The 241049-nt window shown below is 44.9% G+C and overlaps 2 protein-coding genes across 11 annotated transcripts in view; one reads left to right on the plus strand and one right to left on the minus strand.

Moving 5' to 3' along the window:
• The first annotated feature begins 25010 nt into the window (after nucleotides 1–25010).
• arhgap17a (Rho GTPase activating protein 17a) lies at nucleotides 25011–179829 on the plus strand. 9 transcript variants are annotated; one of them, XM_086000117.1, is made up of 23 exons: nucleotides 25011–25418; nucleotides 119849–119888; nucleotides 130516–130620; nucleotides 132946–133022; nucleotides 144481–144592; nucleotides 144919–144995; nucleotides 145550–145667; nucleotides 148043–148111; nucleotides 148295–148376; nucleotides 148859–148986; nucleotides 151463–151574; nucleotides 152245–152326; nucleotides 152501–152581; nucleotides 154078–154191; nucleotides 156176–156267; nucleotides 156808–156964; nucleotides 158446–158463; nucleotides 159129–159353; nucleotides 169725–169894; nucleotides 172131–172781; nucleotides 173451–173475; nucleotides 178052–178098; nucleotides 178767–179829. In XM_086000117.1, the coding sequence occupies exons 1-23, from the start codon at nucleotides 25366–25368 to the stop codon at nucleotides 178904–178906; spliced, it is 2775 nt and encodes a 924-aa protein (XP_085856243.1). In that variant the 5' UTR covers nucleotides 25011–25365; the 3' UTR covers nucleotides 178907–179829. The 9 variants fall into 9 exon arrangements, with proteins under 9 accessions (XP_085856243.1, XP_085856247.1, XP_085856244.1 ...); XM_086000121.1 differs by lacking the exon at nucleotides 154078–154191; XM_086000118.1 differs by lacking the exon at nucleotides 158446–158463 and having other exon boundaries at nucleotides 25012–25418.
• Nucleotides 179830–199613: 19784 nt separating this feature from the next.
• Nucleotides 199614–241049, minus strand: part of LOC147110291 (testis-expressed protein 47-like) — a 58426-nt gene continuing 16990 nt past the window's right edge. Inside the window, exons 2-7 of one of the 2 annotated variants that reach the window (XM_086000135.1) lie at nucleotides 222898–222970; nucleotides 215683–215786; nucleotides 213184–213245; nucleotides 207131–207332; nucleotides 206240–206379; nucleotides 199614–199819 (exon numbers count right to left, since the gene is read on the minus strand). In XM_086000135.1, the coding sequence (XP_085856261.1) occupies nucleotides 199681–199819; nucleotides 206240–206379; nucleotides 207131–207332; nucleotides 213184–213245; nucleotides 215683–215786; nucleotides 222898–222970 (720 nt within the window). In that variant the 3' untranslated portion in view covers nucleotides 199614–199680. Of the gene's footprint in view, nucleotides 199820–206219; nucleotides 206380–207130; nucleotides 207333–213183; nucleotides 213246–215682; nucleotides 215787–222897; nucleotides 222971–241049 lie in introns of both variants that reach the window. The other variant, XM_086000136.1, reaches the window with a different exon arrangement.

Genomic DNA, 241049 nt, shown 5'->3' on the forward strand with positions numbered 1-241049 from the left:
GCCTTTAAAAGTTTCTTCCTTGTGTTCAAATCATTCCTTGCCTCCTACAACAGTGACTGCACTTCAAAAGTATCTCATTGCCTGTATAACACTTTGGGAAGTCCTGAAAGGCGCTGTATAAATAAAGGGGCGTGGCTTCTGCATTCCCCCCCCCCCCCCCCAATTACCGCCCCATCAGTCATCAGCAAACTGATGGAAGGTGTCATCGACAGTGCTATCAAGCGGCACTTACTCACCAATCACCTGCTCACAGATGCCCAGTTTGGGTTCCGCCAAGACCACTCGGCTCCCAACCTCATTACAGCCTTGCTCCAAACATGGACAAAGGAGCAGTATTCCAGAGGTGAGGCGAGAGTGACTTGACATCAATGCAGCATTTGACCGAGTATGGCATGAAGGAGCCCCAGTAAAACTGAAGTCAATGGGAATCTCCACTGGCTGGAGTCATACTAGCACAAAGGAAGATGGTTGTGGTGGTTGACGGTCAATCATCACAGCCTGAGGACATCGCTGCAGGATCTCCTCAGGGCAGTGTCCTAGGCCCAACCATCTTCAGCTGCTTCATCAATGACCTTCCCTCCAACATAAGGTCAGAAATGGGGATGTTCGCTGATGATTGCACAGTGTTCAGTGCCATTCACAACTCCTCAGATAATGAAGTAGTCCATGCCCGCATGCAACAAGACCTGGACGGCGTTCAGGCTTGGGCTGATAAGTTGCAGGTAACATTCGTGCCAGGCAATGACTATCTCCAACAAGCGAGTGTTTAACCACCGCCCTTTGACATTCAATGGCATTACCATCGCCGAATCCCCCACCATCAACATCCTGGGGGTCATCATTGACCAGAAACTTAACTGGACCAGCCACATAAATACTGTGGCAAAAAGAGCAGGGCAGAGGCTAGGTATTCTGCGGCGAGTGGCTCACCTCCTGACTCCCCAAAGCCTTTCTACCATCTACAAGGCACAAGTAAGGAGTGTGATGGAATACTCTCCACTTGCCTGGATGAGTGCAGCTCCAACACCACTCAAGCTCGACCCCACCCAGGACAAAGCAGCCCGCTTGATTGACACCCCATCCACCATCTTAAACATTCACTCCCTCCACCACCGGCGTACCGTGGCTGCAGTGTGTACCATCTACAAGTCGCACTGCTGCAACGCGCCAAGGCTTCTTCAGCAGCATCTCCCAAACCTGCAAACTCTTCCACCTAGAAGGACAAGGGCAGCAGGCGCATGGGAACAGCACCACCTCCAAGTTCCCCTCCAAGTCACACACAATCCTGACTTAGTAGTATATCGCCGATCCTTCATCGTCGCAGGGTAAAAATCCTGGAACTCCCTACCTAACAGCACTGTGGGGGTACCTTCTCTCAGGCAGTTCCTTGGAACCCAGGATGATTTGCTTCCACATTAAAAATGAGTTCTCAGGTGATTGATGAGTTCAATGCGGGACCTACAGTCTCTGTCACAGGTGGGGCAGACGGTGGGTGGGGTGCTTGGGTTGACGTGCGCTCCTTCCGCTGTTTGCGCTTGGCTTCCACTTGCTCCCGGCGAAGAGACTCAAGGTGTTCGGTGCCTTCCCGGATGCTTCTCCTCCACTTTGTGCAGTCTTGGGCCAGGGATTCCCAGGTGTCAGTGGGGATGTTGCATTTTTTCAAGGAGGCTTTGAGGGTGTCCTTGAAGCGTTTCCTCTGCCCACCTGGGGCTCTCTTGCCGTGTCGGAGCTCCGAGTAGAGCACTTGTTTTGGGAGTCTGGTATCGGGCAGGCGGACGATGTTACCCATCCATTGGAGCTGATTGAGCATGGTCAAAGCTTCGATGCTGGGGATGTTGGCCTGAGCGAGAACACTGATGTTGGTGTGCCTATCCTGCTAATGGATTTGCAGGATCTTGTGGAGGCAGCGTTGGTGGTACCTCTCCAGTGCTTTGAGGTGCCTGCTGTACATGGTCCATGTCTCTGAGGCATACAGCAGGGCGGGTATCACTGCTGCTCTGTAGACCATGAGCTTAGTGCCGGGTTTGAGGTCCTGGTCTTCAAACACTCTCTTCCTCAGGTGACCGAAGGCTGCACTGGCACACTGAAGGTGGTGTTGGACTTCGTCATCGACGTCTGCCTTTGTTGACAGTAGGCTCCCGAGGTATGGAAAGTGGTCCACTTTGTCCAAGGCCTTGTCGTGGATTTTGATAATTCCACAGCAGTACTGTGTGGCGGGAGCAGGTTGGTAGAGGATCTTTGTCTTACGGATGTTTAGTTTAAGGCCTATGCTCTCGTACGCTTCCGTGAAGGTGCTGAAGACGGTTTGGAGTTCGACCTCCGAGTGAGCGCAGACGGAAGCATCATCTGCATACTGTAATTCGACGACAGAGGATGGGATGACCTTGGATCAGGACTGGAGGCGACGGAGGTTGAACAGTTTCCCGTTTGTTCTGTAAATTAGCTCCACTCCAGCGGGGAGCTTACTGAGGGTGAGATGGAGCATTGCAGCAAGGAAGATCAAGAAGAGCGTTGGTGCGATGACACAGCCTTGCTTGACCCTGGTCCGTACGTGAATTGGGTCTGTGGTGGAACCATTGGTCAGGATCATGGCTTGCATGTCGTCGTGAAGCAGGCAGAGGATGGTGACAAACTTTTGAGGGCAGCCGAATTTGAGGAGGACACTCCATAATCTCTCACAGTTGACAGTGTCGAAGGCCTTTGTGAGATCAAAGAAGGCCATGTACAGCGGTTGGTGCTGTTCCCTGCATTTCTCTTGTAATGATAGTCAGCATGGCTTTGTCAGGGGGAGATCGTGTCTAACCAATTTGATAGAATTTTTCGAGGAGGTGACTAGGTGTGTGGATGAAGGTAGTGCAGTTGATGTAGTCTACACGGACTTCAGTAAGGCTTTTGACAAAGTCCCACATGGGAAACATGGTAAGAGCCCATGGGATCCAGGGCAATTTGGCACATTGGATCCAAAATTGGCTTAGTGGCAGGAGGCAGAGGGTGATGGTCGAAGGTTGTTTTTGTGACTGGAAGCCTGTGTCCAGTGGTGTACCGCAGGGATCGGTGCAGGGTCCTTTGCTGTTTGTAGTGTACATTAATGATTTAGATATGTATGTAGGAGGTATGATCAGTAAGTTTGCAGATGACACAAAAATTGGTAGAATGGTAAATCGCGAGGAGGGAAGCCTCAGGCTACAGGACGATATAGACGGGTTGGTCAGATGGGTAGAACAGTGGCAAATGGAATTTAACCCTGAAAAGTGTGAGGTGATGCATTTTGGGAGGACTAACAAGGCAGGGGAATACACAGCGAATGGTAGGACCCTAGGAAAGACAGAGGATCAGAGGGACCTTGGTGTGCATGTACATAGATCCCTGAAGGCATCAGGACAGGTAGATAAGGTGGTTAAGAAGGCATATGGGATACTTGCCTTCATTAGCCGAGGCATAGAATATAAGAGCAGGGAGGTTATGATGGAGCTGTACAAAACACTAGTTAGGCCACAGCTGGAATACTGTGTGCAGTTCTGGTCACCACACTATAGGAAGGATGTGATTGCATTGGAGAGGGTGCAGAGGAGATACACCAGGATGTTATCTGGGCTGGAGCGCTTCAGCTATGAAGAGAGACTGGACAGGCTGGGATTGTTTTCCTTGGAGCAGAGAAGACTGAGGGGGGACCTGATTGAGGTGTACAAAATTATGAGGGGCTTGGATAGGGTGGATAGAAAGGAACTTTTCCCCTTAGTAGAGGGGTCAATAACCAGGGGGCATAGTTTCAAGGTAAGGGGCAGGAGGTTTAGAGGGGATTTGAGGAAAAACTTTTTCACCCAGAGGGTGGTTGGAATCTGGAACTCACTGCCTTGAAAGGGTGGTAGAGGCAGGAACCCTCACAACATTCAAGAAGCATTTAGATGAGCACTTGAAATGCCATAGCATACAAGGCTACGGATCAAGTGCTGGAAAAAGGGATTAGAATAGACAGGGCTTGATGGCCGGCGCAGACACGATGGGCCGAAGGGCCTCTTTCTGTGCTGTAAAACTCTATGGCCTAGAAATTGGGTATAGCCCCGCTTGGGGCGTTAGAATTGGCGCTGCGCAAATTTTATAGCCAGACGCAACTTATCGCCACCTCGCACGATATTGGGTTGCAGTGTCCGTAAAGGTGATTGAGGTGCAAAATCAGGCGTTACACGGGACTCCTAAGGCGCTAACCTAGTGGCGCTACTCAATATCGGGGCGGGCGGGCACAGCGCAGGTGCTGTCAATAATCGATGACCACGAGACATGCTGGCGTCGGCCAGCTCTTAAAGGGGTGGGTCAGTAAGGATCAGCAGCCACACTCTGTGCCTTGTAGGCCTCAAAATCGGAGCTGGCCATTCTGTGGCATTACAAACTTTGAGAAGATGGAGAGGGTGAGGCAGAGAGCGGAGCGCTTCACCAATGGGGCACTGGATGAATTGGTAGGCGCAGTGGAGCGCCGGCGAGATGTGCTGTACCCCGACAATGGCAGGAGGCCTAATCAGAAGGAATACCGAAGAGCTTGGAGGGAAGTTTCTCAAAAGGTCAACTCCAACAGCATGGTGACCAGGAGCCCTGTGCAGTGCAGGAAGAAATTCAACGACCTCACTCGGGTCGTGCGGGTGAGTGGTGTTTCGCCAAACTTCTTCATCCCTCCATCTGCACCTGACTTTATGGCCAGAGGGTGCGCGATGCCCCATTGGCCATCTGTCAGCAAGCACCCATGGCCCTTTCTGGGAACACACATGCACATTAAACTCAGGGCATCATGTAAGGGCTATTCCACCATGGGGGGCATGAGATGACAACTCAGGGCATCTTGTTTCATTACTTCCCGTCCTTTCTCCTGCAGGCCAAGCTGGCGAGGAACCGCAAGGAGCAGCTTCGCACCGGAGGAGGACGTCCTCAACTCCAGACTCTCACGGATCTCGAAGAGAGAGTCCACCAGATTGTTGGAGGCCGTATGATTGGTCCTGTCACCACTGGAGCTGCCGACCTCATTGTGCACAGCGATGGTAAGGTCCTCATCTTTTTGAGCTGTCTCCTTCCACTTGTTCCCCCCACCAGCATGCTTTTTCACTCTGGACCCATGTCATAGCATTGCAGCAATCTTGCATCCCTTGCTGCCACCCTGTCCTTTCGCTAAAGCCACTCTTCAACCTCCCTGCTTTCAGATGCTGCATCACCAGCTCGGGAGCCGGGCCCTCAAGCTGCCAGTGCCACTGCCTCCGGAGGCAACGAGCAGGAGGAACCCGGAACATCCGTGCCAGCCTCAGGGGAGCCAGCCCATCTGGAGACTGGGGATAGTAGTTCCCTGGAGGGGGGGGGGCGGTCTCTGATGAGGAACCAGTTGCAGGAACCAGCGGGCTGCAGCAACGCGAAAGGGGTAGGGAAGCTCGGGGGCCGTTTTCCCAAGGGCGAGGCAGGCCACGATGACTGCTGCACAGAGTGCAGAGGAGGTGCGTAGCCTTTCGGAAATGAGCGCCCAGGCTTGGCTCAGGCACACTGAGCTGATGGCTGCAGTGGGGAGGATGCCTGCCTCCATCGACACACTGGCAAAGAGTGTGCAGGACTTTGGGGCAGCAATGGAAAGGACTGTCCAGGGCTTCGGGGCAGCAATGGAAAGGTCTGTCCAGGGCTTGACCGAAGCAGTGGAAAGGACTGTCCCGGCCTTGTCCGAAGCAGTGGAAAGGACTTTAAAAAAAAAAAAATTTTTTTTATTATTCATTGATGGGATGTGGGCGTCGCTGGCTGGCTAGGCCTGCATTTAGTGCCCATCCCTAATTGCCCTTGAGAAGATGGTGGTGAGCTGCCTTCTTGAACCGCTGCAGTCCATATGGTGTAGGTACTACACCCACAATGCTGTTAGGAAGGGAGTTCCAGGATTTTGGCCCAGCGACAGTGAAGGAACGGCGATACAGGTCCAAGTCAGGATGGTGTGTGGCTTGGAGAGGAACTTGTAGGTGGTGATGTTCCCATGCGTCTGCTGCCCTTGTCCTTCTAAGTGGTAGAGGTCGTGGGTTTGGAAGGTGCTGTTGAAGGAGCTTTGGCGAGTTGCTGCAGTGCATCTTGTAGATGGTACACACTGCAGCCACAGTGCGCCAGTGGTGGAGGGAGTGAATGTTGAAGGTGGTGGATGGAGTGCCAATCAAGCGGGCTGCTTTATCCTGAATGGTGTCGAGCTTCTTGAGTGTTGTTGGAGCTGCACTCATCCAGGCAAGTGGAGAGTATTCCATCACACTCCTGACTTGTGCCTTGTAGATGGTGGAAAGGCTTTGGGGAGTCAGGGTGAGACACTCGCCGCAGAATTCCCAGCCTCTGGCCTGCTCTTGTAGCCACAGCATTTATATGGCTGGTCCAGTTCAGTTTCTGATCAATGGTAACCCCCAGGATGTTGATAGTGGGGGATTCAGCGATGGTAATGCCATTGAATGTCAAGGGGAGATGGTTAGAGTCTCGCTTGTTGGAGATGGTCATTGCCTGGCACTTGTGTGGTGCGAATGTTACTTGCCACTTGTCAGCCCAAGTCTGAATGTTGTCCAGGTCTTGCTGCATATGGACACGGACTGCGTCAGTATCTGACGAGTCTCGAATGGTGCTGAACAGTGTGCAATCATCAGCGAACATCCCCACTTCTGACCTTATGATGGAGGGAAGGTCATTGATGAAACAGCTGAAGATGGTTGGGCCTAGGACACTGTCCTTGTCCGAAGCTGTGGAAAGGACTGTCCAGGGCTTCTCCGAAGCACTGGCACCTGCCACGCAAGTGCTCAGTGCTGCCACGCAGTCACTTGCTGGCCTCCTGCACACGCAGATTGAGGCCACACGAACACTGACTGCTGCCACCCTAGCTGGATCAGGCAGGATTACCCGAGGCCCTTGCAGCACCACAGCGGGCCATCAATCTTTGGACCAGCCGATTGTGGCGCATGCTGCGGTCCTGCCCCGTCAGAGTGCCAGTGTGTCGGCCGACCACGGAGCAGGTGTCCGCTCTCAGGATGTAAGCATTCCTGATGCCACCGCTGGCAAGTCTCCACTGCAGCTGCCACCACCTGCAGGACTACTTCCAACCATTCACAGTTGGACCAGTCATCATCCGGGCCCTCCAAGCCCAGAGGTCGTCCAGGCCGTCCCTCAGGGGCTTCTGCCCTTTCGGACACTCAGCAGGCGTCCCCCAGCCTTGACACAGCCACTGGGGTACAATTACGGAGGAGCTGCAGGGAGGGAAGGGGCCGATCTCGTAAGAGAAGTAGATCTCCATCAAGGGGTAAAGAGTAGAGGGGGCTGTTGAGACGTCTCATTTGTAGAATTCAAGGCCGTCTACACCTGCTGTGAATGTTAGTAATGTTTTGGGTAGTGTCGCGGGTTTGCCAGACAGTTATGTGTTAGTTCGTTAGTTATGCTTTCTGTTGCCATTGCTTTGTCATGCTGGAAGGAAGCACTTTTTGGAAAATAAAGAAAATGTTTTATTTACACTGGAACTCTAGACTATTTACAAGCATGGTGGCCTTCATAGGCTTTGGGCAAACCGGAGGGCACTGATCCAATTACACCCAGCATTCCGTCAGAGGGGCCTAGAACCGAGTTCTTATGAGCCTCTGACGGATGGCCCTTCCAGTTTCTGGACCCCTCCCGTCTTCCTCCTCCTCCTCATCCGCCTGCTCTGCTGGACCTTCAAGGTTGGCTGGCATTGGCTGGGTGCGTCGGATGGCCAGGTTGTGGAGCATGCAGCAGACCACGACGATGCGCGACATTTGCTCCGGCGAGTACTGCAGGGCGCCCCGAGTGGTCGAGACAACGGAACCGCTGCTTGAGCACACCGATTGTGTGCTCCACAATGTTCCTGGTCGCCTGATGGCTGGTGTTGTAATGCTCTTCTGCTGGCGTGCTGGGCAAATGGAGCGGGGTCATGAGCCATGGGCAGAGAGGATAGCCCTTGTCGCCAAGAAGCCAGCCTCGTGGGTGAGTCGGGGCCTCGAAAAGGTCAGCCACTGAGGTCTGCCGCAGGATGAACGCGTCGTGGCTGCTGCCAGGGAATTGGGCGTTGACCACGATGATCATCTGCCGGTGGTCACAGACCAGCTGCACATTGAGGGAGTGGAACCCCTTGCGGTTGCGGAACTCTTCAGGATTCTGTAATGGCGCCCGCAAAGCCACGTGTGTGCAATCAATGGCGCCCTGCACCATAGGGAAGTCCGCTACAGCCGCGAAGCCCTGTGCGCGCTCTCCCTGCTTCTCCAGGGTCAAAGGGAAGGTGATTAATTCCCGCCTCCTATATAGGGCAGCTGTAACTTGCCGGATGCAGCAATGCACCGCAAATTGAGAAATATTTGCAATGTCCCCAGTTGCTGCCTGAAACGAGCCGCTGGCGAAAAAGTTTAGGGCAACAGTGACTTTGACGGCCACCGACAGAGAGGTCCTGCACCGTAGCCGCGGCTGCAGATCTTCAGCAAGCAGGTGGCACAGCTCAGTCACCACATCCTTTGCGAATCGGAGCCTTCGCATACACTGCTCCTCCGACATGGCAATGTATGACACCTGCTGCCTGAAAACCCTGGCAGCGTACGGTTGCATTTGGCGACGTCCATTGCCCCTCCTCCTTCTGGCCATTCCCGGCCCTCTCTCCCTCCGCCTCTGTGCCCTTGTCATATGTTCAGCCAGCAGGACATTCCCCTCCAAAGCAGCTCCCATTACAATGTGAGAGAAGTAAGACGCAGTAATATCTCACCAGCAAACTGTTGTGGACAGGGCTGAAGGTCCAAAGGAACCGCTGGCTCAATGAAGAGTACGCTCTCCCACTGAAGATCAGCAACTCTCTCCAACAACCAGCAAGATGCCCACCCAAAATGGCTGCCGCTTTTATACTAGTGCAGTCCCCTTTAAATAGCGCCCCCCTAGCCCGAGAAGGACTTGGGAACGTTTCATCAAGCTGTCACTATTAGCGCCAGGCGGAACGGAGGCGGGCGCCACTCAATTTCCGGTCCGGGGCGTCAAAAAGGCGTTGCACACTGAAATGACGTCATGATCTGCCTGCGCCCGTGAGCGGCCGCTAAGATTTAACGCCGGCGCTAAAACCCACTCGATATAGCAAGAGGCGCTGGGTTCACTGCGCACGGGCGAAAATTGGCTAACGCCCCACTTTTCGGCCTCTTTAGGCGCTAATTGCTGGCGCAACCAACCGAATTTCTAGTCCTATGACTCTAATTGACGGTTGGTGAAGATCATGTCCATTGTGCCCCTTAGTGGGCGGAATCCGCATTGCGGCAGCCCTTTGGCCACTGGGAGAAGGCGATTGAGGAGGATTCTTGCGATGACTTTCCCTGTGGCAGACAGCAGGGAAACTCCTCTGTGATTACTGCAATCGGACTTGTCACCTTTCTTGAAAATGGTCAAGATTATGGCGTCTCTGAGATCCCCTGGCATGCTCTCCTCCTTCCAGATAAGAGAAATTAGTTCATGAATTCGCGCCAGTAGTGCTTCTCTGACATGCTTTAGTGCCTCGGCAGGGATTCCATCTGCTCCTGAGGCCTTGTTGTTCTTCAGTTGTTGGATGGCCTTTACAACCTCATGCCGGGCTGGGGTTGTGCCGAGATGGTGGCGGGTAGCATGCTGCGGGATGGAGTTGAGGACACTCGCGTCGAAGACAGAGTCTCGGTTAAAGAGATCTTCGAAGTGCTCCTTCCAGCGGGCACTGACTGCCTCCCTGTCCTTGATGAGTACTTCTCCGTTCTTGGCCCGCAGTGGGGTAGGACCTTGGGTGTTTGGGCCGTAGATGGTCTTGACTGCGCTAAAGAATCCACACACACAGACTGCAGCGGTTCAAGAAGGTGGCTCACCACCACCTTCGAGAGCAATTAGGGATGAGCAATAAATGCTGGCCTTGCCAGCGACGCCCACATCCCATAAATGAATAAAAAAAAAGTCTTTCTATTTCTGTAACCTCCTCCATCCTTATAATTTTCCCCTGAACTCTGCAATCTTCTGGCCTCCCGTATATTCCCCACTGCACCATTTATGGCTGGGCCTTCAGCTGCCCAGGCCCCATGCTCTACAATTTCCTGCCTCAGCTCCTCTTCCTTTCCTCCAGTAAAATCTTCCTTAAAACCCTTCTCTTTGACCAAGCCTCTCCCCCTATAATCTCTCCTTCGGCTCAGTATGAATTGTTTTCCCTTACTTTGCCACAAAGTGCCTTGGGATGTTTTTTTCTATGTTAGAGGCACTATATAAATTAAAGTTGTTGTGGACCAGTGTAAAGGGAGCAGTGTTAAACTGTTAAGTAGAGAATGGGAAATAACAACAGAAAATGCTGGAAACACTCAGCAGGTCAGGCTGCATCCGTGGAGAGAGAAACAGAGTTAGCGTTTCAGGTCTGGAACCCTTCATTAGATTTCTCCTGACCTGCTGAGTGTTTCCAGCATTTTCTGTTGTTATTTCAGATTTCCAGCATCCGCAGTATTTTGCTATTGTTGAAGTAGAGAATGAGAATCTGGTTTACATGCCGCTGATCAGCAAATATTTATACCATGTTGAACTTTATAAGATCTGAACTTCCTCCTCTGAATCCAGTGCCCCGACCTCCCATCCTTTGGTGTCATCAGCAACTTATACTGAGATGGACTAAGACTGTATCTCGGTCATTAATGAATGCCTGGAAAAAGAGGGGTTCTAACACACACCATTTGGGCACGTGAGTCAGCATATCTCTCTATTTCAACCTAGCTCCACTTAAAACTACCCTCTGGCTCTTTCCTTTTAGCTGGTTACGAATCAGTGTTCATGTTTCCTAGACTACAGAGCATAGGCAACAATTACAATCATTTTTATTTGTGGGCCAGGCATCCCCAGTGTAGTTGAAACTGCTTTGATAGAGTTAAAGATGCTTGTGTTCTGAACTTTTGTATACACTTCTTTTAGTAGTAACTCTAAGAACATAGAACATAAGAATTTGGAGCAGGAGTTGGCCATACGGCCCCTCAAGTCTGCTCCGCCATTCAATAAGATCATGGCTGATCTTCAACCTCAACACTTTCCTGCCCAATCCCCATATCCCTTGATTCCCTTAGAGTCCAAAAATCCATCGATCTCAGCCTTGAATATACTGAACAACTGGGCAGCTGCAGCCCTCTGGGGTACAGAATTCCAAAGATTCACAACCCTCTGAGTGAAGAAATTTCTCCTCATCTTAGTCTTAAATGGCCAACTCCTTATCCTCAGACTGTGACCCCTGGTTCTGGACTCTCCAGCCAGGGGAAACAGCCTCTCAGCTTCTACCCTGTCAAGCCTTCTCAGAATCTTATATGTTTCAATGAGATCACTTCTCATTCGTCTAAACTCCAGAGAATATAGGCTCAATCTCTCCTCACAGGACAGCCATCTCATCCCAGGAATCAATCTAGTGAACCTTTGTTGCACCGTCTCCAAGGCAAGTATATCCTTCCTTTGGTACAGAGACCAAAACTGTGCCCAGTACTCCAGGTGTGGTCTCACCAAAGGCCTGTACAGTGGCAGCAAGACTTCCTTACTCTTGTACTCCAACCCCCTTGCAATAAAGGCCAACATACCATTTGCCTTCCTTATTTCTTACTGTACCTGCATGTTAACTTTCAGTGTTTCATATACAAGGACACCCAAATCTCCCTGAACACCAACATTTAATAGTTTCTCACCATTTAAAAAATATTGTTTTTCTATTTTTCCTACCAAAGTGAATAACCTCACATTTCCCCACATTATAAACCATCTGCCACTTTCTTACCCACTCACTTAACCTGTCTATATCCCTTTGCAGACTCTAAGTGATACCATTTAATACCATTAGATGGCAGGAAAGGCAACCGTCATAGTTTAATATTGCAGAAGATTGATCAATAATATGGTGTTCTAACCAGATATATGTAGAGAGCTTCAGTTCATAATCAGACTTTTCCTGTAGAATTCATATTTTCCCCAATATTTATTTGATAGTTTCAATTTTTCTGCTCTCATGTAAAAATATACAAAAAGGATGTAAAAATTACAATGTTTTGCTAAATAGTAAGACACAGATTTGTACCTTAAGCTGTAGCTCTACCACCATTCCTTCACTCATATTGTGGGATATCCAGCAGGCTATGGGGAATAATCCTGAGAATTGGCCTTTCTTGAGCTTTTGGTGCTCACGGTTTATATTAACCCCCAGGTATATGAAACCTGTTTAGGACCCTTTAAAAGAGAATGCATTTATAATGGTTGGAGGACACTGGGCGACTACTAGCATGGCTCCTATTTTTGTGTAGTTTATTTTGCACCTCAAGTGAGCTCCAAATATTTTAATACAGTTGCTGATATTGGGGATTGAAGTGAGGGGATCTGAGGTATAGAAAAATGCTTCATCTGAATCGGATGAAATATTGTACTCAATCCCTTCCACAATGATGGTTTCTATTGTGGGTGTTAGGGGGAGAGTGGAATGTCTTCTGGCTTCACCTGATGAGGTTAAAGGATGGGGGAATTCAGCTGCTAGTGGTTACTGTGGATGCAGAGTTTGAGTAGAGCAGGCTAATCCATTTGGTGAACCTTTCCTGAAGCCCATTCCCTTTCAGGTAGGCCTACCCCATTCTGTTGATAATTTTTTCCATGTTTAAGGATAGCATAAGGGCAAACAGGATCTTCGGATGTTTAGCTCAACGGATAGAGCACAAGTTCCAGGGAGGAAGGAACTTGCATTTATACAGTGCCTTTCATGTTCTCAGAATATCTCAAAGTGCTTCACAGCCAAAAAATTATTTTTGATGTGTAGTTACTGCTACGTAGGCAAACACAACTGCCAAGATGTGCCCAATACCTTCCCAAAACAGCAATGAGATGAATGACCAGTCAATCTTGTTTTTGGTGGTGCTGGTTGAGGAATGAACATTGGCCATTTGTGTAGGCATTACCAGAACTCCCTGCTCTTCTTTGAAAAAGTAGCAATGGATCTTTTATATCAACCACAACAGACAGATGGGGCCTTGGTTTAACATTTAATTTCAAAGGCGGCATCTCCAGCAATGAAGCTGTCCCTCAGTTCTACACTGAACTATCAGTTTAGATTATATGCTCAAGTCCTGGAGTTAGGGCTAGAACTCAGAACCTTCTGACTCAAACATGAGTGCTACCACTAAGCCAAGCTGACACCTAGATTGTGACGGTTAGCTTGTACAAAACATTGTTTGTCTCCACCTTGGTATTACACAAATTTCTGAGTACTGTACTTCAGGGGACATCCTGGCCTTGGAGGGAGTGCAAAGAAGGACAACAAAGTTGATAAGTCAGACTGGAGAACAGTGCTATGAGGAAAGACTAAAGGTAATGAGGAATAAAAGTGGTTTAGCGGTGTTCTTATTATTGTTATATTTAAGATCTTCAAGGGAATAGATCAATTGGATCATGGAGTGATGTTCAAAGTTAACACAAGGGGATTTTTGGCAGGCAACACTATTGAAGGATATCAGTTATGAAGTGGTATAAAGAGTCTGTGACCTTTGGAACTAACCTGATGGATGGAGATGGTTGTTTCTGGTCATGTACTGTTCCGTGTTAATAAAGAAATTGGGATATACTTGGGGGAGAAGCATGGGAAGGTTAACTCAGTACATCTGGTGATGCATCATGAATAATCATGGTCTCCTGGAGTTGGCTTGATTAACTTAGGCAGTCGGAGAGGAATTTCCAAGAGCATTTCCTGAAATTGGTCAGTTTTTTTGCCTCTTGCAGGAGTTAGCATTACCTTTAGCTATGACTGAATCAGTAGATGAGGCTATTAGTGATTTTAAAGAGCACAGCACATCCATTATGAGCCATTTTGTTCTTTGTGACCAATCATGACAACAATTGGAATTGCTGATCGGGAAAGTGGCGCATGAATAATTGGATTCTGTTGATGCCAACCAATTGGTGATAAAAATGGAATCATGACCAGATGGTAAACTACCAAATGAACCTTCATGTTGAGAATACCTTTGTCCAAAGGACTTGAAGCTGCTTGATTTCAAGTCTTGCCTGTAGGAGGTTGCCAAACTGTGCTTGAGTATAGAGCACTTCATTACCATTTATGTTGTGATTAAGCCAAAAGAGATCACAGCCAGGGGGCAGATACATGCTTCTTTAGTACCTGGTCTAATTAGAGATGATTGACAGAGAGCTATTATGTCAGAAAATTTAAAATTAGCATATTAATGCAGAGGCAGCAGACCGGAGCGGGACAGGAGCTGGGAGCAACTCAACACAGGCAGAATTTGAAAAAGTGACGTCAGAATAAAAAACCTAAAGTGACGTCAGCACAAGGGAAGGAACTGATTGGTGAGTAGCTGGTAAGTGTTTTTTTAAAGTTCTAAGTTTATTTCTGCTAAGTTAGTTAATAGTCTATTAAATAGAGGCATGGCAGGGCACCTCAGCCCCATGGAATGCACATCTTGTGTCATGTGGGGAATCCAGGACGCTTCCAGTGTCCTAGACAACCACATGTGCAAGAAGTGTCGTCAGCTGGAAGAGCTCGAGCTCCGGGTTTCAGAGTTTGAGCAGCAGCTGGCGTCAGTGCAGTGTATCAGTGAGGCTGAGAGCTATGTGGATAACACATTTCAGGAGGTGGTCACCCTGCAGCTTAAGAGTGTGCAGGCAGAGAGGGAATGGGTGACCGCCAGAAAGAAAAGGAGGACCTGCCAGGTAGTGCAGGAGTCCCCTGAGTGCATCTCGCTCTCCAACCACTGGTGAGGGCGATGGTTCCTCTGGAGAGTACAGCCGGAACCAAGTCAACGGCACCACGGGTGGCTCAGCTGTACAGGGGAGTAAGTGGGAGATTAGGAAAGCAATAGTGATAGGGGATTCATTAGTTAGGGGAACAGGCGTGTTTCTGCAGCCGCAGACGTGATTCCAGGATGGTATGTTGCCTCCCTGGTGTCAGGGTCAAGGATGTCACTGAGCGGCTGCAGAACACTCTGAAGGGGAGGGTGAACAGCCAGAGGTCGCGGTCCATATCGGTATCAACGTCATAGGTAGAAAGAGGGATGAGGTCCTGAAGGCAGATTTTCAGAAAGAGATTAAAAAGCAGGACCTCAAAAGGTAGTAATTTCCGAATTACTCCTGGTGTCACGAGCTAGTGATTATAGAAATAGGAGGATAGAGCAGATGAATGTGTGGCTGGAGAGATGGTGCAGAAGGGAGGGCTTTTGATTCCTGGGACACTGGGACCGGTTCTGGGGGAGGTGGGACCTGTACAGGCCGGACGGGTTGCACCTCAACAGAGCCAGGACCAATATCCTCACGGTGGGGGGTGGCGGGTGGTTGCTGGTGCTGTTGGGGAGGGTTTAAACTAATTTGGCAGGGGGATGGGCACCAGGATGTAGCATTGGAAAGGAGAAACATGGTGCACGAAAGAGTGGGAGATACAGATAACACTAGAGTAAGAAATAGTATGGTATTCGGTGGGGTCAGACTAAGAGAAAATACAAGGTCTAAGATAGGCTTACAGTGCATGTATGTAAATGCACGAAGCATGGTAAATAAGGTTGGTGAGCTGCAGGCACAAATAGCCACATAGGAATATGATGTTATGGCGATAACAGAGACCTGGCTCAAAAAAGGGCAGGATTGGGTACTAAATATTCCTGGATATAAGGTGTTCAGGAAAGATAGGGAAGGAAAGAAAGGAGGTGGGTGGCAGCATTAAGGAGAATATTACAGTGTTGGAGAGGGAGGATGTCCTGGAGGGGTCAAGGACAGAATCTATTTGGTTAGAGTTAAGAAACAATTGAGGTACCATTACACTACTAGGTCTTTTCTATAGGTCACCAACTAGTGGTAAAGATATAGAGGAGTAAATTTGCAGGGAAATTACAGAGAGGTACAAGAACTATAGAGTAGTGATAATGAGGAACTTCAATTATCCTGATAGTAATAGTGTAAAGGGCATAGAGGGGAAGAATTTCTGAAATGTGTTCAGGAGAACTTTCTTGATCAGTACGTTTCTGGCCCAACGAGGAAGGAGGCATTGCTGGATGTGGTTCTGGGGAATGAGGTGGGTCAGGTGGATCAAGTCTCAGTAGGGGAACATTTAGGGAACAGTGATCATAGTATCATAAGGTTTAGGTTAGCTATGGAAAAGGACAAATTGCAATCTAGAGTCAAAATACTTAACTGGAGGAGGGCCAATTTCAGTGGGTTGAGAACGGAGCTGGCCCAGATAAATTGGAATCAAAGATTGGCGGGCTAAACTGTAATCGAACAATGGGCTGCCTTTAAAGAAATGGTTCGGGTACAGTCGAGGTACATTCCCACGAGGGGGAAAGGTAGAGCAACCAAAGCCAGAGCTCCCTGGATGACGAAAGAGATAGAGAGTAAGATGAAGCAGAAAAAGGGGCGTATGACAGATGTCAGGTTGAGAATACATATGAGAACCAGGCTGAATACAGAAAATTCAGAGGGGAAATGAAAAAGGAAATTAAGAGGGGTAAAGAGGGAGTATGAGAATAGACTGGCAGTTAACATAAAAATAAATCCAAAAGTCTTCTATAGGCATATAAGTAGTAAACGGGTAGTAAGAGGAGGGGTGGGGCCGATTAGGGAGTAAAAAGGAGCTCTACGCATGGAGGCAGAGGGCATGGCTGAGGTACTAAATGAGTACTTTGCATCTGTCTTTACCAAGGAAGAAGATGCTGCCAAAGTCATACTGAAAGAGGAGGTAGTTGAGATATTGGATGGGATAAAAATTGATAGAGGTACTAGAAAGGCTGGCTGTACTTAAAGTAGATAAGTCACCAGGACCGGATGAGATGCATCCGAGGATGCTGAGGGAAGTAAAAGGTGGAAATTGTGGAGGTACTGGTCATAATCTTCCAATTCTCCTTGGATACGGGGGTGGTGCCAGAAAACTGGAGAATTGCAAATGTTTCACCCTTGTTTAAAAAAGGGTGTAAGGATAAACCCAGCAACTACAGGCCAGTCAACTTAACCTCGGTAGTGGAGAAGCTTTTAGAAATGATAATCCGGGACAAAATTAAGTCACTTGGACAGTTGTGGATTAATTAAGGAAAGCCAGCACGGATTTGTTAAACACAAATCGTGTTTAACCAACATGATTGAATTTTTTGATGATGTATCAGAGAGGGTTGATGAGGGCAACGTGGTTGATGTGGTGTACATGGATTTCCAAGAGGCATTTGATAAAATGCCACATAATATGCTTGCCAGCAAAGTTGAAGCCCATGGAATAAAAGGGACAGTGGCAGCATGGATACGAAATTGGCTAAATGACAGGAAACAGAGAGTAGTGGTGAATGGTTGTTTTTCGGACTGGAGGAAGGTATACCGTGGTGTTCCCCAGAGGTCGGTACTAGGATCACGGCATTTCTTGCTATATATTAATGATTTGGACTTGGGTGTACAGGGCACTATTTCAAAATTTGCAGATGACACAAAACTTGGAAGTATAGTGAACAGTGAGGAGGATGGGGATAGACTTCAAGAGGACATAGACAGGCTGGTGGAATGGGCGGACACGTGGCAGATGAAGTTTAATGCAGAAAAGTGCGAAGTGATACATTTTGGTAGGAAGAACAAGGAGAGGCAATATAAACTAAATGATACAACCCTAAAGGAGGTGCAGGAACAGAGAGACCTGGGGGTGTATGTGCACAAATCGTTGAAGGTGGCAGGGCAGGTTGAGAAAGCGGTTAAAAAAGCATATCGGATCCTGGGCTTTATAAATAGAGGCATAGAGTACAAAAGCAAGGAAGTTGTGATGAACCTTTATAAAACACTGGTTCGGCCACAACTGGAGTATTGTGTCCAATTCTGGGCACCGCACCTTAGGAAGGATGAGACAGCCTTAGAGAGGGTGCAGAAAAGATTTACAAGAATGGTTCCAGGGATGAGGGACTTCAGTTACGTAGATAGACTAGAGAAACTGGGATTATTCTCCTTAGAGCAGAGAAGATTGCGAGGAGATTTGATAGAGGTGTTCAAAATCATGAGGGGTCTAGGCAGAATAGATATAGAGAAACTCTTCCCATTGGCGGAAGGGTCGAGAATCAGAGGACACGGATTTAAGGTGATTGGCAGAAAGTTCAAAGGCGACATGAGGGGAAACTTTTACGCAGCGAGTGGTTATGATCTGGAATGCACTGCATGAAAGGGTGGTGGAGGCAGACTCAATCGTGGCTTTCAAAAGGGAATTGGATAAGTACTTGAAAGAAAAGAAATTGCCGGGCTACGGAGAAAGGGCGGGGGATTGGGACTAGCTGAAGTGCTCTTGCAGAGAGCCGGCACGGGCTCGATGGGCCGAATGGCCTCCTACTGTGCTGTAACGATTCTATGATTCTACTACAATTTAAAATATAAATACTACACTTTATAATACTTGTATGAAGAAATAATACACCGACTTGCATTTATATAGGGCCTTTAACATTGTAAAACGTCCCAAGACGTGGAAATATGTGACATTTCCATAGGTAAAGCATGATGACAAAATAACATCAAGGTATAGTTCCAACTGTGATTTTTTGGGACTAGAGAAACTAGAATAGTAGTAATTGCCATCCATTTTTATTGTACCAACGTAATAGAAGCATTATGAACAGGGTTAGAAACATAACATAGAAACATATAGGAGCAGGAGTAGGCCATTCGGCCCTTCGAGCCTGCTCTGCCATTCAACGAGATCATGGCTGATCATCCAAACCCTAGCACCCGGTCCCTACACCGACAGCCATCCCACCCAAGCCCTATCCCCGTAACCCCACGTATTTAATCCCCCCTAACACTAAGGGTCAATTTTTTTTATCATGGCCAATCAACCTAACCCGCACATCTTTGGACTGTGGGAGGAAACCGGAGCACCCGGAGAAAACCCACGCAAACACGGGGAGAATGTGCAAACTCCACACAGACAGTCACCCGAGGCCGGATTTGAACCCGGGTCCCTGGCGCTGTGAGGCAACAGTGCTAACCACTATGCCACCGTGCTGCCCATGATGATAAGACAAATTAAGTTAGCCATTGAACAGAACCTTGCTTGGGATATTTATCATGTCACATAATGGGATCTGGAATATCCTGTATAAGTTCCAGTGGACTGCAATGGAAACAGTGAAATATGCGCATTTTTAAAAATTTAATCACACCAGTAACTGTCTTAGCACTCTCATTTTTACCACTGGTATCCCAAACTCCCAATACGGTATACACTCTTGTGTGTTCTAATGGCTGAATTGGTGACATCAGGGTGATCTACTGGATAATTTATTGCTATGGCGGGAATGAAAAGTTTTTGTCCATAGTAAAGGAATGCTCAAACAGCCTTAAATAAATGCAAGATGCAGGCAACTGCAGCCATTTGATTAGTATGGGGAAGTACAAATGATGTCATTCGGCTGTGGGATGGACAGTCGTAATTAAACACGCTCTCTCTTAGGCAGTCGTAAATGTTAAATCTCAAGAGTTTAATAACCTTGCTTGTATAACAATTAAAAGAGTACGCAGGAGACAGAGTTCAGTTCACAGCCATCACTTTCCAGAGAATCTTCTCAATTAAATGCACTCTATTTCCCATAGTGCATTGCACATCACAACTACGGTAAGCTATGTGGGACAATTCAAATACAACATTCAAAATACACAACATCTCCTCCCCTCTTACATTAGATGTCCCAATAGAACCACAACATTTTTAAAACACAATAACCTGGGAGTGAGGTAGACTTCCTCCAACCATGGCTACACCCATGGGGATTATTCTGCCCCAGATAAAGGGTAAGCCTCTGAACTATAAGTTCAAACGTATAGGGGCCCGCCGCTCTCTGGTAGGATACCGGCGTTCAACCTGGCTCTCCAGTTCATTGTCTCTCACAGGTGACGTCAACACAGGTGTAGGCGGCTGAGGTGCCTGTATGCAGGTCTCCCTTGCTGAAGAGGTAGGGGCTGAAGCGGCTGCTTCCTCAGAAGGTAAGCCTCTCGATGTAGAAGGCGGATGACCCACAGCGTCACCCAATGGCAGATAAACTGCTGTTGGTGGTTCAGTGGGTGTTGCTGCACTTTGTAGAAGCTGATCGGTGTGTCTCTTCCAGACAATGTCCTCGGGTGTCTGTACAGTGTAGGATACTGGACCAATCTGTGCAATGACAGTAGCAGGAACCCACTTAGGTCCACCACTGTAGTTCCGTGCCAACACATGTTCACCTGGACTGAAGACTCTGTCTTTGGAGCGTTGTTCACGTCGCTTGATCTGCTTGTCCTGCTGATACTGTACCACGTCTTTCACCTTTGGCGGTTTCAGCAGGTCGAAGTTGGTTCGTAGCTCTCTTTTGAGCAGTAGAGTGGCAGGTGATGCTTTTGTGGTCGCATGTGGTGTGTTCCTGTAACTCAACAGGAAACTATTCAGGCGCTGATGAAGCGTTCCCTGGCCTTGCGATGCCTTCAGAGAGTGTTTCATGGTCTGAACAAACCTCTCAGCTAGACCATTGGTCGCAGGGTGGTATGGTGCAGCCCTGATATGTTGTACGCCATTCACCTGCAGGAATGTAGCCATTTCTTGTGACACCCACTGTGGACCGTTGTCTGAGACAAGTTGCATCGGAGATCCAAATCGGCTGAACACCTCACCTAACTTCGATGGTCTTCTCAGCGGTGGTGGACCTCATTACAGGAAACATTTTTTTATCCGGCACCAACGGGACCGACGTGGTGCCGGTTCATCAAAAATTCCGGATAACCGAAAGCTATAGTAAAAGATACGGAGCGGAGAGCTCCGTATAAAGCAACAAACCCTGTTGCTTAGCAACAGGTTCAAAACAATTGCCACAAGTTCCAAGCATCTCTGTAGCTTAGCAACAGCTGCAGCCACACCCTTGCACAGCAACATATCGAGGAAGGCAAGTAATAAAACTTACCTGAACCTACTCCTGAATTTTGCCGGTTAACCGAGATTTCCGGTTATTTAGGTGCCGGTAAATCGAAAGTTTCCTGTATAACAACCTCTGGCCACTTACTGTGCGCGTCAACAGCCACCAGGAACATTCTCTCCTCGAATGGACCTGCAAAGTCTACATGAATGCGGTGCCATGCTTCCTCCGGAAAGTCCCAGGGGTGAAGAGGTGCAAGCTGTGGCACATTACGAACTCTCTGACATGAGGAACAGGTTTTAGCTTTGTCCTCAATCTGTCCATCCATACCCAGCCACCAGAAGTAGCTCCTCACTATTTCTTTCATACTAACCATTCTGCAGTGTAGTTGCTGTAACACTGGTTTCTGTAGCAATGGTGGAATAACCACTCTCCTCCCCCACAGCAAACATCCAGACTGCACCGACAGTTCATTTCTCCTTAAGAGATATGGTTTCAGGTTTGGGTCATCGCTGTCAGGCTTGCCCCTGACGATAATGTCCAGCACTGCAGACAACACTGGGTCGTTTCTGGTGTTTCGTCGGACCTGTGTCGAAGTAACAGGCGCGTTCTCCACCTGCCTAAAATAGCAGATGTCCATGCTACGCCTCATAGGCTTGGTGACAGGCAGCGGCAACCTGGAAAGACCGTCGGCGTTGCCGTGCAGGTCATACTTGCGATATCTAATGTCAAATGTGTGTGCGGACAACAGCAGCGCCCACCTTTGCATTCTGCTCGCAGCAAGTGACGGAATCCCTGTATGTGGCCGAAGATGGTCGTGAGAGGGCGGTGATCTGTTTGTAGGGTGAACTGTCTCCCGTACAAATATTGGTGAAATTTTCGAATGCCAAAAACGATGCTCAGTGCTTCTCGTTCCATTTGGGTGTAGTTAGTTTCAGCTCTGTTCAAAGTCCTAGATGCGAATGCTATCGGCTTCTCTTCTCCGTTTGGCATGATATGAGAAACGACCGCTCCCACACCTTATGACGATGCATCGCAAGCTAACTGTATTGGTAATGAAGGGTTAAAATGCGTCAAAGCCTCTGACTTCAGGAGCGTGTCCTTTGCTGTCATGAACGCCTCCTGGCACTTGTTAGTCCATTCCCACTTCTTGTCTTTACATAGCAACCAATGCAGCAGCCTCAGCATCGAGGCTAGGTTCGGTATGAACCGTCCACAGTAGTTCAGTAACCCTAGAAAAGAACGCAGCTGGCTGATATTTTCAGGTGCTGGGGCATCCACGATTGCCTTGGTCTTGGACGGTGCCTTGTGAAGGCCTGTGGCATCGATCACATGACCGAGGTACTCAACTGATGCCTGAAAAAAAAAATCGCATTTATCCCTGCGAACTTTGAGTCCATAATCCCTCAGTCTCTGTAGCGTTGCGTCCAAGTTACACAGATGGTCTTGGTCATCACACCCAGTAACTAAAATATCATCTAAGTAGCACTGGACTCCAGGCAATCCACTAAGGATCTGGTCCATAGCACGTTGGAAAAGCGCTGGAGCTGATATAATTCCGAAAGGAAGTCGACGATACCTAAATAGGCCCTTGTGCGTCACAATAGTCAGCATTTCTCGTGACTGTTCATCCACATGCATTTGCAGGTAGGCTTGACAGAGGTCGATTGTGCTAAACTTCTGGCCCCCAGCAAGTCCCGCAAACAAATCATCAATATGGGGGAGCGGATATTGCTCCACTGACAATACAGGGTTAACAGTTACTTTAAAATCTCCACATATCCTAACTCCACCCCCTTTCTTGAGCACTGGTACGATGGGCGTTGCCCATTCACTCACGCTGACTGTTTCTAGTACTCCGCTTTCAACTAGGGCTTCTAAGTCAGCCTCGACTTTTGGTCTGATGGCATAAGGTACGGGTCGTGCCTTCATGAACTTAGGTTTGCTATCCTGCTTAATACGAAGCTTCACAGTAATATCTTTCATGCTACCCAGTTCTCCATTAAAGACTTCTGCATGTTTCTTTAAGATGGCGGGTAAGCCTGGATCATTGTGTGACATCATGTAGACTGATGACCAGTCTAATTTTATTCTCTCCATCCACGAACGTCCCAGCAAGGAGGGGTAGTCTCCTTTAACTACGTAGAGTGGTAACTTCCTAGTTTGTCCATTCAACTGAACTGTGACCTCAGTGATACCGCTCACGGTTACTCTTTCACCGGTATATGTCTTTAACGCTATGTTAGCTGGCTGAAGTGGAAGGTGCTTTAATGTCTTTTTGTAGACTGTCTCTGACGTAAGAGATACTGTTGCCCCGGTATTGATCTGCATTCGCACAGGCTGCCCCTCTAGCAAGGGTGAGACCCAGTAGCCATGCGAATCCCCAGCTACAGTCAGCACGTTCAGTGATAGATCCTCCTCTGAAGTGTCACTTGTCTCTGTTTTGTCCTGGTCTACTGAGCGGACATGCTTCTTTGTCTTTTGTCTGAATGTTTTTTTTTTCCTTCCGTCTTTGACGTTTTCTGCGCGCTGAATATGTCCCTTTTTACCACAGCTGTGGCAATCCATGTCCACACACCAGCATGCAGATGCAAGATGCCCCGTTTTGCCACAACGGAAGCATGGCCCTTGGCTCTCTGTTCTTACTTTGTGCACTTTTTCTGTTGCACCCAACTGTTGAGCTTCCTTAGCTGCCAATTCCATGGAAATACTGATTTCAATGGCCTTTTGTAGAGTCAGATTACTCTCCGTTAATAGTCTCTTCTGTATGGCTTCAGTTCTCATACCACACACTAGCCTGTCTCTTATAGTATCATTTAGCACATCATTAAACTCGCAGTGCTCTGATAGTCTTTTTAGTGCAGCTGCAAACATGGTCACTGTTTCTCCTTCTTCCTGGTTACGCCTGTGGAACCTAAACCTCTCAGCTATGACTAGGGGTTTGGGTGAAAAATGCCCTTTTAGTATCTCCACAATTTCGCTATATTGTTTAGTCCCTGGTTTATCTGGATGCACTAAAGTACACAAAAGATTGAAAGTCTTTGGTCCCATCACACTGAACAACGTAGGTACTACTTTGTTCCCTCCAATGTCATTTGCTTGTGTGAAGTATTCAAATTGTTCTGTGTATGAGCTCCATTGTTCGACATTCTCATCAAACGGTCCAATGTTACCGATAATTCCAGCCATTTTCCTTCTCTCAGGCTCCTAATTATCATTCACTAAGGATCCTTCCAATGTTGAACTCAACTAAAATCACTATCAGTTATTTAGTGCTTCAATTCACAGATCGTTTCACAGTTGAATAAATGTCCTTCCTGATTTACTCACTGCTTTTCCTCCCCTTCCATAAGTCGTTAGTACCTTATACGCCGTCTCGTCTTCCCGCCATTTCAAGCTCCTTTATCCTCGAGCCAGCCTCACTTTAATTAACTGTCCACGGCAAAAATAACAGTTGTAAACACGTAAAACCCGACTATCTTCCGCACAGCAGAGCCACGTAAGTACAGACGTCCTCGTCGCCACTTTTGTTAAATCTCAAGAATTTAATAGCCTTGCTTGTATAACAATTAAAAGTACGCAGGAGACAGAGTTCAGTTAACAGCCATCACTTTCCAGAGAATCTTCTCAATTAAATGCACTCTATTTCCCATAGTGCATTGCACATCACAACTACGGTAAGCTATGTGGGACAATTCAAATACAACATTCAAAATACACAACAGTAAACACGTGCAGACGGTGGGTGGGTGGGGTGCTTGGGTTGACGTGCGTTCCTTGCGCTGCCTGCGCTTGGCACATTAAACACACCTCTTAGATTACTCTCTGGACTTTCATTCCTGCTAACCATTAGGGATCATCCATAATTGCACTCTTTTACGCACGAGTACAGATTTGACTTCGTTTTTTTGTTGAAAATTCCAAATATGAGTATTATTAAAAGAATATATATATATTTACACACATACATATGGAGCATTACCTGCTCTCCATTCTGTACACTCATGAAAATGTTGATAACTATGGGTGGGTGCTCTACTCACTCTCTAGCACAGTGTGTGTCCTGGTTAGACTCAGGACTTTGAGCCGCAGTGTGAGACTTTGGTGTTGGAGCCAATGTCCCGCTCCTGTTGTTGTTTACCCGCCCCCCTGGTAACGGAAGCGGGAGGCGGAGGAGCTTCCGGCTGTTCCTCAGTTGGGTGGCGGTGTCCGCTGGCTGAGTGAGTGAGCACCATCGCACCGGAGAGGGAGCGAGCAAGAGGCCCCAAAGTTACAGACTGCTCGATCGGCGAGTCGGAGCCCCCGCAATCACTCACTCACTCACTCAGCGAGTGTGGAGGGAGGCCGAGTGTCGACGCGCTGACGGCCCCGGGCCCCCGGTACCCCGATCCCGGCCCAGCCATGGTGCGCACGGCGGCCCGCGGCTGCACGCCCCACGAGCGCTGACTGAGCTCGGCACAGAGAGGAAACGCGCGAAAGGAAGCGGCCGGCAAAGACCATGAAGAAGCAGTTTAATCGGATGCGGCAGCTCGCCAACCAGACTGTCGGCAGGCAAGTTACCGGAGCCGCCACTCCCGAGAGCGGGCGGCAAGTTTGTGGGGGGGGGGTCGCTGGAAAGTTGTGTATGGGGGAGAGAGAGATTGACACTCCGGCTCCGGGGAGTCACATCTACAACTTTCAGCGGGCTTGTCCCGTCGATCGCCACTGCGTGTGGGGAAGGCGCCGGCTCCAGCCGAACCCCCCGCGTTCAGCTCGGCTGCACCAAGGTGGCCTCGGCCCATCAGTTTCATTTTCTTCTCCAGCTCAAAGCTCCCTTTTCGAGGGCGGCGGGGGCACCGGGGCTTCAGCGGAACCTTTTGAGTTTTTTTTATAGATGGTGCTTATATCTGTGTTGGCGTTTGCCACACATTGTGTTGTGGTTTTTATGTAAAGTAGCGAGGCGACGGCAGATAAGTGTTGCACTGTTATCGTGTCGGTAGGTTTCAATGCAAATCACGTCATTAAGTAAAGTACCTGGTTTGTGTAGCTCGGCGCTGCTGTCTTTGTTAAGGTGATCTGCTTAAGTAAAGCTGTCACTAGTGTTGACCAACGCAAGTTATTGAGAGCCCTAATGTGCACAAAGTGATGTGGGACATTGAGTCCGGCAACAAAATAGCAACTTTATGAAAAGTGGCGGAATTGTCCTAGGGGCTGGGTTTATGTCGCTAACGTGCTGTGGCGCACAATGTGAGCGAGTGGTTTGAACATCTATCTCCAAGCTGTTCGGATGATGAAATGATGGGGCTGTAGAATTAAACGTAACACTTCTCGTTGTGGCCCATTTGATCTTCGCGCTGAGTCATCCCAAGTGGAAGAAGTGACCGACCTCCCACGTGCAGATCCGCGCCTGGGCAACAGGCTATTCCGACAGCTCCCAGCCGCAGACCACTCCTTTGCCCCGTCCTGCGTTTTGATCCCTTGCAGCAGCGACCCAGCCAGAGTCCTCCTTGCCAAATTAGTCAACTACGACAGGGTTGCCTGAACATCTCTTACCTCATTCCCTTTCCGCTGGTCATTGATTTTGTACCGTTTCGGTAACAATTGAGAGGAAACACCACCCTCTTTAATGAAAAGAAATCCGACGATTCCTTTTTAGATAACTTGGGTGATCTGGAATTTCTCAACAGTGCCTATTTCATTGCTGTTTTGCTGTTAGTAGTGCAGTGCAAATTGTGCACAGTCACTTCTATAATGCACTATACAACTTCTGCTACCTTCTAGTTTATGCAACTGAAGAATTAAAATAAGGATATAAACTGGAAATCTGAAATTTAAAAAGAGCAAGATGCTGGGAATACACAGCATGTTTATCAGCGTCTGAAAAGAGAAGACAGTCAATGTTGTGAATGTATAATCATCAGAACTGAAAATTGAAATGCAGCATTGGCCTGTATGAGGTTGGCCCCTGTTATCTCTAGTTCTCAGTTGGTCGTATTGTGTGGGGGGAGACGAGAAATAACAGAAGAGTTGTGTAGGGATAAGAACATAAGAAGTAGGAGTAGGCCATTTGGCCCTTCGAGCCTGCTCCGCCATTCAATAAGATCATGGCTGATCTTCTACCTCATCTCCACTTTCCTGCACTATCCCCATATCCCTTGATTCCCTTAATATTCAAAAATCTATCGATCTCTATCTTGAATATACTCAACGACTGAGCTTCCACAGCCCTCGGGTAGAGAATTCCAAAAATTCACCACCCTCTGAGTGGAAAACATTTCTCCTCATCTCAGTCCTAAATGGACGACTCCTTATTCTGAGACTGTGACCCCTGGTTCTAGACTCCCCAGCCAGGGGAAACATCCTCCCTGCATCTACCTGTCAAGCCCTGTAAGAACTTTGTATGTTTCAATTAGATCACCTCTCATTCTTCTAAACGCTGGAGAATATAAGCCTAGTCTACTCAATCTCTCCTCAAAGGACAATCCCCCCATCCCAGGAATCAGTCTGGTGAACCTTTGTTGCACTCCCTCTATGGCAAGTGTATCCTTCCTTAGGTAAGAAGACCAAAACTGTACACAATACTCCAGGTGTGGTCTCACCAGGGTCCTATATAATTGCAGTAAGACGCCTTTACTCTTATACGCAAATCCTCTTGTAATAAAGGCCAACATACCATTTGCTTTCCTAATTGCTTGCTGTACCTGCATGTTAACTTTCAGTGATTTGTGTACAAGGACACCCAGGTCCCTCTGAACACCAACATTTCCCAATCTCTCACCATTTAAAAAATACTCTACTTTTCTATTTTTCCTACTAAAGTGGATAACTTCACATTTCTCCACATTATATTCCATTTGCCATGCTCTTGCCCACTCACTTAGCCTGTCTATATCACCTTGAAGCCTCTTTGCATCCTCCTCACAACTTGCATTCCCACCCAGCTTTGTATCATCAGCAATTTTGGATATATTACATTTGGTCCCCTCATCCAAATCATTGATGTAGATTGTGAATAGCTGAGGCCCAAGCACTGATCCTTGCGGTACCCCACTAGTTACAGCCTGCCAACCCGAAAATGACCCGTTTATTCCTACTCTCCTTTCTCTCCGTTAACCAATCCTCAGTCCATGCTAGTGTATTACCCCCAATCCCATGAGCCCTAATTTTGTTTAATAACCTCTTGTGTGTCACCTTATCGAATGCCTTCTGAAAATCCAAATACACCACATCCTTGGCAGCAGCCGCTGACACATCAGGGTATTAGAGTGAGTCACTCTTTTCATCAGAACCTGAATATCATCGGCTTTTGACCGTGGAAGGAGAAATGTTTGTCTGTTCTGTCTGTGGGAAAAGATTTCAAACATCATTGTGACTGGAAAAGCACCGAGACACACACACAGAGGTGGAATCTACGAAGAAAGTTCTGGAAGACCTTAATTTTAATGTCGTGGAAATGACAGATGAGACAGCAACTCTCGATGGCGGTGATAACTTGTTCACATTTGCTATTGCGATGGAGGCCACGACGACCCGCTGTAGCATGGCGGACGGCAGCTCCTCGGCGGGAGGCTCGGAGGTCGAACCGGTAGGAGGGGAGGCGGCCAGTGGACCGAGGGCGGGAAAAGCAGGCCCTGGAACGTCGGACACCGTGGGAGGCTCGGAGGTCAGACCGGGTGGAAGGAGAGCCAGGGAGAAGCAGGCCCCGGGACGTCGGTACCACGGCGGCTGAAGATTGTCGGGCAGGAGTGCGGGAAAGGCGGAGCGAGGCGAGAGCGGACCCTATTGTGATGGCGCCGATGAAGATGGCTGCCGTCCTTGCGGGCTCCGTGCGTACCAGGCAGCTAAGTGTCCTTTGCTGATTGGTGCACTCGGCTCGTTAAGAAAAAAGCATTTCACTGACTGGATTTCACTTGTTGTATTTGGTTATGTGACAAATAAAATTGAAATTGAATTGAATTCACTGGTTCCCCCTTATCTATTCTGCTAGTTACAACCTCAAAAAATTCCAACAGATTTGTCAAAGACGATTTCCCTTTCATAAACCTGTGTTGACTCTGCCCAATCCTGTTATTTTTCTAAGTGCTCTGTTACCACGTCCTTAATAATAGATTCTAGCATTTTCCCTACTACTGATGTCAGGCTAACTGTCAATAACTGTTTATCTGAGTTACAAATTGTAAAAATTGAATGAGTCTGATGATAAATTGAGTGTCACGAAAATGCCTTAACAGTGTCATATGAACCTGAGATTATGTTGGATCTATTTTGATGTGTTTTACTGGAGCATTAAATTATATTGTTGCAGATATAACTGGTTAGTAGGAACCGCCTGTGGAGGAAACACACGTCAATGAATGGCAGCAGATCTGCTCATTGTGCTGTGCTGCCACACCAATTTTACACATTCTAGTCTCTCAGTTTGACTCAAGTAGATTTATTCCAATTCTAACCATGGGTTGTGTGTTGGATGGGTTGTTCAAGTCTCAGTGATTTGAGACCAAATCTTGTGTTGGCAGTCATTATTTGGTCAGGAGGATTGTCCTGATTAGTAGCAGCAAGGCAGTTATAAACCACATAATGGTGGGTGCACTGTAAGGGGTGTGAAATGTTTGGTAAATACAGTAGACTCTTTTTGGTTACCTTGAACTGATTTAGTATCTACTGTACTCGCATGCACTGGTATTTAATTTTTGTGCCCTGTATTGAATAACAGAAACATAGAAACATAGAAGATAGGAGCAGGAGTAGGCCATTCGGCCCCTCGAGCCTGCTCCGCCATTCAATGTGATCATGGCTGATCATCCAAATTCAGTACCCTGTCCCTGCTTTCCCCCCATACCCCTTGATCCCTTTAGCCTTAAGAAATATATCCAACTCCTTCTTGAATATATTTAATGAATTGGCCTCTACTGCCTTCTGTGGTAGAGAATTCCACAGGTTCACCACTCTCTGGGTGAAGAAATTCCTCCTCATCTCTGTCCTAAATGGCTTACCCCTTATCCTTAGACTGTGACCCCTGGTTCTGGACTCCCTGACCATCGGGAACATCCTTCCTGCATCTAGTCTGTCCAGTCCTGTCCGAATTTTATAACATGTCATTAGGTCTGCCTTTCTGCAGCATACCTGGCTGAACCTTGGATTACGATGACACTAAAACACCTACTTGAGCTCTTGTTTTCGGATGCTGACTGCACCATTAGAGTAGAATCTCAATAAATATACAACTAGTTCACAAAGGATGAGTGCACCAGAACTTTTGTCTGTAAAGGAGAAAAATCACTTGTGCTTTATCTCTTTAAACATCAAATTTTGACCTGATGCTGAAATTTGGGATCGTTCCACCTGGGTTGGGTTAATGTGTATTTGGACACAACTATAACAAGAATATAAATCTCACGGATTTTACCTTGATGATTGGTATATCACTTCTTCCCGCTCCAACTTCTTTCCAAAAGTTCTACGTGTACCTCACCCAGTGGCCATGACCCATCATTTATTAAATCGTGAGCAGATAGAAACATAGAAAAATAGGAGCAGGAGTAGGCCATTCGGCCCTTCGAGCCTGCTCCGCCATTCAATATGATCATGGCTGAGCCTCTATCTCAATACCATATTCCCGCTCTCTCCCCATTTGGTGCCTTTTGTGTCTAGAAATCTATCGATCTCCTTCTTAAATATATTCAGTGACTTGGCCTCCACAGCTGTCTGTGGTAGAGAATTCCACAGGTTCACCACCATCTGAGTGAAGAAATTTCTCCTCATCTCAGTCCTAAATGTCCTACCCCGTATCCCGAGACTGTGACCCCTGGTTCTAGACCCCCCAGCCAGGGGAAACATCCTCCCTGCATCCGTGTATCAATGTATAGCTGCTAGGATGGTATATAGCGCTGTCCAACACAGGAACGTCCTGTCTGGTCCTCTAAAACTAGTAGATGAGGGCAATATCCTGCTTTTGGACATTTCTAGTTGAGCAGATCATGCAGGAAAACCTTGTGTTTGGTATTCATTCCAAAATTCTAATGAGAAGTGTTTGGATGAAGACCAAGTAGTGGCCAAATGACATTTTTTCATGAATTTGAAAAGTAGTGGAACTACATTTGTCCATGTATCTATAAATATATATTTTAAAATCCTGCTTCTATTAAAAAGCCTTCGTCCTCAACCTCTACCACAAACTCGGTACCTTTGCATCCAATTCCACCCCCCTTCCCGGCCACTGTTTCAGGCTGAACCAGACTTTCACAAAATACAGGTAGACTATCCCTTATCCGCACTTCTGAAAACCGAAAGTTTTTTTGTGGAGCGTAACTAGAGTATTTATGGTCTATATTTATCCCACTATTTAATTTACCAAATTATTACTGTACAAATAAACTGTAATACTATTTATAGTCTTTATTTATCCCACTCAGTGCGAATATTCATGAGGTTCGCTGCAGAAATATTAATGTGTTTGCTTACGGGGTGCTGTCCAGACCCCCGCTAGGGTGTTACATACTGATTCTGAATACCATTCTGAAATCCGAAAAATTCCGAATTCCGAAAAACATCTGGTCCCAAGGGTTTCGGATAAGGGATAGTGCACCTGTAACAACAGAAAATGCTGGAAAAACTCAGCAGGCCAGGCAACATCCATGGAGAGAAATTAGAATCGACGTTTTGGGTCTAACCCTTTTTCAAAACTGGAAAGGAAATGAAATAGATCGAAAGGCAGGGCTGGGGAGGGAACAAAAGAAGTGAAGAGACATTAAGAGGTATTCAAAACGAGACGAGATGGTGATAGGACAGTGGAGACAAAAGACGGCTCAGATTAGGTGTGAAATGTTCTGGCAGAATGGGAGACAGCTGTCATGTAAAAAAAAAAGGAGGGGGGGAGGGGAAACCCAAAACAAAGGGGTGGGGATAAAAAATTTAAGTAAAAATGTGATAGGGGCCGAGGTTATGATCTGAAATTGTTGAACTCGATATTGAGTCCGGAAGGCTGTAAAGTGCCTAATCGGAAGATGAAGTGCTGTTCCTCGAGCTTACGCTGAGCTTCCGTGGAACAATGCAAGAAGCCAAGGACGGTGAGGTCCGAGTGGGAATGGAGCGGTGAATTAAAATGACAGGCGACCGGAAGCTCGGGGTCACCCTTACGGACTGAACGGAGGTGCATTGTTCCACGGAAGCTCAACGTAAACTCGAGGAACAGCACTTCATCTTCCGATTAGGCACTTTGCAGCCTTCCGGACTCAATATCGAGTTCAACAATTTCAGATCATAACCTCGGCCCCTATCACATTTTTAATTAATTTTTTTTCCCACCCCTTTGTTTTGGGTTCCCCCCCCCCCCTCTTTTTATTACATGACAGCTGTCTCTCATTCTGCCAGTACATTTCACACCTAATCTAGAGCCGTCTTTTGTCTCTTTACTAGTCCTATCACCATCTCGTCTCGTTTTGAATACCTCTTAATGTCTATTCACTTCTTTTGTTCCCTCCCCAGCCCTGCCTTTCGATCTATTTCATTTCCTTTCCAGTTTTGAAAAAGGGTTAGACCCAAAACGTCGATTCTAATTTCTCTCCACGGATGTTGCCTGGCCTGCTGAGTTTTTCCAGCATTTTCTGTTGTTATTTCAGATTTCCAGCATCTGCAGTATTTTGCTATCCGACTTTTACAACCTCTGCACCCTTGTTAACCCTGAGCAGAGTCTTCAAACCCATATCCTCTCCATCACAAAGCCTGCCTACTTTCACCTCTAACATCACCCAGCTCGGCCTCTAGCTCAGCCCATCTGCTGACTCGACTATTCCGATGCTACAGGAGATTGGTATAATTGTTATAAAAATGGTACGTCAAGCAACAACAACTTGCAAATATAACGCCTTTAACATCAGTGCTCCTTCTAATTTTTTTTCTGTGTGGTCCCTTTAAATTTGCTGCGTGGCCGCTTGTACACTGTTTCTTTTCCGGCGGCAACAATTGGTGAGCGGCTTGCGCGGGGCCTCCCGATCGATGTGCGCCTGTGCAACATAGTAAAACATCCCACAGCACTTTGCAGGAGCGTCCTCAGCAAGTATTTCCTGTTCATCAAGTTTCTCTCTCATACTGTGTGTCCCACTTTAAAAAAAAAAAAAAATGATAAAGAAACAAATCAACACTCCAGAAACACATACTATCAGATCCTGGATGTCTTTATTGGCTTCTGAATGAACTCATCCAGTGTGTACTTAACCACAACCTCTTAATTGACTTCTGTATGAGCCCAGTGTTTACTAAACATAAATTAAAAAGACACAGAACTACACTTTACATAGTATAATGTTGTGATCTTATTAACCAGTATATCTTCTGACCTTCTTTGTGTAGTGCTACAGGAGATTTCATATATCTTAGTATGTTAAATGTCTTGTATATTGCGCACACTTCCTGTAAGTGTCATTTACTTCCTGTAACACTTTCCCCATTTATGTTTATTGGTTCAAAATAAAACAGCTGCATATCAGACAGAACTAGGGAATGTGCTAATCAAAAGTGGCTAGAAAACTGCCATTGATAAACCACGAAGGACTTTTAATGAAAGGAATCAGTTTTGAATGAACAGTCCGGAGAATTTACCAATGAAAGAAAGGAGGTGAAGTCAAAACACTTTGGAAAAAATTTAATCTACCTTTTTTCTTGTTGCCTGAAATTTCTAATTTCCAAAATACGGTTTTAAACAAAATAAAATCGTCAGAAAATTTAAATATTTCGTTATACCATGTATAAATTTATCCAATAAATTTCCTTTTGCATCTTTTAATACCTTGATTAAAGTTTTTGCTTCCAAGGCTGCAGCCTAGGCTTCGACTAGATTACTATCGCCTCAAAAAAGCGGAGAAGGATAAACCTGACAATTACAGGTCAGTCAGTTTAACGTCGGTGGTGGGGAAGCTTTTAGAAACAATAATCTGGGAGAAAATTAACAGCCACTTGGTCAAGCATGGACTAATAAAGGAGAGCCAGCACGGATTGGTTAAGGGCAAATTGTGTTTGACTAACTTGATTGAGTTTTTAGGTGAGGTAACAGAGGGTGGATGAGGGCAGTGCAGTTGATATTGTGTATATGGACTTTCAAAAGGTGTTTGATAAAGTATCACATATTAGGCTTGTTAGTGAAATTGAAGCCCATGGGATAAAAGGGGAAGTAGCAGCATGGATACAAAATTGGCGAAGGGACAGGAAAGAGTTGTGGTGGATGGCTGTTTTTTGGACTGAAGGGAGGTGTACAGTGGAGATCCCTGGGGTTCAGTACTAGGACCACTGCTGCTTTTGCTGTACAAAATTGACTTGGGCTTGGGGTACAGGGCACAATTTCAAAATTTGCAGATGACACGAAACTTGGAAGTGTAGTGAACAGTGAGGAAGATAGTAATAGACTTCAAGAGGACACAGACAGGCTGGTGGAATGGGCGGGCACATGGCAGATGAAATTCAGCACAGGAAAGTGTGAGATGATGCATTTTGGTAGGAAGAATGAAGAAAGACAATACAAGCTAAATGGTACTGGGACCAGTGTCCTGGCAAATGGAATAACTTGGGCTGTATATAGGGCTTTAAATTAAAAAGGGTGGAGGGGAGGAATCAGGTGAGGGGAAATTTAGAAATCTAAAGAGAAAAGTCAAGGCAATGGAGCAGTGTATCAATTTGAGTAAAAATAAGCAGAGTGTGACAGGAAGGGACAGATAGTTTAACGGTAATAGTGCATCAGCGAATAAGGAGAAAGCAGGGAATAATGGAAAAAAATTAAAGGCTCTTTATTTGAATGCACGAAGCATTCGTAATGAGATAGATGAATTAGTGGCACAAATAGAGATAAATATCCATTATAGAGACGTGGTTGCAAGGTGACCATGGTTGGGAACTAAATATTCCAGCGTACTTGATGTTTCGAAAAGACAGGCAGAATGGAAAAGGAGGGGGTAGCCCTGATAAAGGATGACATAAGAACAGTAGTGAGAAAGGATCTTGGCTCGGAAGATCAGGAAGTAGAATCCGTATGGGTGGAGATAAGAAATAACAAGGGGCGCAGAAATCACTGGTGGGAGTAGTTTGAAGGCCCCCAAACAGTACCTATACCGTTGGACAGTGTATTAATCAACAAATAATAGGAACTTGAAACAAAGGTAATATAATCATGGGGGACTTTAATCTTCATATAGGCTGGGCAAATCAAATTGACAACGGTAGTCTGGAGGACGAGTTCATGGAATGCATTCGAGACAGTTTCCTGGAACAATATGTCGTGGAACCAACCAGGGAACAGGCTATTTTAGATTTTGTATTGTGTAATGAGACAGGGTTAATTAGTAATCTCATAGTAAAGGATCCTCTGGGAAAGAGTGATCATAATATGATAGAATTTCACATTGAATTTGTGAATGAAATACTTCAGTCGGAAACGAGAGTCTTAAACTTAAGTAAAGCCAATTACATAGGTGGGGTGAGTTGGCTAAGGTAGATTAGAAAATTAGATTAATAGGTATGTTGGTAGATAAGCAGTGGCAGACATTTAAAGAAATATTCCAAAATTCTCAATAAATATACATTCCATTGAGAAAAATTCCACAAGAAAAGCGATCCATCCATGGGTAACTAAATAAGTTAAGTATTCGATTAAAAGAGGCTTATAATGTTGTGAAGAATAGTAGTAAGCCTGAGATTTGGATGAGCTTTAGAAACCAGCAAAGGATGACCGAAAAATTGATGAGAGAAAATAGAATGAGAGTAAACGAATAAGAAATATAAAAACAGATTGTAAGAGCTTCTACAAGTATGTAAAAAGGAAGAAAGTAGCAAAAGTAAGCGTTGGTCCCTTAGAGGCTGAGACAGGTGAAATTATAATGGGGAATAAGGAAATGGCAGAGACTTTAAACAAATATTTTGTATTCATCTTCCACCTAGAAGACACAAAAAGCATACCAAAAATAGTGGGGAACCAAGGGGTTAATAAGAGTAAGCAACTTAAAGTAATATCAGTAGAGAAAAAGTACTTCAGAAACGACAGGCCAGTTAGCCTGACATCAGCCATTGGGAAAATGCTGGAATCCATTATGAAGGAAGTGGTAACAGGGCACTTAGAAAATCATAATATGATTAGGCAGAGTCAACATGGTTTTATGAAAGGGAAATAGAGTTTAACATTTATTAAGAGTTTTTTGAGGATGTAACTAGCAGGGTAGATAAAGGGGAACCAGTGGATGTAGTATATTTGGATTTCCAGAAGGCATTCGATAAGGTGCTACACAAGATAAAGGCTCATGGGGTTGGGGGGTAATATATTAGCATGGACAGAGGATTGGTTAATGGACAGAAAACAGAGAGTAGGGATAAATGGGTCATTTTCCAGTTGGCAGGCTCTAACTAGTGGGGTGCTGCAAGGATCTGTGCTTGGGCCTCAGCTATTCAAAATCTACACTAATGACTTAGATGAAGGGACCGAGTGCAATGTATCCAAGTTTGCTGATGATACAAAGCTAGGTGGGACAGTAAACTGTAAGGAGGACGCAAAAGAGCCTGCAAAGGGATATAGATAGACTAAGTGAGTGGGCAGTAAGGTGGCAGATGGAGTATAATGTGGGGAAATGTGAGGTTATTCAATTTGGTAGGAAGAATAGAAAAACAAAATATTTTTAAATGGTGAGAAACTTTCAAATGTTGGTGTTCAGAGAGATTTGGGTGTCCTCGTGCAAGAAACGCAGAAAGCTAGCATGCAGGTACAGCAAGCAATAAGGAAGGCAAATGGCATGTTGGCCTTTATTGCAAGGGGGTTGGAGTAAAAGAGTAAGGAAGTCTTGCTGCAATTGTACAGGGCCTTGGTGAGACCACACCTGGAGTACTGTGCACAGTTTTGGTCTCCTTATCTAAGGAAGGATATACTTGCCTTGGAGGCGGTGCAACAAATGTTCACTAGATTGATTCCTGGGATGAGAGGGCTGTCCGATGATGAGAGATTGTGTAGAATGGGCCTATACTCTCTGGTGTTTAGAAGAATGAGAGGTGATCTCATTGAAACATACAAGATTCTGAAGGGGAATGACAGGGTAGATGCGGAGAGGTTGTTTCCCCTGGCTAGAGTGTCTAGAACTAGGGGGCATAGTCTCAGGATAAGGGGTCGGCTATTTAAGACTGAGATGAGGAGGAATTCCTTCACTCAGAGGGTTGTGAATCTTTGGAATTCTCTGCCCCAGAGGGCTGTGAATGCTGAGTCTTTGAGTATATTCAAGGCTGAGCTCGATAGATTTTTGGACTCTAGGGGAATCAAGGGACATGGAGATCGGCAGGAACGTGGAGTTGAGGTCAAATTTCAGCCATGATTTTATTGAATGGCGGAGTAGGCTCAAAGGGCCGTATGGCCTACTCCTACTTCTTATGTTCTTAAGAACAACTTTAAAGGGGGTGCAGGGAGAGAGACCTGGGTGTGTTTGTGCACAAAATCTTTGAAGGTGGCAGGACAGATTAACAAAGCAGTTAATAAAGCATATCGGATCCTGGGCTTTATAAATAGAGGCATAGACTGCAAAAGCCAGGAAGTTATGCTAAACCTATATAAATACTAGTTCGGCCCCAGCTGGAGTATTGTGTCTAATTCTGGGCACCACACTTTAGGAAGGATGTGAAGGTTTTGGAGAGGGTACAGAGAGATTTACTAGAACGGTTCCAGGGATGAGCAATTACAGTTATGTGGATAGACTGGAGAAACTGAGATTGTTCTCCGTGGAGCAGAGAAGGTTAAAAGGAGATTTGCTAGAGGTGTTTAAAATCATGAAGGGTTTAGATAAAGTAAATAAAGAGAAACTGTTTCCAGTGGCTGAAGGGCCGATAAGCAGAGGGCACAGATATAAGATGATTGGCAAAAGAACCAGAGGCGACATGAGAAAAAATATTTTTATGTAACAAGTGGTTAGGATTTGGAATGCGCTGCCTGATAGGGTGGTGGATACAGATTCAATAGTCGCCTTCAAAAGGGAATTGGATAAATACTTGGAGAAAAAATTGCAGGGATGTGGGGAAAGAGTGGGGGTGGTGGTGGTGGGGGGTCGAACTAACTGGATTGCTCTTCAAAAGAGCTGACGCAGACTCGATGGGCCAAATGCCCTCCTGTGCTGTACCATTCTATGATCTTTCACAGTTGAAGGGTGCTACCAGTCACATTGGTGGATTCGGAACATGTGCATTTTGCAGAAGTTCCCATCATGCTCAGTAGGCTTCTGAGTTGAAGGAGAAGAGCGTTACTCCTTATTCTGAGTATTTGTGAAATTGTTTGCAACTGCCCCTCAATAGCCACTCCACTCTCCCAAACACTCACTAATCTCTCCCCAATTACTTGCTTTTCTCCAAAGGCTATCTTTCGCTAGCCACCAACCTGAATTCTTGCCACCCCATACTGTCCCCAATACTCTAACCCACTTTGCCTCTTCAGTACGCTCTCTTCGACCCCGTGTCTGTTGCTCCCTCCATTCCTTAATGCTTTCATCCTCCAGCTACTCTTCCCAAACAACTCATTACTCCCCACAATCACTGACCCAAATAACAATTCAATTCTACAGTCCTTTTTGCAAGTGGGCGATACCAAAATGTTAGCCTGTCATTTCTAGCATTTTCCATTTTATTAACATTTTCCCTTTTATTAACAATTAAACTCTAATCAACATCTCTGCTTACTTAACAATTAAAGTTCCTGGCTTTAAAGGAACACACCGTTCCACCGTACTAGCATCTGTGGTCTCCGTGCACAGAAGGATCTTGTATTGAAAATTCATTGTACTGTTACAGCGAGCTAATGGCCAATGCCCTATTTCACAATTATTCTTATTGGGAAACCTGCATTGCATTTGCACCGTTCATGTGGATATTGAAATCTGTGATCAATGTAGGTAAAACAACCTGTTTCTCCTGTCACTGCTACAGTGGGTATTTTTGTGTCAATGCCTGACTAGACAATACTGCAAGCTGGTAGTAATGGTGCATTAATCTAGTTGGCGTATAAAAGTATTGCTTATGGAGGTTACTGAAGTTTACTTTTTTAATCAGCATGTGTGACACTATTTGCTTCAGCTGTTACCAAGTTCACTTATTAAATGGCCAGGTCAGTAAACAACAGCATAAACTTCCTAGGATACCATTTTATGGTGCCTCTCTCCACCTTCTGCAACATTTAGTTAAATAATGGGCACTCTGCCAGCCCATGGTTGCAGTGCTCTGTGTCGTTGTTTACTTCAGTAACCTGTTTTTCTTGGGGTGGTTTCCACATAAAGCATTTCAAAGTTAAAATGGCACGGGAGGAAGGAAATGCTCCATTCAAAGCAGTGTTTTGGTTGCGGGGGTTGCACATGCTTTTAGTAACCAAAGCAGGAACTTGTTACGCCTGATTTTTGTGTGTTGCAAACATTTTGTTTCAAAAGTTTTACAAAAACTATTTAATGCTTTTTTTTAAAGAAAAGAAAATAATTGGCAGGCAAGTGCAGATGAATGTTGTTTTGTTTCCAGACTATATTCAACACTGTGCTGTGGTGGGAAGAGGCTTGGGTCCATTCCGTTCAGAGCCAGAGGTTGCAGATTGTTTGCAAATCTTCTGCCAATTTTATCTCTTCCTGTCCAGCAGGTATTGCCTCCTTGTTTGGGCACAGTTCAGAGGTAGCGATTGTCCTCCACTACCGTACCCAATTCCTAATTCTTCATGCGCGTGCTGGAACAGCACGTATCGATGGGCTAGTCAACCACAGGATCATCACCGCCAAACCTGATCTTGCCTTCATCTGACATCCAGACGCATTTGCCAGTAGGAGTCACTGGTCTGTGAAACCCGGCCGATTATTTTTTTTTCCCCTCCCTGACCCAGCATGCAAAGTCAATTGCATCACCCCACTGCTCCCCTGAAAAAGTTCAGCAAACTCTGCATAAACTGGGATCTTCTGCTCTGTGTGTCTGTTGCACTTAGCTTTCTGGTTAGATCTGAAGAGAAAGTTGTGAAACAGTTTAGGCTGCCAAATGCTATTGTGCAGTGTCATCATATACTTGTACAAAAACATCATAAATTACATCTGAATACTTACTATGATATTGGCTTATCTAGCTCAAAGATAAAAAAAATCACCTTTTTCCAATAGTGAGTTTCCTGAGAATCTTTGTTAGGTAGTTGAGAGATTATGGCATTATGTACCATATTGTGGAATGCTGGCTCTATCAATAGCCTGGTATTGTACACCACATTTCAAATAATTTTTTTCTCTCTGCTTATTAAACTAAATGAACTAGATTATTGGCTCCTGGTGTATAGTCAGCACATGATCTAGCCTAGCTGCCTGTCAGCTACTCATTGTTACCAGGCCTCCACTGCCCAACACTTTTAGCTTGTGGAGAGGGCATTGTATCTAATCCACATAGCCACTGAATGATGAGCATTTTACAGTTCTGGCTTTTAGATGCGGAGTGTGTAGATTGTAAGCTCTGGTATGTGTTCATATCCAAAATTTCCTAAATTTGTCACATTTGGGTAAAAAACCGACATCTGACCAACTGAGGTATGTTAATTCTTGAAGATAGACAATCTGCTAGGTGCCCATTCCGTAGGGCAGTGGAACATCAATATACAAAAGACAGAACCATTAGCGTGTGCATATGTGTGAGCTGTACTCTAATATGTACATTTCAAAATTGCCTCTGGCTATTGTGTGTGTTAGTGTTATACATACACACTTGTAGCTCTTTGCCTGCTTCAGCTCATCTGCTGCTGAAACCCTCAGCCATGCCTTTGTTACCTCTGGACTTGACTATTCCAGCACACTCCAGGCCGGCTTCCCATCTTCCACCCTCCATAAACTCTGCTGCTTGTATCCTAATTCGTACCAAATCCCGTTCACTCATCACTCCTGTGCTGACTGACTTACATCGGCTCCCAGCCTGACAACGCCTCGATTTTAAAAATTCTCATCCTGGTTTTCAAATCCCCCCCATGGCCTCGCCCTTCCCTATCTCTCTAACCTCCTCCAGCCCCACAACCCTTCGAGATCTCTGCACTTCTCCAATTCTGGCCTCTTCTGCACCCCTGATTTTAATCGCTTCACCATTGGCAGCCTAGGCAGCATCCAGGTCCTAAGCTCTGGAATTCCCTCCCTAAGCCTCTCTACCTCTCTTCCCCTCCTTAAAACCTACCTCTTTGACCAAGTTTTTGGTCACTTGTCCTAATGTTTCCTTATGTGGCTTAGTGTTTGATAACTCCTGTGAACGCTTGTGATGTTTTACTACATTAAAGTTGCTATATAAATTCTAGTTCATGATGAAAGCACCTACTTTGCTAAACAGTTTATTTGGAAAGACCCTGGCAGTGGCTTCCTTGCTGTTCACTAAATGTGCCACTGTGAATTTTGCGACAGTAAAAAAGCAAGAAAACACCACTGAGCTGATGAAGCGTAACCTGCTGAAGGAGACAAAGCAACCTGATAGAAACATTCCCAAATTGTGTGAGAGTCTTGTTTGGATTCTAAGTGCCTTCAGCTGTGTAGGCACCAAGCTGTGGAATTCCTTCTCTAAACCTCTCCGCCTCTCTCTCTTAAGGTGCTTCTTAAAACCTACCTTTGACCAAGCTTTTAGTCATCTGTCCTAATATCTCTATGTGGCTCAGTGTCAGATTTTGTCTGATTATGTTCCTGTGAAGTGCCTTGGGACATTTTACTACATTAAAGGCACTATATAAATGCAAGCTGTTGCTGGAATGGGATTGCCATGCACACTTTGTGGCAGTCTCCCTCCTAAATGGACCTATTCTGCCCAGCAGCACCATGTGTCTGCTTAGCTCAGTTGATGGCTCTTTGTGGGAAGGTTGTTCATTCAAGATCCATTGCTGCACTTGAGCACATAATCTAAGCTGATGTTCCAGTACAGCACTGAGGGAATGTTACATTGTTGGAGGTGAACATTTTTTCTTTAGGTGCAGTCCTTCAGATGGGGATGTACTCTCCCTCCTACCTCTGTAGTGAAAAAGGATTGGTATATTACCGTACATTTTCCAAAAGGCTGCAAAGGCAGAGATATATTGGTATAATGGGATTTGGGGTTGGGAAAAGAGGAAGAATGTTCTATTGAGAGCTTCTAAATTTTTATAACCATTCCTGTCATTACTGTATCAGCATTCTGCTGAGCTGCTTCACCGCTCTGAAATATGATCCCTGGCTTAGGCAAATATCCTTCATTCTCTCTCTGTGTAAGACTGATGTAAAGTAACTGTTTAATGGCTCTGCCATTTGCCCATCTCTTAGTTATAGTTCCTTATTATCATTTGAAGATGTTCAACACTTGTTTACTTGTTCTCTACTGTGTAAATATTGGAAAAGAATGTTTTTTCTTACCTTTGACATTTTCTGAAATTTGATCACCATTCTTTTTGCTTTTCTAATTAATTTTTAACTTGCTTTTATTTATAGTTTTCCCACTTTCCCCTGCTCCCTCCCCCCCCCCCCCCCAAAACCAGGTTCTGCACATTTTAAGTTTGTCCCTTGTGCTAATTGACAAAATTGATATGAAAATCAGGTTTGTCTTTATTTTAAACAAATGTCAGTTTTCTTACTGACAGAGACTTTTGAGCCTGGCCTCCCTCCCTGATGACGGTTCTGGTAAAGTAATTGATGGGAAGTGTCCCCCATTCCCCCCAGAGCGGCTTCATAGGAAACAGTGGGCCGTGAGCCACTCGGGAACTCTCCAACCCGGGGAAACCATGTCACTGCCTGAACATGCAGACTACCATCGAGTGTCTTCTAAACACTGACAATAACATGATCAGTTAGTTGGTAACGTTCCTTTTGGTTTTGTTAGGACTTCGTTGCTTATCTTAGCATCTTTTAGTCTGATTGGAGCATATATTTTTTTCTTGTATTAATGGTGCCCTTAAAGGGGCACTTGTGCTGATCCTTGTTTGGTGACACTGCGGCAACTCAGCGTCACCCTTATTGGTCCATCAAAATCGGCCCAGCCAGCAGCATGGTTTCCTGGGGTTGAGCACCTGAATATTGGCACGGCCTGGTCCCCAGTTGTGGATCCTGCTGTTTTCTATGGAGATGTTTTAGGATGAATGGAGGCACTCCTGCCAGTAATATCACTGAGCAGCCGAGGAGGGAGGGGACCCTGACTCATGGGTCTGCAAGCTTAAGAAAATTGAAGTCTGTTTATAAAAAAAAAAAAAAAAAATCCTATTTTAGTTTCATAAATTTCGAATTATTTCTTGTAAAATGAGGAAGTATTCTGAATAAAAAAGGACTGCCCCTTTAACTACTATAGCCTTTTAGCTGTTTTGATTTTATCTAGATGAATTCAGCCTCACCAACTGTTTTGTGAATATTTCACACTTTTTCACTGTAGATATCGGATATATTTTTGGGTTCCAGTCAAACGTGCCTCAGCAAGAACCTTCAGTTACTGTGGAGTACCAATCTTTGCCCCTGTTGGAATATTGATTTGATTATTTTGGCCTTTTGTGTGAATCTAAATCTGTAAATTGCTGTGTCTGGATTATGCTTAAATTCTGCTCAACACAGTGCAGCTGTTACTTGTAATAAGACCAGACTCAACTTCATACCTGTACAGGGAGGTTAATTTAACTCTTAAAGATAATGCTGCTTAAATGCCTGGAGTAGATTTTTGAATTATTCCTGGCTTCTTGAATTCAGCCTGTGGCTACTTGCTGTTCTTTTTGAGAGTATGATATCCCTTCACTTATTTTGTACTCAACAAATTTGAAGCCGTCGGTGTTGAGAAAGGGAACATTGACATTTTTGCCACCCAGTGACAATGTCGGCACTGCCAGGTCAGGTGCAATATAGGTTAGATCTAGAGTAAGGCTCCCTCTGATTTGTTCTATCAAACACAGTATGCATTAGCTGCAGAGTAAAGTTACCTCGATACTGTCCCATTAAGCACCCCATGATCAAGTAGAGCACAAGTGAGCTCCCTCTACAATGCAGCAACATTGGGCCTTACAACCTCAGAAGACCATTCCTTAATGGACTGTGTATTTAAATCCTTCACCAAATATCCCTGTGGCCTTTCTGAGTGAGAGTGCCCACCTGTGACAAATTACGGGCAGTTTTGGGCTATACAGTCGTGTCCCCCAGGAGCTGGGTTGATAATACCCAAAGCTATGTTGTGTAGAACCTTTACACTTAAATTTAAAAAAAAGACTTTCATATCCTGCCACACACCAAGTCCTGTTCACCCATCACCCCTGTACTCGCTGACCTACACTGGCTCCAGGCCCAGCAACTTCAAATTTAAAGTTCTTAACCTTGTGTTCAAATCCCTCCCTATCTCTGTAACCTTCTCCAATAACTCTGCGTTTCTCCGATTCTGGCTTTGTGCAGTTCCCGACTTCCTTCGCCCCTCCATTGGTGGCCGTGCCATCAGCTGTCTAGGCCCTAAGCTCTGGAATTCCCTCTCTACCTCTCTCTTCCTTTTAAGATGCTCCTTAAAACCTACCTGCCTTACCATCTCTGTATGTGGCTCGGTCAAATTTTGTCTGTTAATGCTCCTGTGAAGCTCCTTGGGACGTTTTACTACGTTAACGGCGCTATGCAAGTAGTTGTTAATGGCAAGGATGAATTCAAACCCTGATTTCAGAGGTGAAAGGTTCCAGTGCGGTAACTACTACGCTATTCTATTCTCCCCGCCTCTGCTCTGATATGGAAAACATTAAGTAGGGAGCTTCCTTTGCTTGGACATGCCTCAGTGTTAGGGGGCAATGCTCCTTTTCCTGGGACATACTTTCTGGTAACTGGGGATTTCGGACCTCTTTTGCCGAGGCACACTCTGGTGTTGGGGGCATGCTGCCTTTTTCGGAGGATACATTCTGGTGGCAGGAGAATGGGGCTTCCTTTGGTGGGGCACAAATTCTGGCACGGGGTGATCTCTTTACTGGGGTGAGTGTGTCTGTGTCATCAGTGCACATTCCCTGGTGACTGGTTGCACTTCCTTTATGAGAACACCCTTGTTGGTATTGGGGTTGGTCCCTTTGCTGGAGCACACTGGTGTTGGGGGCACTTACGATGGTGATGAAGGAAGGGGGTTTCCTTTAGTAGGACATGCTGTTGGGGGAAGGGTGCTGCTTTTGTTCTATGCATTAATGGCTTGTAATGGAAAATGTGTTATTTTTCAAACCATCTGTTTAATTCAAGCTTGAAATAAACTTCTGTTTTAAAAATTGGCACTGAATATAATACAATTTCATACTGTTATCAGCATGAAATCCCACATTAGCCTGTCCAGCAGATTTTACTTGCAGTCTTAGCACTTTCTATGGTGGCTGTCACAAGTACAGTTGGCCCAGTTTAAAAAAAAAGGAACAGACCAGTGCTAGACATGTGACTGTTGTATTTTAGCCATAGATGTGTATACTTTACAATATCGGAGTGTATACTTTACAATATCGGTGTGTATACTTTACAATATCGGAGTGTATACTTTACAATATCGGTGTGTATTCATACAATCTGGGTTTTTCCATTTAGGATTCCATGGCTGCTGCACTCCACCACTGATTAACACAGTAAATGCTGCAGTGATTGTGATTTATGGCAATGTCACTATTGGTATGTGCAGGAATCTCCGTAAGGGGGAAAGGTTTGAGGTTTGCTTCTCATCCTCTGGAGTAAGCAGACTGTTCTAACGCTCTATTCTCCGAATCACTGGAAGGAGCGAGCACTGTGTGTGAACTGACTGCAGCGGTGGTTGCTGCCCTCCTAGTGAAGGAGTGCTGTTGTTCAATCTGAGTGGGTCCTGTGATTTAAAGGGTTACTCTGAAGCTCTGCTCAAAAAAGAACTGTGTCTTTCTTTAGTTAGGCTCCTGGTATTTGGTTTGATCTTGTGCTGTGTTTGATCACCTGGAAGTAAAATGCTCTCAATTCAGTTAACTCTAAACAGAAGTTCCGCACACGCTTTGGATTTGGCGAGCGTGCTGTGCTTCAGTTGCTCTGCTTGGTGAATTTTTGATGATGGGAATCTGATTTGGATTAACTCTCCTGTTGGCAGAGACTTGCAAAACCAGGAAAACAAAGCCAAATGTTTTTCTAATCTGTGCATTCCAGCAGAAGGGGATATTCTGAGTCATACTCTTGTTGGTATTAATCTAGTCGAGGTCTGAGATCGACAACTTCCAGAATGAGTAAAGCCACAGTGAATTGAAGCAAGACCTCCTTTTAGACTTGATCGTCTGGACTGTGCGTTGTCATTGAAGAATAATAAAAAGAACAAACAGTAATTGAATAACAGGTACATTTACTTAGCTATTATTTGGAAAATAAAAATATTTATTTAAAGGAGCTAGTGATTTTGGCAAAAAAATTAATTGCTGCCAAGTATGCCATTTCCTAATTTCTCTGTGATGTCATCAGGATGAAAAGGATGCTTAGCTCTTTGACTTTTTTTCTCTTGCCCTACAGTCTTACCAGACAGTACCTGTTTAATTGGTAATCCCTTGCTGAAATTAGTCCTGCTATTGTACTGGCCACCTGGTGCCATTTACTTGGAGCAATAACGTCACAATCAGCTTTATTATCCTTTCACCTGCATTATATGTCTACTGCACTTCTAATTAACAAATGGCTGTCAGTGAATGTGGAGCCTTTAACTCTGGGTCTTTTGATAAAGCTGTTCAAGCTTCAGTGTCTTGTTTTGTTGTCAGAACTGTTGGATTGAATTGCAGTGTCGTGGCCAGCTGTAGTGTGATGTGTCTTGGCACCTGAGGGACTCTGGAGTTTGTGGAAGAGTTGTTTTTGTCTCTTAACCTGTTGTTAAAAATGCTAGAAATATCAGCACAGACGGAAGCCTGTGGTCCCATTGTACCTGAGGGTTGGCACAACTGTTGCTGTAAAACGTTTTCTGGAGGCTTATGGAGTCCAAAGTCCCACAGCCAGTGTTTCATGCTCATCAGGATTGAGCGTGGATATGAAATCTGTATCTGCTGATACACCACATCTCCAACTAATTGTACTGTTATTTATGATTTGGTTTGTTTTTGTGCTGCGATCAGGAGGAACATAGAAACAGGAGGAGGCCATTTAGCCCCTCGAGTCTGTTCCGCCATTCAATGAGATCATGGCTGATCTGCGACCTAACTCCATATACCTGCATTTGGCCCGTATCCCTTATACCTTTAGTTAACAAAAATCTATCAATCTCAGATTTTAAATTAACAATTGATCTAGTATCAATTACCATTTGCGGAAGAGCGTTCCAAACTTCTACCACCCTTTTTGTGTATAGAAGTGTTTCCTTATTTCACTCCTGAAAGGTCTGGCTCTAAATTTTAGACAAGGATGATGGTAATACACATTCAAGTTTCATGATAAGTTGTGCTGCTGACTATACTACCCATGAGAAGTTCCTGGTACCTTGTGTCCATCTAGTGAGGGCAGAAACTCATTCATCAGTTACATATTACATAGAATTACATAAAATTTACAGCACAGACATGGGGCACTTGGCCCATCAGGTTTATGCTTCACACAAAGTGGGCTCAACATTAACTCTTCCTTTAGAACTGAAAGTATAATGTTTGGATGTTTTAATGCGAATTAGGTACAGTACCGCCCCCTCTCTTGTAGGACTTTCTACATGCTGGCTCAAAAAGCTCTCCTGGATGTACTTTAAGAATTCTGCACCCTCTAAGCCTTTCACACTCTGACTATCCCAGTTAATATTGGGGAAGTTGAAATCCCCCACTATAATTACCCTATTATTTGCACACTTCTCTGAGATTTGCCTACATATCTGTTCCTCTATCTCCCCCTGACTGTTTGGAGGCCTATAGTACACTCCCAGCAAGTGCTAGCCCTCTTTTTTGTTTTTGTTTTTAAGTTCAACCCATATGGCCTCATTAGAGGAACCTGTTAATATATCATCCCTCCTTACAGCAGTAATTGTCTCCTCGGTGCTGGGTCCCTTGCTATTTGTGGTCTACATTAATGATTTGGATGTGAATGTAAAAGGTATGATCAGTAAGTTCGCAGATGACACGAAAATTGGTGGGGTGGTAAATAGCGAGGAGGGACGCCTCAGGCTACAGGACGATATAGATGGGTTGGTCAGATGGGCGGAACAGTGGCAAATGGAATTTAACCCTGAAAAATGTGAGGTGATGCATTTTGGACGGACTAACAAGGCAAGGGAATACACAATGAATGGTAAGACCCTAGGAAAGACAGAGGATCAGAGGGACCTTGGTGTGCATGTACATAGATCCCTGAAGGCAGCAGAACAGGTGGATAAGGTGGTTAAAAAGGCATATGGGATACTTGCCTTCATTAGCCGAGGCATAGAATATAAGAGCAGGGAGGTTATGATGGAGCTGTACAAAACGCTGGTTAGGCCACAGCTGGAGTACTGTGTGCAGTTCTGGTCGCCACACTATAGGAAGGATGTGATTGCTTTGGAGAGGGTGCAGAGGAGATTTACCAGGATGTTACCTGGGCTGGAGCGCTTCAGCTATGAAGAAAGACTGGACAGGCTGGGGTTGTTTTCCTTGGAGCAGAGAAGGCTGAGGGGGGACCTGATTGAGGTGTACAAAATTATGAGGGGCATAGATAGGGTAGATAGAAGTGAACTTTTCCCCTTTAGTAGAGGGGTCAATAACAAGGGGGCATAGATTCAAGGTAAGGGGCAGGAGGTTTAGAGGGGATTTGAGGAAAAACTTTTTCACCCAGAGGGTGGTTAGAATCTGGAACTCACTGCCTGAAAGGGTGGTAGAGGCAGGAACCCTCACAACATTCAAGAAGCATTTGGATGAGCACTTGAAATGCCATAGCATACAAGGCTACGGACCAAATGCTGGAAAATGGGATTAGATTAGACAGGGCTTGATGGCCGGTGCAGACACGATGGGCCGAAGGGCCTCTTTCTGTGCTGTATGACTCTATGACTCTAATGTCGGAAAGTAGTATGAATATGTTGAAGTCTGATTGTGTTTTATGTCACGGCGAATATGTCACCACTCAGAAATGCATTTATTTTGTTATGGCAACAATGCCATCAATCTTTTGTGGAAGAGGATCTGAGTGATTAAATCGGCTCTCTTTAAGAGTCTGCGCTGTGTACATATTGACACTGACGAGTTGATTCATCGTACTTTGAGTTGACAAAAAAGGGTTTCTGAACTACACACTAGTGTTAATATCATTAGTGAAGCAATTGCTATAAAATGTGTTGACTGCATGAAAATAGAAGTTGAGGCTTCTTCATAAAACCAAAATACAATGAGTTGAATTTCTCCCAATTCAATTGCTGCCTGCTTGGGATGTAACCCATTAGAAACAAACCATGGAGATGATTGTAAACCTCGGCCTGTGTGTTCCTTCCCCTTTTTGAGGACACTTTAGAAAATGGGGCGAATTGTAGGTAAGCATGGGTTTGCTTCATGGCTCTGTCATTAATGCTTGAGGGAGGTGGGAGTACAGCGGGGGCGGCCACACAATCAGCTAGAGTGGAGAGTGCAAGCTGGGACTCGGAGGAAATTACAGAAGTAGGTGGGTCAAAGCTATGGAGCAATTTGTAAATAGTCAATATGTTGGGAGACAGGCAACTGATGAAGGTCAGTGAGGACAGAAATGATGGTTGAATGGGTCTTAGAATGGGATAGCATGTGAATGATGAGCTTTAGACACATTGGGTTTATGTAGAGAAGAGCTCAGAAGACCATTAAGAATTTTGGATAAATGTGGGAGGCATAGTTAGGCGCTTCAGTGGCAGAGGGGACCAAATGTAATATATCCCAGTTTGCTGATGATACAAAGCTGGGTGGGAATGTAAGTTGTGAGGAGGATGTAAACAGGCTTCAAGGGGATATAGACAGGCTAAGTGAGTGGGCAAGAACATGGCAAATGGAATTTAATGTGGAGAAATGTGAAGTTATCCACTTTGGTAAGAAAAATAGAAAAGCAGAGTATTTTTTAAATGGTGAGAGATTGGGAAATGTTGGTGTTCAGAGGGACCTGGGTGTCCTTCTACACGAATCACTGAAAGTTAACATGCAGGTGCAGCAAGCAATTAGGAAAGCAAATGGTATGTTGGCCTTTATTACAAGAGGATTTGAGTAGAAGAGTAAAGACATCTTACTGCAATTATATAGGGTCCTGGTGAGACCACACCTGGAGTATTGTGTACAGTTTTGGTCTCCTTACCTAAGGAAGGATATACTTGCCTTGGAGGGAGTGCAACGAATGTTCACCAGACTGATTCCTGGGATGGGGGGGATTGTCCTATGAGGAGAGACTGAGTAGACTCGGCCTATACTCTCTGGATTTTTGATGAATGAGAGGTGATCTCATTGAAACATACAAAATTCTTACAGGGCTTGACAGGGTAGATGCAGGGAGGATGTTTCCCCTGGCTGGGGAGTCTAGAACCAGGGGTCAAAGTCTCAGAATAAGGGGTCGGTCATTTAAGACTGTGTTGAGGAGAATTTTCTTCACTCAGAGGGTGGTGAATCTTTGGAATTCTCTACCCCAGAGGGCTGTGGAAGCTCAGTCGTTGAGTATATTGAAGACAGAGAGCGATAGATTTTTGGATATTAAGGGAATCAAGGGATATGGGGATAGTGCAGGAAAGTGGAGATGAGGTAGAAGATCAGCCATGATATTGAATGGCGGAGCAGGCTCGAGGGACCAAATGGCCTACCCCTGCTCCTATTTATTTTGTTCTTATGTAGGAATTGCAGATAGAAATAGGAGTTCTTGGTGATGAATAGGATGTGAGCTTTGAAGTTCGTCTAGGGTTAAATAAGACATTGAAGTTGCACACTATTGGGTTCAGCCTAAGTGAATAGTGGGAGGGAAATGGCATATGGGGTAAAGGTGCGGCGTTTTTGGAAGGAGGCGAACAGAATGGCAGAAGCCAATGTTAATGGGAAAAGTTACTGTCTCATCCATGACTTGACGTTAGACATGGTAACAGTTGGCAATGTGGTGGCAGGGAGTTAAAGCTCGTTGTCTTCAATCGACTCTCTATAGACATGGGCCCACAATTTGGCTGCTTAACCCCACTTTTTTGGGTGCTAAAAGGCCTCCCAAGTCTCCAATATGGTGGTCAGGAAGCACACGCTCATTAAGAGCTGGAAGTGCACTCCCACCAGATTGATGAAGGCCAAAAAATTGGCATGCTGTGCCTATGCCTGAAGCAGGTGTTAGTTCCTTTGCATATGCAAATAAGGGGCGTAACACCTGTTTGAGGCCCACTCTGCAAGATTGGTTTGCCCTGAGGCAGCTGGTGCTGGCTGCACTCAGGAAAACCAGGCCTACATGTGGCCTAACAGGCAGTCCTTAAAAGCACCGCTGCAGGCAGCAAACAAGATAAGGTTTTAAAATATACTTACCTGAATGTGGAGCAGCGAGGAGCAGGAGTGCTCCTCCCAACCCCCACCATCAAAGAATGCAGGCCCCTCGCCACTGCCGCCTTCCCTGACTCCGGCTGCCTCCTGACCCAATTGGCCCCTTTCCCAATCGCTCTCCTGCATAAATGTCAGATCCTACAAGTCACAATCATTTTTTTCAGTTTTTGACCTGCATCACATTGGCTTTATTGTGTTCAGTGTGTCCCCCTCCACCTGCATAACACTAAGGGAACTCAAAATAGATTCTCCCCTCCCTCCTTTCCCTGCCTCTGCACTTGCCAAAAACCTGTTATATATCTCTAACTTTTTTCAGTTCTGAAGAAACATTGACCTGAAATGTTAGCTCTGTTTCTCTCTCCACAGATGCTGCCTGACCTGCTGAGTATTTCCATCATTTTCTGTTTATATTTCAAATAGATTCTATTTCTTTTTATAGCTATAAGTGGCTGGCAGGGAGTTGAAGAAAGACATGGGTTTCAATAGTATTTAATCGCATCATTCAGAAACATCTCAGTACAATACTTCATATACAATGAATTACTTTGAAGTACAGTGCTTATTGTTACATAGGCATGTGCAGCAATCAGTTTGCACAAGGCAAGATCGCACAAACAGCAACGAGTGAATGAGTTAAGAGTGAATGTGTTCCTGCAAGGGAGCTGAAGGGCAACTTACTACTGGCTCTTTGAAACTGTACTGGTAATGGAATAGTTCAGCTGAGGTTGATCTGAATTCTACAGTTACCATTCAATACGGGACCATGGAAAGGTTTGTGAAAGACTATAGCACTGACCCTTATTTGGGATGAAATCCAGATGTGCCTAGTCTAGTACACACATTTCACGTGATTTAAAGTAACTCACCTGCAAAGGAAAATGAACCAACGTTGCAGAGCACTCCGAATGGTCCCATTGTGTGATCCCAGTGGTAATGAGCACGTTGAGGTCTCATTTAAGACTCTTGGGATTGGTCATGTGCTGCTAGTTTGTGTATCTTTAATAATTTGAAGCAGGTGAAGAATAAGTGAGTTGGTGTGAGGCACTGTTGATTGCTTGATTTCAAAGAAAGACTTGCATTTCTATAGCGCCTTTCACGACCACCGGATGTCTCAAAGCGCTTTACAGCCAATGAAGTACTTTTGGAGTGTAGTCACTGTTATAATGTGGGAAACATGGCAGCCAATTTGTGCACAGCAAGCTCACACAAACAGCAGTGTGCTAATGACCAGATAATCTGTTCTTGTTATGTTGGTTGAGGGATAAATATTGGCCAGGACACCAGGGAGAACTCCCCTGCTCTTCTTCAAAATAGTGCCATGGGCTCTCTTACGTCCACCTGAGAGGGCAGGCGGGGCCTTGGTTTAACGTCTCATCCGAAAGATGGCACCTCCGACAGTGTAGCACTCCCTCAGTACTGCACTGGAGTGTCAGCCTAGCTTTATGTGCTCAAGTCCCTGGAGTGGGTCTTGAACCCACAACCTTCTGACTCAGAGGCGAGGGTGCTACCCACTGAGTCACAGCTGACTAAGGCATGTACATTGCACACCTAATACTTTATTAATATATTTTGGAAACAATTTGCAATTTGACTTTTCACTCTCTAATGGTTATCTGCTTAAAATTATTGGATTTTCAACTGTCATACTAAGAGTTTATTGATGGGCCAAGCTTTGCATAGTAGTCGTATTGATTGCTGACAGCAGATCTGATGTGCAGTAATATCCATCATTATTTTGCTTTCAATATAATAGCCACCATTTCCTGCTGTTAGATGCTATTAAATTGTCTAACTCTAGCTCAGCTGCACCCTGGTGTGTGTTTCTGAAAAATGCACACTTCAGTTGCAGCGTTAGAGGGCAGTTGGACAGTGCTTTGAATTGTTTGTGTAAATCACTGTGCTGAACTGTTTGTCTATAGGGGCCAGACTTGGGCACTTAATTGTTCTTGAGACTGCTAACTTAGCTGAGATAGGTTACCTGAAAAATACTTCGGGTGAAAGTTCTTCAGTCAGTGATTTTACTTGAAGAAGGGACAGTTTGGTTATATAAATTCCATAGAGGAGAGAGGGCCAATTGCTGTCTTGTGAGCCTCATGCAGCAATTTGAATGTGTTGTTTAGATGTTTTCCCCGAGGACTCAATTTAGATGCGAGAGATGCTGAATAACAAAGATTGCCATCGCCCACAATGAAATAGGCAATTTACCTTCTATTCTGTCCTGGCCAGCCTATATATTTTTAATTAATTATAATATAAGAACTATCTACTGCTTGTTACGCTGCAAGAACAAGTCCTGTCCTTAGCTATGTCCCCTACAATTAATAATATCATAGACATAATTTTTAGGAAATATACATGATGTAGTTCTTAACCATTTCCCTCACCTCTCTGAACATTACTGTTGGCTGTAACAGATTTTTTTTTTAAAGAGTTTAATATTTTTGTCTCTAATACAGTCTGCCAGCGTCCTGATTTCAGTAGGATTGCATGAACTGTTTCCAGATGGTGGCAAAGTAAACTCTGCAAAATGGATCTTTTCTGTTGGAATAAGACTGATGTTTGTATTATCCAGTATATAGGTTCTGTACACTGGATATCATGAACAACTGATTCTAAAATGGATCTGGCCTAAGATAAATTACTAGTAGTTTATTTTTTCCTATATTTTGGAATAATTTTAGCCTGAATGTGCTATCACATCTAGTGAAGGGATGGAGGTGCTGTACACTTTTAGCTCTTAAACAATCAATCAGTCCTGAGCCCAGTAAATGAGCAAATGGAAGGTGGCACTGCATCTACTGCTACAAGCACAACCCATCAGTGCCATGGGCCTCCTTAGCAGAAAAGAAGCCAGACAGTGGGTTTTTTTTTGTTTCAAAAATATACTTTATTCATAAAATTTGTTCAAATACATTACAATACAGTCCACATCTGGTACAATACAAATTAACTGCAGTACATGGCACTCAATTTACAGAGACGGGTTACAATACATTTTCATTACACATTTTATAAGTCATACAGCCCAAGGGGTCAAGATACGTTCCAATACTTGTCAAAATACATTACAAAACAATCATATTACATATGGCATAATACAGATGAATGCAGTACATGGTACTCTATTTACATCAACAGATTACAAGCACTACTGTGTCATACGGCCCAAGGGGGGGTTTTACACTGGTTCCAGCCCCTCGGTGGACACTGGCGGGAGGGCCTTAAACTGTGACCCTTCCCCATCGTGCCTTTGCGGCAGCGGCACCAACCTTTAGTGCGTCCCTCAGCACGTACTCCTGGACCTTGGAATGTGCCCGTCTGCAACACTCGGTTGTGGACAACTCCTTACTCTTGAAGACCAGCAAGTTTCGGGCGTCTTTCACCGAGTTGATGATCTTCCAGCAGCAGTTGATGTTTGTCTCGGTGTGCGTCCCTAGGAACAGTCCGTAGAGCACAGAGTCCTGTGTTACCGAGCTGCTCGGGATGAACCTCGACAAAGACCACTGCATCTCTTTCCAGACCTTCTTTGCAAAGGCACATTCCAGCAGGAGATGATGACGGTCTCGTCCCCGCCGCAGCCACCTCGCGGACAGCGTGCGGTGGAGCTGAGACGCCGGGAGTGCATGAAGGATCTGACGAGGAGGGCCCTTCTCACCACCAGCCAAGCTACGTCTTGGTGCTTGTTTGTAAGTTCTGGCAATGAGGCATTCTGCCAAATGACTTCGACAGTCTGTTTGGGGAACCATCCGACAGGATCCACCATCTCCTTTTTCCGCAGGGTCTCAAGGACGTTACGTGCTGACCACTGCTTTATGGCCTTGTGGTCAAAGGTGTTTCCCTGTACAAACTTTTCCATGAAGGACAGGTGGTCCTGCACGGTCCAACTGAATGGAGCATTCCGCGGCAGCGTAGCCAGACCCATCCTTCGCAACACCGGGGACAGGTAGAACCTCGGCACGTAGTGACACTTAGTGTTTGTGTACCGAGGGTCTATGCACAGCTTGATGCAGCCGCACACAAAGGTGGCAATCAGGATGAGGGCGACGTTGGGTACGTTTTTCCCCCTTTCTCTGGAGATTTGTACATCGTGTCCCTCCGGACACGGTCCATCTTTGATCTCCAGATAAAGTGGAAGACGGCTTGGGTGACTGCGGCGGCACAGGGTCGGGGTATGGGCCACACCTGCGCCATGTACAGCAACACCGACAGCACCTCGCACCTGATGACCAGGTTCTTGCCCACGATCGACAGGGAGCGCTGCCCCGGCCGCTCTGAACCATATTCCCAGCACCTTCAGGCAATATGACCTGACGGTGAAGGGGACAAAGGATCGGTCGGCCCAGTTCCCAAAGAACATGGCCTCGCTTTTGCTGCGATTAACTTTTGCTCCCGAGACCAGTTCAAACTGGTCGCAGATGTTCAGCAATCTGCGGACCGACAGCGGATCCGAGCAAAAGACGGCAACATCATCCAGGCCTTAACCTGAGTGCCTCCGCTGCCTGGGATCGTCACCCCTCTTATGCCTATATCCCTCCTGATGGACTCGGCAAAGAGTTCGATACAACACACGAAGAAGACAGAGGAGAGAGGACAGCCCTGCCTGACTCCAGATTTGGTCAGAAAGCTTTCCGATTCCCACCCGTTGATTAGAACTGCGCTACTGATGTCTGTGTAGAGCAGTTGGATCCAATTGCGGATTCCCTCCCCAAACCCCATTTTGGAGAGCACGTCCATCATGTATGTGTGCGATATTCTGTCAAAAGCCTCCTGGTTCAAGCTGATTAAGCAGGTGTCCACCCTCCTGTCCCGCACGTAGGCGATCGTATCCCTGAGTAGCGCGAGGGTATCCGAGATCTTCCTGCCGGGTACGGCGCAGGCTGATCCGGGTGGATCACCAGCTCCAGAGCAGATTTGACCCTGTTGGCGATGACCTTGGACAGAATCTTGTAGTCCACATGATAGTGTTACCTAGAGTGAAGTCGCCTTTCTGGTTTATAATACAAGGAGCTGCTGTTACTAACTGTGGTGTGGAGATGCCGGAGTTGGACTGGGGTGGACAAATGTAAGAAATCACACAACACCAGGTTATAGTCCAACAGCTTTATTTGAAATCACAAGCTTTCGGAGCGCTGCTCCTTCTTCAGGTGAAGTGGAGAAATGCATAAAGACACAGCTTATATAGTCAGAGAATCATGTCAGATGTTTACAGGTGACCTTTCCAACTGCCATTTATCGCACCTCGGCAGAGAGATAATCACAGCAGTCAAAGGTGTGAATGGTGTCCAAACAGGTCAGTCAGGGAAACATTACATCAAAGAACAATGAGGTGGGGTCACAAGGGGTCAAATATTGCAGATGCTGGGGTCTGTATGAAAAACAAAAAAACAGACAAAAAACATTTTTTTTGGCTGGAAATCACAGCAGGTCCAGCCGCATCTGTGTAGAGAGAACAAGCCAATGTCGACTCGAGTCTGGATGACCCTGCATCAGGTGGGGTTACATGTAGCGTGACATGAACCCAAGATCTCGGTTAAGGCCGTCCTCATGGGTGCGGAACTTGGCTATCAGTTTCTGCTCGACGATTTTGCGTTGTCGTGTGTCTCGAAGGCCGCCTTGGAGAATGCTTACCCGAAGATCGGAGGCTGAATGTCCTTGACTGCTGAAGTGTTCCCCGACTGGGAGGGAACACTCCTGCCTGGTGATTGTTGCGCGGTGTCCGTTCATCCGTTGTCGCAGTGTCTGCATGGTCTCGCCGATGTACCATGCTCCGGGGCATCCTTTCCTGCAACGTATGAGGTAGACAACGTTGGCCGAGTCACATGAGTATGTACCTGGTGGGTGGTGTCCTCACGTGTGATGATGGTATCTGTGTTGATTATCTGGCATGTCTTGCAGAGGTTGCTGTGGCAGGGTTGTGTGGTGTCGTGGTCGCTGTTCTCCTGGAAGCTGGGTAATTTGCTGCGAACGATGGTCTGTTTGAGGTTAGGCGGCTGTTTGAAAGCGAGTAGTGGAGGCGTGGGGATGGCCTTAGCGAGGTGTTCGTCGTCATCGATGACATGTTGAAGGCTGCGAAGAACATGGCGTAGTTTCTCCGCTCCGGGGAAGTACTGGACGACGAAGGGTACTCTGTTGGTTGAGTCCCGTGTTTGTCTTCTGAGGAGGTCTATGCGATTTTTCGCTGTGGCCCGTCGGAACTGTCGATCGACGAGTCGAGCGTCATATCCCGTTCTTACAAGGGCGTCTTTCAGTGTCTGTAGGTGTCCATCGCGTTCCTCCTCGTCTGAGCAGATCCTGTGTATTCGCAGGGCTTGTCCCTAGGGGATGGCTTCTTTAACGTGGTTAGGGTGGAAGCTGGAGAAGTGAAGCATCGTGAGGTTGTCCGTGGGCTTGCGGTAGAGTGAAGTGCTGAGGTGTCCGTCTTTGATGGAGATTCGTGTGTCCAGGAATGAGACTGATTCTGAGGAGTAGTCCATGGTGAGTTTGATGGTGGGATGGAACTTGTTGATGTTATCGTGTAGTCTTTTCAGTGATTCTTCGCCGTGGGTCCATCGGAAGAAAATGTCGTCGATGTATCTGGTGTATAGCGTTGGTTGGAGATCCTGTGCAGCGAAGAAGTCTTGCTCGAACTTGTGCATGAAGATGTTTGCGTATTGGGGTGCGAATTTGGTCCCCATGGCTGTTCCGTGTGTTTGGGTAAAGAACTGGTTGTCGAAGGTGAAGACATTGTGGTCAAGGATGAAGCGGATGAGTTGTAGGATGGCATCTGGAGATTGGCTGTTTTTTTGTTTTTCATACAGACCCCAGCATCTGCAATATTTGACCCCTTGTGACCCCACCTCATTGTTCTTTGATGTAATGTTTCCCTGACTGACCTGTTTGGACACCATTCACACCTTTGACTGCTGTGATTATCTCTCTGCCGAGGTGCGATTAATGGCAGTTGGAAAGGTCACCTGTAAACATCTGACATTCTCTGACTATATAAGCTGTGTCTTTATGCATTTCTCCACTTCACCTGAAGAAGGAGCAGCGCTCCGAAAGCTTGTGATTTCAAATAAAGCTGTTGGACTATAACCTGGTGTTGTGTGGTTACTAACTGTGAGATGGGAAATGAGAGAAAGAAGGAATGACCGAGAGAGGCATTCAGAGAGGGGGGAGGGGAGATAGGAGACGAGAGAGAATGACAAAGAGGGAGAGAAAGAATGAAAGATGGAGAGGGTTTGAGATATGGCAGGAGAGGTTGTAACCAAATAAGAGAGAGGGATTGTGAAAGAGGTAGAAAGAATAAGAGTGGGGAATGAGAGAGAGGAGGAATGAGCGGGTACAATCCTGATTTCAATTAAATAGTAAGAAACAACATACTGTTTGCCTACCTAACAGCAGTGACTGCATTTCAAAATAATGCATTGTACGTGAAGCACATTGGGATGTTTCTGAGTGATGTAATAGGTGATATATAAATGCAAGATTTCTCGCAGGGCATATTTATAGTTACAGTGAGATTATCAGTGAGTATACTAGAATCAAAACTTTCACTTTTTTTGGGGAGTTGAGCTTTCAAAGATTTGAACCCCTGTTGTAGAATATACTTAGGATAGCATAGTGAATGGGTATATGGGTGTGACTGAATTGCATCAACTGCACCTTAATTGGTTTGTCTACTGTAACCTAATCCTCTGTTTACATAGCAAAAAACTTTTTCTGTTACTCCTTATCCCATGATGTCTCGCTGTAGCAGAGCAACTGAAACTTTCTTGAGTTTCATTGCACATATCACTGTATAATTTTAATTCATTTATATTTAAAAAATATTTTGGGAAGATTTCTCAATGTACCTCCTTCAGTGACATCCAGGGTAAATATCTGATTGGAAATGTAATTGGAGGATATAGTAATAGGTGTTGTCTAACTCATAAGACAAGGGTTTCCGTACTCCTAGGACAGGGAGAGGAGACCTATCTATGGAAATCACATCATGGCTGATTTGTACCTCAACTCCATTTACTCGCCTTTGATCCACACCCCTCGATACCCTTATCTAATAAAAATCTATTGTTCTAAGCCTTGAAAATGTCAGATGACCCAGCATCCACAGCCCTTTGGGGAGGAGGGTTCCAGATTTCCACTACCCTTTGTGTGGAAGAAGAGCTTCCTGATTTCACTCCTTAATGACTTGGCTCTAATTTTAAGATTATGTCCCCTTGTTCGTGATTCTCCCACCTTAGGAAATAGGGTCCATCGAATCCCCTTATCATTTCAAATACCTCTTTAAAAAAAGATATAATCTTATTTGAAACTCAGTAGCTCTCTTTTGACTGAATGTGTTCATCCTTATCACTTTACATCTAGATAGATTTCCTTTGAACTGAAGAAATAAAAATGTGTTCAACCCACATTTGTAAAGCCATTGGAACTCAAATGTCTCTGGAGTGCAAACTAATTTGGTGATTGTTCAGACTTGTTAATCACTTACTGTGTCATGTACTGCTTTGATCGATTAATGTGAACAAGCTGCAACTTTCTTTATGCCATTAATTGATTTATTTTGTACTGAAGTATCCTATCTTGGAGTTCCACTTCATTTAACAAAGGATGGTCAACGGCTTCTTAGTAAAATTGGTCAACCAGCACAGGAAACAACCCATTAATTTGGGGTAGTGAAATCTAGGTTTGGTTGAATACTGGAATTAATTTCTTTATTTAACTGCATATATCATTATCGGCATTCAATGTCAATTTTACTTGGAACACTTTGAACCGGACTAATTTGAAAGAACGCTTGGTGCCAAAATACACTAGCGTGTTGGAGGCAACAAAATGAGTCATAAGTACAATTACATAGGATTACATAGAATATACAGCACAGAAACAGGCCATTCGGCCCAACCAGTCCATGCCAGTGTTTATGCTCCACTCGAGCCTCCTCCTGTCTTTCCTCATCCGACTCAGCATAACCCTCGATTCCCTTCTCCCTCATATGCTTATCTAGCCTCCCCTTAAATACACCTGTACTATTTGCCTCAACCACTCCCTGTGGTAGCGAGTTGCACATTCTCACCACTCTCTGGGTAAAGAAGTTTCTTCTGAATTCCCTATTTGATTTCTTGGTCTCTTATATTGGTGTCCTCTAGTTTTGCTCTTCCCCACTAGTGGAAACACACTCTCTGTGTCTACTCCATCAAAACCTTTCATAGGTCACCCCTCAGCCTTCTCGTTTCAAGTGAAAAGAGACCCAGTCTGTTCATCCTTTCCTGATAGGTATAACCTCGCATTCCTGGTATCATCCTTATAAATCTTTTGCACCCTCTCCAATGCCTCTAGGTCCTTTTTAATAATATGGTGACCAGAACTGTACACAGTACTCCAAGTGTGGTCTAACCAAGGTTTGATACAGGTTAAGCATAACTTCTCTACTTTTCAATTTTATCCCTCTAGAAATAAATCCAAGTATTTGATTTGCTTTTCTTAAGGTCTTATTAACCTGCGTCGCTACTTTTAGTGATCATTTGTATTCCGAGATCCCTTTGCTCCTCTACCTCATTTAGATTCTTATTTTCCAAGTAATAATGTGACTGTATTTTTCTTACCAAAATGTAATATCTCACACTTACCTGTGTGGGAAATTCATTTGTCAATTACATGCCCATTCTGCAAGTTTATTAATGTCATCTTGTAATTTGTTGCAGTCTTCCTCGGTATTGACTATCCCCCTCAATTTGGTGTCATCCACAATTTTAGAAATTGTGTTTTTGATTCTAAAGTCTAAATTGTTAATATAAATGTGAACAACAGTGGTCCCAGCAATAGTTACCCTTTACCCCTACTTTCTGCTTCCTGTCTTGAAGACCGCTATCTATCCGTTCTGCTATTTGTCCCCTGACTCTGCATGCTCTGACCATATTCATTTGTCTATTATGTGGCACCTTATCGAAAACCTTTTGGAAATCTAGATAAATTATATCAATGAAGACACAATGGTGATAAAATTGAAGAATGAGCATAAATTCAGAGTGTGACAGATGACCCTTCCCCTTTGTAGCAGGAGAAGGGGTAAAAGATCAAGAGAGAGAGAGAGAACAAATGCAGCGAGTATTGGTTGATCCTAATTGTTTGATTCTCTGTAGGGGTAGCTCAGAGAGCTTCTGTACACAGCCCTGTTCCATAAGCTGGAGTGTAATAATTACCACAGTTTATTGAGGTCAGCATAATAACAAATCTAAGCAAAACTATCCAGTCAAAAAAAAATCCTGAAATTGTAAGATTAACTCGGATGTTTTTGCATCTTTTGGATTTCCAACTCAAGTTTGTCATTATATTTGGAAGAGGGGGGCGGGGTTGAGGGTGCAGAATCTGTTGTGGTAAATGCTTATTTCAAACAAAACTTGAGCTCTTGGGAGTGAATCTTGCAATATCAGGAATTTTCTTTGGTAGTTGGTCCCGATGCTCAGCAGTTTGGTGCGGAACTGGTTCATGCCTGTGGTTTCTCACATTGGATTGTAAGGCTTTTTTGATGAACTTCTAATGCATTCTAAAGCAAATAAGGAGCGGGTTAGTGTATAAATTAATTATTATGATTATTAATACATTCCCTAATGATATTTGTTGATGTCTAACTTTGCCTAATAAGGCAGGATTCTCAATCTTCCCATATGCTGGCCAATGGTAGCATTCCAGCAAACAGCCTGAAAAGCAGTGAGGTCCAATTCTGCTTTTAATGTTTTATAGGCTACTTACTTTAGTGGAAATGAGAAGTGATCTAACTACAAGGTCACTTCTTTATTGAACAAAGATTTACAGCATCTGTTATAAATAGGCTTGCAATGTTTGCTGTATCTTGAATCACACACTCAGCAATTTCCTCATAGCTACCTTTTTATATATGTCAAATGACAGCAAAAACCACAGCAGAGACAATAGATCAGAGTAGTAAACTGCTTGGAAACCACAAATGATGACTGAATGAATAGAGTCACTGGTGTGTAGAATCTTGACTCTTAAACTTTCTATATTTTTTGTCTGATAATGCTCCTGTGCAGCACCTTGGGACGTTTCACTACATTAAAGGCGCTATATAAAAAGCAAGTTGTTGTTATAAAGTTGTGAGGTATCCTTTCCCTTTCCTGTGTTTAGTAAATAGTTGAAGATAATTTGGCAACTGCACATAAGTTTAATGCAGCTGCAAGTTACTGAGTTGAATTCATGAAAATGAGTTGGAAAGTGAATCTAGTAACTAGAACAGGGATGAACTAGGGAGAGTTGCTGCATGGTGCATCAGCTGAGAACATAGGGGTGAAGGGGTGGTCTTCCGGACCCGACTGATTATATTTCTTTATTTGCTTATCTGGTAGATTACACAATAGATGCAGGTCCAGGAGAACAGTTATAGTTGACTCAAGTTAGGGTGCATAGGGTTTGCTTTTCATGTGGAGCGTGTATTGGGTGAGCAGGCCCATTTTACCAACCCAAAAATAGATTAAAGAACACATTCATACGCTATGCGAGTATGAGTATTGAGATCACATGCCCAACTGCGGTGTCTATTACTCATTTTTTATTTACTAATCAGAAATGCAATTAGCCACGTGTGTGTGGCTGGTACTCGCACTCACTATTAATAAAAAATATATAAAGGGGAGGAAGTTTTGCCACAGCTATACAAAGTCCTGGTTAGACCACATCTGTAATAATTTGTACAATTCTGGGCACCGCATCTTAGAAAAGATATATTGGTCGCAGCGCAGATTCACCAGAATGTTACCAGGGCTCCAAGGGTTAGATTATGGGGAAAGATTACATAAACTAGGCTTGTATTCCCTTGAATATAGAAGTTAAGGGGTGATTTGATTGAGGATTTTAGGTTTTTGAAAGGAATTAATAGATAGAGAGAAAGCTTTTCCGCTGGTGGGGGAGTCTAATACAATGGACATAACCTTAGAGCCAGGCCATTCAGGAGACAAGTTATGAAACACTTCTTCACGTAAAGGGTGGTAGAAGTGTGGAACACTCGCCCACAAAAATCAGTAGATGCTAGTTCAATTAATAATTTTACATCTGAGATTGATAGATTTTTGTTAAACCAGGGTATAAAAGGATATGGAGCCAAGGCAGGTGGATGCATACAGATCAGCTATGTTCTAATTGAATTGCGGAACATGGTCGAGGGCTTGAATGGCCTTCTTCTGTTCCTATGATTCCCCAGTTAGCCACATGTGGCTCATGGCTAATGTATTGAACGCCTGAGGAAGAGAGTGTTTGAAGACCAGGACCTCAAACCCTGCACTAAGCCCATGGTCTACAGAGCAGCAGCGATACCCGCCCTCCTGTATGCCTCAGAGACAAGAACCATGTACAGCAGGCACCTCAAAGCACTGGAGAGGTACCACCAACGCTGCCTCCACAAGATCCTGCAAATCCATTGCCAGGATAGGCGCACCAACGTCTGTGTTCTTGCTCAGGCCAACATCCCCAGCATCGAAGCTTTGTCCATGCTCGATCAGCTCCGATGGATGGGTCACATTGTCCGCATGCCCGATACGAGACTCCCAAAACAAGCACTCTACTCGGAGCTCCGACACGGCAAGAGAGCCCCAGGTGGGCAGAGGAAATGCTTCAAGGACACCCTCAAAGCCTCCTTGAAAAAGTGCAACATCCCCGCCGACACCTGGGAATCCCTGACCCAAGACCACACAAAGTGGAGGAGACGCATCCGGGAAGGCGCTGAACACCTCGAGTCCTTCGCCGGGAGCAAGTGGAAGCCAAGCGCAGGCAGCGCAAGGAGCGTGTGTCAACCCAAGCACCCCACCCACCTGCCCCTTCAACCACCGTCTGCCCCACCTGTGACAGAGACTGTAGGTCCCGCATTGGACTCATCAGTCGCCTGGGAACTCATTTTTAATGTGGGAGCAAGTCATCCTCTGTTCTGAGGGACTGCCTAAGAAGAAGGATTGAACAACACTGTATTAGAGTACAGGAGTGTACAGCAACAGAGCAGAAATGACTTAGAATACAGAAACATACTGTAGCAGAGTCCAGGAATGTACTGTAATTGTATGCAGGAATATGGTGGATAACATGACATAAAGATCTCAATAAAGGCAATTACTGTCATGTGGTGAATACCATCTGATCAATTTTGTATAACCCATTGCAAATTTTGACAAACCTTGGATCAAATTTGTTTCTAAATAATGAAGTGTGATGATAGCAACACAATTCTCCTCTATCGTCCATATGCTCCTGTCCCAGTAGGTTTTAGTTCCACGCAAAATGTTTTAGCTTGATATTTTACAAACATTTGCTAGAAAATCTGACTCCGAATTCCACTCGAGCATCTACACATTTACAATTTAGGAATAATTGAAATATGTTTTAAAAAAAAACTTTAAATAGGAGTGGAGTGTGTTTATATACTTGCATGTAGAGAGTATTCAGAGATTGAGGAGAAAGTAAAGCCAATAAAGACACTAATTATATTATCCTAGAGAGAAGGACAAACAAATGGGCCCCTTTCTTCCATTAGATTCTTGATTTTAAAACCTGTATTCAAATCAATGGCCCTGATGGTTACCCTTCATAATTTAACCAAAGGAAATTGCCAGGAAGCCTAAAATGGCTGAATTTATAGCACTTTATGCTTCTGTAGTATCCTCAAAGGTTTCATAATACCTGTCTACTCGAATATACGAAGTTCAATTTGAGATTGTTTGACATGTTAACATGTGCTGTCTGACTCAGCTGTCCACACTAATCATTCCAAGACCAGCTGAAGTACAGTGTAATGATCAATAACATGTCATTCTAGAGTGGTACACTAGATGGAGCCGTAGAGCTGTATAGAGCTGTATATTTAGTTGTATGTGTTTAAGACTACACTGCCCACGATGCACTAGGCTACCCACAAGGCAGTAGTCAAGATGGATGCTTGCACACAGAAGTACACATGCTGAATCTCTACAGATGCTGTACCTAGAGAACGTGTACTGAATAAATGACTAGCTAGAAGCTAGCTGTTCATAATAAGAATGTCTAGTTATTAATGAACATAACATGGTACCAGGAGTTGTGAAAATCTGCTAAACATTGTGAAACGCGACATGGAGTCTTTGAAGCCACCAGGAGGTTTGAGCCTCACGGGAAATGTCGACTACAATTGGCGGGCTTTCAAACAACAATTTGAACTCTACATTGCTGCCATCGGGTTCGGTACGAAGCCAGACGCAAGGAAAGTAGCATTGCTGCTTACGGTTGCAGGCCCACAGGCGATAGAGGTATTTAATACATTTGTATTTAATCCAGAGGAGAACAGAGAAAATTTAGACGATGTGCTAAAGAAATTTGATACACATTGTTCTCCCAAAAAGAATGAGACCTATGAAAGATACGTGTTCTGTTCAAGGACACAGCAGCAAAATGAGACTTTTGATAGCTTTGTGACTGATCTGAAACTGAAAGCACAGACATGTAATTTCTCTGAGCTGAAAGCATCCATGATTCGTGACCAAATTGTGTTTGGTATTCATGATAAAAAGGTCAGGGAACGTCTGTTGAGAGAAACCGAACTAACATTGGAAAATGCTGTGAAAATATGCCAAGCCAGTGAGCTAGCTCGACAGCACGCGAAGACTTTCAGTGAAATCAATAATGATGCGATTGTAGTAAGTGCTGCTGTCGGTGCTGTGTCCTACAAAGGGAAGAAACATGGGCAGAACAGAAATGAAAAGCAATCGGAGGAAGGAATTTTTAATTGTAAACGCTGTGGTTACAAACACCAGTTTAAAACAATGCCCAGCGTTTGGAAAAATGTGCACAAAATGTCATGGAAAGAATCACTTTGCCAAACAATGCTTTTCAAAAGTAAAAACAAAAAGGGCAACAAGTCGATGTGATTGAGGACACTGATTTAAGTGAGACATTTTTTGTACGAATGGTGTCATGTGACAATATCAAAAAGGATACAGAAAATGTGTAGCCCTCAGATATGGACAATGCTGAACATAACGTCAATGCAGTAAAAGAGGACAAATGGATGATCCCACTGCAGGTAAATGGAGCATTAGTTACATTGAAACTAGACACTGGGGCAAAAGCAAACTTAATCAGTGAGTGACATTAAAAACATGAAAGAAAAGCCCAAAATACAGAAAAAGTCAGTACTACTGAAGAACTATAATGGACAGAAAATAGATAGCTTAGGTGTATGCAGACTTAAAGTGACAGTCAAAGACAAAGTGCATCATCTCATGTTTTCTGTTGTGGCTGAAGGACTTGATTCACTACTAGGTGACAAAGCTTGTGAAGACTTAGAACTGGTCAAGAGAGTCTACCGTATAAACTGTGCCATAAGCAGACCAGATGACTCAGTGGATTCTGTAGTGAGTAATTTCCAGGATGTGTTCAAAGGATTTGGAGTTCTACCATTCACTTACAAGATCCAGCGAAAGGAGGATGCTCAGCCAGTGGTACATGCTCCACGAAGAGTTCCAGCACCCCTGCGTGACCGGCTCAAGAATGAACTGGACAGAATGACCACACTAGGAGTCATCAGGAAAGTCGAAGAGCCAACAGACTGGGTTAACTCCATGGTATGTGTAAAGAAAAAGAACAATGATCTAAGAATATGCATGGATCCAAAGGACTTAAATGCAAACATAAAACGTGAACACTACCAGATTCCCAAGCGAGAAGAAATCACCAGTGAAATGTCAGGTGCCAGATACTTTACAAAGCTCAATGCCTCAAGGATTTTGGCAACTAAAACTGGATGAAGAGAGCACCAAATACTGTACCTTCAACACACCATTTGGCAGGTATTGTTTCCTCAGAATGCCTTTCGGGATAATATCTGCATCTGAAATCTTTCATAGAGCGATGGAACACATAATTGAAGGTCTGGAAGGAGTTCGGGTCTATGTTGATGACATCATCATCTGGGGCTCCACACTGAAAGAACACAATGAGAGACTGACTAAAGTGCTACAGAGCATACGCCGGAATGGACTGAAGCTCAACAAAGCCAAGTGTCAGTTTGGCATCCAGGAAGTCACTTTCCTAGGAGATAATCTATCTGGTAAAGGAATAGAGCCAGATATGGAAAAAGTAAACGCCATACTCAAAATGCCCCGACCCACTGACAAAAAAGGAGTGCTATGCATCATGGGGATGATAAACTTCATTGGAAAGTTCATTCCTAACTTGTCAGCCAAGACAGCCTGTCTGCGAGACCTGCTACGTAAAACAAATGAGTTCGCATGGACAGAAAGACATGAACAAGAGTGGATAAACCTCAAAACAGTGCTGACAACCACACCTGTACTCACCTTCTTTGACCCAACAAAAAGAATCAAAGTGTCAACGGATGCATCAAAAGATGGCCTAGGTGCGGTCTTGCTACAAGCAGAGGGTGAAGATTGGAAGCCTGTTGCCTATGCCTCCAGGTCTATGACTGATTCTGAGTGTCGATACGCCCAGATTGAAAAGGAATGTCTAGGCTTGGTAGTTGGATTAGAAAAGTTCCATGGCTACATATATGGACTTCCCACCTTCACAGTTGAGACAGACCACAGCCCACTGGTTGCCATCATAAAAAAGAACCTGAATGAGATGTCTCCAAGGATTCAACGACTCATGATGAAGCTGCAAAGATATGACTTTGTATTTGCCTGGTGTGTAGATCAGTTCATAGTGTTAGCAGATGCACTATCCCGAGCACCCACAATGAGTCAAGTGAGCTCTACTGAAGAAGACGTGGATGTTCATGTGAGTATGGTCACTGCTGCGCTGCCCATGTCAGACACAAAATCAAAGCAAATAGCAGAAGAAACAGTAAAAGATACAGTATTACAAACAGTAATAGAGAACATTCATCATGGTTGGCCAAAAGGTTCCTGTCCAAAATACTATCACATAAGGTCAGAGTTGAGTGTCGCAAGTGGACTATTACTAAAACAGAACAGAATAGTCATTCCACAGGCTCTACGTCAAGACATGCTCAAAAGGATTCATGAGGGACACCTCGGAATTGAAAAATGCAAAAGGAGAGCAAGAGAGACACTGTTTATTGGCCTGGCATAAATAAGGACATTGCGAACATGATAGGCAAATGTGAGACATGTCAGAAACACCAAAACAAACAAGCAAAGGAACCAATGATAGTAGCTGACATACCGACAGCACCATGGCAAAAGGTTGGTATGGACCTTTTTCATTTGAATGGTAAAGAATATCTAATAGTGATTGACTACTATTCTAACTATCCTGAGATGGCGCTGCTCTCAAGCACCACGCTGCCCTGCTGTGCAAATGAAAAGCAAAGTAAGGAACTAAGACAGAGACTTCAACTGTTAAAGCTGAAACAGAAATCATACTATGACAAGTCATCCAAAACTCTAAAACCATTGACAAGGGATGATGTTGTCAGGATTGAGGATCCAGATGCATGGAACAGGAAAGCTACAGTTCTTGAGGAAGTACGACCAAGGTCATACACTGTTAGAATTGAGGAAGGACAGATTCTCAGGAGGAACCGCCATTCCCTCCTGAAAACACAGGAAACTATCCAAGAGCAGATTGATGACAATGCCGCAACTGAATCTTGTCATTCACCACCAGAACAATCTCATGAAAACACATCAGACTTACCCGTGCTGAGAAGATCCACACGTGTAGTAAAAAAGCCTGATAGACTTAATCTTTGAGTACAAAGAAAAACTATATTGAAAATGTATTGACTGTTGTGAAAATGTTTGTTTATAGAGCGCTAACAAAAGTGTTACTGATATCATCTTTATCGTTTTTCTTGAAAGTTGATTGATATTGATTTTGTTAACCTCAAAGAAAGGGGGATGTAATGATCAATAACATGTCATTCTAGAGTGGTACACTAGATGGAGCCGTAGAGCTGTATATTTAGTTGTATGTGTTTAAGACTACACTACCCACGATGAATTAGGCTACCCACAAGGCAGTAGTCAAGATGGATGCCTGCACACAGAAGTACACATGCTGAATCTCTACAGATGCTGTACCTAGAGAACGTGTACTGAATAAGTGACTAGCTAGAAGCTAGCTGTTCATAATAAGACTGTCTAGTTATTAATGAACATAACATACAGTATCTGGGTTTCACTAATGTTACTGAGCTTTTGCATTCTCTTGTGGGAACTGCACACCACAGAGGCCTACAGGTGCATTGATGTGAGCAGCAGTCTTCTGGTCAGTTTCAGCATGCATGTGATATCCTGCAGAAATTATTGTTGGACCAAACTGAGTAGGCGTGCAAGCAATGCTGTTGCACAGGCCCCTTGCTGAACACATTGTGCATGGCACTTTTGTAGAGTACTTTGTAAAACTATAGTGCAACACATTTATTCTTGCCTTAACGTGCAGTGTAGAATTTGCAGTAGCGTGGGAACCCCAAGGTTTAATATGAAATGATGTTGTAAGATTAGATAAATCCAAACACCTTTCAAATCCATGGTTGGAATTGCACCTCAACGTTCAAAGCCTATTATTGCCAAGATACCTCGAGCTAGTCACTACTGCTCTGCAAAATGGACATCACACTAAGTAATAAGGTTTTACCTAATATATTACAATACTGAAGTGCAAACAGGATCTAAGGAATATAGGTATCATGCCTACCATACTGTGCAGGTTAGGTTGATTGGCCATGATAAAAAATTGTCCGTTAGTGTTAGGCGGGATTAAATACGTGGGGTTACAGGGTTACGGGGATAGGGCTTGGGTGGGATGGCTGTCGGTGTAGGGACCGGGTGCTAGGGTTTGGATGATCAGCCATGATCTCGTTGAATGGCGGAGCAGGCTCGAAGGGCCGAATGGCCTACTCCTGCTCCTATGTTTCAATCCGTATGTGCTGTTTTGTTGATATAATCCCAAATTACTTCCTTGCAATAGCCTGTGTTTGAGAGACTATTTTAATCCAATGACACGGAAACATTCTGAATATTCAGTGGCCAAGATGGATTGAAGAATAAGTTGTATTTAATGATTTATTTGATTATTTTCCATAATTCGAGTCAATGATTGTTCCATTCAATGGAATAGGAATTCCCAGAATGTGACACTTAATTAAACACTCACATTCCTTGTGAATGAAAGAGACACCGTTCACAAGTGCTGTGATCGTTTATTTTATTGAATAGCTGAGGTCTGCCTTGTGAATGAAATAAAGACAGTAAACATCAAGTCATTTACTCAGAACATAGTAAAGAACTGGGAAGTAAAACATAATTGATTACGTTTTTTTAATCTTCATAAATAAAATCACTAAGTATGAATCCCCCATTCTTCAGACGTTACTTTTGAACAGTAGTACAGGGTTTGCTGATGGACAGAAAGATTTGCAAGCTCACTCTGAATCTCTTATGTTTTACCAACATCACAAACAGCTGAGGAGAGAGTGATTTACAATACTGGATCAGGATTTGTGGAATATGGAGAGTATGTGCAGGGACATTCTACTGCTAACTTGTAAATGGCAATTCCTAGTTTTGTTCAAAATGTTAACTGCACTGACTAAGAGCGCTTTTGTATTATCAGGGTTTTCTTTAAAATAATCCAAAAATAGTTGTAAACTCTGCCTCCATTTTTTTTAAACTGCTACTACCTAAGTTTGAATTGGTAGGGCCATATAATGCAGTAAATCTCTTGTGTTAGCCCTTGGAAGGGGCCCGTAACACTAGAACACCATAACTATTGTATGTAAGGAGCATCGTATATAAATATACAGTTGATCACAGTGCTCCGAGTTAGAGAAAGGAAAATTGCTAGTGTTCCCACTCCTGATTGTTATCTAGTGACGGATGCTGGAGTAAGTGTGTGTGTACGCATGTATAGGCATCAGGCCTCTGTGGTTAAATATCTTGGTGACAGTCGCTGTTGAGACTCATGCACAAGTAATGACTAATTGGACAGGGCACCCGAGAGTGCTTGAGGAACCATATCCCAGCAAGGGATGAGCACCTTCAGGAGGGAGGGGAATAAAGTTGGACCAATTCAGTACAAAGTGTTGGAATCAGTTCTGGTGTTGGGCAAAGAAAAATTTGCTGGAGTCAACATCGGAGTTTGTGTGAAGGGTGGTGGTCATGTGGCTCAAATTTAAGCTATTTGTCAATCCATTTCTAAATCATTGGTGGCATACTACCAGAAATATGCAGCTGATGCCTCTAAGAAGGAGATCAAGGATAACATTGATGGTTGCTGATCTTCAGTTTGAGGCCAAGAAAATTGTTGGAACTGGTGTTCATGCAGGTTACCAGAAATCTTACTGTTAAATGTATTTTTTTGATTGTGGTGAATAAATAAGTAACAGTCATCATATAATTAAAAAAAAGGGAGTGGGGCTTCGTAACAGCCTCACCCAACAATGGAAAAGGGGAGTCCAATCATTATCTGCGTAGAACTGAAATAGCTTAGTGTTGCTAAGCGTCTGACTTAATCAGTCAGCCAAGTTAATACATCACCATAAAAAAGTAAGGTGCTACATTACCATAAAAACATTCCAGTCATTATTCTGAGCTGGAACCCTGGATTACAGTGTTTCTAAAGATGTGCTTCATGTAAAGTGACTGTGTGCATTGCTGAATGTAATTTCCAACTGTCAGCAAACAGTAAACTGCTCCATTTCCCGCAAACCAAGACTGGCATTATGTGATGTGCGTCTCACAGATGCTTCCTCTGTTTGCACTGACCTGAATCCTCTTTCGATCGCCTGTTCTTGTTTTTTCTACAGACTGAATTAGCTGTCTTTTATTGTGGTACATGGCGATATGTTTAACATGTACTGTGGACAGGTCCTTCTGATCTTTGCTGAGACCAAACTGCTACAAATTAGCACAGATTTTGTATAATGACGCACAATTACAAGCGTCATCTGTTATTAACGATTGTGTTGCAATTCGAACTGTACCTTCACTGGTTATAGTTCAGTAATAAAGTACAGTGTTTCCCAGTCGAGCAGGGAGCCACCTCCTAGTTCTCTGTCAAGGCCACTGTATAGCTTTACATAGGAGGAGCCCGCCTGGGATGATGTACCCTTTTCGCCTCTACTTTACTTTACTTTTTAACAATATAATTTTCATTTAATGCACTAAGAATTAAAAAAAACTGCTTCAACATTTTAAAAGCATATAAGGTAGAAACTCTGTTTTTCTCTCCTTCCTGAAACTGGCTATCTTTAGTCAATTGATCTATTGCTCACGATGAAAGCAATTCTGATGGGTTTTATTCTCTTAACATTGACAAGTGCCTTGATACCTGACATACAGGACTTCTGTAAAAGCAAATGGCACAGTCAGAATGATAAATTCAGCATAGGCATGTAGAAATAAATGTAATATGTTGCCCTGTTGCTTCTTCTGTTAGGAGTTGTTGGTTTCCTTACCTTGCTAATCAGCTATTCCAGGCATCTGAAGCGAGAGCAATCCTATAATCATATTGCTAAGATGCAAATTTATTTGAAAATGGCAACAAGGGCTTCCTGTAGTTTTATCATTTTTAATTTTATCATTTAAAGACCGTAATGTCAAGAGAAACCAATCAACTATAACTTGCTCTGAAAGACACAAAGGATAAAAGAAGGTTTTGTTAGGATTATCGATGAGTTTACAAATCGTGTCTGAGACCATCCTTTTGGAGTGTTCTGTTTCCTAGCCAGTGAGCATGAGTGTTTACTGGCTGCATTGATGTATTTCTCTGTTCCATGATTCCATTTTATTGTGTGCTGGGACAACACAAAGTATATTGTTGTGTAGGCTAACTCACATTGAGGTGCATGTGACACCTCAAACCTCAATTGTCTGAACAATTACAGCCTGCTTTAATCTCAACAAAATTGTTAGAATATCACCTCCCTAAAAGCTATTCTGAATAATTTGCAAGTATAGGGCCTGATTACTCATTTTGTTTTATTCACAAATCACTTGAAGAGCTTCAGTACATGAAATGCTGATTTAACTGCGATGATTTCTCTCTCTCTGCTACGGAAGAAATTGGAAACTATGATGGCCTCCGCGTCTAAATAGCCCCGATTCTTATTCTTTTTACTTAAAAATTTAACTGCATGCTACCTGAATTGTTTGTAGTTGCACTCCTAGTCCTTTGGACTACTGAAGCATTGAGCTATAGATGTATACAATAGGTTGTATTTCAGAATGTCAGTAAGAGATGATTGTGTATGAGATTTGCTGTACCTCTGTTACAGGAAGTGTTTTATATGGTTTCATTATTACTGAGGGGACCATAAACTGTGTATACAAGGTCAGAGGTTCTGGATGTTCTAGGCGGAGCTGTTGTGCCTATCGGTAACTATCCACTGCCTACTTTGGAACTGAGCTGGAATAGCATTGTTTCTTTGGCTGCTACAATTATGATGAGACTAATGGATTCTTATTTGTCCCAAGCTTAAACATTGATGTTTATTTGGGTTTCCTTATTGAAGATCTGTGATGAATGCCTAGAGCTTTGTCCAGGCCCAGTTTATCCAATGTATAATAGGAAACTTGAAATGGAATTTGTTTTAAGGAGATTTGGCTTTGTTCCATTTTGCCTTGAAGCACTTCCTCATTCCATGTGTCACTTGAAAAATGTTAGAACATAAAAACATAAGAAGTAAGAGCAGGAGTAGGCCATACGGCACCTCGAACCTGCTCCGCCATTCAATAAGATCATGGTTGATCTTTGACCTCAACTCCACTTTCCCGCCCGATCCCCATATCCGTTGATTCCCCTAGAGTCCAAAAATCTATCGATCTCAGCCCTGAATATACTCAAAGACTCCGCATTCACAGCCCTCTGGGGCAGAGAATTCCAAAGATTCACAACCCTCTGAGTGAAGAAAGTCCTCCTCCACATCTCAGTCTTAAATGGCCGACCCCTTATCCTGAGACTATGCCCCCTAGTTCTAGACACTCCAGCCAGGGGAAACAATCTCTCCGCATCTACCCTGTCAATCCCCTTCAGAATCTTGTATGTTTCAATGAGATTACCTCTCATTCTTCTAAACTCCAGAGAGAATAGACCCATTCTACACAATTTCTCATCATAGGACAGCCCTCTCATCCCAGGAATCAATCTAGTGAACCTTCGTTGCACCGTCTCCAAGGCAAGTATATCCTTCCTTAGGAGACCCAAACTGTGCACAGTACTCCAGGTGTGGTCTCACCAAGGCCCTGTACAATTGTAGCAAGACATCCTTACTTTTACACTCCAACCCCCTTGCAATAAAGGCCAACATGCCATTTGCCTTCCTTATTGCTTGCTGTACCTTTCTGTGTTTTTGCACGATGACACCCAAATCTCTCAACATCAACATTTGAAAGTTTCTCACCAATTGAAAAATATTTTTTTCTACCAAAATGAATAACCTCACATTTCTCTACATTATACTCCATCTGCCACCTTACTGCCCACTTTATCTATATCTCTTTGCAGACTTTGTGTTCTCCTCATAGCTTACTGTCCCACCTAGCTTTGTATCATCAGCAAACGTATAGATGATAAATCAAATGAGCAAGTGGTGTCAGAAAAGTATGTATATAGTAATATTGCAGCCATTTATCAAAATCACAAACTGTAAACTGAAACCCTCTGGTTGATGTACGTACAGCTTTCAGTAGCTAGAATCTGATTGCCTAGTTTAGTTGTCATTGTGACCTAGTCTGCCACTGGACCAGGCCTGATCTGTCACAGGTGACATGAAAATGAAAAGGCCTGAAATGACATGGGATTTCAGTTGGAAGCTATAGGGTTGTGAAGCAGTGGTCATGCATTCAACAATATGGTGATCCTGGGGGAAGCTTTCCATTCTCCCTGGAATCCCACCCACTCAGTATCATGGGAATTTCACTAGAATATGCACACTTCTACATATGCTCCTCATTGTTGATTTTAAAAGACCCTTGATATCACAGTCAAGCACTAAGCCTACACCTGGTTGATGACTTTGGATGATGGCCTATTGTAGTAGTTGTGGCCCCAAATTAACCTAGGTTCAATGTAGGGCAAGTGGTACCTGCACCTCACTGTCCCGAGGTGGCTTTTTCTATTGCATTTAATGTCTCTACGCCAGGAAGACACAATAGAAGTTCAGTGTTGGCACTGCCTGTGTGGAGCTTGAAGGAGAGGAGCAGGAGAAAGAAATTAGATTTCTGTACTTGGCGGTGATACGATTACCATTCATTACTAGTCTGATGAAACACCAATATTAGCTTTATTGCACCTGAGCATTTCCAATAGACAGTATTGAAAGATATTTCTCAAAATTTGCAAATCCAAATGTTCTTGTGCTGGTTCACAACAACACCACATGACCAGCAGTTATAAAATGCTGTCCCATAGCTCCATTTTCCATTCAAATAAAGCAGCTTATTGATTTGTATCTGACCTTGTTTTACCAAGTGTTTTCTCAGTTCACCGTCAGAAAGATTGAAGAAGCATGTGTGCAGAAGTCACGACTATCCAGTTCAAATCACAAGGGGATACTAATGTTACATGCCTGGGTTGTGCTGTTGTATAGTTAGATATTGGGCACTACAGGCCAAGACTGTTTATAGGACTAACTAGAGTCACTGTACCCGAGAGGCAAGACCGTAAACTTGTAACACTATAATATCTTTAACAATGTTGCTTAGGTGAGACAATGTTTTAATTGCTCTGAGTACTGAAAGCTGTTAAAACATGTAAGCATTGTGTTATAGTAGCTCCAGCAGTATCTGGCTAATGCTGGAATCTGGCATGTGTGTACAATCAAACGGTGATGTGACAGTTGCTTCGTGTTTATGTGACTGCAGTTGAAGAGTTAAAGTAAGGGTTGAATTTGGTTACAGACTAAAGTTGTAAGTGTACAGGCATTTTTACTTTGCTACTTACAGGAAACTCTCTTTTAACCGGCACCTAAATATCCGGAAACCTCTCTTAACCGGCAAAATTCAGGAGTAGGTTCAGGTAAGTTTTACTGTATATTAGTGGCCGTGTAACCGGGGTTCCTGGATCTGTGGCCGTGTAACCGGGGCTCCTGCACCTGTGGCTGTGTACGGGGCTCTCGTACCATGGTGAGTATACCTCTCTGTAACCCGGACTTTTTGATCAACCGGCACCACGCCGGTCCCGTCGGTGCCGGATAAAAGAGTTTCATAGAAACATAGAGATAGGAACAGGAGTAGGCCATTCGGCCCTTCGAGCCTGCTCCGCCATTCAATGAGATCATGGCTGATCTTCGTCTGAGATCATAGCTGATCTTACCAGTTCAGTACCCCGTCCCCGCCTTTTCTCCGTAACCCTTAATCCCCTTAGCCTTCAGAAATATATCCAATTCTCTCTTGAAAATATTTATTGAATTAGCCTTCACAGCCCTCTGTGGCAGGGAATTCCACAGGCTCACCACTCTTTGAGTGAAGAAATTCTTCCTCATCTCTGTTTTAAATGATTTGCCCGCTATTTTTAGACTGTGACCCCTGGTTCTGTGCTCCCCGGCCATTGGAAACATTCTCTCTGAATTCAGCCTGTCCAGGCCTGCCATAATTTTATATGTTTCGATGAGATCCCCTCTCAATCTTCTAAACTCCAGTGAGTACAAGCCCAAACTATTTAATCTCTCTTCGTAGGTCATTCCCGCCATTCCAGGTATCAGCCTGGTGAATCGCCGTTGCACTCTTTCCATGGCAAGAACATCCTTCCGCAGATGGGGCGACCAAAACTGTACACAATACTCCAGATGCGGTCTCACCAGCACCTTGTACAGCTGTAGTAAGGTATCCCTATTCCTATACTCGAACCCCCTTGATATGAAGGCCAACATACCATTTGCCTTCTTAATCGCCTGTTGCACCTGCATGCTCTCCTTCAGTGACTGGTGCACAAGAACACCCAGGTCCCTCTGCACTTCCCCATCTCCCAATCTATTGCCATTTAGATAATAATCTACCCTCCTGTTTTTACCCCCAAAGTGGATAACCTCGCATTTATCCACATTATAGTGCATCTGCCACGTATCCGCCCATTCCCCCAACCTGTCCAAATCGCACTGTAGCCTCCTGATATCCTCATCAGAGCCCACCCCTCCTCCTAGTTTAGTGTCGTCAGCGAATTTGGAAATATTGCATCCAATTCCCTGATCCAGATCATTTATATATATTGTGAACAGCTGGGGTCCCAGGACAGATCCTTGCGGCACCCCGCTGGTCACTGCCTGCCACTCCGAAAACGAGCCGTTTATTCCAACTCTCTGTTTTCTATCCGCCAGCCAGTTCTCTATCCACGTTAATACTTTGCCCCCAATCCCATGAGCCTTAATTTTGCATGATAATCTTTTGTGTGGAACCTTATCGAAGGCTTTCTGGAAGTCAAGGTACACCACATCCACTGGCTCTCCCCCATCTATTTTACCAGTTACTTCCTCAAAAAATTCCAGCAGATTAGTCAAACACGATTTACCCTTTGTAAATCCATGTTGACTCTGTCCGATCCTTTCCCCATTTGTCAAGTGCTCCGCTATTTTATCCTTAATAATGGACTCTAGCATTTTGCCCACAACCGATGTAAGGCTTACTGGTCTATAATTCCCTGCTTTCTCTCTACCCCCCTTTTTAAATATTGGGGTAACATTAGCTACCCTCCAATCCACGGGTACTGTTCCCGAGTCAATGGAGTTCCGGAAGATGATCCTTAGAGCATCTGCTATCTCCAGGGCCACCTCCTTAAGTACCCTAGGATGTAGTTTATCAGGCCCCGGGGATTTGTCGGCCTTCAGTCCCCTCAACTTACCCAACACCATATCCCTAGAGATACTAATTTCTGTCAGCTCCTCCCTCTCATTAGTCCCTATGTTTGCCGATATTCCTGGGAGGTTATTTGTGTCCTCCTTTGTGAATACAGAACCAAAGTATGAGTTTAATTGGTCTGCCATTTCCTTATTCTCCATTATATATTCTCCCGAATCGGACTGCAAGGGACCGACTTGGGATTTTACCAGTCTTTTCCTCCTGATATACCGATAAAAGCTTTTGCAGTCTGTCTTTATGTTTGCTGCAAGTTTACTTTCGTATTCTATTTTCCCCTTCCTGATTAATCCCTTTGTCCTCTTTTGCTGTATCCTGTACTGCCCCCAATCTTCCGGTCTGGTGCTTTTTTTTGCCAGTTGATATGCCCTTTTTTTTGATTTTATGCTGTCCCTAATTTCCCTCGTTATCCACGGTTAAGTCACCTTTTTAGGTTTATTTTTATGCCAAACCGGTATAAACATGTTCTGGAATTCTTCCATTCTATCTTTGAATGCTTGCCATTGTCTATCCACTGTCAATCCCCCCAGAAACACCACCCAATCAATCTTACCCAATTCCCGTCTCATACCCTCGTAATTCCCTTTATTTAAGTTCTGGACCTTAGTCTCTGATTCAATTTCCTCACTCTCCATCTCGACTGAGAGCTCGATCATATTATGATCGCTCTGACCCAAGGGGCCTCGTACAAGAAGATTGCTGATAAGTCCCTTCTCATTGCACAATACCCAGTCTAAAATGGCCTGATCTCGAGTCGGCTCCTCGACATATTGGTCCAGATAACCGTCCCGAAAACATTCCAGGAATTCCTCCTCCTCAGAATTTTTACTAATTTGGGTAGTCCAATCAATATGTAAATTAAAGTCACCCATGATGACAGCTGTGCTCTTATCGCACGCTTCTCTAATTTCCCTTTTTATGCCTTCCCTCACCTCCATATTACTATTTGGAGGCCTATATATCACACCCACTAACGTTTTCCTCCCCTTGCTATTTCTCATTTCTACCCATACAGATTCCGTTTCATCCGAGTTAATATCCTTCCTTTCCATTGCATTAATCCCCTCCTTTACCAGCAATGCTACCCCACCTCCCCTACCTTTTTGCCGATCCTTCCTAAATATTGTATATCCCTGGATGTTAAGTTCCCAGCCTTGCCCACCCTGCAGCCACGTTTCTGTAATCCCAATCAAATCATACTTGTTTACCTCTATTTCCACAACTAATTCATCCACCTTGTTCCTAATGCTTCTAGCATTAAGATACAAAGCCTTCAGGCTTGCTTTTTTCACACTCTCATTATGAATTAGTTTGGCCCTTTGTGTTTCTCTCCTTTGCTTATTGCTTCTCACCTTTCTACCATCTATTTCTGACTTCATATGACTTCCCTCTTTTCCACTACCTAGGTTCCCATCCCCCTGCCAAATTAGTTTAAGTCCTCCCGAACCGCCCTAGAAAATATTACCCCGAGGACATCGGCTCCCTCACAGTTCAGGTGTAGACCGTCCCCTTGGTACAGGTCACTCCTCCCCAAGAACTGGTTCCAATGCCTCGAGAATTTAAATCCCTCTCCCTTGCACCACTGCTCAAGCCACGTATTTAGCTTATCTATCTTACTCTCTCTAAACTTATTAGCTCGTGGCACTGGTAGCAATCCAGAGATTACTACCTTTGAGGTCCTACTTTTCAATTTAGCTCCTAACTCCCTAAATTCAGCTTGTAGGACCTCCTCCCTCTTTTTACCTACATCGTTGGTACCTACATGTACCACGACAACTGGCTGATCCCCCTCCCCCTTCAGAATGCTCTGCACCCGCTCCGAGACATCCTTGACCCGTGCACCAGGGAGGCAACATACCATCTTGGAGTCTCGGTCTCGGCCACAGAAACTCCTATCTATCCCCCTTACAATTGAATCCCCTATCACTATAGCCCTATCCCTCTTTTTCCCGCCCTTCTGTGCAGCAGAGCCAGTCATGGTGCCCTGAACCTGGCTGCTGGTGCCTTCCCCTGATAAGTCATCTCCCCCAACAGTACCCAAAACGGTAAACCTGTTTTGGAGGGAGATGACCGCAGGTGACTCCTGCACTACCTTCCTGCCTTTACCCTGCCTTTTGGTCACCCATTTACTGTCTGAGCTAGCCTTTACCTGCGGTGTGACCAACTCACTGAATGTGCTATCCACAACATCCTCAGCATCGCGTATGCTCCAGAGTGAGTCCATTCGCAGCTCCAGCGCCGCCATGCGGTCCGCTAGGAGCTGCAGCTGGACACACTTCCTGCACACATAGTTGTCAGGGACAGTGTCCCTGATTTCCCACATGGCACAGGAGGAGCATGACACGGGTCTGAGCTGCCCTTCCATGACTTAACCCTTACAATACCTTTTTATTTACTACGATTTAGCTTAATTATTGAATTCTACTTAGAATAAGTTTGTGAAAGTACTCACCAACCAGTCACCTACCTGTTTTCTGGTGTTGTATTTTCACTGCCGCCTCCTGTCCTGGAACCTTTTCCACCTAGGTTAGGCTCCTGAAATAAAATAAATTGAACCCACCTTTTCAACTTCCCCTAACCCCTAAAAGGTTAGAGGAGGTGGAAGGGTGGGAGACACTACACTGTAGTGTTTCGGGTTTAGCAACAGCTCCACCTATATAAGAGTTACTGGCCTCCTGCTCTCCCGACTGCACCAGCTGCTCCCTGGTGACGTCACACACTGATTACTATTTACCCCTCTCCTCTGCTGTTGATTTGGTACGCCTCGCAACTGCCGCCGGTTTTTAAGCCGGGCTCCTCCTCGCTGCTCTCTGCTGCTCCGAGTGGTCGGGCCTCGCAACTGCCGCCGGTTTTTAAGCCGGGCTCCTCCTCGCTGCTCTCTGCTGCTCCGAGTGGTCGGGCCTCGCAACTGCCGCCGGTTTTTAAGCCGGGCTCCTCCTCGCTGCTCTCTGCTGCTCCGAGTGGTCGGGCCTCGCAACTGCCGCCGGTTTTTAAGCCGGGCTCCTCCTCGCTGCTCTCTGCTGCTCCGAGTGGTCGGGCCTCGCAACTGCCGCCGGTTTTTAAGCCGGGCTCCTCCTCGCTGCTCTCTGCTGCTCCGAGTGGTCGGGCCTCGCAACTGCCGCCGGTTTTTAAGCCGGGCTCCTCCTCGCTGCTCTCTGCTGCTCCGAGTGGTCGGGTCTCGCAACTGCCGCCGGTTTTTAAGCCGGGCTCCTCCTCGCTGCTCTCTGCTGCTCCGAGTGGTCGGGCCTCGCAACTGCCGCCGGTTTTTAAGCCGGGCTCCTCCTCGCTGCTCTCTGCTGCTCCGAGTGGTCGGGCCTCGCAACTGCCGCCGGTTTTTAAGCTGGGCTCCTCCTCGCTGCTCTCTGCTGCTCCGAGTGGTCGGGCCTCGCAACTGCCGCCGGTTTTTAAGCCGGGCTCCTCCTCGCTGCTCTCTGCTGCTCCTGTATTTAGTTCAGATCGTGGGTGAACGCTGTTTGCACTGGGTTCATGCATTGATAAACTGGATCACTTATCCCAGTGACGGAATTATAGACCCACATTTGCATTGTATGAGACATTTTAATTCAATGTGCAAGAAATTATGCAAAATTATGCAAAAAAACTTGATTTGTTCATTAATTGGGAACCTAAAGGAATTATTTTGGGAAAGGACGTGTTTATTTTGAAAAGGAACTACCGACTTTGTCTGATAAGGCCATGCCATCAGTGTATGCTATCCCCTTGATCTGAAAATACTTTACACATTGAAGAGTGCAGCTGATAGCAGGTGCATGGTTTTCCCTCATTTGGCTTCAGTCCTTCGTGTAAACATTCGGCATTCTAAGAGCTGACGGCATCACAGAGCCACAATTCTAGCTCCATGAATTTACTGTCTGGTTAAGACTGCTGGTTGGAGATAGGGCGCTGTTTCCATGTGTTTGGACTCTGGCAATTGGTCAGTCACCTAACATTTTCATTATATATTTTTATTAAGAAGCTCTAACCATGTAGACTATAGACATTTATTCACCCATTTCATGCACTATGAAGTCCTGCAATAATTATGTTGAGTCTGATAAAAAAAATAATTTGCAGAAGTCCAGATAATACACTGCATAAAAGAAAATACATGCAAAGCCCATTCATCTCTGAAACATTACAGTAAAGAGTAGGCTTCTTGAATGAAACCAACTCCTGATGCAGAGTTAAAAGGGAAAGAGGGGTGCATTGAAGTCGCTCTCCCAAAACCAGAAAGAAAAAGTATGAAAATGCCTTTAGATTCCTGTACTTTTATGTTTGCACTTGTTCAGTGTACATTGTGGGAGAGCTTAATCGGTGTGACTGATTCCAGCATTTATATTGTTAAAACCAACTCTCTTAATCCACTGGGATAATGTAGCAGCCTTCAGCAATATAAATGCTGGGAGCTGATACACAGACACCATTCTCCTGCAATCCAAACTAAACAAGCAGACATGTAAAAACACTGAAGTTTCTCTGAAATAGAATTGTCACATCAGCATCATAAAGAGAAATTTTGCCATGTGGGAATAGCAAAGGGATTCTGGAGTCTGTACAATTTGGCTGTGTTTTCTGTTTGGGCGAATAGTCCCTGAAGGCTGTAGATGTTTTTACCAGTATGTTGTTGATGGCAGACATGCAGGTCTGCTATCTTTGGCAAGCACAAATGTAAATTACCCGACCGCCACACAGTTGATGGCAAAGCAGAACCCCTTTTCAATGGGTTTCCCAATTGACCACCAGAACAGCATCTCTCTCTCTCTGGCCTGCTAATTGCACTGAGACACTTCATTGTATCAGCGTGCTTGCGTTGACAAACAAAATACCATTGTGACCCAAGCACTCTGACACACAGGGCCGACTCGCTCAATTCTCAGGCCGAACCCATTCGGTTTCTTTCCACAGGTGCATAGCATCCATTTCTCAGGAGGCAATTCAAAAAAGAAGAAAAATATACCATACACTGTTTTTTGGTTTTGCTCACCTCTAGGCCAATTTGCTCATGCGAAGGAGACGTTTTGCAATTCTTCCTTCAGCAAATCTCCAGGAGATCAGAGATAAAGGACAGCATAAACTTGAGTGGCCCAGTGCTCCCCAAGACCAATATTTAAATGTAACTGTGCCCAATACAGTCCACCTAGTGGCAACGCTTGTGTATGGCTCCCAAACTAATGGAAAAATCATACAGCCTGTTGGTCCAAAGGAACATTTACTGTGGAAATGTGCTGTTGGTAAATAACTCAAGCTCTCTGCTTACAATGGCATTGGGAACCTGAGTTTCCAGGTCCTGTGGGCTGCTGCTGGGAGTAAGTGTCTCCTCTGTTTGTTTGGCTTCCAATGTGCGGAACCAGCTTCTGTTCCATATATTAGTAGCATATCAAATCAAATCAACTTTTATTGTTAGTGCACAGTGCAGTACAACGAAATGTAGGCTTGCGGCTCCCGAGAGTGTACATTTAGATTAAGACATTTAAACATTCAACATACATTTGGCTTGTAATACATTAACATAAACATAACCATAATAAAGTGCATTGGCAGATGTGCAGGCTTTAGAGTTTATTTGTGTAGTTCAGTAGGATGACAGCCCTGGGAAAGAAGCTGTTCCTAAATCTGGTCGTACGGGTGCGAATGCATCTGTAGCGTCTCCCAGATGGCAGGAGGGCGAACAGACTGTGGCTGGGGTGGGTAGGGTCTTTGATGATGGACCGTGACCTCCGTAAACAGCGTTTCTGGTATATGTGCTCTATGGTCGGTAGCCGGGTGCCGGTAATGCGTTGGGCAGTTTTGATATTCAGGCCATGCTGTGATGTGAATATCTGCATCACCAGAATGTTTGCTCCAGAAAGGATCCTGGAATATAGTGACATGCACGATGAAGTTGCCACATCATAACGATATGTTCCCAATCCATGCATGCGGCTGTGAAATGCAGAGACGGTCTGCATTTTCAAAATGATCCCTAACAAGGTTACAGAACGGCCACTAATGAACCTGCAGTGACAGCACACACACAACTTCATTGAAGAGAGCAACACTGAAGTCATGGGTTTCCTTTTGACTGCTGCACTCCCAGTCTCATAACAGTAATACAGAAGTGGTTTATGTACTGTTTGATTCCCAAAAACAGTCCTATTCTATCTGACATTGCAGCTTGATCCCATGTTTGTTATCGTGTTTCATAGGCTGACTGGGGGAGAGATGGACTGAAGTCTGCATCAGCTTTATCTATTCAGAGGGTGGGTCATGTGTTGGGCTTGATGAAATCGCATCTTATCTTCTCCTTTGGTTCATGGAAGCTAAAAAGAACTACAGGTATCTAAACATCACCAGTAGTCAAAGCAGGCACCATGGTTTTGGGTGGGTTGGAGAGTGTATTTATTGTGATACACAAGGTATCACAAGTGTGTGGAATAGTCTGATGGGCCAGAGGGCCTTTACCTGTCCATCATGTTCGTATAAAAAGAAAAGCAACAAATGCTGGAATTCTGAAATAAATGCAGAAAGTACTGGAAATGTGAAGCAGGTCAGTCAGCATCTGAAAGATAAAGAAAGGGTAATGTGTTATGTAAAATCCTTCATCAGGGCACAAGTCCCGAGCAGCTAGAGCTAGCTACTTCAGGAATTGGTATCTTCCCAGCCCGTCCGTGCACGATGACAAATCATTCCCTGATGTCATTGGGCCATTGTTTAACTAGTACTATGTCTTAAGTTGTCTGTTATGTTGCCATAACAAATACCAGGAATGGTAGGAAGCAGGAGTACACAGTGGCAGCAAATAGAACAATACATTCTGAATTTTGAGTTTCTGAGAACAGACTGCATTCCCATGGTTTATGTCTTAGTCACACTGTACCAAATGGTGTAATGTCTGGAGCTTGCCTTTTGAGTAATCCAACTTGGGATCAGTAGTTGTAATGTCCATTTGTACTTCTTTTGTGTTGGTGAAAGCAGAGTTTGTGCAGTACACAGTTCAGTACATGCACAGAGCTCTGTTCACTGACTGGATATGGGGATAGTGCAGGAAGGTGGAGTTGAGGTAGAAGATCGGCCATGATCTTATTGAATGGTGGTGCAGGTTTGAAGGGCTGAATGGTCTACTCCTGCTCCTAGTTCTTAAGTTCTTGTGATTGTTATAAACTTAAACAGCAATGATAAAAGAGAGCTAGAAACTTAGGTCGTTCAGTTGATCAAGTTTTTTAATTACAAATGCAAGATTACCTCTTTCAGGTGGCTCCACTGCCTCCATTATTATATCTTGCAAACATTTGTGGTACAACCAACCAATCATGCTGTACTGACAGCAAACAAGCAGTGAACTAGAGTATATACAACTGGTTATAATCAGCAGTCCCATAAGTAAGATTGGTTGTGCCAATATGTTGACTAAGTCTGGAGAAGGGAGAGGAGCTAAGCCTTAAATATTTGTTCATGGGAATTGGCTTGCATTTTCCAAATACACATATATAGTTGCTTCATTTTATAAGCTGACGACAAACTGGGCAGTGTCCTTTCTGACAGCACTGATCACTACAGTTACCTGACAGCTGAGCGGGCATGCTGGAATAGGTGGCATTACATGGAGTGGTGATATGATCGTGGATGCAGCTTCCTCCAATGTACAGATTGATCAGTTGAGAAGGTGCACAGGAGTTCACCATGTGGGGGATCACTGGCACATCTCCAGCCACTCCATAGTGAATTGTATTTATGCTTAATACCGTTGTCAATGCTTGACTGTTTGACACTGTCCAGCATAATTTATTAGATAAATTGTTATTTAAACTGAAGTAGTAGTTATGGTAATTCTGTTAAATATTTTTGTACATTGCTATTTTATCTAACCAGTGTGTTAATATAAATATATATAGATATATCAAATCCCAGCTTCTAAATATTACTTTGTCAAGGAAAATGTTAAAATGAACCTTATGGACACTGACAACTTGAGAAGTGACCCAATTAATAAAATGGTGACTTTGTCATCTTATGTAAATATGGTTAGTCCAGTTTCCAACACTGATTCATTAGTGGGCCATGCAATCCTAGTTTCACCACATATGTCAGTGTTTATGTATGATAATCCTGGGAAGTGCTGGGAGAAGGAACTAAGTAGAATTGATTTTTTTTAAGAGTTGTTGGTAACTATGATCCACAGAGACGCTGTTAATGCAGTGTTCCAGGAGTGCTTGCAATAACCGCGTTACCACAAGCCTTAGGGTGAATTGATGAAAGCTCCCATCAGCATGTTGCAGCTAATCCTTTTTAAAGGAAAAATCTGAACGGAAGGAACTTAATTTTATTTTCTGAAGTTTTTTCTTTCCCATTTCCCCTCTTTTTTCTTATCATGAATCTCCAGTGTTTGTGACAGCATTAAGGAGATTTAAGAAATCCGTCTATTTTTGTAAAAGAACAGCACTTTCCTGATTTTTTTTATTCATACCTACCATGGACAAGATCCTACATCAGTCTCCAATCGTGGAGCTATCCTGCTTCCCTCTGCAAACAGAATTAGAGTTTGAGCTCTGACATTTCCCAGTAAGAGCCCTGATAGGTCCAACATGACTTGTACTGCTCTGGAAAAGATGCATTATGTAGATTTTCCCCAGTAAGATTCAAATTACCATTTTTTCCCTCTCCATCATCTCCCTGCCTGCTACTCCTGAAAGTGCTAACTCACGCTGTGCTACCGTTCCTCAAGTAGCATTGATCCTTTGGTAACTTATCCAATCATGTGAGAGCCCAGGCAATTGATTATGGAGAGCATCGCAGCTTGACTGCCCTTACCTGACTTTCATACACACTCGCTTTCTAGCAGAAAGGCGTTGGATTGTGATCAAAAGCAAGAACCCTGGATTTCCCTCCCTCCTCACTCAGTTGTGCGGGGACAAAAAGATAGAATGTAGCATTTCCCTTCTAGTCATCTTCAGTTCAAAACAGCAGACAACTGTGCTCTAAACATCCAAAATACTTCAGACCTTGTGTATTGTCAAACGCTTAAAACAGAAATTCTAAAGATACCTTGTATCTGTGTGCAGTGGAACATTATAAAGAATATATAACCTATAATAAATGCTAACCTTGCCAGCGACGCCCACATCCCAGGAACGAATTTAAAAAAATCAATGTTGCCACAGAAATTCGGGAGCCAGGATCCTGTACTCCATTAACCAGGGCCACTGATTTGTGCTTTACACAAAAAGATAAATGGAATACAATCCTCAAAACACTGCTGAAAATCTTGCAATAAAAATAGAATTTGATTTGTTGAGTTCCACAAAGCAGTAACTGAACACATCTTAAAGCTAAGAGGTCTGCGAGTAAGAGCAGAAATCCTTTTCCACCTACCAGAAGTATCTTGTTTACAGGGTGAATTTCATTTTTTGTTGATTTTTGGAAATACAATGGGAATTTTTATAATGGGAAGGCAATTTTTACTTCTGAGGTGAGTATATAATTGTAAACAATTTGGTGTTAACATAGATGTTTGGTTTGGGATATTTGGATAATAGCACTGTAGCTATGATTGATCCTGGTGGGGGTGGAGGTTAAACAGTGACTCTTAGCTTTGGTTGATTTTTTGAGTGTTTAAACCCAAACTGAAGTTAAGCCTTGGCTTTGAACATTCACTGACATGACATGCAGCTGTCTAAACTATTTTCACTCTGTTTTGACACTTCCATCTTGTTCTTCACCTTTTTTTGACTAGGACATCAGCCAAGTATTGCTTTCTGTGCTGTGTGCAAATGTTCTTGTTTAGCTGTAGGGGTTTATACAAGTGATATTTGGACGGGAGTTTGACCAGTAAAAGTATTGTCTCCTTTTCAAAATGATCAATAATGCATGTGATTTTACTTTGAAAAGTAAGTCGGTGTGACTGAGAACTACTTGTTTACAGCTCCTTGCTGGGTTCCATGTTAAGGTATATAATGGCATGTAGTCTTTTGGCATCTTTTGCGGGTCCCTGGGTGCTTCTGCTTAATTTTAGCAGTAATGTGAAAGTGGTGAAATAAACTTGATTCTCATTCTAGCAGGAAACAGACTTGTTTTCCAACAGACGTGTTCAGCTGATACTGAACAGACAGACACTTGTCTAGACTGCTTCACCGCAGAAGTCCTGGAGCTGCTCACTGTCCTGCTCACATGTCTCAAGTCAAAGATCACGTGTAATACTGTATGGATTGCTTTTATCAGCCACCACCAGTAACGGCCAACATAGTTTTCTTAAGAACTCCTTACAGTGGCAACCCTCAATATTCTGACAAAGGCTCAGGAAGTCACTCTGTCACTGGGCCCAGGAAGGCAGAGAGCTTCACCGTAATGGTAAAAAGAGGAATTTGCTTTAAAATATTTCAAGCTTTTCCCAGTTGACCCAGTGCTGTATCTGCTGAAAATGAACACTTACTTTTGAGTGATCTATCACCAGTATTTTGCAAGGGAAGGTTGCTATTTGTGGAATTTACAAAGAATTGGGTTTTTTTTATCTCCCCATTTTTTCCCTTCCCCGTCTCTCATGAAGGCGTTGTCTCTGCATCCATGGAACTGGAACTTTGCAGTCACCCTCCAGCACTTCACCTAAGAGACTTCTGTCCACATGTTGACAGTGGACATCATATAGGTCCAAACTGATGCAAATAATGAAGTTTGTTTCCTTGTAGGCAGATCAGCACTTCAAAGTGTGACCTTCAGTTGTTCATTTAATCCTGATAGTTATACAGGCCACACGTTGCCGCCTCCTGGGAATTCATACCAACACTGAGTTTGTCATTTAACTCTGTGGGATCTCTGAAATGAGACTTGCATTCATTCTGTGCGTGCAGTACTTTATACAGGGAAATCGTCTATAATGACTGATCTCGAGGATGTGGAGGTGTGTAAGTTTATGTATGAATTATTAATATTGGAAAGCCTGTCATTGTTCACTGAAATCATGTGGTCTTCAAGATGAGCTTCATTACAGTGCTTTATAACGGTACAGTGAGAAATGAGGGCTGATATGGGGGGCAGTGCTGTGAATGCCATGTTCCATGAGAGAGGATGACCTATGAAACTCAAGTGACAGGTGGTAGTTGTGTAAGCTTCATTCCCCAGTGGAACAACCTGGTGTACAGTAACTTCATTTACATGATCAGTTAGTGTGCTAGCTGGAGTTTTGTTACTCTGAGTGGGCTTTGAGCTTCATGATGCAGAGTAGTTCCCAGCAGGGCATGGTCAAACTACTTGTTATGTCATTAGATGCAGTGATGGGTTCTGTGTTGCTCTTGGCATGAAGCTACTTTTTTTGTTTGTTTTTATTTGGGTGGTATTTTCATAAGCTTTTCTCCTAGCTCAGCTCAGTAGCATCAGCAAAATTTGATCCCCCCGCTCCTCACCCCAGCTTCTGTTGATGGTCCAGAATACTTTGGGGAAATCTTGGCCAAAAGTGTCACCGCTATAACCAGTATTCTGTGGCAGTGGTTGGTAGGAAGGTAATCTCTCTTTGATTTGATTTGAACCCTGTCTTCTCCTGATATTCCAGAAATGAAATACATCGAAACACATCTAAATTTTGTCTTGAACCCATTATTTCCGTCCACTTCAGTGGCCTTCCCTGGTTTCCAAATTATGTCAGTGGAGGCTATTGCTTCTCTTAACATCGCTGAATTTTTACTTCTTTATCGATCTTTGGTAATTTTATAAAGCCCAAAATGTAATTGCAATATGGGAGTCATTTTTGATTTTTGTATTAAGTACATTTTGAGTTGTAAAAATTAACAATTTTTAGTAATTTTATATAATACATATTTTGAAATGTATACAATCAAATTAGTGTTTTGTGATTTATGTTTCAATACTTTCAAATCAGTAAAATGAATTATTTGTACAAAAAGTAAATTTTTATTTTTGAGGTACATTGGCCTAGAAATTCAGTATCTCCACGTTTGGGGCGTTATAGTCGAGCGGGCGCTAAATTTAGCGCCCGGCGCAAATTATCACCACCTTCAGCGAAATTGACCTGCTTCGCCCCAAGAGGTGCTTGGAGCGCTAAAGCAGGCGCTGCACGACTGTCCTAAGGCGCTAAGCCGGAGAAGCGAGGCGCTACCACCGAGGGCGGGCGCAGGTGCGGCCAGTTAGCGATTGCAGGCAGACACGCTGGCGCCGGTCAGCTCTTAAAGGGGGAGGGTCGATTTGGAGTGCAGCCACGCCCTGCACATTGGAGCCCTGATTCTCGGCCTAGACAGACCTGCTGCCACATTCTAACGCCTAGGACCATGGAGAGGGCCAGGGAGCGAGCGCAGCGGTTCAGTGAGGGGACCCTGCAGGTTCTAGTTGGCGCAGTGGAGCGCAGGCGATCTATCCTGTTTCCGGACAGTGGCAGGAGGCCGCTGCTCAACTAATATCAAAAAGCTTGGCGGGAGGTGGCACACAGAGTGACCTCCAGCAGCATGGTACCTAGGACCCCTGTGCAATGCAGGAAGAAGTTCAACGACCTCACTCGGGTTGTCAGAGTGAGTACCCTTTTCAGTATCCTCTTCATCCCTGCATGTGCACCTCACTTTATGGCCAAAGGGTCCTGAAAGCCCCAATGCCCAGCCCTCACCCAACACCTATGGGCCTTTCATGAAACTCACATGCACATTCACCACTTTACACACTGTAAGAGCTATTCGACCATGGGAGGCAGTGCAGCCAAGATCAGGGCTTCATACTGTAAGGGCTATTCCACCATGGGAGGCAGTGCAGCCAAGATCAGGGCTTCACACTGTACTCGGAGCCCGTCCTTTCTCTTGTAGGGCAAGCTGGCACACAATAGGAGGCAGCAGCAACGGACCGGGGGAGGCCGTCCTGAACTTAAAGACCTCAGCGATCTGGAGCAGCGAGTGAAGCGGATTATGGCAGGCCGGATGATTGGCCCCGTCGCCACTGGAGATGCCGACCCCGTTCTGGACAGCAATGGTAAGGTCATCACCTTTTTGACCTCTCTCCTTCCACTTGTGCCTCACACCAACATCCTTTGCCACTATCGAACCAATACAGTGCATTGCAGCACTCATGCCTCCCTCGCTGCCGCCCTGTCCTCATGCTAAAGCAACTCTTGTACCTCCCTGCTTTCAGATGCTGATTTGCCAGGTGAGGAGGCGGGCCCTCAAGCTGCCACTGTGAGTGATTCTGAAGGCGAAGAGGAAGCCGGACCATCAGTGCCACCCTCAGCCGAGGCAGCCAATGGCCATAATGGGGACACGTCTTCCCTGGAGGGGAGCAGGGGGGAAGGGTCTGAGGAGGGTGAAGCTCCGGGGCCCAGCAGGCTGCAGCAATGCGGAGGGGGCAGGGAAGCTCGGCGGCCTTCTCCCCGGAGGGAGAGTCTGGCCTCCAGTCCTGCTACAGTGAGCGCAGAAGAAGTGCGGCTCCTCGCTGAAATGGGCGCCCAGGCGGAGCAGAGGCACACTGAGCTCATGGCTGCAGTGGCAAGGATGCCCGACTCCATAGAGGCACTGGCAAGGAGTGTCCAGGACTTCGGTGCAGCACTGGCAAGGAGTCTGCAGGACTTCGGTGCAGCACTGGCAAGGAGTCTGCAGGACTTCGGCGCAGGACTTCGGTGCAGCACAGGCGGCTTCCACGCAAGTGCTTAGTGGTGCCATGTAGTCAGTGGCTGGTCTGATGCAGACACAGATTAAGGCCACACGAGCACTGACTGCTGCCACCCTCGCTGTATCGGGCAGGATTCGCCGGGGCCCTCGCCGCGCCGCAGCAGGCCAGCAGTCTGTGCTTCAGCAGATTGCTCCGCATGCTGCAGTGCTGCCCTGTGGGAGTGCCAGTGTGTCGTCTGACCAGGGAGTGCCTGTGCTCTGTCAGGATGGCAGCATTCCTGCTGCCGACACTGCCACTCCTCCACTGCAGCCGCCACCACCCGTAGGACAGACTGCTGCCGCCCATGCAGAGTTGGAGCAGTCAGCAGCCGGGCCCTCCAGGCCCAGAGCTGGTCCAGGCTGTCCCCCAAGGGCATCTACCGACTCAGTTTCTGACACTCGGCAGCCTTCCCCCAGCCTTGCTGCAGCCACTGGGGTCCCATTGCGGAGGAGCTGCAGGGTGGGAAGGGGCCAATCTCGCAAGTGAAGCAGATCACCCTCGCAGGCCAAAAAATAGGAGGTGTGGCAAAATGCTATTAATTTTTTTAGCGAAGGCCGAGGATCATGGTCATTTTTGGTTAACTCTTTTGTTCATTGTCTCCAGGTTGAGAGAGCCAGTTATGTGTCTTACTTTTTTGGGGGGTTTCTCTGTATTTCTTTGTCATGCGGGAAGGGCACACAGTTTGTTAAATAAATAATTGTCTTCATTCAGATTGTGCATGTTTGCTCTTTGAACTATTTGTAGCCTTGACCGGCTCAGGGTTTGCGGAACCGTTCCATTCATGTTCTTTCAGTGGCACAAGCCATACCCTCAGAGGGGCCTAGAACCAACTTGCAATAAGCCGCTGATGGACGGCCCTTGCACTTTGTGCCTTCCCCCCGTCTTGGTGCTCTTCCTCCTCCTCCTCCTCCTCTGCTGGTGCTCCAATGTTTGCTGGCAGTGGCTGAGTCCTGAGGATAGCCAGGTTATGCAGCATGCAGCACACTATGACGAAATGGGAGACTCGCTCAGGCGAGTACTGAAGGACTCCCTGGAATGGTCCAGACAGCGGAACCGTTGCTTTAGCACGCCGATTGTGTGCTCAGTGATGTTCCTGGTTGCTTGATGGCTGTCATTGTATCGTTCTTCAGCAGGGGTGCTGGGCGCACGGAGCGGGGTCATCAGCCAGGTGCACAAAGGATAGCCCTTGTCCCCGAGAAGCCAGCCTCCTGGGTGAGCCGGGGCTTCGAAAAGGTCTGCCACAGAAGTCTGGCGCAGGATGAAGGCGTCGTGGCTGCTGCCTGGAAAGCGGGCATTGACAGCTAGTATCAGCTGTCTGTGGTCACACACCAACTGCACGTTCAACGAATGGAACCCCTTCCGGTTGCGGTAATCCTCGGCATTCTCTTGAGGCGCCCGCAAAGCCACATGCGTGCAGTCAGTGGCGCCCTGGACCATGGGGAAGCCCGCTATTCTTGCAAATCCCATTGCGCGCTCTTGCTGCTTGTCATGGGGAAGGAAATGTACTGACGTCTCCTTTTGAAGAGGGCATTTGTGACTTGGCGGATGCAGCAATGCACCGCAGACTGGGAGACATTGGCAATGTCCCCAGTAGCGGATTGGAAGGAGCCGGTGGCATAGAAGTTGAGAGCCACTGTCACCTTCACTGCCACCGACAGAGACGTCCTGCTCCTCAGCTGAGGCTGCAGATCTGTCTGAAGCAGGTGGCAGAGCTCAGTGACCACCTCCCTGCTGAATCGAAGCCTCCGAATACACTGCTCCTCAGACATGTTGAGGTAGGAGAACTGCTGGCGGTATACCCTGGGAGGGTAAGGTTTCCTGTGCCGACACCTGTTGGCCCTCCTCCATCTGGCCATGATTGGCACTCTCTCTCAGCGTCTCTGAGCCCTCTCAATGCAATGGAGAAACCCAACGTTTCCACCCATTGCAGCCCCCATAATATGTGGCCACTCAAGGCTATGGCACTGAAAAATCAATCCAACTGCAAAGTTCTGGGCTGAAGCCAGAAGTACCTGTGCGAGCGCTGACTCAATGCAGAAAGCTCTCTCCCTTTGTCTCTCTGCAAAGCTCTCTCTCCCTCTCACACAGAAGGAGTGGTCCAAAATGGCTGCCAGGAAGAGCCCCCTTTAAATAGCGCCCCCCCAATCCCACAGCGACTGGGAACCGTTCCAGTTGCTGGGAGCGCCAGGCGGAAAGAAGGGGGGCCCCACTGAAGTTCCGGTTCAGGGCGCACCAAGGGCGTTGCACCATGAAATGACGTAAGAATCTGCGCGCGCAGCTGAGCAGGCGTTGCAGTTTTGCGCCGCTGCTAAATGTCCGCTCAATTTCGCGAGAGGCGCAGGTCTTGCCGCGCCCGGGCACTTGCTGCTTTGCGCCCCACTTATCGCCCTCTTAAGGCGCTAACGGCTGGCGCTAACAACTGAATTTCTCCCCATTATGTTTTATGATACTTCTGCAGTCACCAAGTGAATCTTTGATATGTATTCTGCATTTTAAGATTTATAAAATAACCAAAATGAACGAAAAGTGCCCCAGGTGATGGGTTAGCAGTCCTGAATCTTGACCAAGGAGCAGTGGAACTATGGAAGTTTTGTATTCTTATTATGGTGCAGGCCTGGTAACATACTACAAGTGGTGTGAGGAGATAAAAGAAAGGTGGTTGCCTTTACCCAGGAGGGAGGGGTATGGCATCCATTGACTAAGTAAAATATTAGCTCAATGGATTGACCTTGGTGCTGGAGCATGACCAGTACTGTAGCATTATGAAGCCTTTTGGCAGCATATTAATTGCAACAAATTTGTTGCTTCAGCAATCAGAGAGAGTATTGGCATGTCCTAAATATAATATGTGTTTGGTTGGGGGGGGGGGGGGGTGGTCCTACAGGCTGTAGTGCATTTAGTAGCATTACACTGGGATGTGTTTAAATACTTCCCATATTGAGAAAACACAGCTGAAGAGTGTAGAAGACACAGATGGAAATATCACTTGGCTCAGTTGATAGTGCACTATGTCAGGAGGTTGTGCATTCAAGCCTCACCACACATTTAAACAAACAGGCCCGGATTTTGCATCGAGAGTAACCGAGGTTAACAGCGCTCACCGTTATTCTGGAGTAAATGGGACAGCAATTTACGGAGTTCGCACATACGGAAATCCGGAAGCTGCTGTCCGAGCTACCCAGCTCCTCCATAGGCTGTGCTATACTGGTACCACGCCAATAGACTCTGCATTGAAATCCATTTAAGGGCGTGATGTTGCTGTACTTTCCCACTAGTTACGCATGGTAGAAAAAGTTAGGGCTGATGCATTTAGGTGTAAGTGAATTTTTAACAGCGTGACAAGTTCTAATTACTGCCAAACAACCTCTCTGGTCCTGAAAATTACATTTTACAAGTGTGGAGTCTCACTCCTTCAGAATTTAATTAGTGTTGGAGATTTTTTTTTAAATACAGTTATTTTTTACTTTTTGTCTCTTTTATTTCTCTCTCATCATCTTTCTTTCCCTTTCTTTATTTCACTTTCTGTCCATAACTTAAATCTAATTTATACTTCCTGATTTAGACACTGCGTGGCTCAGTGAGAATTCTTCAATCTGATTGGTTGAAGAGCCACACTGTTGCCTCCTGCTCTCACACACATATAAGATCCCCTGTAGAGGGTGCTGCACTGGAAAAGATACCAGATTAGAGGAAATCTCCACTGCCAAGCCAGCGAAAAGTCTGTAGGCCGCTGTCGGCGAGGTGAACAGTGAGCATCATTCTTTCTGACTGTGTCGCGCTCTGCAGGCAGGTGTGGTGATTAAAGCACTGGATGATTATCCTGAAGGACAAGACCGCTTATTTCGGTAGACAACCTCCCAATCCCTCTGGTTTGGATTTCTTGCACTAGTTTAAAAAAAAATTATTGTTTAGTTTTGCTTTCCAAAAATACACACTCCTTAAACCGGACCTAATAACAAATAAGAACTTGCCCACTTATTTTTTTATTCTACTTTGGTATGAATAGATATGCCTGCTTGGTTTAGTGGTAGCACTTGCATCTGAATCGGAAGGTTGCGGGTTCAAACCCCACTCCAGAACTCAAGTATATAACCTAGGCTGACCCGTCAGTGCACTCAGTACTGAGAGTGCTGCATTGTCAGAAGTGCTGTCCTTCAGATGTAATATTAAACTGAGGCCTCATCTTAAATCTTGATTGAGGTAGACTTAAAAGATCTCATGGCACTTTTTCAAAGAAGAGCAGGGAGCTCTCTGGTACCCTGGCCAATGTTCATCCCTTAATCAGCATCAAACGCAGCTCATTGCTGTTTGTGGGACCCTGTGTGTGAATTAGCTGCACGGTTTGCCTACAAATCAACGGTGACTGCATTTCAATGATTTGGATGAGGGGACCAAATGTAATTTATCCAAGTTTGCTAATGATACAAAACTGGGTGGGAATGCAAGTTGTGAGGAGGATGCAACGAGGCTTCAAGGGGATATAGACAGGATAAGTGAGTGGGCAAGAACATGGCAAATGGAATATAATGTGGAATAAGGGGCAGCACGGTGGCATAGTGGTTAGCACTGTTGCCTCACAGCGCCAGGGATCCGGGTTCGAATCCGGCCTCGGGTGACTGTGTGGAGTTTGCACATTCTCCCCGTGTTTGCGTGGGTTTCCTCCGGGTGCTCCGGTTTCCTCCCACAGTCCAAAGATGTGCGGGTTAGGTTGATTGGCTATGATAAATTGACCCTTAGTGTTAGGAGGATTAAATATGTGGGGTTACGGGGATAGGGTGGGATATGTGTTGGTGCAGGGGTTACGGGGATTGGGTGGGATATGTGTCGGTGCAGGCTCGATGGGCCGAAATGGCCTCTATCTGCAGTGTGGGGTTTCTGTGATTCTGTGAATGTGGAGAAATGTGAAGTTAGCCACTTTGGTAGGAAAAATAGAAAAGCAGAGTATTTTTTAAATGGTGATAGATTGGGAAATGTTGGCGTTCAGAGGGACCTGGGTGTCCTTGTACATGAATCACTGAAAGTTAACCTGCAGGTACAGCAAGCAATTAGGAAAGCAAATGGTACGTTGACCTTTATTACAAGAGGATTTGAGTATAAGAGTAAAGACGTCTTACTGCAATTATATAGGGCCCTGGTGAGACCACACCTGGAGTATTAGGTACAGTTTTGGTCTCCTTACCTAAGGAAGGATATACTTGTCATAGAGGGAGTGCAACAAATGTTCACCAGACTGATTCCTGGGATGGGGGGGATTTTCCTATGAGGAGAGATTGAGTAGACGAGGCCTATATTCTCTAGAGTTTAGAAGAATGAGAGGTGCTCTCATTGAAAAACACAAAGTTCTTACAGGGCTCGACAGGGTAGATGCAGAGAGGATGTTTCCCCTGGCTGGGGAGTCTAGAACCAGGGGTCACAGTCTCAGAATAAGGGGTCAGCCATTTAGGACTGAGATGAGGACTGTGGAGGCTCAGTCGTTGAGTATATTCACGATAGAGAGAGATAGAATTTTGAATATTAAGTGAATCAAGGGATAGAAACATAGAAGATAGGAGCAGGAGTAGGCCATTCGGCCCTTCGAGCCTGCTCCGCCATTCAATGTGATCATGGCTGATCATCCAAATTCAGTACCCTGTCCCTGCCTTTTCCCCATATCCCTTGACCCCTTTAGCCTCAAGAAATATATCCAACTCTTTCTTGAATATATTTAATGAACTGGCCTCCACCGCCCTCTGTGGCAGAGAATTCCACAGGTTCACCACTCTCTGGGTGAAGAAATTCCTCCTCATTTCAGTCCTAAATGGCTTACCCTTAGACTATGACCCCTGGTTCTGGACTCCCCGGCCATCAGAAACATCCTTCCTGCATCTAGTCTGTCCAGACCTGACAGAATTTTATAGGTTTCGATGAGATATGGGGATAGTGCAGGAAAGTGGTGTTGAGGTAGAAGATCAGCCACCTTCTTCTTAGGCAGTCCCTCGGAACCGAGGATGACTTGCTTCCACATTAAAAATGAGTTCCCGGGTGACTGATGAGTCCAATGCGGGACCTACAGTCTCTGTCACAGGTGGGGCAGACGGTGGTTGAAGGGGTGGGTGGGTGGGGTGCTTGGGTTGACGTGCGCTCCTTGCGCTTGGCTTCCGCTTGCTCCTGGTGTTGAGGTAGAAGATCAGCCATGACTTTATTGAATGGCAGAGCAGGCACGAGGGACTTATGTTCTTATGTTAAAAGTAATTAATTGGCTGTTAAAGCAGTTTGGGACTTCCTGAGGATGTGAAAGGTGCTATATAAATGCGGGCCTCTTTTTTTATATAATCCTGAGGTATGGAGAGAATAAATGAACGAGGAGTAAACAGCTTGTGCACCTTTTTAATAATCATCAGCAATGTTAAAAGCATTGTTTTTTCAGCCAACTCACTTCGACCAGCTCGAAAATTAGACAAAGAGGCACCATTTACCTGTGAACTGCAATTGTTCTTCGTTAATTAGCTTCCATTTATTTGAAACTCAGCAAAACCGTCTGGTTTTGTTGCAAACTCTGGTGTCTGGACACGATTGAGCAAATAAACAATCATTGACAGGCTTTTCTAGATACAGCAATGTCAGAAATTAACTCTTTTAAGACCCAGAATCCAGTATTCTGTTGGAAGAATTCCCAAGTAGGAATTTGCTTTTTCTATTCACCAAGCATATTAAAGTAATCTGATTCCCTAGCATGGTGGAGAGGTGCAGTACTAGCCATGCATTGTTTACCCCCAGCTCAGGGGCCACCCACTCCCAGGGTTGCACCATTGACCTTCCTGTTCAGAAGTTTTCTGTTTCTCCCATCCGTTGAACTTTCATTAATCTAATCACTGCCATACCCCAAATGGCCTGGCTGAATTCAGGAACTGAACTCCTGCTGAATTGTCGGTGTGAATACACATACCAATGTAGTGTGGGGGTTCAAGCCACCTCAAGTTTTTGACAGTATATTTAGATTGAGGAAGGAGGTAGATTGTTACCTAGCTTGTTTGTGGTATGCCATGTAGTGTAGCAATTAAATGCAGCAGGAGACTGATACCATTTTCAGGGTAGCACAAGTGAACATGATGCACTGATGATTTCCACTTGCACTGCTTTGGGGGCAGTGGAGAAAAATTGAGGGGGAAAAACAAGATTTAGTGAACAACAATTAATTTGCAGTTACATTTGTGCAAATGTTTAAGAATGATATGGGGGGGGGGCTAAATTGGGCTGTGTTACGCTGGTTTTTTAGGCACTAAGTGGCAACATAATCAAAAATGAGGTCTAAGATGCGCGCGCATACACAATTAAATTAATCACCCGTGGGCATTTCCTTAGTGCAGTGATAGGGGATTCTATCGTAAGGGGAACAAATAGACGTTTCTGTGGCCGCAGACGTGACTCCAGGATGGTATGTTGCCTCCCTGGTGCCAGGGTCAAGGATGTCACTGAGCGGCTGTGGGGGAGGGTGAACAGCCAGAGGTCGTGGTCCATAACAGTACCAACGACATAGGTAGAAAGAGGGACGAGGTCCTGCAAGCAGAATATAAGGAGCTAGGAAATAAATTAAAAAACAGGACCTCAAAGGTAGTAATCTCAGGATTACTCCCAGTACCACGTGCTAGCGAGAGCAGAAATAGGAGAATAGACCAGATGAATGCGTGGCTGGAGAGATGGTGTAGGAGGGAAGGATTTAAATTCCTGAGGCATTGGGACCGATTCTGGGGAAGGTGGGACCTGTACAAGCTGAACGGATTACACCTCGGCAAAACCGGGACCAATATCCTCGCAGGGGGTTTTACTAGTGCTGTTGGGAAGGATTTAAACTACAGGAAACTCTCATTTAAACGGCACCTAAATATCCGGAATTCTCTATTAACCGGCACAATCCTGACTCCGAAAACAACACCTCAACCACCGGAAATGTTGCCAAGTCCGAATCCGAGTCTCCCGCGGTGGCCAAGTTAGTCAGTGGGGGTAGTTCTCCAAACTGCCACTACTCTGCTTCTTGGCGCTGTCGGAAGTCCGAACACCTCAATAACAGGAGTCTGACTCTCCCGCGCTGCTGGCAGTCTCTTCCGATCCGCCATTTTTCTGTTTACTGTATAAGTTTTGTTTTACTGTTAAGTAATTAAAGAGTTATGGGTTACCCTCAACTGGCAGTACTGTACTTAATCAAGCATCTTTCACCATCCATTTAACACAACATTCTGTAGGTGAGTACCCAATTACTGTATACTGCACATTTCTTGATTTTGTTATTTTTGTTTGTTAAAAATAGCCTCGGTAGATAACCCTCTCCGTCATCCGGAATTTTTAATCAACCGGCACCATCGCGGTCCCGTCGGTGCCGGATACCAAAGAGTTTCCTGTAGTTTGTCGGGGCTGGGAACCTAAGTGTGGGCCCAGAATTGAGAGAGACAAAGCTGGAAGTGCAAGTTAGAAAAGTAGTCAGCAAAACTAGTAGGGAGCAGAAACAAAGGCCAACAGTAAAGAAGGTCAAAGTGCAGAAAAATATTAAACCGGCAAAGTTGAAGGCACTTTATCTAAATGCACGTAGCACTCGCAACATGGATGAATTAATGGCACAAATAGAAGTACTGTAAATGGGTATGATGTAATTGCCATTACAGAGACATGGTTGCAGGGTAACCAAAGCTGGGAACTGAATGTTCCAGGGTACTCAACTTTTAGGAAGGACAGACAAAAAGGAAAAGGAGGTGGCGTAGCGCTGTTAATAAGGGATGAGATCGGTACGCTAGAGATAAAAGATCTTGGCTTGGCAGATCGTGATATAGAACTGGAATCAGTTTGGGTAGAGCTAAGAAACAGCAAAGGGTGGAAAACATTGGTGGGAGTTGTGTATAGGCCACCAAACAGTAGTGGTAATGTAGGGCAACAGTATCGATCAAGAAATTAGAAGTGCATGTAACGAGGGCAATACGGTAATCATGGGGGACTTTAATCTACATATTGACTGGGCAAATCAAATTACCACTAATGGTGTGGAGGACAAATTCTTGGAATGCATGCGAGATGGTTTCCTGGATCAGTATGTGGAGGAACCAACCAGGGAACAGGCTATTCTGGATCTGGTACTGTGTAATGAGAAAGGGCTAATCAATAATCTTGTGGTAAAGGGGCCTTTAGGGACAAGTGACCATAATATGATTGAATTTTACATTAAGTTTGAGAGTGATGTAGTCCAATCTGAAACTAAGGTCTTCAATCTAAACAGAGGAAACTACAAGGGTATGAGGGACAAGTTGGCCATGGTAGATTGGGAGACTACACTAAAAGGTGGGCATACAATGGCTAATGTTCAAGGAAATAATGCATAATTTGCAACAAACATATATTCCTCTAAGGCATAAAAACCCAAAAGGAAAAGTGATCCAACCATGGCTATCAAAAGAAATTAAAGCTAGTATTAAGTCAAAGGAGGAAGCTTATAAAGTTGCCAGAAAAAGCAGTCAACCTGAGGATTGGGATCTTTTTAGAAATCAGCAAAGGGGGACCAAAAAATTGATGATGAAAGGGAAAATGAAATATGAGCACAAACTAACGAAAAATATAAAAACGGATTGTAAAAGCTTCTATAGGTATGTGAAAAGGAAAAGACTGGTGAAGGTAAATGTAGGTCCTTTACATAGAAACATAGAAGATAGGAGCACGAGTAGGCCAATTCGGCCCCTTGAGCCTGCTCTGCCATTCAATGAGATCATGGCTGATCATCTAAATTCAGTACCCTGTCCCTGCCTTCTCCCCATATCCCTTGATCCCTTTAGCCTTGAGAAATATATCTAACTCCTTCTTGAATATATTTATTGAATTGGCCTCAACTGCCTTCTGTGGTAGAGAATTCCACAGGTTCACCACTCTCTTGGTGAAGAAATTCCTTCCTATCTCTGTCCTAAATGACTTACCCCTTATCCTTAGACTGTGACCCCTGGTTCTGGACTCCCCGGCCATCGGGAACATCCTTCCTGCATTTAGTCTGTCTAGTCCTGTTCTATAAGATCCCCTCTCATTCTTCTAAACTCCAGCGAGTATAAGCCCAATCGACCCAATCTCTCCTCATACATCATTCCTGCCATCCCAGATATCAGTCTGGTGAATCTTCGCTGCACTCCCTCCATGGCAAGAACATCCTTCCTCAGATAAGGCGACCAAAACTGCATACAATACTCAAGGTGCGGTCTCACCAAGGCCCTGTACAACTGCAACAAGACACCTTGTTCCTGTACTCGAACCCTCTCGCTACGAAGGCCAACATACCATTTGCCTCCTTAACCGCCTGCTTCACCTGCATGCTTACCTTCAGCGACAGGTGCACAAGGACACCCAGGTCTTGTTGCACTTCCTCTTTTCCCAATCTATTGCCGTTCAGATAATAATCTGCCTTCCAGTTTTTGCCACCAAAGTGGATAACCTCGCATTTATCCACATTATACTGCATCTGTCATGCATCTGCCCAATCACCCAACCTGTCCAAATCATACTGGAGTTTCTCGGCATCCTCCTCACAGCACATACGCCCACCCAGCTTTGTGTCGTCTGCAAACTTGGAGATATTACATCTAGTTCCCTCGTCTAGATCATCATTAATATATATTGTGAATAGCTGGAGTCCTAGGACCAATCCCTGTGGTACCCCACTAGTCACTGCCTGCCACTTGGAAAAAGACCCGTTTATTCCAACTCTTTGCTTCCTGTCTGCCAACCAGTTCTCTATCCAATTCACTACCTTGCCTCCAATCCCTTGTGCCTTAACTTAACACGGTACTTTACGCGGTACTTTATCGAAAGCCTTCTGAAAGTCCAAATACACCACATCCACTGGTTCTCCCTTATCTATTTTACCAGTTACATTCTCAAAAAATTCCAGTAGATTAGTCAAGCACGATTTACCTTTTGTAAATCTATGTTGACTTTGTCCGATCCTGTCACTGTTTTCCAAGTGCTCTGCTATTACATCTTTTATAATGGACTCTAGCATTTTCCCCACTACTGATGTCAGGCTTACCGGTCTATAATTCCTCGTTTTCTCACCACCACCTTTTTTGAATAGTGGGGTAACATTAGCTACCCTCCAATCCATGGGAACTGTTCCAGAGTCTATAGAATTTTGGAAGATGACCAGCAATGCATCTACTATTTCTAGGGCCACTTCCTTAAGTACCCTAGGATGTAGATTATCAGGCCCTGGGGATTTATCGGCCTTCAATCTCATCAATTTCCCTGTCACCATTTCCTTACAAATACTGATTTCATCCAGTTCCTCCCTCTCATTAGACCCTATGTTCCCTGACATTTCTGGGAGATTATTTGTGTCCTCCTTTGTGAAGACAGAACCAAATTATGTATTTAATTGGTCTGCCATTTCTTTGTTCCCCATTATAAATTCCCCTGATTCTGACTGCAAGGGACCTACACTTGACTTCACCAATCTTTTTCTCTTCACATATCTATAGAAGCTTTTACAGTCAGTTTTTATGTTCCCTGCATGCTTACTCTCATACTCTATTTCCCCCCTCTTAATTAATCCCTTTGTCCTCCTTTGTTGAATCCTAAACTGCTCCCAATCCTCAGATTTACTGCTTTTTCTGGCCAATTTATATGTCCTCTCCTTGAATCTTATGCTATCCCTAATTTCCCTTGTTAGCCACGGTTGATTCACCTTTTTTGTTTTATTTTTATGCCAAACAGGGATAAACAAATTCTGTAGTTCATCCATGCGATCTTTAAATGTTTGCCATTGCCTATCCACCGTCAACCCTTTGAGTAACATTCCCCAATCAATCCTACCCAACTCACGCCTCATACCATCGTAGTTTCCTTTATTTAAATTGAGGACCCTAGTCTCTGAGTCAAATACTTCACTCTCCATCTTAATGAAGAATTCCTTCATATTATGATCGCTCCTCCCCAAGGAGCCTTGCACAACAAGATTGCTAATTAATCCTTTCTCATTACATAATACCCAGTCTAAGATGGCCTGATCTCTAGTTGGTTCCTCGACATATTGGTCCAGGAAACCATCCCGTATACACTCCAGGAATTCCTCCTCCACAGTATTGTTACTAATTTGGTTAGCCCAATCTATATGTAGATTAAAGTCACCCCTGATATCTGCTGTGCCCTTATTGCACGCGTCTCTAATTTCCCCTTTAATGCCATCCCCAGCCTCAGTATTACTGTTTGGGGGTCTGTAAAGAACTCCCACTAATGTTTTCTGCCCTTGGTATTTCTCAGCTCTACCCATACAGATTCCACATCATCAGAGCTAATATCCTTCCTTACTATTGTGTTAATCTCCTCTTTAACCAGCAATGCTACCCCACCTCCTTTTTTGCCTGTCTTTCCTGAATATTGAATACCCCTGGATATTGAATTCCCAGCCTTGGTCACCCTGGAGCCATGTCTCCGTAATCCCAATTATATCATATCCGTTTACATCTATTTATGCAGCTAATTCATCCACCTTATTGCGAATGCTCCTCGCATTAAGACACAAAGCCTTCAAGCTTGTTTTTTAACACTCTTAGACCTTTTAGAATTATTAATTACTGTGGCCATGTTTGATTTACACCCTTGATTTGTCTGACTGCCACTTTTGCTTTTCTCTTTCCTGTCTTTTGCTTCTATCCTTGCTTCCCTTTCCTCTGTTGCCCTGCACAGGTTCCCAACCCCCTGCCATTTTAGTTTAAACCCTCCCCAACAGCACTAGCAAACACTTCCCCATGGACATCGGTCCCGGTCCCGCCCAGGTGCAAACCGTCCAGTTTGTACTGGTCCCACCTCCCCCAGAGCCGGTTCCAATGTCCCAGGAATTTGAATCCCTCCCCCTTGCACCATTCCTCTAGCCACGTATTCAGCTGAAACATCCTTCTATTTCTACTCTGACTGGCACGTGGCACTGGCAGCAATCCTGAGATTACTACCTTTGAGGTCCTATTTTTTAATTTACCTCCGAACTCCCTATATTCAGCTTTTAGGACCTCATCCCGGTTTTTACCTATATCGCTGGTACCTATATGCACCACGACAACTGGCTGTTCACCCTCCCCCTCCAGAATGCCCTGCAGCCACTCCGAGACATCCTTGACCCTTGCACCAGGGAGGCAACATACCATCCTGGAGTCTCGTTTGCGGCCGCAGAAACGCCTATCTATTCCCCTTACAATAGAATCCCCTAAGAATCCCCTATCACTATAGCTCTCCCATCCTGTGCATCAGAACCACCCATGGTGCCAGGAAGTTGGCTGCTGCTGCCTTCCCCCGATAAGCCATCTCCCCCAACAATATCCAAAGCGGTATATCTGTTTGAGAGGGGGATGGCCACAGGGGATCCCTGCAGTACCTGCCTGCGCCTACTACTCTGCCTGGCGGTCACCCATTACCTTCCTGCCTGTGCAGCCTTTACCTGCGGTGTGACCAACTGATTAAATGTGATATTCACGACGTCCTCAGCATCGTGAATGCTCCAGTATGTATCCATTCGCAGTTCCAGCGCCGTAATGCGGTCTGCCAGTAGCTGCAGCTGGATACACTTACCGCACACATGGTCGTCAGGTACACTGATTTCCCACATAGTGCAGGAAGAGCATGCCACGGGGCCGAGCTGTGCTGCCATGACTTAAATTAAATCAAATCAATGCCACTAATTACACTATAATTAAATGATATACTCAAGGGCCCTTGTTTACTAGCACGCCCCGCTACACAACAGAGACCTTAGAAACTATAACCACAAAAATTAACACCTTCTAAACTTTATAAACTATTAACCTTAACTGTCAAACTATAGAGCAGTATAAATACTCACCTGGCCGTACTCACCCAATCAGCTGCTTCCTCTTACCTGCGTCACTTTGAATCGTGACGTGGCTCTGGAACACCGCCGCCAGTCTGCGAGATTGGTAAGCTTCCAACTCGCAGCACTCTGTTGAAACCGCACTTCTGGCCGCTCCGCCTTCTCTCAGGTCTCGCTGCCGCTCCCACACAGGTCCGCCTCCTCTGGTGTCGGGCCTCCTCTGCAGCGCTCCTTTATGACCGTTCCGCCTTCTCTCGGGTCCCGCTGCCGCTCCCACACAGGTCTGCCTCCTCGAGTGTGAAGTCATACCAGTGTAAGGGACCTCTTCTGGATAATCTCACTTGTGTCCATTTTGAAATGTACACTGTGCCTATACTACATTTTATGAATCAGCTAAGTGCCTAAGATGCTGAGAAATCAACACAAAAGATGTAGCAATTAATGTGACATTTAGCTGTAATCAATCCAAAAATATATTGGGACTAAGAACATAGGTCACTAGACAGTATTTCCGATCTGTAGCTTCTGCCTATATCATTTCCCCCAAAATAACCACAGGGATACTGCTGTACATTCCCAACACTTCTTTCATCTGAGCTTCTCAGTTAGTTTCTATTGCATGCTGTCAGGCAGTGGTTATTTAAAGCACTTGTATGTAAAAGCGCAGTGTTTGTGTCGGAGTGTATGCTGCTTTCGATTTGCAGTGTGGTTTTTTTTGCAAGACTGTGCTGCTGTGCTCTGTTTACACCAAAACAGAATCAACCAATTAAAGGCTGCAGTTCCATCTTGCACAAGAATATTTTCAGCTGCACTGCTAATACATCCTGAGGACTAAAGCCAGTAATTCTAAAGTACTTCCTTTTAATTTAGTTCAGTTTCTAATTGGGCATAGAAGCTATGTTTGGAAGTGTAGAGACATGGGCCCAGAAATTTGGGTCGGGGGCTTCCCGGGGGTGCAAGCCTCCGACCTGCAATTACCTAGCGTGCCGGCCGTTGTGCTGTGGGCCCGCGTGGGATTCCGATCCTGGGCCTCCTCCAACTCCCGGCGCGCAGTGCTTGCGTATCCCAGGGGCGCAGTTAGTTCGATGCGTCCCCTGGGATCACGTGGGTCATGGAGAGCCAATGGTAGCAGGGAATCTGTATTCATAGATTTGACAGAAAGACCTGTCAAATCTATGAATACAATTCAGCCCCAAAACATAACTAAAACTTCAAAGACATTTTTTTAAAAACATATTTTAAAAATAACTATAAATTACATAAAATAACTTACATAAAATAACTATTTTAAACAATAATTTAAATTTTTGAAAAAATTAATTACAGTTTCTAACAGGGCTAAAAATAAACTTACCTTTCTTTAAAGTATTTAAGAATAATAAACCTGTGGAAAAAATGTTTTAATTTTACTTAATTCACCACTTACCTTGTTTAAAGCAGGCCTTGCGACTGCTTTTTAGAAGCGTAGTTCCTGGAGACTTACCCTCCCGGAGAAACCTGCAAAAAAAAACGGAAGTTCCAGGCGTACGCGCTGCCTCTCCGGCGCACGCGTTCGACCTGTGAACCCCTTCCTTTAAGGGAACAGAAGTTCCGGTTTCCAGCGCATGCGCAGTGCATGCACGAAACCAGCACTTTCGTTGGGCCTACGCGTGAGTACCCAGCGCGTACTCATCCGTGGAGACCCGAAGTTCTAGCCCATGATGCTTAGTTATTTGGGAAGTCCTGGCCCAGCCCTGGGGTAGAGTCACAGCCCATACGAAGTTCTGCTTCAGAGCGAATGAGTGCCTTCTCGCGCGACAATTGTTTAGTGACTTCATCTTTGTGCCTGCACGTACCTCATATACAATCCCAACCACTGTGTGGACACTTGAAAGTCCTACAAGATTCAATGGCTCAGGCCAAAGTCATAGATTGTGGCTGACCTGCTTTAGATAATATAAACATATAAATGTAAAATGGCCCATTTCATACTATTTGAAGACTTTCATCTATTTATGTTTAATTCTAATTGGAACATTGCACCCTAGAAGCTAGTAACGGTAGATTTAGATGCAGCCTACGGCATTTATTGGGGAATTGCAATGGAGCTGCTGTGTCTTTGTCCTTCAGATAATGGTTCTCTTGTTACAATCCCATCTATGCTTTCTACTTTATCAATTCATGCTGCTCCCTCTCCCACCACCCAAGAAAATTGGAGAAACAGCATTTGAGTTTGCAAAATTGAACTTGTTGTGGCATGTTCTCTCATAGAAATTAAATACGGCCTGCAGGTGTCACTGATTCTGAGCAATAACCAATGCTGCAACTTCACCCAGATTTTATTTTGAAATGCAAACTGCTGATGTCACTGACTACTCATCTCCTTCTACTTTGTGTGTTGCTTGAGGAATTATTTATATTACATTTCTCCTGTACTGTCTTTACAGGCTTGAACCTGTTGCACTCAAACTGACAGATGAGGCCGTAGCTTGTAAGGCCTGTTTAACAATACTTTCTCATTGATCTGTTTTAATTTGCCAGTTGATCTAATTTTAGCTACCAGTTCAACTAACTGCACTTACTTTTCCCAATTCTTCTTGTGCAGTTTGTTTTCTTTCAATAATATGAACAAGGAGACCAGATCACACGATATGCACACATTTCACCAGAGTGAACTGTATCTTCTGAATGATGTTGATATAGGAAATCTTTAAAAGTGGAGCATGTTGAACTGCCCTTGTATATCAAAGACAACTAGAGGGTACGGTGAGCTTTCCACTATGAGATGTTCATTGGATTCCCAGTCTTTGATCTACATTTCACCGAGTTTTCCACAAGGGTGGATTTGTGAAATCTGCCTGGAATTAAGTGGACTTCCTAGTGAGATAGGTGGAAAATGGAGGGTGAAATGTAAGGGATAGGAGGAGTCACTTCAAGGACCACACAACTATAGCTTCATGGCACCATCCACCCACCCTCCTGACAAGATTGTACATACTGAGTAAGAGAGGAAGCAAAGTTTGCATTAAAGGTAGGCAGAATGAGAGTTTGGATTGTCTCTGAACAGTGATAGCCAGGGAACTTTATTCAACCTCTGATCCTTTTCTTTTTTCACTCTCAGCTCTGCTTTAAAACCAGGTGTAGCACTGTACAATCCATTTTGAAATTACTAACCATAATTCAGTTATCAGCCAACCCAGAGCTCTTGGCCTCCGCTTCCACTTGTGAAAAATAGACACTACCAGAGAAAGAAACTCTGCCATTCTTCGCCCCTCTTCCCCAATCCAATGGCCCAGATTTTTCAGTCAGCAATGAAGGAACGGTGCTTGCCGTTCACCTCAAAAATAAAAATTGCCTACAACGTTTTAGCAGGCTCTAGAGCACAGACTTCCTTTTCTCTGACGTCACTTTGAATTCAGCGCCCTCCACAGGGGATCTGTGGTGTCTGTGAACAGGTCAAGCAGCAGGGAGGCTGATCAATCAATCAGATTAAAGAATCCTCAGACAGCAAAGCAGGAAGTAAAAAACAGGAAATATAAATTATATTTAAATCATTGTGCAGAAAGCAAAATAAAGATTGGGACATACACATGTGATTAAGGGAGAAACTTAGAGAAAAACACAAACTTAAAAAAGAATTAATTTTTTTAAATCTGCAACATTAATTTTCTTCTGAGCGAATGAGACTCCACACTTGCAAAATTAATTTTTACAGGGTCAGAGAGGTTGTTCAGCAATAATTATGACTTATTACACCGTTAAAAACTCAATTACTCCTGATTGAACAAGGCTAAAGTTTTTCATCAGTCTTTAGTGCAGTAATAGTGGGTAATTAGGTTTAAGCTCGCGCCTTAACAGTGATTTCTGTGCAGATTCCATCGGTGAAGACTGCAACAGTGCACCCTGTGGAGGAGCAGGGTATCTCTGACAGCAACTTCCAGATTTCCTTGTTTAACTGTGCATGTGCGGATGCCAGAAGTTGTTGTCAGTTTTACCCAGTAATAACGGCAAGCACTGACAGCCTCGCCGTTATTAGTACAGCGCAATCCGGGCAATTATCTAGTTTGGGGACTTTGTGTATCATAAAGGCAGAGATTGACTGTGGTAAAAGCCAGTTATCTAACTGACCTAGTTCTGTCTGCTGTACTGGCAACTAGTGATATCAAGTGAAAGTGACACCAATGCCTTATTTCACTTTGACTTAGCTTCAACTTTAGAAGATGAGATTGGAGTGCCATGTCTCTTGAGCGACTATGGTGGCAGGCAAATTTGAGGTTCAGTCATGGTGTGACTGAAATGATGGGTATAGTTGAAGTATCTTTTCCCAGTGCGATTGAGGTGAAGGGCAGGGTTGGGGTGACACAAAGCATTGTGCTGGAAACATCAGACATAACTGCAGCAGTTTCTCCTCAAGTTACTTTTTTAGGGAAAGGGGGCAGGCAGAAAAGACTGATTTAAGTTTAATGATTTTTACATTGTTCAACCTTAGTCTGGCTGCATAACACAGATCCTCATTCGATAAAGATAGCAAGCCTATATTGTGTTTAAGAGTGGTGAGCGTACAGAGCCAAATTGGAGCCAATGCTTTAATGAGGTTGTACCTGGTATTTTAGATAATGTTATCTAAAACCCTTCAGGCGATAGTGTTTACCAGATACTACCAAATTAAAAAGGTGACTTTTGAAGCAAACATTTCCTGTGATGTATCTGCATTTCTCTTTAGAGAGACAGGATTTTTTTAAATGGGAGGATTGTGTAGCTTTGTGTTTTTTAATGATCTAACCTTTGACCCTGATTCTATTTAAGAACAGGAGGAGTTCCTCAGTAATTGTCTGCTTCTTGGCCGGTATAAGTCTAAAGTTAGTCCAGTGACTAATTCTTTCCTTGCAAATGGCAACTAGACCATATAGTGTGTCAGTGGCAGTTCCACTTTCTGTGATACTGAGACCACAAGAGTCATTTTGTGATGTGTTTGAGCCTGGGTAACTTCTGAAAAACTAGAATGTATGGCAGTTTGTGGGTTGGTCCACTGACCACATACTTGTATGAGACACAGAACTCTAATCCTGATTTATGTTTGAGTCCAGTTAGTTGCAGAAGATTTTTTTTTAAAAATGCTTCACTCCTGGAGGAATAAACAACTCCCTTCCCAGGATGAATGACATGTTCTGACTGCAGTGAACGTGTACTGACTGAGCATAGTGAGCTTATTTAGAAATGGCTTACTAAAGACTGACTTTTAAATGATACTTTTCATCAAACTACAATAGAGCTTGGTGACTACAATAGTTGAGTAAGTCAAATTCTGTTTTTTTTTTATTATTTCCATGAAAATCCCAAACCATCAGTCTTGGCAATGCCTGGCATGTTTGCTTTATTTGATTCAACTTTTTCAGGTGTAAAATATAATCGGGTATATACCTGAAGTATACCTGGAAAAGTTGAATTAAATAGAATAGATATCTGAATAATGGACACTTAAGCAAACCAGTTACTTGAGCACTGGGATTAAAACAGGAAAATGATCCAAACTGAATGCAACATGAAATTACATCAGTGGCTGCCTAACTAATTTAAATATGCATTGTTTATGGTGACCCGCTTAATCACAAGGGGTCTCTGTGGTATTTGTGTGGTGTGGCGGGGGGGGCGAGGGTTTCCTGTGTACTTTTGCATCTTGTAAAGGTCCCTGTCAATAACTGGAAACTCAGTATTTGTTAAAACACTAATTGAAGTCCGAAGTTTGAGTGTAGGCTCAAGAATCCTAGGATTCCCTTTTGCGATAATCTGCCTAACCCAATAAACTCCACCACTTGGGAGTGTTGTACTACAGTTGTGATATTCCAAGAAGGGAGGTGAATTAGGGAAAATGGGTCCTCTTTGTCTTGTTTTTGAACTGTGCTGCCTTCTGAGTGACATGCAGGAGGAATTAAAGCAGTTGTATAGCTGTCTACGACCGGAAAATCCAAGGAAAAAACAAAATCAGGTGGACTGTACCGTGTATCATTAATATCTACATGACACGCAGTCCAAATATCTCTGGAATAAAGTACAACATTGAAGCAATATGTATGCCCTTTGCGTTCACCTGTAATTATCCTCCCTATTAACTATGAGGATACTGTAAGGCGATACCATGCGGTTTTGCAAGTAAAGTCAGCTGTCCAAAGTGGATTTGCTCCAGTCCCAGTCTAACATATCCTTGTGAATGTGTCTTGACTGATCACTATCCGTACCGACCTGACTCAGAACATAAGAACATAAGAAATAGGAGCAGGAATAGGCCACTTGGCCCCTCGAGGCTGCTCCGCCATTCAATAAGATCACGGCTGATCTTGGGCTCAAAGCCACTTCCCCGCCCGCTCCCCATAACCCTTCACTCCCTTATCTTGCAAAAATCTGTCTGTCTCCACCGTAAATGTATTTAATGACCCAGCCTCCACAGCTCTCTGGGGCAGAGAATTCCACGGATTTACGACCCTCTGAGAGAAGAAATTCCTCCTCATCTCAGTTCTAAAAGGGCGATCCTTTATTCTGAAACTATGTCCCCTAGTTCTAGATTTCCCCACGAGGGGAAGCATCCTCTCTGCATCTACCTTGTCGAGCCCCCTTAGTATCTTATATGTTTCAATAAGATCACCTCTCATTCTTCTAAATTCCAATGAGTATAGGCCCAGCCTGCTCAATCTTTCCTCATAAGTCAACCCCCTCATCTCTGGAATTAACCCAGTGAATTGTCTCTGAACTGCCTCCAATGCAAGTATATCCTTCCTTAAATAAGGAGACCAAAACTGTACGCAGTACTCAAGGTGTGGTCTCACCATTACCCTGTACAGTTGTAGCAGGACTTCCCTGCTTTTATACTCCAACCCCTTTGAAATAAAGGCCAACATTGCATTTGCCTTTTTGATTACTTGCTGTACCTGCATGCTAACTTTTTGTGTTTCGTGCACAAGGACCCCCAGGTCCCTCTGAAGTGTAGCATTTTGTAATCTCCATTTAAATAATTTGCTTTTTTTATTTTTCCTGCCAAAGTGTATAACCTTGCACTTGCTCACATTATACTCCATCTGCCAAATGTTTGCCCACTCACTTAGCCTGTCTCTATCCCTTTGCAGGTTCTTGGAGTCCTCTGCACAACTTGCTTTCCCACCCATCTTTGTATCATCCGCAAACTTGGCTACATTACACTCGGTCCCTTCAAGTCATTAATGTAGATTGTAAATAGTTGAGGCCCCAGCACCGATCCCTGTGGCACCCCACTAGTTACCGTTTGCCAACCGGAAAATGACCCATTTATCCCGACTCTCTGCTTTCTGTTAGTTAGCCAATTCTCTATCCATGCTAATATATTACCCCCAATTCCGTAAGCTCATATCTTATGCAGTAACCTTTTATGTGGCACCTTATCAAATGCCTTCTGGAAATCCAAATTGTGGTAAACCACTTTTATCGTTCACTATCGTTACACTATAGTTATCACTGTTGTATTGTTATCACTGTTCTCACTGTTGTATCACTATACGAGGTCGCCTCTTGTCGCGCTGTTATACCTGGGCTGACCACCTCCGACTCCGCCCATGGCTCCACCTACCTGCCCAGGTATAAAGGTAGTCGACTGGCTGGTATTCCTCCTTGTTGGACCCGATCACCCACGAGGGTGGGCTCTGTTATTTCGTCAATAAAAACCTTTAGTTACGTTCCTAACTCGTCGCTTTTTATTGGACGAATTGATAGGTATATCAATTTTATTGACTAAATTTTAAAGATGTCTACTACTGGCCAGCCAGAAGCCCTCCCAGAAGCACAGCCACAGCAGCTTTCAGACACCGGGCTACACCAGCCGGCTTGGCTGCAAGCCCTCAAACCACCGTACCTGGATCTAAACCCACAGGCAGCAAACTCAGCCCTCGACTTCAAACACTGGCTGGGCTGTTTCGAATCCTACCTGGAAGAATCCGGCGTCCCTCAGAGATCCAAACTAAGAGTTCTGAACGCCCAAGCGAGCCCGAGAGTATACGCACTCATCCAGGACATGACTACATACGAGGCCGCTATCAACCTACTGAAACAGCAGTACCGGAGCCCGGTAAATTACATGTACACCAGGCACCTCCTAAGATCCCGCCCGCAACAGCCAGGAGAGTCTGTAGCTGAATTTTTACGGGCGCTAAAAGCACTCGGCAGGAACTGTGACTTTAAAGCGGTGACGGCTGTTGAAAATACGGAAGATAATATCAGCGATGCCTTTGTGAAAGGCCTACGGTCCGACTACTCATGGCAAAGACTGATTGAAGCTAAAGACCTCGACCTGGACAAAGCTGAAGCCCTCGCTCTCTCCCTAGAGGTGGCCCATCAGGACCAGGAGGCGTTTTCCAGGTACTGCTCGCGACCCTGGGACTCGGGCCCGACCCCTACCACAATACCCTTCGCAGCGCCGCCCCCGGGACCTACCTCAGCGTCGGCGTCCCGGACCCGACCGGGACCGCCACCCCCGGTACCGGCTCCGACATCGGGCACCCGCGATCGGGCCGCCGGCTGCTTCTTTTGCGGCCAGGAGAAGCACCCGAGGTCGCGCTGCCCAGCCAGGAACTCTACCTGCTCAACCTGCAGGAAGAAAGGCCACTTCTCTAAGGCCTGCAGGAGCGGATCTTCAGAGGCCAGCAGTGCCTCATGCGAACTGTGGGGGCGGCCATCTTCTTTCAAGGCAACTGAGGCCAGCATCCCCACACGTGAGTCATGGGGGCGGCCATCTTTGATCAAGGCAACCGACCCCAATAGTGCCTCATGTGAGTTATGGGAGCAGCCATCTTCTCCGCCATTTTGTCCTACCTCGTGGGAGACGCCATTTTACCCACCACGCCCGACTGCCACCGGGCCTCCGGACCCGACGACCGCCTCGCCCGCAGACGACAACGACTCGCTTACCTACACACTAGCCTCCGTCACTCTGGATCAAGCCCGCCTGCACCACCTGTCCAAGTCGATGATGGACATCAAAGTAAACGGCCACGCCACGACCTGCCTGTTCGACAGCGGAAGCACGGAGAGCTTCATCCACCCAGACATGGTGAGCCACTACTCCCTCCCTGTCCTGCCAACGCGCAACCGAATCTCGATGGCATCGAGGTCCCACGCCACGGACATTAGCGGCTACTGTGTTGTGACCTTGTCGGTTAAGGGTACGGAGTATAAAAATTTTAAACTCCTCGTCCTCCCCCAGCTCTGCGCTGCCGTCCTACTAGGGCTGGACTTCCAATCCCACCTCCAAAGTGTAACCCTAGCATACGGTGGACCCCTCCCCCCACTCACAGTCGACAACCAGCGAATGTTAAACCGCCCACCGCGTAACACCTGCAGCCTATCCACCCTCAAGGTGCCGCCACCTTCCCTGTTCGCTAACCTCACCCCCGACTGCAAACCCGTCGCTACCAAGAGCAGGCGGTACAGCGCTGGGGACAGAGCCTTCATTAGCTCTGAGGTGCGGCGCCTCCTGAAAGAGGGCATTATCGAGGGGAGCAACAGCCCCTGGCGTGCCCAGGTCGTGGTCGTTAAGACCGGCGATAAAAATCGCCTGGTCATCGACTACAGCCAGACCATAAACAGATACACCCAGCTGGACGCATACCCCCTTCCCCGCATATCTGACATGGTCAATCAGATTGCACAATACCGCGTATTCTCGACCATCGACCTTAAGTCGGCCTACCACCAACTCCCTATCCACCCCGAGGACCGCCAGTACACCGCTTCGAGGCGAATGGGCGCCTATACCACTTCCTTAGGGTCCCCTTCGGTGTCACCAACGGGGTCTCGGTCTTCCAAAGGGAGATGGACCGGATGGTTGACCAGAACGGACTGCAGGCCACATTCCCCTATCTAGATAACGTCACCATCTGCGGCCGCGACCGGCAGGACCATGACGTGAATCTGGAGCAATTCCTCCGTACGGCCCAACGGCTGAACCTCACCTACAATAAGGAGAAATGTGTGTTTAACACCTCGCGCCTTGCCATCCTTGGCTGTGTAGTAGAGACCGGACTCATCGGCCCCGACCCCGAAAGAATGCGCCCCCTCATGGAGCTACCCCTCCCCCACTGCCCTAAGGCACTGAAGAGAACCCTGGGGCTCTTCGCCTACTATGCCCAATGGGTGCCCAATTATGCGGACAAAGCCAGACCCCTCATGAAGTCCACATCCTTCCCCCTCACGGAGGAAGCGTGTGCGGCCTTCTCCCTCATCAAGGGAGACATAGCCAAGGCCACAATGCACGCAGTGGATGAGTCCATCCCCTTCCAAGTGGAGAGCGATGCATCCGACTTCGCCCTAGCCGCTACCCTTAACCAGGAGGGGAGGCCGGTGGCCTTCTTCTCAAGGACCCTACAGGGCCCCGAGATCCGACACTCGTCGGTCGAGAAGGAAGCCCAGGCAATTGTGGAGGCGGTACGGCGCTGGAGGCATTACCTGGCAGGCAAACGATTTACCCTCCTCACCGACCAACGTTCGGTTGCTTTCATGTTTAATAACAAGCTGAGGGGCAAAATCAAGAATGACAAGATCTTGAGGTGGAGAATCGAGCTATCCACCTACGATTATGATATCTTGTACCGGCCAGGTAAGCTGAACGAACCCCCTGATGCTCTTTCACGAATTACATGCGCCAGCGCGCATATTGATAGACTTCAGACCCTCCACAACGACCTCTGCCACCCCGGGGTCACCAGACTTTACCATTTCATTAAGGCCCGCAACCTGACCTACTCCATCGAGGAGGTCAGGACCATGACCAGGAACTGCCAGACCTGCGCCGAGTGCAAACCGCACTTCTATAGGCCGGACAGAGCAAGCCTGATCAAGGCCACCCGCCCCTTCGAGCGCCTGAGCATCGACTTTAAGGGGCCTCTACCGTCATCTGACCGCAATGTGTACTTCCTCAACATCGTTGATGAGTACTCCCGTTTCCCTTTTGCCTTCCCCTGCCCAGACATGACCAGTACCACGGTCATCAAGTGCCTGAACGACCTCTTCGCCTTGTTCGGGTTCCCGAACTATATACATAGTGACCGGGGCTCCTCCTTCATGAGCGAGGAACTCCGTCAGTTCCTACTAGCGAGAGGTATTGCAGCAAGTAGGACCACCAGCTACAACCCCCGAGGGAACGGCCAGGTGGAAAGAGAGAACGCGACGGTATGGAAGGCCGTCCTCTTAGCCTTAAAGTCTAAGGGCCTCCCAACCTCCCGCTGGCAGGAAGTCCTCCCGACAGCGCTGCACTCCATCCGGTCACTACTTTGCACTGCCGTTAACGCCACCCCCCATGAACGAATGTTTGTTTTCCCCAGGAAGTCGACTACGGGAACCACTCTACCAACCTGGCTGACCTCTCCGGGGCCCGTCTTGCTGCGAAAGCACGTGAGGGCCCATAAAACGGACCCCCTGGTCGAGAGGGTGAACCTCCTGCACGCCAACCCCCAGTACGCCTACGTGGCTTACCCAGACGGGCGGGAGGACACTGTCTCCTTACGAGACCTCGCACCCTCGGGCACTCCGGAGACACCACCTTTACCCCCCCCCCCCCCCACCACCCCCCCAATTCCAGCCCAGGTAGACGGCATGCCGGAACCCCACGAGCCTTCGCCGACCACGCAGACACCAGCATTAACACCGGATAATGCAGCACCGCCGCTGCGACGATCGGAGAGGCTTACGAGGCCTCCGGACAGACTGACATACCAGAACTGGTAGTACACTTCACCCCGCCGGACTCAAATCTAAACAAGGGGTGAATGTGGTAAACCACTTTTATCGTTCACTATCGTTACACTATAGTTATCACTGTTGTATTGTTATCACTGTTCTCACTGTTGTATCACTATACGAGGTCGCCTCTTGTCGCGCTGTTATACCTGGGCTGACCACCTCCGACTCCGCCCATGGCTCCACCTACCTGCCCAGGTATAAAGGTAGTCGACTGGCTGGTATTCCTCCTTGTTGGACCCGATCACCCACGAGGGTGGGCTCTGTTATTTCGTCAATAAAAACCTTTAGTTACGTTCCTAACTCGTCGCTTTTTATTGGACGAATTGATAGGTACATCACAAATACACCACATCCACTGGTTCCCCTTTATCTACCCTGCTCGTTACCACCACACAGAACTCCAGCAAATTTGTTAAACATGATTTCCCTTTCATAAAACCATGCTGACTCTGCTTGACTGCATTATGATTTTCCCAATGCCCTGCTGCTGCTTCCTTAATGAAGGACTCCAGCATTTTCCCAACGATAGATGTTAGGCTATAGTTTCCTGTGTTCTGTCTCCCTCCTTTCTTAAATAGGGGTGTTACATTTGCGGTTTTCCAATCCGCTGGGACCGCTCTAGAGTCCAGGGAATTTTGGTATATTGCAACCAATGCATCCTCTATCTCTGCAGCCACTTCTTTTAAGACCCTGGGATATAGGCCATCTGGTCCAGGGGACTTGTCATCTTTTAGTTCCATTATTTTACCAAGTACTATTTCCTTAGTGATCGTGATTGTCTTTAGTTCCCCCCTCCCTGTGGCCCCTTGATTATCCATTATTGGGATGTTGTTAGTGCCTTCTACCGTGAAGACAGATACAAAATATTTGTTCAGAGTCTCTGCCATTTCCCCATTCCCCGTTATTAATTCCCCAGTCTCATCCTCTAAGGGACCGACGTTTACTTTAGCTACCCTCTTCCTTTTTATATATCTGTAGAAGCTCTTACTATCTGTTTTAATGTTTCTTGCCAGTTTACTCTCATAATTGATTTTTTTTTAGTCATCCTTTGCTGGTTTTTAAAAATTTCCCAATCCTCTGGTCTCCCACCAATCTTGGCAACATGGTATGCCTTCATTTTCAATTTGATACCATTCTTTACTTCCTTAGTTAGCCATTCTTTACTTCCTTAGTTAGCCACGGATGGTGGCCCCCTTCTCTTAAAATCTTTCTTTCTCACTGGAATATATTTCTGTTGAGACTTATGAAATATCTCCTTAAATGTCCGCCACTGCATTTCAACTATCTTACACTTTAATTTATTTTTCCAGCCCACTTTAGTCAGTTCTGCCCTCATGCCACTGTAATTGCTTTTGTTTAAGATCAGGACACTGGTTTGAGATACAACTTTCTCACCCACCAACTGAATTTGAAATTCAACCATGCTATGATAACTCTTTCCTAGAGGATCCTTTACTATGGGATCATTTATTAATTCTGTCTCATTACACAGTACCAGATCCAAGATATCCTGCTCCCTGGTCGGTTCCATTACATACTGTTCTAGGAAACCATCCCGGATGCACTCTATAAACTCCTCCTCAAGGCTACCATGGCCAATTTGATTTGTCCAATCAATATGGAGATTAAAATCACCCATGATTATTACCATACCTTTTTTACAGGCCTCCATTATTTGTTGATTTATACTCTGTTCAACAGTATTGCTACTGTTCAGGGGCCTGTAGACTACACCCACCAGAGACTTTTTCCCTTTACTAATGTTTAGCTCCACCCAATCTGATTTCTAGAATGAACAGGATATGAGAGTTGCTCTGGTTGAACATATGGTGACAGTGGTTGGTGATGGGATTTTCATTTCCATTCAAGTAATCCTAATACAGTCTGATTTCTAGAATGAACAGGACATGAGAGTTGCTTCTAAGAATTGAATGTTTTGAGGCTTGTTGCAGTTAAAGGGGTGTTGTCGGGTGCTTTTTAGCTGGGTCAATTCCTGCATAGCCTCGGATCCACTCCAGGGAGCCAGTGTAGGGAAAGGTACTCCATGTTGCTGCAGCAGCATTTTCTATGTGAACTTTAGAGAATTTATTTGAAAACTCTTTTTCAACATCATCCTAGTTCTCATGCAAGGTGTGACTGACATCTTAGTGCTCAGTGTGTTTAGAAGATTTAAAGGGTTTTTACTTACTGCAGCAACAAGCAGATGCAGTCCTTGTAGTGTGAAGAGAGCAATGTAGTTTAAAAAATACCTTTTTTTTTTAGACCATCTCATTCTTCAGTGGAACAGTGGCAGTTCACTTTCTGTGCTACTGAGATCACCAAAGTAAGTTTGTAATGGATTGACCACAGGTAACTTCTGGAGGACTGCAGTGTTTGACACCAAATTTACACAGAAGCATAATTACCTTTTATAAAGAAATTTGATCAATACCTGTCAAGAAGGAAGATGGTAAGGTTTCCCGATATTAATAAACCTGATTGATTTACATGGGGATTACAGTGAAGATCGTGGGTGGTGGGGAGGAATATCCATGTTTGAGGGAGCCATGTATGGACTGTGAAAGGGGAGAGCTTGATGGGTGAAGTGGCCTTTTCTTGTAATAAGCTTTCTAAAGTTCTTGTGAGTTTAAACATGATTCTAATCACTGGTACTTTTATATTTCAGGGCTGAGAAGACTGAGGTACTGAGTGATGACCTGCTGCAGGTAAAGGATTTCCTTTTGATTGTGTTACTGGGAGCAAGGGCTCCAGGTATCAGTCAACATTTACCCAGCATTGAGAGTAGCATTAAAAGCTTGTTGAATCGGAGGAAAGAGCCAAACCAAAAAGCTGACAACTCCAAAAATGGTCCTGAATAAATGCCGACAGAATATGAAAGCGAGTACTTACACTGAAAGAGCAGCTGGACACGGCCTTGTAACTTAAGCAGTGGGTGTACCCAACATTCCTTCACTTTAAGTACATAAAAACCTGAAATGGATACAACTGTTGAAAGTAAAAGATTTATTTTCTGAAGTGGGGTGTGGCCTGGGGACGTGTCCCCAGAAAATTGACCATTTCATTTAAGGGCATTTTCCAGTATCTTGGATTTTACAGGGAACGTAGGCTTTGCATTTTTTCATCTAATAAAGGACACTTGCTCAGTTTTCTTGAAAGCTATTCTCTAATTGCTGTTTTTGCAAATGACTTCTTTTCCTTTTATATGTTGAAACTTTTTCCCAGTAGCAGCAGACAAGACAACCAGTTACCGAGAGAAAAATAAAAAAAATTTTAAAAAATAGATTGTAAATAGTGATTATTCACAATAGGACCATTAAAGTCAGAGCTGTAGGTAGCAAATATTAAATTGTAACCATCCTCCCAAATGTTGTGAGAGGAGAGTTGGTGAATTTTCGTTTCCTGTTACAGCTTTCAGGCGGATCTGTGTTCTGGCTGGCTTGCAGAGTGCTGGTGTCTGTTTGCAGGAGGTTGCAGTTTTGCTTAGTTCATTGCAGCAGCTGGATTTTCATGAGAATGAGACTGAAGAGGAAGCACACACTTGGGGTGCTTCCCCTGTGTAACCAAGCTGTGTTTTGCTTTGAACTCATTGAATCAAGGCTGAGAGTTAATAGCCCACAATTCACCGTGTCTCCCCTTCTCTCACTTCTCTCTCTCTCTCTCTCTCTCTCTCTCTCTCTCTCATTGCCCCCCTCTCAATTCACAATTCACAATTCAAATCGCTTTATTGGCATGATAAGTTACATCTTATGTTGCCAAAGCATCAAAATACATTTATGGTTTACCACATAAACGCAGTTCTATTCATACAGTGTATAAACAGGTATATCCCTGAGCGTATAAATATACATTCGCATTGTTTATATATATTCTTTTCTTAGTTTACTGGTTGGCTCTCTGTTCATGGCAAGCTGTAATATAGCGTGCCGCCAGTGTTATACAGCTTCTCTCCTCTCCCAGTAGGAATGGGAGTTTTTGGTTGTCATTCAGATTTCTGAAATCAGGGCATATTTGTGAGAATTTTTGGTAGAAATTCTCCCTGATGCCCTGATATTTTCCACAAGCTGTGAGGAAGTGCATCTCTGTCTCCACCACTCCCTGACTGCAGTGCGAGCATATCCTGTCCTCTCTTGGCAGCCTGGTCTGCCTGTGTCTGCCTTTTTCGATCGCTAGGCTATGTTCGCTAAGTCTGTACCTTGTCAAGGTTCTTCTCAGTTTGTTATCCTTTACCATGGTCAGGTAATCAGCTATGTTGTATTGTCTGTTTAGGGCCAAGTAGCAATTGAGTTTGCTTTGGGTTTTTGTTGTTTCTGCCCAATATGTCAGATATTTTTCCTTTTGCTTAGCGACGATTGTGTTGGGTCGAATTCTTTGTGTTACCCTGTCACTGTCCTGGGGCTGGTTATTGTTCTCTCTCTCTCTCTCTCTCTCTCTCTCTCTCTCTCTCTCTCTCTCTCTCTCTCTCATTGCCCCCCTTAGCCCTCTCCATCTCCCTCTTTCCCCCCCCCCCCCCCCCCCCCCCATTTATGGTAACATGTTGGCATGGAGGCAATGTTAAAAATCCCCTTCCCTGCATCACTTCAACTTGTGAACTCCTCTAGTACTACTTAAAGATACAAGTACTTTATGGAATCATAACCTGGGAGGGCATTTCACCCATCATGCTTTTGCTGGCTCCATATTAGAGCTATCTCCTCTAATCCCCTACTCCTTTCAGGTGCCCTTTAACATTTCTTTTCATGTTTATCTATTACTTTCTCAAGTATTCTATTTGACTTGACTTCAGTAGTCACTTGTGATAATGTGCTCCATGTTCTAATAACGCTTTGTTTAAAAAATTCCTTCTAACCTGTTACTTAATGGTTTCAGCATTAATTCTATCCATCTATCGACCACTAGAAATAACCTTTCATTACCTCCTCAGTCTTTCAAAATTTTGAGCACTCCTATTCGATTCATCCCTTAAGCTTCTCTGAATTTCCTCGATCTTTTACAATGATTCTGCAAACTCTTAGCTGCTCATTAACTTAGCCCCGCCCCCATGCAAAAGTGCAGCTCACATGAATTTCCTGGATTTATACCAGTCCTGAACGGCTGTAAATTTGCACAACAGGACCTAAAGTCTGGTATTTTTAAGTATTTCTCCTCGCTGAGACCTACAGTGTATTTTCTGTATCTTTGAATGCTTCTTTATGGCATCAGAATGATTTGCGTAAAAACTTTATATGAATGCATTTTCTTAAACATGCTGTGCCTAATGTGCATAAATGATGGTTTGATAGCTTCAAACTGGAAGATTAGTGTAAATTTCAGTGTAACTCACCGGCAGGACGATCGATGTAAATTTCAGTGTAACTCGCCGGCAGGACGATCGATGTAAATTTCAGTGTAACTCGCCGGCAGGACGATCGATGTAAATTTCAGTGTAACTCGCCGGCAAGAGGATCGATGTAAATTTCAGTGTAACTCACGGGCTGGAGGATCGATGTAAATTTCAGCTTATGCTGTTTCAGAAAATTCCGGGTGGCTATTTCCAACACAGTTGTATTATGAAAGAAGCTGTAAAATCGCTTTAGTTTCTCTGCAAAACTTCCAAAATAGGAACATTTATAACAAGCTTCTCTGTAACCAAGGCCCATCGGGGATTGCCCTGTGGAAAATGTATTTTGCAGATGGTTTTCAAGCAGTCATTTCCATGGCCTTCTGATGAAACCATTGTTTTCTTTAGCTCTGTAACCTTCTGAAACCTTGTTTACATTTGTAATTATAGTTTGCGAGAATCCTCCCTCTTTCCACAATACACAATTTGTACTTTGCCCTGGCTCCTCTTTTAGTTCACTGTGCATTGTTCTGAAAATTCCATTTGAGTTCTTATCAGTTTGTTTCTAGGCCCCTGCTTGGAGATGCTTCCAGTACTAATGTGTAATTGGAAATGTGAGACACACACTCTCACACATGCGTGCACACTTTCGGACACTCGCACACAGTGCACACAAGCCCCAACCTGTTGCAGTAAAGTGGATGGGTCAGAGAGTAACTGCCCCTAGAAAGGTCCCAATTGGATTTTACTGAATCATCACTGTGAGCTAAAAATACAGATACGGGGCATTCTTTGTGAGAAGCAGAACCAATCCCAAAGTGTGGACTTGTATGGGCGTTCCATTTTTAAAATGTGCCAAATTAAATAGGAAACTGTACAGTTATGTATGAGCTGTCTTACAATATTCACAACGTTTAATTTTTAAAATGAGGTTTGGGGATGAGTTATGTTTTTAGGGTGATTATCCTCCGAATATATTCATCAGTGCACAGAATAATCTCAAGAAAGCGCATTGAACATTTTCTTTTCCTCTCCTCCTGTCCCAAAGATCCTGACTCTTACTGTGGTACATTCCCACAGGCACAAAAGTTGTCTGTACTTCACCTAAGTGACCATTCCCATTGTCAAAGCAGAGTCCATGGACTCTTAACAGGGAATTAGATAGTTGTTTGAAAAAGGGGATATACAAGAACATGGGAAGTGAGCAGAAGATTAGTATTAGATTGGATGGAGAAATACACTGGAACAGACTTGATGGGCAGAATGGTCCGTTTCTGTGCTGAAACATTCTATGATCTGTTATGTGTTAAAAATTCAAAGGTCAGTAGGGCATTGAAGCATAGAGAACATCACAGCTGGTGATCACCCAGTATTCATGCATGTACTTCCAACAGAACAGGAACCCTGACAATCTTTTTTCCACTCCCCAACCCAGCTCAGGGGAATGAAGACTAATCATATTGCTGCAATAGCTGTCATGAGAGATGACCTAACTCAGCATTGACTAGGAATAGAATCTCATACCAGAGTAACCTCACCAATGTTCCCCTAATTTTTTGGGGGATGCGTGGCCCCTTTAACGGGCTCCGCGGCGCATTCACAATTTTGTGCATAAACTTAACATTGAAAAAGCCCAGGCAGCGCGGGACCGGCAGAGAGCTGTGCGGCTGCGTAGCTTATAGGGAATGTTTAACCTTCCCCCGCACCAACCATCTTCCAGCATGAATCATTCGGTCCTTTGGGCTGAAATATGGTTAAACCCCTTGGCCTAGAAATTCGGTGGGCTTTGCGCCCAGTTAAGGCCCAAAGAGGGCCTCTGCGCCCTTGGAGGAGTTTGCGCTGAAATTGAGCGCTGCGCCGGCACCGATGACGTCATCGGTGTGTGCAGTGTCCCGGTTCCGCCCCGATGCCGGCCCGACCCCCATATTTAGTAGCGGCCGCCTCCTCTGTGGCGGCCGCTACTAACATCGGGAGACCAGGGCCTTCCTGCAGCCTTAGTGGGGCGCATAAAGGTGGAGGTGCGGCCGGCCGCTTTTTCGGCGGCCGCCTGGCAGCACCTCCCTCCCCGGCCTCCTCCACCCCCCCCCCCCCCCCGCGGCATTGCCGGCTGCTTTCCGCGAGCCCGGCACTTCTCCGTGGTGCCGGGCTCATTTGCCGGCACAATCCAGCGGCGATCTCCCCCTTCCAGGCACCTTCTCCTTAAGAGAAGGAGGAGGCCTGCAGTACAGCAGCCTGCCGCACCGCATCGGGTGGCGCAGCGGCACCTGGAGCGCTGAAATTCACTTTCAGCGCCCCAAGCGGGGGCGGGCACACCCTGGAACAGCGCCCGGTTCCGCCTTGGGGCGCTAAAAGTGAATATGGGACGGGCGCAACTGGCTCCGCGCCCAGCGCAAAATTTTCGGCGCAACCGAGCTGGCGGGGCTATACCCAATTTCTAGGCCCTTGTTTTCTAATTTGCTTGTGTTAATACCCCAAGCATTGAACTGTGCCCACTGAAGTAAATGTTGCTTCACATCTTGAATCACTGATTTCTTTCTTTGCTAAAATCACTCTTCAAAGGAAGCCAATTGCTGAGATGCCACTCAAATATTCAACATTTAGTATATTCAAAAACACAGCTGTTCGCACTAGGTAGTTCCATTTTCAACTGCATTTGTTTTGTTTTCGTCTCCTGACTTCAAATAGCATTCTAAAATGTCAGAGCCGTCTTTTATGAGGGCAGGAAGGGGCGGGGTGCTGTATAGCTGTGCCAATATAAGACAACTTGCATTTCTGTAGCATTCCTCACATACAGAGCATTTTACAGTTTAGTGGACACGAAACAGGAGGAAGGAGGAGGAAAGGGGCTAGGAGGAGGTGAGGGAAGGATCATTTAGAGGTTTTTGAAAGTGAGAAGAATGAAAACATGGTGATGCAGAGGGCAGGGACATGGGGCTGAATTTAGCTCAGAGGGCGAGTTCGGAGGCGGGTCTGCTGTCAAAATGGCAGTGATTGACAGCGGGTCGGAAGTCCGTTCTGAACCCGCCTCCATGTCGGTTTCCCAAGTGCCGGCTCTGCCTGCGGTCTGCAGACTCGGCAATAAATGGCAGGTCAGGCAATTAAGATACTTAAGAAGCTGCTTAAAGGTATTTAAGCAGCATTTTACTAGGTCCTAACTATTTTTCCATGTTTTTTACAAGGTTCCCGGCGCTCGGGGTTCACGTCAGGTATTTTGTCGGGTTCTCAATGACTGCATTGCTGTGAATAGTTGACAGCTGTAAAAGTGGTATAAAAGCTACCATTTCACAGCTGTTCAATTTCCAATCTTGGAGGCTGGAGCCTTCAGGATTTGGAATACACTTTTCAGCTTTATGGAGATTTGAAGTGTTTGGAGCAAACTCTCTATCCAGTATCACCTCCTTGGAGCAAGCTCTCCCACCATTGACAGATCACTTCTGTCATCTCAACTTCAACTGCCATCTATTCCATCAGCATCGGTGCCCTTGAAAAAATCTCACCTTGGTCCTCAGAATCCCACCACGATCAGCCCCAACACCAACATCACCAGGCACACCAGCAGCACCAACCTTCTCTGCAATCACCTAATGTTGCACAGGACAAAGGGCATCAGCACCTGGCAACATTGCTGCCTGGGAGGCCAGGGATGGCCTCACCATGACCAGATTTACTTCACTTGATGCTGTACACCCTGGCTGCCACATGATGTGCCAGGTTGGCACCACCCCACACCAACACCATAAAGCATCCCTACAATGCCCAATCCATTCCTTTCACACTCATCACCACTTTGGGGGGGGGGGGGGGTAGGTACCGTTATGTCTCTCCATTCATTGCAACTCACTTAGCCACTTCCAAAGGTGCACACACATCTGTCCAAGAAGGCAAAGTGTTGAAAATAAAGATTTCAATGTTTGACAACACATTAACAGAAACTTTACATGAACATTGGATAAAAGACCCAAGTGGCGACCCTTGTGTGTTGTTAGTTGGTATGATTGCACTAGGTTGAGGGTGAGTGTGAGGGATGGCTAGTGAGATGGGGATGTGATAATGTAGATAGAATGGGATGGGTGGAGGTGCAAGGTAAGTTGGTGTGAGTAAGGATGTGCAGGAGTAGGGTATGGAAGGCAGAATGATGGGGATGTGATGAGAGGCACAGCAGGGTGAGGTTGAGCGTGACTGTACTAATGTTTCATCATCATCTAATGGGATCATTGAAAGGTTTGCGCCATTGCACCCAGGTCCTCCTGACCACATTCCTGCTTGTGCCCTCCTGTGCAATGTGCAACAAGGCTGTTTTGTTCTTCTGGGGAGGTCTCTTCTGCCCGTTGGAAGGGAAGAGAACCTCCCTGTGTGCTGTGACTCCTTCCATAAGCATATGGAGGGAGTAATGGGAGAGCCTGGGTGCAGCCATGTACCTTTGTGCAGTGCTTGTCGGTGTTTGCACCTCAATGCTGCAGAACATTGACAGCACAACTGTCAAAATGATTGTGGACATGGTCCCTTTAAGGAAACGGGCTGATGACGCGTCATCAAATTACATCATCAGACCCGCTTCCTACTAATTGGCCGGGAACCTCGCAGGGCTGGCTTAACGAGCCCCATCAACGTAAAATCTTGTTGGAGGCTGGGATCGAGACAGATGCAGGGTCTACACATGCCACGGATGTTACTCGCCCCTGACCCGCCGAGGTTGGAAAAATCCAGCCCATAGTGACTGGACAAGTTGTCACTGACTGTGGAACAGAAGGGGTGGGAAATATAAAAAATCGTCTGGTTCTGGAGGAACGAAAAGTGTGCAAAGGGACACAGGCTGGAGGAGAGCACAGAGGCAGTGAGGGACAAGGCAATAGTGAGATTTGAAGTTTAGCAATGAGGATTTCAAGTCAATTGCCTGGGGCCGGAAAACCCAGTGTAGCTTGAAAAGGAAGGCGATGTGGGCGGGAACATGGGCTGTGGTGTTGTGCATGTTTCACTCAGAAAGGTGTCTCTAACTAATCACTGGTGCATAAGAAATAGGAGCAGGAGTAGGCCATTCGGCCCCTCAAGCCTGCTCCGCCATTCAATACCATCGTGGCTGATCTGATCTTGGCCTCAACTCCACTTTCCTGCCCGCTCCCCATAACCCTTGACTCCCCTGTTTTTCAAAAATCTGTCCATCTCTGCCTTGAATATATTCAATGACCCAGCCTCCACAGCTCTCTGGGGTAGAGAATTCCAAAGATTCACGACCCTCTGAGAGAAGAAATTCCTCCTCATCTCCATTTTAAAAGGGTGACCCCTTATTCTGAAACTATGCCCCCTAGTTCTAGATTCCCCCCACGAGGGGAAACATCCTCTCTGCATCTGCCCTGTCCAGCTCCCTCAGAATCTTTTATGTTTCAAAAAGAACCCCTCTCATTCTTCTAAACTCCAATGAGTATAGGCCCAACCTGCTCAACCTTTCCTCATAAGACAACCCCTTCAACTCCGGAATCAACCTAGTGAACTTTCTCTGAACTGCCTCCAATGCAAGTATATCCTTCCTTAAATAAGGAGACCAAAACCGTATGCAGTACTCTAGGTGTGGTCTCACCAATGCCCTGTATAGTTGTAGCAAGACTTCCCTACTGTTATACTCCAAACCCCTTGCAATAAAGGCCAATATTCCATTTGCCTTCTAATTACTTGCTATATCTGCATGCTAACTTTTTGTATTAAATGTATGAGGACACCCAGATCCCTCTGTACCACAGCATTCTGTAGAGTCTCTCCAGTTAAATAACATTTTGCTTTTTTATTCTTCCTACCAAAGTGGTTAACCTCACATTTTCCCACATTATACTCCATCTGCCAAATTTTTGCCCACTCACTTAGCCTATCTATATCCCTTTGCAGACTCTTTGTGTACTCCTCACAATTTGCTTTCCCACCTATCTTTGTATTGTCAGCAAATTTGGCAACAGTACAATTGGTCCCTTCATTCAAGTCATTAATATAGATTGTAAATAGTTGAGGCCTCAGCACTGATCCCTGTGGCACCCCACTAGTTACAGCTTGCCAACCTGAAGATTACCCATTTATTCCGACTTTCTGTTAGTTAGCCAATCCTCTATCCAATCTAATATATTACCCCCAACACCGTGAGCTCTTATCTTATGCAGTAACCTTTTATGCGGCACCTTATCGAATGCCTTCTGGAAATCCAAATGCACTACATCTACTGGTTCCCCTTTATCCACCCTGCTCGTTACATCCTCAAAGAACTCATAAAACCACGTTGACTCTACTTGATTGTATTACGATTTTCTAAATGTCCTGCTACTACTTCCTTAATAATGGATTCCAGCATTTTGCCAATGACAGATGTTAGGTTAACTGGCCTATAGTTTCCTGCTTTCTGTCTCCCTCCTTTCTTGAATATGGGCGTTATATTTGCGGTTTTCCAATCCGCTGGGACCATTCCAGAATCCAGGGAATTTTGGTAGATTACAAGCAATGCATCCACTATCTCTGCAGCCACTTCTTTTAAGACCCTAGGATGCAGGCCATCAGGTCCAGGGGACTTGTCAGCCTTTAGTCCCATTAGTTTGCCAAGTACTTTTTCTCTAGTGATAGTGATTGTTTTAAGTTCCTCCCTCCCTTTTGCCCCTTGATTATCTACTATTATTGGGATGCTTTTAGTGTCTTGTACCGTGAAGACAGATACAAAATATTTGTTCTAAGTTTCTGCCATTTCCCTGTTTCCCATTATTGATTCCCCAGTCTCATCCTCTAAGGGACCAATGTTTACTTTAGCTACTCTCTTCCTTTTTATATACCTGCAGAAGCTCTTACTGTCTTTTTTTTTATATTTCTTGCTAGTTTACTCTCATAATCTATTTTAGAGTCATGGGAGAAATTCGGTGGAGCCGCAAACGGGGCGGCAAGCTCGCCTGGGCGCCGGAATTAGCACAGCAATCGGAGCAGTTACGACCGCCGGAAATTCAGCTTGAACGCCCCAAGAGGGACACGGGGCGAGGCTCGAGGCGCTCCGCGTCCCTCTTGGGGCACTGAAACTGAATATCGCAGCGCACGGCGGTACTGCAGGCCTTCCTCCCATTCTTAAGGGGGAGGGGCCTGCACCAGCACGATCAGAGATCGCGAGTGCCGGCAAAAGAGCCCGGCACCGAGGAGAAGTGCCAGGCTCTCGGATAACAGCTGGCACTGCCGCGGGGGGAGATCAGGAGGCCGGGGACGGAGGTGCTGGCAGGCGGCCGCCGAAAAAAAAACGGCCGCCCCGCACCTCCACCTTAATTTGCGCCATTGCCGCCACAGGTAGGCCCCGTGAACCGGGCGCGAGTTGCGAATGGCGCTACAGAGTCGGGCACTACCGAATATCGAGATCGGGGTGTTGCGCACACCGATGACGTCATCGGTGGCGGCGCAGCGCAACAGGCTAACGCCGCCATTAGCGCCACAGCTAAATATCGCGGGAGGCGTGGCCAGTGGCGCTAAAGCCACCGAGTGCCCTCTTTAGGTGCTAACTGGTGGCGCAGCCCACCGAATTTCTAGGCCATAGAGTCATAACAGCACAGAAGGAGGCCATTCAGCCCATCGAGTCCATGTATTATGTTTTTAGTCATCCTTTGCTGGCGCGTGCTGCAAGTCTTTTGGACTGTGCTGTCTTTAAGACATGCTGCTGAATTGTATTTAAATATCTTGTGGCAGGCTTTGTCACTTTTTTGTTTTCTTTTTAAAAGGCCAAGAGTACTGATTGCAAATGAAACAAGGGGTAGTCAGTTGAAACTAGTAACAGTTTCAACACCATTGTCCATATAATGACCTTTATTTATATTTAATTCTGTAATCTTACAGTAATTTGACCATTATGAAATTTCATATTGTACTATTTTTTGCAATATCTCTGTGTTGGGAATTTATAAAGTTTCAGGAAAGGAAACCATATCGAGAGATTTCTGTACTGTGTCAAGAAATGCAGCAGAGGAAACTAAAGGTGACTAAAATGTGATGTGTGCGTTTTGTTTCTGGTTTAGATTGAGAAGCGCATGGACACAATGAGAATGATTTCCCATAATACCCACAAGAGACTGGCTGCATGTTTGCAGGTTCAGCAGGGCACAGAAGTGGAGAAACGACATGTAAGTAATACTGTCACACTGAATGACTAGAGTGTGGCAAAAGCGATGTGCCCACTGGTATTTTGCCCTAATTATTTTGAGCAAAATTCAGAAAGTGTTCATGAATATGAGCTGCATTTCAATTCATTGTTCAAATATATTTTAATCCTGACCCTCCAAAAAACAGGAACCCAATTCAGTTACACAGTGAGTTACCCTTACTCTACTGAATAAATGGGGGCCGAAGATAATGTATTTGGTCATCCTAATGTTTAATGGGAGGAAATTTTGCCTCATCCAGTACTGGATGTTGGACAAGCAGCCTGACAACACAGAGGCAGTGGAGGGATCGAGAGAGGTGGTGAGGTAGAGCTAGGTGTTATCAGCGTACATGTGGAACCTGATGTCATGTCTGATATTGCCGAGGGGCAGCATGTAGGTGAGAAATGGGAGGAACCAAAGAATCGATCCTTGAGGGAATCGGTGGTAATGGTACGGGGGCAAAAAGAGAAGCTATTGCAAGTGATTCTCTGGCTACAACTGGAACCAGGCGAGGGCACTCGCATTCAGCTGGACAATGCAGGAGAGGCGTTGGAGGAGGATGGTCTGGTCAATCATGTCAAATGCTGTAGACGGGTCAAGAAGGATATGGAGGGCTGGTGCACCACGGTCACAGGCACCAAGGATGTCACTGTGCTAAGGGCAGAAACTTGATTGGAGAGGTTCAAATGTGGAGTTGAGGGAAAGATGGGCACGAATTTGGGTGACGACAACACGTTCAAGGCATTTGGAGAGGAAAGGGAGGCTGGAGATGACTGGGTAGTTTCAAGTACAGACGGTTCAAGGGTGGATTTTTTGAGAGGGAGGGGGACAGTACATGCATAGAGGGAACCATTCAAAATATCAGCTAACGTGGATGCCAAGAAGGAAAGTTGGGTGGTCAGTTTACTGGGATAGAACTGAGAGCAGGACTTGGGTCCCATGAACAAGATGAGCTTGGCGAGGGCATGAGGGGGAGATTGGAGAGAAACTAGAGAAATGTGTGGGATCAGGGCTCGGGCTACGGCATGGAGGAAACTTGGAGAAAACATACCTGCGGGCATGGGGAAAGGAGAAATGTGGCAGAGGCAACCGAGCGGATGGTCTCAGTCTTGGTGACAGAGGTCCATAAGCTCCTTGCACTTGTTATTAGAGGTGAGGGTGGAAGGAGTAGGTGAGAGGGGTTTAAGGAGATGGTTGGTAGTGGGGAAAAGAAGCCAGGGATAATCTTTGCATTCCAGGATGATCCTGAAGTAATGAGCAGTATTGGCAGAGGAGAACAACACCTGAAAGCTTCATGTGGTCCAGCCAGATCTGGCAATAAATGGCTAAACCATTTGTATACCATATACATTCAAGTCTGCCCCCTTGGCAATAATGGGGGGGAAGATAGGTGCTGTACTGGGGCTACGACCAAGGTAGGAGAGAGTAAGGGTTTTGCTGGGGACAAAGGCATTAAAGGTGGAGGTGAGGGTGTGATTGAGCAGATAGATAGCTGTAGACGTATCAAGGTGATTGGAGGACCAAAGGCTAGATAGCTGGGTGTTTAAACATACAGTTGTAAATTACTTGGGATTCTTTCAGGGAAATGAGGTTGTAAGGGGATGCGAGTGGTGAGGGATACACGCACCAGATCAGAGATAGCTTTGTCTGTGATTCAGATGATGGGAGTACGGAGGCCACGTGAGATGGCAAGGTCAAGAGGGTGCTCGTGAATATGGGTAGGAAAGTTTATGCGGAGGTTAAGGGAGGAGAGGAGGGCAGTGAACTCTGAGGAAAGAGGGCAAGGTGAGTTGAGAAACTCAATACAGTTACACAGCTAATAACTCCTACCTTGCTGAATAAACTGTAACTCAGTACAGTTACATGGTGAATGACTCTTACCATGCTGAATAAATAACTACAGTTACATCATAATACTATCTAAATACCTTCCACAGTGTTTGCTGCTGCCCAGCTTCATGTACTGTGACACATTTCAGCTGTCAAAATGCATATTATCTCTGACACAAATCCCTTGTGCTGAAGATTTGAAAATGGAATTGGAGAAATGTATATATGCCCATAAGATCATCACTCACTCACAAAATTAAAAGCACAGTTCTAAATATTCTAGTATTCAGTCCAAAATCTCTTGATGGTTTTGCTTCAGTTAATGTGTACAGAGAGTTAATTGTGGGACGACTGCAGTGTGAAGTCAGCAGCAATTTGCCAAAACCTCAATAAAACTGTCAAAGTTGAAGTAATTGATCTCAAACATTCTTCCACAATTATTTGAAATGTTATTTCTTTTTTTAATGTTAACAGAAAAAGTTGCCTCTTATGGCCCTCTCCCAAAGCATGCAGGAAGGACTTGCCTACTTGGGGGACGACACTCTTATTGTGTAAGTACAAGTTCCATAAGTGAGTCATAACGGCACAGAAGGAGACCATTTAGCCAATCGAGTCCGTGCCGGCTCTCTGTAGAGCAATCCAGTCAGTCCCATTCCCCCGCCCTATCCCCGTAGCCCTGCAAGTTTATTTCCCTCAAGTGCCTATCTAGTCTCCCCTTGAAAACATTGAGTGTCTCCGCTTCCACCACATCCGTCGGCAGCGAGTTCCAGGTCCTCACCACTCGCTGCGTAAAAAAGTTTTTCCTCACGTACCCCCTGTATCTCTTGCCCAAAACCTTAAATCTGTGTCCCCTAGTCCTTGTACTATCAACTAGTGGGAACAGCCTTTCCCCATCTAGCCTATCCAAATCCGTCATAATCTTGTACACCTCTATCAAATCACCCCTCAACCTCCTTTGCTCTGATGAAAACAAATCCAGCTTCTCCAACCTGTCCTTGTAGCTAAGATCCCCCATCCCCGGAACCATTCTGGTGAATCTCCTCTGCACCCTCTCGAGGGCCTTCACATCCTTCCTAAAGTGTGGTGAACAGAACTGGACGCAATACTCCAGTTGTGGCCTAACCAGCGCTTTCTAAAGGTTCAGCATAACTTCTCTACTTTTGTACTCAATACCTCTATTTCTGAAGCCCAAGATCCCATATGCTTTGCTAACCACTCTCTCCATATGTCCCGCCACCTTCAGGGACCTATGCACATTAACTCCCAGGTCCCTCTGTCCCTGCACAAACTCTAAAACTGTGCCATTAAGTGTATATTGCCTCTCCCTGTTCCTTCTGCCAAAATGCATCACCTCACACTTCTCTGTATTAAATTCCATCTGCCACTTGTCTGCCCATTCTGCTAGCCTTTCTATGTCCTGTTGCAGTCGCTTGGTATCATCCTCACTGTTTGGCACACCCCCAAGTTTGGTGTCATCGGCAAATTTAGAAATTCTACTCTGTATTCCAATATCCAGGTCATTTAAGCAGTGGCCCCAGCATTGACCCTTGGGGAACACCACTGTCTACCATCCTCCAGTCTGAAAAACAGCCATTTACCACAACTCGCTGTTTTCTGTCCTTAAGCCAATTCCTTATTCAAGCTGCCACTGACCCACCTATTCCATGAGCCTCAATTTTGTTAACCAGCCTTCTATGTGGTACTTTGTCAAACGCCTTCCCAACATCCATTGCATTCCCTTCATCAATCCTCCCTGATACTTCATCAAAAAATTCAATTAGATTAGTCAAACACGATCGGCCTTTTACAAATCCTTAATTAGCTTAAAGTATCCAAGTATCCGTTAATTTATTCCTTGATTATTGTTTCTAAAACTTTACCCACCACTGATGTTAAACTGACCGGCCTGTAGTTACTAGAATTGTCCTTACACCCTTTCTTGAACAATGGTGTCACATTTGCCATTTTTCAATCCTCAGGCACCTCCCCCGCATCTAGGGAAAATTTGGAAATTATGGCAAGCCCTTCTGCTATCTCCTCCCCCAATTCCCTTTGCAACCTGGGATGCAAGCCATCTGGACCAGGTAACTTATCCACTCAAAGCATACCCAGCCTTTCTAGTACATCCTATCTATCAATTTTCACCCCTTCCATTGCTTCTACCTTTTCCACTTCTACCGATATTTTGTCAGCATCCACCTCCTTAGTAAACACCAATACAAAGTACTCATTGAGTATTCTAGCCTTGCCCTGCGCCTCTAAGCATATATCACCTTCTTTGTCTCTAATAGGCCCCACCCCGCCTCTTCTACCGGCATGTAAACAGTAAGCGGGTAGTAAGATTTTGGGGTTCCCTTTGATATTAACCGCCATTCTACTCTCATATTCTCTGTTGACCATCTTGGAGCTGTTTTTATGCTAAGAGGAAAAACAACAAGCGCAGGAAATCTGAAATTAAACAGAAATTGCCGGAAAAACGCAGAACATCAGTCAGTTTCTAAAGAGAAAGGACAGATTGATGTGTCGGGGTTTTGATGAAGGACACATGCACACCCCGCCACAAACCCCCCCCCCCCCCCCCCCCCCAAAAAAAATACTATCTATCTCTTTTTCAATTACAAATGTTAACTGACCTGCTGTGTATTCCAGCAATTTTGATTTTATGTAAAATCTCTTGCTTGTAGTGTTTAAAAGTACTGCGGATATTCTGTACTGCTGAATGCCCCCTTTGCTATAAATGCTGTGGTCCCCTGTGGCCTGTGGCAGTACATTTACTCTGGTTCTTTTATACAATGGACTGATATGTTCTTGGGTATTTTTTTTAGACTTTCTCCTCTCCTGAAAGTGCTGACTGGTGGTGGGATATAGCTCCACAGGTACCAGCAGCCTGTTAGCACCTCGCCAAAGTGGCAGATGATTTGACTGGACCGGGAGCGGTTACAGGCGAGCCTGATACCCACATGTAGACACTTTCCAGCTGGGGTCATTAGATAGTAATAGGAGTGGGAGCCATGATTGATTTTTCCTTCCATAGCCCATGAATCACCGAGACCAATTATAGAGCCCTGCTGCCACTGGCTGACTTTAGCTAACTCCATACTGACTGTCAGCTGAACCCACTACCTTCTGGTCAGTGTGGCTCAGTTTACATGTTGCTCGAGCCATCGAGGGAGCCCTACATTTGCAGTTTTGGATTGAAAAGTGCAGGCCCTTAATTTGATTTTACTGCTGCAAATTAAATTATATAAGAACATAAGACTTAGGAGCAGGAGGAGGTCATTCTGCCCCTCGAGTCTGCTCCGCCATTCAATAAAATCATGGCTGATCTGATCTTGGCCTCAACTCCACTTCCCTGCCCACTCCCCATAACCCTTGACTCCCTTACCTTTCAAAAATCTGTCTATCTCCTCCTTAAATATATTCAATGACCCAGCCTCCACAGCTCTCTGGGGAAGAGCATTTCAAAGATTCACAACCCTCTGAGAGAAGAAATTCCTCCTCATTTCCGATTTAAAAGGGCTTTTCCTTATTCTGAAATTATGCCCCGTAGTTCTAGATTCCCCCACAAGGGGAAACATCCTCTCTGCATCTACCCTGTCAAGCCCCTTCAGAATCTTGTATGTTTCAATAAGATCCCCTCTCATTCTCCTAAACTCCAATGAGTATCGGCTCAACCTTTCTTCATAAGACAACCCCTTCATCTCCGGAATCAACCTCGTGAACCTTCTCTGAACTGCCTCCAATGCAAGTATATCCTTCCTTAAATAAGGAGACCAAAACTGTACGCAGTACTCCAGGTGTGGTCTCACCAACGCCCTGTACAGTTGTAACAGGACTTCCCTACTTTTATACTCCATTCCCTTTGCAATAAAGGCCAACATTCCATTTGCCTTCCTAATTACTTGCTGTACCTGCATGCTAACTTTTTTTGTGATTCATGTACAAGGACCCCCAAATACCCCTCTACTTCAGCATTTTGTAATCTCTCCCTATTTAAATAATGTAGACCACTCCCACCAGTGATTTCTTACCCTTATTATTTCTTATCTCCACCCAAACTGATTCTACATCTTGATCTTCTAAGCCAATATAATTTCTCACTTCTTCTTGGGCAATCCCTCGGAACCGAGGATGACTTGCTTCCGCGCTAAAAATGAGTTCTCGGGTGACTGATGAGTCCAATGCGGGACCTACAGTCTCTGTCACAGGTGGGGCAGACGGTGGTTGAAGGGGCGGGTGGGTGGGGTGCTTGGGTTGACGTGTGCCCCTTGTGCTGTTTGCGCTTCGCTTCCGCTTGCTCCCGGTGAAGAGACTCGAGGTGTTCGACGCCTTCCGGGATGCTTCTCCTCCCTTTGTGCGGTTTTGGGCCAGGGATTCCCAGGTGTCGGTGGGGATGTTGCACTTTTTCAAGGAGGCTTTGAGGGTGTCCTTGAAGCGTTTCCTCTGCCCACCTGGGGCTCTCCTGCCGTGCTGGAGCTCCGAGTAGAGCGTTTGTTTTGGGAGTCTCGTATTGGGCATGTGGACAATGTGACCCGTCCATCGGAGCTGATCGAGCGTGGTCAAAGCTTCGATGCTGGGGATGTTGGCCTGAGCGAGAACACTGACGTTGGTACGCCTATCCTGCCAATGGATTTGCAGGATCTTGTGGAGGCAGCGTTGGTGGTACCTCTCCAGTGCTTTGAGGTGCCTGCTGCACATGGTCCATGTCTCTGAAGCATACAGCAGGGCGGGTATCACTGCTGCTCTGTAGACCATGAGCTTAGTGCCGGGTTTGAGGTCCTGGTCTTCAAACAGTCTCTTCCTCAGGTGACCAAATACTGCACTGGCACACGGAAGGCAGTGTTGGACTTCATCATCGACGTCTGCCCTTGTTGACAGTAGGCTCCCGAGGTTTGGAAAGTGGTCCACGTTGTCCAAGGCCTTGTCGTGGATTTTGATAATCAGGGGCCAGTACTGTGTGGCGGAGGCAGCTTGGTAGAGGACCTTTGTCTTGCAGATGTTTAGTGTAAGACCCATGCTGTTGTACGCTTCGGTGAAGGTGTTGACGATGGTTTGGAGTTCGACCTCTGAGTGTGCGCAGACGCAAGAGTCGTCTGCATACTGTAATTCGATGACAACTGATTCTACGCTTTGATCTTCTGAGCCAATATCATTTCTCATTACTACACTGATCTCATCCCTTATTAACAGAGCTACACCACCTCCTTTTCCTTTCTGCCTATCCTTACGAAATGGCAAATACCCCTGAATATTCAGTTCCCAGCCTTGGTCACCTTGCAACCACGTCTCTGTAATGGCTATCAGATCATACCCATTAATTTCTATTTGTGCTGTCAACTCATCTATCTTGTTACGAATGCTGCGTGCATTCAGATATAGAGCTTTTAATTTTGTCTTTTTACCATTTTTTCCTACTTTGACCCCTCTTTCTGATGCACTCATATGTGTTTACACTCTGTCCCTTCCTGTCATACTCTGTTTATCATTACCCCTATCGCTGCCCTGCACTTTTGCCGTCTCATTTTTCTTTGACTTTTTTAATTTTCGTTCAGCGGATCCCTCCCAGCAGCTCCCCCCCCCCCCCCCCCCCAAAATACTATTTAGTTTAAAGCCCAATCTGCAGTTCTGGTTATTCGATTTGCCAGGACACTGGTCCCAGCCTGGTTCAAATGAAGCCCGTCTTGACGGAACAGCTCCCTCTTATCCCAGTACTGGTGCCAGTGCCCCAGGAATCGAAACCCATTTCTCCCACACCAATCTTTGAGCCACTTGTTCATCTCTCTGATCTTATTGACCCTGTGCCAATTTGCACGTGGCTCAGGTAGTAATCCAGAGATTATTACCTTTGTGGTTCTGCTTTTTAATTTAGCCCCTAGCTGCTCATACTCCCTCAGCAGGACCTCTTTCTTTGTCCTACCTATGTCGTTGGTACCTACATGGACCACGACAATTGGATCTTTCCCCTCCCACTCTAAGTTCCTTTCCAGCCCAGAGGAGATGTCCTTTACCCTGGCATCGGGCAGGCAACGCCGCCTTCGGAACTCACGCTCTTGGCTGCAGAGAACAGTATCTATCCCCCTAACTACACTGTCCCCTACCACTACCACATTTCTTTTTGCTCCCCCTCACTTGAATGGCTCCCTGTACCACGGTGCTGTGGTCAGTTTGCTCATCCTCCCTGCAGTCCCTGCTCTCACCCACACAGAGAGTAAGAACCTCGTAACTGTTGGACTAGAGCAAGGGCTGAGGCTCCTCCACCACTACCTCCTGGGTCCCCATACCTGCCTCGCTCATAGTTACACCCACCTGTCCCTGACCACGGACCAAATTTGAATGAATTAATCTAAGGGGTGTGACTGCCTCCTGGAACACAGCATCCAGGTAACTCTTCCCCCTCCCTGATGTGTCGCAGTGTTTGAAGCTCGGACTCCAGCTCATCAACACGGAGCCGAAGTTCCTCGAGCAACCAACACTTACTGCAAATGTGGTCGCCGTGGATCTCAGTGGTGTCCACCAGCTCCCACATGTTGCAGCAGTAACACATCGCCTGCCCTGCCATCTCTAATGTATTTAATTAATTAAATGTTTAAGTTTTGAACATTCCAGAAAAAGAGAGAAATACTGACCAACCAATCACTTCCCTGCTTTCCTGTGATATCCCACTTGGATATTTTTTTCTTTCACAGGTCCCGCTCAGGTCCGCTGCCTCTGCTCACGGGCCTTGCTTTGCCACGCTTTATTTTCTCCGCCTCCGCTCTCGCTCCCGCTCCGGTCTGCTGTCTCCGCTAATATTCCACAGTCACTAATCCTGGGACACTTTGTGTGAGAGTGGGAATGTAATTCATGTGCATTTGAAACTGCAACTCAAAATTCAGTACTCAAAAGATAAGTAACACAATTCCTTAACATTTTAAAATGTTGATACTTAGACTCAGGATTATCTCTGTTCAGGTTACAAATGGATGTTGCTTAACTTCTTTATCTAACATAATCTGTATTTTATAATTAAAACTAATTTATAAAGTTGTTATTTCCATTAATCTTCACCACCCTGCCCCCCCACAAATTTTGCTATTGCTATCCTCTGTAAAAAGGGTAGGGCACTCCCACTGCTCTCCTTGTATTCCATAGTTTTTCACCCAACTGGAAGAAAGGATCTCTTCCTGGCAGTGATTCAACTGATGCTCATAGACTAGAACCAATTAACAAAGCATCAGCTGTGTCCGTGTTCGAGCATCTGATGGATCTCTGGGATCTCAGTACGCTGGGGGAGAAATTGGCTAATCCGCAAAAACGGCCGCGCCCGTTCATTGCATTGCAGGCAGCACATTAAACTCGTGGGACAGGATTTTCATTGGGCCGTGGAGGCGGGATTGGAGGCGTGTGGGGGGTTAAAATCGTGAAATCGGGGGGCACGAACCCAACCTGCCTCCATGCCAGTTTCAAAGGAGGCGGTAACCCTACCTGTGCTGGGAGCCGCCTCCCCGAGGTGGGAAGGGGATTAGTGCCAATTAACTGCCTGTTAACAGGTAGTTAACAGGCAGTTTTTAGCCTAATCCCTACTTTTATTCCTGAAGTGTGGGATTCCCGACGGCTCCAAACCACGCCAAGTTAGCGAGGCGGGCCGTCGGGATGAAGGGCTTGGAGGGTTCGAGATGTCCGGTGTTCAGGTGAGTGATGGGTGCATGAGTGCAGAGGTAAGTGTGTTTGGTGTGTGTAAAGTGTTTAAAGAAGTTTTACTTACCTTTACAGCCTTCCTTCCTTCAGGTCTCGGGAGTCCCTCATCTCACCGGCACAGAAAGCAGAATGGCCGCGATCTGTCAAAAATTGCAGCATTCAGCTTTCTGTTCCGGGGAAATTTCTAAATTAGCCTGAGAGGAAGGAATTAACTTAGTGTACAGATTGTCAGTGTTTGACAGCTTCAAAGAGCTGTCAAACGCTGATATTTCATCTGTCAAAAGCTCTTGACAGATGAAATGTCAATCTGTGACGTCACATGTTGCCGGGTGGCCCTTAATTGGCCTGCTGAGCCCGCTGGGCAGGCTCAACAAGGTCAATCAAGTGAAAATCGCGTGGGTTGGCCACAACTCGATGGAGGCGGGATTACAACCCCAAGAGTTGCAGTCCTGCCTCCTACACGCCTCCAGCGTCAAAATCCAGCCCGTGCTGTTTTACACGATTGCTGTGTGCAGCCAACGTAGCTACCTGCACTGTTCGTTGGCTACACACATCAGCAGGGGGCCCGATATTGCAAGTGGCTAGTGCTACTTAGAGGCAGCCTGCACCTCAAAGAGGAGGTGCATTGTGGCTCTGAGAAGTGGTGGGAGTTATTTGAAAACTGAATCTGTGCTCTGATACTTTGACCAATGGCTGAACATGCGAGAGAGCATGCACCAAGGTTTTCTGACAATGCACTGGAGGTCTTGGTGGAAAAGGAGGAAAGGAGAGACATCCTGTATCTGCAGGGGGGGCAGGAGGCCCTCCAGACAGATGCTCAGGAGGCAGTGGAGGACAATGCCAGGAGTGTAGCTCCAAGAACATGGCTGCAGTGAAAGAAGGTGGTAAAGGATCTCATTAGTTTTCAAGGTGAGTGAGTTCATCTTCAAATGGCATATCCAACCAACTGCACCGCTAGCCTCATCCACTGCTCAATTCACTACACACTCCATCTACCAACAATCTCTACCAATCAGTACTCAACCCTAAAATTCATGTGCTTTACCTCGCCCTCACTCTCGCACCCACAACTCACAGCTCTCACACACTGGCAGCTATTCAACCATGACAGCCACATCACCCAAACATATTACAGGACAGACACTCACTGACACACTTCCCTCTTTCTTGCAGGAAAAAGTGGCACATGACAGCAGGCAGCAGCAAAGAACAAGAGAGGGACAAGCGCGCCTGCATGTTTTAACCCCCATGGAAGAGAACAGTGCTGGCCATCATGGGAAGGGGCTGAAGCGATTGACGATGAGGATATCAGCATACCTAATCCTCCTTCTCTCATCCCACTTCTTCATCCCTCAATCTCTTCTGACTTAGAAGCTGCAGATGGTGTAAGCACGCACTTCTTACTTTCTCCTCTCCCCTCACCACAATCCAACCCTTGTCCCTTTTTCATTTTGGATATCCAAGAGCTGGAACCTTCCCAGTCAGAGGAGAAAGAGGAAGAAGAAAGTGAAGATGAGGTCTCATCGGCACTCAATCTTACACTCTCAGCTCCCAGCGCAGATACTGACACTGAGCGTATTTTAGAGGCTAGGATAAGAGAATGGATCTGCACGTGGTGAGACAGCAGGCACGAGTGGGCAGGAGCCAGGGCCAGGGGAAAGGATGTGGCAGGAGGGCGAGGGCGCACACTAGTTCTGCTGCAGAGAGTCAGATGAGGACTTTGATGGGCCAGGCTACAGAAGAAGGCTGATTGGTGCACATAACCAAATGCGTGGATCACTGGAAAGCCTGCCAGAAAGCCTGTGCTCAATGTCAAGGAGCATGGAGGAGTTCGGCACCAACTTGGCACGAGGCTTTCCACAGAGCCCATCCTTTCCAACGTGGAATGGGTGAACACCTCCATCAGCACAACTGTGGAACCCACCATGATGCAGCATCTGATGGTCAATGTCACAGCTTCCATTAAGCACAAACAACTTCCATCAAAGGTCTGTCTGCTGCAATGGAAGCTCAGACTGCTGTCATCATAGCTCTGGATACCACTGTTCATAGGGGCTTCCAGGGCATCACAGCAGTCCATCAATCTGTTCTCCAACAGATCAGTAGGATTGCTGAGGTGCCGTCCTGGGAGAGTGGCAGTGGCTCAGTGGAGCATGAACCTGCTTTCCTTTCTCGGGATGACTGCATTCATGCTCCTACCCCTGCCACTCCGCCAGTGCCCTTGCTGTTGCCTGTCTGTCAGCCAGCCCAGGCTGCTGCAGCCCAGGCCGAAATGCTGTAGTCTGAAGCTGGGCCTTCTAGGTTCAGAGCTGCTGGAGGTCGCCCTCCAAAGCCATCTGCAGTCTCCTCAATTGGAGGTCAGCAACCTTCCACCGTACATGCTGCAGCTACTGGCAAAGCACTAGGAGAGGCCAAGGCACACGGAAGACAGGCGTTGTGGGAATGCACAAGGGTGATTAGTTTATTTTTATATGCATCATGTCCTGATTTATAAATTTGTTTTGGAATGTTTATTTTCTGGTAGTTTTTATTTTTGTGATAGAGGAAAGTTAAGGAGCGTGGGACTGGTGGGGATTGGGGAATGAGGAGGTATGGTTGAGGTTACTGGTATTGCTCATGAATAATCTGATCACGTAGAGCCCGGGCAGAAAGGGGCTGTCTACATTGTAGCCTCCCTTCCGCTTCCTGGTGCACTTCATCCACCTCCACTTCCTCCTCCTCCTCATGCTCCTCAGCTTCTCGCCTGATAGGTGGTGGCAAGGGCTGTTCCCTCATAATGGCCAGGTTGTGCAGCATGCAGCATACTACCACAAATCTTGATACCCGCTCAGCTGTGTACTGTAGGGCTCCTCCAGAGCGGTCCAGGCAGCGGAAGCATTGCTTGAGGACACCGATGGTGTGCTCTATAATATTCCTTGTGGCAACATGGCTTTCATTGTAGGTCTGCTGTGCACGTGTGTGTGTGGGTTCCACACCGGAGCCGTGAGTGGATAACCCTTGTCGCCCAGTAGCCAGCCTTTGACTTGCCGTGGTGATTCAAATACAACTGGCACAGAGGACTGCCGCAGAATGAAGGAATCGTGACTCTTGCCAGGATAACGACATTCACCTGCATGATACGCTGCCTGTGGTCGCATGCCAGATGCTCATTCAGGGAGTGGAATCCCTTTCAGTTCATGACAATTGCAGAGTTCACATGAGACGCATGCAAGGCAATGTGCATGCAGTCAGTGGCACTCAGCACCATGGGGAAGCCTGCAATCCATGCAAACCCTCATGCTTAATACACCTGCTGGCAAGAGGGAATGAGATGAAGCTGTCTCTCTCTCTACTTCAGTTTACTGCAAACTCTGAGGTGCTGCTAATATCTCCAGCAGCAGCCTGGAAGGAGCCAGACGCATAAAAATTAAGAGCCACAGTCTCCTTGACAGCCACAGGCAATGCTTTCCTTGCCCTGCTTTGAGGTTGCAGTTATGGCTGCAGCAGTTGGCTGTTGGTTTCAGTCACAACCCCTTTAGTGAAGCAAAGACGTCTCGAGCATTGGTCGTCATTGAAGTTGAGGTAAGAGAATTGCTCCCTAAAGACCCTCGGCGGATATGGCGTCCTGCTGAGATCCCGTCTCCCTCTCCTCCTCCACCTTTTCTAGCAGCTTATCCTGCTCTGCGTGGCCTCTCTTCATTCTCCCAGTCATGCTCATTGCCAAGAGTAAGGCCTACCAGGCCACCCATGTCTGGAAGCAACTTGTTTCAGCACAAGCTTTTAAATGACCAAAGAAAGTACTTCAGCACCAGCCAGACCACTCCCTATAGACTATTGAAACTTTAGGCAAGTATAGGAAAGCTCCAAAGACGCATAGAATTGCACCAGCAGCTAGAAGAAATAATCCAGCAACTAACCAGTAAGTAGTTCATGATCCCTTTAAGTAGCACTGGTGGTGGTTCCTTCATGCCATTTAACGTAATGTTCAGCTGTGTAAGGTTAAGACAGGGCACAGGTTGGAGCGTGGTGTTTGAAAATGGCACTCGGTATTATTCATTGCATCAGTTTCTTTCAAGGCAGCATTTTCTGTTGATTAATGAAGTTCCACTCTGGGTGAATCATTATAACTTTTCTGATTTTAGGATTTCCTTTTGAGTGCTATTGTGCCCAAATGAGTCAGCATTATAAAGCTCTGTTGAGGTGGAACACAATGGAACAGTAAAATCTGATGCCTGTTTCTTTTGTATCAGGGCGTTTTCAAACAAGCACTGGCCCAGAGAGTATCTGAGCATTATCCTGATGAATGTCTACAGTATTACTTTGTGCTCATAATTATGTTTGGTTTGGTTTCAGGAAATTGCTGGAAACGTGTAGTGAAGCAGAGAATAAACTGGCATTCGAGCTTGCCTGCTACGAGTCACAAATTGAGAGAGATATTCTTGATCCATTCAGTAACCTGGCCGAGGTGAGTAAACTAAGACACGGCTGAATGCTGCCCCCTTTCACTCTTTCCCACAACAATAGAGTTAAAGTTTGGTTTCTGTTTTCCCTCTAAGCCACTCGGCTTCAGGATACCCTATCACCTGTGGATGACACTCCAACTCCAGGAATATTATCAGTATACAGTCACCTTGGGACTTGAACCCATAACTTTCAGGTTGAGAGTTACCTGCATTTTCCTGCTGCTCATACAGGGAGCCAAAGTAGAACACTGTCTGGAATTGTAGCAAATACCTGTCTCACTGCAATTGCTTTTATTCATACTTTAAAAAAAAGTTGTTCTTTTTAAAGATGGAGATTCCTAACATTCAAAAGCAGAGGAAACAGTTGGCTAAACTAGTACTAGACTGGGACTCAGCAAAAATGCGGTAAGAGTTTTTAAAATTGTACTGTGACTTAATTTAATGCAATAATTACTCCCAAGTCTGTGATCAGGAGTAACATTTTTGGGGTGAAACCAGATTTTGAAGTTTTCAAGAAGTCTGTTAACCAATCATGTTTTTCATCTTTTGACACTAGCCAATGTGCCCATCAGTAACAAAACCATAGCCATTGATGACATTAACTTGAACTTGAAGTCACTGTTGATATCATATGATTATTCAAACCAAAACGAGGCCCATTTCATTAAAAATGAATGAAATGAGCTTTGAGAGATTTTGTGAAAGATGAGAAACTGAGTTTTAATGAAGTTAGACCAGGTTTAGGTCTCGTGCCTGATGGTGCTCAGGCTAGTTTGAATCTAGAGCTTCAGGGAATTGGGAACAGGTTCGAATCTGGGGCCTAAGAAAGCCGGGCACTGGTTTGACTCTGGCTTGGGGGACTGTTGCGGCTTGTTTGGGGATAGGGCCTGGTTTGGGTTTGGGACTTGAGGAAGTGGACCTGATTTGTAATTTAATTGCATGGGCCTGGTTTGTTTCAGGTATAATCAAACAAACAAAGCTGCATTTTCAGGAGCCAATTTCCAGGCAGTAACAGCAAAGATTGACTCCCTGAGGGAGGAAATGGATGAAGCTGGAAATAAAGTAGAACTGTGCAAGGTATGTTTCTATGGCAATCTGAATGCAGAAACCAACGTGTGTATTTGGATAATGGGTATTTGCTGTTTAATGCTTTTTGTATGGTTTGCATCAAACAGTTTATCCGTTCGATCTCTTGCCCGCCTCTCCGCCCCCCCCCCCCCCGGCCACGTTAGTAATTTGTTCTGAAAGTTCCTTTTGGCAATGAGGGCTGCACCAGTTCCTGGGTCCTAAGTTACAAAAGAAGACTTTCAAAAATGAACTTCTTTTCATTGCAGAAAAGATGGGCTTATTTTGGCTGTAGTTGCAGAGTGAATCTCAGATGGTTGTAGGATCACTGCTAGTTACAGGTAGGCTATCTGGGTGTTCAACCTGCTCCCAGTTACATATAGACTACAAAGTATTAACAGCACAGAAACAGGCCATTTGGCCCATCAGGTCCATGCTGGTGTTTATGCTCCACACGAGCCTCCTCCCACCCCTTTTCATCTAACCCCATCAACATATCCTTCTATTTATTCAGTGTGATTCAGTAAGGACAGGGGTAATGAGAAAGTGAAACTTAATGCAGTTACTCTCTCTGCTCTGTGGAAAGAACTTAAGCAAATGAATTGTAATTGCAGCAGTATGCTCACAGTCTATATGTTGTAGTTACATTTTGCAGGTCTAAGAGTTCATGAAGTTTCTTCCAGAAATAAATCCCATTTTTTTCCACAAAGGTTCAATAGAAAATGAGATGCGTTTTAGAGAGAAGAGGGTGTGAGGAATATGGTGAGAAGTGGGTTGAGCTATAAAAATGGTTAGTAGTGAAGTTCAGTGCCTCCTGAATTAAAATTTTGTGGATTCAGCTTTTTGTTGAAAAACCCACATTTTAATGGAAGGAATGTGGTGCCAGAGGACTGGAGGACTGCTAATGTGGTACCCTTGTTTAAAAAGGGAGAAAAGGATAGACCGAGTAATTACAGGCCAGTCAGCCTAACCTTGGTGGGAAAATTATTGGAAAGAATTCTGAAGGACAGGATAAATCTTCATTTAGAAGGACATGGATTAATCAAGGATAGTCAGCACGGATTTGCTAAGGGAAGATCGTGTCTGACAAACTTGATTGAATATTTTTTGAAGAGGTAACAAGGAGGGTAGATGAGGGTAGTGCGATTGATGTAGTGTATATGGACTTTATAAAGGCTTTTGATAAGGTTCCACATGGCAGAAGTTAAAAACCCATGGGATCCAGGGCAAAGTGTCAAGTTGGATTCAAAACTGGCTCGGAGACAGGAAGCAGAGGGTAATGGTTGATGGGTGTTTTTGTGACTGGAAAGCTGTTTCCAGTGGGGCTTTGCAGGGCTCAGTACTAGGTCCCTTGCTTTTTGTGGTATATATCAATGATCTAGACTTGAATATAGGGGGTATGATTAAGAAGTTTGCAGATGATACTAAAATCAGCTGTGTGGTTGATACTGAAGAAGGAAGCTGTAGACTGCAGGAAGATATCAATAAATTGGTCAGGTGGGCAGAACAGTGGCAAATGGAATTTGATCCGGAGAAGTGTGAGGTAATGCATTTGGGGAGGGCTAACAAGGCAAGGGAATACACATTAAATGGTAGGACACTGAGTAGTGTAGAAGAACAAAGGGACCTTGGAGTGCATGTCCACAGATCTCTGAAGGTAGCAGGCCAGGTAGATAAGGTGGTTAAGAAGGCATATGGAATGCTTGCCTTTATTAGCCGTGGCATAGAATATAAGAGCAGGGAGGTTATGCTTCAACTGTATAAACACTAGACGCACTCCTGCTCCTGGCCCACAAGCATTGCTGGAAAGGCGCATTTTCGACGCAGCAATCCTCACCTCCCTTTAGCTGAGGCCCGGGAAGCCTGGCCGGCAAGTTAAACCTTAAATGGAGATAAAATATAAAATCTGAGGCACTCGGCCTCATTAAAGTATTTAAATGAGTGGCCTGCCTCCTGGAAGTGGGTTGGCCATGTCGTCGTCGTCCTCCCCTCCGTTAAAACCGGAAGTGGACGGGTTGGGTTCGGGTTTAAGATTATTACATCCCACCCGACCCAAACCCATCAGTTTTTGGGGGTTAAAATTCCCCTCACCTGGAGGCACTGCGATGGGAGCGATTGTAAACCTCTGGGAAGGTAAGCTAGGTGGGCCGAGTGACCTCCCTCATCTGTATTCATGTTCGTTTTTGTTTTAATGAATATCAGAGGCAATTGTTTTCAAATGTGAAGGGATTAATTCTGCAACAACCAGTTTGATTTGAATCTTCTAATTTTCTATTTCATTAACAGGTAGTTTAGTAGAGCAGCTTTTAACCCCTTTCCCTCAGTACTCTGCATTATCTTGGAAGCTGTGTGTTTAGAATTCTAAAAAAAGGTATTTCCGTCCACAGGATCAACTTGCAGCGGATATGTACAACTTCATTTCTAAAGAAGGTGATTACGCAAGATATTTTGTCACGGTGAGTGATTTGCATGGTGAGTTGGCACTAACTCATTGTGTATTTAATTCTTTGTTTCATTCATTTAGCCTTAAGATTGTTGCTGCGGTTTACCAGAATTGTGTTTGATAGACTCAAGGTTACTGTTTTTGTAAGCATTGGAGCTAATGGAATTTTTGTTGACAATGTGGGTTCTGTTCTCAGTTATTAGAAGCACAAGCAGATTACCATAGAAAATCACTAGCAGTCTTAGAGCGAGTCCTCCCTACAATCCAAACCCAACAAGGTACAGTATCAGCAGCAACTAGTTGCATTTTTCCTGTATGAGCATCAGCTGTGTTTTTTTCTTCTCAATACATTACACGCTTTACTCTCTTTCTCTGTGCAATTTTATCCAACTGTGTTTTCCAACTGAGCAATCAGTCACTTCTTTTCTGATTCATTAATGAACAGCCACCAGTTGTTCTCCATTTTGATTTAATGGTGGATTAACTAGAACACTAAAAAGTGTTGATAGATTTGCTAATTATCAATAGAGAACCTTTTGAACTGTCCAGTGAAAGTGTTTTGTGTAATATGTAGGTTTTGTTCAAGTAATCTGCATGCGTAATCTGCATGCTTAATAAACAAATATTTTAAATATTACAGAGACTATATTAAGCTGGAACTTCAGGCAATCATTGCAGTGAAAGATTTCTTGTGAAGATAAAGATATCAGTTTATTTTGTTAATTGGTGAATTTATTTGCCTCTGCTTGATTTGACTCAGATACATGGACAGAGAAGCCTGCATTTGGAACTGCATTAGAAGAACACCTCAAGCGTAGTGGTCGTGAGATAGCACTCCCTATGGAGGCCTGTGTAATGATGCTCTTAGAAACTGGTATGAAAGAGGAGGTGAGTGCTGGTTGGTTAGAACATATGCGCACGTGAATGATTAATCAGAGTTCTCATTTCCATTTTAAGGAATATGACACTCCTGCATCCCAGCTCTATTTCTTTAACGATCACCATTCAATTCTAGGAATATTAGGAACAGGAGTAAACCATTCAGTTCCTCGAGCCTGCTCCGCCATTCATTTAAGTCATGGCTGATCTGCACATCAACTCCATTTTCCCGCCTTTGCTCCATGCCCTACAATACCCTTACCTAACAAAAATCTATCAATCTCAGACTTGAAAGCTCCAATTGGCCCCCAGCATCCACAGCCTTTTGGGGGAGAGCGTTCCAAATCTTTACAACCCTTTGTGTAAAAAAAAAAAAACTTCCTGATTTCACTTCCTGAACGGCCTAGCTTTAATTTTCAGATTATGTTTTTTGACAGCCGGTTCTGACAGCCACTTATATATTGGTATTCTTTAGATACAAGTGTGGTTCTGTCCTATCTCCATTTCGTGAATTGTTCTAAAAGTTTCATCTTTAGACAACTGGCTACATGATGCTGAGTTTAAAATTAGAATCTATGCAGAGGATATATAATTGTTAAAATCAATATTCTAAGTATATCAAGAGTTTTACAGCGCAGCAATACTGATCACAACTCTGATATTCTCCAGTGCTCTAATGAGCCTTGCTTCAGAACTCAAATTTTGATCAATACAACTTAGCAAGGAATTGCTTCCATTTCCTTTCCTGTTGCCACTGTTTGTTTCTCAGCCATAATCTTATGTGTCCACATTAAATGCCATTTGCCATTCACGAACCCACCTTTCCAACCTATCCTGATCCTTCTGCATTTGCTTTGCTTTCTCTAGCTCCAAATCATTTATATACATGCATGTAAACAGCAGTGGCTCCAGCACTAGAACAAGGAAGGCAGGGACCCCAGATCCCCCCCCGCAGTCAGAGAGAGAGCCAGAGTATGTTCCACTTTTGCTTTCAATCGTGTGTTTAGTTTTATCACAGGGCCTTACGCAATGTGGTTCCTGTTCAGGGAGTTGATTAAACTTACAACAGCTAGATTTTCACACTTGATGTTGAGTATTGTGTGAAGCTGGATGCAACAGCTTCAGTGATCTGGTGATATTTCAAGCACAGTTATTTCCTTAGTGTTCATTTGTTCACCCGAGTGAGTGTGTAAGGCCTCAATGGGCACGATTTAAATTTTATTAGGGACCCGCTCCAGCTGCTACTGTTGGAATGAAAATCCTTGCATAAATTTTAATATGTGTGTTAAGATTCTGAAATGTAGCTCAGAATATAAATAAATGTGGTATTAAGCTGCACGGATGGAAAGTCCTAGGTTCAGGTCTCTGCTGGTTTGGATGATCTCAGCCAGGGTGGCTTGTTGCAATGCTGCTGCTGGCCTCATCATCCCAGAGATAAAGTGGGAGTAAATGCAGCCTGGCTGGGAATGCATATGTGTACATGTTGTAGGAGAAAGGATCAGGCTTGGCTGTGATGCCTCATGGTTAAATACCCTAGCAGCACTCACTGTCTGGGCTCTCGCATGAAGGATGTTCACTCAAGGGCAGCTGCATCTGTGGAGTCATTTCCCAGCAACAAACCATCTCTTCAGGAGAGAGGAGAAAATTGGAAACCAATATAAATTATTACAATCCCGTGTAGAGTATTCACTTTGACTCTCCCAGTAAATACCCATGGGCCCAAAATTTGCTGTCAGAATAACGGCAAGGCTAATCACGCTCACCATTATTTATGCAAAAATGCCAGAGCAACTTCAGGCGAGGGCAAATGCACGATTGAACACAGATATTGAAAAGTTGCTGTCGGAGATGCAACTTAGCTTCGCGAAAACGGCATCCTGCTGTCTGGCTCACCATTGAAATGGATTGAGCGGCGTGAAGTTCCTATATTTGCACGATAGATACGATGTAAACTCGTCATCGAATGTTAACTCAAGTCATTTCAAGTCTAAGGGCCCTTTTAACAACGTGATAAGAGTTAATTACTGCCAGTCAACCTCTCTGGCACTGAACATTAACTATTACAAGTGTGGAGTCTCATTCCTTTAGGTTTTAATTGTTGTTGGAGATGTTTTAATTTTTTCCTTACTTTTTCATCTCTCCCTCTTAATCCAATCTTTCATTCCCTCTATTTCTCTTTCTGTACCTGATTTGATATTGAATTCACCATTCCAACTTACACTTCCTTCCCGGTCTTTGTCCTGTAGAGGGTGCCGCGCCGTTTCCATCTCACACTTCCAGCAACTTGCAGTGCAAAATATCGTCGATATTAAATGGGCAAAGGCAAGTCTAACGAACAACGGATGCCACTCGTTGCCCTGCATAGGAAATTTTGGGCCATGCAGTTATTACTGGCTTCACTCTTGGATAGTGCAGTTTGTAAAGATGTTCTGTTTCTGGAGTGATTTTTCTAATGTGCAGTGCTCATTTCCCTGATTTAACACAGGGGCTCTTCCGGATTGCTGCTGGAGCCTCCAAACTGAAAAAGCTAAAAGCTGCATTGGACTGCTCTACGTCCCAGCTTGAGGAATTCTATTCTGATCAACATGCTGTTGCAGGTAGGTTACTTGTGTAAAGGTCAAAGCATTTTGGAGATACATTGAGCTGCTTGTGATTTTTCCCAGAATTTAAACAGTGTATTTAAAAAATTGCTGTAGTTGAAGCTGACATTTTTGGGATGGAATGGGTAAACTCAACAGCCAAATAAATGGATTTTAATTTTCCACAGATTTCCGCAGTACTAGACTCTTTGGCTGGAGCTGGGTGGACAGTGGTGGAGAGGAAATATTTGGGGAAGAACTAGCATATTAGAGTGACTGTACTTTAGACTATAACCACTCCCATTGATTGGGAAGGCAACCCTATTGGCAGATTGGAATGTGAAACACTTTTGGGATAGAAATCCACAGACAGATGGGGCTGGTTGAACAGTGTGCTGACAGTATTCACTAGCCTCCCACATGAAGAATGGATTCTTGGGAGCGATACTGAAGGGCACCTGGTGCTGGTGAAACCATATCCTAGCAACCTTTGGGAAGATTGGAGTAGTAATAATTCCCCTCCCAACTCATGCCCTGAGCCACATTGTATTGACTTGCATTATTCATTATAGTATGTACTGTTTATCTTGAGAAGCTTCCAGCCCACAGAATAAGTCATTGCCACATTTAGATGATGTGCCTGATAGGTTGCTTCTTACTGACAGCCTTGGTGTCTGTTTGCCTTCAGGTGCCTTGAAATCGTATCTGAGAGAGCTGCCAGAACCTTTAATGACATTCCAACTCTACGACGAGTGGTTCCAGGCTGCGAGGTGAGGATTAAGCACATCACTCTGCATCATGTTGCACTTGTGTTTCATACAATGTTGTTTTTTGTGAAAATAAAGTGTGGACATTTTACTGTTGAAATAATGTGCCTCTACAGGTTGTTGAACTGGCAATTTCCCAGTGAACACAAACTAACTTTAAGTTCTATACTGTCACAGTGTTCCAGAACCAGACAAGAAATTACAGGCCCTCTGGGTAACCTGCAGCAAAATGCCAAAGTCAAACAGTTCCAACTTCAGGTATGTGTTCTCAATCTTAAAATAGAACCTATGGAAATGGTGCCATATTTGAAATATTAACACAGTTACTGATCAACAATGAGATATTCTTGTAAATATTAATTTTTTAAACTTCTATTTCCTATACCCGTACTGTTTCCCTTGATTGTATAATTCTGACATCAGATCTCATTATACAATGCGGGTACAAAAGTCTAGTGGTAATGGTAGTGGACTAGCAACCTAGAGGTTGTGAGTTTCCTACATTACAACAGTAACTACACTTCAAAATTACTTCATTGGCTGTAAAGCACTTTGGGACGTCCTGAGATTGTGAAAGGTGCTATATAAATGCATGTTTGTTTTTTTTTCTTTGAAATCCCACCGTGGCAAGTTGTGAAATTGAGCTCCATAAGTCTGGTGATTCATGGGCATGAAAGCTGACAGATTGTTGTAAAAGCCCAATTTATTCACTAATATCTTCCAGGAAAGAGACTCTACATGGCCTACATGTGACTTCAGCCCCACATTACATAGTCAATTTTCAACTAAATGCTGCCAAAAACAAAAAAGATGGAGTGATGAAGGGAGTTATCCCCATAATTATTTCCATTGAAATGAATTGGGGAGGAGGAGGTTAGCCCCACAATGCCATTTCCATTGAAATGAAAGGTGAAGGGGGAAAGTGGTCTCCATGACGGGGGCTGGGAGTCAATCCCAGATTATATTGTCTATTAAAATAAATGGTGTGGAGGGAAGTTTAGTAACATTACCAAAGTCAAACATCCACACTAAAACAGGGGAATGGACTGGTGAGACATTTGAGTTGGGAATGGATTTTCATTTCTGCTGTTTGAATGTTTCCTGAAGTAGTGTGTTGTATTTGGGGCTCGTCTGTGGACATTATATCCTGTTTGAGGTTACCCTGTGGGTATTGTGCCCTGTTTGATGGGTCTCCCTTGTGGTCTGTTTGTGACGTCCCTGTGGGCTTTGTGCCCTGTTAGGCAAGGGCCCCTGGATGGGCACTGTTTTGAGGTACTCCCGTATGATCTTTGTGCCCTGTTTTTCGGGGGAGGAGCGGCTGGGGACCTCCTCGGTAGGCACTGGGTACTGTCACTGTCCTATTTTGGGGTGAGGTGGGGTGGGTGAGGGCTCCCCTTTGGGCAATGCGCCTGTTTGTGGCAGCTCCCTGTTGGACACCAAGCCATGTTTAGGAGACTCCACAGAACCTTGGTTGTTGCTTTGCTTGGTGATGATCAGTATATGTAAATAAGTGGATTGAATAGTTTCTGCAGGGCTCCCTGCATTTAAATCTTTCAATGAGTACATTCATACATGGCAGGGAGAAGCATCTGAACACTGCTTTGTAAAGTTAACAAAATCTTCTGTAATGTACATGATACAGATGAGTACTAGGAAATTAAGTGAAATATGTTTGTGTTTGTAAAGTTGAGCATTCAGTGCAAAATGGAGATGTTTGCAGAGGTGTAACCTAAATTGTTGTCTTTGTTGAACAGGTATCTTATAAAATTTCTCTCAAAACTTGCACAGTATAGTGACATCAACAAAATGACTCCCAGCAACATTGCAATTGTGTTGGGACCCAACCTACTGTGGGCTAAGAATGAAGGGTAAGAGCCTTGCTGCTTTTATATGGTGAGGTGCTGGCCAGCCTTAATTTTTGTGGCACTGTTCTTATTAGGGCTTAATGGAAAAAAACTCTTTAAACATACAGGACAACAGAGACCTAGCTGCAACAGAACTTATTAAATAAGCTTGTTGTATTAATGGAGCCAAAGTTAACGTAACACTTCACTGATCCCTACTTTAAGACCAAGACTTTTTAGGAGTAAAACAGCTGGAATCCTTAGTAACTAGCACAAGGAAATTACAAGGAAATCCATGGCTGGGTTTATCAAGCTCACTTTGTTATTGGAATGTTCAATGTTGTCTTGGATATTCTATTTTATGTAGTGTCTATTCTGAGATTTGGTTTCAATGACATTCCCTTTCTTTCACTCTCTAGACTTGAACTGTATCTCCTTTGGTTGCTAATGTCTCACCACACTACTCTGAATGTATGATCAGTGTTTCCAATCTCAAAAGTGCAGCACATATTGAGAAGTGTACTAGGCTAAGTATAATCATATGGCATAGTGGTTAGCACTGTTGCCTCACAGTGCCAGGGACCCGGGTTCAAATCCGGCCTCGGGTGACTGTCTGTGTGGAGTTTGCACATTCTCCCCGTGTTTGCGTGGGTTTCCTCCGGGTGCTCCGGTTTCCTCCCACAGTCCAAAGATGTGCAGGTTAGGTTGATTGGCTATGATAAAATTGACCCTTAAGTGCTAGGGGGATTAAATACGTGGGGTTACAGGGATAGGGTGGGATATGTGTTGGTGTAGGGATTACGGGGATCGGGTGGGATATGTGTCGGTGCAGGCTCGATGGGCCGAAATGGCCTCTATCTGCACTGTGGGGTTTCTGTGAATCTGTGAAAAAAAATGAATGGTCTACATGTTTAAAAAAAAATTTTGGTGCTGTTATTTTCCCCTTCCCTGAAGGGTGTCTGTTTTATTCTTTATTTCTTCATTCTTTTATCTACTAATCTTCTCTCCTGAACACATTGACTCCTTATTGGGGTACAGTTCCATGGGCACCAGTTGCTCTCTGATACCTTGCTCAAGTGGCCATTCTTCACGTGTGAGCCTAGAGGGTATTCGATTGTGGCCGCATCAGAACCTAGCTTGATCCTATCTGCGCACACACGCTACCAACAAAGGTCGCGAAAAGTAATTGGGGGTTGAGAACTCTTCCTATACCGGGGTGGGGGGAGGTGGGTACGGTCAATCGTAAGATTCCTCTTACCACACCAACTGAGATCAACTAACATAGCAGAAATCAGGGATCTGACCTATGGCCTTTCTAGACTATATGCTTAGCTACTTGTTGTTTTAACCACCTGATCAGGGAAGCATCTGTTCTGTCTTTATTTTTTCTTCTGCATAACGCACCCACAGTCTGACCAGTTCCATCGGCCTATTGCAACTTGTAATCTGTACAGACTTAATATCAAGTGGGCATGGCCTGTCCCCATATTGCATCGTTGCAGAAATATGAGCAGGTAGTGGAGAGACTGAACACACATTGACAACTCTTGCTGGTGTGGGCCGGGGCATGGGAAAATTACGCACAGACCAGGTTGAATCAAACCTAGCCACAGCTTTAGGAGCAGTTACTTGACTTCTGATCATTTGATTTATTTAAGCTACTTTGGTTATGTTGGCAGTTCTGCATTGACGAGCATTAACAGAGTAGCTCCTTCAATAGGACTCACGGTACAGCTCGTGAAACTAAGTTGATATTTTAGTGGCAAACCGCAGGAATAGTTCTGAATTAAAAATATATATATATTTTGGCTGCAATACAAATTTGGGTAAAAACCACAAATCCCACTTTGTGTATATTTATTTGAGTTTCTAGTATGGGCCCTCAGAGGAATATCGCATTTCTTAAAATCTGCAGTGCCGATATGCATTTGACAGTTTTAGACTATCCACTGTGAACGAGTTGTTTGACTTTGAACATTTATAAAATGCACTTTTTTTTCCTTCTAAGAACGCTTGCAGACTTGGCCGCAGCTACCTCTGTCCATGTGGTTACGATCATTGAGCCAATCATCCAGCATGCAGACTGGTTTTTCCCGGATGGTAAGTACTAACTGGAATCGCCTTTTGTATTGGTTTGTTTGACAATATAGTTTTGAGCAATGTTAATTGTGCCATTTCCTTGGCTTCTTTTCGCAAATCACTAACTTGTGAATTGCTACCTCAGTACAGGAAACTTTCGATTTACCGGCACCTAAATAACCGGAAATCTCGGTTAACCGGCAAAATTCAGGAGTAGGTTCAGGTAACTTTTATTACTTGCCTTCCTCCATTTGTTGCTGTGCAAGGGTGTGGCTGCAGCTGTTGCTAAGCTACAGAGAGGCTTGCAACTTGTGGCCATTGTTCTGAAGCTGTTGCTTTATACGGAGCTCTCAGCTCCGTATCTTTTACTATTGCTTTCGGTTATCCGGAATTTTCGATCAACCGGCACCACGTCGGTCCCGTCCGTGCCGGATAAAAAAAAAGTTTCCTGTAGTTTCTTTTGACCCGATTTAGAGATGACTGCTGTGCTGCACTGTTGGAGGTTTTTGCTCCTTTCAGAGAATGAATTATATTGACGTTTTCTACTGTTGTTTTTAACAGACATAGATTTCAATGTGTCAGGCATGTTTACGCCAATGACTCCTGCCAATCACCTTAATAATCTGTCGATGTATGGAGGTGACTATGACAGTAGCACACTGGAGAGAAAGAGGCCTACAAGTGTGGCAGTAGTTGAAGATGTAGTGAAAAAGGACAGGTATGTTCACATGTATGAAAGAAACAACTTAAATTTATGTAGTATCACATCACGGCCTCAGAATGTCCCAAAATGCTTTACAATCAATATTTTTTTATTTGAAGTGCAAGTCACTGTTTTAATGCAGCAGCCAATTTGTGCACAGTAAGTTCCTACAAATAGCAAATTAATAAATGACTAGATAATCTGTTTTTTGGTGGTGGCAGGACAGGATACCAGGAGAACCTCCTGCTTTTCTTTGAATAGTACATGGGAACCTTTAGTTCACTTCAACAGGAGATGGGGGCCTTGGTTTAATGTTTGGTCTAAAAGATAGCACATCCGATAATGCAGCACTCAGTACTACACTGAAGTGTCGGCCTAGATTTTATGCTGAAATTTCTATCGGGGTTTGACTCCACAATGTTGCATGGTGAGGGTACTACCAATTGAGCTAAGCTGACACCAACTTGGTATACATGTTGATGTGTTTTCTATGCATATAGGAAGTGTATGCATTTATGCAGCAGCATCTGAGATACCAGACAATCAAATCTCGTCTGCTCCATCACTGATGTAACTTACCCATTCTCCAATAGGGCTAGGCCACCTCCACTGCACCTCAGACTGCAGCGAGGCTCATCAGTTCCCAGAGAAGCTTGACTTGCTCCTTGGTATGGGCTGGTCTGGTGTATCAGCCCCACAACTTACTCAATTTGCTGCATCTGCGCAAGGGAATCCTACAGACATTGTACAGAGCCAGGGAAGCTTTTACTCATTATTTACCTTGCAGTTTGACAAAACATTTCACTGTTGCACCCATGGTCTCTATTAGCTTTGCATACGGTTTACAGGAATGCTAAAAATTCTTACTAGAGGATTTTTCACTTCACGCTCCTCCATGTATGTTTGTCTCTCAGTAATATATATAATGCATTTTACTTTTTATTTTTAAAAAAGTTACCAAATGATTCAAATTAAATAATGGGGAAGAGATATGCCTGTTTACATATAGCTTGTTCTGTTGTTTACAGAGGAGTTTTAAAGCAATAAAATGGAAATTCTTGGTTTATATGTAAATATTATTCAATGTGTAACGAACACATGGGCCAGATCTAGCCTGTGACAGCTGATCCTCGACGCTGATGAGTGGCTTTTACAGTGTCGGAGTCTTCATTGAGTTGCGACAGAGGTAGACACTACTGCTGCTGAATAATGACATGGAAAAGGTGTTCTCTGCAAGATGCAGATTGTTTGAAGACCTTGACCACAATGCCTTGTTTGTACAAGGTACTCATGAAGATACTGGTGAATGCACAAAATGGGGGTGCATAGTCCTGTAACTCCCATCAGATAAAACTTAAGAGTTGTTTCAAGTGAGTGGGCTATGCTCAGCTCTGATTAATTTCACTTTGATGCAGATAGTCAATAACTGTTCTCTTTACATGCCCCTCCCCCCCCCCCCCCCCCCCAAAAAAAAAACCCAACTCCCTGCCTTGCAGCATAAGGAAGGTATCAAGGTATTATCATTTGAGTTCTCCCCACTTTTAAATGTTTTGCAGAGTGCCTCTCTTCTATATAGCTAATGGTAAATGCAATGTGCTGATGAAGTTAAGAGTTTAGTGCATGTTCCACCGAAGACCCTGGACATACAGACAGCAGGCCTAAAAGGCCGAGCATGTTCTGTCTGAGCAGTTGAGTCCATGGCACTGCTATCTGAATGACCATATCTGAATTGGAAGTGGTGTGGCGAGGGCATATAAAATGCTCCCAAGGAGACCCAAATCTTTCAGTATTTACTGATGAATAGTTGGGATTTCTTAGTTAGCCCTTTATTTGCCCCGTTGACTCCATCCTGGCTGGAAAACGGCTCAAATAGGCAGCCTGCAAATGTTGCTTGTTTAAACCCCAATAATTCTCCACATCCTCTTGTGCCTGTGCTGTGTTTGAAGTTGTCATGCTCAAGTCAAAGCATCCAGTCTGTGGACTGCATGGATTAACTTGTACCCTAAGATCATGACTAAAAGCTTTCTCGCATCTGTGCATCTGTGTAAGTTCAAGCTATCGTTGTGCTGTGCATTCTTCCCCTGTCTGGCACTTGATTGTAGTTGTCTTTGGAATAGTTTACATGTATATGTTAACTCTGATGTGCATGGTCTGTGTTCACTTTCTCTTCTCTCTGTAGCCTGGGTGTAAAGGTTATTGAGCCTCAGTTGAATTCTCGCAGAGCTGGCACTCTGATCAGGAAGCACACATCCCCAACTGTCCAGCCGCCTCCCCCTCCTAGTGAGGCTGTACCTATCAATGAGCAGCAGCCATCAGGCTTGGGCCCTGACTCTTGCCCAGCAGCTGCTGCTCTTCCTCCTGCTAGTGTGACAGAGCCGCAGCCTCAAGAAACTGATGAACACAGGTAAGAAAATGCCACTTGGAAAGAGTTGTACTGGAAACAAGGCGATTAGGGCAAATCTGGAAGCTTCCGTCACTCACCAACTCTGAAAGACAATCCCCAGTAAAGGATCGGCCATATAGACATTTTGGCAAATTTGAGGACGTGTCCTCACCCACAACATGAAACGAGAAAAAAAACATAATTCCTGATGTAACGAGCAGGACAGGGTCGAGGGGCTGTCGTCCATGTTACGCATTGAAGTTAGTGCGGGAAAGTGCCTTCATATAATTGTTACAGGATGCAACAAAGTAAAACCCAATAGCGCTTTAAAATACAAAGAACATTTAGGGATAAGAAAAGGCTACCTGGTCTGTCGAAGTTTCTCCCTCTAATACCGCAGTTCCCCGGCTGTCCCTAGTCCTTTTGAAACATAGAAACATAGAAGATAGGAGCAAGAGTAGGCCATTCGGCCCCTCGAGCCTGCTCCGCCATTCAATGCGATCATGACTGATCATCCAAATTCAGTACCCGGTCCCTGCTTTCTCCCCATATCCCTTGATCCCTTTAGCCTTAAGGAATATATCCAACTCCTTCTTGAATATATTTAATGAATTGGCCTCTACTGCCTTCTGTGGTAGAGAATTCCACAGGTTCACCACTCTCTGGGTGAAGAAATTCCTCCTCATTTCTGTCCTAAATGGCATACCCTTTATCCTTAGACTGTGACCCCTGGTTCTGGACTCCCCGACCATCGGGAACACCCTTCCTGCATCTAGTCTGTCCAGTCCTGTCAGAATTTTATAAGTTTCAATGAGATCCCCTCTCATTCTTCTAAACTCTAGCGAGTACAAGCCCAATCTCTCCTCATACGTCATTCCTGCCATCCCAGGTATCAGCCTGGTGAATCTTCGCTGAACTCCTTCCATGGCAAGAACATCCTTCCTCAGATAAGGCGACCAAAACTGCACACAATACTCAAGATGTGGTCTCACCAAGGCCCTGTACAACTGCAGCAAGACATCCTTGTTCCTGTACTCGAATCCTCTTGCTACGAAGGCCAACATACCATTTGCCTTCTTAACCGCCTGCTGCACCTGCATGCTTACCTTCAGCGACTGGTGCACAAGGACACCCAGGTCTCGTTGCACTTCCCCTTTTCCCAATCTATTGCCATTCAGATAATAATCTGCCTTCCTGTTTTTGCCTCCACTACCTTACCTGGCAGACCATAGAATGGTTACAGCACAGAAGGAGGCCATTCGGCCTGTCGAGCCTGTCCTATTCCAAAGACAGATTCATTTCAAATATTTATCATTATTTGAGTAAAGACACTTTGGGATTTGTTTTAGATTGCTATGGAATTAATTTTTGATTGTTCCAGCAAAGAGCTGGCCCAGACTTGATTTGGTTAAAAGGCCTCCTTGTGTATTGTAAACCTCTATGATTCTAGCTGATAGAGGTGTTCAAAATTGTGAGGGGGTTTGATAATATAAATAGAGAAAAACTATTTCCACTGGTCATTGAGTTGGTAGTTAGAGGGCATCACCAAAAAAATGGAAGAGGCTAGTTTTTTTTAACGCAGAAATGCTCTACCAAGGGGGTAGAATTCATAATACCTTTTGAAAGAGAAGTGAATGCATATTTGAAAAAGAAACATTTAAAAGGCTATGAGGAAAAGGCAGGGGAATGGAACAAAATGTACAGCTCTTTCAGAAAACCAGTGCAGGCATGATAGAAAATCCTGTTACTCTGATCTGTTTTAAATTTACTTTTCACTAATTTTAGTTTATATTTCCTAGTCCTACTTTCCTGCCTTACTTTGAAGTAATAATCTGGGTTTATTTTATCTATCACATTTAATATTATATACTTTGATAATGTTCCCTTAACTTGTGCCTTGTAGACTTTGTTCGGATCATAGCAACAGGAGTAAGCTATTTGGTCTATTAAGCCTGCTCTGCCATTTTTGTTAGCGATTTGCAGCTTTATCTTTTTAATTCTAATTTCCTGCCTTCTTTCCATACCCTTTAATACCCACCCGTATTTGAAGACCTGCTGCTTTAGGAAGCCATCTTAAATTCATTGAATAAATCTATTTATTCCCTTTTCTACTTGTTCTGTCCCAATCTATATGGAGGTTATAATTGTAATTCTCTTTATTGGTAGTTGTGCTCTGAATATTACATATAGAGATGTCTCCTCCCTCTCACCTAGCAGTGGAAGTCTCTTATTGTGCCTTTACACCAAATAACCCATTGCAGTGTGATATCCTGTTTGCTGTTCACACAAATCCCAATCCGATGTGTGAAGTGATTGCTGAACTATTCCTAGACATGACACCTGGCAAAATATATGAGGCAGAATAGGATGAACTAGCCTCACACTTGATGAAAGGTTTGGGATTGAGACAGGTTGCCACATTTTATTGAGATTAATTTATGATTTAGAGTCCAATACAAATCATTTTAGGGTTGTTCTTGCACTGCAGTTTGATTGTTGGTGTGTCTCTCTCTCTGTCTGTGCATGGACTCCTGTAGAAGCACTCAAATATTCCATGTTCAACATTAAGTTCTGTTCCAATCATTATCGGATACTTTGGCTCCTATTAGTGATGGTGTTTTCAGACTGCAATATTTGAATATGCTGCATGTGAACTCTTGAAATTTACTAAGTAGTTGGGAATGAGCAAAACACATCTTAAGTCTATCCCGACGCCCATCCCAACCTAACAATCCCAGTAACAAATCATTCAGACCAAACAACCTTGGGTCAACAATGGGTTCCAGTTGGTAAAAGGATCTTCCATGCTGCACAACCAATTCAGGGGCCAGGACTCTTGTATTGGAGTGTTTCAGCCATGAACCTCGTCTGGATCATTTCTGTGGAGCCCACGTCTGCCCCTCTAATGTACTGTAACACGGTGTCTTTCTGGCATACAGTACATACGGGGGCACAGGAAATGCGTCCAGCAGATGACACCTTCTGGCTGATCCTTTCTTTTTAATTCATCAGACTGTAAGGAGTGGTGGGGCGGGGGGTGCGGGAGCAGCTATCGCATTCCCCAAATGGTATCCCTGGGGCCATTTCTTTTGAGACAGAGACCTGGCATCATCAGATTTCCTGCCCTTGCCTGACCTTCTTGCACCCGTAGTTCACTGCAGGCACGAGGTAATTCAGGGCCAGTATCTTTAAAACAATCTGTGTTAACATTCCAGAAGTTTTTATTTGCATAGAGTTTATAAATATTTGGCCGATGTACAACTAACCCCGCTCGAACTAGAGTTGTAACAACTGGAATGTTGAAGGAGTGTTTCAGTTTAAAGTCCTCATGTTTCAGTACTGGGTAAAAGTGGTGTGTTTTCTGATGAATTGCTGGTTACTGGAGACCTGATTGATGCAGCTACAGGAATTCTTTAGGTATTTTTTAACTGTTAAAGGGTTCACTTGAATGTGACACTGCCAGTAATGTTTGAAGTAATACAGAGGGTAGATTTCTTATCTAAACTGCCCTGTTGTAATGACTTAAATGTACATCCTAACAGCTGAATAAAGTTTCCTATGACATGGATAGGGTTAAGGAGAATGTACCAATTTGGTGTATAAAGAGTGTTTTTGTTTCTAACCAAGCCAAGTCAAACTTTTGCGTGGCTTTCACTTTGCACTCCCGCTGTGTTCTGAGATTGGCAGTAGCCTGGTTTGTTTCTTCTCACAGAGCTGTGCTTCAACGTGTTCTGCCTTGCTCCAGTTCCACTATATAATTTAACCCTCAGTACATATTTACAGGAAGTGGCTTTACCAGTGTTACTGGATAGACCAGCTGTGTTTGCTTTGAAAGTTGAAGATGTGTTGAAGTGCTGAAGGGGGATGGGTGTCTTGCCTCTCAAAGAAAGGGGGAGTACTCTAGCAAGGGAGTGTCTTGTTTCAATGAAGGTCAGAGCTACCAACATTGGGGAATGTTAAAGTGAAATCAGAGGCATTACAGATCTGTTGAAAAACAGCTGATTTTTTTTTTTTTGAAAACAAAATAGTGAGATACATCACCAAAATGAGTGAGACCTGTCTGGTCTGACTTCTGTAATCTTTGTGAAAGCTGTAGATAAGCTTGGCTAGAAAACTGCACTGTAAACTTGTGGTAAACCACTGTAGTTCACTGTGTTCACTGTTGTTGTTGTTGTTGTCGTTCACTCTTGTTTCACTGTTGTGCCTGACTATGCCTCAGCTGACTCCGCCCCTGGGCTACCGAGTATAAGAGCGGCCGCATGGCAGCTCCTGGCATTCGGTCGTCCACTAGAGGCATAGTCCTGATCTGTCTGAAGTGCAATTCAGTAGTTAATAAAAGCCTGTTGTTCTGAACTCTGCCTAGCCTTTTATTAGAATTGATAGCGCATCAATTTTATTAACTACTGAAAAAAAAAAAAAAACGATGCTGCAGATTCTTAAGATCAAGTGCCTTGAACTCGACCCGCAAGAACCGGACTCGACTGCTAAGTTCTCGCACTGGCTGCACTGTTTTGAGTCCTTTCTGACTGCATCCGGCGAGACCGTCGCCGCCGATGCCGACAAGCTCAGGGTGCTGAACTCTAAAGTAAACCACCGAGCTCTTGCCCTTATCCGGGACGCTACGAGCTACCAGGGGGCTATCGACATCTTGAAGGAGCAATACGCACGCCCGGTCAACTATGTTTACGCAAGACATCTCCTGGGGTCTCGCAAACAACAGCCCGGGGAACCCACAGAAGCATACATACGGGCGCTGAAGGAACTCGGCCGAGCCTGCGAATGCAAGCAAGTAACAGCCACGGAACATACGGAGGAGCTCATCCGGGACGCCCTCGTGGCGGGCCTCAGGTCCACTCACACACGGCAGCGACTGCTGGAAAGTAGCGAGCTCGACCTGAAGAAGGCGATTTCACTCACCCTCTCGTTGGACGTAGCCCACCGGAACATGGAGGCCTACTCCCCGGACCGCGCGGCCGCCTCATGGATGCCGCAGCCGCCGCCACCTTGGGACGCGGCGCCGCCACGGGCCCTGGCCTCAACTGCTGCAGCGATGTCCCGCCCGAGCCAGAAATGTTATTTCTGTGGCCAAACCAAACACCCCAGGGCGCGCTGCCCGGCGAAAAACGCGGTCTGCTCTGCCTGCGGTAAGAAGGGACACTACGCTGGCGTCTGCAGAAGCCAGAAGACCCCTACCTCCAGCAGCGCCGCGTGCGATTCGTGGGAGCGGCCATCTTGCCTCCCTCCAGCCTCGTGGGGATCGGGATCGTCATGGGCGCCGCCATTTTGTCCTTCCTCTCCGACGCCGCCATCTTGTCTGCCATTCTGCCAACGGGCCCCCGACTCACCCACCGCCGCCTCACCGGGGTTCTACAGCGACGCTACCGACTCCACAGCGGCCTCCATCACGCTGGATCAATCCAGACCCCATCAGCTAGCCAGGTCCACGATGGACATCCAGGTAAATGGCCGCGCCACAACTTGCCTTTTTGATTCCGGGAGCACGGAGAGCTTCATACACCCTGATACAGTACGGCGCTATTCTCTCTCGGTCCGGCCAACGCGCCATCGGATCTCCATGGCCTCGAAATCCCACTCAGCAGACGTCGGCGGCTACTGCGTAGTGACCCTCTCGGTGAAGGGCTCCGTATATAAAAATGTAAAGCTCTTCGTCCTGCCACATGTCTGCGCTGCCGTTCTACTGGGGTTGGACTTTCATTGTCACTTTAAGAGTGTCACCTTGACATACGGTGGACCTTTTCCCCCACTCACTGTCTGCAACCAGCAGTTTTTAAATTGCCCGCCACGCCCCACCTGTAGTCTCTCCACCCTCAAAATCACACCCCCCCCCCCCTGTTCGCCAACCTCACCCGCGACTGCAAGCCTATCGCCACAAAGAGCAGGCGATACAGCACCGGGGACAGATCCTTCATAAGATCTGAGGTGACGCGGCTCCTGAAAGAGGGGATTATTGAGGATAGTACCAGCCCCTGGCGAGCTCAGGTGGTAGTCGTTAAGACCGGCAACAAGCCGCGCCTGGTCATCGACTACAGCCAGACTATCAACAAGTACACCCAGTTGGACGCATACCCCCTCCCCCGCATAGCCGACATGGTTAATAAGATAGCGCAATACCGCGTTTTCTCGACCATTGACCTCAAGGCAGCATACCACCAAATCCCTATCCGTCCTGAGGACCGCCAGTACACAGCTTTCGAGGCAAACGGCCGCCTTTTTCACTTCCTCAGGGTTCCTTTTGGCGTCACCAACGGTGTCTCCGTCTTCCAGAGGGAGATGGACCGGATGGTCGACGAGAATGCGTTACAGGCCACGTTTCCCTACCTGGACAACGTGACCATCTGCGGCCATGACCTGCAGGACCATGACGCCAATCTTGATAAATTCCTCCGCACGGCCCAACTCCTAAACCTCACGTACAACAAGGAAAAGTGCATATTCCGCACAGCCCGCCTCGCTATCCTTGGTTGCGTGGTGAAACACGGAGTCATCAGTCCTGACCCTGACCGGATGCGCCCGTTGATGGAACTTCCCCTGCCCCACTGTCTCAAGGCCCTCAAAAGGTGCCTGGGCTTCTTTTCCTATTACGCCCAGTGGGTCCCTCATTATGCGGACAAAGCCCGTCCACTTATCAAGTCCACTTCCTTCCCCCTGACGGCGGAGGCCCACTTAGCCTTTCACCGTATAAAAGATGACATTGCCAAGGCCACCATGCACTCGGTAGACGAGTCCATCCCCTTCCAGGTGGAGAGCGATGCATCCGACTTCGCCCTGGCCGCTACCCTTAACCAGGCGGGAAGACCCGTGGCCTTCTTTTCACGAACCCTCCAGGGCTCCGAACTCAGACACTCCTCTGTGGAAAAAGAGGCCCAGGCCATTGCCACTGGCGGCACTACCTGGCTGGAAAACGATTTACCCTGCTTACTGACCAGCGTTCAGTTGCTTTCATGTTCAACAACAAGCAGAGGGGTAAAATCAAAAATGATAAGATTTTGAGGTGGAGAATCGAACTTTCCACCTACAATTACGACATCTTGTACCGGCCAGGGAAACTCAACGAACCCTCAGACGCTCTATCGCGAGGCACATGCGCCACCACGCAGATCGATAGACTACGGGGCCTCCACAACGACCTCTGCCACCCGGGGGTCACCAGGTTCTTCCATTTCATTAAGGGCCGCAACCTGCCTTACTCCATCGAGGAGGTCAGGACCATGACCAGGAGCTGCCCAGTCTGTGCAGAGTGCAAGCCGCGCTTCTATAGGCCTGACAGAGCAAACCTGATCAAGGCCACCCGCCCTTTTGAGCGCCTGAGTATCGACTTTAAAGGGCCCCTCCCCACCTCTGACCGCAATGTGTACTTCCTCAACATAGTTGATGAGTACTCCCGTTTCCCTTTTGCCATCCCCTGCCCGGACACGACCACCGCTACGGTCATTAAATGCCTGCACAACCTCTTTGCTCTGTTCGGTTTTCCCAGCTATATTCATAGCGACCGGGGCTCGTCCTTCATGAGCGACGAACTCCGTCAGTACCTGCTCATGAGAGGTATTGCCTCAAGCCGGACCACCAGCTACAACCCCCGGGGGAACGGACAGGTTGAAAGAGAGAACGCGACGGTCTGGAAGGCGGCCCTCCTAGCCTTAAAATCTAGGGGCCTTCCGACCTCCCGTTGGCAGGATGTCCTACCCGATGCGCTCCACTCCATCCGGTCACTGCTGTGTACAGCCACCAACGCAACCCCCCATGAGCGAATGTTTGTTTTTCCCCGGAGGTCCACATCCGGTAACTCACTACCACACTGGCTGACGTCCCCAGGGCCCGTCCTGCTGAGGAAGCATGTAAGGTCCCACAAAACGGCTCCCCTGGTAGAGAAGGTTCACCTCCTCCATGCCAACCCCCAGTACGCCTACGTGGCATACCCGGACGGGCGGGAGGACACAGTCTCCATTAGAGATCTGGCACCCTCGGGGTCCACTGACCCGCCACCATTGCCCCCCACCACGACCCCCTCCGACACGGCCCAAAATTCAGTAGACCCAATTCTCACCCCTGTCCATTCCACCCCAGTAGACGGCATGCCGCGCCCCCAGGACCAGCCGGAGCCCACTCGCCCACCCAACACCAAAGGGGACGATACGCTGGTGCTGGACCCCGCTCAAGACGCGTCGTGGGAAGCTGTACCATCGCCACCGTCACCACGAAGATCTCGACGGCAAACGAGGCCGCCCGACAGACTCGCCTACTCGAACTTTTGATACACTTCACCCCGCCGGACTTAATTTTAAACGAGGGGTGAATGTGGTAAACCACTGTAGTTCACTGTGTTCACTGTTGTTGTTGTTGTTGTCGTTCACTCTTGTTTCACTGTTGTGCCTGACTATGCCTCAGCTGACTCCGCCCCTGGGCTACCGAGTATAAGAGCGGCCGCATGGCAGCTCCTGGCATTCGGTCGTCCACTAGAGGCATAGTCCTGATCTGTCTGAAGTGCAATTCAGTAGTTAATAAAAGCCTGTTGTTCTGAACTCTGCCTAGCCTTTTATTAGAATTGATAGCGCATCAAAACTCCACTAAATTTTCACTGAAATTATATTCTTTAAAAAGTTCACTGAATATATTTTTTTACCTGTTGTTTTTTCTCACCACCTTTTTCTTTCTTGCCCCCTTTTTTCTTTTAGTCTTCTGTCAATATCTCCCCTTGCATTGTAGCTGGCAAAGAACTCCCCTTGTAGGGCTTTCTATCAGACTGTGGCACATGAGTTACTGCATCACCATGTTGGTGACTGGTTAGGGGAAAAAAGGATTTAAGGGAATCACTTTGTCTCACACTCTGGCCATCAGTTATAGCGTTGCTGAATTGTATCTGTCACAAACACAAAAGCAAAATACTGCGGATGCTGGAAATCTGAAATAAAAACAGAAAATGCTGGAAATACTCAGCAGGTCAGGCAGCATCTGTGGAGAGAGAAACAGAGTTAAAGTTTCAGGTCGATGACCTTGCATCAAAACTGGAAAAAGTTAAGAGATGTAACAGATTTTAAGCAAGTGCAGGGGTGGAGGAAAAAACTCAAAGGGAAGATCTGTGATAGGGTGGAAGGTAGGAGTGATTAAATAACAAAAGGCATGATTATACAAAGCAAAAGGAGATGGTAATGGGACAGCTAAAGAAACAAAAGATGTGTCGAGAGGAGGTGTAAATGGGTATAGCAAAATCATCAACCACTGCCATCTGAATAAATAGGGGCAGAGGTTATGGTCTGAAATTGTTGAACTCGATGTTGAGTCCAGAAGGCTGTAAAGTACCTAATGGAAAGGTGAGGTGCTGCTCCTCGAGCTTACGTTGAGCTTCATTGGAACAGTGTAAGAGGCCGAGGGCGGTGAGGTCAGAGTGGGTGTGGAGTGGAGAATTAAAGTGACAGGCGACCAGATGCTCGGGGTCACGCTTGCGGACTGAATGGAGGTGTTCCGCAGAGCAGCCATCCAATCTGCGTTTGGTCTCCCCAAAGCATAGGAGCCTGCCCCATGAGCAGCGAACACAGTGTACTAAATTGCAAGCAGCACAAGTAAGTCACTGTTTCACCTGGAAGGCGTGTTTGGGGCCCTGAACGGGAGGAGGTAAAAGGGCAGGTGTTGCATCTCCTGCGCTTGCACGGGAAGGTGCCGTGGAAAGGGGAGTGGGTGTTGGAGGTGATTGAGGAGTGGACCAGGGTGTCGCGGAGGGAGCGGTCCCTGCAGAATGCTGAAAGGGGAGGGGAAGATGTGTTTGGTGCTGGGATCACGCCGGAGGTGGTGGAAATTGCGGAGGATGATCCGTTGACTATGGAGGGGTGAAAGGTGAGGACAAGTGTCATTTAATCTCTTCTGCCTTCCACTCTATCACAGACCTTCCCTTTTGTTCTTTCCTCCCCTCCCCCTGCACTTGCTTAAAATCCGTTACATTTCTTAACTTTTTCCAGTTCTGACGAAGGGTCATTGACCTGAAACGTTAACTCTGCTTCTCTCTCTCACTCTCTCCACAGATACTGCCTGACCTGCTGAGTATTTGCAGCATTTTCTAGTTTTATTTGTATCTGTCACATGATCTGATGAGGCGATTCTAAGGGCACTTTATACTTCTAGTTACAATTTTTGATACTAATTTATTTTAATCTCTTTTATTCACCCTCACTCTGATGTTTAAAAGTGATTTTTAGCCCAAACGGTTGTGGGATCCAGCAACTTCAAGTATTTCACCACCCTGAATGATACTAGTGGATATTTTAAAATAGACAACTGTCTGGATAAAACCGTTTTAGCTTCAAGGCCGTTGTGGAATATTGTATTTATAGAGTTCACATTCTGTTCGGATCTCATATCAATAACTTTTAAATCCTTCAGCCTTTCAAAGTCCAAAGATCCTGCCAGCACTCCGCCACCTGTGAGGAATGGTGCCAGCATAGCCAGTGCAGGACAGAGCCCATCACAACCAACTGGCACAGGGCCCAACCAGCTCAATGTTGCTCCAGGACCAGCTACAACTGGTCCCAGCCCACATGTCATCAGAAGAGGTGAGTTTTCATTATGGTTGAGTAGCATCTAGAACCTTGTGCTATGTTTGAGAAAGTGTAATGTGGATGATTTTCTGTTATTCTTTAAAGTAAAGGATATCGCTGCTGGGGAATGGAATACTTTCCACAGCATTGTCGGGATACTGGATGCAATAAAAAAAATAGGAGGTAGTAGAAAGGCTTAAAGTGGATATCTCACCCGGTCCAATGGGATGCATCCTAGTTTGCTAAGGGAAGTAGGGTAGAAATTGTGGAGGAGCTGGCCACAATCTTTCAATCCTCTAGATACAGGGTTGGTGCTGAAGGATTGCAAATGTTACACCTGTGTTCAAAAAAAGGGAGAAGGATAAACCTGGCAATTACAGGCCAGTCAGTTTAACGTCAGTGGTAGGGAAGATTTTAGAAACAATAATCGGGGAGTAAATTAATAGCCACTTGGTCAAGCATGGACTAATAAAGGAGGCCAGCACGGATTGGTTAAGGGCAAATTATGTTTGATGAACTTGATTGAGTCCTTTGATGAGGTAACAGGGTGGATGAGGGCAGTGCAGTTGATGTTATGTATATGGACTTTCAAAAGGCGTTTGATAAAGTACCACATATTAGGCTTGTTAACCAAATTGAAGCCCATGGGATAAAAGGGGCAGTAGCAAAATGGATACAAAATTGGCTACGGGATAGAAAACACGGAGCTGTGGTGAATGGCTGTTTTTCAGACTGGAGGGAGATATACAGTGGAATTCCCTAGGGTTCACTACTAGGACCACTGCTGTTTTTGATATACATTAATTACTTGGACTTGGGGGTACAGGGCACAATTTTGAAATTTGTAGATGACATGAAGCTTTGCAAGTGTAGTAAACAGTGAGGAAGTAATAGACTTCAAGAGGACATAGGCTGGTGGAATGGGCGGACACATGGCAGATGAAATTCAACATAAAAGTGTGAGGTGATATATTTTGGTGGGAAGAATGAGGAGAGACAATACAAACTAAATGGTACAATTTTAAAGGGGGTGCAAGAGGAGAAACACCTGGGGGTGCGTATACACAAATCTTTGAAGGTGGCAGGACAGGTTAACAAAGCATTTGGGATCCTGGGCTTTATAAATAGAGGCATAGAGCACAAAAGCCAGGAAGTTATGCTAAACCTTTATAAAACACTAGTTCGGCCCCAGCTGGAGTATTGTGTCCAATTCTGAGTACCACACTTTAGGAAGGACATGAAGGCTTTGGAGAGGGTGCAGAAGAGATTTACTAGAATGGTTCCAGGGATGAGGGATTACAGTTGCGTGGATAGACTGGAGAAGCTGAGGTTCTCCTTAGAGCAAAGAAGGCCAAGAGGAGATTTGATAGAGGTGCTTAAAATCATGAAGGGTTTAGATAGAATAAATGAAGAGAAACTGTTTCCAATGGCTGAAGGGTTGATAACCAGAGGGCACAGATTTAATGTAATTGGCAAAAGAACCAGAGGCGACATGAGGAAAACCTTTTTTACACAACGAGCGGTTGGGACTTGGAATGCCTGATAGGGTGGTGAATACAGATTAAATAGTAGCCTTCAAAAGGGAATTGGATAAATACTTGAAGGGGAAAAAAATTGCAGGGATATGGGGAAAGAGCAGGGGGAGTGGGATTAATTGGATTGCTCTTCAAAAGAGCCGACGCTGACTCGTTGGGCTGAATGGCCTCCTTCTGTCCTGTACTATTCTATGATGCTACGATTAGGAAATCCCATACCAAGTAGTGGCTCTTTCTTCGAACAATCCCAATGCCCTACACTCCCATCATAACCTGTAATTTCCTTTGTTTCAGTTGTTTATCTACTCTTCCCTTAAAAGATCCAGTGGTCCCTGCCTCAACTACTCACCCTTAACCTTCTCCACTTCAATGAAAAAGCCCTAACTTTACTTTTCCTTCCTTCCTTCCTTCTTTCCTATATAAGATAGTTATGGGAATGGATGAAGTAAATCATGAACCTTAGGTTCATAGTATTAAAAGGTAAATTTAGGACTGATTCTTCTGCCTACAGAGTAATAAACTTATGGAATGGACTTCCAGATAGAGTAGTGGAGTGGATAACCCTGGAATCATTTAAGAAACAATTGTGGGACTTTAGAATCTTCCTGAGTGGATGAATTAAAATGAGCTGAATGGCCTTCCACATCTGCAATTCGCTTGTAATCTTGTGTCTCTAGTGTGCAAACTAACTGAAATTATTTTTTATTCCCTTTAAGCAACAAAAAAGCCTGCTCCTGCTCCTCCAAAACCTTCAAATCCACCTCCTGGACAACCTGTGGGTCATGGAACTAACCAGCCTGCTAACCAAGCTTCCTTGCATTCACCAAAACAGCCTAGCCAAGTTACCAGTCCATCTCCGGGTCAACCTGGAAACCAGAGTCCTGTTCAATCCCATGGCCAGTCATTTTCTCAACCTACAATCCAGCCACGCAGGCATTCTGGTAATCAAATGGTTATTCATGCTCCTAGTCACCCCCCACCTCAACCTCCAGCACAGCCTACCAATCCATATCCGTGTAAGGCACCTTGTGAGCAAGCGACGGATCCGTCCTCCAATAGCCCACCTGGCACACCAACTCCCCCCAACACGCCTCCATTAGGGACACTTGGTGAGCGCTTCCACCTAAATCAGCACTTCTTTACACATGCCCAGAGCTTCACAGCAAATCCGGACCTGCAGTCCCAACATTCTCTTCCCCCGCAGTTTGCCACTTTGCCAAGGGCACGACCAGTACCAAAACCAAGAAATCGACCCAATGTTCCACCACCTCCGCAGCCACCTGTAACGGCCCCTGCAGCAAACTCTTCCACTCCTGCAGAGCATGCATTGTCCAATGTGGCAGCTACAGCTTCAAAAATAGTTACTGGTGAGTATTTTCAAATAGCCAGCAGGTATTTATAATTTGTCTTTTACACGTACAAACAGGGAATAACTAGAGACCAGACTCTTACTCCAGTGTGATTGCATTATATTTCTAAGAAATCCAAACTCTTAATCATTTTGAAGTCTTAATATACTAAATGAAAAATGTTTAATTATTATGTCAGTCAGCACCAGAGGTTCTAGAGGGATCTTTAAACCTTTCTTAATGACAAAGCAGGAAACATTTAGTGGAAGAGGGGGAAGATACCAAAGCAAAACGTTTTTAGGAAACATTTCAAGGCAGAGGGGGATGTAGCAAGGTAGAGGGGTTTGGGGAGAGAATTCCTGTGGATAGGGGTATAGTGACTGATCAGATTCCAATGGATGAGAAGGAAGTAATTGGTAATGTGCTTTCAGAGGAGGAGAGGGGTGGGTGTGAGCATGTGGAGGAGATTGTTCAGATAAGGTGCACTGTACCCAAAGAGACTACAGACATTTTGGGGGATTCAAGTTTAGATTTTCATACTCAGAAATCAAAACTAGTACTCAACTTGTTTTTTAACCATTAAAATGATTAGTCCTTCATGAAGGTTCTTACCCAGATATGATTGGGTTGACATTAATTTGTGAATTAATTTGTGACTAATAACTTTAACTGGAAATGCCTTCACAGGTTTGGGAGGAGACTCTGCGGCGAGGTTGGTAGATTTCAAACCCTTTGCACTAGCAGCTAGTCGTGCTGTTGCTCGCTCGGCAGTGCTTTGTCAAAGTTGTGTCTGATGTGCTTTTGATATCATGCTAAAATTAGTGCCTGACTTTCTGCAGCATCTGTGTACAAAGTAATGTCCAACACTTGGTGATTAAGTTCCCCAGTGTTCATACTGTGTACTCACTTCCCTTTAGAATAACTTCCTGAGACAGACAGTGCTTTTGTGACTCTTGGCATGAATTACTACATTTAGTTCTGATCTACTTTATACCACTACCCTTTCATTAAACCACCCTATGGGGGAATAACAGTACCATTGCTTATAAGTGGAACAACTGTCCACTGGGGGAAGCAGAAGGAAAGTGAAGTCATGCAACCTTTCCCCCCAAAATTGGAGCCTGCAATAAAAAAAAAATTGCATTGTAACCTGGCACTCTGGAGATGTCGCATTTTGTTGTGTGTGAAAGTGAGTATCAAGTAGCAGAGAGTCAACTGGAATATGAAATCAAACTGGGGTCCTGAAATCCTATAACAGTGTTGTAACAGAGACTTGTAATGAAGAGTGTATAGTACAGTGTCATCATAACTGAGTCACAGTGATCTTCTCTTCCACCCTCCCCAACCCCACCAAACTCCATGCTGCTGATCAGTTCTGCATAAGAATGGGTTACGGTATGATACAGGCAGACTGGGAAAGTCCCACGTCTCTCCCTGGCCAGTGTTGACATAGTCTGTCTCAACTGGGTGGCAGTGCAGGACTCAAACGGGGTTCTGCTCCAGAATGCAGACCTGCAGGTCCTGTTGGAAATTTGCATATGTGGATGCTGCGTAAGAAGGAGGCTGGGTTCAACCATTATAGCGCCACAGATTAAGAATACCCCTGTAGCTACTTGGGCAAACTACCAGTGTCAATACTGGCTAAAGAACTGTGCCCCAGCAAAGCTCACTGCTTTGAAGACAAGACCAATAGCTTGCATTTATATAGTGCCCTTGATGCAGAAAACGGTGCCAAAGTGCTTCACAGAGGTGTGAGAAAAATACAGCCACTGAGCCAAATAAGGAGAGATTAAGAACGGTGACAACAAGCTTGGGTTTTGCAGAGGAGAGGGAAGTGTGGAGACCGTGGGATTTAGGAAGGGAGTTACAGAGAGTGGGACCTAGGCTGCTGAAGGCACAACAGCCAGTAGCAGTGAAAGGAAGGGGGATTTACAAGAGGTCAGAGGAAAGGAGAGTTTGGGGGGAGGGATTATTGAACTGGAGGAGGTTATAGAGATATGGAAGGGGTAGGCCTTGAAGGAATTGCAACACAATGATCAGAACTTTATATTTGAAACGTCGGGGGACTCAGAGTCAATGTAGGTCAGCAAGGATGTGATGGGTGAATGATACTTGGTGCAGGATAATATTCGAAGAATGAGGAGAAAATGGCTGTTACAGAATGAAGGTTGTGGTAATTGACCCACACAGATATAGTATAGTGAAAGCAAGAAAGACTTGCACTTGTACAACACCTTTCACAATCCCAGGATGCCCAAAGCGCTTTACAGCCAATGGCGTACTTTTTGAAGTGTAGTCACTGTTGTAATGTAGGGTGTTATAATGGTGGTAGATTTCAATTCAAATTGAATATAGGAACTCAGGTTCTTCCTCTGAAATTCCTATGCATTGCATCATTATTCCTGTATTGAACTAATCTAGAGGATGTAATTCCTACCCTGCCCTAACCACAGATGCTTGTCTGAGCAATGGTCTTTGGATTGAATGGGCAGCAATGCCAGCTCTGTGAGAGCCTGGGGAGATGTGTGGTGCATTATGGGCTGTTTGTAATTAGGGTAATGTTCAACATATTTGCAGTTTGCATGAGGATTTTAGAGCATGTTCTAATATTAATTGATCCCCCTTCCCCCAATGTAGAATAATTGTGCAGTCCCTCTGCTTCCTTGGGCATGTGACCTTGCCAGCATTTTGTGTACCCTTTAGCTTTAGTTGCATCTGAATAGTTTTCCCAGTGTCTCTGCAACCAGATTCTGTTATATTTACTGTTTAGTGATAAACCCATCTGATGGAAATAGTTTTGTCAATCGGGCAAAATCAGCTGTTAGCAAGTACAGTATGTCCTTTCTCGAGTCAAAAATAAAACAAATCCAAAATCGCTGGTTAGTTTGAAGACTCTAATTACTTAATGTGGGAGAATAATAGATCCGAGAATTGCAGATGTTTCAAAACTCCAGTCTCAGCCAGTAACTAACTCAGCCAGAGAGGATGTCCTGGACCAGCAGGTTCCCAGTGACTGATAATTCATCTTTTCGTAAATGTTTCAGTCATTAAGAGCCAATTCTGTATTTGGTTTATTAACTTCTCCCACACCACATGGATGAGCTATCATTTCTGGCACGATCAGGTTGTATGCTTAAGTCCAGATCAGGTAAATTTGTCCCATGCTGATTATTACAGCACAGAAAATCACGTTGCTGACTTGTAAGCCTTAATTCAATGAAAGCCCAGCCTCAAGAATTGCATTCAGCTGTTCTGGGCATCCTATTTTTTCAATGTGGGACCTGGACAGCTCAGTAAAGAAGATAAATAAAACATTTTGAACTTAACAATAGAAATAAAGGTTAAATTAGGCAGTTAAAAATAAATAAAGCTAAAATGCTAAATAAAAATTAAAGTGGGAGGGAAGACAAGCCAAGCAGATCACTTAAGATATGTTTATTTAAAATTATAGCTAAATTTTTTTTACGTTTAAGGGTTAAAATTGGTAATAAAAGACACTTCTAATTTCCGTGTTTTGCTTTTTCCTGAATTCGGGTCAAACAATCGGGCAAAATCAGCTGTTAGCAAGTACAGTATGTCCTTTCTCGAGTCAAAAATAAAACGGAATATTTGAAGCAAATAAAATCCTGTAATAAATGTTCACACCTCCCTTCACAGTATAATGCTGAAAGAAGTTGGCATGCATCATTAGCTGCACCCTCAGCGTCTCCTCCCCCGTGAAACTTTGACCAGCTGCACGTTAATGCTGGCCATTGGTATGATGAGGTGCTACTTGCACTAAACAGGAAAAGCGATTGCATTCAATGTACCAGAATTGCAGTATGTTGATCCTGACATTTTATCGTTTATCCCTAATTTTGAATCCAACTTTCAGAGGATATTTGTCAAGTTTAAACAAGCTTAATGAGGTCGAACTCTTGATATCAGAAGGCTTAATCATAAGTGCTTTTTAAAAAAAAAACAAGGAAGAGGAGAACTGGGAATTCCTGGTGTTGCCAGATGTTAAAAGTTCTTCCAGCACGCCACAGTGTCAACACCTCCTCACTTTGCAACAACCAGATCATTGTAAGAATGAAAAAGCAGCAACTTTCCGTCCCCAAAAATCTCCACTCCATCCAAACCATGAAGACTTGCGTTCGTAGTCCGGCTTGTTAGATGTCGCGATTCTTTTATATGATCTGTATCTTTTTCACAGTGTCCTTTTTTTACGCAAAGTCCATAAAGCTCCACATAGTTTGGAAGAGGTGGTTCCTGATGACTCCCGCAAAATTCTCTTAAAATTCAAATGAAGTATTTGTGTACAAATCATCAGGTTCCCCCTGACATCATGATTCAGGAACTCCATGGAAAAGATGCAGTCCATGATAAACAGACAGCCATAACTATTTGCCAAGTTGTTTCTCTGTAATTGGGGTGATAAAATGCAGAGCACACACGAGGCAGGAGGTAGTGATACAACAGGTACTGTATCATTAATGTGTGATCCCTATACCCATGTTGGAAGGTGCGTATGTTGTATAATCAATGAATGATATTCCCCTGGGTTAATACGATAGCAAAATACTGCAGATGCTGGAAATCTGAAATAACAACAGAAAATGCTGGAAAAACTCAGCAGGCCAGGCAACATCCGTGGAGAGAGAAATAGAGTAAATGTTTCAGGTCGAAACACGACCTGAAACGTTGACTCTATTTCTCTCTCCATGGATGTTGCCTGGCCTGCTGAGTTTTTCCAGCATTTTCTGTTGTTATTCCCCTGGGTTAAATTGCTTTGAGTCTCATTGTTTTACTTACTCTAAGGAGAATAGGTAAAATTTACCTCCAATTGGATCTACATGCTGCTCTGCTGTGGCAAAAAATGTAATCAACATAAGAACAGAAGAAATAAGAGCAGGAGTAGGCCATACGGCCCCTTGAGCCTGCTCCGCCATTCAATAAGATCATGGCTGACCATCGACATCAACTCCACTTTCCTGCCCGATCTCCATATCTCCATATGGCCTCTTGGCTGCTGAGCCCTTCCAGGTCTTCAATGACCATCACAACAGAGGAGATCTATCTGAGAACAAGTTGAACTGTGCTGATAGTGGATGAACTGATATTTGTTGGCCTGTGTATCAGATCTGGCAGCCGTTTAGCTGGCACAGAGCTGTCAGACAATGCATGCATATAGTGTGTATGATATGCACTGGTGTGCACTTTTACCACTATGTGGGCTGTTCACCAATGTAAAAAGGCCATTCAGCATTATGGCTTCTAATTGTAAACTATTCTATTAAAAAATGCAGATGTCTGACCAGCAAAGTACTGTTTGAGCAGAATGGGGAAAGTTATGGTAAGACTTAGGCAAGTGATTGGCCAATTAATCCTGCTAATCCAGTGTTGGCTTAATGCATGCTTTCCAGCCTTGTTACTAACTGTTTATCACACTGCTTGCCTGCACTTGTACTAATAATGCATGGGTAAAGAGGATTCTTGGACAGCAGAAAAAATGCCTATATACACACTGAATTCTTTACACTGTTAAAGCATCCAGTTGGGCTGTTCAGTGGTTAATGTACAAATGACAGCAGTTTCTGTATTATTATCGTTGTGGCCACCTTTTATAGTGTACCTTGCTCTTCTGAAGGTTCTATTAGTGCCATGAGCTATTCTGTAGGAAGGCGCCGAGTTACCCCTGTTACGTGCAGGATATACTACAGTACAGGTGATGCTAGAGGATTTGTGATGTATCACTCCTGGAAGCAGTGTGTTATATACAGGCTGGATTTGTAGTGAAGTTCTAGGAATGTTCTCTTTGTTTATAAAAGGTCAGGTTTTCAACATTGTGCACTATTCACTGAATCAGCTCTTGATGTGTGTCTTTAAAGCCTTCACCCTGCTGTGATGGTGGAGGTTTCAGAAGATCTGATAACTGGAAATTATCCTGGAACGGTATCTTGTGTCCTGACTGTGCATGCAGTGTTTCTTGGGATCTCACTGATTTTTTGTGTTTGCCGCTAGATTCTGATTCTACTGTGCAAGAGCAGGACTCGAACCACTCTAAGTCTCCTGTGGAGTTGATGCCTGCTGCAGGCAACACAGAACTTAAAAAACACGAGCAGCAGGACATTGACAATGACTCGGAGAGCACCGCTTTGTGAAGGGTCCCAACACTCCGCCATTTGCACCGCTAAACTATACTCTTAGAAGCTTGATTCTGCTGCTGTCCTAAGGATGCGCCAACCTGCAACAAAAAAAAAAACCACAAAAGAAAAAAACCCACTTGGTTATTTTCCACTGGATGTGCTCATGTTGCATGGAATATGATTTAAAGGGCTCATCAATGCCACTATCATGGGCTGATAATGCCACTATCATGGGCTCATCAATGCCACTATCATGGGCTCATCAATGCCACTATCACGGTCTCTGGGCCAATCTTATACTTTGTGGTTCAGACAGGAGATGCTTCTGGAAGACATTCCCTCATTGCAGGAAACAGGTTACATGAAAAGCAATTCCTCTCTGGGATTTTGACTGTGGGTTAACAGCCACTCATTTGGTTACAGTTGGGTTAACAGTGCCTTGTGCAATGATCACCAAGTTTTTGGATGAAAACTCACTGGTCTTACATTTATTTTTCTTTTTTTTTAAATTGTACTTTGAGCAGTATCCAGATTTTGTACAAGTTAATTATTTCTGTGTTGAGTTTGACACATACAAGAAAATGGTACTGGGCTGAGACTGATTCTGCTCAATCTGTACATTTGTATTTATCCTTAATGCAGATCACTAGTAAGATTAATGCTAAACCGATTGTACTCGGTTGGTATTCACTTTGATGCTATTTTCTTCTGTTTAACATAAAGTGCACTTCCTGCCTTACGTCTTGTTTTGCATACAAGGCAATTTTATAACTGATTAAAACTGAACAAATAATTAATCCTTAATACTGTTTTCATTAGTCTGAACATCTGTTTTGAATTATAAACAAAAATACATTCGGAAAAATGTGTATAAATTACATTCATGTATTAAAAAGGAAATAAAATAAGCCACTAAGCTGGTTGCTTGTGGACATGGACTCAGTGTTCATGACACTTTTTTTAATTGACAAACCCAGGTGAAGGACCAAGGCTCATAGTTGCAGACACCCAGAATTGAAAGAACAGAACAGGATGCAAGATAAATCTGGAAGTAGTGATTAGGTGATGCCAAACTTGGGATTGAAAAACCTGAACATTATTGCAGGTAAGGAGTTCCATAGTTTTGAGGTTCTGGGGAAAATACTGTTATGAGTAGGAGACAGTACAAGTGGTCTTGGAGAAGGAAGGGCATGTAGGGCAATATATTTCTATGGTGTGGAGATGCCGGTGTTGGCCTGGGGTGGACAAATGTAAGAAGTCACACAACACCAGGTTATAGTCCAACAGCTTTATTTGAAATCACAAGCTTTCGGAGCGCTGCTCCTTCGTCAGGTGAAGTGGAGAGATGCATATAGACACAGCATATATAGTCAGAGAATGCTGCCAGATGATTACAGGTAATCTTTCTAACTGCCCTTTATCACACCTCGGCAGAGAGATAATCACAGCAATCAAAGGTGTGAATGGTGTCCAAACAGGTCAGTCAGGAAAACATTACATCAAAGAACAATGAGGTGGGGTCACAAGGGGTCAAATGTTGCAGATGCTGGGGTCTGTATGAAAAACAAAAAACATTTTTTTTGCTGGAAATCACAGCAGGTCCGGCCGCATCTGTGTAGAGAGAACAAGCCAACGACGACTCGAGTCTGGATGACCCTATGTCAGGTGGGGTTACATGTAGCGTGACATGAACCCAAGATCCCGGTTGAGGTCGTCCTTGTGAGTGCGGAACTTGGCTATCAGTTTCTGCTCGACGATTTTGCGTTGTGTGTCTCGAAGGCCGCCTTGGAGAATGCTTACCCGAAGATCAGAGGCTGAATGTCCTTGACTGCTGAAGTGTTCCCCGACTGGGAGGGAACACTCCTGCCTGGCGATTGTTGTGCGGTGTCTGTTCATCCGTTGTCGCAGTGTCTGCATGGTCTCGCCGATGTACCATGCTCCGGGGCATCCTTTCCTGCAACGTATGAGGTAGACAACGTTGGCCGAGTCACATGAGTATGTACCATGTACCTGGTGGGTGGTGTCCTCACATGTGATGATGGTATCTGTGTTGATGATCTGGCATGTCTTGCAGAGGTTGCCGTGGCAGGGTTGTGTGGTGTCGTGGTCGCTGTTCTCCTGAAAGCTGGGTAATTTGCTGCGAACGGTGGTCTGTTTGAGGTTAGGTGGCTGTTTGAAGGAAAGGATGCCCCGGAGCAGGCGGAAAAGCAAGGATGAGAATTTTTTGAAGTCAACTCGCTGGACACAGGAAGGTAATGGAACTTAGAGAGGATTGGGATGATGAAAGTGTAGAACATTTTTGGATGAGGATGCCGGCTCTGGCATTTTGGATGAGCTGAGAGAGGAATGTCAATTAGGAATGTGCAGGATTGAGGTAGGGAGGACGGCTGTGAGAGCATTACAGAAGTCGAGTCTCAAGGTGATGAAGATACGTACTACAGTTTCAGTAGCAATGGGGTAGAAGTAGGGGCAGAAGTGGGCAATGTTGTGGAGGTGGAAGTAAGCGGTTTTGGTAACCGCGCATGTGGGGGATGTCGAAGTTTCGACTGTTCAATAAGACTCTGTGAAACAAAGTGATCGTCAAAGGCAGACTTTATTTAACTACTTGCTAGCAAGGGGAGCTTCACGTAGGCAAAGGCTATCGTGACTTCTCCGAATACATGGACAAAAACACCTCTTTTTATACACAAAGATCAAAACCTTTTATCACATGGTATGGTATTGAGAGACACAATTAATAACATTAAGAAAGAGATGAGTAAGGAATGTTTAAGGTCAACAAGAAGATGACTAAAGGGTCAGCAGAGCCTCGGTGTCTTAAGATAAGGTTAGTCAATAGATAATCAAAAAGTCATGATGCAGGAATACCTTTAGATAAAGTTAATTAATTTTATACAATGGAGACGGTTTGTCTCTCACTTTGGTTCTGGACATTCATACGAATGTTTACAGTACATGTCCTTCGGTTATCATGCTTTTTGTTCTGCTAAGCTTATCTTGTTTATGGAACTGTCTAGCCTGCAAGCTACAAAGGAGTCACATCCTCGTCCTTAAACCGCTTCCTAATATGGTCTTGCTTGTTTCCCTTTATGCTATACTGTGCGAAGTCATTTTGATCTGCTGAAAGTTCCAGACTCCATTTTTATTTAAGAGTGTATGTGTGCTTATTTTATACTAATGTGTGGATATATATTTCTATGCTGATGCACTTCTACAGGGAGGAAGCTGAGCTCAGGGACGAGCAATATAACAAGTTCTGCACCTCCTGAGTCCGCCTGAGTTAATAGCTAGTGAGATTGATGGAATCAAGGCCATAGCTGCTTGGATCTTAAAAGGAGGGCTTTGGTTTTGCCAACATTTAGATGGAGGATATTTTGGTTCATTTAGACTTTGATGTTGGACAGACAGTTGGAGTGTGTATCAATAGTCATTGGATTTGTGGGTATCATTCTTTGGGATAGGGTGAAAATGAGCAAGTGTCCAAGGAAAAGCCAAATTGGATTGGGGATAAGAGACCGAAGAGGTGGAATAACTTGGAGGCAATTTCAGAGGCATACATGAGTTTGAAGGGAGCGATACCAACACGATCAGAGTTTACAGTTTTAGGTTTCAAATTGTAGTCAACTTCCTGATAGAACCAGGGCTCCCAGATGAAGATTCATTTTGAATCTGTAAAGAGCTCAGGCTCCAGAAAACAAACCCTGGGGAGAAAGACATCCAGTACCAGTTCACAACATGCTTTTCTGCAGTCACTGATGAAATGGAGCCTTGGGCCGCTAAATTTGATAGCCCCCGATAATGGTTGCAGCGATTAACCCACGCCTGTTCATTCCCATGCAGACAGCACGTCAACTTCGTGCTGCCTGCTCATTTAAATGATTGTTAACTGCGCTGTTCATTGGCTGGGTGCAGCAGCAGGGGCCTAATATTGTGAGGGGCTAGCACCAGTTAAAGCTAGCCTGCACCTCTTAAGGAGAGGTGCTGGGTGTCATGTTTCTGACCTGGAAAAGAGAGGAATGGTGCAACAGGGGAGAGAGCGGGTTCCGAGGCTTTCAGACGCTGCACTGGCGGTCTTGGTGGAGGAGGTGGAAAGGAGCAGAGATGTCTATCCGCAGTGGGGAAGGAAGCCCTCCAAACAAATGGTCAAAAGGCAGTGGGAGCAGATAGTCATGGAGGTCAATGCCAGGAGTCATGCCCAGAGGACCTGGATGCAGTGCTGCAAGAAGTTCAATGACCTCACACGCCTGGTCAAGGAATGCATCTTCAAATGCCATATCCTACCAACTGCACCACTAGCCTCAGATGCTCCTCAATTCACCACACCCCCATCACTCACCACCTATCAACAATCTCTATCAACACTCGGGCCTCATACCTAACATTCATATGCTTCACTTCATCCTCTCACACTTAACATTTCCCTCGCGCAGGACAAGGTGGCGCACAACCGGAGGCAGCAGGAGCTAACGAGAGGGGGACAGGTGCGCCTGCATACCCTCACTCCCATGGAGGAGACGGTGTTGGCCATTATTGGGATGGCCATTGCTGAGCCCGTGACCAATGGCGGGGCAAAATCAATTGAAGATGACTATCCTCATGTCTAATCCTCCATCTCAAATTCCACTTCCTTCTCATTCCACAAACTCTTCTGTCTTACAAGCTGCAGATGGTGTAAGCATACACCTCTTACTTTTCCCCCCCTCCCCTCATCACAGTCTTACCTTTGTGTCTTTAATCCATTCAGATACCCAAGAAGTGAAACCTGGCCAGGCAGTGGTGGAAGAGCAAGAAGACAGTGATGATGAAGACACACTCTTACTCAATTTAACACTCGCAGCCACCAGCTCAGATACTGACGCTGCATGTAATTTGGAGGATAGCATAGAGGCAGGATCTGTATGTTGTGAGACACCGGGCACAAGTGGCTTGCAACCAGGGCAGAGGGCAGCTTGCCAGAGGGTGAGGTCACACACGAGTTCTGCTGCACAGGACTCATGAGGACTTTGATGGGGCAGGCTACAGAAGAAAGCTAATGGGTATGCACAATGAATTGCTTGGTGCATTAGAAAGCTTGCATACAAGGAGTTTGGCACAGGTCTTTGTGCAGAGCTTGGAGCCCATCCTTTCCAGCATAGATGTGGCCAACTCCATTCGCACACTTGTGGACCCAACAATGATGCAGCGTTTGATGGCTGATTTCTCAGCTTCCATTGCAGCACAAACAGAAGCTACCCAACGTCTGAGAGCTGCAGTGGAACCTCAGACTGCTCGGCTGTGGATTACAGTGTTCAAAGGAGCTTGCAGGGTGTCACAGCAGTCTAGCAATCTGTCCTCCAACAGATTGTGAGGATTGCAGAGGTGCCGCCGGGGAGAGTGGTAGTGACGCCATGGAGCCAGAACCTACTGTCCTTCCTCAGGATGACAGCATTCATCCTCCCACCACTGCCACTCCGCCAGTGCCCTTGCTGATGCCTGTCAGCCAGCCAGCCCAGACTGCTGACACCAATGCCGAGATGGAGCAGTCCGCAACCGGACTTTCTTGGCCCAGAGCTGCTCGAGCTTGTCCTCCAAGGCCATCTGCAGTCTCCCCCACTGAAACCCAGCAGCCTTCCAACAGGCATACTGCAGCCACTGGGGTAGCACTGTGTAGGAGCATTAGGACAGGCAAAGGCATACAGAAGACAGGCACTAAGTGAATGCACCTAGGTGATTAGTTGACTTTTTTATGCAATACGGCATTATTTCATTTATAAATTTGTTTAAAAAAATTTGTTTATGGGATGTGGGCGTCGCTGGCAAGACCAGCATTTATTGCCCATCCCTAGTTGCCCTTGAGAAGGTGGTGATGAGCCGCCTTCTTGAACCGCTGCAGTCCGTGTGGTGAAGGTGCTCCCACAGTGCTGTTAGGGAGGGAGTTCCAGGATTTTGACCCAGCGACGATGAAGGGAACGGCTGATATACTTCCAAGTCAGGATGGTGTGTGACTTGGGAGGAGAACTTGGAGGTGGTGGTGCTCCCATGCAACTGCTGCTCTTGTCCTTCTAGGTGGTAGATGTTGCGGGTTTGGGAGGTGCTGCCGAAGAAGCCTTGGCAAGTTGCTGCAGTGCATCTTATAGATGGTACACACTGCAGCCACAGTGCGCCGGTGATGGAGGGAGTGAATGTTTAAGGTGGTGGATGAGGTGCCAATCAAGTGGGCTGATTTGTCTTGGATGGTGTCGAGATTCTTGAGTGTTGTTGGAGCTGCACTCATCCAGGCAAGTGGAGAGTATTCCATCACACTCCTGACTTGTGCCTTGTAGATGGTGGAAATGCTTTGGGGAGTCAGGAGGTGAGTCACTCGCCGCAGAATACCTAGCCTCTGACCTGCTCTTGTTGCCACAGTATATATGTGCTGGTCCAGTTAAGTTTCTGGTCAATGGTGACCCCCCAGGATATTGATGGTAGGGGATTCGGTGATGGGAATGCAGTTGAATGTCATGGGGCAGTGGTTAGACGCTCGCTTGTTGGAGATAGTCATTGCCTGGCACTTGTGTGACGCGAATATTACCTGCCACTTATCAGCCCAAGTCTGAATGTCGTCAAGGTCTTGCTGCATGTGGGCATAAACTGTTTCATTATCTGAGGAGTTGCGAATGGCACTGAACACTGTGCAGTCATCAGCGAACATCCCCACTTCTGACCTTATGTTGGAGGGAAGGTTATTGATGAAGCAGCTGAAGATGGTTGTGCCTAGGACACTGCCCTGAGGAACTCCTGCAGCGATGTCCTGGGACTGTGATGATTGACCTCCAACCACCACAACCATCTTTGTGCTAGGTATGACACCGGCCAGTGGAGAGTTTCCCCCCCCCCCCCCCCCGATTCCCATTGACTTCAGTTTTACTAGGGCTCCCTGATGCCACACTCGGTCAACTGCTGCCTTGATGTCAAGGGCAGTCACTCTCACCTCACTTCTGGAATTCAGCTCCTTTGTCAATGTTTGGACCAAGGCTGTAATGATGCCTGGAGCCAAGTGGTCCTGGCGGAACCCAAACTGAGCATCAGTGAGCAGGTTATTGGTGAGTAAGTGCTGCTTGATAGCACTGTCGACGACGCCTTCCATCACTTTGCTGATGATTGAGAGTAGACTGATGGGGCGGTAATTGGCCGGATTGGATTTATCCTGCTTTTTGTGGACAGGACATACCTGGACAGTTTTCCACATTGTCGGATAGATGCCAGTGTTGTAGCTGTACTGGAACAGCTTGGCTAGAGGCGCAGCTCGTTCTGGAGCACAAGTCTTCAGCACGATAGCCGGGATGTTGTCGGGGCTCACAGCCTTTGCTCTATCCAGTGCGCTCAGCCGTTTCTTGATATCACGTGGAGTGAATTGAATTGGCTGAAGACTGGCTTCTGTGGTGGTGGGGCCTCAGGAGGAGGCTGATATAGATCATCCACTCGGCACTTCTGGCTGAAGGTGGTTGCAAACACTTCAGCTTTGTCTTTTACACTCACATGCTGGGCTCCACCATCATTGAGGATGTGGATATTCATGGAGCCTCCTCCCGTTAGTTGCTTCATGGTCCACCATCATTCACGACTGGATGTGGCAAGAGTCATAGCCATAGAGTTATACAGCACAGAAAGAGGTCCATCGTGTCCGCGCCGGCCATCAAGCCTTGTCTAATCTAATCCCATTTTCCAGCATTTGGTCCGTAGCCTTGTATGCTATGGCATTTCAAGTGCTCATCCAAATGCTTCTTGAATGTTGTGAGGGTTCCTGCCTCTACCACCCTTTCAGGCAGTGAGTTCCAGATTCCAACCACCCTCTGGGTGAAAAAGTTTTTCCTCAAATCCCCTCTAAACCTCCTGCCCCTTACCTTGAATCTATGCCCCCTTGTTATTGACCCCCCTACTAAGGGAAAAGTTCCTTTCTATCTACCCTATATGCCCCTCATAATTTTGTACACCTCAATCAGGTCCCCCCTCAGCCTTCTCTGCTCCAAGGAAAACAACCCCAGCCTGTCCAGTCTTTCTTCATAGCTGAAGCGCTCCAGCCCAGGTAACATCCTGGTGAATCTCCTCTGCACCCTCTCCAAAGCAATCACATCCTTCCTATAGTGTGGCGACCAGAACTACATACAGTATTCCAGCTGTGGCCTAACCAGCGTTTTGTACAGCTCCATCATAACCTCCCTGCTCTTATATTCTATGCCTCGGCTAATGAAGGCAAGTATCCCATATGCCTTTTTAACCACCTTATCCACCTGTTCTGCTGCCTTCAGGGATCTATGTACATGCACACCAAGGTCCCTCTGATCCTCTGTCTTTCCTAGGGTCTTACCATTCATTGTCTATTCCCTTGCCTTGTTAGTCCCTCCAAAATGCATCACCTCACACTTTTCAGGGTTAAATTCCATTTGCCACTGTTCAGCCCATCTGACCAACCCATCTATATCATCCTGCAGACTGAGGCTACCCTCCTCGCTATTTACCACCCCACCAATTTTCATGTAATCTGCGAACTTACTGATCATACCTTTTACATTCACATCCAAATCATTAATGTAGACCACAAACATCCGTTGATTGTGGGATCGCTTAGCTCTGTCTTGCTGCTGCTGCTTCTGTTTTTTAGCATGCTTGTAGTCCTGTGTTGCAGCTTCCCCAGGTTGGCACCGCATTTTTAGGTGCGCCTGGTGCTGCTCCTGGCATGCTCTTCTACATTCCTTATTGAACTAGGGATGATAATGGTAGAGTGAGGGATATGCCAGGCCATAAGGTAACAGATTGTGGTTGAATACAATTCTGCTGCTGCTGATGGCCCACAGCGCCTCATGGATGCCCAGTTTTGAGCTGCTAGATCTGTTCTGAATCTATCCCATTTAGCACAGTGGTAGTGCCACACAACACGATGGAGGGTGTCCTCAGTGTGAAGACAGGACATCGTCTCCACAATGACTGTGCGGTGGTCACTGCTACCAATGCTGTCATGGACAGATGCATCTGTGACAGGTAGATCGGTGAGGATGAGGTCAAGTAGGTTTTTCCCTCGTGTTGGTTCTCTCACCACCTGTCGCAGGCCCAGACTGGCAGCTATTTGGTTTGGAATGTTTATTTTGTGGTGGCTTTTATTTTTGCATTGTGGCCAAGCGGACGCTGTGATGATCAGTGACAGAGGGAAGGGAAGGTGTGGGATTGTTGATGAATGGGAAATTGGGGTTGCGGTTACTCGTATTGCACTCAGATGACATCATCACGGACAGCCCAGGCAGATAGGGCCTGTCTAGGTTGTCTCCTCCCTTCCTCTTCCTCCTCCTCCTCATGCTGCTGCTCCTCAGCTGGTTGCCTTATAGCTGATGTCAAGGGCTGTGCGTCATGATGGCGAGGTTGTGCAGCATGCAGCAGACCCCACAAATCTTGACACCCGCTTGGCGAGTACTGCAGGGCTCCTCCAGAGTTGTCCAAGCAACAGAAGGGTTGTTTCAGCACGTCAATGGCCTGCTCTATTACATTTTGTGCGGCAGCATGGCTTTCATTGTATGCATGCTGCGCACGTGTGCATGAGTTACACACCGGAGTCATGAGCCATGTCATCAGTGGATAACCCTTGTCGCCCAGTCGCCATCCTTTGGTTTGCCGTGGTGGCTGAAATGCAGCTGGTACAGCGGATTGTCGCAGAATGAAGGCATGATGACTGCTGCCAGGATACCGGGCATTGACCTGCATGATTCGCTGCCTATGGTTGCACACTTGCTGGACGTTGAGGGAGTGGAATCCCTTTCTTTTCCGGTATAGGGCAGAGTTGACGTGGTGCTCGCAAAGCAATATACGTGCAGTCAGTGGCACCCTGCACCATGGGGAAGCCTGCAATCCTAGCAAAGCCACATGCTTTCTCAACCTGCTTGGTCTCTGGCAAGAGAGAATGAAATGTAGTTAGCTCTCTTTGAATAGAGAGCCTCAGTGACCTCCCTTAAGCAACAAGATGTTGGTTGTCCTGCTTTGTGTGCCCTCTGTTCATTCTCCAAGTCATGCTGTATTCCAAGGGGATACTACTACTGCACCCATGGCTGGCAGCAAGTGATTTGTGCAGAAGCCTTGAAGTCATGAAAAAGTCCTTCAGCACCAGCCACACCACTCCCTGTAGACTTTAGCAACTTTAAACAACTATAGAAAGCACCAAGCATTTGTAGAATCGGAGCAACCACCAGTAGAAATCAACCAGCAATTAACCTGTTGATCCCTTCAAATAGCACTGGTGGTGGGGGGTGTCCTTCCTGCTGCTGAACACTTGTTCAGCTGTGCGAGTTTAAGAAAGGACGTTAGCTGGAGCTTTGAGCTCCAAAATGGTACCGCTGGCATCAAATCAGTGTTGCATACTGATTGACGTCATAATCTGCTGTGCATACTTCATACTGTGCATACGGTGGACGTTCACTGTGCGCGTGTGCTATTGCCCTCACCAATACGGCCTCCGGCGCAATTCGCCCCACAAGTGTTCGCACGCGGCACAACGCCATTTTGGAACCAAAACAGACTCCTAGCACCGAGAAAAGGGGCACGAAGGATTCAAATTTTGCACCCATTGACTCATCACACTTGGGCCTGCAGCACCATCTGCTGGTGGGCACAAAATGACTCCTTTTAGGTGAAACTGGAAGAAGCTTTTATTTTGTAAAACTTGTTCCATAGCATAATTCAGAAGAGAAACTGGGCTGCCAATCCCCCTTCTGCACTCAGAAGAAAATGGCCAGTGCATGATTTCCCCAAATTACCACAGGTTGCTGCTGACCGCACTCCCGATATTTACTGCACAGTTTGGCTTTACTAAGGCATTAGTGATCTTAATGTGGAGTGGTAGTGAGCCACGCTCACCTGAATCTGAGTAAGCTGTAGCTGCACAGTTGGCCACAATGAACTGCTGTTACTCAGTATCCTGTTATTTTGCCCATAGGTAGAAACCAATGAGTTCACTTCTCTGGTTTATTTTCAAGGGGTAGGTGGGGGGAGTCTTGAACAACATTTGCTCCATGTGACCTTTTTGTGAATGAGACCTGTATTAACTGTAAGTATATCTGGGAGAAAGAAATAGAAGCATATATTGGTGGGGTGAGATGAAGTAAGGTGAGGAGGAGTTTCATGTGGAACATAAATTCCAGCGTAGACTTGTTGAGCTGAATGGCCCATAGTGGGGGGGAGGGATCCACTGAGCGGAAATTTAAAAAGTCAAAGAGAAATGAGAAGGCAAAAGTGCAGGGTAGCGAGAGGGGTAATGATAACTAGAGTGTGACAGGAAGGGACAAAGCGTATACACGAGTGCATCAGAAAGAGGGGTCAGAGTAGGGAAAAATAGTAAGCTCTATATCTGAATGCACGCAGCATTCGTAACAAGATAGATGAGTTGACAGCACAAATAAAAATAAATGGGTATGATCTGATAGCCATTACAGAGACGTGGTTGCAAGGTGAACAAGGCTGGGAACTGAATATTCAAGGGTATTTGCCATTTCGTAAGGATAGGCAGAAAGGAAAAGGAGGTGGTGTAGCCCTGTTAATAAGGGATGAGATCAGTGCAGTAGTGAAAAATGATACTGGCTCAGAAGATCAAGATGTAGAATCAGTTTGGATGGAGCTAAGAAATAATGGCCCAGATATTCCGATCGCAGGCCTCCCGCGGGCCTCTCCAAACTGCCGGTGCGCAGGGCCCACGTATCCCAGAGGCGCAGGTAGTTCGCAGCGCCCCTGGGATCACGTGGGCCATGGGGAGCCAATCAGAGAAGGGAATCTCCCTTCATACATTTGACAGGAAGACCTGTCAAATATATGATTGGAGATCGCCCCCCAAAACATAGTAAAACTTCAAATAAACTTTTTTTTAAATCACATTTTTAAAATGACTTGAAATTACATAAATTAACTATTTTAAACAAAAATTTTAATTTTTGAAAAAAAATAAAGTTTTTAATGGGGGCTAAAAATAAACTTACCTTTCTTTAAAGTATTTTTAAATGATAAATCAGTGGAAATTTTTTTTAAAACTTTTTTTGAACTCTTATCCTGGTAAAAGCAGGCCTTACGCCTGCTTTTACCAGGTGCAAGCATTGTAAGGGGGAAAAATTCGGTTGGTTTGCGCCTCCCGTTAGCGCCTTAAGAGGGCACTAATGGGGCGCAAAGTAACTCGCGCCCGGGCACGGCGATGTTTGCGCCGCTCACGAAATTGACTAGACATTTTGCGGTGGCGCTAAACACTACCACCACGAACTCTTGCTCTGGCAGATCGTGACGTCAGTCAAGATAGCGCCCCGGACCGGATATTGAGTGGTGCCCCCTGTCTTACCGCCTGCCGCTAGCAACGACAGGTTGAGGGGAGCGTTTTGCAGTCGGGAAGTGACTGGGGGAGCGCTATGTAAAGGCGACCGCTTCCTGCCTTTTTCTGTTGGCGAAGTTTTTGCACCACGCATTCTGAGAGAGAGAGAGAGAGACTGCAGGAGATATTCAAAGCTGTGTTGAGAAGTTTTGGGTACTGAGCAGCACTTTGCAGGTTCTTTCTGATTTGATCTTCCTTGCATCGATTTAAAAGAGACTGTGGGGGCTGCACTCTGAACTCTTTCTCCGGGCCTCTCCTTTGTTCTTTCCAACAGATTTGATGTACAGGTCTCTCCAGGCCGAGATTCAAGGCTGCAATGAGCAGGGTGTGGATGGAGAGCAAGATTGACCCTCCCCTTTAAGAACTGGCCGGCGCCAGTGTGTCTGTGTTCCATTGCTGACTGACATCACATGAGCTTCGCCAGCGCTCTGAGGTAGCGCCTCGCTCTTCGGCGTTGGCGCCTTAAGAGAGGTGTGTAGTGCCTGACTTAGCGCTCCAATCACCTCCAGGGGCGATAAAAGCCAAGTTTGCAGTCGGAGGCGATAATTAGCGCCAGGCCCGGCCGATAATTGCACTCCAAATGGGGCGATACTGAATTTCTCCCCCTAAGTGTTTTCTGCGAGCGGAGAGTCTCCAAAAAGCGGAACTATCCGCCCGCAGAGGCCGTTCTCCCGGGCAGCCGGAGGATCTGTCAAGAGCTTTCTTGACAGATCGGAAATGCCAGTTTCCAGCGCATGCACAGTGCATGCCTGAAATCGGCATTTACAATGCCCCTACAGGTGGGTACACAGCATGTACCCACCCGTAGGGATCAGAATATCCGGCCCAATAAGGGTAAGAAGTCACTGGTGGGAGTGGTCTACATTATTTAAATGGGGAGAGATTACAAAATGCTGAGGGATCTGGGGGTCCTTGTACATGAATCACAAAAAGTTAGCATGCAGGTACAGCAAGTAATTAGGAAGGCAATGGAGTGTTGGCCTTTATTGCAAAGGGAATGGAGTATAAAAGTAGGAAAGTCCTGTTACAATTGTACAGGGCATTGGTGAGACCACACCTGGAGTACTGCGTACAGTTTTGGTCTCCTTATTTAAGGAAGGATATACTTGCATTGGAGGCAGTTCAGAGAAAGTTCACGAGGTTGATTCCGGAGATGAAGGGGTTGTCTTATGAAGAAAGGTTGAGCAGGTTGGGCCTATACTCATTGGAGTTTAGAAGAATGAGAGGGGATCTTATTGAAACATAAGATTCTGAAGGGACTTGACAGGGTAGATGCAGAGAGGATGTTTCCTATCATGGGGGAATCTAGAACTAGCGGGCATAGTTTCAGAATAAGGGGCACCCATTTAAAATGGAAATGAGGAGGAATTTCTTCTCTGAGGGTTGTGAATCTTTGAAATTCTCTTCCCCAGAGAGCTGTGGAGGCTGGGTCATTGAATATATTTAAGGTGGAGATAGACAGATTTTTGAATGGTAAGGGAGTCAAGGGTTATGGGGAGCGGGCGGGGAAGTGGAGTTGAGGCTAAGATCAGATCAGCCATGATCTTATTGAATGGCGGAACAGGCTCGAGGGGCCAAATGACCGACTCCTGCTCCTATGTCTTATGTTTCTGTGCTGTAAATTTTATGTAATTCTATGTAATACTGTCAGCCGCAGGTTTGCACCCTTCATAGTTTATGGCTGACACTTAAGTACGGTACTGAGGGAGTGTGGCATTGTTGGAGGTGTCATCCTTCAGATCGGTTGCTAAACCAATTAGATTTAAAAGATCTCAAGCCACACCATCAAAACAGGCTAACTAGCCATTCATCTCATTTGCTTTTTTGTGGGATCCTACTATGTACAAATTGGCTGCCATGTTTATCTACATAATAACAATGACTGCCGACAAAAGTAATTTATTAGATGTGAAGTGTTTTGGGAAGTCTTGAGGTTGTGGTAAAGCACTACATAAATGCAAATTCTTTCCTTCATATTCCAACCTCAAAAATAAGAAATTTCAATAGCTTTCATTATAAAGCATAGTTATAAATGTGCAAATGATTCTGAATGATCTTGAATAAATGAGGATTGCTGTGAGATATATTGTGGCCTTCCTGATTTATATGATAATAGATGTGCTAATGAAGGTGTTGCTCAGTCTGTCAGCTCTCTGGAATGTGCTGGAAGTTGGGTGGATTTCAGAGCATGACAATGGCAAAACAATACGTTTAGAATTTAAATTATGACTACTTTTCTGGGCTGAAACATTTACTAAAGTCAGCGGAATGTCCATACAGGCCAGCATTGGACTACTAATCTTTACAAACCAGGTGTTTGAGTGTTTGATGGGACAGTGCAGAGGGAGCTTTACTCTGTATCTAACCCGTGCTGTACCTGCCCTGGGAGTGTTTGATGGGACAGTGTAGAGGGAGCTTTACTCTGTATCTAACCCGTGCTGTACCTGCCCTGGGAGTGTTTGATGGGACAGTGTAGAGGGAGCTTTACTCTGTATCTAACCCGTGCTGTACTTGCCCTGGGAGTGTTTGATGGGACAGTGTAGAGGGAGCTTCACTCTGTATCGAACCCGTGCTGTACCTGCCCTGGGAGTGTTTGATGGGACAGTGTAGAGGGAGCTTTACTCTGTATCTAATCCATGCTGTACCTGCCCTGGGAGTGTTTGATGGGACAGTGTAGAGGGAGCTTTACTCTGTATCTAACCGCGTGCTGTACCTGAGCTGGGAGTTGCAACTCATCCACAGGTAAAGCTGACAATTGGGCGACTCCGAGGCTACTGTCAACCTGGGAACATGGTATCCAATGAAAGGTCCCACCTGAAATATTAATCCGCTTTTCTATTTCAGACATCAAGTGATCTGTACAATTTCTGTTTTCAAATTTATGTTGGTGGGATCCCAGTATTTCGCCCTGCTTAGATCGTTTTCTCTATCCTCCTCTTCCTATCCCACAACATGTACCATCAAAGCTTCACAATAATGTGGTCCTTTTTCATCCCTCTCCTGTTAAAGCCAGGCCTCTAATAATTATTTGATGTTACTTGACTGATTAGTTGGAATCTGTTTAGTCACTATTGTTGTATTTTTCAGGCTCAGATGTAGATGAATTCCATGTTTTACTTTCCCCTCTCCTTTTGACATGTTTCAAATTCAAAATGAATGATAAAAGTAATTTATTTTGCTCGTCTGCCTGTGTGCTTACCTACAGCCCAGAGGGGTAGTCTCTTCTACTAGAACTGGGATGAACAGTCATCATTGCTGAGTAGTGATGTGAAGCCTTCTCTTTAAAAATACTGATGGCGTGCATGCGTGTGATGTCACTCAAGCCCGGCCCGAGTGTTAGTGTTGGGCTGTCTTAAAGAGCTATACATTGTTGAGTTCTGCACTTAGCTTTGCAGAGAACTTCAATGCAGTACTCTCAGTCTACAGCCTGACTACATCAAATTACACATTACACTTCTTCATTATTGTACATGCGGTGTAACTAAGCGCAGCCGAGAAACTCCGTGTGCAGGGCTAGAATAAAATAAAGGCTGCGTTTAGTTGCACCACATGTACAATTAATGAAGAAGTGTAATGTGTAATTTGGTGCAGTCAGGCTGTAGACTGAGAGTACTGCATTGAAGTTGTCTACTGAAGTTCTCGCCATCTCCCCTGAAGGCATTGGTAAGTGCCGGATTTATGAGTTGGGCCCCTTCTACAGCCCCACTCGGTAGTGTTAACTGCATCGAATTATATATTCCAGGCAAAGTGTTGGCTGATTACTGCCCTCCCACTTCCTGGCGGTGCAACTACACATCTTACTAATTACACCGGGTGGTGTCACTAAATGCAGCCTCAAAATTAAAGCATAATGAGCCTCATTCCCTCCCATGGACAACCTCTGTTTAGTTTATCAAGTGAATCGCTGAGCCCTTGGAACCAGGAAGACTGTTGAGGCATTAACAAGAGGGCACAAATGTGGGATAATCACAATTAAAAGGGGGAGTTTGGAAAATAATGGGGGAGAAATTCGGTATTGCCCCGTTTGTATCGGCCGGGCGCGAAATTTTGCGCCCGGTGCAAATTATCGCCACCTACTGCTTCAGCAGATTGCTCCGCATGCTGCAGTGCTGCCCCGTGGGAATGCCAGGGTGTCGGCCGAACAGGGAGTTGCTGTCCTCTCTCACGATGACAGCATTCCTGCTGCCAGCACTGTCACTTCTCCACTGCAGCTGCCACCACCTGTAGGACAGACTGGTGCCGCCCATGCAGAGTTGGAGCAGTCAGCAGCCGGGCCCTCCAGGCCCAGAGCTGGTCCAGGCCGTCTCTCAAGGGCATCTGCAGTCTCAGTTTCTGACACTCAGCAGCCTTCCCCCAGCCTTGCTGCAGCCACTGGGGTCCCATTGCGGAGGAGCTGCAGGGTGGGAAGGGGACAATCTCGCAAGCGAAGCAAATCACCCTCGAAGGGCAAAAAGTAGGAGGTGTGGCAAAATGTTCATTGTTTAATTGAAGGCCGAGGATCGTGGTCATATTTTTGTTACTGTTTTCACAGAATCACAGAAACCCCACAGTGCAGATAGAGGCCATTTCGGCCCATCGAGCCTGCACCGACACATATCCCACCCGATCCCCGTAACCCCTACACCAACACATATCCCACCCTATCCCCGTAACCCCACGTATTTAATCCCCCTCACACTAAGGGTCAATTTATCATAGCCAATCAACCTAACCTGCACATCTTTGGACTGTGGGAGGAAACCGGAGCACCCGGAGGAAACCCACGCAAACACGGGGAGAATGTGCAAACTCCACACAGACAGTCGCCCGAGGCCGGATTCGAACCCGGGTCCCTGGCGCTGTGAGGCAACAGTGCTAACCACTATGGTCATTGTCTCCAGGTTGTGAGAGCCAGTTATGTGACTGACTGTTTTTTGGGGGGTTTCTCTCTGTTACTTTGTCATGCGGGAAGGGCACATAGTTTGTTAAATAAAGAAGTGTCTTTATTCAGAATGTGCATGTTTGCTCTTTGAACTATTTGTTGCCTTGACCGGCTTAGGGGTTGCGGCACGGTTCCATTCATGTTCTTTGAATGGCAGAAGCCATTCCCTCCGAGGGGGGCCTAGAAGCGACTTGATATAAGCCGCTGACGGACGGCCCTTGCACTTTGTACCTCCCTCCTGTCTTGGTGCTGGTGCTCCTCCTCCTCCCCCTCTGCTGGTGCTCCAATGGCTCAGTGGCTGAGTCCTGAGGATTGCCAGGTTATGCAGCATGCAGCACACAACAACGAAATGGGAGACTCGCTCAGGTGAGTACTGAAGGGCTCCTCCGGAATGGTCCAGACAGCGGAACCGTTGCTTGAGCACGCCGATTGTGTGCTCAGCGATGTTCCTGATAGCTTGATGGCTCTCATTGTATCGTTCTTCAGCAGGGGTGCTGGGCACACGGAGCGGGGTCATCATCCAGGTGCACAGAGGATAGCCCTTGTCCCCGAGAAGCTAGCCTCCTGGGTGAGTCGGGGCCTCGAAAAGGTCTGCCACAGAAGTCTGGCGCAGGATGAAGGCATCATGGCTGCTGCCTGGAAAGCGGGCATTGACAGCGACTATCGGCTATCTGTGGTCACAGACCAACTGGACGTTCAACGAATGGAACCCCTTCCGGTTGCGGTAATCCTCGGCATTCTCTTGCGGCGCCCGCAAAGCCACATGCGTGCAGTCAATGGCGCCCTGCACCATGGGGAAGCCTGCTATTCTTGCAAAGCCCATTGCGCGCTCTTGCTGCTTGTTCAGGGTCATGGGGAAGGAGATGTACTGACGTCTCCTTTTAAAGACGACAGATGCAGCAATGCACCGCGAACTGGGAGATATTGGCAATGTCCCCAGTAGCGGATTGAAAGGAGCCGGTGGCATAGAAGTTGAGAGCCACTGTTACCTTCACTGCCACCGACAGAGACGTCCTGCTCCTCAGTTGAGGCTGCAGATCTGGCTGAAGCAGGTGGCAGAGCTCAGTGACCCCCCCCCCCCCCCCCCACTCCTTGCTGAATCGCAGCCTCCGAAAACACTGCTCCTCAGACATATTGAGGTATGAGAACTGTTGGCGGAAAACCCTGGGAGGGTAAGGCCTCCTGTGCCGATGCCTGTTGGCCCTCCTCCGTCTGGCCATGATTGGCACTCTCTCTCGGCGTCTCTGAGCCCTCTCAATGTAATGGAGAAGCCCGACGTTCCCATCCATTGCAGCCCCCATAGTACGTGGCCACTCAAAGTTATGCCGGTGAAAAAGCAAATCAACTACAAAGTTCTGGTCAGAAGCCAAAAGTACCTCAGCGAGCGCTGACTCAATGCAGAAAGCTCGCTCCCTTTGTCTCTCTGAAAATCTCTCTCTCTCTCTCTCTCTCTCTCTCTCTCTCAGAAGGAGTGGTCCAAAAATGGCTACCACAAAGAAGCCAGGACGAGCCCCGTTTAAATAGCGCCCCCCAGCCCCACAGCGACTGGGAACCATTCCAGTCAACCAGTCGTTGGGAGCGACAGGTGGAAAGGAGGGGGGCGCCACTGAATTTCCGGTCTGGGGCGCCCCAAGGGTGTTGCACTCTGAAATGACGTCAGGATCTGCGTGCGCAGCTGAGCTGGCGTTGCGGATTAGCGCCGCTGCTAAATGTGCGCTCAGTTTCGCGAGAGGCGCAGGTCTCGCCGCGCCCGGGCGCTAGCTGGCTCGCGCCCTACTTATCGCCCTCTTAAGGCGCTAACGGGTGGCGCAACCAACTGAATTTCTCCCCCAATGTCTTTACACAGAGGGTGGTTAGAATATGGCATTCACTGCTACAAACCATTGTTGAAGCAGATAGTTGCTTGAAAAAGTGAAATATTAAATGGTATGAGGAGTCACCAGGAGGGTGGGATTAGATTAGGTGGTTCAAGTGGGGGAGAAATCATCAGCATAGACTGGTCTGTTTCTGTGCTGTAACATTCTGTGATTCCAAGGGCCCAGGTTCTATCCTCAGTCTGTCCTGAGGTAGCTGCTCTCTGCCAGGGCAACTGTAAGGGTGCTACAATTGGCCACAGAGCCCTGGATGAGGGAAGGGAATATCAGCCAGAGTTACCACTATTGATTGCCATTGAGTGACTCTTACTGGAAGGGAGAGTAGCTTAGTTGTGATGCCCTCATGGTAAAATATGCTGACAACATTTACTGTCTAGGATCATGTAGAATGGCCACTTGGTTGAAGTAGTGAAGTACATCTGATGCCTGTGGATCCAGACTGCAGCAAGAACCCGCACCTATTTACACGATAAAAACAATTTTCTTGAGGTGATTTGCTTGAACGTGTACCAGAGATGATGACCTAAAGCTAGATCTGATGGGGAAATGAAGCAAGCCCCAGAGTAAGGAGTTCTCATCTTTCAAATTATTTTCAAAACTAGCAAAGTTTTATTTGCAATGAAATCTGATCTCTAGCCACTTCACGCAATGTGTAATTCTCACCGCCCATCAAACATTCTAAACTCCGGGGCAAACAGATGATAGGGAGTTACACCCTTTTACTAACTGTGAACTGTACACGTATGGGAGCTGATGATGAAACATGCGAAAGTCATGTAGTGCCACATAAGAAGTAGGAGCAGGAGTAGGCCATAGGTCCTTTCGAGCCTGCTCCGCCATTCAATAAGATCATGGCAGATCTTCGACCTCAACTCCACTTTCCCGCCCGACCCCCATATCCCTTAATTCCCCTAGAGTCCAAAAATCTATCTATCCAAGCCTTGAATATACTCAACGACTCAGCATGCACAGCCTTTTGGGATAGAGAATTCCAAAGATTCACAACCCGCTGAGTGAAGAAATTCCTCCTCATCTCAGCCTTAAATGGCCGACCCCTTATCCTGAGACTATGCCCCCTAGTTCTAGACTCTCCAGCCAGGGGGAAACAGCCTCTCAGCATCTACCCTGTCAATCCCCCCTCAGAATCTTATATGTTTCAATGAGATCACCTCTCATTCTTCTAAACTCCAGAGAGTATAGGCTCCCACACGGGCAAATAGTTCCCTCTTACCCAAGTTGAGACACACACAAACCATTCCCTTCTACCTGGTGTGTACTGTATACGCCCTGTGATACACACAACCTATACAATGCTGTAAATGTAGAAGAAATGATCAGAGACATAGGATTACAATAGTCAGCCCCAGTTGGCTTCCTCCTGTACTGAAATGTCTATGATTGTAAGATCCTATGTATAGAAGCAGCCGCAGACTGTATAGTACCAGGTGGGAATTAATGGTTTGTTTTCATCTGGTGTACTGTACATGTACCAAGATGTACAATATCGAGGGGAAGGGGTGCTGCAGGGATTCCTCCCTTTTATGATTCCATACATAACTCAAAAGATAAATGTGTAGATGCGTATGGACAAAGTTCTTTTATTTGAGAATCAACTGTTAAACTTAAGAATAAAAACAGTAGTACTTCACTTTGAGCATATAAGTGTGATTGTAGTGAGACTGGCATTGTGTCTGGAAGCTGATTGCTTGATCTCAGACCTAGAGACCCAAGAGGAATCTGTTAACCCCCGAGAAACAGATGAAATGGAGATGGCCAAACGAGTTCTGCATATTGAAAAAGAAAGAAGAATTAGCAGCTGACACTGTCAATCAAATCTATTCCAGCATCATTGTTGGTACATCATGGGCTGAGCAGACTGGCTGTTACATGATAACTGAAGCTAAATGAACAGAATAAGTAGACAGCAAGCTAGTCAGTTATATGATCCACCAGTGGATGGCAGTACAGTGACATGATATGTCGGTATTTCAAGAGAAAAAATTGGTTAACATTTTGGGTAGAAACCCTTTAATCCATCTTCTCTATTTTCAACGGCTTAGTATTTCCAGCATTTTTTGCTTTTTATTTCAAACTTGCAGCATTTGGAATTTTATCTTTTTATATTGTGTGGCATTATCTGCTGGATCACAAGGTGGTGACCTGATTCGCAGGTGAATGGTACAGTAACAGCGCGATCTGCATTTATCACGTGGGTGCCTGTGCTCTTTCAGTTATCAATTAGTGACTCCTTCTGTTCTGTATTATTCAATGATCTGTATAATCAAAAACCTTGCATGTAGAATGGTTTCTCCATGTCATACCTTTCAAAGGTGTCGCACCTAAAGTCTGGTCTCTGAGGCATCTCACCTTAAAACTATTACATTTCAAAGTGCCACTCCTCCAAAAATTGGAGATTTACAGAAAAGAGCACTTATCTGCTATGCTAAATATCAAATATCTGATTGACTGAATCAATGTGCTTTTCATTTGTTTACAGTTAATCAGTAGGTACGACAAGAAAATCGTCGGCAGTGAATCTCTCCTCTACCCTTATACAAGATCTTGGAGGTGAAGTGCACATCTGGATGAAATCCAAGATTTGACCATGTCCTCCCATAGCTTCCACTTCATGAGCACTGCATGGAGCACTAGGTTGTAAACTTTATAGAAGCAATGCAAGTATGTTTCCTTTGAACCTTGCAGCAATCTGCAATCTTAAACAATGGCATAACTTGTCCGATACATTCACTATGAGAATTAAATTCTGACCTGTACCTCAAAGAATCTCCTATGCAAGTTGCCACAACCCAAAGATGCACGTAAGGGCCGTTGTTACCAGCAAGATTCTTTGTAGTTTTTGGGCTTTCTCTTCATATTAATATCACAACTGCAATTCGAGTGTTCTTTAAACAGCATCATATTCACTAGCCTCAAAAGGGTAGCTCCAGTGTGAGGTGGTGGCTTCTGGCACTGTTCCTCATGGCCCTTGCCATTCCCCCCTCTTGCACAAGAGGTAAACAGACCATAATGATTTAATTAAAGACCCTCTTTCCCCAAACTTTGCATTTACAATGGAGAAGTAGGAGGAGAACGGCAAAGAGGTATTGTAACAGCAAGGCGGAGCGTAAGGGGGATTTGATTCGGGTAAAGTTGGAGCATGGTGGGATCGAGTAATGGAGGGAATACTGTGCAGGTGGATTGTTGCAGCCGGTAGGAAATAGATTTCCTGGTCAGTCTACATTGGGATCACATGAGGCTTGTTCAGTTAGTGTGCGCAAGCCTCAAGGGTTTGAAAAAGATATAAATGAGGGCAGGGCTTCCCAGCCTCTTAATTTCCAGGGTTTGTTGATGAAGCCCAATACCATCATTGATGGCAAATTTTTCATGGGTGTATTTGGTAATTCACTTGGCATTTCTCTTAAAACTGTGTATTGGGCTCATTGTGAGGTACTACTATTTGGCATTTTGGTTTGCTTTTGTTACATGCAGTTGGGTGCATTTTTGCAGCTAATTTTTATATTCTTGTATTTTAATATTTCTTTCCACCTCCTACGATTGAAGAGAATTCTACTCTCAAATCAAACAGTCGGTACTGGTAGGATGGGCATACCACTGGGAATTCCTGGGGGGAAGAGCATAACTAGAGGCCATCAATATAAGATAGTCACCAAGAAATCTAATAGGGAATTCAGAAGAAACTTCTTTACCCAAAGAGTGGTGAGAATGTGGAGCTCGCTACCACAAGGAGTGGTTGAAGTGAATAGTATGGATGCATTTATAGGGAGGCTAGACAAGCATATGAGGGAAAAGGGAATAGAAGGATATGCTGGTAGATTTAGATGAGGAAAGACGGGAGGAGGCTCGTGTGGAGCATAAACACCGGCATGGACTGGTTGGGCCGAATGGCCTGTTTCTGTGCCGTATATCCTATGTAATATATGTAAAGAGAAAAAGATTGGTGAAGTCAAGCGTAGGTCCCCTACAGTCAGAATCAGGGGAATTTATAATGGGGAACAAAGAAATGGCAAACCAATTAAATACATATTTTGGTTCTGTCTTCACAAAGGAGGACACAAATAACCTCCCAGAGATGTTGGGGAACATAGGGACTAATGAGAGGGAGGAACTGAAAGAAATCAGTATTTGTAGGGAAATGGTGTTGGGGAAGTTGACGGGATTGAAGGCCGATAAATCCCCAGGGCCTGATAATCTACATCCTAGGGCACTTAAGGAAGTGGCCCTGGAGATAGTAGATGCATTGCCGGTCATCTTCCAGAACTCGATAGACTCTGGAACAGTACCCATGGATTGGAGGGTAGCTAATGTTACCCCACTATTCAAAAAAGGCGGTAGATAAAAAGCGGGGAATTATAGACCGGTAAGCCTGACATCGGTAGTGGGGAAAATGCTAGAGTCCATTATAAAAGATGTAATAGCAGAGCACTTGGAAAGCAGTGACAGGATCGGACAACGTCAACATGGATTTACAAAAGGTAAATCGTGCTTGACTAATCTACTGGAATTTTTTGAGGATGTAACTGGTAAAATAGATAAGGGAGAACCAGTGGATGTGGTGTATTTGGACTTTCAGAAGGCTTTCGATAAGGTCGCGCATAAGAGATTAGCTTGTGAAATTAAGGCACATGGGATTGGGGGCAAGGTATTGACTTGGATAGAGAACTGGTTGGCAGATAGAAAGCAAAGAGTTGGAATAAACGGGTCGTTTTCCGAGTGGCAGGCAGTGACTAGTGGGGTACCGCAAGGATCGGTCCTAGGACCCCAGCTGTTCACAATATATATTAATGATCTGGATGAGAGAATTGGATGTAGTATGTCCAAATTTGCAGACGACACAAAGCTGGGTGGGAGGGTATGCTGTGAGGAGGATGTCGTGAAACTCCAGTACGATTTGGACAGGTTGGGTGATTGGGCAGAAACATGGCAAATGCACTATAATAATGTGGATAAATGTGAGGTTATCCACTTTGGTGGCATAAACAGGAAGGCAGATTATTATTTGAATGGCAATAGATTGGGAGAAAGGGAAGTGCAAAGAGACCTGGGTGTTCTTGTGCACCAGTCGCTGAAGGTAAGCATGCAGGTGCAGCAGGCGGTTAAGAAGGCAAATGGTATGTTGGCCTTCATAGCAAGAGGGTTTGAGTACAAGAACAAGGATGTCTTGCTGCAGTTGTACAGGGCCTTGGTGAGACCGCACCTTGAGTATTGTGTGCGGTGTTGGTCGCCTTACCTGAGGAAGGATGTTCTTGCCATGGAAGGAGTGCAGCAAAGATTCACCAGGCTGATAGCTGGGATGGCAGGAATGACGTATGAGGAGAGATTGTGTCAATTGGGCTTGTACTCACTGGAGTTTAGAAGATTGAGAGGGGATCTCATCGAAACCTATAAAATTCTGTCCAGCCTGGACAGACTAGATGCAGGAAGGATGTTCCCGATGGCCGGGGAGTCCAGAACTAGGGGTCATAGTCTAAGGATAAGGGGTAAGCCATTTAGGACTGAGATGAGGAGGAATTTCTTCACCCAGAGAGTGGTGAACCTGTGGAATTCTCTGCCACAGAGGGCAGTGGAGGCCAGTTCATTAAATATATTCAAGAAGGAGTTGGATATATTTCTTAAGGCTAAAGGGATCAAGGGATATGGGGAGAAGGCAGGGACAGGGTACTGAATTTGGATGATCAGCCATGATCTCATTGAAAGGCAGAGCAGGCTCGAGGGGCCAAATGGCCTACTCCTGCTCCTATCTTCTATGTTTTTTTTTCTATGTTTAATCCTCTTGTTCTAAGAGAGCTTGAGGAGGAGTTGCAGAACAATGATTGGAGGGCGGTCTACTTCCATATGAGGCGGGTTGCACAAATCTGCTGCTCTCCACGTGTGTTTCAGACCCTGCCAGAGCTATCTGGGCGTGTCAGAGGAGATGTGTTTCATCAGGCAGCCATTTCTGCAGATCGCGAATTGGCCCTTGATGTGCCATTTGGGAGCGGGCAGGAAAGTGGAGTTGAGGCCAAGATCAGATCAACCATGAATGATCTTATAGAAGGCATATGTGATAAGAGCAGGGAGGTTATGATGGAGCTGTACAAAACACTAGTTAGGCCACAGCTGGAATCCTGTGTGCAGTTCTGGTCGCCACACTATAGGAAGGATGTGATTGCATTGGAGAGGGTGCAGAGGAGATTCACCGGGATGTTACCTGGGCTGGAGCGCTTCAGCTATGAAGAGAGACTGGACAGGCTGGGGTTGTTTTCCTTAGAGCAGAGAAGGCTGAGGGGGGACCTGATTGAGGTGTACAAAATTATGAGGGGCATAGATAGGGTAGATAGAAAGGAACTTTTCCCCTTAGTAGAGGCGTCAATAACCAGGGGACATAGTTTCAAGGTAAGGGGCAGGAGGTTTAGAGGGGATTTGAGGAAAAACTTTTTCACCCCGAGGGTGGTTGGAATCTGGAACTCACTGCCTGAAATGGTGGTAGAGGCAGGAACCCTCACAACATTCAAGAAGCATTTAGATGAGCACTTGAAACGCCATAGCATACAAGGCTACAGACCAAATGCTGGAAAATGGGATTAGAATAGATGGGGCTTGATGGCCGGTGCAGACACGATGGGCCGAAGGGCCTCTTTCTGTGCTGTATAACTCTATGAATGGCGGGGGAGGCTTGAGGGGCCAAATGGCCTACTCTTGCTCCTATTTCTTATGTTCTTGTACAAGTAGACTTGAAGTGTTGCACAGTAATATACTTGCAAAGCCTGCACACAATATGGCTGTTAGTAAATTACTATGCATAGTGTAAGTAAGTCAGTTTACAATGACTTAAGCATTATGCCCTTGGAAGATGCGAGGGTAGCAAGGTTTTCAATTCTTTGTGTCTTGAACTTCTAATCTAATGAGGTATGGGTACAGATAAAATGTAATGAAAAAGAGCTGTGAGTTTCGAGGAGAGCTTGGCATGGGTGAGGAGTAAATGTGGAACAGATTGGCGGGCAGCACAAACTTGAGCCGTCTATCCAATATGTGGTACTTTGTCAGATTCCTGCACTTCTGCTCCCAGATCCCGCAGTTGGTGTATACAAACCGTGAACTTAATCACCACCTGCTACCAGGAACGGTGCACCATTATACTCTGTGGACGGTATCGTGAAGTGCCAAATAGAGCAACTCTCTTCACATCCACTCATTCAGCACATCCCCTTTGCCAGTTATCAAACAGAGGGTTAGGTGTTTTACTGCTGTCACTCACCCAGAGGCCAGAACATCTGTTTCGTGCCTTCACATTGGGTTTCCTTTCACTTAATTTTTTGCCTGGCATTTCCTCCCTTGCCCCAGTCCTGGCAACGGCTGATGGACTTAAAGTTAATTTTGAAACTTAATAAAGGTAACCACATTTGACCCCGTATGCAGCCACTTATTTTTAAGTGCGCTCATCCCTTTATATGTGATCTGCTGGCCAGATTTTATGGGCATAAAACCCACTTAAGCTGGCCCTCCGCCCAAGGCCAAAACTCCACAGGCAGCTCTGAATATCCAAAGGATCTGACCGTGGGAAATTGTGAGTGGTCAGCACGCTGTACTGCTGCCTGGCCTTGCAGCACCACCTGGCACAAAGTCCTATACTTAACCCCAGGTGAAAAATTGGCTCTTTGGTTTTCTCTTTTATGCTAAACATTCCCTTTCATCACAACAGCCCTTATCTCTCTAAAGATCAAGTCCATCTGAGACTTAAATGTTGCACCCATATCTTCGAGCACTTCTTTCACACTTCAGGAGAAGAGACAAGAAACCTGTCATCTAAGTGATCCTTCTGTCGGTTCTAACATGTCTCTCTACCCTGCACCTGTTTTGTTTGTCTTTCTATTTTATCAATTGTGATTTTCTGGTCCGAACAATCCTCTCTTTTTCCTCCCAAATTCCAAGCACGCTGTCCTACACTCTCTTCCTCCTCCCTGCACCTTCACTTGATTGAAATCAAAGCTTTTTGTGCTGTTTCTTACTAATTCCCCCCCCCCCCCCCACAGAATCTCAAAACTGAAATTCCTTCACTCCTGCTCTTTTTAGGATTGTTACTATCCTACACCATGGACCTTGCTTGCTCTTCACTGAGGTTTCCCAATGTTAAAAAAATATATATGCTCAGTTCCTCATTAGGGCCCTGGTCAATTCAAACTCTACCTGAGTCTAGGATGACATACGTTGATTTCTCATAATACTCGAGGAACTTCCGAGGTGTCATGAGCTCTGAACTGCCGCACAGATACTCGATGGTATTCTCCTTGATGATCAGATGTCGGATTTCTTCAGTCACAGTCTGATTTGGCCCAGTGATGTTCTTCTGTATGAGGGAAACAAGAGCTGTCACTGCCACCTGAATGCTGGAGTTTATATAAACACTGTCCCCGATTTTGGCGGAAACGGGGGAGGAGGTGCAGATTAAAATGAAGGCGGTCACGTACACTTAGCCCCTCATTGCAATCTGTGATTATGCTCTATGCCTCAGCTCTGTGCCTTAACAGACACCTTCTCGTGTGTTCACAGTATTGTGAGATTCTTAAGGGTGGACAGTAATGGCTCATCTCTGGGACCAGGGTTTAGATCCAGACTAGACAAATGGTGTGGGAGTGACTATATTGAACATATTTTAACAATGCTGGAAAGTCCATGTTTGTCCAAGACTTTCCTCCCTCTGCTCTCATGTGGTACCCCATATAATGGAGTCCACTTTAGTTATGTCAAACGAGGCAGGTGATTTAACAGTGATATTCACATTCACAGAAAATGATTGAGAGTTTGATATGTGATGGGGTGATTGGAACAAGGCAGTGCTCTGTATTTGAGGTTTACATAACCGAAACAGTCTCCTGCAATATTTCTTTACCAGTGCATCAGTGTGGAGAATGCCAATGTCTGGTGTCCAGTGATTTCTGAGTACGATCCCTGCTCCTTATGCATTGAGCAATGGAAGATTTAAGTGTGGAGTTTCAGTGAGGCTGGCAGCAATTTCACAATAATAGTGTTCTGTTACCCTATATTAATACAGGCATTGGAACTCATTTAGTATCTGCATGCTGGAATGAAACTCTGACCTTTGGATTTTGCAGGATGTAATTTCCAAGTTTTAACAGGAGAGTGAGGCACTCTGGGACCAGTTTCTCCACCGGTTCCATCTCCGAAGTGCCCATTATCAGTGTGACGGGCATATTTACAGATCGCTGCAGCCACTGTCGATAGAGCCGGTCTGGGATATTGTGCGACAATACAAGGATCTTTATGTCTGACTGAACCACCCTAAAAGTAAAAGAGGCAAAAAGAAACAGCGCTAAGTGAGAAACGATGATTCCATATTACTTTGCAACTGGGAAATGGGAGGTTTATGGTGAGTGGTGGTGGGCCTGCAGCTTTGAGCAGCTTCCCAGTTAGCACTTTTTGTAAGGGTCCTAAACCGTAGGACGCCTGCATGTGAGGACATCGGATAAGGGCAGGTTGAGGTCGGTTGGGATGCCTGTGCATGCTTGAATGTCCTGCCAACACTCGTCGTCCAGGCTCTCACATAAAAAAATGGGCAAAGTACCAGTCGGCTGCAGGTGCCTGTTACCCCCCGCCCCCTCCGACAATGTGATAGAACACAAGAGTAGAAAAGTCTGAAAGGGTAAACAGTGAAAAGATTATTTCTACTGGTAGTGATCAAAGAGGCATACATTTAGGATCAGCACTAGAAACATAAAGGGGAGGTTAGGAGGAATGTAAGAGCACTGTGATGCTCTCTGATATACTCCACACACCTTATGGTGACATTCGGTTAAAATGGAATCAGATAAAATTTTGAAGAATATTAAAGGGTGTGGGAAAGGAATAGGGAAATGGGATTACAATAGAAACTCTCTCTCTTAGGCAGTCCCTCGGAACTGAGGATGACTTGCTTCCACGCTAAAAATGAGTTCTCAGGTGACTGATGAATCCAACGCGGGACCTACAGTCTCTGTCACAGGTGGGGCAGACGGTGATTGAAGGGGCGGGTGGGTGGGGTGCTTGGGTTGATGTGCACTCCTTCCGCTGTTTGCGCTTGGCTTCCGCTTGCTCTCGGCGAAGAGACTCGAGGTGTTCGGCGCCTTCCCGGATGCTTCTCCTCCACTTTGTGTGGTCTTGGGCCAGGGATTCCCAGGTGTCGGTGGGGATGTTGCACTTTTTCAAGGAGGCTTTGAGGGTGTCCTTGAAGCATTTCCTCTGCCCACCTGGGGCTCTCCTGCCGTGTCGAAGTTCCGAGTAGAGTCTCTTATCGGGCATGCGGACGACGTGGCCCATCCATCGGAGCTCATCGAGCGTGGTCAAAGCTTCGATGCTGGGGATGTTGGCCTGAGGGAGAACACTGACGTTGCTGCGCTTATCCTGCCAATGGATTTGCAGGATCTTGCGGAGGCAGTGTTGGTGGTACCTCTCCAGTGCTTTGAGGTGCCTGCTGTACATGGTCCATGTATCTGAAGCATACAGGAGGGCGGAAATCACTACTGCTCTGTAGACCATGAGCTTAGTGCCGAGTTTGAGGTCCTGGTCTTCAAACACTCTTTTCCTCAGGCGACCATAGGCTGCACTGGCACACTGATGGCGGTGTTGGACTTCATCATCGACATCTGTCCTTGTTGACAGTAGGCTTCCAAAGTATGGAAAGTGGTCCACGTTGTCCAAGGCCTCGTTGTGGATTTTGATAATTGGGGGGCAGTACTGTGTGGTGGGGGCAGGTTGGTAGAGGACCTTTGTCTTACGGATGTTTAGTGTAAGGCCCATGCTCTTGTATGCTTCGGTGAAGGTGTTGACAATGGTTTGGAGTTCGACCTCCAAGTGTGCGTAGACACAAGCGTTGTCTGCATACTGTAATTTGATGACAGATTATGGGATGACCTTGCACCTGGACTGGGAGCGAAGTGGTTGAACAGTTTCCCGTTTGTTCTTCAGATTAGCTCCACTCCAGTGGGGAGCTTACTGAGGGTGAGATGGATCATTGCAGCAAGGAAGATCGAGAAGAGCATTGGTGCGATGACACAGCCTTGCTTGGCCCCGGTCCGTACGTGAATTGGGTCTGTGGTGAAACCGTTGGTCAGGATCACGGCTTTCATATCGTCACGAAGCAGGCAGAGGATGGTGACAAACTTTTGAGGGCAGCCGAATTTGAGGAGGACACTCCATAATCCCTCACGGTTGACAGTGTCGAAGGCCTTTGTGAGGTCAAAGAAGGCCATGTACAGCGGTTGGTGCTGTTCCCTGCATTTCTCTTGTAGTTGACATGCGATGAAGATCATGTCCATTGTGCCCCTTAGTGGGCGGAACCCGCATTGCAACTCTGGGAGGAGCTCTTCAGACACTGGGAGAAGGTGATTGAGGCGGATTCTTGCGATGATTTTCCCCGTGGCAAACAGCAGGGAAACTCCCCTGTAATTACTACAATCGGACTAGTCACCTTTCTTGAAGATGGTCACGATTACGGCATCTCTGAGATCCCCTGGCATGCTCTCCTTCCAAATAAGAGAAATGAGTCCATGTATTCGCACCAATAATGCTTTAGGGCCTCGGCGGGGATTCCATCTGCTCCTGAGGCCTTTTTGTTCCTCAGTTGTCGGATGGCCTTTTCAACCTCATGCTGGGCTGGGGTTATGCTGAGGTGGTGGCGGGTAGCATGCTGTGGGATGGAGTTGAGGACACTTGCGTCGAAAACAGAATCTCAGTTAAGGCCTCTCTGTCCTTGATGAGTACCTCTCCGTTCTTGGCCCGCAGTGGGGAAGAACCTTGGGCGCTTGGGCCGTAGTTGGTCTTGACTGCACTAAAGAATCCACGCACTTTGTGGTTGTCGGCTAGCTGCTGGATCTCCTGCGCTTTCTCCAACCACCATATGTTCTTTAGATAGAAACACTAGTTCGGCCCTAGCTGCAGTATTGTACCCAATTCTGGGCACCACACTTTAGGAAGGATGTGAAGGCTTTGGAGAGGGTACAGAAGAGATTTGCTAGAATGGTTCCAGGGATGAGGGATTACAGTTACGTGGATAGACTGGAGAAGCTGGGGTTGTTCTCCTTAGAGCAGAAAAGGCTAAGAGAAGATTTGCTAGAGGTGTTTAAAATCATAAAGGGTTTAGATGGAATAAATAAAGAGAAACTGTTTCCATTGGCTGAAGGGTCGATAACCAGAGGGCACAGATTTAAGGTGATTGGCAAAAGAGCCAGAGGCGACATGAGGAAAAACTTTTTACGCAACGAGTGGTTAGGATTTGGAATGCGCTGCCTGAAAGGGCGGTGGATACAGATTCAATCGTGGCTTTCAAAAGGGAATTGGATAAATACTTGAAGGAGAACAAAATGCAGGGCTGTGGGGGAGTGGGACTAACTGGATTGCTCTTCGAAAGAGCCGGCGCAGACTCGACGGGCCAAATGGTCTCCTTCTGTGCTGCACTGTTCTATGATTCTATAAGTCAATCCCTTCAGGAGAGGAGGGACGAAACTGAAATAATTCCCCAACAGTGCGTCAAGCTCCAATGATGCTAAAACTCCCACATCTTTTCTACCTGTCCAAATCAGCCACTTTAACCACATATTGGCTGATAAGTGCATATTTCATTTGGAAATACCATGAGCGTAGTCACTCCTGCTCTATAGAAACTTATTGAATCGCACCAAATGTGGGTGTACCAGCGGTAGATGACACCACATATCACGTGTCTTCTATCGGTCACTTGTCCACTGTGATCGGAGCCACCACACAGCTCCAAGCAATTTTATATCTCACTGAGTGTGCCCTCTCTGACTGTGCCCTGGAGGTTCCTTCAGATCAGCTGTTGTTTGTTTTTACATCTCCAGTATTGGATTTCCCTTGAATTGACCCTCGGTGACCTGCTTGGCTGAATTGACATCACCCCCCACCCTGATCATCTTGTTGGATGAGTTGCCCGTGAATCGATCGGTGTGAGACTGGTGCTTTCCAACACGGTCATCCCCACTCCTGAGGCCACAGAATGATGTTTTCACTCAGACGCCTGACTCCGGGTCAAACAGCGATATCCTTAAATCATCTGGAGCCACTTCCAGAAAACGAACTCTTAATATTATTTGATGCATTTCCTTAAAGACATTACATTTTTCCCATTGGAACATTAGGGTTTCTCTGTGTTTATGGTCCGGAACATTCCATATTATTAAAAAAAAATCTGATTACAACAACAACTTGCATTTATATAGCGCCTTTAATATACAGGAATTTGACACAGAGCCACACAATCAGATATTAGGACAGATGACCAAAGGCTTGGTGAACGAGGTAGGTTTTAAGGAGTGTCTTAAAGGAGGAGAGAGGTAGAGAGGCTTAGGGAGGGAATTATAGAGCTTAGGGCCCAGGCAGCTGAGGGCATGGCCGCCAATGGTGGAGCGATTAAAATCAGGGATGTGCAAGAGGCCAGAATTGGAGGAGCGCAGAGATCTCGGAGGATTGTAGGGCTGGTGGAGGTGACAGAGATAGGGAGGGGCGAGGCCACAGAGGGATCTGAAAACAAGAATGAATGCTTGCATCAACAACTTGTATTTATATAGCACCTTTAACGTAGTAAAACATCCCAAGGCGCTTCACAGGAGCGCTTTCAAACAAAAATTGTCAAGTGAAAAGTAATAAAAATAATTCACGTTACAATATGATTCACACTGTTCATCGGCTCCACTTGTTAGCAAGCAGTTAGCACTTTACCAGTATTTCTGCCTATACTTTTCTCCACATAAAGTGGTTTGCTAACATTTCAATTGCCCATAAAAAACCGGGTTTGCTGTTTGTAGGACCTGTCATCATTGATCAAAACTGGACATTACAATAAACTTAACTATGGGTCACTGAAGAACTGATTATCATTTAAATTAAGTTATATAACAAAATAGAATTGCTTCCTGAATGCTTCAGTTAAAAAACAGAGAGCTCACAACATTTATCTGCAGGCTTTCCTAATGCCAGGAGACTCTGGCTGGGATTCTTTGCTCCTGCACTCACCAGCCCTTGATGTCCCACCCACGGGTGGAAAATTTCAGGCCAGTGAACACAGAACTAGAAAATCCCAGCCAGCCATGCAGAGTCCCTTTAGTGGTCTGCGTGGGGCAGCCTCCGCACCTAGCCCAAACTATGACAGAGAAAGAAATTGTGGTCTTCGCCTCGTGCTGACTGGTAGAAGTCTGTTTGCTTCCAACATCTGAGGGTAAAGGGAGAGATACTACCTCCTTGATGGTTCAATAGCCCTTAAGAAACCGGGTTTGCTATTTGTGGGAGCTTGCTGTGCGCAAATTGGATGCTGCATTTCCTACATTACAACAGTGACTACACTTTCTTTTAAAGTACTTCATTGGCTTTAAAGTACTTCATTGGCTGTAAAGTGCTTTGGGATGTCCTGAGGCTGTGAAAGGCGCTATATAAATGCCAGTCTTTCTTTGTTACTTTGTCCAGCTAAAGCCATAGAAAAATATAAAAAACAGAAATGTTCCTGTTTGAGTCATAGAGCTCTGATTCTGTCGCACACTCTTCATTTTGTGAAGACGTAGACTCTCATTTTTCTACGGTTACACATGAAGCAATCATCTTTCAGTACCTTGTCCAAGAGGTCATTCATTCTTCACAAGCCTACACAATGAGCATCAGCAAGTTGTTGAATCATTGGGAGCATCGAACCCGAGAACAATCCTGTCCTCAACTGACATCCACACATGCATGCTTTCAAACAAGGGTCACCCGACAGTGATCAGCGGCAGGGACTCTGAATGATCATTTTTCTGATCAGTAACCCAGAGCACTGCCGCCACTCTTGAAGCTGTGCAGCTGCCCCAGATGTGGTTAGTTAACTCAGCACAAGCTGGAAGATTGAATATGGGACTTCCCTGGTCTGTGTGGCTCAGACACGACGTCTTCACTGCTAAGTTATTGGAGGAGCCCATTCACTGCATTTTTAACAGCAATGTTCACGTAAACAAGTGGGCTGGTTTTGAGTTTGCGCATTTGTGATGAGACCCGTCCTGTGGTTGCTCACGGTAGTTCTTAATGCCTGGCCATAACCATTTTTCAGCCAAGCAAAGGTAGTCCAATCTACACAAGATTCCACAGTAAAGTGACAAGGAAGAGGAATGCTCACCCTTCCTCAGGCAATTGGTTGGCGAGATCCCGGATTACAGAATAAAGCACATCAATGGAAGACTGAAAGGAAAAAGAGAAAAGCAGTTATCAAAACTGTCCACTTCTCACTGAAAAGGACACATGCAAGCCTAGTAGTGGGTAGCCATATTCCCAATGCTCCACAATGGATGGGGTGTGGTTGCGCAGTCTGTATGTGTGGAATGGGGAGGGGATTTACTAATCAACAGCCCCGAGGGGTGGAACTGATCATCTAGTTAAGAGGTGACTGCGAGGAGTGCCGTTGGGCTCTTTTGACGTGCAGTTGAGATCAGTGTAGTGGGAATTCCATAGCGCGAGCTGTTGTGACATCAGCAAGCTGTCTAAACAGCCAATCGCAGTGCAGAATTCTCACAGACCGGGAACCAGGAAGTGAAGAAGTTCCTTTTATTCTGACTTTTAAAAAATGTTATAGAAAGCAAAAACAAAGATTTGAGCCCTCGCATGGGGAAAAGGTAAACCTGAAATAAACATGAACAAACTTTTTTTTAATTTAATTTTAAGTTTCTTAAAAATTGTAATTTTCATCATTATGGAGAAATTTGACACTCCACAGAATTAAAATTAGTTTTTCATGTTTGTTTAGCAGTCAATACACTTAAAACACCATTTACACCTAATCCAACACGGTCTAACTTTTAATGAGGTATTTAACAGTGATATTACCGTGGAAAAGGTTTTCGGCAGTTTCACTGATTTCCCTGATTACACTGATTGCCGGCAATTGCGGGGGGCGGCAGCCAGTGTCAGAACAGTGAATGACTGACCGCAATTTCAGGATTTCCGCGTTAGGATGCGGAGGCGCTAAATCCTGAAGTTGCGTCAGTTTCAAAGGGGTGAATGATTGAACGACTAGACTCTGTGATTTCAGTGATGATGTGTTGAAGGGATAATTACAAGTCCTAGCCCTTTTGGGCAACCCCAGATCAGGCATATTCCCCAGACGGTCACCTTCAACTTAAGTTAGAGATAGCCAAATTCCATAAGACTCTTAAATGGGTCTAAAGGTTCAGGCTATCTCTCCCTAAAGGAAAGGAACGACTGAAGATGTTACCGTCCTCCAGATAGCATTTTTAATAAGTTTAACTAGACTGTAACCTTCCGGATATTATGAGGGTCCGGAATACCCCCCAGAATTCTGCAACTCCTTACAAAAGAGTGTACAGAAATTGGGTTTGCGAGTTTATACAGAATTACTCTGAGACAATTCTAAAAATATATAGTTTTATTTAAGAGCCGACATTCATTTAACAGCTGTTGAATCAGTCGCAACATTAACAATTCAAAATACTCATAGCTGACACTTCTTATTTCTCAGAGATCCTTATTCTCAAATCTTTACTTTGTTACATTTCTACATTTCTTACTTATCTCTAAATCCAGATTATCCACCAAAATCAATTACTTTGATTACCCGAGACTCATAGTTAAAGACTTACAGAGATGCCTCTGAAAAATGCTTTGCCTGTTCAGTGAGTTCTGACTTTCTGTTTGAAAAGCTCTTATTTTTATACCCTTTTGGCAGTGGTTTATTCTTTGAAGTTCTCTGCTGATGTCAGCTAATTGTCTTTATTGAGACCTTTATTGAATGTTTTCTATCTTACTATCAATTCAACTATTGCATGCATAATTATGTCTCTACTTTTAGGTGTTTCAAAAACCAACATAAAAACAATATGACAGCTATGGTTTCTGTTTGATGTCATTCTTACAAAATTCTTTCATTCAATTCTTAATATTGGCTTAACTGGTTTTTAGCAGACGTTGAGTCTCCTTACTGCTCCATGTTCAATACAAACACAATGTAATTGCTTGGTGCATCTATTGAAGTCATATCTTCAAAGTGTTCTTGTTGGTATATTTACTATGTATATATTAAAGACACTTTGACCAGAGTGTTTCATGCATTTCTAGCTATCTCAATTGGTTGCATATTTAATCGTGTTTCCTGTCTTCCAAGTTTAACAAAAAACTATTTGACCAGCAGGTGTTTCTTTTACTTGATGTCATCTTTTCAAAGGCACATGCCTCTTTTAGTGTTTGTGTTTCTGTTCAATGTGTTAGCTGGTAACACCTTAAACTGGGCATTTTCATTGTGTTCCCTCCAAACTCTCGAACTTTCGGAAGCGCCAAACTGCCATTTCAATAGGATAATTGTTTTAGTATATTTAACTAATTCCCATTTCAAAGCTTGTTTGGTTTTTACAACTTTGTTAAACAACTGATCTTTATCTCAGAAGCCTGTATTTCTGTTTGCAGCCTGTGTCTCCAAGGCTTTAGATTTTTAAACCCAGTATATCATGTATTAATAATATCAGTATTCTGTTCATATTATGGTGTATCTTTCTGAAATATGGCGTATTCCCTCAGTGTCACGGAAGCACTTGTCGGTCAGCCTTGCAGCCCAATTGAGGCAAAGTGCGATGTGCCAAGTCCAAAGTGAGACCATTACATTGCTCACCTCAAGCAGGTGGATACAGTGGGTAGAGTGCATCAGCAGTAGTCCTGTTACTGGCATCTCCTGGTACTGGGAGTGTAATTTGTGAAACAGTACTTCGTAGTAATCTAGAGAGTAGCACAGGATGAATTCAAATAAAAAATCAGACACATTTCATAACATTTCAACTACAAAGTATTTAAAGCAGCTGCAAAAACAAATGTATCGTGTAAGGATAAAAATCCCCCTTTTCATTTATTATCCTCCAGTCCACTCATTACTGTAACATTCTTTGATATACTCCACCCTTCCCGAATAATCCCTGACATTCTATACACACATCACTGTAACACTTTCTAATATACCTCACTGTATTATTCGTTAATATATCAGAAAGAGATACAATGAAAGGTATGATGAATATTGCAGTGTCAGTGAAGAATGTGAGTTATATTAAAGAATGTTACAGTGAGGTATATTAGAAAGTGTTACAGTGATGGGTGTATATAACTTCACTATAATACTCTCTGATATACCCCACGCTCCTTACAGTAACAATCTTTGATATACCCCACCTTTTACTATTCCCCTCATTTCAACATTCTCTACAGTCCCTTCCTCTTCTTAGGCAATCCCGAGGATGACTTGCTTCCACATTATAAATGAGTTCTCAGGTGACTGATGAGTCCAATGCGGGTCCTACAGTCTCTGTCACAGGTGGGGCAGATGGTGGTTGAAGGGGCGGGTGGGTGGGGTGCTTGGGTTGACGTGCGCTCTTTGTGCTGCTTGCGCTTGGCTTGCGCTTGCTCCCGGCGAAGAGACTCAAGGTGTTCGGCGCCTTCCCGGATGCTTCTCCAATTTGTGCGGTCTTAGGCCAGGGATTCCCAGGTGTCGGTGGGGATGTTGCACTTTTTCAAGGAGGTTTGAGGGTGTCCTGGAAGCGTTTCCTCTGCCCACCTGGGGATCTCTTGCCGTGTCGGAGCTGAGTAGAGCACTTGTTTTGGGAGTCTCATATCGGGCATTCGGACGATGTGACGCATCCATCGGAGCTGATCGAGCGTGGTCAAAGCTTCGATGCTGGGGATGTTGGCCTGAGCGGGAACACTGACATTGGTGCGCCTATCCTGCCAATGGATTTGCAGGATCTTGCAGAGGCAGTGTTGGTGGTACCTCTCCAGTGCTTTGAGGTGCCTGCTGTACATAGTCCATGTCTCTGAGGCATACAGGAGGGCAGGTATCACTACTGCTCTGTAGACCATGAGCTTGGTGCCGAGTTTGAGGTCCTGGTCTTCAAACACTTTCTTCCTCAGGCGACCGGAGGCTGCACTGGCACACTGAAGGCGGTGTTGGACTTCGTCATCGACATCTGCCCTTGTTGACAGTAGGCTCCCGAGGTATGGAAAGTGGTCCACGTTGTCCAAGGCCTTGTTGTGGATTTTGATAATCGAGGGGCCGTACTGTGTGGCGGAGGCAGGTTGGTAGAGGACCTTTGTCTTACGGATGTTTAGTGTAAGGCCCATGCTCGCGTATGCTTCGGTGAAGGTGTTGACGATGGTTTGGAGTTCGATCTCCGAGTGAGCGTAGACACAAGCATCGTCTGCATACTGTAATTCGATGACAGAGGATGGAACGACCTTGGATCTGGACTGGAGGCGACGGAGGTTGAACAGTTTCCCGTTTGTTCTGTAAATTAGCTCCACTCCAGCGGGGAGCTTACTGAGGGTGAGAGGGAGCATTGCAGCAAGGAAGATCGAGAAGAGCGTTGGTGCGATGACACAGCCTTGCTTGACCCCGGTCCGTACGTGAATTGGGTCTGTGGTGGAACCATTGGTCAGGATCACGGCTTGCATGTCGTCATGAAGCAGGCGGAGGATGGTGACAAACTTTTGAGGGCAGCCGAAGTTGAGGAGGACACTCCATTGTGAGGTCAAAGAAGGCCATGTACAGCGGTTGGTGCTGTTCCCTGCATTTCCTCACAGTCCCTACACTCTTCATTGTAACATTATCTTTGATATAATCCACATTCTTCCCTGTAACACATTTTGATATGCGCCCCCATTCCTCACTGTAACATTCATTTATATACCCCACACCATCATTGATATACCCCTCGGTGTATTACTTTCCAATATTCTTTGGGGGGGGGCGGGGTGAGGTAAGCAGGGTGTAATAATAATAAATAACTTCTGGAGGAAGTTATGTGCACATCACTTCCTGTGAACTCTGTGCATACATCACTTCCTGTGCATACGTCACTTCCTGTGTTTGGACTAGTATAAATACTGAACTGCTCAGTATAGTAAAAGGGCTTCTCCTAGAGGCATGGTGAAGTCTGCTCTTGTACATAGTATAATTATAAGTTGTTTAAAGCTTACTTTAAAGTTCCTTGATGTGTGAGACTTTTTATTACATCAATTTAAACAACTTAGTATTTGCACTCACAAATACTAGACCTTCGGACAAACTCGGAGTTAAGGATCCAGGGAACCACCCATCATGGAAAACATCCTTAAACCTACTCGTCTGGACTTGGACCCAAACGCACCAGCAGCTGGCAGGGTATGGAAGTATTGGTACCGTACTTTTGAGAATTTTCTTGATGAATGTAAAGCGGATGCTCCTACTAAACTGAGGATACTTATCAACTATGTGACCCCAACAGTGTTTGAATATGTTGATGAATGGGATAATTACGATGAGGTGATCCGGGCACTTAAAAAACTATATGCCAAGACCGCAAATGAGGTCTATGCTAGACATCTACTGGCCACAGCCCGACGAATTCCTTCAAGAACTTCGCAGGCTCAGCGTAGATTGTAACTTTCAGGCAGCCTCGGCTGAGCTGTACTGCGAAGAAATGATTCGTGATGTTTTCATCTGCGGGATTGCCTCTCCATTTATACGCCAGCATCTGCTGGAAAGTAAAACACTTGAGCTACAAAAGGCTTTTGACCTGGCTTGTTCTCTGGATTTGGCAAAGAAAAATGCAGACCTCTATCAGCTGCCCAGATCTCGATCTGCTGCTGTAACTGCAACCAGATGATTCAAGTGGTCTCAGGTGAACCCTATCATGGAGGAATCTAATCCTGATGATAATTCTGATGAAGAAGAGGAGGATGACCCCACTTTAGCAGCCTCTTGGCAATCTAGGAAGGAATGCTTTTGTGGAGATTCTTTTCACCCTAGGAAATTCTGCCCTGCTCGCAATGCGATCTGCAGTCATTGCGATAAAAAGGGACACTTTGCTAAAGTTTGCCAATCAAGAGCCTCTGCGAGGGCCTATCCAGCTAAGGCCTACCGAACTGCCCCAATTAGGGCCTATCAAGCTTCCTCTCGAGCTCTCTCCCGAAGAAGCACACCTAGAGTTTCAGCCACTCTGTGCAACCACACCAATTACAGCCGCTTGCCCACAGAACCTGTTTCATGCAGCTACAAAAGTTTCAGTTAATGGGCATACCTTAGATGCCTTAATTGACTCAGGAAGTACTGATAATTTCATTAGAGAACAGATTGTTGCGAAATTGAAACTACATATCTTCCCATCGGACCAGGCAATTGCGATGGCTCAGTCATCACTTAATACCAGAATCTCCGACTTTTGTATTATTGATATGACACTTAATGGTCGCATGTATCCCTCCACCCGATTTTCGGTGCTCAAGGACTTATGTAGTGATCTCCTCTTAGGGCTGGATTTTCAAAAACAGCATAAGAAACTCACCATTGAGTTCGGCGGATCCAAACCTGGACTTACTATTTCTAATATACTGTCTAAATTACCGTTTTGTGCATTATCAGCAGCTTCACTTGATGAACCCTCATTATTTGCCAGTATTCCTCCTCGATGCAAACCAATAATAACAAAATCACGGCGCTTTAGTCAGGAAGACCAGTCTTTTATTGAGGCTGAAATCTCTCGACTTTTAGCAGAGGATAGCATCGAACCATGTTCGTCGCCCTGGCGGGCTCAAATCGTCATCGTCAAGAACCCGCTAAAACCTCACAAACAACGACTATGCATTGATTATTCGCAAACCATCAATCAATATACTGACTTGGACGCCTACCCATTGCCACGCATTGATGATATGGTTAATAAACTGGCCGAATACAAAGTGTTCTCAACTTACGATTTGAAAAGTGCCTATCATCAGGTACCCTTGAAGGTCTCAGATAAGCAGTACACGGCCTTTGAGGCTAATGGACGGCTGTACCAATTTTGTCGCCTCCCATTTGGGGTTACTAATGGAGTGGCTGTCTTCCAACGGGCAATGGATGGCCTGGTTAAGCAGGAAAACTTGAGGGACACTTTTCCCTATCTTGATAACATTACTATTGCAGGTCACGATCAACAGGAACACGACGCCAACCTCCAAAAATTTCGGGATGCTCTCCATCACCGTAACTTAACTATGAATGAATCTAAATCTGTTGAGTCGCAACTGACCATCAACATCCTTGGCTACTGCGTAGGCAACGGTATCATTAAGCCAGACCCAGAAAGACTTCGCCCGCTCCAAGAGCTCCCGTCACCTAAGAATCCGGCTTCTTTACGTCGGGCTCTCGGTCTGTTTGCATACTACGCTAAATGGATTCCTCATTTTTCAGACAAAATCCAACCCTTGCTGCATGCTAGATCATTTCCATTGGAAACAGCGGCTGTTGCAGCCTTTAACCTTCTCAAAAAACAGTTGGAGAAAGCGGCTCTTCACTCCATCGATGAGAATCTCCCTTTCATAGTCGAATGTGATGCCTCGGAGGTGGCGACCTCGGCTACTCTAAATCAGGAAGGTCGTCCTGTAGCATTTATGTCCAGGACCTTACAAGGTGCCGAGCTACATTATCCTCCGGTTGAGAAGGAAGCCACAGCCATCATAGAGGCGGTACGGAAGTGGAACCATTTCCTAGCTCGCCAGCACTTTCCATTAATCATGGACCAGCGATCAGTCGCCTTCATGCTCGATAATCGAAAACAAACCAAAATTAAGAATAATAAAATACAGCTTTGGAGGATGGAACTGGCCTCTTTTGGTTACACCATTCACTATCGACCTGGCAAGGAGAATGTGGCCCCGGATACCCTCACACGAGCATTCTGCTCCACTATGTCGTCCTCTACCCTCCTAGATGTCCATAATGGATTGTGTCATCCTGGCGTTACGCGCATGCTACATTTCGTATGATCACGGAATCTCCCTTTTTCTACTGGAGATGTAAAGAAAATGTGCTCAGAATGCCGGCTTTGTGCAGAATTAAAACCTCAGTTCTTCCGCCCCTCAGATGGTATGCTCATACACGCAACCCAACCGATGCAACGACTTAGCATCGATTTTAAGGGCCCAGTGCCCTCTTCAACTCGGAACACATATTTGCTCACCATGATTGATGAATATTCACGTTTTCTGTTTGCCTTCCCCTGCTCCAATATGCTGGCATCCACAGTAATCTGCTGCCTTGAGCAAGTATTTTCTCTCTGTGGCATGGCGGCTTACATTCACTCGGATCAGGGTCCATCCTTTATGTCAAGGGAACTCAAGGACTACCTCTCAGAACGGGGAATTGCTACAAGCAAAACGACGCCATATCATCCCATCGGAAATGGGCAGGTAGAGAGGTATAATGGTATCATCTGGAATTCCGTACATCTTGCTTTAAGATCTCGGGGTCTACCAAACCAGCAATGGGAAGCAGTGCTTCCGGATGCATTGCACTCTATACGGTCCCTTCTTTCTACGGCCACAAATACTACATCTCATGAGCGGTTCTTTGGATTCCAGCGTCGCTCATCTTATGGGACATCCCTCCCGTCATGGCTAACTACTCCTGGACCTGTACTACTCCGAAGATACGTTCGGACGTCTAAAAATGACCCTCTCGTAGACGAGGTCGAACTAACCGATGCCAACCCCACCTATGCATACATACGATATCCCGACGGCCGAGAATCTACCGTATCATTACGGGATCTGGCTCCCTGCCCACCAGGACCTAGTGGGACATCGAGTGATGGTATTTTACCAGGAGCCTCTTGGAACCTACCGGGTACCCCTCTCCAGGATCCTGATCTGACACCAACTAGCTTGGTGCCGGTAGAACCCCGTACTCAAAGTTGCGACCCTCCCAGTACCGCGTTCCAAAGTACTGATCCGCCACGGACCAGCTCTGCATCTCCCTCTGAACAGAGACAGACCGACTCTGCACCTATTGGGGCTCGTACACGAAGCCATGATCTCCCCGACCCTTCACAGGGTAATCCAGGCCACACAGACTCTGACCAATGGCCAACAGCATGTAAGCGGACCAGTGACCCTCTACGACGGGAACCCAAACGGGTGCGACTCTTCCTCGTTCAGCGGCTGCGGAATAAAAGGAAGACCACAGCCTTCTAATCTCGCAGGAGGGAAGAATGTAATAATAATAAATAACTTCCGGAGGAAGTTATGTGCACATCACTTCCTGTGAACTGTGAACTCTGTGCATACATCACTTCCTGTGCATACATCACTTCCTGTGTTTGGACTAGTATAAATACTGAACTGCTCAGTATAGTAAAAGGGCTTCTCCTAGAGGCATGGTGAAGTCCGCTCTTGTACATAGTATAATTATAAGTTGTTTAAAGCTTACTTTAAAGTTCCTTAATGTGTGAGACTTTTTATTACATCACAGGGTCATTTGGGGTCACAGAGCCTCCAAGATGACAACCTCAATGATGGAAGCTCAAAATCTTCTGTGGCAGACTCAATAATCCAATACCTGAACCACATAGGTCCTCAGTACTCCAAGGCCACTGTTGATGATTGACCAACCATCCTGGCTCATTACTGGAACCTGGAGGAGTAGACCTGTCATTGGGGTCCAGGATTCTTCCCACTTGGCTCCAGATAAACCTACAAGCCAATGAGTGCCCCAACAGATGGGGTGGTCCTGGCTCGACAAGCAGCAGGAATTAACTCAGGTAAAGTTGCACAGTTGAAGTCCAGCAGTACCTTTGAGTTCTTGGGGGGGGTTCCTAAGCCCTCTACCCCTGACTAACTTGCTTTGATATACTCCATACCCCTCACTGTAACAGTCTTTGATATCCCCCATACCCTCACTTGAACAATCTCTGATAAACCCTGTGAACTTCAATCTGGCAATCTCTGTTATGCTCGCTGCCAGTGACTGTTTCTAACCAGCAAAGGAGTAAAACATTTTTATCTGATTTTTCTTCTGTTGTTTACATAATGACAGTTTCCAAACCTGCAATTTGTTTCCTATCTGTCATCTCTGGATCAAATGTGCTGATGTAAACTAATCTGTGCAGAATAAATTTCTGTTAAAATGGAAAACTGTAAATTAAAATCACATCAAAACACTTCAGTCATTTGTTCAAGCTTGAAACTGCCTCCAGAGGTAAAAGTTGGAGACATTTCACACACAGAAAAGGCAATTATGTGGGTAAGTTAAATGATTGTGTTGCATTTTTTTTAATGTTAGAATCCTTAGCTCTAAAATTACACCGTGGTACTTTAGTGTAGGAATGCTTAATGGTTCATCTGGAATTCCTTTCTCTCAGATATTTTAGCGCAGGCATTAAGCCATTTTTAACACCTCTTCTAAAATAGCGCAGACATGAATTTCAGGCCAATACAGTGGGGTAGAAATTGTTACGCCTGTTTTTCCGGGTGTAAAATACGGGAATGGTAGCATAATGGTTATGTTACTGGGCTAGTAATCCAGAGGCCTGGACAAAAATGATCGCAGAGACGTAAGTTCAAATCCCACCACGGCAGCTGGGGAATTTAAATACAGTTAATGAAATAAATCTGGAATAAAAAGCTAGTATCAGTAATGGTGACCATGAAACTACTGGATTGTCGTAAAAACCCATCTGGTTCACTAATGTCCTTTAGGGAAGGAAATCTGCTGTCCTTACCCGGTCTGGCCTATATGTGACTCCAGACCCACAGCAAGGTGGTTGACTTTTAACTGCCCTCTGAAATGGCCCAGCAAGCCACTCAGTTGCAACTAACTGCTACGAAAAAACGGAAAAATAAGAATAAAACCGGACGGACCATCTGGCATCGACCTCGGCACCGGCTTCGGACACGACAATGGCACACCCAGCCCAGTCGACCCTGCAAAGTCCTCACTAACATCTGGGGACTTGTGCCAAAATTGGGAAAGCTGTCCCACAAACTAGTTAAGCAACAGCCTGACATAGTCATACTCACGGAATCATACCTTTCAGCCAATGTCCTAGACTCCTCCATCACCATGCCTGGGTATATCCTGTCCCGCCGGCAGGAGAGACCCACCAGAGGTGGCGGCACAGTGGTGTACAGTTGGGAGGGAGTGGCCCTAGGAATCCTCAACATTGACTCTGGACCCCATGAAGTCTCATGGCTTCAGGTCAAGCTCCTGCTGATTACCACCTACCGCCTTCCCTCAGCTGATGAATCAGTACTCCTCCATGTTGAACACCACTTGGAAGAAGCACTGAGGGTAGCAAGAGCACAGAATGTACTCTGGGTAGGGGCTTCAATGTCCATCACCAAGAGTGGCTCAGTAGCACCACTACTGACCGAGTCCTGAAGAACATAGCTGCCAGACTAGGACTGCGGCAGGTGGAGAGAACCAACACGAGGGAAAAACCTACTTGACCTCGTCCTCACCAATCTACCTTCCGCAGATGCATCTGTCCATGACAGCATTGGTAGCAGTGACCACCGCACAGTCATTGTGGAGACGAAGTCCCGTCTTCACACTGAGGACACCCTCCATCGTGTTGTGTGGCACTACTACTGTGCTAAATGAGATAGATTCAGAACAGATCTAGCAGCTCAAAACTGGGCATCCATGAGACGCTGTGGGCCATCAGCAGCAGCAGAATTGTATTCCACCACAATCTGTAACCTCATGACCCGGTATATCCCTCACTCTACCATTACCCTCAAGCCAGGGGACCAAGCCTGGTTCAATGAGGGGTGCAGAAGAGCATGCCAGGATCAGCACCAGCTGTACCTAAAAATGAGGTGCCAACCTGGGGAAGCTGCAACACAGGACTACATGCATGCTAAACAGCGGAAGCAGCATACTATAGACAGGGCTAAGCGATACCACAATCAACAGATCAGATCAAAGCTCTGCAGTCTTGCCATATCCAGTCATGAATGATGGTGGACAATTAAACAACTAACGGGAGGAGGAGGCTCCATGAATATCCCCATCCTCAATGATGGTGGAGCCAAGCACGTGAGTGTAAAAGACATGGCTGAAGTATTTGCAACCATCTTCAGCCAGAAGTGCCAAGTGGACGATCCATATCAGCCTACTCCTGACATCCCCACCATCACAGAAGCCAGCCTTCAGCCAATTCGATTCACTCCACGTGATATCACAACGGCTGAGCACACTGGATACAGCAAAAGCTATGGGGCCCTGACAACATCCCAGCTATCGTGCTGAAGACTTGTGCTCCAGAACTAGCTGCGCCTCTAGCCAAGCTGTACCAGTACAGCTACAACACTGGCATCTACCCAACAATGTGAAAAACTGCCCAGGTATGTCCTGTCCACAAAAAGGACAAATCCAATCCAGCCAATTACCGCCCCATCAGTCTACTCTCAATCATCAGCAAAGTGATGGAAGGTCTGATCGACAGTGCTATCAAATGGCACTTACTCACCAATAACCTGCTTACCAATGCTCAGTTTGGGTTCCGCCAGGACCACTCGGCTCCAGACCTCATTACAGCCTTGGTCCAAACATGGACAAAAGAACTGAATTCCAGAGGTGAGGTGAGAGTGACTGCCCTTGACATCAAGACAGCATTTGACTGAGTGTGGCATCAAGGAGCCCTAGTAGAACTGAAGTCAATGGAAATCAGGGGGGAAACACTCTACTGGCTGGAGTCATACCTAGCACAAAGCAAGATGGTTGTAGTGGTTGAAGGTCAATCATCACAGCCCCAGGACGTCGCTGCAGGAGTTTCTCAGGGCAGTGTCCTAGGCCCAACCATCTTCAACTGCTTCATCAATGACCTTTCCTCCATCATAAGGTCAGAAATGGGGATGTTTGCTGTTGATTGTACCATGTTCAGTTCTATTCGCAACTCTTCAGATAATGAAGCAGTCCATACCAGAATGCAGCAAGATCTGGATGACATTCAGGCTTGGGCTGATAAGTGGCAAGTAACATTCGCGCCAGACAAGTGCCAGGTAATGACTATCTCCAACAAGCGAGAGTCTAACCACCACCCCGTGATATTCAACGGCATTACCATCGCCTTCTTTCCTCTTTCTTCTTTCCTTCTTCCTTCTTCCTTTCCTTCTTCTTTCCTTCTTCTTTCCTTCTTCTTTCTTCTTCTTCCTTCTTTCCTTCTTCTTTCTTCTTTCCTTCTTTCTTCCTTCTTTTCTTCTTTCTTCTTCCTTCTTTCCTTCTTCTTTCCTTCTTCCTTCTTTCTTTTCTTCTTTCTTCCTTCTTCCTTCTTCCTTCTTCCTTCTTCCTTCTTCCTTCTTCCTTCTTCTTTCCTTCTTTCTTCTTCTTTCTATTTCTTCCTTCTTTCTTCTGTCTTCTTTCTCCTTCCTTTCCTTTCTTCTTTCCTTCTTTCTTCTTTCTTATTTCTTCTTCTTTCCTTCTTCCTTCTTTCCTTTCTTCTTCCCTTTCTTCTTCCATCTTTCCATCTTTCCTTCTTTCTTCTTCCTTCTTTCATCTTCTTTCTTCCTTTTCTTCTTTCTTCTTCCTTTCCTTCTTTTTCTTCTTCTTCTTCCTTCTTCCTTCTTCCTTCTTTCTTCTTCTTTCTATTTCTTCCTTCTTCTGTCTTCTTTCTCCTTCCTTTCCTTCTTTCCTTCTTCTTTCTTATTTCTTCTTCTTCCTTCTTTCCTTCTTCTTTCCTTCTTCCTTCTTTCCTTTCTTCCCTTTCTTCTTCTTCCATCTTTCCTTCTTTCCTTCTTCTTTCTTCTTTTCTTCTTCCTTTCTTTTTTCTTCTTCTTTCTTCCTTCTTTCTTTCCTTCTCCTTCCTTACTTCTTTCTTCTTTCCTTCTTCTTTCTTCTATCCTTCTTCCTTCTACTTCCTTCTTTCCTTCTTCTTTCTTCCTTTCTTCTTTCTTTCCTTCTCCTTCCTTCTTTCCTCCTTCTTTCTTCTCCCTTCTTCTTCCTTCTTTCCTTCTTCTTTCCTTCTTCCTTCCTTCTTCTTTTCTTCTTCCTTCTTCCTTCTTTCTTCTTCTTTCTTCCTTCTTTCCTTCTTTCTTCTTTCCTTCTTCTTCTTCTTTCTATTTCTTCCTTCTTTCCTTCTTCTTTCCTTCTTCTTTTCTTCTTCCTTCTTCTTTCTTCTTTTCTTCTTCCTTCTTCCTTCTTTCTCCTTCCTTCTTCTTTCTTCTTTCCTTCTTTCTTCTTTCTTATTTCTTCTTCTTCCTTCTTTCCTTCTTTCTTATTTCTTCTTCTTCCTTCTTTCCTTTCTTCCATCTTTCCTTCTTCTTCCTTCTTTCCTTCTTCTTTCCTTCTTCTTTCCTTCTTCCTTCCTTCTTCTTTTCTTCTTCTTCCTTCTTCCTTCTTTCTTCTTCTTTCTTCCTTCTTCTTTCCTTCTTTCTTCTTTCCTTCTTCTTCTTCTTTCTATTTCTTCCTTCTTTCCTTCTTCTTTCCTTCTTCTTTTCTTCTTCCTTCTTCTTTCTTCTTTTCTTCTTCCTTCTTCCTTCTTTCTCCTTCCTTCTTCTTTCTTCTTTCCTTCTTTCTTCTTTCTTATTTCTTCTTCTTCCTTCTTTCCTTCTTTCTTATTTCTTCTTCTTCCTTCTTTCCTTTCTTCCATCTTTCCTTCTTCTTCCTTCTTTCCTTCTTTCCTTCTTTCCTTGTTCTTTCTTCTTCCTTCTTTCTTCTTTCTTCTTCTTTCTTCCTTCTTCATTCTTCTTTCCTTCTCCTTTACTTCTTTCTTTCCTTCTTCTTTCTTCTATCCTTCTACTTCCTTCTTTCCTTCTTCTTTCTTCCTTTCTTCTTTCTTTCCTTCTCCTTCCTTCTTTCCTCCTTCTTTCTTCTCCCTTCTTCTTTCTTTCTTCTTCTTTCTTCTTCTTTCTTCTTTCCTTCTCCTTTCTTCTTTCCTTCTTCTTTCTTCTTTCTTCCTTTCTTCTTCCTTCTTTCCTTCTTCTTTCCTTCTCCTTTCTTCTTTCCTTCTCCTTCCTTCTTTCCTACTTCTTACTTTCTACTTCCTTTCTTCCTTCTTCTTTCCTTCTTCTTTCCTTCTTCTTCCTTCTTTCCTTCTTTCCTTGTTCTTTCTTCTTCCTTCTTCCTTCTTCCTTCTTTCTTCTTTCCTTCTCCTTTACTTCTTTCTTTCCTTCTTCTTTCTTCTATCCTTCTACTTCCTTCTTTCCTTCTTCTTTCCTTCTTCTTTCTTCTTTCTTCCTTTCTTCTTTCTTCTTTCCTTCTCATTTCTTCTTTCCTTCTCCTTCCTTCTTTCCTACTTCTTACTTTCTACTTCCTTTCTTCTTCCTTCTTTCCTTCTTCCTGCTTTCCTCCTTCTTCCTGCTTTCCTCCTTCTTCCTTCTTTCCTTCTTCCTGCTTTCCTTCTTCTTCCTTCTTTCCTTCTTCCGTTTTTCTTCTTCCTTCTTCTTCTTTCTTCTTTCCTTCTTTCTTCTTCCTTTCCTTCTTCTTTCTTCGTTCTTCTTTCCTTCTTCCTTCTTTCCTTCTTCCTTCTTTCCTTCTTCTTTCCTTCTTCCTTTCCTTCTTCTTTCTTCTTTCTTTCCTTCTTCTTTCATCTTTCTTCTTTCTTCTTCCTTTCCTACTTCTTTCTTTCTTCTTCCTTTCTTCCTTTCTTCTTCTTTCCTACTTTCTTTCTTCTTTCTTTCCTTCTTCTTCTTCCCTCTTTCCTTCTCCTTTCTTCCTTCTTTCCTTCTTCTTTCTTCTTTCCTTCTTTCTCCTTCCTTCTTTCCTACTTCTTTCTTTCTTTCCTTTCTTCTTTCTTCTTTCCTTCTTCTTCTTCCTTCGTTCCTTCTTCTTTCTTTCCTTCTTCTTTCTTCATCCTTCTTCCTTCGTTCCTTCTTCTTTCTTTCCTTCTTCTTTCTTCATCCTTCTTTCTTCTTTCTTCTTTCTTCTTCCTTTCTTCTTTCCTTCTCCTTCCTTCTTTGCTACTTCTTCCTTTCTTCTTCCTTCTTCTTCCTTCTTCTTTCTTCTTTCCTTTCCTTCTTTCTTCTTCCTTTCCTTCTTCTTTCTTTCCTTCTTCCTTCCTTCCTTCTTTCCTTCTTCCTTCTTTCCTTCTTCCTTCTTTCCTTCTTCCTTCTTTCTTCTTCCTTTCCTCCTTCTTTCTTCTTTCTTTCCTTCTTCTTTCCTTCTTTCTTCTTCCTTTCCTTCTTCTTTCTTCCTTCTTCTTCCTTTCCTACTTCTTTCTTTCTTCTTCCTTTCTTCCTTTCTTCTTCTTTCCTACTTTCTTTCTTCTTCCTTTCTTCTTTCTTTCCTTCTTTCTTCTTCCCTCTTTCCTTCTCCTTTCTTCCTTCTTTCCTTCTTCTTTCTTCTTTCCTTCTTCTTTCCTTCTTTCTCCTTACTTCTTTCTTTCCTTTTTTCTTCTTCTTTCCTTCTTCTTCTTCCTTCGTTCCTTCTTCTTTCTTTCCTTCTTCTTTCTTCATCCTTCTTCTTTCCTCTTTCCTTCTTCTTTCTTCTTTCTTCTTCCTTTCTTCTTTCCTTCTCCTTCCTTCTTTGCTACTTCTTCCTTCTTTCCTTCTTCTTCCTTCTTCCTTCTTTCTTCTTTCCTTCTTTCTTCTTTCTACTCCCTTCTTCTTTCTTCTTCCTTTCTTCTTTCCTTCTTCCTTTCCTTCTTCCTTCTTTCCTTCTTCTTTCCTTTTTTCTTTCCTTCTTTCTTCTTCCTTCTTTCCTACTTCCTCCTTCTTGATTCTTTTCTTCTTCCTTCTTTCCTTCTTCTTTCTTCTTTCCTTCTCCTTTCTTCTTTCTTTCCTCCTTCTTTCTTCTTTCCTTCTTTCTCTCTCCTTCTTTCTTTCCTTCTTTCTTTCCTTCTTTCTTCTTTCCTTCTTTCTTCTTTCTTCTTTTCCTCTTTCTTCTTTCCTTCTTTTTTCTTCTTCCTTTCCTTCTTTCCTTCCTCCTTTCCTTCTTTCCTTCTTTCTTTTTTCTTCTTCTTTCTTCTTTCTTCTTTCCTTCTCCTTTCTTCCTTCTTTCCATCTTTCCATCTTTCTTCTTTCTTTCTTTCTTCCTTTCTTCTTCCTTCTTTCCTTCTTCTTCCTTCTTCTTTCTTCTTTCCTTTCCTTCTTTCTTCTTTCTTTCCTTCTTCTTTCTTTCCTTCTTCCTTCTTTCCTTCTTCCTTCTTTCCTTCTTCCTTCTTTCCTTCTTTCTTCTTCCTTTCCTCCTTCTTTCTTCTTTCTTTCCTTCTTCTTTCCTTCTTTCTTCTTCCTTTCCTTCTTCTTTCTTCATCCTTCTTTCTTCTTCTTTCTTCTTTCTTCTTCTTCCTTTCTTCTTTCCTTCTCCTTCCTTCTTTGCTACTTCTTCCTTTCTTCTTCCTTCTTCTTTCTTCTTTCCTTTCCTTCTTTCTTCTTCCTTTCCTTCTTCTTTCTTTCCTTCTTCCTTCCTTCCTTCTTTCCTTCTTCCTTCTTTCCTTCTTTCCTTCTTCCTTCTTTCTTCTTCCTTTCCTCCTTCTTTCTTCTTTCTTTCCTTCTTTCCTTCTTTCTTCTTCCTTTCCTTCTTCTTTCTTCTTCCTTTCCTACTTCTTTCTTTCTTCTTCCTTTCTTCCTTTCTTCTTCTTTCCTACTTTCTTTCTTCTTCCTTTCTTCTTTCTTTCCTTCTTCTTTCTTCTTCCCTCTTTCCTTCTCCTTTCTTCCTTCTTTCCTTCTTCTTTCTTCTTTCCTTCTTCTTTCCTTCTTTCTCCTTACTTCTTTCTTTCCTTTTTTCTTCTTCTTTCCTTCTTCTTCTTCCTTCGTTCCTTCTTCTTTCTTTCCTTCTTCTTTCTTCTTTCTTCTTCCTTTCTTCTTTCCTTCTTCCTTTCCTTCTTCCTTCTTTCCTTCTTTCCTTTTTTCTTTCCTTCTTTCTTCTTCCTTCTTTCCTACTTCCTCCTTCTTGATTCTTTTCTTCTTCCTTCTTTCCTTCTTCTTTCCTTCTCCTTTCTTCTTTCTTTCCTCCTTCTTTCTTCTTTCCTTCTTTCTCTCTCCTTCTTTCTTTCCTTCTTTCTTTCCTTCTTTCTTCTTTCCTTCTTTCTTCTTTCTTCTTTTCCTCTTTCTTCTTTCCTTCTTTTTTCTTCTTCCTTCTTTCCTTCTTTCCTTCTTCCTTTCCTTCTTTCCTTCTTCTTTCTTTCTTTTTTCTTCTTCTTTCTTCTTTCTTCTTTCCTTCTCCTTTCTTCCTTCTTTCCATCTTTCCATCTTTCTTCTTTCTTTCTTTCTTCCTTTCTTCTTCCTTCTTTCCTTCTTCTTCCTTCTTCCTTCTTCTTTCCTTCTTTCTTCTTTCTTTCCTTCTTCTTTCTTTCCTTCTTCCTTCTTTCCTTCTTCCTTCTTTCCTTCTTCCTTCTTTCCTTCTTCCTTCTTTCCTTCTTTCTTCTTCCTTTCCTCCTTCTTTCTTCTTTCTTTCCTTCTTCTTTCCTTCTTTCTTCTTCCTTTCCTTCTTCTTTCCTTCTTCTTTCTTCTTTCCTTCTTCTTTCTTCTTTCTTCTTCCTTTCCTACTTCTTTCTTTCTTCTTTCCTACTTTCTTCTTCCTTTCTTCTTTCTTTCCTTCTTCTTTCTTCTTCCCTCTTTCCTTCTCCTTTCTTCCTTCTTTCCTTCTTTCTTCTTTCCTTCTTCTTTCCTTCTTTCTCCTTACTTCTTTCTTTCCTTTTTTCTTCTTCTTTCCTTCTTCTTCTTCCTTCGTTCCTTCTTCCTTCGTTCCTTCTTCTTTCTTTCCTTCTTCTTTCTTCATCCTTCTTCTTTCCTCTTTCCTTCTTCTTTCTTCTTTCTTCTTCCTTTCTTCTTTCCTTCTCCTTCCTTCTTTGCTACTTCTTTCTTCTTCCTTCTTTCTTCTTTCCTTCTTCTTTCTACTCCCTTCTTCTTTCTTCTTCCTTTCTTCTTTCCTTCTTCCTTTCCTTCTTCCTTCTTTCCTTCTTTCTTCTTTCCTTTTTTCTTTCCTTCTTTCTTCTTCCTTCTTTCCTACTTCCTCCTTCTTGATTCCCTTCTTCTTTCTTCTTTCCTTCTCCTTTCTTCTTTCTTTCCTCCTTCTTTCTTCTTTCCTTCTTTCTCTCTCCTTCTTCTTTCTTTCCTTCTTTCTTTCCTTCTTTCTTCTTTCCTTCTTTCTTCTTTCTTCTTCCTTTCCTCTTTCTTCTTTCCTTCTTCTTCCTTCTTTCCTTCTTCTTTCTTTCTTTTTTCTTCTTTCTTCTTTCTTCTTTCTTTCTTTCTTTCTTTCTTTCTTTCCTTCTTTCCTTCTTCCTTCTTCTTTCTTCTTTCTTCTTTCCTTCTCCTTTCTTCTTTGTCTCTTTTTTTCCCTTCTTTCCTTCTTCTTCCTTCTTCCTTCTTTCTTCTTTCCTTCTTTCTTCTTTCTACTCCCTTCTTCTTTCTTCTTCCTTTCTTCTTTCCTTCTTCCTTTCCTTCCTTCTTCTTTCTTCTTTCCTTTTTTCTTTCCTTCTTTCTTCTTCCTTCTTTCCTACTTCCTCCTTCTTGATTCTTTTCTTCTTCCTTCTTTCCTTCTTCTTTCTTCTTTCCTTCTCCTTTCTTCTTTCTTTCCTCCTTCTTTCTTCTTTCCTTCTTTCTCTCTCCTTCTTCTTTCTTTCCTTCTTTCTTTCCTTCTTTCTTCTTTCTTCTTCCTTTCCTCTTTCTTCTTTCCTTCTTCTTCCTTCTTTCCTTCTTCTTTCTTTCTTTTTTCTTCTTTCTTCTTTCTTCTTTCCTTCTCCTTTCTTCCTTCTTTCCATCTTTCCTTCTTTCTTCTTTCTTTCTTTCTTTCCTTCTTTCCTTCTCCTTTCTTCCTTCTTTCCATCTTTCTTCTTTCTTCTTTCTTTCTTTCTTTCCTTCTTTCCTTCTTCTTTCTTCTTTCTTCTTTCCTTCTCCTTTCTTCTTTGTCTCTTTTTTTCCCTTCTTCCTTCTTTCCTTCTTCTTTCCTCCTTCCTTCTTTTCTTCTCTCTTCTTCTTCCTTCTTTCCTTCTTCCTTCTTTCTTCTTTCCTTCTTTCATTCTTTCCTTCATCTTTCCTTCTTCTTTCTTTTCTTCTTCTTTCTTCTTCTTTGTTCCTTCTTCTTTCTTCATTCTATTTCTTCCTTCTTTCCTTCTTTCTTCTTTCCTCCTACTTCTTTCTTCTATCCTTCTTCCATCTGCTTCCTTCTTTCCTTCTTTCCTTCTTCTTTCTTCTTTCCTTCTTCTTTCCTTCTTCTTCCTTTCCTTCTTCCTTCTTCCTTCTTTCCTTCTTCCTTCTTTCCTTCTTCTTCCTTCTTTCCTTCTTCTTCCTTCTTTCCTTCTTCCTTCTTTCCTTCTTCCTTCTTTCCTTCTTCTTCCTTCTTTCCTTCTTCCTTCTTCCTTCCTTCTTCCTTCTTTCCTACTTCCTTCTTCTTTCCTTCTTCCATCTGCTTCCTTCTTTCCTTCTTTCCTTCTTCTTTCTTCTTTCCTTCTTCTTTCCTTCTTCTTCCTTTCCTTCTTCCTTCTTACTTCTTTCCTTTTTCCTTCTTTCTTCTTTCTTCTTTCTTCTATCCTTCTCCTTCCTTCTTTCCTTCTTTCTTCCTTTCTTCTTCCTTCTTTCCTTCGTCCTTCTTTCCTTCTTCTTCTTCCTTCTTTCCTTCTTCCTTCTTTCCTTCTTCTTTCTTCTTTCCTTCTTCTTTCCTTCTTCTTTCCTTCTTCTTCCTTTCCTTCTTCCTTCTTTCCTTCTTCCTTCTTTCCTTCTTCCTTCTTTCCTTCTTCCTTCTTTCCTTCTTTCCTTCTTCTTCCTTCTTTCCTTCTTCCTTCTTCCTTCCTTCTTCCTTCTTTCCTACTTCCTTCTTCTTGATTCTTTTCTTCTTACTTCTTTCCTTCTTCTTCCTTGTTTCCTTCTTCTTTCCTTCTTCTTTCCTTCTTCTTTCCTCCTTCTTTCCTCCTTCTTTCCTTCTTTCCTTCTTCCTTCTTTCCTTCTTCTTTCTTCTTTCCTCCTTCTTTCTCTTTCCTCCTTCTTTCCTCCTTCTTTCCTTCTTCTTTCCTCCTTCTTTCCTCCTTCTTTCCTACTTCTTTCTTTCTTCTTCCTTTCTTCTTCCTTCTTTCCTTCTCCTTCCTTCTTTCCTTCTTCTTTCTTCTTTCCTTCTTCTTTCCTTCTTCCTTCCTTCTTCCTTCTTTCCTACTTCCTTCTTCTTGATTCTTTTCTTCTTACTTCTTTCCTTCTTCTTCCTTGTTTCCTTCTTCTTTCCTTCTTCTTTCCTTCTTCTTTCCTTCTTCTTTCCTCCTTCTTTCCTCCTTCTTTCCTTCTTTCCTTCTTCCTTCTTTCCTTCTTCTTTCTTCTTTCCTCCTTCTTTCTCTTTCCTCCTTCTTTCCTCCTTCTTTCCTTCTTCTTTCCTCCTTCTTTCCTCCTTCTTTCCTACTTCTTTCTTTCTTCTTCCTTTCTTCTTCCTTCTTTCCTTCTCCTTCCTTCTTTCCTTCTTCTTTCTTCTTTCCTTCTTCTTTCCTTCTTTCTTTCTTCTTTCTTCTTTCCTTCTTCCTTCTTTCCTTCTCCTTCCATCTTTCTTCCTTCTTTCCTTCTTTCTTCATTCCTTCTTCTTTCTTCTTTCCTTCGTCTTCCTTCTTTCCTTCTTCTTCCTTCTTTCCTTCTTCTTCCTTTCCTTCTTCTTCCTTCTTTCTTCTTTCCTTCTCCTTTCTTCTTTCTTCTTTCCTTCTTCTTCCTTCTTTCCTTCTTTCTTTCTTTCCTTCTCCTTTCTTTTTTCTTCTTTCCTTCTTCTTCCTTCTTTCCTTCTTCTTTCCTTCTTCTTTCCTCCTCCTTTCTTCTTCCTTCTTTCCTTCTTTCTTTCTTCTTTCCTTCTCCTTTCTTTTTTCTTTTTCCTTCTTCCTTCTTTCCTTCTTCTTTCCTTCTTCTTTCCTTCTCCTTTCTTCTTTCCTTCTTCTTTCCTCTTTCCTTCGTCTTCCTTCTTTCCTTCTTCTTCCTTCTTTCCTTCTTCTTCCTTCATTCCTTCTTTCTTCTTTCTTTCCTTCTTCTTTCTCTTTCCTTCTTCCTTCTTTCCTTCTTCTTTCTTTCTTCTTTCCTACTTCTGTCTTTCTTCTTCCTTTCTTCTTCCTTCTTTCCTTCTTCCTCCTTTCCTTCTTTCTACTTCCTTCTTCTTTCTTCTTTCCTTCTTCTTCTTTCCTTCTCCTTTCTTCTTTCTTCTTTCCTTCTTCTTTCTTTCTTCTTTCCTTCTCCTTTCTTTTTTCTTCTTTCCTTCTTCTTCCTTCTTTCCTTCTTCTTTCCTTCTTCTTTCCTCCTCCTTTCTTCTTCCTTCTTTCCTTCTTCTTTCTTTCTTCTTTCCTCCTTCTTCCTTCTTTCCTTCTTCCTTCGTTCCTTCTTTCTTCTTTCTTTCCTTCTTCTTTCTCTTTCCTTCATCCTTCTTTCCTTCTTCTTTCTTTCTTCTTCTTCCTTCTTTCCTACTTTTCTTTCTTCTTCCTTTCTTCTTCCTTCTTTCCTTCTTCTTCCTTCTTTCCTTCTTCTTTCCTTCTTCTTTCCTCCTCCTTTCTTCTTCCTTCTTTCCTTCTTTCTTTCTTCTTTCCTTCTCCTTTCTTTTTCTTTTCCTTCTTCCTTCTTTCCTTCTTCTTTCCTTCTTCTTACCTTCTCCTTTCTTCTTTCCTTCTTCTTTCTTCTTTCCTTCTTCTTTCCTCTTTCCTTCGTCTTCCTTCTTTCCTTCTTCTTCCTTCTTTCCTTCTTCTTCCTTCATTCCTTCTTCTTTCTTTCCTTCTTCTTTCTCTTTCCTTCTTCCTTCTTCTTCTTTCTTTCTTCTTTCCTACTTCTGTCTTTCTTCTTCCTTTCTTCTTCCTTCTTTCCTTCTTCTTCCTTTCCTTCTTCCTTCTTTCCTTCTTCCTCCTTTCCTTCTTTCTACTTCCTTCTTTCTTCTTTCCTTCTTCTTCTTTCCTTCTCCTTTCTTCTTTCTTCTTTCCTTCTTCTTCCTTCTTTCCTTCTTCTTTCCTTCTTCTTTCCTCCTCCTTTCTTCTTCCTTCTTTCCTTCTTCTTTCTTTCTTCTTTCCTCCTTCTTCCTTCTTTCCTTCTTCCTTCGTTCCTTCTTCTTCTTTCTTTCCTTCTTCTTTCTCTTCCTTCATCCTTCTTTCCTTCTTCTTCTTTCTTTCTTCTCTTCCTTCTTTCCTACTTCTTTCTTCTTCTTCCTTTCTTCTTCCTTCTTTCCTTCTTCTCCTTCTTTCCTTCTTCTTCTTTCCTTCTTCCTTCTTTCCTTCTTCTACTTCCTTCTTCTTTCTTCTTTCCTTCTTCTTTCTTCTTTCCTTTTTCTTTCTTGTTTCTTCTCCTTCTTTCCTTCTTCTTCCTTCTTTCCTTCTTCTTTCTTCTTTCCTCTTCCTCCTTTTACATCTTCCTTCTTTCCTTCCTCCTTTCCTTCTTCCTCCTTTCCTTCTTCTTCTCCTTTCCTTCTTCTTCCTTCTTTCCTTCTTCCTTTCTTCTTTCTTCATTCCTTCTTCCTCTTTCCTCTTCTTAACTTCCTTCTTTCCTTCTTCTTCCTTCTTCCTTCTTCCTTCTTTCCTTCTTCTTTCTTCTTTCCTCTTCCTCCTTTTACATCTTCCTTCTTTCCTTCCTCCTTTCCTTCTTCCTCCTTTCCTTCTTCTTCCTTCTTTCCTTCTTCTTCCTTCTTTCCTTCTTCTTTCTTTCTTCTTTCCTTCTCCTTTCTTTTTTCTTCTTCATTCTTCTTCCTTCTTTCCTTCTTTCCTTCTCCTTTCTTCTTCTTTCCTTCTTTCTTTCTTCCTTTTTTCTTTCTTCTTTCCTTCTTTCCTTCTCCTTCCATCTTTCCTCCTTCTTCCTTCTTTCCTTCTTTCTTCATTCCTTCTCATTTCTTCTTTCCTTCTTCCTTCTTCTTTCCTTTTTTCTTCTTTCTTCTTTCCTTCTTCTATCTTTCTTCTTTCTTCCTTCTTCTTCCTTCTTTCCTTCTTCCTTCTTTCCTTCTTCCTTCTTCCTTCTTTCCTTCTTCTTTCTTCTTTTCTTCTTTCCTTCTTCTTTCCTTCTTCTTTCCTTCTTCCTTCTTCTTTCCTTCTTCTTTCCTTCTTCTTTCCTTCTTCTTTCCTTCTTCTTTCCTTCCTTCTTCTTTCCTTCTTCTTCCTTCTTCTATCTTTCTTCTTTCTTTCTTCTATCTTTCTTCTATCTTTCTTCTATCTTTCTTCTATCTTTCTTCTATCTTTCTTCTTTCTTTCCTTCTTCTTCCTTCTTTCCTTCTTCCTTCTTCTTCCTTCTTTCCTTCTTTCTTTCCTTCTTCTTTCCTTCTTCTTTCCTTCTTCTTTCTTCCTTCTTTCCTTCTTCCTTCTTTCCTTCTCTCTTCTCTCTTCTTTCTTCTTTCCTTCTTCTTTCTTCTTTCCTTCTTCTTCCTTCTTTTCTTCCTTCTTTCTTCCTTCTTTCCTTCTCTCTTCTCTCTTCTTTCTTCTTTCTTCTTGCTTTCTTCTTTCCTTCTTCCTTCCTTTCCTTCTTCCTTCTTTCCTTCTTCCTTCTTTCCTTCTCCTTTCTTCTTTCCTTCTTTCTTCCTTCTTCTTTCCTTCTTCTTTCCTTCTTCTTTCCTTCTTCTTTCCTTCTTCTTTCCTCCTTCTTTCCTCCTTCTTTCCTTCTTCTTTCCTTCTTTCCTTCTTCTTTCCTTCTTCTTTCCTTCTTCTTTCCTTCTTCTTTCCTCCTTCTTTCCTTCTTCTTCCTTCTTTCCTTCTTCCTCCTTTCTTCTTTCCTTCTTTCTTCTTTCTTCTTTCTTCTTTCCTTCTTCTTTCCTTCTTCTTTCCTTCTTCTTTCCTTCTTCTTTCCTTCTTTCCTCCTTCTTTCCTCCTTCTTTCCTCCTTCTTTCTTCCTTCTTTCTTCCTTCTTTCCTTCTTCCTTCTTTCCTTCTTCCTTCTTCCTTCTCCTTTCTTCTTTCTTCTTTCCTTCTTCTTTCTTTCCTTCTTTCTTTCCTTCTTCTTCTTTCCTTCTTCTTCTTTCCTTCTCTTCCTTCTTTCCTTCTTCTTTCCTCCTTCTTTCCTCTCTTCCTTCTTTCCTCCTTCCTTCTTTCCTTCTTCCTTCTTTCCTTTTCCTTTCTGCTTTCTTCTTTCCTTCTCCTTCCATCTTTCCTCCTACTTTCTTCTTTCTTCTTCCTCTTTCCTTTTCCTTTCTGCTTTCTTCTTTCCTTCTCCTTCCATCTTTCCTTCTACTTTCCTCTTTCTTCTTCCTCTTTCCTTTTCCTTTCTGCTTTCTTCTTTCCTTCTCCTTCCATCTTTCCTTCTACTTCTTCTTTCTTCTTTCCTTCTCCTTTCTTCTTTCTTCTTTCCTTCTTCTTTCCTTCTTCTTTCTTTCCTTCTTCTTCTTTCCTTCTTCTTCTTTCCTTCTTCTTCTTTCCTTCTTCTTCCTTCTTTCCTTCTTCTTTCCTTCTTCTTTCCTCCTTCTTTCCTCCTTCTTCCTTCTTTCCTCCTTCCTTCTTTCCTTCTTCCTTCTTTCCTTTTCCTTTCTGCTTTCTTCTTTCCTTCTCCTTCCATCTTTCCTCCTACTTTCTTCTTTCTTCTTCCCTCTTTCCTTTTCCTTTCTGCTTTCTTCTTTCCTTCTCCTTCCATCTTTCCTTCTCCTTTCTTCTTTCTTCTTTCCTTCTTCTTCCTTCTTTCCTTCTTTCTTTCTTTCCTTCTCCTTTCTTTTTCTTCTTTCCTTCTTCTTCCTTCTTTCCTTCTTCTTTCCTTCTTCTTTCCTCCTCCTTTCTTCTTCCTTCTTTCCTTCTTTCTTTCTTCTTTCCTTCTCCTTTCTTGCTTTCTTCTTTCCTTCTTCTTCCTTCTTTCCTTCTTTCTTTCTTTCCTTCTCCTTTCTTTTTTCTTCTTCCTTCTTCTTCCTTCTTTCCTTCTTCTTTCCTTCTTCTTTCCTCCTCCTTTCTTCTTCCTTCTTTCCTTCTTTCCTTCTTCTTTCCTTCTCCTTTCTTCTTTCCTTCTTCTTCTTCTTTCCTTCTTCTTTCCTCTTTCCTTCGTCTTCCTTCTTTCCTTCTTCTTCCTTCTTCCTTCATTCCTTCTTCTTTCTTTCCTTCTTCTTTCTTCTTCTTCCTACTTCTGTCTTTCTTCTTCCTTTCTTCTTCCTTCTTTCCTTCTTCTTCCTTTCCTTCTTCCTTCTTTCCTTCTTCCTCCTTTCCTTCTTTCTACTTCCTTCTTCTTTCTTCTTTCCTTCTCCTTTCTTCTTTCTTCTTCTTCTTCTTCCTTCTTTCCTTCTTTCTTACTTCTTTCCTTCTCCTTTCTTTTCTTCTTTCTTCTTCTTCCTTCTTTCCTTCTCTTCTTTCCTTCTTCTTCTTTCCTTCTTCCTCCTTTCCTTCTTCTACTTCCTTCTTCTTTCTTCTTCCTTCTCCTTTCTTCTTTCTTCTTTCCTTCTTCCTTCTTCCTTCTTCTTCTTTCTTCTTCTTCCTTTCCTTTCCTTCTTCTTCCTTCTTCCTTCTTCTTTCCTTCTTCTTTCCTCCTTCTTTCTTTCTTCTTTCCTTCTCCTTTCTTTTTCTTTTTCCTTCTTCTTCTTTCCTTCTTCTTTCCTTCTCCTTTCTTCTTTCCTTCTTCTTTCTTCTTTCCTTCTTCTTTCCTCTTTCCTTCGTCTTCCTTCTTTCCTTCTTTCCTTCTTCTTCCTTCATTCCTTCTTCTTTCTTCCTTCTTCTTTCTCTTTCCTTCTTCCTTCTTTCCTTCTTCTTTCTTTCTTCTTTCCTACTTCTGTCTTTCTTCTTCCTTTCTTCTTCCTTCTTTCCTTCTTCTTCCTTTCCTTCTTCCTTCTTTCCTTCTTCCTCCTTTCCTTCTTTCTACTTCCTTCTTCTTTCTTCTTTCCTCTCCTTTCTTTTTTCTCTTTCCTTCTTCTTCCTTCTTTCCTTCTTCTTTCCTTCTTCTTCCTCCTCCTTTCTTCTTCCTTCTTTCCTTCTTCTTTCTTTCTTCTTTCCTCCTTCTTCCTTCTTCCTTCTTCCTTCGTTCCTTCTTTCTTCTTTCTTTCCTTCTTCTTTCTCTTTCCTTCATCCTTCTTTCCTTCTTCTTTCTTTCTCTTCTTCCTTCTTTCCTACTTCTTTCTTTCTTCTTCCTTTCTTCTTCCTTCTTTCCTTCTTCTTCCTTCTTTCCTTCTTCCTTCTTTCCTTCTTCCTTCTTTCCTTCTTTCTACTTCTTCTTCCTTCTTCCTTCTCCTTCTTTCCTTCTTTCTTCCTGCTTCTTTCCTTCTTCTTTCCTTCTTCTTTCCTCTTCTTTCCTCCTTCTTTCCTCCTTCTTTCCTTCTTCTTCCTTCTTTCCTTCTTCCTTCTTTCCTTTTTCCTCCTTTCTTCTTTCCTTCTTTCTTCTTTCTTCTTTCTTCTTTCTTCTTCTTTCCTTCTTCTTTCCTTCTTTCCTCCTTCTTTCCTCCTTCTTTCCTCCTTCTTTCTTCCTTCTTTCCTTCTTCCTTCTTTCCTTCTTCCTTCTTCCTTCTTCCTTCTCCTTTCTTCTTTCTTCTTTCCTTCTTCTTCCTTCTTCTTTCCTTCTTCTTTCTTTCCTTCTTTCTTTCCTTCTTCTTCTTCCTTCTTCTTCCTTCTTTCCTTCTTCTTTCCTCCTTCTTTCCTCCTTCTTCCTTCTTTCCTCCTTCCTTCTTTCCTTCTTCCTTCTTTCCTTTTCCTTCTGCTTTCTTCTTTCCTTCTCCTTCCATCTTTCCTCCTACTTTCTTCTTTCTTCTTCCCTCTTTCCTTTTCCTTCTGCTTTCTTCTTTCCTTCTCCTTCCATCTTCCTTCTACTTTCCTCTTCTTCCCTCTTTCCTTTTCCTTTCTGCTTTCTTCTTTCCTTCTCCTTCCATCTTTCCTTCTACTTTCTTCTTCTTCTTTCCTTCTCCTTTCTTCTTTCTTCTTTCCTTCTTCTTTCCTTCTTCTTTCTTTCCTTCTTTCTTCTTTCCTTCTTCTTTCCTTCTTCTTCTTCCTTCTCTTCCTTCTTCCTTCTTCTTTCCTCCTTCTTTCCTCCTTCTTCCTTCTTTCCTCCTTCCTTCTTCCTTCTTTCCTTTCCTTTCTGCTTTCTTCTTTCCTTCTCCTTCCATCTTTCCTCCTACTTTCTTCTTCCCTCTTTCCTTTCCTTTCTGCTTTCTTCTTTCCTTCTCCTTCCATCTTTCCTTCTACTTTCCTCTTCTTCTTCCCTCTTTCCTTTTCCTTTCTGCTTTCTTCTTTCCTTCTCCTTCCATCTTTCCTTCTACTTTCTTCTTTCCTTTTCCTTTCTTCTTTCTTCTTCCCTCTTTCCTTTCCTTTCTGCTTCTTCTTTCCTTCTCCTTCCATCTTTCCTTCTACTTTCCTCTTTCTTCTTCCCTCTTCCTTTTCCTTTCTGCTTTCTTCTTTCCTTCTCCTTCCATCTTTCTCTCCTTCTACTTTCTTCTTTCCTTTTCCTTCTTCTT

Source organism: Somniosus microcephalus, chromosome 11 (genome assembly GCF_052327205.1).
Source record: "Somniosus microcephalus isolate GS21.2 chromosome 11, FLI_Smic_1.0, whole genome shotgun sequence".
Classification (NCBI taxonomy): Eukaryota; Metazoa; Chordata; class Chondrichthyes; order Squaliformes; family Somniosidae; genus Somniosus; species Somniosus microcephalus.

Bases quoted from the DNA above. Each gene is read 5' to 3' on its own strand.
- arhgap17a (XM_086000117.1), top strand. From the start codon at position 25,366: ATGAAGAAGCAGTTTAATCGGATGCGGCAGCTCGCCAACCAGACTGTC. The intron at 145,668-148,042 runs GTATGTTTCTAT...TTCCGTCCACAG, and splicing joins ATAAAGTAGAACTGTGCAAG to GATCAACTTGCAGCGGATAT. The intron at 152,327-152,500 runs GTGAGGATTAAG...ATACTGTCACAG, and splicing joins GAGTGGTTCCAGGCTGCGAG to TGTTCCAGAACCAGACAAGA.